The sequence below is a fragment of the Oryx dammah genome, unplaced genomic scaffold, assembly GCF_014754425.2.
Source record: "Oryx dammah isolate SB20612 unplaced genomic scaffold, SCBI_Odam_1.1 HiC_scaffold_28, whole genome shotgun sequence".
NCBI lineage: Eukaryota > Metazoa > Chordata > Mammalia > Artiodactyla > Bovidae > Oryx > Oryx dammah.
In genome coordinates this window covers 95,609,224-95,825,563 of record NW_024070212.1, presented here as the reverse complement: position 1 = coordinate 95,825,563, position 216,340 = coordinate 95,609,224, and the positions used below count along the sequence as shown (strand labels likewise).

The 216,340-nt window shown below is 39.9% G+C and overlaps 2 protein-coding genes and 1 long non-coding RNA gene across 6 annotated transcripts; 1 reads left to right on the top strand and 2 right to left on the bottom strand.

The window, feature by feature from the left end:
* The first annotated feature begins 1,099 nt into the window (after positions 1-1,099).
* On the top strand, positions 1,100-33,410 carry SLC5A9 (solute carrier family 5 member 9). 3 transcript variants are annotated; one of them, XM_040231219.1, is made up of 16 exons: positions 1,100-1,190; positions 4,643-4,861; positions 7,265-7,336; positions 10,068-10,172; positions 10,476-10,640; positions 11,805-11,910; positions 12,712-12,792; positions 13,090-13,295; positions 13,498-13,633; positions 14,105-14,212; positions 16,955-17,105; positions 18,645-18,813; positions 20,397-20,612; positions 23,801-23,954; positions 24,504-26,740; positions 33,137-33,410. In XM_040231219.1, exons 2-15 carry the CDS (start codon positions 4,700-4,702, stop codon positions 24,710-24,712), a joined length of 2,040 nt encoding a protein of 679 aa, XP_040087153.1. In that variant the 5' UTR covers positions 1,100-1,190; positions 4,643-4,699; the 3' UTR covers positions 24,713-26,740; positions 33,137-33,410. The 3 variants fall into 3 exon arrangements, with proteins under 3 accessions (XP_040087153.1, XP_040087154.1, XP_040087155.1); XM_040231220.1 differs by lacking the exon at positions 14,105-14,212; XM_040231221.1 differs by lacking the exon at positions 20,397-20,612.
* Positions 33,411-47,005: 13,595 nt separating this feature from the next.
* On the bottom strand, positions 47,006-212,810 carry SPATA6 (spermatogenesis associated 6). Of its 2 annotated transcripts, none has more exons than XM_040231217.1 (13): positions 212,530-212,810; positions 185,258-185,395; positions 183,303-183,351; positions 150,783-150,824; positions 149,639-149,763; positions 134,647-134,727; positions 127,796-128,089; positions 122,631-122,718; positions 113,810-113,850; positions 96,969-97,153; positions 92,613-92,712; positions 68,889-68,980; positions 47,006-54,131 (listed from the first exon to the last, which is right to left on the bottom strand). In XM_040231217.1, the coding sequence occupies exons 1-13, from the start codon at positions 212,578-212,580 to the stop codon at positions 53,951-53,953; spliced, it is 1,467 nt and encodes a 488-aa protein (XP_040087151.1). In that variant the 5' UTR covers positions 212,581-212,810; the 3' UTR covers positions 47,006-53,950. The 2 variants fall into 2 exon arrangements, with proteins under 2 accessions (XP_040087151.1, XP_040087152.1); XM_040231218.1 differs by having other exon boundaries at positions 92,661-92,712.
* LOC120856174 lies at positions 129,635-130,222 on the bottom strand. Its single transcript, XR_005719402.1, has 2 exons — positions 130,049-130,222; positions 129,635-129,979 (listed from the first exon to the last, which is right to left on the bottom strand). It is a non-coding gene; the product is annotated as an uncharacterized LOC120856174 (long non-coding RNA).
* Positions 212,811-216,340: the final 3,530 nt, after the last annotated feature.

The window sequence follows — 216,340 nt, the reverse complement described above, 5'->3', positions numbered from 1 at the left end:
GACCATCTTGGACACACATACAACTCTGCACAGACTCTCCGAAACTCTTCTCTTATTTTCACTAGATGGTAAAAGAGACCCCCTCCACCCCTTGCCAAAGGGGAAGCGAGAAGGGTCACCAGGTCACTCCAACAAGTTTTTGCAAAGCAATTGCCATGGGATTCTAGCTCAGTTTGAACAAAATTTCAGCTGGCCCATGGAGTGTCCTCCAGCCAAAAATGCCGTTACCTGAGCCACATCTCCTGCAGGAAAGGGCCAGTCATCTGGGCTCAGTCACGGGCCAAGAGCGCCAGGGCAAGTGAGACCTCAGGGTGAGTGTTAGTGCCAAGGGAGTGGCTGGAGCTGGGGCAGCGGGTGCCCTGAGCTTAGCTGTTACCATGGTCTCCATGGCATGACTCCCCGGGTGTCCTGACTCACTTTTAGAATTCCAGGGAGGATACTCGGCCCCTATTATATTGTCCTCATTCATTGGACCTCAGCCAAAACTGAGATAGAAACTATCCCATTTCAACATCTCATTGCACACACATTGTCTCATGTACTAATCCCAGCTCTTTAAGAGGTACATATTATTGCCTCACTTTGCAGATGCGAAATCTTGGCCTTGGTGGGTTAAATGATTCTCCCGTCACAGGTAAGCTAGTGAGCAGCAGACCCGGGACTCATACTCTGACTCCAAGTCTTGGCTCCACTACTTCAGGGATGCGGGACCCCCCCGGGGGCTCAGGGAGCAGCACAAGCATGTGCCGGTCACACCTGTGCATGGGCTGTGGCCCCACGCCAAGACCTTCTTCCACGCTCCAGACAAAGCCCCAGTTGCCAAGTGTCAGCCCCACCTCTCCTCTTAAGAAACCTGTTTACCAGGCATGTGGGGACAATGGCAGCCGCAGCAGCTAACTCTGAGCTGTAAGCTTCAAATCTGACCCTGGGGGCAGGGAGAGCCCCAAGTCCAGGACAAGATCTCTTTCTCAAGTTTAACATCAGGAAGTAAGGACAGGCACTGTCCCTCAGAACCCTGGGCCCAGTGGGCTGGAGTGAGATTTCATCACCACGGGGAGGAGCCAGGCTGGTCTACGTCCTGGACTTGAGTTGCCAGAAGCCAGGTCAGAGTCACATTAGGTTTTGGGAGCTTCTGCCCAGAGCCGAGGCCGAGACACTGAGCTCTGGAGGTTCCAGGTCGCACTGTGCAGGTAGGTGTCTGACGGGGATCATTTAGTGATGAGTGTTTTCACTTCCTTCTTTTACTTTCCTCTCCTTTCTCCATCCCTGGGTCTCTGTCATCATCTTTCTCAATCTCAACCCACTATATAGATCGCAATTCTTTCTTCTTGGAATTAAGTCTCCGGTCTGTCCACATGAGCCCCCATCCTACCTGGGACCTGGGAGCAGGTGTGATCTGGACCTGGGCGCAGTCCAAATGACTTGGCCTTTTGGTGGCTGGAGCGGGAGGTCCCGTGAAGAGGTTAGTGCCTCCACTGGCCTGCATAGATGGCGTAATTTTCTCCTCCATCACAGCCCCTCCTCCAGGATCAGGCCTGCTCTCCTTTCTCTGCCCAATGCAGAGCATGGCCACTGCCCCAGGTACCACTGACATTGCATTCTTGGGAATGGTGCCCCCTGGAGTTGTGTGATAGGACAGCCCTGACAGAGGGCCTGGCCCAGAGTGTGCTCAGTGAGTGACTGGGACCAGTTAAACGGAACTGCAATTGAATTTGAATTTAGAGGAGCATGTGAAAAAACAATAGCATCACCAGACCACGTGGGCTGAGGGCTAGGACACTGGTGGGAAGGGGGCAGAGGTGGCCAGGGAAAGAAGGGTGGCTGAGGGCTAGGGTGGCAGGAAGGGGGCTGACAGGTCTCTGGAATCAGTACCCAGACCCAGGGGGGGCTCCTGTCTCTTCTCAGAGCCCCTACAGGAAGGGAAACAATGAAGCAGTTTCCTACCCACCCTGAGAAGGGGTACACCTCCATCTCTCTCCCTGTAGATAAAGGGCCAGGACAAAAACGGTCGTGTGATGCAGCCCAGCTTTTGGAGTCAGTCAGGCCTGAATTCAGAATCCAAACAAGCCACAGTTATAGGACGTCACCAATGAACCTCAGCCTCTCACCTGTAAAACAGTGATGAGAAAACCAGCTCATTCAGTTAATACAAAATTGTGATTGTACTGGGGTTGTGAGCTACACAGATCTTCTGCCACGTGGTGGTAGATATTAGTCCTTATCTCCTGTTGTTCTGGAAGAGGAAGTTCTCAGCAGGAAGGTTGGCTGCTGAGAGTGGTTTTTCAGGAAGATCTTGCAAGCAGCCAGGGTGGTGCCAGCCAGAAGAATAACACCATGTGCCCTGGTTTCTTCCTGGGCCTGGGAGCACCCCAAGGAGATGGAATGTCCAGGCAGCAGCATGAAAGGGGGTTTCCTTCCACGTGGAAAACAGCTTCCACACTGTGGACTGGGCTCTGGGCTCTGAGAGCTCCCTTTGCATCAGCATTTCATTCTCAAGCTCAGGATCTCACCTTTAGAGCTTCACTCCCCCAGTCAAAGGTGTCATTGGTTAGTCAGTCCCTTTAGGATTTGAACAAACCCAGGGCTGCTTCTTACCCAGAGCTCCATTGCAGGGATAAGTATTTGCAGGTGCTGGGAGCTGAGTGGAACGTCTGCCAAGGGCTGGGGGCCCTGACATGGAGGATTCTGGACCTTGGCCTCACAGGTAGGGCAGGGACCTCAGGGGAGAGGAAGCCACAAAGGTCTGCATGCTTCTGGCTCAGTAAGAACAGCCCAAACCCTGTGCTCTCCATCCTTTCAACTAGGTGCCCTTCTCTGCCTGAACCTCTGTGCCAGCTTCCTCAGCCCCATTCACCCCCATGCTGGCCCCAGGGGGTTCTCTAAACTGCCAGTCTCAACACCACGTCTCCTCTGGCATCCCCCAGTCTCTTGCAGACACTGCGCCAGGCACACTGCAAGCCCTCCCCTGAAAGCATCACTGCTGTTCACTCCTTCCCCTGCCTCTGCCCCCGGCCCACCTCCTCGCCCCAACACCGCGTGTTAGACACAGTTTCCACTCTCAGTGCATTGATCCTGCCCATCACTGGGGACACAAATGTGAATGAGATACACAGGTTCCACATCTGAGAGAGACACGCTCTAAATTGACAAGTACCTTCAGGGAGATAAACAGGGCTGCAGGCTGGGACTGTGGACGTTTTCCAGACTGGGAGTCAGAGAGGACTTCCAAGAAACGGCGATGATGGAGGTCACAGAACAGACCGAGACCTGGTTGGCACAGCCCTGCTGGGAGTATGGCATGTGTGCAGTGCAGGAGTGAGGAAGCACACGCTGAGTTCTGACCCCAGCTCCAGGGGCTCGGGAGAAGGTAGAGCTTCCACATGAGCAGGTGACCAAGGATGAAGGTGCCGGGGCACAAACTGGTCACTGTGACAGAGGATGGCGGGTTAGCAGTGACGAGCTTGAGGATAGAAATGTGTTTGCTCACCATGGGCCCTGTGGACGCTGGAGGTGAGCAGAGGAGCAGAAGGTTGGGAAGGAGCCGGGCAAATCCAAGCACATGGGGACAGGGAGACAGGAGAGGTGAGCTGTCCCACTGGATTGAAATTTTGGGTAGTGACCTCAGAGAACAAGTTCATGAGGCTAGTAGGAATAGCTGGCCCAGAGTTCAAGCAGAACTTTGGGCTCCAGAATCTTCCATGGGGGCACATCCTGAAGGCTAAGGGAGACCCAGGCTGCAGGTGCCAGCAGTAAGGGGACTGATCTTCCATTTACTGTGAACTACGCATGGGGCTTCCCTGGTGACTCAGTCGTAAAGAATCCACCTGCCAGTGCAGGAGACGCAGGTTTGATCCCTGGGCCAGGAAGATCCCCTGGAGAAGGAACTGGCAGCCTGTTCCAGTATTCTTGCCTGGAAAATCCCACAGACAGTTAAGCCTAGTGGGCTACAGTTCACGGGGTTGCAGAAGAGTCGGACATGACTTAGAGACTAAACCACAACACATGGGAAAAACAGGATGCAGGGAGTGAGAATGGAAAAGCAACTGTCTCAAGCAGCTGATGTGAGCAGCCTGTGAACTGTAGCCTTGCTCTGTAGCTTGGAGGAAACCATGTCTCTGCCCAGGCCTGTTTCTTACATCCTGAAAAAGGGAAAACGACCCCTGGGTGTGCTGGAGGTAGGAGCACGTGACATGGTGCAAGGATCACAGCGGACCCCCCTTCTCCCTGTGCATCGATCTGACCATTAAGACACCTCAGCTCCAGGCCCAGCTTCACCTTTACTTCCAGGGTCCCTTTCCCTTCCTGGGCCTCTGTTCCCTCTCCACATAAGCATGACTTTGAGCATCTTAATTCTGAAGTCTCCCTTCCACCCCCTGCCCAGTCCAGGTCGCCAGGACCCTGCTCTTTTCTTCCTACCCCCACTCCTGCTCCTCTCAGGGGTGGGAGTGTGTGTGTGTGCGTGTGTGTGTGTGCGTGTGTGTGTGTGCGTGTGCGTGTGTGTGTGTGTGTGTTTGCAGGAAAAGGGAGAGGCTTGGGGCTGGCAGTTAGGGGAAAGGGGCGGGTGTATCAGGACTTTATGTGCCAGTGGGGTTCAGGGATGGCTCAGCGGCCAATGGTGCTCAGGCCTGTTTAATCATTACAGGAAAGGAATGAAGCCAGGAGCACCTCAAAGTCCAGTTTGGTTGTGACTGACTGGCAGATGAGCACGGAGCTGGCAGCAATGGGGCCTGGAGCTTCGGGAAATGGGGTCGGCACTACGACAGCTCCACGCTCAGCACCGGGGCCCGGAGTCAGCCTGCATGCCTACGACATCGCCGTCCTAGTTGTCTACTTTGTCTTCGTCATCGGAGTAGGCGTCTGGGTGAGTAGCCTGGAGGTTGGAGGTTGGCAGGGGAGGCAGAGACAGGCTCTCTTCTGTAGCCGATCGTAGAGCTGGGGGCAGGGTTGGGCAGAAGGCAAGTATGTCTGGGAAGCACAGGGACCACTGTATAAGGACTTAGGGGGGATCACCCTCTCAACCCCTCCATTTAGAGATGGGCAACTGAGGCCCAGAGAAGGCTGTGACTTGTCTGAGCTCACACAGTGAGCCCGAGGCAGGCCAGGCCTGAACCCCAGTCTCTGGACTCCCTGTCTCTGTGCATCTGATGCCTTTGACCCCATGCACCCTTGGCCCTCTGAGTCCCATTCCTGCCATCTTCTTCATGCCAGGATCCCCAACTCTGTGAGTGCTTGACTCCTGACCCTACCACACCCTCCAGTGGGCAGCATCTTGGCATGGAGCTGAGCTTTCTAAAAGAGCTGGGGCAAGTGTGCTCATGGGAAGAGAGCCGGGTGGCTCCCAATGGGTTCTGGTCTCCAGCGTTCACCGGAGCCTCGGTGCCATGTATGGGGGCCAGGCTTGGAGGCCATGGAGCCCTGAGTTCAGACGCCAAATCTATCAGTTAGGGCAGTGTGGTCCTGGGAATATACTACAGAGCCTTAGTTTTCTCACCCAATGAGAATAAAGAGGAATACTTGCTTTAGGGGCATGACACATGTAAGGATCTGGTACAGTGCCCAACACACAGCCTGCAGCAATAAATGACCCCTATTGTCTCCGCAGCAGTGGGTGGAAATGCCAGCACCTTTAGACTCCACTGTGAGGCAGAGAGGGATCTGAGTCCCAGCTGGTCACTTACAAGGCTGTGGCAAGGCCAAGAACCCTCTCGGCCTCAGTGTCCTCATCTGTAAAGCAGCCCCTGCTTCCCAAGGTGTGTGAGGAAGAAAACAGGCTCACTGGCTTCCAGGAGACTGTGGTTATGAGACGCACCAGCTTCTTTCCTTCATGACTTTGGACAAATTGCTTCCCATTTGGGGACCCCAGTTTCCTCATCTGTAATGTAAATTCTTCCTGTTCATCTATCCTTGCCGAGGACCAGGGCTGACACAGAAAGTCCAAGCAAAGGCTTGACAAGCCTCAGGCCCTGTACAGCAGTCCTGCCCTACTGAGTAATATATGCCTTTCTCTTAGGGGAAGAGATGCTTCTTTCAATTTCCCTTCTTTCTTCCAGTCCTTCAGGCATTTCTGATGTCTGTAGACCCAACCAGACAATTACTGTCTTCAGCATCTAAATTTGTTTAGTCACTAAGTCATGTCTGACTCTTTGTGACCCCATGGACTTCAGTATGCCAGGCTTCCCTGTCCTTAACTATCTCCCGGAATTTGCTTGAACTCATGTCCATTGAGTCAGTGATGCTATCTAATCATCTCATCCTCTGTCATCCCCTTCTCCTCCTGCCTTCAGTCCTCCCCAGCATCAGGGTCTTTTCTAATGAGTTGGCTCTTCCCATCAGGTGGCCAAAGTATTGGAGTTTCAGCATCAGTCCTTCCAATGAATATTCAGGGTTGATTTCCTTTAGGATTGACTGGTTTGATCTCCTTGTAATCCAGGGGACTCTCAAGAGTCTTCTCCAGCACCACAATTCAAAAGTATCAACTCTTTGGCACTTAGCCTTCTTTATAGTCCAACTCTCACATCTTAATAATGGCTTTAAATTTATCCCCCCTACCCTCTACCCTGTCTCACTTTCTGCATTCTGAGAGAAAGTTCTTTCATTCCTCACTCCCTTTCAGCCCTCAGAGTAATTCTTCAAAAAGGCAGCCACTGACCCCCTCCCGGTGCAGGACAGGGTTTGCTCCAGGGTCCTGGGTGGGCCTCAGTGATGTAATCTGACTTGAGGCAGGGCCAGAAGACCACCCCCCATTCCCACCCCTGGCAGAGCCCTGCCTCTGTCTGGGGACCAAGTGCTTTGTGTCCTCCCAGCCCCCAGGATGGGAGTCTGGCTGGGTGCAGGGAGCAGGGTGGTCTCCTCACCATGGTAGCCTGAGGATGAGATCCCAACTCACTTCCTGAAGGAATATTTGGATGGGGTGCAGGGCAGGATAGGGCACAAAAGGACATGCCAATAATCTAGGCACATACACAGTGCCATGAATTCAGTAGGGCATTTCACACACCCCACCCCACCTGCAACCCAGCACTGCCTCCCCCATTAGCTCCTTTGTTCTTTGCACCAGTCCTGGTGGGCGAGGTGATGAGCAGGGGGGCCCAGAGAGAGCAGCTGACCCCACCAAAGCCCCATAGCTTAAAGATGGTGAAACCTCCAGCCTCGGTTCCCACCCCATGTCCCCACAGTGCCAGCAACCAAAGGGCAGGGAATCTGGGGCCGAGGGCAGAGCCTGGGGAGACTCGGGACTTCCTAACTCTTGCCGTTTCCTTTCCAGTCATCCATTCGTGCGAGCCGAGGGACCATCGGCGGCTACTTCCTGGCGGGGAGGTCCATGAGCTGGTGGCCGGTGAGTTCACCTTCCTCCTTCTCCTTCCCCACCTCCCAGTCCCACCTCATCTTCTCCAATCTGGACCAAGGCTACAGCCTCCGAGGGGTTTCCTGGCTCTGGACTCCTTCCCTCAGGTCCAGAGACACCTGGCAACCTGAGAGATGTTGCAAACGCACAGGTGGGACCCGCATCCACTGGGCGCCTCCTACGTGTGGGTCCCAGGCAGGACGCTGGACCTACAGAGCCCACCCAGAGTGTTCCCATTCTAGAGGGGCTCAGAGCTGAACCTGGAAAACAGACTCGTAAAAAACTTGAGGAGAGCATGGGGTCTGTGAGAGCATGGAGGAGGCCTCTGTCCTCTGGACAGTGGAAGTGGGCTTAGGAAAGATTTTCTTGGGAAAGTGACACATAAATACTGCAGTTCAGGGAAGGAGATCCTAGGGGTAAAATTCCACCACCCTGAGGCCTTTGTGAAGCCCAGGCCCTCCCAGCAGGCCTCCCCACTTGCTCCTCTTGGTCATCCAGGCTAGCTTCCTCTTCCTGAAATAAGGAGGGAGGTGAGCCCTGCCTCAAAACTAACAGTGCAGAAGTCTGCCCCAGGGGCCACTGAGGCTGGGCACGTGCCCGGGCATGCCTGACGCATGGCACATGTGTGCATGGACACACACACACACACTCACACCCGTCTTGATTCTCACCAGGCTCCCCACCCAAAGAGCGGAGGAGCCCAGGAGGCCCACAGGGCTCTCTGGAAGGTTCGGTGTCTGAGACAAGGAGAGGTGCAGGCAGGAGCATGACAGGATCCCCAGGGATGTGGGGCTGTGGGCCTGGCAGCTCACAGGGACAGGGGCAGGGTCACTGGAGCTGCCAGCACCCCCTCAGCAGAATAATGAGAACCCCTCGGAGGCCGTTCTGCTCCGCTTGTGCCCCACCCCAGCCCTAAATTGCAGCCCTGGAAGTGAGTCTGTGAGAAGGACAGAAGAGGACCGGCACGGCTTCTCTGGTCCGTCCAGGAGGGCGAGCAGGGGCTGGCCTGGATGTTCAGTCCTGCAGGGGACAGAGGCAAGTCAGGGCTTTGGAGCAGGACGGGGTTCCCCAGAGATGGAGGTGGAGCCAGGCCTGGGAATGTGCACCCCGTGAGAAAGAGGATGTGGGGCGCCCTCCTTGGGGGACAGGGCTGGAGCTGAGCCACCTGCAGTGAGAGCAGCTTGTCTGAGCTGGGGCGGAACCAGCCACGGACGAGGACTCTCAGCCCCTCTGCCCCACTGGAATGTGTGTTTCTGGTGATGATTGTCCAACAGCTGCCTGCTTCCCTACTCAGCCAGTCCCGAGAAGTGCCTGGTTCCCCTCCCTGTGTCCTGAGAGCAGTGTGGCTGGGAGTCAAGAGCAGAGGGAGCAGCAGCATCCTTGTCTCAGAGGAGCCATGCGGGTCCCCTGATGACCTTGCGGGTGGCTCCTTGCGTGAGAGTTAGGAGCCCTGGGCAGGGTGGAGGTGAAGGGACCTCGCTGCCCCGAGAGTGGCCTGGGGAGCCTCTTCCTCCAAAGTGAAAGGCCAAGTGCTCTGTGCTCTGGCCAGGGGTCCAGCCCAGCCGCAGCATCCCAGGGCCACCAGACAGAGGAAGGGAAGATGCGCGGGCGGCAGGGTGGCTCAGAGTCCTCAGCTCGGTCAGACGGCTCATTATCTCTGTGCCTTTGCACGGCTGCCTCCTCTCCGAATGGCTCAGTATTTTCCCGTCTCACTTTCTACTGCCCAGCGCCACAATTTTATTAAGGTGACACAGGGTCCAAGACTGGCTTTTCCCCTCCAGCTCGCAGCCCCTCCTCTTACCAATAATGATCCTAATAATAAAAGATAACACTAACAGATGCTTACTAACTGCCTAGCACCTGTCAAGCAGTGGTTACTGGAGCAGATAGCCAGGGTTGAAATCCTCATTCTGTCACTGGTTAGTTCTGGAACTTGAGCAAGTTATTTGCCTGTGCCTCAGTCTCCCTGAGAACAATGGGGATGATAACAGAACCTTCCTCCTGGGGCTGTCCTGAGGGGTCAGTGAGTTGCTATATTTAGAATAGAACTTGGTACTCGACAATGCTGCTTGTGTACGGACCGCTGTGACCGTCATCATTATCTGTCTAACAGCATCGCCTCGAAGTAGTTGGCTGCCTCCAGGAGAAAAATTAACTCAGAGGCTGGCCCACTCTGTGCTTAGCCCCCGTGGCTCCTGCCCTGGAGTCTGCAGGAAAGGGGTGGCAGAAGGCCTCCCCCATCCTCTCAAGGGGGACTCCCCTTCTCCCTTTAGCCTTCTCTCCAGAGGCCCTTAGACCCATGGCCCCAGAGCAGAGCTTCATGCTCCTTAATGGATCTTGCTTCCCATGTCTTTTCTTCTTTCCCACTTTGCCTCTCAAATCCCTGGGTGTCCTGGAGGCAGTGACTTCATTTCTCCTAACATTAACTCCTTCCTCTGTAAAGTGGAAAGATTAGTATCCATCCCTCCAAATAATTTTGAAGATTAAGTGTATTAGTGCATATAAAATGCCCAGCACAGTGCCCAACAAACAGTAAGTGCCTAATGTGTCTGTTCTGTTCAGCCTCCTCATTGCTCCCCAATTTCCTCTCCTCCCTCTGATCTCACACTTATGAGTTCAGGTTCTGCTCTCTCTGCCTCCATCCCAGATCCTGAAGCTCATAATCCTGACTCCAAATTGATTCAGATGAAAACTGACCCTTGACCCCACTTGTGCTTTGCAGATCGGAGCATCTCTGATGTCCAGCAATGTGGGCAGCGGCTTGTTCATCGGCCTGGCTGGGACGGGGGCTGCTGGAGGTCTTGCTGTGGGTGGCTTTGAGTGGAATGTAAGGAAGCTGGCCTGGAAGATTCTCGGGGATAGAGGGGGTCTAAACCCACTCTACCCTACCTTGTCCCTGACCTTAGTGCTGAGAGAAACCTCAAAGGTGCTTGGGGAGGCTGCATGGTAAATGGAGAACCCATTACATAGATAAGGAAACCAAGTCCTGATGGACCTCATCAGAGGTCACACAGGACTGAAATCAGGCCTCCGGTCCCTTACTTCCCTGCCCAGGGCTCTTCTCTGCATGGACCACCCCTCCTCCATCTGCATTAAGAACATGGATCCCTTTTTCTCCCCATTCTCCCAGGCAACCTGGCTGCTTCTGGCCCTTGGCTGGATCTTTGTCCCTGTGTACATTGCAGCCGATGTGGTCACAATGCCGCAGTACCTCAAGAAGCGATTCGGGGGCCAGAGAATCCAGGTGTACATGTCTGTCCTTTCTCTCATCCTCTATATCTTCACCAAGATTTCAGTGAGTACCTGTCCCATGTGGCCATGTCATGTCGTTCTGAAAATGCTTAGTAGAGGGCACAGCATGTTGTTGCTATACGTATGTATGGATGGATAAAATTAATAGATGGATAGCTGGATGGATGGATGGATAAGTGAATAGATGGACGGATGGATGGCTAGATGGCTAGAGGAAGGACAATAGAAGTGGAGGATGAATTCACACCCCTTCATCACACGCTCCCCGCCCACCAACCCCAACAACAGGGTAATTAGAGATGGATGATAAATGTTTGTTGAGTGAATAACCATTCCTCTATCCAAAGAACTCACAATTTCAAGTTCATTCACCCATTTATCTTCCCATTAAATTAGTCTTCATTCAGCACTGAGAATGTTACCATTCAAAAGGACGTATTCCTCTACTGATGCAAACTCGGAAGACAAACTCAGGTCAAACGACTTGCAAAGGTCCACAAAGAGCACTAGCTCTGGGGCTGGAACTGATCTTTGGGCCCCGTGGCCCATTCCAGGCCTCCTGCGGCTCTGTCATGTTGTAGCCCCTGTCATGGACCACAAAACACTCAGGGAAAGGGACCAGCAAGCATGCCCTGAGTTCAGGGCTGGAGAAACTATAGCCTCTTTTCCACCAATGCTTGTAAGCAACCCTAAATCAGCTCAGGCCAAGGCTGTGACCCCCAGTCCTCCAATAAAGCCCAGCACGTGGGTATCCAGGATCTGCGTCACCTGCACTGGGGCTCCTGCTCTATCAGGGCACCTGGGGCCCCCATCAGGTCCGAGTGGGCTGGTGCTCTTTCAGGGAGCAGTTGGAGGCCCTCTGGGTTCCCACCGTCTCCCCCAGTGGCCTCTTCCTCCTGACCCCCCTCCTGCCTCATTTCCTCAGTGTGCTACTCTGTCCTCTCACCGCCAGCACACAGCCCTAGGAGCGCAGCTGGATCACAGGGCTCTCAGGCCCAGAACTGCGTGCTCCTCTGCACTGCAATCCCCACAGATCCTCAGTGTCCACAGGTCAAGCCCATCCTCCTGAGCACGTCACTTAAGGCTCACCCTCATTGTGCTCTGAGGGCTGGCAGCACCTGGCATCACTGAGCAGGAAGCAGACATTCCCCAGTGGCCACACCAAGGGCCTCGGGTGACCTGGACTCCTGGGTCCCTGTCCCTGCAGACTGACATCTTCTCTGGAGCCCTGTTCATCCAGATGGCCTTGGGCTGGAACCTTTACCTCTCCACGGTGACCCTGCTGGTGGTGACGGCCGTCTACACCATCACAGGTAGGGCCAAGGGGAGGTCACATCGGGTGCAGGGGCCGGGAACAGAGTCAGGGGGAGGTGGAATGGGAAGCTCCGGACAGCAGGGGCACAGAGGTCCAGGGAGGGACAGAGTGAAAACTGACTGGGAGAGTGAGAAAGAGAGGCAGAAGGGGGAAAGAGAGAGGCAGGCAAAGATGCAGAATCAGAGGAAAAGATGGAAAGTCACAGGAGCAAAGGGGAGGCAGAAAGGGAAGAAACAGGAGGGAGCAGAGCCGGCCTGAGAGAGCCAGGGAAGGACAGACACTGGGAGACACAGAGAAAGATGGACAGCAGGGACCTGGGTGATGAATGGGGGACGGTCACCCGGGCCAGAGTCTCCACAGGCTGCTCCAGACAACAGCCACAAGCCTGCCTTCTCCTGTCTCCTCCAGAGCCCCTCACGCAGGCCTGAATGCTCAAGACGTGGGCTCAGGCAGACTTCCTGCTGGCTAAGGTGTGGGGGAGTTTAAATGGGTGCTGGGGTGGGAAGGAAGGAGGGAGGCTTCCTGGAGGAGCTGAAAGCGCAGCCAAGGACGGGACTTGGTATATCACAAAAGCACAGCCAGAGGGCAGAAAGAGCAGGACCTGAGGGCCTGGGACCATGCCCAGCCTCACCTGCCGGGCAGACTGGAGGAACACGAGGGGCGGGGAAGGCAGAGGCCAGAGTCCACTGGCTGAGGGCTCCGCGCGTTCTCTGGTCTCCCCAGTGTGGCTGAGCACAGGGCGGGCGCCCCGAGAGGAAGGCCCTGCTGGTGCTGACGAGCCCTCTCCTTGGGTCCCCAGGGGGCCTCACGGCCGTGATCTACACAGACACTCTGCAGACCGTGATCATGGTTGGAGGAGCCCTGGTCCTCATGTTTCTGGGTAAGGAAGAGGCCCGAGTACATCCCTGCCCCCCTAAACTCCTCTCTGATCTGGCTCTGGATGTCACCTCCATGGTCTGCAGAGCACAGAGCCATTCCCACTCCAGGCAGGGCTCCCAAAGAACAGGATTCTCTCTACACCAAACCAGGGCTCTTGAGCCTGAGCCCCGCTTCCCTCTCTCATCCCCAAGTCCCATATGGGTTCCAAGCTCAGGGATCCCACACAGGACTGGGATTTGGGGGTGGGGGTAGGTGACCAGCCCAGGGCTGTTTCATTCATTGAGATCTCTCCCTGCAGGCTTTCAGGAGGTGGGCTGGTACCCAGGCCTGGAGGAGCGGTACAGCCAGGCCCTCCCTAACGTCACAGTCCCCAACACCAGCTGTCACCTCCCCCGGCCCGACGCCTTCCACATGCTCCGGGACCCTGTGCGCGGGGACCTGCCCTGGCCAGGCCTCATTTTCGGGCTCACGGTGCTGGCCACCTGGTGCTGGTGCACTGACCAGGTGACGCCCTTGCCAAGCTTGGCTGGCTCGCCACCAACTGGGAGGGCTCCTGTGGGCAGACCGCGTGCGCCGACGCACAGAGGGCTGGGACTGGCTCGGGGGGGTGGGTGTGGGGCGCAGTCAGCGGCCATGCCAGGGCTCACCAGGGCTGAGCGGAGCCCGAGCCAGCCCCGGCGGCACGCCTGCCCTGCCGCCTTTCCAGGTCATTGTGCAGAGGTCTCTCTCCGCCAAGAGTCTGTCCCATGCCAAGGGGGGCTCCGTGCTGGGGGGCTACCTGAAGATCCTGCCCATGTTCTTCATCGTCATGCCCGGCATGATCAGCCGGGCCCTGTACCCAGGTAAGAGCCAGTCTCCCTCCGGGCAATACTGGACCAGAGCAGGGACCACACACACTGTTTCTATTAAGAACACATAGTAAATATGTTAGGCTTTGTGGGTCTGACATACAGTATGTATTTCAGTAGAAGAAACTTGTATCTGAATGTCATTTTAAAGTCCAGCTTTCTCTTTATAAGGGAAAGACAAACTGAGGCTCTCATGGTGCCTTGTAATGATATTTACCATTTGTTAAAATAAAAGGCCTAAAATCTAAAGGAGTCTATCAGGCTTTGCAGGGTGGTATGTGGTTGAGAAATTTACAAGATACCAATAAACCATAAGACCCAATATCAGCCTGTTCTTGGACCTCTAGATGCTGGTCCCTGCCAGAGTCACCAGGGAACATTTTTTCTATAGGGTCAGAAAGCACATATTGAGGCAACCCGAGAAGGCATGGGATAATTTGGGTCTAACTACCATCACTTCTGCAGATGAGGTGGGCTGTGTGGACCCCGACGTCTGCCAAGCGATCTGCGGGGCCCGTGTGGGATGTTCTAACATTGCCTACCCCAAGCTGGTCATGGCTCTCATGCCCGTGGGTAAGTCCATCTCCCTCGCAGCATGCTTCACACCAGCTTTCCAGCAAAATCCAGAACCCACTATCCAGGATAGATTGATTGCATTAAGGATGCACATGGATGGGTAGAGAAAATGGGAACATCTACCTCTGCACTCCACTTCCTAACACACACACACACACACACACACGTTTTCACAGCATCTGTGAGGCGCTGCTCTGTGCCCTGGCTCTGAGAGGCAGGGATAAAAGGCAGGACTCTGTGCAGTCTCCAGGGTAGAGGCACAATGCAATGTGACCAGCATGACACAGTGGGGATGAGGGACCCATATGAAGGCACCTGACCCACTTTGGGGAATGTGAAGGAAGGTTTTCCAGAGGAGAGGAAATAGAGCTTAGTACCAGGGGACATCTTAGGCAAACAAAGTGGGAGGGGCGTGGGAAATGTCATTCTGGGGAGGAGGGCTGCCTGTGCAAAGGCCCAGGGTTGAGAGAGAGTGAAGTCTGAACAGATGCAGATGCAGCAGGAATGAGATGACCTTTGCGGGGAGGACATGGTGGCCATGCCCCACTGTGTGGCATGGCCTTAACTCTGGGGGCAGTGGAGGGTCACGGGGGTTTCAGGCCAGCATACATGATTAGGGGCTTCCCTACCTAGTAGCTCAGACAGTAAAGCGCCTGTCTACAATGCAGGAGACCCGGGTTCGATCCCTGGGTTGGGAAGATCCCCTGGAGAAGGAAATGGCAACCCACTCCAGTATTCTTGCCTGGAGAATCCCATGGACAGAGAAGCCTGGTGGGCTATAGTCCAGGGGGTCACAGAGAGTCAGACACGACTGAGTGACTAACACACACACGTATGATCAGATGTGTGTTTTAGAAGGATCACTCTACATGGAGGGTTCAGCTTAGGGGGACGCAGGGAGATGATTACTAAGGGATTTCCAGTGGTCCAGGTTGTGATGGTGACTTGGCTAGGGTCAGTGGCTTTAGGAATAGACAGAAAGGGTTTAGTTTATATTTGTGAGACAGAATTGGCAAGACTCGATGACTGATCGCATTTCACAGACAAGAAAGACAGAGAGATCCAAAGAGGGCTCACAGGTCTTGAGTATATGGTAATATTGAGACTGGAGACACAGAAAAAAAGGCAGGTTTATGGAGGAAAGTTGAGTTATTCCCTCCCTCCGGTAGAAATAGTGGAGGTGAAATGAAGCAAACAAATAGTGGAGGTGGGGTGGAGGCCCAGCTATGATGGAGCAGACGCAGAGGGACTGGATGAGAGAGGTGGGAAGAAGGTAGAGGAAGAGGTCTGGAATAACTTGGAGGTGTCTGGTTAGAGACCAGAATTTATCATTAACCAACAGAAGAAGCAGGGGCCCCAGAGGAGATGCTGTCCTAGATCCGGGCCACCTTGAGCCTTCTAGGGAGGCATGCAGGGGGTGGTTAGAGATTTGGACTGAGGGGAAGGAGGACTAAGGTGGATCTGGCCAGAGAGTCATGTTTCTAGATGCTCCCTCATCAGAATCATATAGACCAGATATCAGCAGGCCCTACCCTCCCTTGTTATAGGTGTAAAACAGGCCCAGAAAGGATCAGGGCTGGTCCAAAGATCACACAGCTAGTTACTTGCAAAATCAGGAAACAAACCCATGGCTTCTGACCGTGGCAAATAGTAAGGAGGTTTCTCAAAAAACTAAAAGTAGAACGACTGTAAGATCCCACAGTTCCACTCCTGGGTATATACGCCAAAAACCCCAAAATACTAATCCTTAAAGATCCAGGCACTCCGTTGTTCACAGTGGCACTAGTTATAATTGCCAGGATAAGGAAGTAAATTAAATGTCCATCAACAAATGAATGGATAAAGATAGTATGCACACACACAGACACACACAAATGGAATACTACTCAGCCATAAAAAGAACACAGTTTTGCTATTTATAGCACCATGGATGATCTCGGAGGGCATTATACTCAGTGAAATAAATCAGAGAGAGAAAGACAAATATGGCATATTATCACTTGTATATAGAATCTAAAAAACAAACTAGTGAATATAACAAAAAAGAAGCAGATTCATAGATACGGATAAGGAACTAGCGGTTCCTGAGAACGGGGGATCCTGGGGTGGGGAAGTGAAAGATGCAGATTACTGGGTACAAGATAGGCTCAAAGATGCAGTGTACAACACAGGGAATATGACCAATATTTTTTAGTAACTGTAAATGGGAACTAATCTTTAAAGTCTGCATTACAACTTAAAATAAATAAAATGAAAAATTAAAAAAGCTCTGAGCTTTCTGCTGCCCAGGCTGGGGCTTCAGTTTGGCACCATAGTGTCCATGATAAAGGTATAAAACACTGAAAAGAACTTGATAATTAATCATCACCCTTCTCCCAACCAGGGCCCACTAACCAAGTGTCTACAGGTTTAAAACCCAGATTGAGATGGCCAAGCTGAAGAGAACCTTAAAGGTCACCTGGTCCCACATCCTTTAATGTGCAGATGAGGAAACTGAGGCTCAGGGAGGGGAGATGACTTGGCCATGGCCATGGAGGAAGGCAGAGGCAGAGGGTGGCTGGGACCAGCCTCTAGTTCTATGAGTTTCCTGGGTTCCTGGATGGGCACCTCATTCAACACCTCTGCCATCCCTTCCCCTCCTCTGAGCTCCTGACCCTGCTGGACGCTGGTAGCCTTTGTGGCTCCCGGCAGATCAGCTTTCACGGGCCAGCGGTCCACAGTCACCTCGTCTCTCCCCAGGTCTGCGGGGCCTGATGATTGCGGTGATCATGGCCGCCCTCATGAGCTCACTCACCTCCATCTTCAACAGCAGCAGCACCCTGTTCGCCATTGACGTGTGGCAGCGCTTCCGCAGGAACGCAACAGAACAGGAGCTGATGGTGGTGGGCAGGTGCGCAGGCCCATCCTTCCTGGGTCCTTTTCCTGTAGGCAGACATCTTTCCCCCCTGCTCCCTGCCCTGGGTTACCCCGAGGAGGAGATGTGGCTGGGTCTAGATGCTGCCCGGCAGCCAGAGCACCTGGGTCCTAGTACCACCTTTCTCTCTGACATCAGGTAAGTTCTTCCCCAACTCCGGACCATTTACCTCCCTCCAGATAAGGAGAAAAAAAGTCTCTTCCCTGCCTGCCTGTTCAACTTAATCTTGGAACTGATCAAGAGGGTAAATGAGAGAAGCTGACAAAGCATTTAACCAATGAAAGATGAACTGTATTGATGGGAAGGAGTTAGCAAGCAGCTCATCCCCAGTGTCTTCCAGACCAGCTCTGGCTGTCACCCCAGGATACCAGAAAGACTACCCATTCACTCCATCAGACTCTTTCAGCAGGCGTCTTGCATCATACTTTTGTGCTGGGGACACAGGGGTGATTTATATGGTCCTGCCCCAAGGGTGCACACAGTTTAAGAGAAAGGCAGAAACACAGGTAATGCAGTGAGGGACGTGGGTGGATGGAGATGTTCATAGAAAGTTTGTCTCCAAAGGATGCAGAGCTTTAAACACTCAGCTGGAAATTTTGAACCTTATTTCATAGGTATTCATTTTATGCTTTTCAAGACATAACTTGGTGGCTATTTTTACTTTTTCTCCCTAGGTTGGGGATTTATAGCTTACATAAAGTTAAGAGGACCTTTCTGAAATCTTTGCTTCATAATTTAAGGTTCTATAACTCAAGTTTCTGAATGTTCATTCTCCCTTTTGGTAGATGGTACTTGAGTTTAGATAACTTACTCTTGTCCATCTCCTTACATTTGCCCTCACTCTTTCTTCCATCATGATGCCTTCTGCCCACGGCTGCCTAAGGGACCCCTAATGCCTGTTCATTTATGCCCCCCACCCCCCAGCTCTACGCCCAGGGACTGACCATTGAAGGATCTGAGTGCAGGACAGATTGTACAAATGGGTGGAGGATGAGAGGGGAGTGAATGGCAGGAAGGCCATTAGGTAGCTGCTGCTCTACTGCAGCCAGAAAGAGAGAGAATGGGAGGGAAAGGTGAGGAGAGGACAGAATCCTTTTATCTCTGCCCACCAGCCAAGTTTTACAGCAATCAGTGGGGATTGGGCGCCATCTCCTGGCAATATGCACTATTGCACCCAAAACACTCAGTTTTTCAACCAGAGGCTGTTTACTGAGGTGTATGGTAAAGGGGAAAGGTATGGATTTCTTCCTGAAAGCAGGTGGTCCACACATCCCCTTCAAGGGATCTAATTTTTAAATTCCAGAGTTTTATTTGGGTTCTATAATTCTATAATTTTAATGTTCTGGGATTTTACGAATAAAAATTTCTGTAATCTTTGCATCTGTGATCCTGGCCTTCTATCAGTCTCTGATTCAGCGACCACGCGTTCCTCTCCTTTCTCCCTTCCTGGTTCCCACCCACCCCCCTGCTGTGCTGCCCTGAGCGCTCCTCACAGCGCCCTGTGCTCTCCTGCAGAGTGTTTGTGGTGGTCCTGGTCGTCATCAGCATCCTCTGGATCCCCATCATCCAAAGCTCCAACAGCGGGCAACTCTTCGACTACATCCAGTCTGTCACCAGCTACCTGGCCCCGCCCATCACTGCCCTCTTCCTGCTGGCCATCTTCTGCAAGAGGGTCACAGAGCCTGTGAGTACAGAGCACACCTGTCCCTCCCAGAACGTCAGAGGGTCAGGAGAGCTGCTCGGTCCAGAACCTGACTGCCCTCTCCAGGCTTCCAGCTCCCCATCCACATCAATGGGTCAAGATTTATTCATTCCCTCAACAAACATCAATCCCGTTATGGAGGCTCTGGGGATGCAATGATTTACAGAGTCCACGTCTGCCACCACTGGGCCAGAGGGAGGAGAGATGATTCAACATGTGATAACAGCAAAGTAGGATAGCTTCCCAGGTGGTGCGAGCAGTAAGGAATCTGCCTGCCAATGCAGGAGATGAAAGACACGCAGATTCAGTCCCTGGGTCAGGAAGATTCTCTGAAGTAGGAAATGGCAACCTGCTCCAGTATTCTTGCCTGGACAATTCCATAAACAGAGGAGCCTGGCGGGCTACAGTCCATGGGGCCACAAAAAGTTGGACACAACTGAGCAATAAAAAAATATACACAAATAGGATGGCTCCTATGGGAGCAAAAAGCAGGAGCACCTGACCTATGGGATGCCTGGGAGGGGGTCACAAAGTGACATCTGAGAGCTGAAGGATTAATGGGAGAGGAAAGAGTGTTCTAGACAGAAGGGTCAGTGTGTGTAAAAGCCCATGGGGACAGGAAGATCTCCAACACTGTAAGGTTCTACATGTCAGCAGATTTACAGCAAAGAGGATGATGAAACAAAGTGTGAGCTTACAGGGGTGCACATGTACCATTCATGAAGCTGCATTGAAATCTGACAGATCCTGGGAGGCGCCAGGAGGGTAACCTTGGTCACTCCCTGGGATAGCCTGGAAAAGAGAGCCCCAAATCCACTGGCTGTACCTTGGGGGAGGTAAGAAACGTTGCCGACATGACTGCACAGGGACCATGTGAGAGCCCAGGGCCATCATGGAGGAGACCACGGAGCCCCCCGCCCCTGCCCCCTCAGTGGGGTTAGCTAAGCCAGGCCTCTGCTGGGTCTACTGTTTGCAGAGCTCAAGGCCCCCTGCTGATAACCAGAATGCACGCTGGGACTCTGTTGAGTTCTGGAGGTTTCTATTCATTCCAGAATTTTTGAAACTGGGCCAGCATCTCATATTTTGAAAATAAAAGCCTTCTAACCCTTATACCTGGGAAACAGGTGTAGGTTAGGGCCCAACAGTGCTACAGAGAAGATATGAAAATTGAGCTTTTCTTTAAAAAAGGAAGTGCTCTAATTCTGATTTATTATGACAGGAATTTGGCGAGGAAGATCCTGGTTTTCCCCACTGATTACAAAGATTCCATTCTAGTTGAACATTAAACATCTCTCCTTAGCACTTAGTAACCTGCTTATCGCTGCTCGTGAGTGAGGTTGAGTCACTGCTTCGGTCACTGTTCCTCCGTGGAGCCTGGTCTGTCTGGTTCTGGAGCCCATGTCCTTTCCAGTATATCACTCTGCCTGCTTTTAGGATAAGACAGCACCTCAGCATTCATGGGGAACTCACTCAGGCAGGCTTGCACACACTGTGACAACCTGTGGCTGTAGCTTCCAAGGATCTCCCACCTGGATCCCACCCCCTGGTGTGCCCTCTTTCCACAGGGAGCCTTCTGGGGCCTCCTGTTTGGCCTAGCAGTGGGGCTTCTACGCATGATCCTGGACTTCTGCTACCCAGCCCCAGCCTGTGGGGAGGAGGACCGCAGGCCGGCCGTGCTCAAGGACTTCCACTACCTCTACTTTGCACTCCTCCTCTGTGGGCTCACGGCCATCGTCATCGTCGCTGTCAGCCTCTGCACAGCTCCCATCCCTGAGGAAAAGGCAAGTGGAGTGCTTGGAGTGAGGCCCCCATGCTCCCCTTCCCCAATGCCTGGAATTCCACCACTGACCTTCACTCTACTGGGCTGTGGTCACAGATGTCTTAGGGATGGTGAGCTCCTTGTGCTGTCAATTCCCAAGTGAAAAGTGATTCATTCAATTGGAAAATTATTCAGTGGGCACCTACTCTGGGCCAGGCCCTGTCCTGGGCTTACAAAGATGGACAGTCCCTGCCAGCCACTGTCCATGGGAAGTGAGGGGCAGGGGGAGGAGGAAAGGAAGACCGCAACACCGCCAACAGTTACTCTACCAAGAGAAAGCACAGAAGGACCAGCTCAAAGGGAGCAGTCGAGACCAGGAGAGGCAGGCGCCCCTGGGGGAGGGGAAGGGTGGTCCGATAAGGCCACTTTGAGTTGGATCTTGACAAAAAGAGTCTATGAAAAAAGAAACAATCTAGCAGAGTAAGAGCTCAGCTTGAAACCCTCACAGCTCCCATGCTCATGGATTTACCAGTCCCTAGATGCAGAGAAGGCAATGGCACCCCACTCCAGTACTCTTGCCTGGAAAAATCCCATGGATGGAGGAGCCTGGTGGGCTGCAGTCCACGGGGTCGCTAAGAGTCGGACACGACTGAGCGACTTCACTTTCACTTTTCACTTTCATGCATTGGAGAAGGAAATGGCAACCCACTCCAGTGTTCTTGCCTGGAGAATCCCAGGCACAGGGGAGGGAGCCTGGTGGGCTGCCGTCCATGGGGTCGCACAGAGTCGGACACGACTGAAGCGACTTAGCAGCAGCAGCAGCAGATACGACAGGGAGGCCTGGTGTGCTGCGACTCATGGGCTCGCAAAGAGTCAGACACCACTGAGCCACTGAACTGAACTGAGACACAGGATGCTCTGTCTTTTGAAACTTTGTTTTCTTTAGAGCAAAAGGGCATTAGTTTGCTCAGGCTGCTCTAACAAAGTACAACATACAGAGTGGCTTCAACCATAGAAATTATTTTCGCGCAGGTCTGCAGGCCAGAAGTCAAGGTGTCAGCAGGCTTATTTCCTCCGAGGCCTCTCTCCTTGGCTCATGGATGGCCATCTTCCCTCTGTCTTCATGTGGGCCTTTTCCTATGTCTGCCTGTGCCCTAAGCTCCTTTCTAAGGACAACGGTCACATTGGATTGGAGTTCACTCATCAGACTTCATTTAACCTTAATCACTTCTTTAAAGAGGAGCTTCCCAGGTGGTGTTAGTGATAAAGAACCCACCTACCAGTGCAAGAGACCTAAGAGATGTGGGTTCAACCCCTGGGTCGGAAAACTCCCTGGAAGGAGGCCATGGCAACCCACTCCAGTATTCTTGCATGGAGAATCCCATGGACAGAGGAGCCTGGTGGACTACAGTCCATGGGGTCACAAAGAGTCAGACACAATTGAAAGGACTTGGCACACACCTCCTTAAAGAACCTCTCTCCAAATACAGTTACACTGTGAAGAAGGGGGTGATTAAGACTTTGGCATGTGAATTTTGCGGGAACAGTATTCTGCCCGTAACAGAGCCCATGCCAAAAGTTGGTCCCTGACACACTGGGTGGAAGTAACTAATAACACTCCTTACCTTTAGAGCTGACAAAACAATGTATACCTTTGGTGTAATGAAAGCCTACAAACAAGCAGCATCTTCACCGATGAGCCGAGAGGTTGACTTCCCCAGGGGACTCACTCCAGAAATGATCTCCGCCCATTCCTTGATCCTGTAGCTTCCCCACTGTCTGCTGTCTCATTCCGCACCAAAATCCTTCCCAGTGAAAAATCTCCTTCCTGGCTCCTGGTCTGCTCCAGATACAGTTGTCTCGCTCTCTGAGCCTCAGCAGCAAACTTTGTGAAGAATGGTCTCCATCCCCAGCCTCCGCTTTCCTCTCATCTACTTCCCATCCCGCTGCCATCTGGCTGGTGTCCAACTGCCCTCTGGCGTCGCTCATGCTAAGATGCCCAACAGCCTTGTAACTAAAAATCACTGGCCACTTCCCCATCCTCACCTTAAGTGGATTCTGAGGAGAACCAGATGTCACTGCCCACATGCTGCACCTCGGTGACCTCTTTTCTGCTCATTGTATTTTTTTTTCCTGCCAGCTGACTGCCCCTCTGCCTTGTCATGGGGTTTTCTTCCTGCTCCTTAAATATCGTTGTTCCTTGTGTGAGCTGTCATTTCCTCTCCCCGCCGCCTGCTTGTTCAGTTGTCATAGCCTGCAGAGCTCACTCCTTAACCTTGACACTGCCCCCTCCTGTGACCTCTGGCTGCTCCTTTTTTCTTGTTTCACTTGCACCGCCGGCTCTAGGCTGGATCCCATCAGTTCACTCCAGATCTTTCTAAAGCGTAGAGCTCAACCTCTTTCCTCTGCCTCTGTCTTCCATGACTCTCCACTGCCGGCCAGTTTCATTTAGGGTCAGGTCCTCCACCTGACCACAGAAGTTGCTATGTGGGGCATGAAGGAAAGTTACAAGGCTCAAAATAGCCTGGAGTTAAAACTTCCCTCAGGGTGCTCCCCACCATTCTATGCAAAGCAAAGCTCTCTCACCTGAAGGAAAAAAAAAAAAAAATGGACATTAAGGTTGATTACACCCAGCTCCCAGCTGGTCCAGCCTCTGGTGGATCTCCAGAATTCCTTGCCCCAGCCGTTTAAGAGATAACTACTCTGAACAGCCTTGGAGAAGAACAGGGCCCCTTAAGACAGTAGATTTCCAGATATATGCCTATATATACTTACTCTTTTCTTGGGTTAGTGCAGCAGCTCACTAATCTGACTGCTGCCCCTTCTCGCCTCATTAAAGGTTACCTGTTCCTGTAAAGTGCCTGTCTATTTCCGAACCTCGTCTTCTCTAACTCCCTTACCCTACAGGGCATATGTCTGCCTGGCCCCAGTCTTGCTTCTCCCTGTCTGTGAGCTCTGGGAGGTCAGGGGCCCAGCCTGATCTGCTGAGATTTTGGCCCCTGGCAGGAGGCTTGCGTAGAGCAGGTGCAAGGAGTTCAGGTTTTCAAAGCATGGGTGAGTTGGTGCTCAGAGCCCGGCCTCCTCCAGCCGCGAGCTCCTTCCTTGTTCTCCATGAGGCTCTCCTGGCCTCCCAGGAACAGGGTCCTCTCTTCTTACAGCCTGACTGCCCTCCAAAGGCACCTGAGCTGAGACTGTTTGCTTCCCCTCCAGCTGGCTCGCCTGACCTGGTGGACGCGGCACTGCCCCTGCTCTGAGCTGGAGAAGGAGCCCCCTGAGAGCACAGCAGGGACAGCGCAGATGGCCTCTGGGGAGGGCCCCACAGGGGCCGGAGGAGCAGAAGACCCCAGCCGGGAGCAGCCTGGAGGTAGGCTGAGGGCATACGGGGTGGAGGCGAGTGATAGAGACAGACACCCCGAAGACCCCATTTGGGAATTCACTGGGGACAGGGTCTCTAAGGGAATCCTCAAAATGTTACCCTTCCTCTTCCCAGATGACTACTGATATTAAACGAGGAAGGCAAATGGGAGCCAAAATATTGCCCTCATTACTGAAAAAGTGCAGGTGTAGGATTTGGTTTATACTGCAGGGCAGTGTGCTTCCTAATGCTGAGCCACTGGGTCCTCAGGCGCTCTGAACTGGGACGAGCTTCATTACCCTCACCCCTAACACCCCCGCCCCTGGAGATGAATCCGCTATACAAAAATTTGGGGATTCAGCGTGACGCCCTAGCTCAGCACCCGCCTGCGGCTTGCGCCAGGGCTAAGCTGACCTGCCTCTGCCCCTTCTGTGTGCCTAGCTCCTTTCCTGGGTTTCTCACCGTCTCTCTCCCGGCCCTGCTCTCTCATCATCCCCTTTCTCCCACCTGTGGTCTGCTGCTCCTCTGCCTCCCTCCCCTCTGACTTCTGTTCCTCAGCCCCACGCAGGTCCTGGGGACAGTGGCTCTGGCGCTGGCTCTGCGGGCTCTCAGGAGCCCCGGAGCAAGCGCTGAGCCCCGCCGAGAAGGCCGCCCTGGAGCAGAAACTGACCAGCATCGCGGAGGAGCCGCTCTGGAGGAGCGTCTGCAACATTAACGCTGTGCTGCTGCTGGCCGTCAATGTCTTCCTCTGGGGCTACTTCGCCTGACTCCGCAGGCCTGGCTTCAGCCCTGGCAGGTTCAGCACCACCAGGCCCGGCCGGCTGCAGACAGGCTTTCCTCCTGCCTCGCTGTCCACACGGAACCCTCAGAGGTTGAGACTGCAGGAGGCCCTGATGAGTACCCAGCCAGGCTGCACACTGAGGAGAGGAGCCAGGAGGCCCAGAGGGGGCGCTTGGTCTGCTCAGGACACACAGCAGGACTTCACTGGGTCTCGGGCTCCAGCTCTCTCCACTACAGAACCTTTCACTCCTACCTCAAAAACAGTTTTCCCTCCTCTGGTGAGTCTGTTCAGGAGCTTTTACTCTACATGTGTCATGAGGTCAAAAAAGTGGAAGAGAAAGAGAAAGAGTGGCAAGAAAGTTGCAAAAACCCTCGGTGTCTTTGCTCACCCTTATCCTTTCCTTGTCCACCGTCTCCCCACTTTACTCTCTGGCTCCCAATCCCTGCTCATCTATTTCCAGCCGGAACCTCCCCAGGAGGGCCTCATACTCTCATTGGCAGCTCTGCAGTGGTGGCTGTCAGACTGGAAGGAGTGAGGGACCAGGTGGAGGGTAAGCAAGGTGGCAGCTGGCATTGGGGCAGGGAGCTCTTAGTACACTCAGATCTCCTGGCTTCCTACTCTCACATCCAAACATGCACCGAGTCTCCAGCCCTTGAGGGACCTGGAGGCCAGCTGGAGAAACAGGGCTTGTTGGAGACAAGAGAGATGAAGACCGGCTGCTTGGTGCTATGAGTAAGCCTGGCGGAGGGGCAGCGAAGACCACCTAGGAGCCCCTGCAGCTGTGCCTCTGCCCTCTCCCTCTGCCTGCCAGGCATCCATCTAGCCTGGAAAACGCCGCGACCTTGCCTGGGTGTCCCTCCTCCAGGAAGCTCCCTGATGTCCACAGCTGGATCAAAGTCCCATTCCTGCTCCCACACGCTCTGGACCTGCTTCTGTGACAGTGCTGATCACAGTACTGTGAGATTTGCCTCCCAGAACAGACAGCACTCCAAGGGGCGGGGACCAAGTGACTTTGCACCCAGAAAGTAACAGGCGTTGCATTAGTAACAGTAAATGTTGGGTGGTAATTCTACAAAGTCCTGGCTGGGTGGGGAGCTGGGGAGCTGGGGGTGGGGAAGAATCTACTTCAGTTGGAGTTTACACTGAGTCTCAGATGTCTAGCATGAAACCACGGGCCTGTTCCATTGCCAGAGACACCCACGAGAATGTCCCTTCCTTCTTTTGTCTTCTGTCTAGGCTGTCCCTACTCTCATGGGATCCATTTTAATGCTGACTTTGATCATCACTTTATGTTAATCACTCATCATAGTTGAATACAAATAAAATTCTTGTTTTGAGGGCTTCAATACATCTGTGCATATGAATACCTCTTGTAGCGGCTGCCTCTACATTTCTGTGCCCATCAGCCTTTTCCCGCTCTGTGTCACCTCCCATGTCTTTGCTATCCTTACTGTTTATCAGGACCCTTTCTGGACACTCAGCTGTTTCCCCCAATTTCCCTCAAACCATCTACATAAGGCATTTATGTGCAACCGATTATACTGAAGGTTTGGGGAGGGGAAGAGCTGTAAGCTGCAGAAGCACAATTTAAAATTAAATATTGAACATCTCCATTTCTCAGAGCTCTTCAGCCTGCTCTGAGAACTTCCCATGGGTCTCACCAAGTGCAGCCTCCTGCTACTCGCTGTGGTCCCCGGCTCCCTCTCCCAGCAGCTTCTCTCACGCATCCCTCTCCTCTTTCTCTTTCGAGGACCTCTTCCACAGTTCACCCTGCCTTTGGTATACTGAGTCTCATCTGAACTTCAGATCTATGTGCTTTAACCCATAGATTCATGAGCACACCGTTAACCATGATCAGACAGCAGGAAGGGTGGTTCATTCTCCTTCTCTACCCTCTGTGCCTGGTTAATTCCTACTCATTGCTCACATCTCAACATGAAAGTCATGTCCCTCCAAAGGGAAGTTATGTCATCCCAGTCACCATCTCAACTTGGCCACCCGCATCCCGGAGCAGGTGAATCCCCAGTATCCAGCATATAGTCTCACGGTTCCAACTTTACCTTTAAAGAAAGTGTCAGAGTAACATATTTGCATAATTACTACATTTTCACTTATCTCGTCCCCTAGATTGTAAAGTCCCCATCACCTAGGAAGTTCCTTGGTCCATGTTGGGTGCTAAAAAAATCTAAGTAAAAGAATGAATGAGTGAGTGAAAGAGCATCCTTACCAGAGGAAATCAAATATTCAAAATAGAGGTGGGGAACATCATGACAGAATTAGGAAAGGGAAAGTAGTTTAAAATGTCTGGATTGGAGGGAAAACTGGGCAGGACCGCCGCTACTCCACATGGCTTCTCTGTGCTCAAGCAAGCAAAAGGCACCCTTCCTTCTTGTATCTGAGACTCCTCACCAGGGCTCACAGGTGTGGCCAGAGCCCAAGCTGCATCATCTCTGCCCCCACATGGCCCTTGGCCTGGTGCATTTGTGCAGGACCCCCACACATCTAGGAGTAGCAGCCCCACAATGTTGGGGAGTGGCTGGGGAGGTAATGGGGGTTAGTCCAGGGAGGAGGAGCCCTGCTGAACTTGGGACTTCATCATACCTGGATTATTGCACCAGTCAGAATGCTGTTATCTCTTCTCAGTCTCTCCTCCTCCGATTCACCCTGTGCATGATGGTGAGAGTGACCTTTGTAAAATGCAAATCTTGAGTCATTTACCTGCTTAAGATTCTTTGCAGACAGTGTTTCCTAGCCTGGCATGAGGCCTTACCAAAATTGCCAGAAATAGTCCCAGAGTTCAGTGCTTGGGCCCCTGTCTCTACCCCAGCCAAAGAGAGTAGGGACTTGGAAGCCTGACCTTCTGAACCAAATCCTAGCTATGCCACTTGCCAAAACTGTAAGATATCGGGATAGTCGCTAATCTCTGTCTTCATTTCCAGTCTACAAAATGCAGATGGTAATTGCAGCTACTTCATTGAGTTTTTGAAAGTTTTAAATGAGTTAATTCACATAAATTACTTAAAACAGGGCCTGGAGCAAAATTAGTCAATAAACAGTAGCTATTATTACTACCATTAGTAGCAAGTGCGACCAAGGCAGGACATGCTGTTAGAGCAAAGCAAGAGAGCAGTTAATTCTGCCTGAGGAATCAGCAAAGGACATAATAGACAGTTCTTATTGGAACTGGACTTTGTAGGATGAATAGGAGTTTTCTAGCAGTTCATACAAGATAGAGGGATAGTATGCGTAAAATTGGTAATGTGCAAAAGTGCATGGTGGGTTCTGTAAAATAAGGATAATGCTTATTCATTTGCACATACCAACCCTGTACAATTAATTTCCCCTTATAAGTCATGTTTTGTTTCAGCCTCTTACCTCTAAGGCAGTTAAAGTTTATTGGCCAGGGCAGGAGGGAATGAGCATTTGGCCGCTACAGCAGGGGATATCACTGCCCCACCCGTATCCCCTACGCATGACTGCTGGGTGACTCCCACTGAAAGACTAAAACTCTGCTGAGGACTTCCTCCAGCAGCAGAAAAATATTCGGCCCCTTCCATAGAACAGGCTGGAAGTGCTGGGGAGTTAACCACCCTTCAGCCAATGAGAAACAAGAGCTGGTGGGTCACTGTGGAACCATGGGTTCCTTGACTCCCTCCAGTGGGACAGCTCCGAGGCTTGTTCTAAACCATCTCCTGAGGCTCTCAGGGGGATTGAGCCCAGGTTGCCCACAGAGTTAAGGTGCTCATTACAGCATCCTGAAGAGCTGCCTTCCTTTCCCATCTTATTCCACCACGCCCTGCTCTGTTTCCCGGAATCACCTCCTAAATGAACTGCTTGCACTTGGCTTTGTTCTATCTCTGAGGAGGTCAAACTAAGAGAGTCTTAGGGACTTGAAGGTCCTCACATCCTGGCTTAATTTTGCTACTTGCTTTGGGATGCTCCATACCTCAGCTTTTCATCTTTAATAAGGGAGGTGCAAGGGTTGAATTCATTGAGATGAAATCTTGGGAGCCTTCTAATGCTGACACTGTATGCTTCTAATTTGACTTCACAGTGGTCTCCTCGGGGCGGGCAGGGCGGAGGGAGCGCAGGGGTGAGTGGTAGTGGAGAGAATCCTGAGAAAGCAAGTCACGTACCTTCACTTGAATAGAAACAGCACAAAGAGAACAACAGACAAATAGTTTTCGGAGAACTGAAATGTGATTGCCATGAGCAATAATAACATTAAGAAGCAGCTTTGGGTGGTGAAAGGAAGATGTTTAAAAACAAGTAGGTGTTCTAAAAAATACCATGAAGAAGCTATTCTTTGAGTGATTTGCAATATAGTTCAGATCCCAAAAGCACTCAATATGTGATACTCTTAACTATGTCCCTGGGTGGGAACTGCCAGAAGCCCAGGCAAAACAGTGTCAGTTTTCCATTAACCTAGAGCGAGCGTCTCTCTAGACTTCCAGCCCCTAAGTAAGATGATTGTAATTTCTCCTTTTCTCCAGGGTGATAAGTTGGGAGAACTTTAAAGTCTATCAGATAAATATAAATCCTAGAGGCTTAAACTTAGGTAATTACAGTTTACTTTCATATTTCAAGATCAGATCTCAGCTTTCACCAGGACTCACAAAGTAGAAATATCAGACTTTTTACTGTGATCTTATATAAATTTTACAACTTTCACTTAAAGAGGAAAGGAAAAGCACCATTATATCTTCCCCTGAATAGAATGCAAAAGCCTGGGTCCATCTCTCAATATAGTTCATACGTAAAGTTTAGAATAATATACGTCCAGAATGGGAAGGAACCTCAGGAGTCAGCTAGCTTAGCCCTCCCAGCCTCTTCAGTCAAGGTCAGTGTATCTCAGACAGCCTCCTTGACAGGCAAGTTTAGCCAGCATCTGGTTCATTCAGTCAGTTCAGCCGCTCAGTCGTGTCTGACTCTTTGCGACCCCATGGACTGCAGCACGCCAGGCTTTCCTGTCCAGCACCAACTCCCGGAGCTTGCTGAAACTCACGTCCATCGAGCTGGGGATGCCATTAGCATCTGCTTGCACACTCCCAATAGAGAGAAACTGACTACCCCACCCCCCCCACCCCCCCCACCCCGGAAACAGAGCGAGCATGGTCAGATGACACCGATGATAAGCCAGTGCTTTCTTTTGCTGCCTAAACTTTGCATCCCTGAATTTCCACCATTTCCATCATACATGTTACATAATTTGTGACAGCGTCACATAAATCATTTATGTTAAAGTTACCCCACCACCCCCACTATTTGTGATCTATTCTTAAAGAAATAATTCACAAAACGGGAAATATCCTGTAGAACTTCACATTTATCTGGGATGGGCAGTACAAAAGGACTAACACGCATGCTCAATTGCTTCAGTCGTCTCTCTTTGACCCCACAGACTGTAGGCCACCAGGCCTCTCTGTCCATGGGATTAATCCCAGCAAGAATACTGGAGTGGGTTAACATTTTCTCCTCCAGGGGATCTTCCCGACCCAGGGATCAAACCTGCATCTCCTGTATTGACAGGTAGATTCTTTACCATTTGAACCGCCTGGGAAGCCCCACATAGAGAGTAATAAAATAGGTCATTTTCCAGAAAAGAAAAAACCCTCACAACTATTGATATGAAAGTGCTTTTAGGCAAGAGCACTTTCATATCAATAGTCTCATTTGGTTCTCAATCCCACTCTGGGATGTTGAATTATTTACAGATGAAGAAGCACCTTCACAGTGATGTGGCTGAGGCCTGACACTCAGCAGCTGTGCTGGCCTTTGGACCCAGAATTCTGCCCCCCATCTGCAGGCCTCTCCCCCTTGCACTACTCAGGTATGCAGGAGTCTTTGGGAATGCGACTCTAGGTTCTGGGCATGTGGAATAAATGGGCAAAATATCTTCAGTCCCAACAGAGGTCAATCTATTCATAACAATAAGGCAGGCAAGTAAGTAAGTTACTGCAGTCCATTGCAATAGGACAGAGATTAGAGGTAGGAACAAAATACTTCAGGAAAACAGAGAAAAGAGTAACAAATTCTTGGTAGAGTGGGTAGGAAGGGATTTACAGACTTGGATTTTGAAGGGTGAACAGAAATTTCCATGTGGAAAATGGAATGAATCCTATTTCCAAGCAGAAGAAACAGCACAAAGCTAGAAAGTTATGCTTAGAGTAAACTGAGGTACTTAGTGAAGCATCCAGTGTGTAGGAGAATAAAGCAGATCAGCTAGGAGAAGTAGACAGATGTCATCCTAAGGACATGAATGTCACTATGAATAGGGTGCAATGATGTAGCCAAAAATGGACAGGGTCAGGGAGGGAGAGTGGGATTCCCAGGTGGCTTAGCAGTAAAGAATCCACCTGCTAATGTAGGAGGTGAAGGTTCGATCCTTGCGTTGGGAAGATTCCCTGGAGGAGGAAATGGCAATCCACTCCAGTATTTTTGCCTGGGAAAACCCCAAGGCCAGTGGCATCTAGCAGGCTACAGTCCATGGGGTCACAAAGAGTCAGACAAGACTGAGTGACTGAGCATGCATGCAGGGAGGGTGAATGAATAAAGGCAATAAACATATCCGAGGAGCATCTTTTGTTTTCAACAAAATCAACAACGATCAACAAGATCATTATCAACACAGAAAGAGAACACAGAAAGGGAATAAAGGATCAGAAGCTGTTGGGGGGGGGAAATTTATGAGGTGAGTGCAGTATCATTGAAAATAATAAGGATAAATGGACAAAAATAGTATGCTGTATACATACCCTGGAACACTAGTAAGCCATAAAAAGGTATGGAATTTTGATGTATGCTGTAATGTGGATGGACCTTGAAAACATTATGATTAGTGACATAAGACAGACACAGAAGGAAGACAAAGGTATGATTCTACTTATACCAACTACATAAAATAGGCAAATTCAGAGACACAGTGTAAAATACAGGCTACAGGGTTGGGGGAGAGGCAGGAATGGGGAGCAATTATTAATGGGTACAGAGTTTATGTTGGGGAAGATAAAAATGTCTGGGCATAGATAGTGCAATGGTTACACGGAATGTGAATGGATAGAATGCCACTGAATTGTATACTTACACATGGTTACACTTAGGTTAAAAATTTTACAATTACAAGCTTAAGGGTTGGTGGGTGTATAGAAATATCCTAAAGCAGATATAATGAAATGATGGGTTTAGATTTGAGCCCACTGATGCTGAGGTATCTGTGGGATGACCCACTAGGACTGCCAAAGAACTTTTTTGTATCTGTGGGTCTGGTGCTTGGTGGAGGGATCAGGGCTTAAAGCATCCTTCAAATTCTTGCCTGGGAAAAATGGAACCTGCCTCATAGAACTACTATTAGAACTGTGCTTCTGTGTTGGGGGTAGTGGTGCTGCCCAGTGGTGTAAAATAGTTGAGGACAGTGAGTTACCTGAGTCTTGTATTTTGCGGGAACAACGGAGAAAGGGAGTGGCTGAGGCCTCTCTCTGTCCACTCAGGCTTCTGGGAACGGGCTGGTTCACGTATGTATAACAGACCATGGAGGTGGAGGGGGAGAGGGAGACAGGACAGGGCTTATTGCCCAGCTGCTGGCGATCCTGGGGGCAGGTAGCCCCAACCAGCAGGGATGGCCTCTGCTACACAGCTACCCTGCCTGGGGTCCCACCCTTCTGAGGGCAACCTGTGAAAGTGAAAGTGAAGTTGCTCAGTCGTGTCCGACTCTTTGCGACCCCATGGACTGTAGCCTACCAGGCTCCTCTGTCCGTGGGATTTTCCAGGCAATAGTACTGGAGTGGATTGCCATTTCCTTCTCCAGGGGATCTTCCCGACCCAGGGACTGAACCCAGGTCTCCCGCATTGTAGACAGACTCTTTACCGTCTGAGCCACCGCTCTCCCAGTGACTAGTAAGTATAAAGTCCCAGACATTTCAGCCATGTCAGCCTAACATGAAATGACTGATGGGTCATTTTGTTCCAGAGCCCCCACCCAGTGGGGCTGGCCAAAGCTGCTATCACATCTACATCACAACTTAACCATCCCTCCCATCCACTGGAATGGTCCAGGGTGCTCCCTCACAAACATCCTGCATGCTAGCCTGCAGTCTCTGAGTCTGAACCTCACCTGTGACAGGGAACTAAGTAGCTACCAGCTTTTTTGACTTTACCTAGAGTAGTCATCCCAAACTGTGCTGACTGGATCACTTAAGGCAGTCCCAAACTCTGGATTCTCCATGTGGACTGGTGAGTAGCTAATGGCTATTTTCTGTTTTATGAGATAGAGTGTTAACAGGCTTCAATTAATCCACTTGGACAACTAACAAAAAGACTATGTGTTCAGCAAATAATTCCATCCTGGCTACCCCAAAGCCCTCCTATAACAAAAGTCATTAAACCTTAATGTGTTTTATTTTCTTTCTTGCAGCCCTGAAGTGTTTGCTGACATTTGAAGCCTGGTAATAATCATCATCCCCCAGCCATGTTTCTGAATCTTCAGGCAAATTCTTGGCTGTCCCATTTTCTGAGTCAGATGTTCTAATCAACTAATTCATTCTAGACAGCCTTGCTTCTGGATATAAAGAAGGAAGAAAAAATAAACCTCTTTAAACTTTAGGGTCACAAAACTGCACTAGAAAAAGTCCCCAGTGGAATCACTGGGTGGCTACAGATTACAGATTGATAAAAATCAATATAGTTGAGATGTTTGTGCATTTGGCATGAATCAAATGAACCAAGATTGAAGACAAAAAAAAAAAATTGCTCATTCAAAACCTCTTAGAGGGATTTGTTTTGGTTTTGCTTTGGTCTTCAGCTGCTTTTTCACAGTACATTTTAAAGCCCAGTAAACTAAGAAAAGCACATTTTGCACTGTATTTAAAGTAATCTCAGGAACATATAGATTGATTAACTAGGATATAAGGTATATAAACATTTATAAATAAGAGATTTCAAATGGACTCATTCTTTAAAATTGTATCTGCCTGATTAACAGTAGCAAACGTTTACTGAGCACTGATAATGTGCATATATACCTGTTATATATGTATTGTCTTGTTTAATCTTCCAACCCACCTCAGACAGGTAGCGCCTGTAGGCATAAGGTGAATGATACCACTTGCAGTTGTGCAACGTGGCAGCCTGAGGATAGGTTCATTTTCTCTTCTTCTAATGAGGTAGGGAGGTGTGGAGGCACACAATGATTCAGCACCTTGCCACCAACTCGCACAATTGATGCATGACACAGATAGGACTCCAACTAGGCTGATTTAACTAAACCAGGGCTGTTACATTACACTGTACCTTGCCCTCTGCTGCAAGATACAAGAGCTCACTGTGGCAAGGAACAGTGTCATCTCTGAGATAACTTCCTCTGTGTTCTAGCTGTCCCCTTTGGCTTCACTGTCCTTTTGCACTTCTCTTCCTCCCCAAATCCCATGCATCCATTAAGGTCCATGGAAAATGTCTATAAAAATCTCCCTGGACCCCTTCTTCCTGTAGTAGAATTAACCACATCCTCTCCTTGTCCCGAGTACACTCCGTACCTGAATATTTTCTAGTTTTCCAAGACAGAATAGTGACAGCATTCAAAAACATTTAATGAATGCACTTCTACTACTTATAGCAGTTGTCTTATTCCTTGAGACACAGAAGGAGCATTTTCTCTTGCCCTTCTGCCCACCCGCCATCCCTCATCTCTTATTTTTTTTTTTTTTTTTACTCTTCTTTTAGACTCTACAGTTCATATCCGGATTTACTATAGTATCTTCTGTAATGAAGGGTTACCACCTGTTTTTCCCTTTCCCCTTAGGACTCTAAATTTCTCAAGAGCAATGATGAAGTTTCATTCACTTCTGTATACTCTTTCCTTGGCACCTGACACTTTTCCCAACTGACTTCTCAACAAAATTCAAAGAAATCTCTCTCAGGCCAACTAAATTTGTCTACTGGATGTGGAATTCCATGTCTTAGTTCAAGGAGAGAAAAGCTCTTATCAACTGTATCAACCTATAGGATATAATTCAAAATGTATTTATTGAAATTAAGGTCAAATGTTATTGCAGGAATAAAACATTTATTAGCCCATTTCAAAATAGCTGCCCAGAATATACAAAGCCCTGCATTGTAGCGCTTTCATTTGTATTGGAATTGAAGAAAGGTTTCCATTTCAGAAAGAAAACACCGTGAGTGTAAATAAAATGTACCATCATGTCTGTATTGGGTTAATTATAATTCTTGCATCATAGGCTGTATAATATGATAGTTTAAAACATACATTAGAATCTGTCTAAGGGTGGAAGGTGTATGATATAGCAAATCATCATACAAAGGACCCTCAATGCAGCCTAAATGCACTTATGCTTCTCTCATATTAAAATTTATGTGAAAATTTATTAGAACATTAGGCCAAGGTAATTTTATCCTTAGATGTCCAACTGGATTTGGAGAGACTATTAACATTTACACTAACACCTATGCTACGGACACAGCAAGTTCATCCACTTAGATGGAGCAAGAAGAAAAAAGAACTCTTCATGATATCAACACTGATGACACAAGATCAGTACCTCAAAGCTCCCCAACAGGACATTTTCATTCTTGTTTTATACAATCATATCAAACTAGGAACCACATCCCCAAGCCCACTCTACATCATAAACATTAGAGGAGGAAAAGAAATTCTGCAATAATGAGATGAGTGGTGAGTGAGGGGAGGATTAACACCAAGGCAGCATAAATGCTAAAGACTAAACAAAGGTCATATTAGGGTGGAGGCAGTGCTTGCTGGCACAGGCTCTCCTCCACCTTCACAGCCCTGCATTTATGTTGGCCGATATAACTACTGATGTTCAGACTGGGAAGCCAAAATCATCATGAATGCATTGAAATATATCCAGGATCCTTTTTTTTTTCTTCCCCCTAAAAAAAAGGTTAGTAAATATGTGCAAAATTTATATGTTCCTGTCAATTAGAAGAAGATTATAAAGTATAATAGAATCACTTGAAAAATTCAGATATTCAGAACCCATTCATTAGGGTTCAAGGAATAGAGGTTTCCACTTCGAGGACTTAACAGAGTGGAGAATGTAAAGCCTGTCCTGACTAGTAGTTTTCTTTAAAGGCAAAGCAAACTTTTAAATACTATCAGGTCCAATCCCTTTCTCAGTTCAGACTCAACTTGATATGTCACTGCTTTTTAAATTAGTTCATCTCTGACTACACCTAACTTGAAGTGTAACACCAGTCATCTCAAAACCACCTATATGGTGTGGACAATCCTGCAAACAGACGTCTTTCAGATGGGTGCAGGGTGGTGTGTGGCTGAAAAGTAATCTGATTTTTATGCTTCCTTTCCCCTTCCTTCCCTCTTCACATTTAGTTTAAAAATCAATACTAAAGAACTGCAGTTTATATAACGTGTGCTATTGCCAAGTAGCACCAATAGTACCTTTTTTCTTTTTTTATTGGAGTATAATTGCTTCACAATGTTGTGTTAGTTTCTTCTGTACAACAAAGTGAATCGGTTATATGTATACCCATATACATGTATCTCCTCCCTCGTGGGCCTCCCTCCAAGCCCCACCCCCATCCTACACAGGGAGGTCATTATAGAGCACCGAGCTGAGCTCCCTGTGCGATACAGCAGCTTCTCACTGGCGATCTATTTTACACATGGCAGTGTATATACGGCAATCCTAATCTCCCAGTTTGTCCCGCTCCCCACTCCCCACATCCATATGCCCATTCTCTATGTCTGCATGTCTATTCCTGCCCTGCAAATAGGTTCACATATACCGTTTTTCTAGATTCCCCATACATACGTTAATTTACAATATTGATTTTTCCCTTTCTGACATTTCACTCTGTATGACAGACTCTAGGTCCATCTACATTTCTACAAATGACCTGCAGCAAACATAATTTTCAATGGCAAAAAGCACCAATAGTTTCTTAATTATAATTACTCACATCTGGCCAGACTTCAGATCTCACTGGACACATTTTCAATCTTGCAAACATTAGGAACTCAAGGCTATATCCTTTATCATCATGTATAACCTAACACCTCAAAGAATCATTCAGTGTTTCCAGTTTGCTAGTTTACCTTCTGACAAGTTTTCTGAGAGAGATGGGAATGAAATTAGCTTGCATTGCATGCAAGATGCTGCCCACACAAATGCCAGAAAGGGAAGCAAAATGAACAGCCAGACCATATGGCGTGAGCTGACAGCATAAAGAAACTAGTTCTGCATGAGCAACAAGGAACATCTTGAAATGTACAAGACATATGTGTTTTAGGAAGAAGGCTGAAGTGTTTCATAATAAAAACAGGACAAAGTGAACCACGAGTGCTGAAAAAAGTTTTAATTAAAAATGGGTTTTTAGCCTTCAATGTGAATATACAATATGCTTCACAGATGGATTTTTATATTTAAATCTTATCCAAACCAAAAAGTAAGTGAGAAAAATAAAGCTTCTGAAAATGACACAAGAGGCTAAAATGTATGTAAACAATAGAGGATTCTGGTACAAACAAACAAGAAAGGAAGAACAATCCTTCTGTCACCCATTTTCTGCTTGCACACAGCATAAGTAGATCATATAACCCACCTTTGGTGCAGACACGTTTCTCCTTCGTTTAAATACATAATAGAAACACAGATTTGGGAAATAACCTAAGTGTGCGGCCACAGAGCAATGACTAAATCAACTCAGAGTGTATCAGTGCATTATTAGATGGCCATTAAAACACATTTATGCACCACTTTAGAAAGATGAAGAAATGCGTACATGTTACTACCATTAAAACAGTAAGGTATAAAATTTGTTTGTAAAAACAAATGACTGTAGAAATGCATAGGCTATTGCCAGTAAAATGTACAAAATATTACAAGTTATCTCATTTTTACTTTCACATGAATACTTTGTAAGTCTTCCAATTTTTATGTATCTTTTCAAAATCAGAAAAAACATTTGAAAAATCCAATTAAAAATATTTCTAGAAATATTTTCCTAGAAAAACTGATGTAAAAACAATGACTCTAAGTTTATCAGAAAATGTTCTTATATTAATCTTTGATGTCTGACTTGTGGACCTTATCTATATGGTTCTGCTCTGGGTCCAAGACAGGAAGGAATTATCCCTAAGGTTCACTGGCTATGGGCAAACAATGAATGAAACACAGACATTTAGCAGATGAAGACATGACAATTATGCCTTCTGTGTACACACACAGGACCAATGGCTATACTTTTCTACCTTTTCCTTGGAAGAAAACTCTAAACCAAACAAAAAGCTATCTAAAGCTCTTCCCAATGCATTTAAACAGCTTGACTTTAAGCTAGAAAATCTCTGGCAATGATTTTAGTGTTTGAAAGTATCTTAACGCCAGGAATTACTCTTCTATACAAAATATTTATTTTTTAAAGTTCAGCTGGGGTTTGAGCTTTATGTGAGATCTTTAAGATGGATCAAAAGTAAATTCAGGAATAGCATTTCTTATGAGGTTCTCTGAAGGTTTCATTTCAAAGCCATATCTATTTATTGTCAATGCTCCTTCCCTATGTGAAACTCTAGCTCCAGGCAACCAATCAACTTGTGATCCAAGAACACACTTCGCAAACACTTACTTCCACACTTCTATGCATTGTTCAATTTTTTTCCACTCAACAGTACTTTTCTCTTTTCCAACCTATTCTAATCAACCCATGCTGCAGACTGGACTCATGTCCCTCCTCTGTATTCATACAGCCTTTTCAGTCAAGTGACTAGTTCTCTCCATGTTTTCAACCTTTACTACTCACTGACTCTTCAGCAATTATAGATTCTTATCTTACTAGACATTTAATACTTACTACAAGAATAAATTAAAAAGCAAAGATATCACTTTGCTGACAAAAGTCCATATAGTCAAAGCTATGGTTTTTCCAGTAGTCATATATGTATGTGAGAGTTGGACCATAAAGAAGGCTGAGCACTGAAGAACTAATGCCTTGGATTTATGGTGCTGGAGGAGACTCTTGAGAGTCCCCTGGACTGCAAGGAGATCAAACCAGTCAATTGTAAAGGAAATCAACCCTGAATATTCATTGGAAGAACTGATGCTGAAGCTGAAGTTCCAATCTTTTGGGCCACCTGATGTGAAGAGTCAACTCATTGGAGAAGACCCTGATGCTAGGAAAGACTGAAGGCAAAAGGAGAAGAGGGCGGAAGAGGATGAGATGGTTAGATAGCATCACCAACTCAATGGACATAAATCTGAGCAAACTTGGGAAGACAGTGAAGGACAGGGAAGCCTCATGTGCTTCAGTCCATGGGATCAGACATGACTTAGCAACCAAATGACAGCAAGAAGTATTTATGTCATCTGCTAAATTAGACTGAAAATTCAATGAGAATGTTTAAGACATATTCTTCATATTATCCAAAGTGTTTCAACATGCAAATGTTCAATAAATATGCAGAAGGATGAACAAATGGCTGGAGAAACAGACTACACAACTCTAGCCTTAGATCATAATATGACTTTGGGATGTCAAGTATAATCCGCAAATGATACTATGAGAATCAAATGGTATTACGTGAGTCCCTAAAACTTTCAGGGTCTGAGGACAGAATTCAAATTCTATAGTTAAGCATATGAAGAAGGACCTTGATATAATTTCAACATACTCCCATTTCACCATACACCCTGTACTCTAACCACACTGAACTCCTGCCTGCAGTTCCCTGAAGATGCTGTGCCTATTTCATGTCCACACAACCTCTGATGCCTAGCCTCTCCTCTTCTGAGAAAATCATCCACTAAGACCAATACGAAAGACTGATTCCTTTGTGATGTCTTCCTTTACTCATTAAGGAAGTGGTTGCTTCCTCTTCCATACACCGACCCAAATATCACTCGCATATGTTTACAACATTTTACAACTCACTGTATGTATGTTTGAGAGGTCAGGATTCAGTTCAGTTCAGTTCAGTTCAGTCACCCAGTCGTGTCTGACTCTTTGCAACCCCGTGGACTGCAGCACGCCAGGCCTCTCTGTCCATCACTAACTCACGGAGCTTACTCAAACTCATGTCCATTGAGTCGCTGAGGCCATCCAACCATCTCATCCTCTGTCGTCCCCTTCTCCTCCCACCTTCAATCTTTCCCAGCATCAGGGTTTTTTCAAATGAGTCAGTTCTTCCTATGAGGTGGCCAAAGTATTGGAGTTTCAGCTTCAGCATCAGTCCTTGCAATGAACATTCAAGACTGATTTCCTTTAGGATGGACTGGTTGGATCTCCTTGCCATCCAAGGGACTCTCAAGAGTCTTCTCCAACATCACAGTTCAAAAGCATCAATTCTTCGGTGCTCAGCTTTTTTTATAGTCCAACTCTCATATCCATAGATGACCACTGGAAAAACTATAGCCTTGGCTAGATGGACCTTTGTTGGCAAAGTAATGTCTCTGCTTTTCAATATGCTGTCTAGGTTGGTCATAACTTTCCTTTCAAAGAGTAAGCATCTTTTTATTTCATGGCTACAGTCACCATCTGCAGTGACTTTGGAGGCCCCCAAGATAAAGTCTGTTACTGTTTCCATTGTTTCCCCATCTATTTGCCATGAAGTGATGGGACCAGATGCCATGATCTTCATTTTCTGAATGTTGAGCTTTAAGCCAACACTTTTTCACTCTCCTCTTTCACTTCTATCAAGAGGCTCTTTAGTTCTTCACTGCCATAAGGGTGGTGTCATCTGCATATCTGAGCTTATTGATATTTCTCCCGGCAATCTTGATTACAGCTTGTGCTTCATCCAGCCCAGTGTTTCTCATGATGTACTCTGCATAGAAGTTAAATAAGCAGGGTGACAATATACAGCCTTGATGTACTCCTTTCCCAATTTGGAACCAGTCTGTTGTTCCACGTCCAGTTCTAATGGTTGCTTTCTGACCTGCATTCAGATTTCTCAAGAGGCAGGTCAGATGGTCTGGTATTCCCATCTCTTTCAGAATTTTCCACAGTTTGTTGTGATCCACACAGTCAAAGGCTTTGGCATAGTCAAGAAAGCAGAAATAGATATTTTTCTGGAACTCTCTTGCTTTTTGATGATTCAGCGGATGTTGGCAATTTGATCTCTGGTTCCTCTGCCTTTTCTAAAACCAGCTTGAACATCTGGAAGTTCACGATTCATGTATCACTGAAGCCTGGCTTGGAGAATTTTGAGCATTACTTTGCTAGCATGTGAGATGAGTGCAACTGTGTGGTAGTTTGAGCATTCTTTGGCATTGCCTTTCTTTGGGATTGGAATGAAAACTGACCTTTTCCAGTCCTGCGGCCACTGCTGAGTTTTCCAAATTTGTTGGTGTATATTTCACAGCATCATCTTTTAGGATTTGAAATAGCTCAACTGGAATTCCATCACTTCCACTAGCTTTGTCCATAGTGATGATTCCTAAGGCCCACTTGACTTCACATTCCCGGATGTCTGGCTCTAGGTGAGTGATCAGACCATTGTGATTATCTGGGTCGTGAAGATCTTTTTTGGAGTTCTTCTGTGTATTCTTGCCACCTCTTCTTAGTATCTTCTGCCTCTGTTAGGTCCATACCATTTCTGTCCTTTATTGTGCCCATCTTTGCATGAAATATTCCCTTGGTATCTCTAATTTTCTTGGCGAGATCTCTAGACTTTCCCATTCTATTGTTTTCCTCTATTTCTTTGCACTGATCGCTAAGGGAGGCTTTATCTCTCTTTGCTATTCTTTGAAACACTGCATTCAAATGGGTATATCTTTCCTTTTCTCCTTTGCTTCTCTTCTTTTCACAGGTATTTGTAAGGCCTCCTCAGACAGCCATTTTGCTTTTTTGCATTTCTTTTTCTTGGTGATGGTCTTGATCCCTGTCTCCTGTACAATGTCCCAAACCTCCGTCTATAGTTGTTCAGGAACTTTATCAGATTTAGTCCCTTAAATCTAACTTCCACTGTATAATTGTTAGGGATTTGATTTAGATCATACCTGAATGGTCTAGTGGTTTCCCTACTTTCTTCAATTTAAGTCTGAATTTGGCAATAAGGAGTTCATGATCTGAAACCCGTGACCTCACAGGAGACTTGCCTATGGGTGTCCGGGATTCTCCAGTGAAGGCATGCGTCAGTGGTGGCTTGCTGCATGGCTGGGGGCATGGACTGCAGCATACATGCCTGGGATCTTTTGAGGGAGGTCACCATTATCTTCATTACCTCCACCATAGTTTGGCCCCAGATAAGTAGCAGGGAGGGAACACAGCTCTACTCATCAAAAGAAAATTAGATTAAAGATTTACTGAGCATGGCCCTGCCCATAAGAACAAGACCCAGTAAACCCCTCAGTCAGTCTATCCCATCAGGAAGCTTTCATAAGACTCTGTGAAGGCTTATGAAGCAGGGCAAAGGCTAACAGAGTTCAGCCAAGAGAATGCACTGGTCATAGCAAACACCCTCTTCCAACAACACAAGAGAAGACTCTACACATGGACATCACCAGATGGTCAACACCGAAATCAGATTGATTATATTCTTTGCAGCCAAAGATGGAGAAGCTCTATACAGTCAGCAAAAACAAGACTGGGAGCTGACTGTCTCTCAGAGTCAGGATATATCTTCTGATTTATATTTGCCCAGTGCCACTCACAATATTTAGTCCATAATAGGTAGGGACTAAGCACCAACTAAACATCAAGTTTAGTTTGCTCACCTAAATGTCTGCGTGCATGCATGTGTGCTAAGTTGCTTCAGTTGTGCCTGACTCTTTGCGACCCCATAGACTATAGGCTCTTCTGTTCATGGGATTCTCCAGGCAAAGCTACTGGTTGTCATTTCCTCCTCCAAGAGATGTTCCCGAGCTAGGGTTTGAACCTGCATTTCTTATGTCTCCTGCGTTGGGAAGCGGATTCTTTACCATTAGTGCCACCTATGAAGCCCCAACTAAATGTTTGTTTGCTTAATGAATGCATAAATAAATGGATGAGCTTGCTAACTATTTAGATGATGGGAGAAAAAAACCCGATATTTAAAAGTTAGCCATGGAAAACCCCAAAGGTATATCATTCACATGGAAATCAAGAGCCAGCCATTATCCTTCTTGGAGCTCAAGGTATTTTGTGCCTACAATACAAAAACATTCAGATGATGAAGAGGTTAACAAAATGACACATTTTTTAAAAAGGAGAAATTTAAATCAACTGGAAAAAGGCCTTCATTCTTTTTAATAGAGAGGAATCCATGAAGAGGTGATAGCCTTATGGTTCAGCAACACCTAGGTAAATATCACAATCACCTAGAGAGACTCTTAAAATCTCTTTAATAAGTTAAATTTATTGCTGTTGTGCCCAGAGTCCGAGTCCCCAAAACTGAGAGAATAAGATGTCCACAGCAATGCAAAAGCATAAAGGGGTTTATTGCTAACTCGAGTTAGGGCCCAAGTCTCATCCAGCACAGTGGAATCCGACAAGAGCCCCGAGCTCTGAATCACAGCTGCTTATATACAGGTGGTCTTTTGTCTCAGCAATAGTGTAGTTGGCGTGTGGTGATTGACTCAACCCTGGGTCATCGTGGTGGTTGACTTAACCTTGGCATCATCGGGAGGGGGACCTTGGTATCATCGGGGACCTTGGTGGGGCTTCCCGGAATTATGACTCATGCTTACAAGAACCTGAGGCTTAGGCCTAGTGTGGCCTGTTGAGCATGTCATGGCTCAGGTCAGGTCCCAACAACTGTATCAGGATCTCCAGAGATTGAGAGGAGGAAACTTTCTAACTGCTTCCTGAGTGACTCTCATCAGTCAGGCTTTGGAAATACTGAACTGGAACAGAACCCAAAACTTTACCAGCTTTAGATCTGGATGCTACATAATCACACGTTCAACTAATGAGTGGAATGTTAGGTATGTCTCAGATACTCTTTGCATCCTATACAAGTTACTTTCAAATTATGACAATTTCTAATTATTTGGGGTAACTAGATCACTAAATTCTTTAAATGTTATGGAACTCTTTACTACTAACCCCTTCTAGTACAAGCTAGCTAGCTTAACTTCCATTGCCCTTCAGTGGACTGGTGGTGTGTTCATAAGTGGGAGACTTAGCCAACATGTAGGGCCTGGGTAGACAGAAGGAAAAACAAATGGCTGCACAATTGTAGATTGTCACAAACATATTGAAGAGTCTGAATGATGAAAACTAAGCCTTCTCCAAATATAGATGTGATCAATTAACGAGAACCAAGTATCACCTCTTAAAATCCAATATTAAAACCAATATTTAAGAGGAATATCAAGCAATAGCAGGAAAAGTTCAATAGGATATTTGTGAGAAAATACTAATATTTGGCTTTATTTAAGTCCTTACTGAACCACTTATACACCCACTTATATCCTCACTGTGTGACCTGCAAGAGACACCTAACCCAAATTTGAGTTTTCTCATTTGTAAAACTGTAGATTATAACCCTGTCCTACCTAATTTATGAACATGTTATGCACAAATACAACAAAGATAACTTATGTTAAAGTGCTTGAAAGTGGTAATAGGTATACAAAATATAAGTTATTATTTATCATAGAAGTCTAGTGGAAATAGTTTTTCTAAGGTTTTAAATGTTTGGTGGATTAAATTCACTGAAGTAAAATGTTCTTTTTCTTCCATTTTCCCCACATAAACACTTGGAAATACTTACTAACACAAAAGCTGGCATCTTCTCTCTCATTTGGAGAAAACAATTACCCCCCTGGGTTTCCAGTGGAACTGAAATTAGTTTGACTGTTTTAGTTTAAGATTATCAACAAAAATATCTCCAAATTATGCAGTTTCTATGCCAAAACACATTCTTTATTCCATATAGCTGTAGGAATGTATAATAAGTGAACAACTGCTGGGCCACAAAGGAGAGTCAGGATAATGCAAAACATTTTTAACTTATTCCTGTTGAGTGGTAGATTCAAGTATATTCTTTTATTTATCAACAGAATATTGCTATAAACAGGATAAATAGGGGGCTATACTAAACAGTTGTTTCAGAAAACACACGTTATAGGTAAGTCCAGTAGATAATCTGTCAGCTGCGTAACAATAACAACAACTGTAGTGATCATATATTTATGCAGTCCTTACCACGTGCAAGGCATTGCTTTAAGCACTTTCTATATGTTTGTTAACTCTTTAATATTGATAATGATCCCATGGGACTGGTAATAGTATCCTCATTATACGGATGAGAAAACTAGGCACAAAGAAATCAGATAACCTGTCAAAGCTCACATAGTTATTAAGTGGCTGAAGTGGAACTGGAATCTAGAAGAGTGACTCCAGAGACTGTGTATTATTTTTCTGAACAATGAATAATTCATATGCAGTAAGATGCAACAGCTAAAATATAATCATTTGTCAGCAATTTCCAAAAACAAACATATTTTAAAATTTATTTTATTTATATCTTAAGTTATAAAGGAATTTTTTGAAATGACTATTTTTAAAATTTAAGACTTCTGAAGAATTACACAGCAAACCTGAGATGGGTCTACAGCTTTATGTGCATGTGTGTATGTAAATAAGCACACATACACACATACACACACACCTCCGTGACTAGTGTCAAGCAGCACAGTCTTCTGGAAAAGGTGACTACCCAATCACATTCATAACAAATTCTTAAGACTTACAGGGATGTTCATCTGACTGAGATGATCCAGGGTTACTTCTGTTGAATTATGGAGATTTAACTCTAACTTCCAAATGGGGGTTTCCCTCATAGCTCAGCTGGTAAAGAATCTGGGTTCAATCCCTGGGTTGGGAAGATCCCCTGGAGAAGGAAATGGCAACCCACTCCAGTATTTGTGCCTGGTGAATCCCATGGGCAGAGGAGCCTGGCAGGCTACTGTCCACAGGGTCGCAAGGGTCAGACACGATAGCAACTAAACCACCACCACCAGATGGGTAGATAGGGTCACTGACTCAAAGGACATGAATTTGAGCAAACTTTGGGAGACAGTGGAGGACAGAGGAGCCTGAAATGCTGCAATCCATAGGGTCAGAGTCAGACATGACTTAGTGACTGAACAACAATTTTAACTTCTACCTCTAACATCCCCCAGATCAAAGGAATATGGTTAATTTGCAAAACATAACGGTGCTAAATCCAAAATAAACAGAGGATAAAATAAACTTCCTAGTATCAAAACTGGTTAATAGGACAGGCCCTCAAACAAGTGAGAGAAGCCACATATAAAGTTCAAGTGGACAATATTCTCAAGGACTAGTCATGTGTTTAGTTTCACTTGTAAAATCTACGTAAAACCTCTACCAAAGTGCACAACATATACAAGGTTAATAGGATTCCAAATAATAAAAATATATGATGCTAAGGTCTATGCCTGGGTGGATTTATATACAAAATAATGAAAGGGAAAGGGAAAGATGTCTACTTTAAGCATCTACTATTTTTTAGGTATAGTACTAATCACTTTGCAACATTTACCTAATATATTCTTCATAGTAACCATTTTAGGTAGGTATCATTCCCATTTTGTAAAAAATAAAATTAAGGTCTAATGTCTCCAGATGGCACCACAGAATAGAATACAAGGCTAAGAGAGGCTCTGTGGCTTAGCTGGTTAAAGAGCCTGTCTAGTAAATAGGAGATCTTGGGTTCAAACCCCAGTGGGGCCTGCCGGTGTTCTATTTAGGCTCTGGGAGTTGGTGAAGGACAGGGAAGACTGGCGTGCTGAGATCCATGGGGTCACAGAGTCGGACACAACTAAGTGAATGAACTGAACTGAGTATTGTACACAACCTACATAAACTAAATAACTAGCAAACTTAAGAGCCATACTGAAAGAAATCTGATTTGGTCTTGTGTCCTGAAATAATTTTGAAAATTTTTTACATTTATTCCACTTTCTGTCCAATCAGATCATCAAGATCTATCAGAATACTATCTCTATACTGACTTGGAAGTATAGCTACTATTGCTGCTGCTGCTGCTAAGTCACTTCAGTCGTGTCCGACTGTGCGACCCCATAGACAGCAGCCCACCAGGCTCCCCCATCCCTGGGATTCTCCAGGCAAGAACACTGGAGTGGGTTGCCATTTCCTTCTCCAATGCATGAAAGTGAAAAGTGAAAGTGAAGTCACAGTTACCCTTTATTGAGCACCATGCTTTGTATGAGCTGTTTCACATGCATTAACCAGTTAAATGAACTCTACGAAAACAGCTTCCACTTCACAAATGAGAAAATAAGTTCAGAAAAGTTAAGCAGCACAGAGGTTACAAGAAAACACAGAAAACAAAATCTGAAATTTATTCAACTCTGCAACCAACAGTATTGTTATTATGCCAGATGGATTATTTTTAAAATTGTGAATTTCTTTTCCCAGATCACTTCCAAAAAGTAATTAGGATAGTGCCTACCATGTGTCAAAGAATGTCCACATTATGCTCCTACTTAATCCTAATACTTTTATGAGGAATGGAGGGTAATGTTTATTAATATCTTATTTCACAGGCTAAAAAAAGAGGTTCAGAAAAGTTGTGAAGAAAGCACTTTTTCTATTATTCAGTGTTGTTGTCAATCTCCTAGAAATAGAAATGTATGTACATAAATCCTTCAACATTTTGTTTGTATACATCACTAATTTTACTGAAAAACATACACAATAAACTCCAATGAAGAATGTGTTTCACTGATGAAAATAAGTCTCTAAGAGGATACACCTATTCTCAAATCTATTATACGTGTTCAAAGGCATTAAAGGTTTCCTCTCATTTCTGAACTGTATCATAAACTCAAAAGATTAAACTTTTAAAAACTTAAACTGCAACAGAAATGTAGTGATGCTTGTGACAGACTTAAAGTCTATTTTTTTCCTGATAATACTATAGGCACCTATGCTCTCTTATTTAATATTTGCATGGAATACTATTTTTCCATTCCTCCACTTTTAGCCTATGTGTGCCCTTTAATATAAAGTGAGTCTCTTGTAGATAGCATATAGTTGGGTCTTGCTTTATTATCCATTCAGCCACACTATGTCTTTTGGAGAGTTTAATTCATTTACATTTAAGGCAATCATTGATAGGAAAGGATTTACTTTTGCCATTTTGCTGTTTTCTGTTTTATATTTGTCCCTCTATTCCTCTCTTGTGATCTTCCTTGGTGCGTTGTTGATTTTTTGTAGTAAGATTCTTTAATTCTTTTGTTTTTTAATTTTGTGTGTCTTCTTGACATGTTTGTGTGTGATTATCACGTGGCTGGTTAAAATGTCCACTACCCAAATGTCCACTACCAAAAGTGATATATACAGATTCCCTATTATGCCCTTAGGAAAAAAAATCATAAAATCGTATAGAATCACCAAAGACTCAGAATAAACAAAGTGATCTTAAAAAAGAGCAAAAAAGCTAGAGACATCATACTCCTGATTTCAAACTAAATTATAAACCCATGGCAATTAAAACAGTATGGTACTGGGATAAAGACAAGAAAAAGAGCAGTGGAACAGAATCGACAGCCCAGAAATAAAGTAACACACACAGAGTCAACTGATCTTTGAAAGGGAGTCAAGAACATACAAAGGGGAAAAACCAGTCTCTTCAACAAATGATTAGGAAAATTATATATCCACATGCAAAAAAACAAAAAAAGAAAGAAGAAATCAAACCCTTAACCTACATTATACATAAAAATCAAGTCAAAGTGGATTAAAGATTTAAACATAAGACCTGAAATTGTAAAACTCCTAATAGAAAATGTAGGGGGAAATCTTGACATTGGTCTTGGCAATGAGTTCTTAGATACGCCACCCAAAGCAAAAGCAATGAAAGTAAAAATAGACAAAGTGGAACCACTTCACATAAAACCACATAGAAAGGTTCTTCAGAGCAAAGGAAACAATCAACAACAAAAAGACAATCAATGGGATGAGAGAAAATACTTGCAAACCTTATCATCTATTATAGTACTTATTTCACTGTAATAAGTAAATGTCAGTTTTTTTCCCTATGAACTTGGGTCAGGAACTAGGTTTTTGTTTATCTCTGGATATTAGACCTTCAATAACATTTGTTAAATGGATGAATGCTTACAAGTTCTGGTTATCTAAGGATCTTCACATAATTAAACTCAAAGTATATCATTCAGAGATAAATAGTGGCTTCCCTGGTGGCTCAGACGGTAAAGCATGTGCCTGCAATGCGGCAGACCCGGGTTTGATTCCTGGGTTGGGAAGATCCCCTGGAGAAGGAAATGGCAATCCACTCCAGCACTCTTGCCTGGAAAGTCCCATGGACGGAGGAGCCTGATAGGCTACAGTCTATGGGGTCGCAAAGAGTCGGACATGACTGAGTGATTTCACTATCTTCACATAATTAAACTCAAATTATATCATTCAGAGATAATACCCTCATAACCCCAACAACAAAAAATTGAGTTTCTCTCCTACTTTTTCATTTTTGTAAATAGATTTCTAGCTAGTTAGATAATCTGGGATTGGGAGGACAATATCTTTCTTAATTTCTAAAAGGGTGTTTCTCAAACTAACTTTCTCCCACCAGGGCCTCAATAATAAGTAAAAAGCACAATTGCTGGGTCCAGTACTCTCAAGGTGCTTGTTATGGCCACATACAAATTAGGACAAAAGCAACATAAGCTTTTTGTTTATTTTTATCTGACTTCAAAAACCCATTTTCAATTCTTGAGCTCTCCCAAGTTTTATATCTTTAACTGATTTCTGGACGTTTTCCTCAATCCCGCTGCCACCCTCGTAAAAACTGATCAATATTGAGTATATCTCCCATCTTGGTTTTCTGTTCACAAAAGTCCTTCCCATCTTTCAGTGTCCAGCTAAAATGTTGCCTCATTTAATGCTGCTCCAAGCCTGTGGTTTTCTTTGTGGTCCATTTTAGCATTCATTATATCCAAGTTCTTGCAACTGTGTACACAATCTCTAGTTACAGCATTTGGAGTTTTCCGAACAATCATTTTCTTTCCCATTTTCATGCTTTTACAAGTTCTGTTGCATCAAGCTAGCATGCTCTATGCTCATTCTTGCATTATTTTATCATAGAAGTTACCAAACCACTATAAATGTTGAAATATATTGTTTTCTTGTCTCTCAATAGATTCTTTGTGCTTATGGGAAGATACATTTAAAAATTTTATATTCTATATCTAACACAGTGCTCAGTAAATATGTGATAAATGGGTGAATGAGTGGTTGAATGTGTAACTAGCCTAAGTTCCTAAGATAAGATAAAAATAAACATAGTTGGAAAATGGTTGAGTCACTTTGGAAAGCAATTCTTCAAAATGTTAAATAAAGAGTTTCCATATGACCCAGCAATTATACTCTTAGGTGTATATTCAAGGAAAATAAAAACATTATCCATCACAAACTTTACAAATGTTCATAGTACCAGCATTTTACATAATATCCCCAAAGTGAAAGCAATGAAAATGCCCACCAACTGAATGGATAAACAAAATATGATATATCCATACAACAGATTATTTTTTAGCAATAAAAAGAAATAAAGTACTGACACATGTTACAACAGGTATGAGTCCTGAAAACATTATGCTAGATGAAAGAAGCCAGACAAAAAATTCACATATTATATAATCTCATGTATATGAAATGTCTAAATGTCCAGAATAGGCATAGAAACAGAAAGCAGATTAGTAGTTGTGACAAAGGAAAAAAGGAATGAGGAGCAATTGCTAATGGATACAGGATTCTTTCTGGAGTGATGAAATATTTTATAATTAGCTAGGGGTTACAGTTGCACAACTCTGTGACAATGCTGAAAACCACTCAACTGTATACTTTTAAAGGGTGAATTTTATAGCATATGAACTATCTCAAAAAAGCCATTATTAGGAAATGAGCACAATAATGAGAATTCTCTCTTTTTGGTCCAGATTTTTAATCAAGGGCTTAATATTTGAAATCAGAACACAACTCTGTTGCCAAAAACTTCCTAATCTTTTACATTGATCAATTACACAATTATAAAAATGTTGGAACATTAAAAGATCATTCTAAATTAACCCCTTCCTCACCTTATAAGAAAGAAAACTGAGGTCTAAGAAGGATAGATGACTTAAAAAAGGTTATATAACTAGTAGTGAAACCAGGGAAGACACACTCTCAGTCCAACGATTCAACTTTTTTCTTAGCTGAATTAACATTTTCCTTCCTGAAATTCCTAGGATTTTTTTAATTTAAGAGAAAAATTACATTAAAAAGAAGGAGACAGACCTATTTATCTTTCATATTGTCTAATAATTATTACTAAATTGTAGGAAATATTAAAAAAGGGGTTAAGAAAATAAACTATGGCATCTTTCTGCTTCTTTCAATGAGAAAAGGCAACTACTAGTACTTAGAGGTTTTACTCTTGAAAGATAATACAACATAAGAATTCATCATAATAGTTAAGGAAAACAACAAAGACTACTCTTTCCTCTACAGAATGGAAATAGACACTTAGCAGAGATGTTAAGTATGTGGAAATTTATATCTGATCCTTCAGGGAGATGTCAAATTTAATTCAGAGGAAAATGTCTCTCAAGTATTTTCGAAAGTTCCCTTTTGAGGAAACTTTTTGGTGGCCTTTGTATGATAATGGCAAATATAGGTGCAAACTAATTTTTTTTTCCTTTGGTACTTACTCGGGAGATTTTCTATGATAGCAAATATTTTCTTTAAAGTTCATATTTGCTCTTTTTACCAAGAAGCCTAGGCTTCCCTTGTGGCTCAGCTGGTAAAGAATCTGCCCACAGTGTGGAAGACCTGGGTTCAATCCCTGGGTTGGGAAGATCCCCTGGAGAAGGGAAAGGCTACCCACACTCCAGTATTCTGGCCTGGAGAATTCCAGGGACTATTTTGTCCATGGGGTCACAAAGAGTCGGACATGACTGAGTGACTTTCACTTCACTTCACTGATCTTCCCAGGTGGTGCTAGTGGTAAAGAACCTGCCTGCCAATGCAGTCGACAGGAGACTCAGGTTCACTCCCTGGGTCAGGAAACTCCCCTGGAGGAGGGCATGGCAACCCACTCCAGTATTCTTGCCTGGAGAATCCTATAGACAGAGAAGCCTGGTGGGCTGTAGTCCACAGGGTCTCAAGGAGTCAGACATGACTGAAGCTATGAAGCACACCAAGAAGCAACTTTTAAATGGGGGAATTTTTCATTTGTTTCCATCAAGGAGGAAAAGATATATCATTGATATATGATTTTTAGAAAAACCATCATTCAATGCTGACCTTCAAAAGCTTATACAAAAAATCATCAGACAACTTACAACCAGAGGGTAGCTCAGTGATTGTGGAGTCCAGTATTTTCCTGACTGTCCACATGTGTCTGCAGACGGCATTTCAGAGGAAGTATCGGGAGTTGGGGGAGAGGAATGGGAAGGGAAAGATAACCATAAGAACAAACACTGTTACAAGCTCAATTTAGTTTAGGAAAGTCTGGGTTAATCAATAAATATTTAATGAGCACCAAGTACGTATCAGACTTTCTACTAGATGCTAGAGCGAAGCATGTTTATGCCAGGATTTCTTAGAGCCTCAAACATGCTAATGTTTTTACTAAGATGACTATATGTAGTTTGCCTGGACAATTTACCACTGTTTTTCCAGCATCACTAGCACCTCTTTTTCATTCCTGTAATCTTACCCATGACTCTCTAAGTTTGAGTGGTACACAGATTTTTCCTAAACTTACATGACCAATGAAATACTTGTATCTACATTCCTAAAGCCATCTCTTAGAACAGCAGTCTACAAACATGCTTCAGGAAATGCTGACCTACTCCGTTCTCTCCATTGATAACTGAGGAAACTAGGACCAGAGATCTGAAGCCTAGGATACCTGGCTCCTATCTCTGATGTGCTTTCCAATACATGGCAGATTGCCACAGATAAAACAATCAACATGAAGCTGAAAAGTCTTATTATTAGATAACAGGTATTATGTACTTTCTCCAATTAAAAACAAATCTCCCAATTTACATACCAATTCCAACTTAAATAGAGTTCAACTCAAGTATTTTCTTTTAAGATCATAACTATAAAATTAACCAAAAATGGAATCAATAAGAAAACATTATCTTATAGTCAACTCTTAAAGTTTATAAGTCAAGTTTATCATTTCCTATTCTCTGTATTTCTTCTACTCTAATAAATATAAGGTAACTGATTTCTTTGTATCTTCAAAGCCCAATTGTCCTCAGATGTGTTTGGAGCCAGAGTAGGGGGGAGAGGGGGAAGAAGCAAATTTTATCAACCAACAACTTTTGAGTACAAAGAGTTATGCTCTAATATTTCCTCCCCTTTATGGTTCCCAGTTTTTCTTTTTTTTTTTTTTTTAAAGTAAGGTTGCTACTTTCATGGGCTATTTGATACCTATGACTACTCTAAAGAGATTAAATTACAACATAAATCCCTTATTCTTTCTGAGTTTCTACAAGCTTTTTAACAAAGGCTATTTTCTGATTCTGGTTCCACCAAAAGTTTTGACTCTAGAAAAAAACAATGCAAAAAAAAAATCTATCTTTAAAAATCAGTTATTCACATCTGGGGTCACATTTGGCCATTCCTATTTCTCGCTAACTGTTAGGCATTTTCGGTAACTTAGCTAGCTCTTTTAGAGAAGAGGGAGTAAAGGATTATAGAAACTTTAAAAAGAAAGCTATATCTTAGGAGCTAAGACATATTAATAGCCTTTTCTTAGGGAGCAAACAGTAGAAAATACTAGTTAAAACAGAGTTTAAACTTCTGGGAAATTCATCTCTGTATTTTTTTTGCCCATGACCAAGAAACGAGAGTTAATAATAAAAATAATCTTAGACAAGATAACCAGTCAAGCAAATGGAAAGAAAATTACAAGGTGATGAAGGCAGAAGAGCATTTTTAGAGAGAATATGTTCTTGGATTTGTAGCTGGTGACATGAGAGAGATGTGACAGGACAGCCTTCTCATAATCAGAATGGAGGTTTTGACTGTGTTGCAGAACTGTGAGAATACACTCTCTACTGTGATTGGAAAAAGAAGGCTTGCCCATGATACTTTATCATTTGAAATAAACTTATTCAAGTCTAACTACTGTGCTCAATTAGAACCACCTGATTAAAAAAAATAAAAGAATACAGGTATTGATCACATCAAACGTTTTCATTGAGAAGTTGACAAGGACACTCATACAGTTTTATCGCGGCTGATCTCAGAAGCTTTCCTGTGTATGAGAAACAGAACTACAGGCCTTTTTGTATAAGTTCCTGTATATCTTGTCCATGCTGTTCTCAAAGATGGGTCGGTGGGATTTTCCTTTATAAGAGGCTGCCCTGTTGGACCAGTATTCACTATCATCCAAATGGAGAGTGCCACGTGGCCGTTGAAATGAGCTATAGAAAAGGATATAAAAGATTAAAGCAATAATGAAGCAAAATGAGACATGGGATATATAAATTAAATATTTACTAAGTACTTTATAGGCTTGATAACACTTTTTTATTTGTTAGAAATGAAATACTGACTTTTTAAAAGGCTACGTTTATTTTTTAAACAAATAATGAACCCACTTCAATAAACCAAGTACTTATTATAGATAAGACCTCTCAGGCATGTTAGATGTGCCATGTAAAACTCTATGTCCTTGCTATTAAATGTTACAAACATTTAATTCATCTATTTGGAATCTCAATCCACAGAAAACAATTTCTTCCCTGACTTATCAGTCTCATGATTTTATAGTACTTGTGAATTGTGAAACAGGAGCTCTTGAAGCTGGATATCTGTGAAAAGAATTTGCTGTTTCACCTGGAGTCAATCTGCCACACGAACACAGTAAAAGTGCTCATGAAAAAAGGCACAAAGTGGCTGTGTTATCATCCTTAGAGCCTGACACAGTGTCGATGAGGATGTAAGATAATGAGAACACTTATACACTTTGCAAAACCATTTGGCATGATTCAGTAAGGTTACATACACAACTCTAGCCAACCCCTTGCCTCCTAAGGATCCCGGAAAAATGTCTGCATGTGTGTACCAGAAGATATGTGCCAACATGTTCATAATCACACACTTCATAACAGAACTAAGAACAGCAAGCAATCTAAATATCCATTTATGTTAGAACAAAAAATTGAGCTGTGGTGAGTGCAAACAGTGGTATAATATACAGCAGGGAAAATTAAAGATCTATGGCTACATGCATCAACATAGATGAAACTGAAAAATCAATTCAGTGGAAAAAAGAAAACTTCAAACAATAAACAGTTAAAATTACATTGATGTAGAATAGTTTAAAACAAGGGAAATTAAATAATTCATTGCTTAAGGGTAGATACATGTGTGGTGTAACTATAAAGAAAAAAGAGAAGGGTTATTAGAAAAATCACAGTAGCAGTTATTTCTATGGAAAGAGGTGCAACTTGTTAGGGGCATAAGGTTATGTTCTATTTCTTAAGTTGGATGATAAATAAATGGGCACTCCTTTTATTGCTGTTGCTATTTAGGACACACAAGTGTCCTAAAGAAGTATATACTTAAAGAGTATATACTTCTGTTACAGTTGACATATTTTATAATAGCGTTAAAAAAATTCACATCTGTAAATCGTGTTAAGAGGTCTCTATCTCCTGATGGCTTTGCTAAAATGGGATTCAACCTCATATATTCCAGCAATCTTACTAGATTCTATCAAACTTTCTTTACACCTGGTACCACCTCTTTCACACTGGAAAATTTTGAAAATGATAACATGATTAATCTTACTTTTACTTTGTCCATTCAGTTTCAGAGAGGTAATTAATACAATTTCTAATAATGTTAGTATAATCTTTAAAATATTTCAAAAGGCCTAAGCCAAGTCTCAAATGCTATTGCTTTTATATAGTTTCCACCTTTCTTTCATTAGCTTTGCTTCAGAAATAGTCTAACCAAATGAATACAAGTTCTTTCATACAGTTTCTCACAATCCAAACTTCTGCCTAAAAACAGTCACTCAAAACAGTTTTTTGGACATTTTGAGTCAAATGATAAAGAAATCACATACATAAACACATTAATAGAACATTTCTGCATATACTCTGTACCTCTGCAAATATTCTACAAGTCTAAGCCCCCACATTTGCCTCTGTTCCCTCATAACACTTTCAGTTCAGTTCAGTTGCTCAGTTGTGTATGACTCTTTACAACCCCATGGACTGCAGCATGCCAGGCTTCCCTGTCCATCACCAACTCCTGGAGCTTGCTCAAATTCATGTCCATCAAGTTGGTGATGCCATCTAACCATCTCATCCTCTGTCGGTCCCTTCTCCTCCTGCCTTCAATCTTTCCCAGCACAGGGTCTTTTCCAAGGATTCAGTTCTTAGCATCAGGGGCCCAAGTATTGGTTTCAGCTTCAGCATCTGTCCTTCCAATGAATATTCAGGACAGATTTCTTTTAGGATTGACTGGTTTGATCTTCTTGCAGTCCAAGGGACTCTCAAGACTCTTTTTCAAAACCACAGTTCAAAAGCATCAATTCTTCAGCACTCAGCCTTCTTAATGGTCCAACTCTCACATCCTTACATGACTACTGGAACAACCACAGCTTTGACTAGATGGACCTTTGTTGGCAAAGTAATGTGTCTGCTTTTCAATATGTTGTCTAGGTTGGTCATAGCTTTTCTTCCAAGGAGCAAGCATTTTTAATTTCATGGCAGTGATCACCATCTGCAGTGATTTTGGAGTCCAAGAAAATAAAGTCTCTTACTGTTTCCATTGTTTCCCCATCTATTTGCTGTGAAGTGATGGGACCAGATGTCATGATCTTAGTTTTCTTAATATTGAGTTTTCAGCTAGCTTTTTCGCTCTCCTCTTTCACTTTCATCAGGAGGCTCTTTAGTTCCTGTTTGCTTTCTGCCATAAGGGTGGTGTCATCTACATATGTGAGGTTATAGATATTTCTCCAGGCAATCTAGATTCCAGCTTGTGCTTCATCCAGCCTGGCATTTCACATGATGTACTCCACATAGAAGTTAAACAAGCAGAGTAACACTATACAGCCTTGACGTACTCTTCCTAATTTGGAACCACTGTTCCTTGTCTAGTTCTAAATGCTGCTTTTCTTGACCTGCATACAGATTTCTCAGGAGGCAGGGAAGGTGGTCTGGTGAAAGCCCTCATAATACTTTAGGAGTCCCCACATGTTGTCTTTTGTTCATTTGATTGTATTTGCTTTATTTGTTGCTGTGTTTTGTTTTATATCAAGTCATGCACTAATTAATATTCACAAAGCACAGATCTGTACTTTATCTCCTTGTTGTCCATAGTCACTAACTTTACTACATAATAATGTCCTTTTCTGAACTCTATATTTTGCCAGGATAGTTCTACCACAATTCAGTTCAGTTCAGTTCAGTCGCTCAGTCGTGTCTGACTCTTTGCGACCCCATGAATTGCAGCACGCCAGGCCTCCCTGTCCATCACCAACTCCCGGAGTTCACTCAGACTCACGTCCATCGAGTCCGTGATGCCATCCAGCCATCTCATCCTCGGTCATCCCCTTCTCCTCCTGCCCCCAATCCCTCCCAGCATCAGAGTCTTTTCCAATGAGTCAACTCTTCGCATGAGGTGGCCAAAGTACTGGAGTTTCAGCTTCAGCATCATTCCTTCCAAAGAAATCTTAGGGTTGATCTCCTTCAGAATGGACTGGTTGGATCTCCTTGCAGTCCAAGGGACTCTCAAGAGTCTTCTCCAACACCACAGTTCAAAAGCATCAATTCTTCAGCGCTCAGCCTTCTTCCCAGTCCAACTCTCACATCCATACATGACCACAGGAAAAACCATAGCCTTGACTAGACGGACCTTAGTCAGCAAAGTAATGTCTCTGCTTTGAATCTACCACAATAAACCTACTCAACACAAATCTGAATTTCTATTAAGCTACTACTCAAATCTGAGAAAAGCAAGCAATAGTAGGGACGTTAACTTTGAAAATCATTGTGTAGGTTTTTCTGATATTGTAAATCAAATTCCTAATCTCTATCATAAATTATTATATTTAATGCCATCAGGCATAGATTTGCTACTGCTTTGGTATTATTAGACAATACTCTTTTTTTCATATCACAAAAGGGGAAAGGGAATTCGCTCAGTCGTGTCCGACTCTTAGTGACCCCGTGGATGAGATAGCCCATCAGGCTCCTCCATCCATGGGAGTTTCCAGGCAAGAGTACTGGAGTGGGGTGCCATTGCCTTCTCCATCATATCACAAAGATGCTTTAAAATATCAATGCCATCTCAATGGCTTGCAATGAATAAATAAAGTCCAGTAACCTTTTTAGAAGCAACTGTGAACCTGGCAAGTTTCTGTAAAAAAAGAGCTGAAGTGGTCAAAATAGACATCCTAACACTTTAAAAATCTTGCAGGTTTGATGCATGATACTGGATGCTTGGGGCTGGTGAACTGAGATGACCCAGAGGGATGGTACGGGGAGGGAGGAGGGAGGGGGGTTCAGGATGGGGAACACGTGTATACCTGTGGCGGATTCATGTTGATGTATGGCAAAACCAATATAATATTGTAAAGTAATTAAGCTCCAATTAAAATAAGTAAATTTATATTTAAAAAAAAGAAAAGAAAAATAAAAAAAAAAATCTTGCAGATTTTGACAGGGAGATATTTCTTTTTAAAATTGTAAAACTCTCACTTTAGTAGACAGTCTTGTGGTTCTCTGGGAAGAATTGGGAATTGCCTCATCCTGTAAGTCTGAATTGCAAAATAGAGATGTTTGCAAAACAGGTCCTAATATAGGCCATGGATAGGTGCAAACAAAGAACAGCAGACTCTTAAAAGCAACATTTACTTCTAGACGTAGAAGCACTGACTATCTAACTAATCGATTGTGAACATATTGAGTCAATTCTAATTTTCCATTACTGAGAACATTAATAAGCTTAAAATGGGTAAGCAACACTAAAACATCTTCTTATAGTAATAGGCTTTTAAAGACCATACTTCTGTATTTTACCTAGAGTATCTCCAGCATTCATTCATTCAAAGCACTCAAAGTTCCTACTCTACAAAACATGGCATCAGTGCTATGTAACATAAAATGGTTATCTTCAAAGCAGGATAAAATTGTTATTTTATTATATGCAGCATAGATATATATTTTTTTTAGCAATTTTCTCTTGCTACTTCAATAGAGAGCTTTCTATTTAATTATGACAAAGCTATAAAGAAAAACACACACACAAAAAAGAACAGACTAGGATAATATCTGCGAACTAAGCACTTTCAAAATTTAAATGTTAAGATATAAATTATAAATTTTTAAAGCCTTGCATATATTTAGAGAAGAGAAAGGTCTTAGGCAGCTTAACATGTACTAGGATACAAAGGGCATGACTAGGTTTTATACTCAGAAAAGGAGGAACTTACTTGAAACCCTGATAGTGTTTTCTGTATCAGTATGAAACGAAGACCAAGTACATACTACTTTACACACAGTATTCAGATAACATATCTATAAAGTGATATACATGAAAAAAAGGTCAGAGGGTAAGATATATGGCACACAAATGATATATATTAAGAAGAGGTGGCAAGAATACACAAAAGAACTATAAAAAAAGATCTTCGTGACCCAGACAATCACTATGGTATGATCACTCACCTAGAGCCAGACATCCTGGAATACTAAGTCAAGTGGGCCTTAGGAAGCATCACTATGAACAAAGCTCATGGAGGTGATGAAAATCCAGTTGAACTATTTCAAAATGCTGTTAAAGTGTTGCACTCAACAGGTCAGCAATTTTGGAAAACTCAGCAGTGGCCACAGGACTGGAAAAGGTAGGTTCTCATTCCAATCCCAAAGAAAGGCAATGCCAAAGAATGTTCCAGCTATGGCACAACTGCACTCATCTCACACGCTAGCAAAATAATGCTCAAAATTCTCCAAGCCAGGCTTCAGCAGTATGTGAATCAAGAACTTCCAGATGTTCAAGCTAGATTTAGGAAAGGCAGAGGAACCAGAGATCAAATTGCTAATATCCATTGGGTCATCGAAAAAGCAAGAGAGTTCAGAAAAACATCTACTTCTGCTTTATTGAGTAAGCTAAAGCCTTTGACTGTGTGGATCACAACAAACTGTGGAAAATTCTGAAAGAGATGGGAATACCAGACCATCTTACCTGCCTCCTGAGAAATCTGTATGCCGGTTAAGAAGCAACAGTTAGAACTGGACATGGAACAGCAGACTGGTTACAAATTGGGAAAGGAGTACGTCAAGGCTGTATATTGCCACCCTGCTTATTTAACTTATATGCAGAGTACATCATGTACTGGGCTGGATGAAGCACAAGCTGGAATCAAGATTGCCTGGAGAAATATCTATAACCTCAGATATGCAGATGACACCACCCTTATGGCAGAAAGCAAACAGAAACTAAAGAGCCATTTGATGAAAGTGAAAGAGGAGAGTGAAAACCTGGCTGAAAACTCAATATTCAGAAAACTAAGATCATGACATCCAATCCCATTACTTCATGACAAATAGATGGGGAAATGATGTAAATAGTGAGAGACTTTATTTTCTTAGACTCCAAAGTCACTGCAGATGGTGACTGCTGCCATGAAATTAAAAGATGCTTGCTCCTTGGAAAAAAAGCTATAACCAACCTAAACAGCATATTAAAAAGCTGAGACATCACTTTACTGACAAAGATCCATGTAGTCAAAGTTATGGTTTTTCCAATAGTCATGTATGGAGGTGAGAGTTGGACCATAAAGAAAGCTGAGAGCCAAAGTTTTGGTGCTTTTAAACTGTGGTGTTGGAGAAGACTCTTGAGAGTCCTTGGACTGCAAGGAGATCAAACCAGTCCATCCTAAAGGAGATCTGTCCTGAATATTCATTGGAAGGACTGATGTTGAAGCTGAAACCTGTTGTGAAGAACAGACTCATTGGAAAAAAACCTGATGCTGGGCAAGGCTGAAGACAGGAGAAGGGGCTGGCAGAGGATGAGAAGATGGTTGGATGGCATCACTGACTCAATGGACATGAGTTTGAGCAAGCTCCAGGAATTGGTGATGGACAGGGAAGCCTGGCATGCTGCAGTCCAGGGGGTCACAAAGAGTCAGACACAAATGAGCAACTGAAGTAAATATACTGGATGGATGTATGGATAGATGTAAGTAAGGAATGTAGGAAGGAAAGATTCAAAATCCTGGAGATTAGGATAGATGATAGGAAGAGGCTTTAATATGAGGTAGTAAAATCGTGAAAGCATTTTGCATCTTTAAAGATACAACAGAAAATAAAACGTCATAAAATATCATTAAAGCCATCAAGAGACTTCTGGTTCAAGATGCCGGAATAGCAAGACATGTGCTCATCTCCTCCTGCAAGAGCACCAAAATCACAACTATAGTGAACAACCATCCACAGGAGGACCCTGGAACCTACCAAAACAGATACCCCATGTCCAAAGGCAAAGAAGAAGCTGCACTGAGATGGAGAGGCACAATCACAATAAAATCAAGTTCCATACCCACTGGGTGGGGGACTCACAAACCGGAGACCAACAGTACCAAGGAAGTTCTCCCACTGTTGTGAATGTTTGGAATCCCACATCAGGCTTCCCAGTCTGGGCACTTGACAAAGGGACTGGGAATCCCCAGAGAATCTGACCTTGAAGGCCAGAGGGATCTGATTATAAGACTTCCACAGGGCTGGGGGAAACAGAGACTCCAGTCTTGGAGGGCACAAACAAAATCTTGTGTGCACCAAGACTCAGAGGAAAGGAGCAGTGATGCTGCAGAAAACTGAACCAAAACTACCTGCAAGTGTTGGAGGGTCTCCTGTGGGGGTATCGGTCAGCAGGGGCCCACCACAGGGATGGGGGGACTGGTAGCAGCTGTCTGGGAAAGCCCCATTTTGGAAGTCACCCTTAACTCCCGGGGATGGGTCACCTCAGGCCAAAAAGCTGCCAGGGAGGGAGCAAACCCATCAGCAGATAATCAGATCAAAGATTTACTGAGCAAGGCCCTGCCCACCAGAGCAAGACCCAGTTTTTCCCACCACAGTCCCTCTCATCAAGAAGCTTACACAAACTCTTAGCCTCTGCCATCAGAGAGCAGACAGAAGAAGCAAGAACCACAATCCCACAGGGAGTAAAACAAAACCATGTTACAGAAAGTTAATTAGTATGAAAAAGCAGAAAGTTATATACCAGATGAAGCGACAAGATAAAATCCCAGAAAAATAAATGAAGTGGAGATAGGCAACCTTCCAGATAAAGAATTCAGAATAATGACAGTGAATATGATTCAGGGTCTTGGAAAAAGAAGGGAGGTAAAGATTGAGATGATGCAAGAAATGTCTACCACAGACCTACAAGAACTAAAGAGCAAATAAACCAGAGATGAATAGTACACTAGAAGGAATCCATAGCAGAATAACTGAAGCATGGATAAGTGACCTGACAGACAGAATGGTGGAAACCACTGCCACGAACAGAATATAGAAAAAAGGATGAAAATAAAAGAAGACAGCCTAAAAGACCTCTAGAACAACATTATCACATGAACATTCACATTATAGGGATCCCAGGAGGACAACAGAGAGAAAGGACCTGAGAAAATATTTGAAGACATAATAGCTGAAAACTTCCCTAACATGGAAAAGGAAATAATCAACCAAGTCTTGGAAGCACACAGAGTTCCAGGCAGGATAAACCCAAGGAGGAATACACGGAGACATGTAACAATCAAAATGACAAAAATTAAAGACAGAGATAAAATATTAAAGCAACAGGGGAAAAACAACAAAAAAAAAAACATACAAGGGAACTCCGATCAGGCTGATTTCTCAACAGAAACTTTACAAGACAGAAGGGAACAGCATGACATATTTAAAGTGATGAAAGGGAAGAATGTACAACCAAGAATACTCTACTCAGCAAGACTCTCCTTCAGATTTGATGGAGAAATCAAAAGTTTTACAGACAAGCAAAAGTTAAGAGAATTGCACCACCAAACCAGCTTTACAACAAATGCTAAAGGAAATCTCAGCAGAAAACAAGAGAAGGAAAAGCCCTACCTAAAGAAAATAAGCCCCAAACAATTAAGAAAATGGTAATAGGATTACCATAAGGTAAGATGTAATTACCTTAAATGCAAATGGATTAAATGCACCTAAAAGACACAGATTGGCTGAGCAGATGAAAACACGTGCATGTATGCACTTCCACTTACATTGCTCTACTTGACCCCCCAAATTGTATGCAGTTATTTTATATTGTTAGGTTAATCATGTTCCCATTATGACTTGCAATTGTAAGTATCTTTTATTTTGTGTCTGGCTATTGATTGTGAAAGTTGATAAACATCTTTTACTATTGTGATTATTAACTATTACTCACTTAATACTACTGTATCATGATTGGTCAACAGAAAAATTATAGAATTCTATATCACCAAAACTACCATTTAATAGAAAAACATGCAATCACTTTTTAAAATCCATATACATATCAGAATTGCCTTGGAATTTTTTGGAAAAAAAAAAGACATCAAGATTTCTTGATAAATTATAGCAGTAGTTCTCAAACTTTAACACACATCAGAGTCATCTGAAGGGCTTATTACAATTCAGATTATTGAGCTTCACACCCAGAATAACTAACTGAGTATATCTGAGGTGGGGTCCAAGAATTTGGATTTCTAACAATTTATGATTGTTAGATCATAAATTGGGTATTTATGATACTACTCATCTAGGAACTACAGTAAATTATTGGCTTTTCTATAGAAATGTGAAACTTTAGGGAAAAAATTGGATGTTGTTTAACTTCTTTTACTATTCACATAAACTATATAGTAAAGATTAATAGAAGTTTATTCAAATGAATTTACTCAAGACTGGTTACTTACAGGTCACTTACTTCCCTTTCTTGGATGTGTAGAAATGAGCCACTGACAAGAAATAAGATCTGATAGCTTTCATCATCATTAATTCCACTGTTGATTCCTTATCTAGAGACATTATTAAATATCACAACCATAAAATGTGTTTTCTTAAGTAATGCCTTAAAGCTTCAACAAATGCAATTGATCATTATTAATAAAGGGCTTAATTTTAATATCTGAACTTAAAAAAACTGAGCTCCTAGTACACATCAGAGACCTTGATACACAGACAAAAACAAAGGTAGGCAAAACACCGGTGCCTTATGCTTAACACGAGGAGGCAAGACAGACAGAGAACAAAACAATCATGAGATAAATACTGCCAATTGAAAATATATATGTGAGAGGAAATGGCAGGATAAAGGAAAAAACAACAGTCTAAGGAGATCCAACCAGTCCATCCTAAAGGAACTCAGTCCTGGGTGTTCACTGGAAGGACTGATGTTTTGAAGCTGAAACTCCAATACTTTGGCCACCTGATGCGAAGAGCTGACTCATTTGAAAAGACCCTGATGTTGGGAAAGATTGAAGGCAGGAGGAGAAGGGGATGACAGAGGATGAGATGGTTAGATGGCATCACCGACTCAATGGATATGGGTTTGGGTAAACTCCGGGAGTTGGTGATGGACAGGGAGGCCATGCTGTGGTTCATGGAGTCACAAAGAGTCGGACACGACTGAGCAACTGAACTGAACTGAACTGCTGAGGTCATAAAAGGTATCTCAGAAGATGGAATAACTTGAGCTTAGTCTTAAAGAATGGATAGACATTCACTAGATAAACAAGATGGCATTGGTTATTCTCTATATCATAGTATAACAGAACCAAGGCACAAATTATCGGAAACATCATAATATACCAGGTCACACAAAATCCAAAGAATTCAAATCAGAATTTAGCAACATTTTTCTCACTTAAAACGGAAAGTTTATTCTTGTTCAAGGGACTTTAAGTCTATATATTATTTCGATTATTTTCCCATTTACTAGACCAAAGACAGCTTTTTGGCTATGTGTTACACCTTGGTAAATTCATCAAGTTAACTGGATAGTGAGCAATGGTAGGAGATTAAAACTACAGTCAATCTGTGTTATTCAAAAACATATAGTCAAAGTTTAAACTAGTCACTTTGAGATTATGTTATAAACAATTTCATAATTATAACATTTATGTTGAGCATATTCCTACTGTTAGTAACCTGAGAAATATGCACAAGTAAATAGAAAACAGTTTATATAAATAGCCAGTTCCATAAAAGGACAACATAGCTAAAAATTCAGGGCAATAGCTATAAATGGCCATCTCATGTTCTAAACATGCAATTAAAATTATTTTTATACTCCTCTATTTCTGCAGCCAACTCCCATCATAAAGTATCACCCTTGCCTGATCTTTAGTTAGGACTAATTCTCAAACTGGAGAGTGATGCTAGAATTATACAACAATGTAGAGAATTTTCAACATCCTGAAAACTGAAGAAATTTGAAATATATACAGAAGGTATTAAAAAGAGAAAGAGCATCTCAGGACCCTGGTAACTGGTAACGGTACAATAGCAAATGTCTAAAATTTCCTGAAAGACAGGCAGCACGAAAGTTGAGAAGGACTATCTTCATGGTAGTAAATTCTTTCCCCAGTCCAGCTCTCAAATCCCAAATTATTAGAAGTAAAAGGTTGCTTAATAATTTCTTAGTAAGAGATTTCTTTCAAGTGAATTTCATATTCAAAGGTGATAGAAGAGACAGGACAGTGAGCATGGGAAATGTAATCACAAATACTCTGATAACCACAATGGATATCTAGATCATAAGATAAAGGACTGAGTCCTGGGCATAGATTTTTCTGGAAAAAAAATATGAAAGAAAATAATTTCTCATTATGAATATTCTTTATTTGATTGTCATTATATTTCCCTTTAGTTCTTTAAACATAGCTGCTACATCCTCGGGGCCAGCTCAAGCTGTTTCTAATAATTCATTTTCCATGTGTATGGGTCACACTTTACTGTTTCTTTGCATAGCCCATAATCTTTTGTCAAAAACAACAATTTAGATAAAAATTGCAGCAACTCTGGATTCTGTCTCCTTACCTAGAGTTGTTGTTATTTGTTTAGTGACTTGTCTATACCTATGCGATGGAGCCTGTTTCCCTTGCACGCTGTAGTTGCTGGTGTCTCTTGTTCTTTCCTTTTTTTTTTTAAATTATTGTTTCCATTTTTAAGCCTGGCCTTCTAGAGGTTGCCCCAGGTAAGCATAGCTTCAGTTCAGTTCAGTTGCTCAGTCGTGTCCGACTCTTTGCGACCCCATGAATTGCAGCATGCCAGGCCTCCCTGTCCATCACCAACTCCTGGAGTTCACTCAGACTCACGTCCATCGAGCCAGTGATGCCATCCAGCCATCTCATCCTCTGTCGTGCCCTTCTCCTCCTGCCCCCAATCCCTCCCAGCATCAGAATCTTTTCCAATGAGTCAACTCTTTGCATGAGGTGGCCAAAGTACTGGAGTTTCAGCTTCAGCATCATTCCTTCCAAAGAAATTCCAGGGCTGATCTCCTTCAGAATGGACTGGTTGGATCTCCTTGCAGTCCAAGGGACTCTCAAGAGTCTTCTCCAACACCACAGTTCAAAAGCATCAATTCTTTGGCGCTCAGCCTTCTTCACAGTCCAACTCTCACATCCATACATGACCACAGGAAAAACCATAGCCTTGACTAGACGGACCTTAGTCGGCAAAGCTTAGTGACCAGCAAATGATTGATCAGAGTCAATAACCCTATAATGTTTCCATTTTTTACCAGTATATCTATGTGTGGCTTAGGGAATATAGTTAACGTTTATCTGGTTGACAAAACTGCCCTGGAGTTTGCTTTCTGCCTTCACAAGGCCTGACATTCATCCATGGACTAGTGGCTCCCTAATACACTCTCTAGTCTCTCCTGAACGTATTTACAGACTATGCATACACATAATATTCTAGACGACCAGGGATAGATAGAACTTTATCAAGGAAAACTGTGGCTATCTTGTCCCTGGAATTTTATTGTCTGTCCATTAAGCAGTAAGTAAGATCTCAAGTACTCCCTTACTGTGTACCAGTAGGATCATTATCGTTTCTATTAATCCCTCTACACATGTCATTTCCTATACTACGCCGTCTGGAAGAGGAATTGCCTGTCTTTTGGCATAACTGCCCCAGAACTTTTGTGCCAAGGATCTGGAGGTCCAAGTGGGCCTTGGAGCTCCAAGGAAAATGGCATAGACTCTTAACGCTCTTATAGAACTTCAGTAGATTTTCTTGATAAATGCTTCTCAATTTGTTAGTTGTTAGTCAATTTCTAGAGTCCTTAAGTCTTTTTTTTTTTTTTTTTGATAATTCCATTAAGTTTTGTTGCTTTTGGAGGAGAGGATTTGCTGCGATCCTCACTCAGCCATTCCAGAGGTCCATGTGGACTTCCCTTTGACCCCGGTGTCAGAGGATGTCTGCAGAGGGGTAATTTTGGCCAAGATCTCAAGCTCCCTTTTGACTTCTGCTGAGAGAAGCCTTAAGGCAAGCAAGTGGGTAATTACTTTGAGTGTGATTCCCTCATCTTTGAGATGGAAAGTAGAATGGGAGTGACTTCTTGGCCTATTTATATAACTTGAGGATAAAACAAATAATATCATGATCAGTTCAGTACCTCTGGAGCTAATAACAAAGGTACTCTTATAAAATGTCTTGAAGCATTAACCACTCTGTCCTATTGTTCCAATTATGTCCTAAGGGTCCAAGAGAAGAGGCAAGGAGTATAATGTAATCTTAAAAATGTGTCAGCAGAACTTTCCTGATGCTCTGCTTAACTTTCTCACTGGAGAGGTGCTAAAACAGTCTCAGGTGACCTAAAGCTTAGCCATTAACATTGCCTGTGAACTGGATAAAGAACCAATACTAAGGTTTATGGCAAGCTTTAAATAGAAACAAGTGCTTTTCCAAATATGGTCCTTATATTACTTGCATTAGAATCAAGTACAATATTTTTAAAAATGCTAATTTCTAGGTCTCACTCCTATATATAAGGAACCAGAATCTACGGAAGTAGAAAGCAGAAATCTATATTTTTAGAAGCAATATCATGTATATAAAATTTTGAAAATCAGACCCTTTATCAAACCTTTATCAACCCTACTCACTTCTTACCCAAATTAGAATTATTTGGATATAGAACACAAAATTGGAATGCTAATCCATATGACAATAATTTAGGGAACAGAAGTCTAAGTAACAATAATAAATGGTAAAAATTCTTCCCAAAGTATGTACTTTCTTGAACCTTCCTTTTCCTGTTTGGATTGGTTCTTCTTCAAACTCACTTAAAAGACAAGGAAGTAGAGTATTCCTCTAAGATTGGGAAGCAGTAACTTTGGACGGGAGTTTACATTTATACTCTGTGTAATGAAGACAAGGAAAAGTCCTCACATGTTCATGAAATGCTTACATGAGCCTACCATGGTAAAGAGCAGAGATTTCAGTACACATCCCTGGTTAGCAATAAAACATATTCCATTATCTGGAACTTTTTTCCTTATACTTGTTCAGAAAACTCAGGAAGGTGGAAGACATAGTAATCAGTGGTATAGCATCAATCAGTCATATAGACTCAGAGAAATTTTAGTTACATAAACTCAAAATTTACACATTCAGTTTTTAACACCACACTTAATGGCAATTAACACAGAGTTTTCAAAAGTCTTCACGAGATTTGTTAGTATAATTTTGCAAAAGTTTTATTATTACTACAACATTTCTGAAATTTTAGGCTAGAAGAGCTGAATTTCTTCTATACTATTGAAAAATAATTTTTAAATTATAATAAATTAAAATAATTTAGCTTACTTATGGACAAAAATTATGAAACATGTTGTTTGGATGAGAGTTAATACATCCTGAAATAAATTAGGACTATGTGGATTTGCAAGGCAGCCAAATACACTGTAAATCTTAAGTAGAAAGAAAGGCAACACCATTAACTGACCATATCTGTTTTCATAGAAAATTTTCAGTAATGCAAACATTAAAATATTTTACTAGGATTTTATATAGCTAAAATAAAATCTAAATAAGTAAAAAATAAATATAAAAATTTGCCACAAATTCTGCAGATTAAAAACAAGGTTATTTTGATACTAACTATGAGAAGATCTCTGTACACTGCATTAGTCAAGCTCATACCTATACTCTGGGTCACTGTCATAGGCAGAGTCTCTATATAAAAGACCTCTTTTCAGTTCCAGTTCATCTTCTTTCTCTGGATCTCGCTCATCCTGAAAAATTTAAAGATTTCCATTAATTTATTTTATAATTAAAATGACACCCATATTTCTTCAGTAATTGTGATCCCCTTCCCCCAATGCAAGAGATTGAATTAAATGCTGAATTTCTTAGGGAAAGAAACAAAAAGGTAAATGAGAATTTATTATTCTGTTAAATAAAACTAAATAGCTTTTTTCTGTTATAGTATCACTTACACTGCTTATCAAAGACTAGCACACAGAGGTTTCTTGCATCAGTGAATGATTAGGAATGGATACTGTGTCAAGATACATAATAAAATGTGCAGCAAGTGATAGTTCACATATTTTTATGTGGACTCCAAAAAGATTCTACCTACACTCTGAAAAATAAGTATTTGGGAAAACTATGCAGATGTAAGCATTTAGACATACCTATGATCCCCCAAAGAAGTGACTTAGCTTTATTAGTCATATGCCAAAATGAGTAACAAGCCATGAGAAGCGAAAACAAAAGCAAAGTAGTTGCAATCAAAACAAATGGCTCCTCCCTCTCCGGGCAGCCTCTTCTTTACTCCTGACAGACCCACTCAAAGGCAGAAGAGAAAGAATTCTAAAGAGATAGCTTTTTTGGTAAACTATGTCATTCACAGTAGTGATGCTCTTACATATATTAATTTTATATAATTCAGTATCAAATATCTTTTTAAACTATTGAATAATACCCTTATTCTGTAGTCAAATGGTAAAGGAACTAGTAAGCACAAATAGACTGTTATAAGGATTACTATTAATATGGTATTCATTCATTTTATGTAAGAAATTTGTTGAATAAAGATTATGAAGAAAAATGATTTTAAAAATTTGGTGATGGCATGAAATTAATTGGGAAGAGACCATTCAGTTAAAAAAAAGTAGGGACTTCACTGATGGTCCAGTGATTAAGAATTCACTTTGCAGTGCAGGGGATGCAGGTTTGATCCCTGGTCAGGCAACTAAGATCCCACATGCTATGGAGCAACTAAGCCCACGTGCCACAGCTGCTGAAGCAGAGTGCTCCAGAGCTCATGCCCCACAACTTGAGAGTCCGCTTTCTGCAGCAACTGAGCCCACGTGCTCTGGAGCCTGCGTGTCACAACTACTGAAGCCCTGGGCACTCTGGAGTCCACCCATCACAACCAGAGAGTCTGTGGGAGGCAAGATCCAGCATGATGCAACAAAGACTTTGTGTGCCGCAACTAAGACCCAATACAGCCAGATGAGTAAGCAACTAATGTAAGCAATAAGTACTAAAACAAGTTTGAAAATCACAGAAAGTGTGAACCTATATTTAGGATTATTATTACTTCCAGGTGAATTGAGCACTTTACCATCAGGAATTAACTCCATTTATTTCTATTAATGCTTTTTCCCCTGACATTTTTTGGTTTACTTTTAATATAGCTATAATAGCTAGTGTTTCGATGATACGTATTTGTACTTTTATCTTCAACTTTTCCTTGTTATCATATATATCTATCTTTTTCTTAAATACTATATAGATGGATGTTGCTTACTTTTGTCCAGTCTGATAAATCAATGAAGAAGAGTATATACTATATTAATATCACAGAAAATGTTATTGCCAGTAAAGTGAGTACAAAAAACACTACAAGAGAAAGTGCAAGAAATAAAAGAAAAAATGTTTACTCATTTCTAGATTATATAATAAATAATACCAGAAATAAACATAAATCAATATTCCTTAATTTTGTCAATACAGTTGAAAAACATTTTTGACCAGAAGTAATAAAAATGTAGACTGAATTTTAAAAGTTTTTGTATGAAGAAATACAGAACTGTCTTCAAGATCTGAATCTCAAATATTCATTATATAATACCCCTGTTTTGAGGAGACACGGGTTCAGTCTCAGGGTCAGGAAGATCCCGTGGAGAGGGGAATGGCAACCCACTCCAGTATTCTTGCCTGGAGAATCCCATGGACAGAAGAGCCTGGTGGGCTACAGTCTACGGGGGTCTCAAAGAGTTGGATATGACTGAGAGTGACTAAGCATACACAGCACACTTACTATCCTAGACTGAGGACAGAAAGATGATTAAGACGTGATTCCTGCATATACATGAAATAAGATTAGTTTATTCTGTGAATACATATGAGTAGAATGGATTGACAGGTAGAATAATTATGAGATACAATAAAGGACAAAATGAAGAAGACCTTTCTAATAAATAGAACGTTCTAAAGCCAGAACGGTGTCTTAAGAGGGAGTTGATCACAGTCACTAAAGCTATTTCTATAGAGCACTGATATCTATCTAGAACCAAGGAGTACAGGGAGGGAAATTCTGCCCCAAGAAACAAAAACTATATAGCCTTCATGGCTATTCTTTTCAAATTTTAAGACTGTATTTTGGGACATTTATTATACATATTCAAACAAATACGTATCTCTTACAAGCATCCTTATAGGCATTTTTTTTTAAAGATTAAATTGTGAAAAAGCAAAGAGGCAACAAACAACACGCTTTATCCAAAGCTATTAACTATGAGAAAAGCAAGTATTTGAAGAGATATATCAGTCTCATTAATGCCAGAAAAATTCAGTTCTGGGGCATGGAGGAGGGATTCCCTTCTTATTCCTCATCAACATTCCCATTTGCCCACATGTAAACACAGATAAATGACACCAATATTTGCTGAGTTTCTTCAAGTTATCTAGGACTGAATTAGGTACTTCTCATACGAATATCTTGTAAGCCTTCAATAACCTTATAAAAAATGCACTGAAACTTGGAAAAATTAATAACTTACCCAAAGATTCAAGTTATTAAGTGGCAGAGCTGGAATTTAAACCCAGATAATTTACATTATCTTGTCTGCTACAATGCAAATAAGTTGGGCTACAAAATTAAAATCTCCATTCTAAGCCATTAGATTATTCCCCTATATTAAAATTAAGTTTGAAGTCTTTCAGCTAATATCTATTCAGTTAGTTTTTTAAGAGGGTATTCTGTAATAATTTAACCCAGAAGAAACTTTTTCAGGAATTCCATGAAGAAAAATTTTTCTTTCAGCAAAAGTCATTAATAAAATGACACTTTATTAAAAGAAGCTGTGGGCTCTCCTTCCCTGAAACTGGCAGTAAGTTAAAGATTCTCTTAAGGTTCCCATCATTGATGATCACTATCTTACACATGCAACTGACATCATACTTAGAACAACCCTGGAACAAAGAAATAAAAGGTATCTACTCATGCTTGCAAACTGAAAAACTAAGGACAAAAGAAGTTCAACACTTTAAGATAAAGCCACAACTAAAAAGGTAGTTATCTCACTCATTAAATAGTATTTAATAAAATATACACCATCATTCTCAAATGAAATTCTCACATATAGTTAAAATACCTACAAGATATTTTATTGCTATCAAATTTAAAACATTATTTATAATGAATTGTGTACAAGGACAAGAATTCAAATAGAATTTAACTATTAGTTCTAATTTGCTTTATCACCCTGGACAATTAATGGAGTTAAATTTCTAAATCATAATATAGAGAAAATTTAGTTAGAGTTGTTCAAAGTCACAAGGATAAGAAGTTGCAGAGCTGGCCTTGAACCAGGTTTTTCTAATTCTATAAACTGCTTTATATTGTAAGTATAATAGAGCATAACAAATTCTAAAGGAAAGACCACTTAAAAGAACACTTAAATGCTAACTTTGACATATTTCTGGAGGCAGCATGTGGAAAAACATGGGTAACGGTTAATTTTATGTCAAACTGGATCAGCCATGGTGCCCAGATATTTGGTTAAACATTATTATTGATATATCTGTGGGCCTTTTATGGCTGAGATTAACATTTATTTTTTTCTTTAATATATAATTTTATTTCTGGTTATAGAAACAAATGCTAAGAGGAGAAACAAAATATCCCAGTCCACATACAACAATAGATAAAAGAACAGTTAAAATAATGAAACACAAAAAGGTAGTAATTTTAAACAGTTATAGCTTTAAAACATTAACATCTGGTACAATTAGAAATCATATTCAGATCTCAAACTTTTTTTTAAAAAAAGTATGACTCCCTATTAGAAACAAACAAACCTGTATCCCATTTGAAATGAAAACACAGGCTGGCCCAGCTGCAGTGGGTTTCCCCCTGCCCAGTGCCGGGGTGTGTGAATCCCTCCTGGGTGCCCCAGAGGCCAGAGCCCACGTGCAAATGGTGAAACACTCCCACGCAATGTGCCAGGGAACCTAATTCCCAGGATTCTACAGGACTCTGCTTTTTAAAGCACTGATGATTAAACATAATGTGAAAAATAGTCACCATAAAAAAAAAACAAAAAACAAAAAAAGAACCTCAGCCCCCTATTAACATCCCTCCCCCACAAATGATCTTTACAGGAAAATTCTCAGTCAGATAAGAAAACAATTCCTGCTGGGTTTATCCCTCGCCCATGTGCGCCCAGCTGCCTGGGGTCAGAGTCAGACTGCAAGCAATAATCAGGGATGCATTTTCCTCTCTCTTCCCCATCCCTGTCCTGAAGCAGAAATCAAAGTGGGTCAGTAGCCCTTGACTAGGTACCCAGAAAGCCCATCTTGGAAGGAAGTTGGAAAAGGAGGAGAGGGCCAGACTTCAAAGTGTTTAATTTTTAAATCCTATTTTTACTTATAAAAAATTTTTTTTGGACAAGTTAACCCAGAAATTTAGAAGCTGTGGATATCCTTTAGGCCAGTTAACTTCATACACAAAAATTCCCTTTTGGAGTCACAGGCCTTGTTGACATTAACACACACACACACACACACCCCCCACACACACACCCCTCCTGTTTCTTCTGTTTCTCTGGAGAATCGTAATACAAATGAGAATGAGAACCTCCTGATGCATATTACTTGGAGCCTTTAGCACCTCATTTTCAACAATGGACAGTACAATCAGACAGAAGATTAACAAGTAAACAGAAGAGCTGAGCAACACTATAAACCAGCCAGACCTAACAGACACTGAACACTCTATCAGACAACAGAAGAATATACATTCTTCTCAAACACAGGAAATTCTCCAGAAGAGACCGTATTATGTTAGACCCTAAAGTGAGGCTCAAAAAATTTAAAAGGACAAAAATCATACAAAGGTTTTTCTGGCCATAATAATTAGCTAATTAAATCCATTATTAAGAACTGTCAAAGATGGGCTTATTTAAAACAAGAAATAAATAATCTTACAAAGACTCTTTCAGAGAATGGTTGGTAACATTTTTCAACTCATTTTTATGAGGCAAGTGAAACCCTGAGGAGGACATCCCAAGATAGGAAACTTACATACCCAGCACTATCATTAATTCAGATGCAAAAATCCTAGGAAAAATATCAGCAAATTGAAACTCGTGATATGTTTTCTAAAAATTATGACAAGAATTCGGTTCCAAGTATCCAAGTATGGTTTAACATCTGAAAATCAAGTAATTTACCACATTAAAGTAAGGGAAAAAGCATATAATCACCTCAATAGATACAACGTAGTAAAATTCATACATTTATAATTCAAATCTCTTAGAAGGTAAGGAATATAAGAAACTTCCGTAACCTGACAGAGCACGCTCACAGAAAGTCTACAGGAGTCATCACGCTCAGTGTTCAATAGTGGCAGAAAGCTTTCTTTGGATGGCAAATAGGCCAAGATTATTGGCAAATAAGCCAAGCCTTTTCTATCACCACTTCTATTGGATACTGGAAACCCTAGAAGTGTAATAAGGCAAAGATAAATAAATAAAAGAAATAAAGATTAAAGAGGAAGAAATACAATGTCATTATTTTCAGATTACATATAAAAATATCCAAAATCTACTATCTATTAACATTAATATGTGAATGTAAGGTCATCACTGGATACAAGATAACTATACAAAAATCTATTCTAAGAAATCATCATACCAAGAATTAATAGACAATAGAATTTTAAAAGATACAATTTATAATAACATAAATATCAGACATCCAGGAATAAATGTATTGAAATACATGCAAGTCCTCTAAAATAAAAACTATGACAAAACTGGAAGAAATTAAAGATCTGAATTTATTTTTAAAGTCACTATTTTTATGAATTAGAAGATTTGATACTGGTAAGATATCAGTTCTCCTCTAATCAAAGCACAGATTTAATGTAATCCCAATCAAAATCCTAGCAAGATTTTTAAAACTGACAAGTTGACACTGGAATGCAGATATCTAAGGCAGATATCCAAATAAAAATACAAAGAACCAAGAATAATCATAGCAATCTGCAAGAAAGAATAAAGTTAACAGACTTATGCCATAGGATATCAAGTTATTATAAACTTATAGAAACTGAGAAAGTATGGTATTAATACAAAATTAGACAATTAAATCAATTAAATAGAAGAAAATTCGGAAACAGAATTATGTACCTAAACTCCCATTGGAACAAAGAGAATCCAGGACTATCTCCAAGAACTTACAGTGAGGAAAAGAAAGGCTGTTTAGAGAAAGATGCTGGATCATAATCATATGAGGATAAAATGAATCTTGATCCAAATCTCACATTATATATACAAATCAAATCCACATGCATTGTTGATCTAACGTGAAAGGCAACATGATTAAAGATTTTATAAATAGGAGAATATTTTTAGAACCATGGTTAGCCAAAGTTTTCTTACATGGGGTAAAACAAGTGCTAACCAAAGCATTAACCAATGTACCAATGCAACTGAGCTACATTAAATTAAGAACTTGTATTCCCAAAAGGACTCTCATTAAGAAAACAAATATGCAAGTTACAGATTGAAATATATTCATAATATAAAACATGCCCATCAGAAAATGTCCAGGAATGAAAATAAAAGACCTTAAGAGACACATGGCAAACAGAGAACAAGTCTAATGTGTCTAACGTGTGCTCTTTGAGAAGCTCTATAAATGTCAAACAGTAAATATAAAGAAAACCACACACAAGTGTATAATATTTAACTACTAAAAATAAATTACAAAGAAAAAATATTTTAAGAATTGCCAGAGAAGGGAATTCCAGGAAGATGTTACTGGCACTGTGGTGGGTAGAATAATAGTTCCCAGTGATATCCAAGCCTTAATTCCCAGAACCAGGGATTATGTTACTGCAGATTGTACAGATTTGATTAAGGTTAAGGATCTTGATAAGAGGAGATTCAGTTCAGTTCAGTCGCTCAGTCGTGTCCAACTCTTTGCATTATTTGGGTGGGCCCAATTTGGAAGGAATGATGCTAAAGCTGAAACTCCAGTGTTTTGGCCACCTCATGCGAAGAGTTGACTCATTGGAAAAGACTCTGATGCTGGGAGGGATTGGGGACAGAAGAAGAAGGGGACGACAGAGGATGAGATGGCTGGATGGCATCATGGACTCGATGGACGTGAATCTGAGTGAACTCCGGGAGTTGGTGATGGACAGGGAGGCCTGGCGTGCTGCGATTCATGGGGTCGCAAAGAGTCGGACACTGAGCGACTGAACTGAACTGAATCTAATCAATCATATGTGAGAGTTGGACCCTATAGAAGGCTGAGAGTCCCTTGGACTGCAAGGAGATCAAACCAGTCAATCCAAAAGGAAATCAACTCTGAATATTCACTGGAAGGAGTGATGCCGAAGCTGAAGCTCCAATATTTTGGCCACCTGAGGCGAGGAGCTGAGTCTTTTCTCAATTGGAAGAGACTCTGGTACTGAGAAAGATTAAGGGCAGGAGAAGAAGAGGACGACAGAAGATGAGATGGTTGGATGGCATCGCTGACTCAGTGGATATGAGTTTGAGCAAACTCTGGGAGATAGTGAAGGACAGGGAAAGCCTGGTGTGCTGCAGTCTGTGGGGGTCACAAAGAGTCGGACACGACTTAGCAACTGAACATCAACAATGTAATCAAGTGATTTGTTAAAAGCAGAGAAACCTTTTGTGGCTATGGTTAGACAGAGGGAAATGTGACTAAGAATAAGGGTCAGGGAGATGGAATTGTTGAAGGCTTTGCAAATGGAGGAAAAGTGGCCACAAGCCAAGAAATGTGGGTGGTTGCCAGAAGCTGGAAATAGTAAGGAAATGGGTCCTCCCTGGAAACTCTAGAAAGAAAACAGATACCTTGATTTTGGCCCCAGAAGACCGTTTTAAAACTCAGGTCTACAGAAATGTAAGATAACTAATTTCAGTCTCAAAATTTATTATGGCAGCAAGAAAAAACAAATACACAGAGGTATAAATCACTTCATAAGAACATATAGAAGTTGTTTTGAGGTTAGATGGAATAATTCATGGCAGACCAATGCTATTGCTAAAAACTAGAAAAGCCAGAAAAAAAATAAAAATTTACATTTTTTAACCTTAGAAAGGCACAGAAACAATGAAGACTAGAAATAACTAAAATTTCAGAGGAGAGAATCTTTCAAAAGTGGACTAATGATCTATACCTCTATTTTTCCTCAAAGCATTTATACATTCTGAGCATGGACAAGAGGTGAAGAATCAGGGCTTATATTATGACAAGGGTCATTGCTGTGACACAGAGAAACTAACAAAGCTTTTGATGGCTATAGGGAAATGGAGTGATGAAACTAGTGATGAAACTGACATACAGCCAGTTTCTCAATCATGACATCTATTGATTTATAAAGCTGTACGGGACTGCTAGGTAGATAACTCAAAAGTATCTGAAAAGTACAGCAGATATTAGTGCAGTCTTATGGTGCTTAAGAAATAAAGATATACCAGGGCAAGAAGCCTTGAAAATACAAGAAGCAAAATCCACAGAAGTAATACTGACACTTGAGTAACTGTATTCTTAACCTAAAGACTCAACAATCTGGACTAGTGAGGGTGAAAAAGCTTGGTTCTGGCTCAAGCAAAGGTTATTTCTGGGGGACAGAGCACCCAGCATAATTGTTTCCTGAAACACTAGGCTAGAGAGGTAGAACTGAAGACTCAAAGAGCCTCAAACACAGAAGAGGGCCTTATCAAGGTATTTACTAAATTTTGAAGGTGTGCTAGGTATAGATCAGGTAACTTCAAAATAACAAAAAGTTTCACTCAAAAGCTCAGTTGGGGGAAAGAAAAACCACAGTGGGCCAATTTGAGAACAGGAACTGAAACTGGAAAAAGTTTTCCTACTTCCATAGTGATGAGTACAAATGGTTTACAGTAAATTCTGAAGGGGCTGGAGCAGGCTGGGATCCATTAACTCTCAAAACTAACATCCCAAAGTCACCTGTCAAGATAAAACTTTACACTGAATAAAAACATCTGGGGAAAGAATCTAAATTGATCAGGGAAATAAAATTAAAATAAGAAAAATTCTATATAAAAGTTGGAAAGAGAAAGTTAGGAAATCTAAATTGCCATATTTTCAAACAAATGACCAAAACAGAAAATGAAGAGCGCTCAAGCTACAAAGTTAGAAAAGTAAACCTAAATCATATGCCCTTTCTAAAATTTAAGGAAAAAATAAGTTTGTACACACATATCATCGTAAGTGGGTTAAGCTTCACAAAAAGTTTTTTAAGAGGAGGAAGAAAGACCAAATAAGGGCCCTCGACAAAAGCATGCCAGGGAAGATATGTTCGCAAAACAGATAAAAAATGTATTAAATTACCTATGCCCTCATGACAGACAGTTGACTTACCAAGAGTAAGTGGTCTCACAGGAGAACAACACAGAAACTTCTACATCTTTTATGATCTAGCCTTGGAAGTCATACATTATAATTTCTGAAACAGCCTGTTGTTTACACAGATCAGCCCTATTCATGCACAGTGGGAGGAAATTACACATTAATCACTTATACACAGAACTAACACTAACTGAAGGATAGAAGGGACAGAGTATAGTATATAATATGTTCTATGAAAAGGTAGGTAAGTACAATTGTTAAAAAGTAGATAAGATAAAAATGTGGAGGTATATGTTTTACAAAAAATTAACTGTTTTGGGGTCATCTTTGGTGGTAGTTTGTTATTTTTGTCCTGAGAATATTTTGCTGACAAAGCAAACGAGGACTTGGGTTATATTCTTTTTATATTGTATATTTTATCTTATATATATGTATATTCTTATATTCTCTGGTATCTTTAAGGAATGAGACTTGATGTGGGAAAAAAGGAGACACATATAAGGTATATTACATTGGGCATAATGCTTTACTGGCCAACCCAATAAGTTAAGGGGAGGAATCTGTGATCCTAATTTAGAATCTGAATATATGAGGTATCATTTATTTAAAAATATGTCTTTCCTAGTTCTGCCCATTGAAAAGATCTAAAAAACAATGACCAATTCTGTAGCATGAACACCATTGGTACACAAGTTTTGTTCTGAAATATAACTGCCCATCAAAACAAACCAGAATTTCTTAGAGAAATGGATGGCTGCCATCAGATCTAGGTGAGGAAATGTGCAAGACGAGCCTGGAACTGTTACAGCCTACCAAGGTCACATCCAAAAGACTTTGGAGCCAACATGAAGAGCTTCCCATTGCTCAAAGTTATACTCATTAAATAAATACTGTAATTCCATTTATATGCATTAATCACATACAATGTATATACATATATATATGTATCTATGTATGTATGTATGTATAATCCAAAATACACAAAGCTCAAATTGTTAGAACAGGGAAATTAAAATAGGCAAATTACAATGGGAGATTTTTGAAAACTGTTCTCTCAGTAGCTGATAGAATTAACAGGCAAGAAAAAAATCAGTGAGGATAAAGAAAAACTGAACCATATTAACAAACCTGACCTAGTTGTCAAGCACACTAAGCTCAATAAAAACAGATATTATGTGTTTTTTTCTAAAATGCATAAATTGAGCATAAAGGAGATCTCAAAAGCTTCAGAAGACTGAAAACTCATGTGTACTCAAGCTACAGTAGAATGAAGCAAAAATTTTTTAAAAAAGAAAAAATAGACTCCTCCCACACCAAATATGTCTGAGAATCTAGCCAATATACTTCTAAATATCTCAAAGATAAAAGAAAAACTATGATGGAAATGGTAGCAAAAATATGACATTGATTAGATGGGTATGAAATCCTATAGTTTTAATTAAATACATGTATACAATAGGAAAAAGACTAAATTTCATGATGTGAATAGTCACTGAAAGTTTCTAAGAGAAAGAACAGCAAATTAACTCCAAAGAAAGAAGAAGGAAGTGATATAGACCAAAAATTAATAATGTAGGAAAAATATATACAACAGAGCCAATAAAACCAAAAGTGGATTTTTCAGGGGAAAAAAGATACAAATCTCATTATTCCTTTGTGAGACTGACTTCTCAGTTGCTTATAATAATCTCCAATTTATTATCATCATAGAAAAGTGATTTTTGAAAAAGCATAGCAAACATTATTACATACTTTCTATATGGCTGTGCCATTCTAAATATGTTATATATACCAATTCTACTAATATAAGAAACCTATCAGGAAACTGGAATAGAACAGTACTTGCTGAACAGACTGGTTCTAGACACAGCCTCCATAAAACAGCACACAGTCCTAGCTGCAGGCATACAGTAGCAATTTATTTATTAAATTTGTTAAACTTACTAATCAACTTCAAAATTTTAATATTTAAACCATACTTTTCCCTGGCAAATCATACACCCTTCTTGATTTATTCTTTCATTATATTATTTTCACAAATCTCACACTAAATTGTCATTCTTTCCACAAGCCAATTGACTACTTAATGCTGTCAAATTCATTTCCTAAGAGAAACACTGATTATACACTGATCGCACAAGAGGTTGCCAGATAGCAGTGGGTATATGTGCTTTGTTTGGACCACAAAATGTTTTGTTTTAATGTGAATTAAAGACAACAAATTTATATTAAAATGAATACTTTAAAAAAATAATTGGAATATCTGGCAACATTGTGCCTGAATTCCCATACGGCAACACTTTTATCTAGAGCTGAGTAGTGGTTTGTTTTCTCATCCACAGAGGTTACAGACTGTCTCTACTGGTCACAGTATTCAACACCTACCCTAACTCCTGAATGCATCTGACTTCATGACTCCTGGATTTCAAGATAAAGTCTATGCTTCCTATTTGGTTTTCCCCACAATTTGGCCCAACAAGAACCTTCTAGTTTAACTGGATTATACCTCACAATTTCCAGAATGAGTTTTATGTAAAAACATGAATTTCTAGACAATATAGGCTGATGGGATTACATCACACTCTCTTATTTGTGCCAAAAGGCACTGGAAACTGGGGTCTCAGATGCTATAACAGAAGGTCTGGGGCTTTGTTGAAATGATTTTAAATTTTCTTGAAAAAATGTTTAAGTCAAAATGTCGAGAGTCTTCTCCTTACTCAACTGGGATTTATTTCCAATGGGATCTTTCATGATCACTAACTTCCATTAGCTTGTTTGAGATGGGTTCTCTTCATTTATAAATGATTGTCAAATTTCTGATACAATATGTTTTACTCTCCTCTGTACTAATAAAACATTTAAGGATTTATGAAGGACCTTTTCACTGCCCCAGAAGAGGTTGATATTTAAATTCTTTGTGAAATAAAAACTTTTTTTTACTTTTAAAAATTCTTTGTGATGTAATTCTTCAAAAACCCAAAAAACCTAATGTTTGTATTCAAGATTGTATAGCTTTGTCTGTGAGTATCTTTCAGACAGGACCAACATGGACTTTGGCCTGATCTGTACTTAGGGAGTGTGTTTTGGTGTACAGTTTGCAATGTGTGTCTCTGGTATGTAGCTGCTTGTTTCTGAACATGGATCTTGTGTTTGCATATTTTCACATGTTTATGCTCAGGCATATTGTTAGATATATGTATAAGACTGTATATATTCTTAGAGCTTAGTGTTCAAGATCAAAGAGTATTAATATAAATTTAAATCTTGGCTCCAACCATCCTAAGTAGCTATGTGACCTTATATAGAAGTCATAATTTTTCTGAGGCTCAGTTTCTTATCTATGAAATAGTACTTCTTAATAGTACTCACTTTGTAAAATTATTATGAGAATAAAATGGAATAATAAATACATGCATGGTGCCTGGCCTATAGTAAATGTTTAATAAAGTTATTATTTCCATGTAACCAATTTCAGTTTTTCTCTGGAAAAACAATAACATTTCCTTCTTATGCTTTTTATTCTTATCCTTCATCATATACTGTGCCACACTACTTTTTAAATCTTTCATATTTCTTTTCTGGTTTAAAAATAATAACTGACTTACATAAGCTCCTTATGGAAAATATGATTTCACAAGAATATCCCCAGTGCTTTGCATAGTCCAAGCAACAGAGGATGCAGATACTTGATGAAAATGTTCAATATATACTGCAAGAAAGAACTGAGGCAAAAAAAAAAAAAGAATAATTTGAAGAGCTTGTGTTCAGATTGCTCTTAATGTAAAACAATTTAAGATACTGAGATTTAGTATACCATGTAAGTCAACGTGAGCAACCTTACTGCCTTCCACTCAAGAAAGGCAGGTCAGGGACCAAATTAAAGTAATTAAAAGAAGTGATGCTAAGGTCTTTTACTTTCGAGTAGGAGGGGGTTGTTTGTGTGTATATGTGTGTATATGTATATTTATATTGCTTTTGTTTCAAGGCATTAGAAAGCTGCTTAAACAACACTGTGAGTAGTGCCAAGATTCCTGAGGGGAGGAGTGAGTTAACAGCCTACAGCTGTTATTTTCCTAGGGGCATTTGTGAATTCTGAGAACAGAACAAAAAGCTGAGAAAAGTATGCTTTGTGACAGGTCCACTGTTGGAGGACAAACAAACCAGCAGTGTTTTGGCACTCTTACTATGTTAGATGGACAAAATTGAAAATCTGAGAGGCCAAAACTCAATGAGACTCACTGGGTGCAAAACTGAGTTGACTGTTCCTCAATACATTTGCAGAATATCTGAAACTATACAGGGTGAAGGGACAAAAAGCTCAGCAGAAAGTCTCTGAAAAGCAGAAAGAATTTTCTATCTTGCCTGAGAAGATGAGTACCTATGAGAATGAAGGGACTTCTCAGGTAGTGCAGTGGTAAAGAATCTGCCCACCAATGCAGGAGACACAAGAGATGTGAGTTTGAGCCTGAGTCAGGAAGATTCCTTGAGTAGGAAATGGCAACCCACTCCACTATTCTTGCCTGGAATATTTTATGAGGAGCCTGGTGGGCTACAGTCCATGGGGTGGCAAAGAGTTGAACATGATTGGGTGGCTGGCTGCGCATATATTCACATGAGCAGGAAGGGCTCTGTAATCACACCAACTCTCAGGTAAAAGTCAAAAGGACTGAAAATGAAGAACTCAATAGGTTTATAAAAAATATTTAGAGAAAAATTACAAAGATGAAGAGTTCTTGTACACAGGAATGTCACCCTTCATCCAAGTTCTCTTAATGTTAACATCTCATACAAGCAGAGTAAATTTTGCAAAACTAAGAAATTAACATTGTATACTATTCTCTAAACTACAGACTTTATTTGGATTTCACCAATTTTTTCAATAATGTACTATTTCTGTTCCCGGATCCAAAATAGGATGCTGTGCTGCATTTAGTTATCGTTTCTCCTTTGTTTCCTCCAATCTGTGATAAGTCTCTGTGCTGCTCTCTCTCTCTCTCCTGATTTTGACATACCAGTCAGCTATTTTGTACAAAGTATCTCCATTTGGTTTTGTTGTCTGATGTATTCTCACATTTAGGCCAAGGTTATGGGTTTGGCGGAACAATATGACACAGACATGTCCTTCACATCCCCTGATATAAAGGGATGCATGCTATTAACATCGGTTATCACTAGTGATGTTAATTTTGATCACAATGATAATAAGGTGGTGCCATCTGCCAGATTTCTTCACCAAAATTGTGTGCACTCAGTCAGTCACTTGTGTCCAACTTTTTGTGACCCCATGGACTGTAATCTGTCAGGCTCCTCTTTCCATGGGATTTTTCTTGGCAAAGATACTGGAGTGGGTTGTCATTTCCTCTTCCAACCCAGGGATCAAATCTCTGTCTCCCGCATTGGCAGGTGATTCTTTACCACTGTGCCACCTAAATTATTATTTCGTTTTTTCCATGTTCTATTCTTAGACGTAAATCAAGCCCAGCCCAAGAGCAAGAGAAGAATTAAGCTCTATTCTTGGAGTGGGCAATATCAACAACTATTATTTAGGATTCTTCTGTAAGGAAGATTGGTCCATTCTCACCATTATTTATTCATTGTTTCACTTACATCAGTGTGGATTCATGGATATTTATTTCATTGTCTCGATTATAATTCAGTACTAATGCTATTTATTTTGTTGCTCAAATTATTCAAGAAATGGCCAGTTGGGGGGCTCATTCAGGTTGCTCCTGTGTCCTTTAGATAGATATACCCCTATTCCTCTTACATTTTGAACAATTCATCACTTTCCATAATATAAGATGTTCCAGGCTCTACCCTGAGAATTAACTATTGCTCCAAGAAAAAAGGCCTGTTGATTTTCATAGAAAATAAATATTCAGAAATAATAGGTGTTAGATCTGGGAGCTGGGTATGCTTATTGTTATTGGGTTGTCACTCCCTCTAGGCCCTTTCAAAGGGTAAAGACAGGAAAATACGTGAGTGTACTAACCCATGGATACTCATATCTATAACTCTGAATTAATTTATTTGTATATATTAAAAAAACATGAATTAAAATGGTCATCTCAGACTCTAATCCAGCTTCACAGAGTTCATTCTAGCTTTATCCATCTTGTTTCTTTGTAACTTCTTTTTCTGACAGTGAGAAACCTGGTTATTTTATCCACAATTTATTTACTTATTTGTCCAACTCTCATATAAATGTAAAGCATTTTCAGAATTGTTAATCCATATCACTGTGTAAAGCACATTTATCTACTGGAGCAAGGGTTGGCAAACAGCTCCCAGGGCAATTCTGGCCCTTTGCCTGTTTTGGTATGACTGATAGCTGAGAGTAATTTTTATACTCTTAAATGACTAGGTGGGGAAAGACAGAGCATTTCATGAAAATTTCATGGAATTCACATTTTAGTGCACATGGATAACGTTTTACTGGAACACAGTCATGATCATTTGTTTATGTGTTGTCTATGACTGCTTTTGTGCTCTATTAGTAGAGCTGAGTAGTTATAACAGAGATCCCACAGCATACACACAGAAAATAATTACTATCTGGCTTTTCCAGAAAAAGTTTGGTAATTTCCAAATAAGAATATAGAGATCATGTAGTTCTTCTTGGCTTTAGCTTTACAATATCCAGCCAAAACACCATATTCCAAAGTTATTTAGATAAGCTAAAGACAAGTGTTGTAATTTTAATACTGCTAGTTCATTATAATCTACATTAAATCTTCAAAAGAGTCAACATGACACTTTAAATTTTTATATAATAAATTTAACTCTTTCTAATGTATATTAGAAGAGTAAAATATTGTCTCCCCCCACCAAGTCATTTAAAAATATAAAAACTAGTCTCAGCTATCAGCCATTTTCCTAGGAGTTTTGACAAATATATTAAGTCATATATCAGTCATACCAGTATATTAATCAGTGCTTGTACCCTAAAAATTCCCATGAGGTGAGTTTCTTTGCAGTTAACAGCTTCTGTGTCTCCTAACCTTTACTATTTTAACAATGTCATATAAATAAAATCATGCAATGTATAGCTTTGGGGTTCTGGCTTTTTTCATTTAGCAAACTAAATTTAAGATTCATCATGTAACATTCATTAATAGCTTACTCTTTTTTGTTGCTGAATTATATTCCATTGAATGGCTATACCATGGTTTGTTCACCGTTCATAATTAAAGAACATGTTGTTTTTGGAAATGATGAATAAAGTTTCTATAAACATTCACGTACAGGTTTCTGTGTGAAAATATGCTTTCAGTTCACTTGGGTAAATAGCTAAGAGAAGGACTTCTGGGTCACATGGCAAGTGTATGTTTAAACTTACACAAAACTACCTTCAAACTGTCCTCAAGAGTGGCTGTAAATTTGAGCATTCCCACCAGGATTAAATGATAATTTCTGTTGTTCCATATCCTTGACAGTATTTTGGGGGTTTCTTTTTAGGGAGGCATTGGGGGGTAGTTTAGTTCAACAAATTCTAATAGGTGTGTAATAGTATCTCAGGTTGTGTTAATTTGCATTTCTATAATGACTACGGAGCATCTTTTCATATGCTAACTGGATAAAATGTCTGTTCAGACCATATGCCCAGTTTTAATTTTATTTATTTATTTATCGTTGAGCCTGAAGAGTTGTTTTATATATTTCAGTTTTAGATGTAAGTCCTTAATTATATATGTGATTTACAAATATTTTTATTTAGACAAGGGTTAATCTTTCTATTCTCTTAACAGTGTCTTCATAGAGCAAAAAAATTTAATTTTAATAACATTTACCAATAACTTGCCTTTTCCTTTATAGGGCTTCTCTGGTGGCTCATATGGCAAAGAATATGCCTGTAATGCTGGAGACCCAGATTTGATCCCTGGATCAGGAAGACTGTCTGCAGAAGGAACTGGCAAGCCACTCTAATATAGTTGCCTGGAGAATCCCAAGGGCAGAGAAGCCGGGCAGGCTACAGTCTACAGGGTCACAAAGAGTCAGATATGACTGAGTGACTAACACTTTCACTTTCCTTTTCCTTTACAGATCATGTGTTTGATGTCATATCTAAAGTCATTTTAAAATGTAAATTAAATGGATTTTCTACTATGTTTTGGGCTGGGCTTAGTTGCTGAGTCATGTCCAGCTCTTTTGTAACCCTATGGACTGTAGCCTGCCAGGCTCCTCTTCCATGGGGATTCTCCAGGCAAGAATACTAGAGTGGGTTGTCATGGCCTCTTCTAGGGGATCTTCCCAACCCAGAGATTGAACCCAGGTCTCCTGCATTGCATGCAGATTCCTTACTGTCTGAGGCACCAGAGAAGTCCCAATATACTGGAGTGGGTAGCCAATCCCGTCTCCAGGGGATCTTCCTGACCCAGGAATCAAACCTGGGCCTCCTGCAATGCAGGCGTATTCTTTACCAGCTAAGCTTGTTTTAGGTCTATGATATATTTTTGATATATTTTTAATTATGTGTCAGCAGTTTGTTTTTGGTTGTCCACAACCATGTGTTAAAAAGAGAATAAATGCAAAGACTCCATTTAATTGGGTTTATACTTTTGTTAAAAATCAGTACTTCTGTGGGTCTATTTCCAGAGGATTTCTTCTATTCCTTGATATCTGTGTCTATAAGTTAATCAATACCACAGTCTTCATTGGTGGCACAGTGATAAAGAATCCATTTGCCAATGCAGGAGCCACAAAAGACTCGGGTTCAATCCTTGGGTTGGGAAGATCTCCTGGAGTAGGAAATGGCAACCGGCTCTAGGATTCTTGCCTGGAAAATTCCAGGGACAGAAGAGCCTTGCAGGCTACAGTTCATGGGGTCACAAAGAGTTGGACACAACTAAGTGCCTGAGCGTGCACGCGTGCACGCGTGCGCATACACACACACACACACACACACACACACACACACACAGTCTTCATTGCTATGCAGTTAGATCTTAAAATTAGGTGGTGGATCCTCCAATTTTGTTCTTTCAGAACTTCTTTGGCATCTCAAGTACTCTTCCATTCACATTTTAGAATCAGCTTATCAATATCCATTTGAAAGCTTGATGGGGTTTTATGATTTCATTGAATCTAGAGTTCAAACTGGGAAAAACTGACATCTTAACATTAAGTCTTCCAACCAATGAATATGGTGTAACTCTGTTTTAGTTCTCTCTTCTTTGATTTTTTTCAACAGTGTTTTGTAGTTCTCAGAATGCAGATCCTGCATTCTGTATAATCCTGTTAGAATTATATGTAAGCATTTCAGTTTCCAGTGCTATTGTAAACAAATGGATTTTCTTTTTTTAAATTCCAATTGTTCATGGCTAGTATATAGGAAAAAATTACTTTCTTTTTATCCTGTGACATTGATAAACTTACTTATTAGGAGTTTTTCTGTAGATCATTTGGGATTTTCTACAAAAATAACCATATCCTTTGCAAACAGTTTTGTTTCTTCCCTTCTAACCTTTATGCCTTTTATCTATGTTCTTATCTATCTATATAATCTAAGACTACCAGTATGATGTTAAAGAAATGGTGAGAGAGGGCTTGCTTGCCTTGCTTCTGAGCTTAGGGGGAAAAAGCATTTAGTATTTCACCATTAAGCATAACATCAGCAGTACGTTTTAAATAAATTTATATTTAAAAAAAGATGCTTCTTAGTTAGGTTAAGGAATGCTTCTACCTCAACTTTACCAAGAGTGTTTAACATGAATAGAGTTAAACTTTGCTGTATACTTTTTCTGTCTATTGAAATGACACAGAACAAAATGTATTTAATCTGTTAATAGGATGCATTTACACTGTGTTTCTGGAATAAGTCTACTTGATTACATTTTCCTTTTTATATATTGCTGATTCTAATTTGCTAACATGTTGTTAAGGATTTTTATGTATATATTATATGGGATTTTGGTCTATTTTTCTTTTCTTGTAACATCATTATCTATTTGACATTAGAAGAAATGTTGATATCATGAGATGACCCAGGATGCATTTTTTCTTCTATTTTCAGGAACGTGTAAAACTAACATTATGTTTTCCTTAAAGGTTTGGTTGAATTCACTAGAGAAAGCCTCTGGGCTTAGGGTTTTCTTATATGGGAGATTCCTAACTTTAAATTAAATTTCTTTAATGAGATAAAAAAATTAAAAACATCAAAACAAGCATAAGATACATATGATATACAGTCTAAAGACCCTATAGAAGTGTAATTTGAAATTCCAGAGGGACAGTATTGAAACAGAAGCAATGTTTAAAGAAAGAATGAATGGGTTTTCCAAAACTGATGAAAGATATCAACTTAAAAATTTAAGAAGCTCTGTAAATAATGTAGAATTAATCCAAGAAAACTACATTTAGGCATATTATAGTAAGATTACTAAACACAAAGTTGAAGAGCAAATATTAAATGCAACAGCGTGGGGAAACCCTACAGTATTTCAAAGGAATGACAGGTGACATTCAAGTGACACAAAAGAAGCCAGAAGACAGTGAATGGCTTCCTTAAAGTGTCACAGGAGGAAACGCCCTAGTGGTCCAGTGGTTAGGACTCCATGCCTTCACTGCTGAGAGCAGAGGTTCAATCCCTGATTGGGGAACTAAGATCCCTGTGGTATGGCCAAGAATTAGAAAGATAAAGTGCCAAAAGGAAACAGCCACCAATCTGGATATAATACAGAATTTTATATCCAGTAAAACCATTCTACATAAAAGTAGAACCATGATGTTTTTAAACAAACAAAACTGGAATTCAAAGCCAGGATAGTAACATTAAAGAAAGTACTACAGGGAGGAGGAAAATGACTCAAAAACTGAAATTGGAACATGGAACCTCAGGAAAGGATGAAGAATAACAGAAAAGGTAAATATGTGATTAAAATGAATAAACATTACTACACAAGCAAAATGAATTTGTTGTATGTTTTATATATGTAGAATCAAAATGTAAGATACTGGATATCCAAAAAATGAGGCAGGTTAAAAAACAGTTAAATGTTTTTAGGTCCCAACATTATTGGCGAGGTCAACAAAGAAATAATTTGTTATGTATGCAAGTTGTAATCTCTAGGGCAACCAATAACATAGTTTAAAAAAGTGAATAACAAGTTAATAAAAAGGAAAAGGATTATAAAAAATTATTAATTCAAATGAAAGCTGCATCGGTCACATAAGAATTCTAGATTTTCAATCTGAAAAAAATCTCCTGTGCTATTCACAAGATATACACTTTAAATATAATGATTAAAAAAAGGATGGAAAATATACACCATGTATATATGGCCAAAATAAAGTTGCTATAACTATATGCCTAGCAGCGTAGGTGTTGCTACATAGTACTATGAAACAAGATATAATACTAGAAATAAAAAAGGACACTTTACAATAAAAGGTTTGTATCATAGTCTGAAATCTGTATCCAACCAACATGGCTTCAAAATATATAAAACAAAGTTAATAGAACTAGAAAGAAAAAGAGACATCCGTAGTCATAGAACTCGAAACTTTCTTGAAATCTGTCACCTTCCTACCACTATGCAGAAAAAAGAATTCCAACTAGATCATATGCTTAAATGTGAAAGAAAACAAAAAGTCTTTAGAAGAAAACATAGGATGGAGTCTTGAAGTAAACTAAGAGAAGAAATTTTCACATACTGAGGGATGGAGACGTCATTCTGGCCTGTCCATCATGTGGCTTGAACTTTACGCTAATTACAGCCAGCAGTTCTTATGGCCAGCAGCTTTTCTGAACTTTATCGAACTGCAGGATACTAGCAGTTCTCAAGGCAACATCTGCAGCAGCAGTCAGCGGCAGTCTTAAGGTCACAAGGTCTCCTCTTGTGACTACACAGCCGTTTAGGACCCTAACCAGTCTTTACTTAACTCATCCATCTATAACTCCGTGGGTCTTGCTGATATAAGCCTCCTCCATTTTGCAGTCTGGAGGAACACAATTCAAGTGCTGCTGCTGCTGCTGCTGCTGCTGCTGCTGCTGCTGCTGCTGCGTCGCTTCAGTCGTGTCTGACTCTGTGCAACCCCAGAGACGGTAGCCCACCAGGCTTCCCCATCCCTGGGATTCTCCAGGCAAGAATACTGGAGTGGGTTGCCATTTCCTTCTCCAATGCATGAAAGTGAAAAGTGAAAGTGAAGTCGCTCAGTCATGCCCAACTCTAGTGACCCCATGGACTGCAGCCTACCAGGCTCCTCTGTCCATGGGATTTTCTAAGCAAGAGTACTGGAGTCGGGTGCCATTGCCTTCTCCCAGTTCAAGTGCTACTCCTTCACAATTCAAATTTCTTGGGCTATAGTTCTCAGTCTGGCTCTAATAAAATCTTTCTATTCTTATTTTAGATTGTTTATTATTTCCATGGATAAGACAAACATTCTAAAAATGCTAATAAAAAAGGTAAATTGGATTCACTGGACTTAAGAACTTCTTTTCATCAAAAGATATTAAAAGAAAGAAAAGGCAATGTACAGAGTGGGAAAAGAAAATTATAAAACATATATCTGACATATCAAGAATCTATATGGAAATCTTAACAAATTAAAAGAGACAATGCAGTATAAAAATGGGCAAGTAACTTGAACAAATACTCACAAAAGAGAATACCCAAATAGCCAATAAACTAGTCACCAAGAAACAGCAAATTGAAACCATTATGTGATAAAACTACTCACAATCGAAATGTCAAAATTAAAATGCATGTATGCACACACACATATACATGCACACAACCTATCAAGTAGAAGTGAGCAATGAAACAAACTGAACTCACTCACACTGGTAGTGGGAGTGTAAATTGTTAAAATCACTTGGAAAAGCTTAATGTTTATACAGTTCATGACTAAGCAATACAGTGGTGGCAACATACCCAAAGAAAATGTATACAATGTTATCTGAGGATACATACTGTTCATAACATTTCTAAAATAGCTCAAACCAGAAACAACCCAAAGGTCCATCAATAGATGAATGCATTAACCAATGGTAGTATTTTCACACAATGAAATACCATGCAGCAGCACGAGTGAAGAACTAGGTAACAAGATGTCTGCATTGCAAAAATATCCGAACTAGAAAAACAAAATGAAATAAGAAAGAAAGAAAAGGGAGAAGACATGGTAGGATGTCACTGCTATGAACATAAAAATATGTAATACTTTTACTTCTAATCTTCTAACACTTCTAATCTTGTTATTAGAAGTGAGGATAATGTTAACCTTGGGAGAGGCAGTCACTGGGACTACCTGTAATTATATTATACTTTGAAAACAAGTTTAACATCAGTATGCATAATAGAAGCTTTCAACTATATAAAATGATGCCAATGTCACATAATCCAGTTATATTCCCAGGACCAAGCTTGGTGTCCAACATGACTCCTGATAAACAATTGTTTTTAAATAAATGACTGAAGCAAGATACCAAACATAAAAAGAATAATATACTGTAATTATTTCCCACCTGTCACTTATTTATATGTTCATTTGCCTTATGTCAGATTCTCATCCTGATGTTATTTAGAACTAAACTGATAAACCTGACTTCTTCTTTTCCTCTTTTAAGTATTTAATTAGCATAAAACTCAGCTGGGAAACTTCTCCAAAACACATGTCTCATCCCTTCTCTCATTCTACCATTCAATCAAATCTATTTGCAGGAAATGGAATTTATTCTGGGTCATAAAACAAGAGTTCCCATATTTTGAAGGCTGTGAAAAATTATCATGAAGTCACTACTTACTGACTCTTTATGAGATAGGTATCACTAATATTTTTTTATAGTTAACATGATCTGTGTCAAACATTTTGCATAATGACTCAGGTCAGGCAGGAAGTTAGATATGTTCCCTTTAGCTAAACCACTGACTTCCATTAAATGGAGGTTATATCTTTTCTTTTCCTTCCCAGGGATTAAATATCGTGAGCGTTAAACATCTTGGGTGGTTTTCATGCCTAATTGAAAAAAAAAAAAGCCTTCAAGAGAAAAATTTAGAAACTAACATATAAATGTCTTTGATGAGCCTGATGTGATTTCAAGACATTCTTTACCCGGTCATGGATCTCATCACAGTTGGAAGGTGAACACCAATCAGAATGGAACCTGTAGACATAAAAAACAAAGATGACTTGCAGCCATAGGGAGAGAAAAATAAATCACCAAATGCCAGACACATAGTTATTTTTTTTATCCCTTTGTGATAACATGTAAGGATTAGAATAACATATTTTCTTTCTTTGACTGAGGATGAGAGACAGATATAAAATCAAATAGTCAACCTCAATTGTAGTATTAGGTCCTCACAATATGTTCAATTAATAGTCGAACAAAGTTGGACATGCTTTGGGGACAGCAAATCTATATACCTAACCATTTTAACAATGTCCGTATATAATTCTTTAGAGCTTTATCTCTAAATAAAGATACAAATTTTTACATTAGAGTAATAATTCCACATATAGTACCTTTAAAATTATTTTCCATTCTTGGAATTAAACATGCCAAAGAAGAAGTAAAGCAGCCCATCATTTCTCTTTCTCATGCATTTCCCAAACTCAAAACTGGCACTAGTATAATTAAGATATCTTGCTTTATATACGGAGAAGGCAATGGCACCCCACTCCAGTACTCTTGCCTGGAAAATCCCATGGACGGAGAAGCCTGGAAGGCTACAGTCCATGGGGTCGCTGAGGGTCAGACACGACTGAGCGACTTCACTTTCACTTTTCACCTTCATGCATTGGAGAAGGACATGGCAACCCACTCCAGTGTTCTTGCCTGGAGAATCCCAGGGATGGCGGAGCCTGGTGGGCTGCCATCTATGGGGTCGCACAGAGTCGGACACGACTGAAGTGACTTAGCAGTAGCAGCTTTATATAAGTGATAATGAAAATTTCTACATCCATCTGATTATAAGGTATCTACATGACATATTCTTGATAATTCCTTTATAAAGGAAGTGAGTGAAAGTCATTCAGTCGGGTCCGACTCTTTGCGACACCATGGACTATACAGACCATGGAATTCTCCAGGCCAGAATACTGGAGTGGGTAGCTGTTCCCTTCTCCGGGGATCTTCCCAACCCAGGGATCGAACCCAGGTCTCCCACATTGCAGGCAGATTCTTTACCAGCTGAACCACAGGGGAAGCCCAAGAATACTGGAGTGGGTAGCCTATCCCTTCTCCAGCAGATCTTCCTGACCCAAGAATCTAACCGGGATCTCCTGCATTGCAGATGGATTCATTATAAAGGAATGAGTTACTAAAATGCTAGTAGTTTGCTTAAAACCTTCTAGCTTCTAGTTTGTCCTTACAAAGTTATAATTTTATGTGTTTACACAAAGTATAAACTAATAAGCAGGATAAATGATTTACATAATCTGTTTTAAAGAATGCAATCAATAATGGATGATCCAACTATATCTAAATCTTAATCTCCTGCATTTGTAATAGGAAGTGTTGCCTGCACTTATGGAAATATATTGGCAGGCCTTATTATTGGCTATGTATGTAACACATCTTGAAAATCAGAGACTCAAATGTGCAGCTCCAGGAGGATCTCTTTGATGATACTGTGAGAGGATCCACTAGTCTGTGCTGTGGTATAAGGAATGACTGCCTAACAGTCTTACTCCATTTAGAAAGCAAAACCTTTAGCATGAGACTATCAGCTCCTATTAAATTAGATTCGCTATTATTTCTTAGTCTGATTTTATTAATAACTCTATAAGCTAATATAATAATTATGCTATAATATTAATATTTATACTTTGAAGAGAAAACTGGTTTTGAAACATAACACTTATAATCAAAAGTGAAACCCATTTATGGTGTACTAACTCTACTGAAGTTATTCTTTTAAAAGGCTTAAAGCAAAAAGGACCTTCATGATAAATAAAGTCATTTGCTTAGAGTCGCTGATAAAGCTTTCAAAAGTGTGTTTATTCCTATACATGATAAAGAGTCAGCATTTTATAGCAATCTCAGAGGAAAACTTATTTAAGTTTAATGAATATGTACCCAGAAAAACAGAGCTGTATGTTCTGTCATACTCCCAGTTTCGTCGAGGACATACAATCTACGTTTACATCAGTTTAAACTGTTTATTGATTCCAATGGATTGTATAAACACTCTAGTATATTTCTCAGTCACCTAAAAGCCAGATCATAGGAAGTCTTATATTTAAACATGTGGTACTAAGCATGCTAAAAAGAACAAAATGTTTTTTCTCTTGGTAATATGTCTTAAAGACATATTATCTGATATATTTTACTTTCCTTTACAGACTAGATCTAGATTTTTTTAGAAAATACACTCAAAGTAGAAGTGTTCTGTCTTCAGTTCAGTTCAGTTCAGTCACTCAGTCATGTCCGACCCCATGAATCGCAGCACGCCAGGCCTCCCTGTCCATCACCAACTCCCGGAGTTAGTTCACTGAGACTCACGTCCATCGAGTCAGTGATGCCCTCCAGCCATCTCATCCTCTGTCATCCCCTTCTCCTCCTGCCCCCAATCCCTAAAAAAGTTTATTTATACTAGAAAGTACCCAAATAAAATTTTATCAACTTATTTAGATGTGTTCAAACTAAATAACAATTATATTCTTTAATTTTAAAAGGACCTCAAATTTCTTCCAGTCATAGGTAAAATATGTAATGTTTAATATTTGAATCACTGGTATCCTTCTAGCAAAGAACTTATTTATCTATATTTACTATCCAACGTCAAAATAAATGCTGTCACCTACTCTAAACCATCCCCTGCACTGAAATATGAAAAAGGGACAGCTGACATTAGCTAGCCTCAATAAAGAATTTTTGAAAACAGCCTCAATGAAGAATTTATCAACCTGACTTCAAAATACTGAGACAAAATTATATACAAGGAAAAAAACAACACAAGATTCAATTTGATATTTTACTATAGCAGTAGACAATTGGAGACTTCTTCAAAATATGCAAAAAAAAAAGAAAAATAAATCAGTGTTTATAGTAAGATATCCAAGGAGTTATAGGTTTAAAAAATGCTTGAAAACCTACAAATATAGCAAAGACCCTAATCAAGAAAACCACAAGTGCTTAACTCTAAAAGTAGGGAAAAGTAGAGTAGCACCAACTGAATGTTTGAACATCTGAGCAGTCGTGGAATGCAAAGAAAATCCCCTGATAACAGAGACACAAATTATCAGACTTCAGTAGAAAAACCCCTCTTTGAGAGCTTCTCTTGAACTTTTAAAACCTACCGATACACAGACATATCTCCCTATATAGATGTATGTGGGTATATATGTATCTACCTACCTACCTATCTGAACTTGATTTCCAGAGGCATGATTGACTTGAAGTAACGTTAGCCAAAATTCCCTAATTTAGGATGAGCGTCCCTAGCATTCCTTCATATACCTATTACAAATGGTTACAGGACTAACGATGAAACAAATTTATGTGTTCATAACAGGGGTGCTTTAAGTACAGTTCCCAAACTGGCACACACTTGTCTGAATCATTGGCTTTGAGATAAACTTTTGATAGATTCTCTACAGCTACTTTAAACTTTCTTATTTATGCCTGATGACCCTAGCATGCTGTAGAGATTTAGTGTGCCTTTTTAGCTTTTTGATACCATGTATGATAATAGATTATATTTCTATGTGTTGACGGTATATCGCTTAGGTTTTCAAATTTCTACAAAATTTCTTAAATACCGAGGGTTGGGTTTGCTTGCCTTTTTTTTTTTTTTTAAATTTATGACAATTCTTGTTTTCTATGTTACTAACTGTGAGGGAGGCAAGGAATTTTCAATTTGGATTCAACAACAACAAAAACAGATGAAGAGGAATTATTTCTTTCACATTCAAATTAAAACAAGTGTCTTAACTTTGTTTGCCAAAACATTTTTAGAGGGAGAACTAGATCATTAACACTAAGATTCTCTTGGCAGTTGGGGATAGGTGATTTGATGAAAGCAGGTGATAATAAGTATCATTATTATCAGTAAAAGAAAAAATATAACCTATGCTATTTTCATACATAAATGACTATAATGTTAAATTCCTATGAATCTCTTAAAAACAATTATCGTATACACTATTTTTCACTTTGGGAACTACAATATTTAATTAGGGTTAAAGTGACTCTAATTAATAAACTCACTATAGTTAATAAACTCACTTTGAGAGATCTGGGCTGGGGAGGAGTATCTGACACTGTGCAATATGTTCTAAGCAAAAAAAATTTACGGTAACTCTCTTAAAATCAAATTACCCTTTTACAAATAATCACGTGACATACATAATTACTGCTTGCTCTTTTCTAATGATTATTCAAAAATTAATACAGAAATAGAAACTAAGCATTACCTTTCCCTGAGAGAAGCTCGATTTAACACAGGGCTTGGAGAATGCTTCGGCATGGTAGAGGGTGCTGAATGAACAAGTAAGGTCCTGGCTGAATGCTGGGGCTTGCTGCATGACCTTGAACTCAGATAGTCTTCACACCTTTCCAAAGAGTCATCGAAGTCTCTCCCATGAGGTGTTCTGATGACCTGTTTAAAAATTACATACATATACAAAGGAGATATATATATATACATACATAGTGACATATATATACGTATATATAGTGATATTACACACATACACACAACATTTGTAAAAGTAAAAAAAAAAAATCAAATATAATGTCACAGCTATATTTGAAGGTAAATTTCATTAGGGGGTTCCTGGTGATCTAATGGTTAGGATTCCATGCTTTTACTACCATGGCCTGGGTTCATTCCCTAGTTGGGGAACTGAGATCCCACAAACTGCGTGGCAAAATAGATTAAAAAAAAAAAAAGATAATGTATGTAAAACACATGAAAATTCTCGACATAGAACAAGTCCTCTGTAAGTGGATTCAAACGTTAAAAGCTATTTTGGGCTTCCCTGGTGGCTCAGCAATAAACAATCAGCCTGCTAATGCAGGAGACATGGGTTCAATCCTTACGTTGGGAAGTTCCCCTGGAGAAGGAAATGGCAACCCACTCCAGTATTCTTGCCTGGAAAATCCCCTGGATAGAGGAGCCTGGCAGGCTACAGTCCACAGGGTTGCAGAGTCAGATGAAACTGAGTTACTAAGCATAGCAATCGTTACTACCACTGTATGACTAAACATTGAATAATCTGATTATTAAATCCACATGTCCAAAATCACTGCAGATGGTGACTGCAGCCATGAAATTAAGACATTTGTTCCTTGGAAGAAAAGCTATGATCAACCAGAGAGCATATTAAAAAGCAGAGACATTATTTGCCAACAAAGGCCCATCTAGTCAAAGTTATGGTTTTTCTAGTAGTCATGTGGGGATGAGAGTTGGACTATAAAGCAAGCTGAGCTCCAAAGAATTGATGCTTTTGAACTGTGTTGTTGGAGAAGACTCTCAAGAGTCCCTTGGATTGCAAGGAGATCAAACCAGTCAGTCAATCCTAAAGGAAATCAGTCTTGAATATTCATTGGAAGGACTGATGGTGAAGCTAAAACTCCAACACTTTAGCCACCTGATGCTGAGAAAGACTGAAGGCAGGAGGAGAAGGGGACGACAAAGGATGAGATGGTTGGATGGCATCACTGACTCAATGGACATGAATTTGAGCAAGCTCCAGGAGTGTGTGATGGACAGGGAAGTCTGGCATGCTGCAGTCCATGCAGTCACAAAGAGTCAGATACAATGAGTGACTGAACTGAAAATCTATAGAACTTTATCAATTCCAAGGCCTTTTGAGTAGGAATGGGGTAAAAGTAGGGATGGATATATAGAGCAAATGGCAAATACACATGAACTAATGATAGTCTAGCTATGAGGCCAAACAGAACAGAATGCTAGTGCTCATTCTCATCCATTAAAGCAAAGTTGCTTAGTCGTGTCCGACTCTTTGCGACCCCATGGACTGTAGCCTACCAGGCTCCTCCGTCCATGGGATTTTCCAGGCAAGAATACTGGAGTGGGTTGCCATTTCCCTCTCCAGGGGATCTTTCCGACTTCAGGGATCAAACCCGGGTATCCCACATTGTAGGCAGACGCTTTACAGTCTGAGCCACCAGGGAAGTCCATACTCATCCATTGCTTCATAATAAATCAAGATAGATAAATGAATAAATTCCTACCCTTGGAGAACTTACATTCTAGTAAAATTTACATTCTAGTAAGGAGAAACAGATTTAAAAACACACAACCCCCTCTAAAATAAATAGGTAAAACATACAGTATATTGAAGGATGGTAAATACCACGGGAGGAAAATAAAGGAAATAAGAAGTGCTGCTCGGTGGGGTGGGAGGGATATGTAGGGAAGCAGCTGTAATTTTACATAGGGTGGTCAATGGGGACCTCACAGAGAGAACTACCCTAGCAAAATTCTATGGAGTATAGGCCTGAAAGTGAAGGTGAAGTTGCTTAGTCGTGTCTGACTCTTTGCGACCCTGTGGACTGTAGCCTACCAGGCTTCTCCGTCCATGGGATTCTCCAGGCAAGAATACTGGAGTGGGTTGCCATTTCCTTCTCCAGGGGATCTTCCTGACCCAGGGATTGAACCCGGGTCTCCCGCATTGCAGGCAGACGCTTTACCCTCTGAGCTACCAGGGAAGCCCTGGTGACTCCATTAAATATCACAAGACCTAAAACATGGGGACATTCCAGAAAGACAGAAACAAATAAACGAAACACACACACACAAAGATCCTGTGGGTGGGGTGGGGTGCATGCCTGATAATTAGAAATACCAAGAAAGCCAATAGGGCTAGACTGAACAGTAGGAAATAAAGTAAGAAAGGCACATTTTAAGGATTTAGACTTCTATTTTGAATAGACAAGCTCCTTAATTTTTTTCGGAAAGTAATATCTTCTTGGCTACTGTGTCAAGAACAGTCTATACTGTGTTCATGGGCAGAGTCAAGGAAATCAATTAAGAAATTATTAACAACAAAGCATGGGAAAGAATGCTGGCTTGCCTCTGAGTGATAGCAGTGGAGGCAAAAAGTGATCAGATTCAGAAGCCATCTGGAAGATACAGTCCACAGGAACTGCTGGTAGACTGTCAACGATAACATCAAAGTTTTTTGGTGAAATCACTGGAAGAATTGCATTTGTATAAGTTAGTTATACCCTTCCAATGGGACAGATGGAAGAATAAGATATTAGGAATCTGGTTTTTGATATGTTGAACTTCACATATCTATCATCCAAACTATCAGAGTAGAGGTGCAGGGGAAGACTCAAGGTTAAACATATAAACTGGTAATATTTAGAGTCTAAATGGTATTTAAAAATATGGCACTAAGTGATGTAACCAAGGAAGTGAGCATACATAGGAAACCTCTGAAAACTGAGCCCTGGGAATACTCCACTGTTTAGAATCTGGGAGGATGAGGAGCACACTGAGAAATGGCCAGGAAATAAGGGGAAGAAAATGGAGACTGTATTATTCTGGGAGTCAGTTACATAATGCATTTCAAGGAAGGGGAGTAACTAGTGCAGGCAAATGTTGCTGATAAGACAAGGTAGAAAAGACTTGGAATAGTATCAATAATTTTAATAAGGGTAGCTTTGATGGAGTGATGGGAGTGTTAATCAGGAGTTAAATAAACTCAATTCCTCTTTCTTGTTCCTTAACACATATTTAACTTCCCATCACCATATTACCGGAGAAGGCAATGGCTACACACTCCAGTATTCTTGCCTGGAGAATTCCTTGGACAGAGGAGCCTGGCGGGCTACAGTCCATGGGGTCGCAAAGAGTCAGACATGACTGAAGCAACTTGGCATGCAAGCACCATGTTAAGTGCTGAGACTACAATAGTGAACACAACAAAGTCCCTGCCTTTATGAAATTTTGCCCTAGTCGTTATTATCAACTAAATATTTGACCTTTAAGAAGGTCACTATGACTTTTAATCTTTCTCAGACTCATTTCCCCAGGGTTAATAATGGCTACCCTATATCTAAAAATCTTCCATAATTTAAGTTTCCTGCAAAATATCTAGATGTGTGAATTAGTTATAAAACAAATGTAAGCAGTTTATTATTAAAACACCACTCCTCCTTCAATACTATCACGATTTTCACTGCTTTCTAGAATTACAGCAACATATGGTGAGCCAGCAGTCAACAGAGAGAATCAAACTTTCATTCCAGAACCAAATAGCATGTAATTCAAATGACTCAGTTACAGTCCCAAATAACTGACCAAGAATATGTGATCCAGACTGAATGAGAGAAAAAAACTGAAAAATGCTCTAAAGACTGATAGGAAAGGGGGAAAAAAGTGCTATAATGCTGTTTCTCGAATTATATCCAAATCTGAGCCACTTGGCTTATAGAGATTATTTCTCTTCATTAATTTCAATGCCAGTTGAGTCATGTTGGCTGCAGACCATTTCACTTTTTGTTTACTAAAATTTCTCCACAAACTAGTCAGCAACGCTCTACATAAAGCCTCTTCTAGGTGACTACATCTGTTTCTCTCTTTATCAGACTAGGGATCTAAGAATCTCTTGGACAACACATTAGCTAACACAGAGATCTAGAGAGGTACAGGGATTTGAACTCACAAACCAGACGAGAGAGGGTATTAACACAAAGAAAACTGACAGATTTGCTGGGGGCAAATCTATCCTAATGGCAATACCTGCAGAAGGACATTTATCAACTTCTAATGGTGGAGGTCTCATGGAGGAGGTAGGTTGGAATCAAGGCGCTAAGCAGAGAAAAGGGGGAGATAGGGCATTCCAAGTGGAAAAAAAGGCACAAGGAATAAACAATGAAGAAACAATCACATGGCCAGTTGTGTAGGAAAATAATTGGAGAGAATATAACAGAGGTGGAGAGGGGCACACTGTAGAGAACCTTGAATACTGTATGTAACTCAATACTATCCAATATTTATTAAGCATCTTCTATGTATCATGTACTGAACAAGATAGGAGACAGTTGCTGCTGCTAAGTCACTTCAGTTGTGTCTGACTCTGTGCGATCCCATAGACAGCAGCCCACCAGGCTCCCCCGTCCCTGGGATTCTCCAGGCAAGAACACTGGAGTGGGTTGCCATTTCCTTCTCCCATGCATGAAAGTGAAAAGTGAAAGTGAAGTCGCTCAGTCGTGTCCGACTCTTAGCGACCCCATGGACTGCAGCCCATTAGGCTCCTCCGTCCATGGGATTTTCCAGGCAAGAGTACTGGAGTGGGGTGCCATTGCCTTCTCCGAGGAGACAGTAATCACAGATAAATATAATAGGAGGCTTCAAAGATATTACCATCCAGAGTGAGAGACATGAAAAAACAAATAATGATAAAACAATGAAGAAGGAGATTAGAACTAAATAGATATACAATGAGTAACTGTGCAGTGGGGATACAGCTGGGATATATTCCTTCCATGGAATTAGAATGAATATTTTAGAAAATTATATTTCGAAATGAGGGAGTGGAAGGTATAATAAGGGGATGAGATAAGAATCCACTTCAAACTTTCAACCTAGACTTAGCTTAAGAAGCATTTTCATAGCTCTTGTGAGTTTTCCATAGGCTGCTCATTCACCTCCAGAAATCAAATGGGACGTCCTTACTTTGGCTCACAGTGGAAGAGTCATATTTCTGGGATGATTCCTCAAGAACCCTAGCTTAGAGTGTTCAAAGAATTGGGCTCAAATCCCTGCTACTTCCCTGGTGGCTCAGACGGAAAGCGTCTGTCTACACTGTGGGAGACCTGGGTTAGATCCCTGGGTCGGGAAGTTCCCTGGAGAAAGAAATGGCAACCCATTCCAGTACTCTTGCTTGGAAAATCCCATGGACGGAGGAGCCTGGTGTCCATAGGGTCGCAAAGAGTTGGACACGACTGAGTGACTTCACTTTATGTGACCCTGAGCAAGTCATTTACTCTAAGTTTTCATTTCCTTATCTATAAACTGGGGAAATAATCTTACGGGTTTGCTACAGAAAATAAATACGACAAAATTAGTACAAACACAAAGCAGAGAACTTGATTCATGAAAGACAACAGTATTGATTTCCTCTGTTTACATAAACCTTCATATTTCAGCATAAAGAGTTTTTTTCTTTTTACATTTATGGAAATAGTTCTTTAAATCCTTTCTATAAGATCTAGAAATGTAACAATTCCAATATTGCAGATGTTGAAATGCATCAAAATAAAATCTAATAGTTTTAAACCAATCTGAAATTGTTACAGGTTCAAAAAGAAAATTTCATTTCACCAAGTTCATTGTAACTACATAAATGCAATTATGTAGATAACATACGTTTCAAATATGTGATATATAATGGTTGAGTTATGCCATACTGCAGAAATGAGGTTCCTGAAAAGCTGCTTATACAATAAGTTAAATCATATTTATGCCCATAAAATTTATAATTTATAGGAACTTCAAAGTTAAATTAATGGAAGAAAGAACCACTAAGTATAAATAGGAACCAGGAAACTGACTTATCCAAAAAATATTTGTTGAAGACTGGTACTACACACCATACTTGACAATTTCTCTTTCATCATGGGAAATAAAAAAAATTAAAACAAATAATTCTAATGGTATTTGCTGGGAAGTAGTTGAGGAGGATGATGATAGGAAAGAAGTATAGTGGAAGCACTACTTTCAGGATAGTGAGGATAAAGCAGGTGGGTGCTGCAGGTGCCAAGTTGCTTCAGTTGGGTTTGACTCTTTGCAACCCTATGGACCATAACCCGCCAGGCTCCTCTGTCCATGAGATTCTCCAGGCAAGAATACTGGAGTGCGCCGCCGTGCAGTCCTCCAGGGGAACTTTCCAACCCAGGGACTGAACACATGTTTCTTACACGTCTCCTGTACTGGCAGGCAGGTTCTTTACCACTAGTGCCATAGTTCTGAGTAAACAGGAAGAGAAGCAGATATTGGCAACTGAGATGAGTTTCTCAATTTTGCTGAAAACATTCCTTTTGAATCCTACTCAAGTAAATGATCAATTCCTATCTCACCCAATTTAAAAATCCATATGCTCAACTATCTGGTTTAGTTTAAGGAAAATGTACTTTCTTTATATTAGAGAAAAATTTAGAAGAAATTCCAAAATAATGCAATGAAAATGATATATAATTCTTAGGTTTGCCAATCTTTAGGGGGTAGGGAGAAATTCCTTCCTTCTTAGATCACTCTTCTATGCACTTACATAAATAATTTGTTTAATCCTCACAACAACCTTTGTGGTATTTTTACGGTCTTCACTTTATAAAAGAGGAAACTGAAGGAAAGTCAAATAGCTATTGTTTGGTGGTAGTAGTCCCAGGTCAGTGAACTATGAGAGATCCATGGCAGAGAAAAAAAAACAACAACAGAAAACTCCTACAGCCCAAGCCTCAAAGGATGCCTATGAAGAAAGTTCCACAGAAGATGCACTAACAGCCGGATTTACTAACAGCCCAATAAAGAGTCAAGGGACAAACTGGCAAACTGCTTCCAAGAAAGAAAATATCCCCCAATTAATTTTATGATGTGATCATAACACTGCTACCAAACTACTGAAGAAAAGTAGGGAGAAATCTAATTGTAGATAACTCTTACTAGTGACCATGGGCTTCCCAGGTGGCACTAGTGGTAAATAACCTGCCTGCTAATGCAGGAGACAGAACAGATGAGGGTTTGATTCCTCAGTAGGGAGTATCCCCTGCAGAAGGGCATGGCAGGCTACAGTCAACAGGGTCGCAAAGAGCAGGACACGACTGAAGTGACTTAGCACACAGGCATGCACACATGCATGACAGTATGTGGGAAATTATCTTAAATAAAATATTAACAAATTAAATTTAGTGATGATCAAAAAAGAATACAACATGATTATGCTGGGTACTTTCAAAGAATACAAGAATGGGCTATCAATAGAAAATCTATTAATTCACCATAGGAAAAACATTATCAACTCAATACATGCTGAAAAAAGTATTCAGTAACATCCAACATCCACTCATAATTCAAAAACGTAAATTCTCTGAAAACAAAGAATTTCAAAGGGAACTTCCTTAACTTGCTAAAGGATAGCCAACAAAAATCTACTGCAAACAACATTCACAGGCGTGAAACCTTCGATATGATCCTATCTAAGACACGATCGAGACAAGAAGGCACATAGTATTAGTTTTGTGCTGCAACCTATCAGGTTGCACTGCAAGAGCAAATTAAGTCTGAAAATTAGTGGCTTAACATAATGAAGGTTTATTTTTCCCTGTACTTTATGGTAATACAGGTTAGCAAGAGAATCACACTTCACAAAATTGCCCAAGGACCTGTGCTGATGAGACAAGCTGAACAACTTGCAGCTGTACCATCTAGAACAGGCGACCTCACTGTCACTATAACAACAGAGAGTTCTTATCAATTCTTCTATGCTGCACCCTGGAAGGGATCCACATAATTTCCATTTATAGTCTACTGGCTGGAACTACGCCCTATACACTTGCAAGAGGGCTTGAAAATATAGCAGAGGAAATGAATTGCCAGTAGGCAATAAATATCTCTGCCACATGCCCAATCACCACTTTTATTTCAGTACATTGAAAATTCTAGTAAGTCAAGACAAGCTAATCTGTAAGGCAGAATTAAAATTCATTGTTTGTAGATGATATGGTTTCCTCTACTAAAAAATTCAACAATATCTAAGATAAGAATGTTACACAAAAATCTACTTCAAAACCAGATTAGCAAAACACATACAAATGTAGTTTTACATAAAAAACTGTTTGCAATGGGGACCAAAACTATAAGGTTTCTGAGACTAAATCTAACAATGTGTAACACATTAATGGAAAAGTGTATATAACTTTAGTAAGACATGTGAGAACTGAGACGACCTGCATTCACAAGGCTTGGCTAACAGAACTAAAGTCTGAGGCTCACCTACCTCACTATGACTTTACCATGAATTTTAATGCTATAAACCAGTAAATAGCTTCATTATTTGCTTTAGGACCTTCCCATAAAACATTTGCCTGAACAACAGTCTACTCAATTATCATTCAGCTCCCTTCTCAAAATGATAGATTCTTAGTTTGAGCAAACAGTTCTCTTCTCAGCCCAAGAGATAAGTCAGGAAGACAAATTTCTTCCCTACTAAATACCTGCTTACTTATCAAGACCTGCTTTAAGACTCTAATCTTCATGTCCAACATTGTTGTTTAGTCACTAAGTTGCATCTAACTCTTTGCAACCCCATGAACTCTTCTGTTCATGGGATTTCCCAGGCAAGAATATTGGAGTGACTTGCCATTTCCTTCTGCACGGGATCTTCTTGAAACAGAGCTCGAACCTACATCTCCTGTTTGGCAGGTGGATTCGTTACCACTGCATCACCAGGGGACCTCTAATCTTTTATATGACAAACACTGCCAATGAGATTCCCTCCTTTAAAGTTCAGTTCAGTTCAGTTGCTCAGTCATGTCCGACTCTTTATACCCCATGGACTGCAGCACGCCAGGCCTCCCTGTCCATCACCAACTCCCAGAGTTTACTCAAACTCATGTCCATTGAATCGTTGATTCCATCCAACCATCTCATCCTCTGTCATCCCCTTATCCTCCTGCCCTCAACCTTTCCCAGCATCAGGGGCTCTTCAAATGAGTCAGCTCTTCGCATCAGGTGGCCAAAGCATTGGAGTTTCAGCTTAAACATAAGTCCTACCAATGAATATTCAGGACTGATCTCCTTTAGGATGGACTGGTTGGATCTCCTTGCAGTCCATGGGACTCTCAAGAGTCTTCTCCAACACCACAGTTCAAAAGCATCAATTCTTTGGCACTCAGCTTTCTTCACAGTCCAACTCTCACATCCATACATGACTACCTGAAAATTCCAAGGAGTAAACTTCTTTTTATTTCATGGCTGCAGTCACCATCTGCAGTGACTTTGGAGCCACTCAAAAAATAGTCAGCCACTGTTTCCACTGTTTCCCCATCTATTTCCCATGAAGTGATGGGACTGGATGCCATGATCTTAGTTTTCTGAATGTTGAGCTTTAAGCCAACTTTTTCACTCTCCTCTTTCACACTCATTAAGAGGCTCTTTAGTTCTTTACTTTCTGCCATAAGGGTGGTATCATCTGCATACCTGAGGTTATTGATATTTCTCCCAGCAATCTTGATTCCAGCTTGTGCTTCCTCCAGCCCAGCACTGCTCATGATGTACTCTGCATATAAGTTAAATAAGCAGGGTGACAATACACAGCCTTGATGTACTCCTTTCCCAACCTGGAACCAGTCTGTTATTCCATGTCCAGTTCCAACTGTTGCTTCCTGACCTGCATACAGATTTCTCAAGAGGCAGGTCAGGTGGTCTGGGATTCCCATCTCTTTCAGAATTTTCCACAGTTTATTGTGGTCCACACAGTCAAAGGCTTTGGCATAGTCAATAAAGCAGAAATAGATGTGTTTCTGGAACTCTCTTGCTTTTTCAATGATCCAGCAGATGTTTGCAATTTGATTTCTGGTTCCTCTGCCTTTTCTAAAACCAGCTTGAACATCTGGAAGTTCATGGTTCACGTATTGCTGAAGCTTGGCTTGGAGAATTTTGAGCATTACTTTACTAGCGTGTGAGATGAGTGCAATTGTGCAGTAGTTTGAGCATTCTTTGGCATTGCCTTTCTTTGGAATTGGAATGAACACTGACCTTTTCCAGTCCTGTGGCCACTGCTGAGTTTTCCAAATTTGCTGGCATATTGAGTGTAGCACTTTCACAGCATCATCTTTTAGGATTTGAAACAGCTCAACTGGAATCCCCTCACCTCCACTAGCTTTGTTTGTAGTGATGCTTCCTAAGCTCACTTGACTTCACATTCAGGATGTCTGGCTCTAGATGAGTGATCACACCATCGTGATCATCTGGGTCATGAAGATCTTTTTTGAACAGTTCTTCTGTGTATTTTTGCCACCTCTTCTTAATATCTTCTGCTTCTGTTAGGTCCATACCATTTCTGTCCTTTATTGAGCCCATCTTTGCATGAAATGTTCCCTTGGTATCTCTAATTTTCTTGAAGAGATCTCTAGTCTTTCCCTTTCTACTATTTTCCTCTATTTCTTTGCACTGATCACTGAGGAAGGCTTTCTTATCTCTCCTTGCCATTCTTTGGAACTCTGCATTCAAATGGATATACATTTCCTTTTCTCCTTTGCTTTTTGCTTCTCTTCTTTTCACAGCTATTTGTAAGGCCTCCTCAGACAGTCATTTTGCTTTTTTGCATTTCTTTTTCTTGGGGATGGTCTTGATCCCTGTCTCCTGCACAATGTTATGAACCTCTGTGCTAAGTTCATCAGGCACTCTATCAGATCTAGTCCTTTAAATCTATTTCTCACTTCCACTGTATAGTCATAAGGGATTTGATTTAGGTCATACCTGAATGGTCTAGTGGTTTTCCCCACTTTCTTCAATTTAAGTGTGAATCTGGCAATAAGGAGAGTTCATGATCTGAGCCACAATCAGCTAAAGCCTTAAAGCCCTTCCTTAAAACTCTGGAGCCAAGACTCCCAAACACTTAACCTTTAAATATTTACCTATAAACATCCACCCTTAACTTTTCAGAGATATTACTCTTAACCTTTCAGAGATACTACTAAGTCTGCAAAGGTGATGCTCTCCCTTACTGCATAATCAAAGCTGTGCTTTGCTTGATATCAACAGATTCTTCAGTTATTGTGGTGATCTTTTGGTGAGCTGGCAGTTGACAACCCTGAAATCCAACAAGATCCAAAGAGACCCTCCTAGTTGCCAAATCTAAGACATTCAACTCAGAAATAGTTTTTTCCTCTGGGACTCTTGGGCCTCCTTCCTTTGGCGGGGGGTCTCTCTAACTATCAATACAATGGTGTGTCAACTGAATCTTCTTGTTAGGTCTGGAGTCTGCTCTCCTTTTGTTAAAGCTCCCAAATACTGAGTTACTTTGTCTTGTAAGAATGGAGAACCTTTGTCATTATCTGTTCAAATCTGAAAACTTGTATCCTAGGTGGAAACCTGTCTTATTACATATGTTACTAATATGTCTCTCTGTCACTTTTTGCTCTGAGTCTGTAAGAGGAAGTCCAGAGCAAAATGACCAGGCATGAACTACTAAAGCTATCCTGTAGCCAAATCTAAGAACTGACAGGTTCAGATGTCCTCGTTCTACCAGAATCCTTAGTAAAAACTTTGCCCTGGGCCACCTGTCAGAATATCATGACAATTTTCCTCAGTTTCTTCTTTTTATTTTCCTCCATGGGAGAAAATGCTTCTGGAAGAAACCACTACCAGACCTTCCATCTTCTTAGAAGTACAGATTTGCCAGGTCTCCAATTTAAGATACCAACCACTAGGCTGGTGGCCAAGACATATGCTGTATTAGCAACATAATGACCAACACTATCAGATTCTTATGCCTGTGTTTCAGTTTAGGCTAATGCCCCTTCCAAGTCAGATTCAATCTTTTGATCATCTTATGTATATTTATACCATGATTTTAAATTGCACACTTACTGTTCCAAATAGCATAATTTCACTAAGTATATTTTAGAATTACAGTGGCTACCTTGGAGGGTGTTTTATATGAACATAACTGTTCATGTAAAAGATGCCTTAGAATGAAAAAGAACAAAATCCTACATATCCAATAGTCTGCACTTCTCAACTGGCCCAATAAAAATTCAAAAAAAAATTTCAGAGTCTACAAATTGCTTCCTTAAAAGATGTGTTGGTCAAGGCCAATTTTTAAGAATGTGAAAATGTAAAATTATGTCTTGTTAGGATACCCTCACATCCCACTGAAAGAAATGGCCTTTACCCCCCCTATTTCTTATCTCCTGTCCTATCCTTTTCCATTACCTGAGAACCCTATCCTTCTTTGGTGTGCTTTCATTCCCATCCGAAGCACCAGAAAGAAAAGCTCAATGACTTCTTAAAATTAAATCCCCTTCAGAATACATCACGTGCCATATGGTTTATTTTTAAGCTCTGATCTTTTTCTGAGCTGAATAGTCAAGACATTCTCCAAAGTCTAATAAACAAGATAAACAAGAAACTGCAGCAGAATTTAGAATTCTGTATACTTTAATTTGACTTTTCCACATTCCTATCTCAATAAAAGGTATTAAGAAAACACTGAGTTGTAAAAATCAGAAATACAAGTCATTCATAATACTGCACGGCTAAGACCCTTTCAATACTCTCTGATTTCAGACTTTTCTTGACTATTTTTGCTTAGTTCCTAGAATTTAAAAAAGGGGGGGGTGCTAGAGATATTTCCATTGAGATTTTGTTAATTTTTGAATTACCCTACATAGAAGTACATCTTTATGACACTACGTTTTCTCTAGGAAAACATAGTGCATCTTTTCCATTTGTCAAGTCTGCTTTTCTGTCAACATTAGCCCTAAATATCTGTCTAATATCTCCACTGCAATTGACCTCCATTACTATCATCTTAATCCAAGCCATCACTTCTCACATTGACTATTCAATAATCTACTAACTTGTCTACTGTCTCCATTCTTTTCCCAGTCCACACTACTATCAAGAGTAATATTTTCAAAGTACAAAGCCAACTGTATCATCTTATTGTTTAAAATAACTTCATTTGCTTCCCATTGTACCTAGGATAATAATCAAAGTTCTTAACATGGCAAAAAAGATTTGATCCCTATCTACTACTCCAGCCTAAGCTTATACCGTGTTCTTACTCATGTCTGTCACTCCTAGCAACACTAGTCTTTTAGTTGCCTACCCACTGAACCTTTATAAATGCTACTTCCCCCTTTTCCCTTGGACATGTGCTTCCCTCCTTTTTACACAGTAAATTTCTCTCCACCCTCAGAGCTCCAGAGCAGTCACCAATCCTCAAAATCCTTTTTCCATTCTCCTTCACCAGATCAAATCCTCCTAATATATAACTAGTCGAAGTCAGCATGCATATCCCTCATGATATTTGTCACAGTTCCAATATATATTGATTTTTGTGATTTTATTATCTCTTTCTTTATCATAATATATCCATGAAGGCAGAGACAGTTACTAGTTTTGCTAATTTTTTTGCTAATTTCTATTAATAACATAATAGCGTTTTAGTCATATCATCTTTCTTAATAGTATGAGAGAAGCTGGGAGCAGAGAGAAACAAGGCATTCTAGATGTGACAGAACAAAGGAGTAGCTTTCCATCACAATTCATCTTTCCTTCCTTCAGAGCAGAATTACTGCCTAGAAGCAATCCCTGCATGTAGGTGTGGCCATCTGGTTAGTTCTTGGCAAACAGAGTGTAGGTAAAAATGTCATGTGTCAATTCAAGGCCAAGGCTTTTAAGAAACCGACATGCCTCTTCAGGTTCTCCTTCATTTTCCACTATGTGAAGAGGACAGCAATGCTCTAGAATAAGGTGAAGACACAAAATGGGGTCACTTCATGGACCTCTCTTCTCTTGCCTCTGCAGAATATATTTCTCAACAGAGCTTAGGCAAAGTCTTACTTTTCTAAAAATTTCTTGCAAGCACTCATAGTTTCATAACTCTTTTCCTTATAGATACCGTACAGTGTTCCACCAGCTATTATATGCCTATACGAAAACAATCCTTTATTTTTCCATAGAAAAAACAGCCCTGTTCAATGCTGAATATGTATTTCTATGGAAATCTACCTTTTCAATACAAAAAATAATCCTGTAAGCTGACTTACTACCCACAGCCTTACAAGGGTGGTATGAATGATTAACTTCTACTCTAACTCTGAAAGTGAAGAATATAGAGTTGAGGGTGGGCAGATTGTTAAGGGATAGAAGTGAAGGTCTTTAAAATAATTCATTATAAGAGGGGATTCTGAAGATATACACCTACCTTTAAATAGACCAGTCAATACAGAACTGGATTATAGTTACCTTAGGATAAAGATTAGTGTCTGATAAACTTTCCCACCTTTCTATACTTTTATATATTTGGTTTACTTGTTTTCTCTTTATAGTCCACTCACACAACACACATATTTTAGGAATCCACACTAGGTATCAGACAATATGCTTAAGTACTAGTGATTATCAATAAGTAAGACCAATAAGATCCTTGCCATTTTGGAACTGACAGATTAGTTTTATTTTATTTTACTTTACAGTACTGTATTGCTTTTGCCATACATCAAATGAATCTGCCACGGGTGTACAAGGGTGCCCACTTTCACCACTACTATTCAACATGTTCTGGAAGTTTTGGCCACAGCAATCAGAGCAGAAAAAGAAATAAAAGGAATACAAATTGGAAAAGAAGAAGTAAAACTCTCACTGTTTGCAGATGACATGATCCTCTATATAGAAAACCCTAAAGACTCCACCAGAAAATTACTAGAGCTAATCAATGAATATAGTAAAGTTGCAGGATATAAAATCAACACATAGAAATCCCTTGCGTTCCTATACACTAATAAGGAGAAAGTAGAAATAGTTTTTTTTTTTTAAGGCAGACTAAACAAAGATGCAAATAAAGAAGAAAATAAATACATAAAAATTGTGAAACATGACTTGAAGAAAATGTACAAAGACAGGCTTATCCCTTGGTGTTACAAATAAGGTGGCTTCCCCAGGTCCCATGCAAGACAAAGAACATTATGCTTTTTGATGTATGTGTGTGTACACATGTGTGTGTGTTTACAGGCACGCTCACAAGCACATATATTACACAGATAGGTATACATGCATGTGTTTGAGTATATTCCACATAATAGAGTGGGTCTGCACCAGGTGAATTATGCCAGGCCCACACTCCTCTCGGGACAGCCTTAAAAAGGGCACAGCCCTATACAAACACTATATGAGGAATGGTTCCATTTAAGTGCTATGTTCATGTCTATACTCATAGATCTCAAATGCCAATGCTTGCATAGACAGCAAAAGAATGCATAAGAATCACCTGAAAACTTGTAATAAAAATTTCCGGTCTCCATTCTCAGCAATTTTCATTTAGTAGGCCTGGAATGGATTTTCATATAGTTCCACCTATATGATTCTGACACTCTGGTAGATTTGGACCCTTAGTCACAACTCTGCCTTGGCTCTTCCGTATTTCTTTCATCACAATCAAAGCATGGCAAAGAACTATGCTATTCAGTGCCATAAAGCACAGAATAAATCGTCTTCAAGTAAACAAACAAAGGTATTATAAAGAAAGGTGTGATTTTTGTTTTGTTTTCCTAAATATAATACTTCCTCTTATTAAGAAGTTTTCACTTAGAGGCAGAAAAGATAAATCCTGGGGAAATACTTCTCAAAATGCAGAACATGAACTACTAGTGATATAGCAGGTTTTTAATATGCTGTCCAAAATAAATTTAGATAATACACAAGATTATTTTACATGGTACATGGACATACACTAAAAGACAGTGAATCACAAAGAAAAAAATGTACTTTCTATTCAATTCTCTTTCAATCAGAAATCTTCAGTTAACTATTGGTAATGTCTGCTACACCTGTATGTCATTGCTTATCCCATTTTAAGAAATAGAGAACATGTCTCAGAGTCTCGTTATCTACCTAGAATTTAGTACCATTGTTTTGTTTTCACTGTATTTTTAAGGCTATCATCCATTTAAAGCATATGATACCGATTTGCAACTATTTTAATTTTCATTTATACTTATAAATGAAAAGATGAACTTTCAGTTTTTGAATTTTTAAAATTAATTTCTATTGAAGTACATTTACAATATTGTGTTAGTTTCTGCTGTACAACAAAATGAATCAGTTATTATATATATGCACTTCTTTTTAGATTCTGTGGATTTTTTAAAGATAGCATAAATTACATGCAGATATTGCAAAAATTATGAGCATGCTGCTGTATGAATGAATGAATAAATGAAATTTAGAATTACTACTGTGAGGTATCACTAAAAGTAACAGCCAATTTTTCTGTCTCTAACTCTCTCTCTCTCTCTCTTACACACACACACACACAAAGACAAATAACTAATCCAAAAGAACAATCAAAAGTCACAAAATAGTTATAGGAAGACACTCAATGAAAAGTCTATTCCAGACAAAATAATGACATTCCATAATATGACAATTATTGTTTGTAGATTTCTTGACTAAATGAATATGATAATATCTGACCATACATATCAGAAATTTATGTATGCTCTAACCAGAAAGCCAGGATAACTATCATATGTAGTTTTTATTACATACCTTATAATCCTTGGGTCGACAGCAGCCAAGATGAGAATGATCTAAAAAAGGACGTATAAAAGAAACTAAATATTTCCACCAAAAATAAATTTGGTTTAATCTTTGCTTTTTTCTACAATCACTGTTTCTATAATTCACACAGCAGTTTTCAGAAATACCTTCAAAATCCTTCAACAATGTTACAAAGATAAGTTCAAATCTATAAGTTCTTTAGCAAATAAATGATTCACAAATATTATTTTCATTACAGTAGGAGATATTTGATATAGACCATGTTAATTTTTATTTGATAAGCCAATCTGTGTGCATGAAAAGGACACTTTTTAGTTGACAAACCAGTTTATGATGATACGTATTTTGAACATGTAGACTTGATAGATATTGCCAAACTACAAGTGTTCCTAATCTTGGAGTCCACGCTTGAACCAAGTGAGCATAGTGGAAACAGGACCAGCTTTAGCAAGTGGGAGCTACTGTCCTGTAGTGTGTAGATCTTGCTGACAAATAGATGTGCATTACATGTAGGCACCAACACTTCTAATGTGGCGATGGGCATATTCTCTGACTTTTCCAAGTCTCAGATCCTTCAACTGTCCTGTGTACCTCTTTCATAATATTGTTTTAAAGATTACATTATATATTACATGTAAGGCAGTAAAATAAATGCTAACTATTATTACTAACAGCTTTCCTGGTGGCTCAGACAGTAAAGCATCTGCCTGCAATGCAGGAGACCTAGGTTCCATCCCTGGGTCGGGAAGATCCCCTGGAGAAGGAAATGGCAACCCACTCCAGTACTCTTGCCTGGAAAACCTCATGGATGGAGGAAGCTGGTAGGCTACAGTCCATGGGGTCACAAAGAGTTGGACATGACTGAGCAACTTCACTTTCTTTCTATTATTACTAACACAACATCAACATCATTACTATTGAATTCTAACTCAAACAAGGCCAGGTTCAATTTACCATAGGTACTAATTTGGTCAAGTTACACAATTAATTTCATGCCTCATTTTAAAAGTATAAAGACAATGCTTAACTCAAAAGAGAGTTATAGTTATGTTAAATTATACAATTCATAAAAGTACCTATTCTCAGTATTTACAACAGTGGATTATAAAATTATTTCAAATCTCTCTCTAAAACAAAGCACTACATTATAAATGTACATTTGGTGTTCTATTTATTACTTAAAGAAGTCAACTTTTTAGAATTACAATCTCTATTATATTGATAGATGACAAAATCAGAACCATACTTTGAAACTCTACTTCTTTGCTAATACATTTCAATAAAAAAACACTCTTAACAGTCGATATTTTACCTTCCGTAACCACTCTGTACAGAAAAACAGGCTATACAGATACAGACCCAGGATAATCTGTGCCATGCTGTGCTTAGTTGCTCAGTTCTGTCTGACACTTTGTGACCCCATGGACTGTAGCCCACCAGGTTCATCTGTCCATGGAATTCTCCAGGCAAAAACCATTTATAAAGTTACCCTAATTCAGACAAACTTCTACAATTTTCTTTCATTTTTATAAATTAAGCTAATACTTTGACCTGAGGTTTCCTAACATTCATATTTAATCACCCTTACTAACAATTAGGCACTAACTATATCCTAAATGTAGGAGATAAAGGAGATAAAAATCATGGCCCATGGTTGTACAGTGCTTATAATTTACTTAAGTTTTTACCAAGTCAAATAACAGCAGCATAAAAGGACAAGCTACATCAGAATGGTACTGGCAATTAATGCTATCAAAAAGTCATATTAGAGCCCAGTCTCTCAAAATTGAAGACAAAATTGAAGGCAAAACTTCCTATAGGAGGAAAATGTCGAGCTGGGCCTTAATGAATGGGTCACACTAAAGAAAAGTATAAAGAAAACAAAAGAGCTAATTTAGATTGTGTGTGTGTATATGTGTGATCTTGAACAACTTACATTTCCTTAAATCTCAGATTTCTTCATCTGTAAAGTGAGGATAACTAATAGTACCTAAAATTTTTGAGGTTACTGTGAGTAATGAATCAATGCAATATAAGTACTTAGAATAGTGGCTAGCAGAAAACACAATAAATATTAGCTATTATTTGATTCTCATATAATCTCATGAAATCAGTGTTACAAACCAAATATTTGTGTCCTCCCAAAATGTGTATGTTGAAGCCCTACTCCTCAAAGTGATGGCATTTGGAAATGAGAGGTATTTGCTAAATTCCAAGCAAATTAAAAAAGGACAACTTTAAAATGCTCAAATGACCAGATGAACTTCCAAATATTCTTAAGGTACAAGAGATACTAAGTTTCTTCAAAAGGACTGCATAGATTAGAATTATATTTCATGGAAATTCCAGCCAGAGAAAACGTGGGAATTTTACCTAAAAAAAAAATACATCTAGTCCTCAGAGGGGCAGACTCGGTTGGGCCTGTATTTTGTGCCCTTCCCAGGTCCGAGGAGCTCAGGTGATAAGGTGTTTGGCACGAGCGGTCGCTGCGACTTATCACCTCCCCCGTCCCCGCCGCTCAGTTTTCTGGGGATACAACAGGTGCACCTTCTCAGGCAGATGTTGACTGTCCAGAACCACAAGAACTCTTAGTTAGTAAAGAAGCCTGCTTGCAGTTTGGTAGATAATGTCTCTTGAAGGAGGCTGCGATTGCCCCCTTCCAGCTCTGGCTGCCTGTCACTGGAGGGGGATGGTCTTCAGCCGACTAGCTCTGTACAGTCCTTTGTTGTGAGCGGGCCTGATGGTGTCTTAGGTTAGGGCTTTTCGCGTGGCAGCTCTCCCACAGTCTGGTTTGCTAGCCCAAGTTAGTTCCCTCAGGTTGCCCTCAGGCCCAGTCTTTACTCTCAGCAATGCAGCTCGTGCCTCCCTGCCCAGCACCCGCTTGCTAGCGGCGGGTGCAGGCGTCTGTGCTACTTCTCCTCTGGGGGAGTTACCATTGGGCACGTAAACTGTGGGTTTTAATTATTTATTTATTTTTCCTCCCAGTTATGTTGCCCTCTGTGGTTCCAAGGCTCGCCACAGACTCGGCAGTGACAGTGTTTCCTGGTATTTGGAAACTTCTCTCTTTTAAGACTCCCTTCCCGGGATGGAGCTCCCTTCCTACCTCTTTTGTCTCTTTTTTTGTCTTTTATATTTTTTCCTACCTTCTTTCCAAGACAATGGGCTGCTTTTCTGGGTGCCTGATGTCCTCTGCTGGCATTCAGAAGTCTTTTTGTGGAATTTACTCAGCATTTAAATGTTCTTTTGATGAATTTGTAGGGGAGAAAGTGGTCTCCCTGTCCTATTCCTCCACCATCTTAGGACCCTCCATACCTACACTGAAACCAAGCACCACCCAAGGGCCAACAAGTTCCAGAGCAAGACATAACATGCAAATTCTCCAGCAACACAGGAACACAGCCCTGAGCTTCAATATACAGGCTGCCCAAAATTACTCCAAACCTACTGACATCTCTTAACTTATTCCTGGACACTTCACTGCACTCCAGAGAGAAGAAATTCAGCTCCACCCACCAGAACACCGACACAAGCTTCCCTAATCAGGACACCTTGAAGAGCCACCCGTACAACCCCACCCACAGTGAGGGAACTCCATAATAAAGAGAATTCCACAAACTGCCAGAAAACAGAAAGGCCACCCCAAACTCAGCAATATAAACAAGATGAAGAGACAGAGGAATACCCAGCAGGTAAAGGAACAGGATAAATGTCCACCAAACCAAACAAAAGAGGAAGAGATAGGGAATCTACCTGAGAAAGAATTCCAAATAATGATAGTGAAAATAAAAAAGAGTCAACATATAATGAATAAGGCAATAAATGAGATCAAAAACACTCTGGAGGCAACAAATAGTAGAATAATGGAGGCAGAAGATAGGATTAGTGAAGTAGAAGATAGAATGGTAGAAATAAATGAAGCAGAGAAGAAAAAAGAAAAACGAATTAAAAGAAATGAAGACAATCTCAGAGACCTCCAGGACAACATGAAATGCTCCAACATTCGAATTATAGGAGTCCCAGAAGAAGACAAAGAGAAAGACCATGAGAAAATACTTGAGGAGATCATAGTTGAAAACTTCCCTAAAATGGAGAAGGAAATAATCACCCAAGTCCAAGAAACCCAGAGAGTCCCAAACAGGATAAACCCAAGGCGAAACACCCCAAGACACATATTAATCAAATTAACAAAGATCAAACACAAAGAACAAATATTAAAAGCACCGAGGGAAAAACAACAAATAACACACAAGGGGATTCCCCTAAGGATAACAGCTGATCTTTCAATAGAAACTCTTCAGGCCAGGAGGGAATGGCAAGACATACTTAAAGTGATGAAAGAAAATAACCTACAGCCCAGATTACTGTACCCAGCAAGGATCTCATTCAAATATGAAGGAGAAATCAAAAGCTTTAAAGACAAGCAAAAGCTGAGAGAATTCAGCACCACCAAACCAGCTCTCCAACAAATGCTAAAGGATATTCTCTAGACAGGAAACACAAAAAGGGTGTATAAACCTGAACCCAAAACAATAAAGTAAATGGCAACGAGATCATACTTATCAATAATTTCCTTAAACGTAAATGGGTTGAAAACCCTAACCAAAAGACAAAGATTGGCTGGATGGATACAAAAACAAGACCCCTACATATGTTGTCTACAAGAGACTCACCTCAAAACAGAGGACACATACAGACTGAAAGTGAAGGGCTGGAAAAAGATATTCCATGCAAATAGAGACCAAAAGAAAGCAGGAGTAGCAATACTCATCTCTGATAAAATAGACTTTAAAACAAAGGCTGTGAAAAGAGACAAAGAAGGACACCACATAATGATCAAAGGATCTCTCCAAGAGGAAGATATAACAATCATAAATATATATGCACCCAACATAGGAGCACTGCAATATTTAAGACAAATGCTAACGAGTATGAAAGGGGAAATTAACAACAACACAATAATAGTGGGAGACTTTAATACACCACTCACACCTATGGACAGATCAACTAAACAGAAAATTAACAAAGAAACACAAACTTTAAACAATACAATAGAGCAGTTAGACCTAACTGATATCTATAGGACATTTCACCCCAAAACAATGAATTTCATCTTTTTCTCAAGCGCACACGGAATCTTCTCCAGGATAGATCACATCCTGGGCCATAAATCTAGCCTCGGTAAATTCAAAAAAATTGAAATCATTCCAAGTATCTTTTCTGACCACAATGCAGTAAGATTAGATATCAATTACAGGAGAAAAACTATTAAAAATTCCAACATATGGAGGCTGAACAACACGCTGCTGAATAACCAACAAATCACAGAAAAAAATAAAAAAAGAAATCAAAATATGCATAGAAACGAATGAAAATGAAAACACAACAACCCCAAACCTGTGGGACACTGTAAAAGCAGTGCTAAGGGGAAAGTTCATAGCAATACAGGCATACCTCAAGAAACAAGAAAAAAGTCAAATAAATAACCTAACTCTACACCTAAAACAAGTAAAAAACGAAGAAATGAAGAACCCCAGGGTTAATAGAAGGAAAGAAATCTTAAAAATTAGGGCAGAAATAAATGCAAAAGAAACAAAAGAGACTATAGCAAAAATCAACAAAGCCAAAAGCTGGTTCTTTGAAAGGATAAATAAAATTGACAAACTATTAGCCAGACTCAGCAAGAAACAAAGGGAGAAAAATCAAATCAATAAAATTAGAAATGAAAAGGGAGAGATCACAACAGACAACACAGAAATACCAAAGATCATAAGAGACTACTATCAGCAATTATATGCCAATAAAATGGACAACTTGGAAGAAATGGACAAATTCTTAGAAAAGTACAACTTTCTAAAACTGAATCGGAAGAAATAGAAAATCTTAACAGACCCATCACCAGCACGGAAATTGAAACTGCAATCAGAAATCTTCAGCAAACAAAAACCCAAGTCCAGACGGCTTCACAGATGAATTCTACCAAAAATTTAGAGAAGAGCTAACACCTATCCTAAACTTCCAAACTCATTCTATGAGGCCACCATTACCCTAATACCAAAACCTGACAAAGATGCCACAAGAAAAGAAAACTACAGGCCAGTATCACTGATGAACATAGATGCAAAAATCTTTAACAAAATTCTAGCAATCAGAATCCAGCAACACATTAAAAAGATCATACACCATGACCAAGTGGGCTTTATCCCACGGATGCAAGGATTCTTCAATATCTGCAAATCAATCAATGTAATACACATTAACAAACTGAAAAATAAAAACCATATGATTATCTCAATAGATGCAGGGAAAGCCTTTGACAAAATTCAACATCCATTTATGATAAAAACTCTCCAGAAAGCAGGAATAGAAGGAACATACCTCAATATAATAAAAGCTATATATGACAAACCCACAGCAAACATTATCCTCAATGGTGAAAAATTGAAAGCATTTCCCCTAAAGTCAGGAACAAGACAAGGGTGCCCACTTTCACCACTACTATTCAACATAGTTTTGGAAGTTTTGGCCACAGCAATCAGAGCAGAAAAAGAAATAAAAGGAATCCAAATTGGAAAAGAAGAAGTAAAACTCACTGTTTGCAGATGACATGATCCTCTACATAGAAAACCCCAAAGACTCCACCAGAAAATTACTAGAGCTTATTATATTGTTAGTTCCTTGTTTTGATAATTACATCACCGTAAGAGAAAAACTGTTAGTTTTCTCGGGCTGTCTTCTATCATAGACTAGGTGAATTAAACAATAAACATTTATTTCTCATACTTCTAGAAGCTGGAAGTCTGAGATGTGGGTGCCAACACAGACAGGTTTCGGTGAAAGCTCTCATTCTGGCTTGAGGATGGCTGCCTTTTGGTTGTGTCCTTACATGACAGAGAGAAAGGAACATCACTGATATGGGATCTCTGACATTAATCCTATCATGAAAACCCTACCCCATAAACTCATCTAAACCTAATTACCTCCCAAAGGTAACGACCCATCTCCAAATACCACCACTGGGGGTTAGAACTTCAACATATGAATTTTGAGGGACACAATTCAGTCCATAGCAAGGGTGGGAAAAATTTATATGCAGACACACATACACAGATGGAGGCAAGGAGGAGAAAGAAAGAGAAAGATGAAGGGAGAAGGAAAAGCAAATATTAATATTTGTAGATTCTGAGTAAAAGGCATAGGGGAATTCTTTGTACTATTTCAACTTTCTGTAAGTCTAAAATTATATCAAAATAAAAAGTTAAAAGAAAAAAGCACCTCATTATTGACCTCTCTAACTATACCTCTATATAGGCAGCTGATGAAGTTACTAGAAACTATAACAGTTCTGCTGGGAAATATATAATAATTGTTAGGGGAAATCAGATATTTAAGTGCATTCCAAAAACATCTTCCCAAGAAAAGTCTATATTGAAGTCATTTTCAATTTTTCTGGTCCTTAAAGCATATTTACTCAATGTCTATAAATTTAGTCCAAGAGGGGAAACAGTATAACATCTCTACCTAATTTCACATAATCTATTATTCAGAGTACAAAAGGCTTATCGATTACCCTATTTATCTCCCAATTAATGCTAAAAAAGGAAAATAGGTGAGCACAAACTCTTCATGTTCTTAGATAAGAATGTTTCATATCCTAATTTTAAAAAAGAGATTATATACTAGAGTTTAGAATCAGAAAGAGACAAAGCTCACAATGTGTTGATTAGATATTTTTACTCTCACTTTTCTATGCCTTTTTCTTAGTGTGCAATAAGTTAACTTAAATGCTTCTGGTGAATTGACTAGCCAGCGTCTACAGATATTAACACTTAGATGTCCCTAACTGGGCTTCCCAGGTAGCTCAGAGGTAAAGAATCCTTCTGCCAACGCAGAAGACATGGAGATGCTGGTTCAATCCCTGGGTCAGGAAGACCCCTTGGGGAAGGAAATGACAACCCACTCCATTTTTGTGACTGCCTGAAGAATCTCATGGACAGTGTAGCCTGGTGAGTTAGTCTGTAAGGTCACAGAATCAGATACAACTGAGAGTGTGCGCGCACACACACACACACACTTCCCCAACTATTTAATCTTCTTTATTAAAATCATCTTCATATTGAACTTAGAAATAACCTATCTAGCTATTAGGATCAGGCCTAAAAATGAAAAAAAATTATTATACACTAAATCTAAAGAATGTTGTCTTTCCTGAAATATAAATATTATTGTGACAGCTGATATTAAGTGTCCTGTGTGCTAGGGCATCTTGCATAGTAATATTTATCATGTTATCTTCATTCTTCAATAAACTGATAATCAGAGTAGTTAAGATAATTTGTTCAAGAATGCTCCATTTATAAATAAGTGGCTGAGCAAGCATTCAAATATATGTGTAAATGTATGTCCAAAAGTATCAGCTTGAACTCTTTTTACAACTGTATTTCCCAAAGCCTGTTCCACAAACAGTAATGCTTGTTAAAGTAGGAAAAAGGTTTCATGGCCAAATAAATTTAAAAATTGTTGAGCAAAACAAAATCAAAGTTTTTTGTTGTTGTTTTGTTTTACTAAAAGGTATCACAGTCTTTAATATGCTAATATGTGTTTTGAATCACAAAGATGATGATTTATAGCAGCACTTAAATTTTATAATTTTTAGAGAGTATCTACCTGGGTGTCCCATAGGTTTTAAAAAGTGTCATTGTAACATATTTTCTAGTATAGCCAAGATTCTTTTTTTTTTTTAATTGATGCCAAGATAAACACTTGAAAGTAGGAAAGGTAACTAAAACAATAGATATAACTTGTATATTACCATTGTGCAGCCTGGACCATCCATCTCTTTCACAGTCTCTGCCAGGAGATCCAAATAAAGCATCGGCCCTGGGACTTGGGGGATCGACCTAGAAAAAGGAAAATTTCAATGTAACAAAAAGCTTAATTTTTTTTCAGTGCTAATGGTACCAGAAAATCAAGTAAGGTACATAGATCACATATCATCAGGTTAACATTATACTGCCTACACAGTTCAGGCACGTTCCAAAATCAGAGCTTAGCCAAGTATTTTGCTGTTTGTTTTTAAGTAAAATTTAAATCCCAGAAATTTTAAATTATATCTTGAATCCACTGTAAAATCAACAGATTTACAGTTGAAATGTCCATTATTCTATTGCCTACTTTGCTTTCCACTACAAAGTTAAAAAGAGAAATCTTACTTTGCTACATTTCAAAAACAAGTTTAGCCATTTATTACTTATCTCCTTAGCATACAGATTTTGAATTTAGTGTCTTTACCTGGCTGCGTTTAGGAGCCAGCATTCTGAGTATAGGAATAACATATTAACAGTCATCCATGTTTTCTAACAAAAAGAGTCAGACTGATTTAAATCTGAGCAAAAAAGACAGCTTCATCTACCAAAATTAAAAGCTTTTTACAAAAAAGGGCAATATCAAGAAAGTGAAAAGGTAACCCATGTAGTAGGGCAAAATATTTGCAAATTATTATTTGAAAAGGCATTAATATCCAGAATATATAAACAAACTTCAAAAACTCAATAAAAAAAATTGAGCAAAGGACTTCAAAAAGACACTTCTCCAAAAAAAATATACATAAGCACATGAAAAACCATTCAGCATCACTAATCATTAGTAAAATGCACATCAAAAGTCTATTTTACCCCCATCATGAGATACCACTCTACACCCTTAGGATAGCTACAATAAAAATAAAACAGAAAATAACAGACATTAGTGAGAATGTGGATAAATTGGAAACATCACACATTGCTGGTGAAAACACAACAGAGCAAACTCTGGAAAACAGTTTGGCAATTCTTCAACAAGTTAAACACAGAATTACCATGTGGCAACCCACTCCAGTATTCTTGCCTAGAGAATCCCAGGGATGGGGCAGCCTGGTGGGCTGCCATCTATGGGGTTGCACAGAGTCAGACACGACTGAAGTGACCTAGTAGCAGCAGCAGTCACTCAGTTCTGTCTGACTCTTTGTGAAACCAGGTACTGTAGCCCACCAGGCTCCTCTGTCCATGGGATTTCCCAGGCAAGAATACTGGAGTGGGCTGCCATTCCCTTCTCCAAGAGATCTTCCTGACCCAGGGATTGAACTCAGGTCTCCTGCATTGCTGGCAGATTCTTTACTGTCTGAGCCACCAGGGAAGCCCATTCAGTTCAGTTCAGTTCAGTTCAGTCACTCAGTTGTGTCCGACTCTTTGCAACCCCATGAATCGCAGTACGCCAGGCCTCCCTGTCCATCACCAACTCCCGGAGTTCACTCAGACTCATGTCCATTGAGTCTGTGATGCCATCCAGCCATCTCATCCTCTGTCGTCCCCTTCTCCTGCTGCGCCCAATCCCTCCCAGCATCAGAGTCTTTTCCAATGAGTCAACTCTTCGCATGAGGTGGCCAAAGTACTGGAGTTTCAGCTTCAGCATCATTCCTTCCAAAGAAATTCCAGGGCTGATCTCCTTCAGAATGGACTGGTTGGATCTCCTGGCAGTCCAAGGGACTCTCAAGAGTCTTCTCCAACACCACAGTTCAAAAGCATCAATTCATTGGCGCTCAGCCTTCTTCACAGTCCAACTCTCACATCCATATGTGACCACAGGAAAAACCATAGCCTTGACTAGACGGACCTTAGTTGGCAAAGTAATATCTCTGCTTTTGAATATGCTTTCTAGGTTGGTCATAACTTTTCTCCCAAGGAGTAAGTGTCTTTTAATTTCATGGCTGCAGTCACCATCTGCAGTGATTTTGGAGCCCAAAAAAAATAAAGTCTGACACTGTTTCTACTGTTTCCCCATCTATTTCCCATGAAGTGATGGGACCAGAGGCCATGATCTTCGTTTTCTGAATGTTGAGCTTTAAGCCAACTTTTTCACTCTCCTCTTTCACTTTTATCAAGAGGCTTTTTAGTTCCTCTTCACTTTCTGCCATAAGGGTGGTGTCATCTGCATATCTGAGGTTATTGATATTTCTCCCAGCAATCTTGATTTCAGCTTGTTTTTCTTCCAGTCCAGTGTTTCTCATGATGTACTCTGCATAGAAGTTAAACAAGCAGGGTGACAATATACAGCCTTGATGCACTCCTTTTCCTCTTTGGAACCAGTCTGTTGTTCCATGTCCAGTTCTAACTGCTGCTTTCTGACCTGCATATAGATTTCTCAAGAGGCAGGTTAGGGAAGTCCATATGGCCCCACAATCCCACTCCTAGGTATTAAAGCAGTTGAGAATTAAAACAGATATTCAAACTAAACTTGTACATGCATGTTCACAGAAGTACTATTCACATAACTAAAAGGTGAAAACTCAAATGTCCATCAGCAGATTAATGGATACACAAAATGTACACTGAATTATTCAGTCATAAAAAGAATCAAGTACTGATACATGCTACAACACAAATGAAACTTGAAAGCACTGTATAAATGTACTAAATGAAAAAAGACAAAAAGGCAAACAGTGTATGTTTCTATTTATATGAAATGGCAGAATAAAAATATTTATTATGTATATTTTATCATAATAGAAAAAATACTAACTTCTACATAAATGAAAAAAAAGCAAAGAATGTAGCTTAACTCTTATAGAATGGTTGTGCTAGTTTGTTTGGGAGCATACTAGTTTCTGGAAACTTCTTCATTCTTTAAGATTACTTTTTATACAGTACCTATAGAACTAGAATGTCTAAGAGTATTACATTTTGTATACTCATATATCAAATTAAAATTTTGCTTGGTTACCAATTTTGTTAAGTGCTTTGAAAATCTTGAATGGACTCTTGCCTTGAAAATCTTGAATGGACTCTTGCCTTGAAAATCTTGAATGGACTCTTGCCTGGAAAATCCCATGGATGGAAGAGCCTGGTAGGCTGTAGTCCACAGGGTCACTAAGAGTCAGACACGACTGAGCGACTTCAATTTCACTTCTCACTTTCATGCAGTGGAGAAGGAAATGGTAACCCACTCCAGTGTTCTTGCCTGGAGAATCCCAGGGACGGGGGAGCCTGATGGGCTACCGTCTATGGGGTCGCACAGAGTCAGACATGACTGAAGCGACTTAGCAGCAGCAGCATGGAGGTGGGAGGCATATGTTTATAAACACAGTTGGAAAAATCTAGTCCTTTACAGTCACTGTAAGTAATTTTGTAGCTATAATCTTAGAAGCATATATTTCTTCCCGTTCATTGGAAAGTTGAAAGGGAAATTATTTAAATAAAAATGTCAAAATTTATCCCAAGAATTAATAAAATTATTCTAAGTAGTGACATGAAAATAATACTGAACATTTTAAGAGCAGTTATTTCCCTAAGCAATTTTTATGTGGCTAATGCTCAAAATATTCCTAGTTGTCTTTGTACATAGGTATTTTAATTAAAGTGCTAATACTCCTTCAGGTTAGAATTTAGCATGTCCTTTCTTTTCAATTTAATTTGCAATTGTGGGCAAACAAAATTAAAGGCATTCTGAAACTGCCATCAAACAAGCAAGTAAACATATCTGGATATTGTTCAAACAATAAAAAACAGTGACCAGAACCTATAAACAAGTGCTATAAATAACACAAGTGCAATTACAATGATCTCAATAAAATGTAACCATTTAAAAGTTACCATAACTATTAAAAATTTTCTTTTTTACAATAAAAATCTATTACTTTAGGCTAAAATAATAAAAGATTCATAGTCAAAATAAGAAAATGGAATGAAATACTGATTAAAGTACATCTAAATTTTTTTTAAATGGTATTACCAATGTTAAAAAAGCTATTAGACCATCAAAGGAACATGTTTACTTGTTTGCATTTACATTCACATTTTAAAATTTGGGAAAATGCACTGGAAACATTAAAGTCAGAAAGTATTTTAGAGATACCTCAAAAAGTTGTTTTGCTTCTACAGGCACTTAAATCTTCAAGTTTATTATTACATAAAGCAATTTTTTGTTACTGAAATGCCTTTAAGGTAAAATATTTTTATAAAAATTAAAGAAATTATGAAGATTCTGAGGAAGATTTCTATTAAGTATTATTTAGTTCAGTTCAATTGCTCAGTCGTGTCCGACTCTTTGAGACCCCATGAATCGCAGCACGCCAGGACTCCCTGTCCATCACCAACTCCTGGAGTTCACCCAAACTCATGTGCATGAGTCAGTGATGCCATCCAGCCATCTCATCCTCTGTCGTCCCCTTCTCCTCCTGCCCCAATTCCTCCCAGCAACAAGGTCTTTTCCAATGAGTCAACTCTTCGCATGAGGTGGCCAAAGTATTGGAATTTCATCCTCAGCATCAGTCCTTCCAATGAACACCCAGGACTGGTCTCCTTTAGGATGGACTATAGACCCTTAAAAATTAGCCAAAATCTTTTTGACTATCATATGGATACAAGCTTTAAACACAAAACACATCAAAACAGGCTTCTATACAGAAAGATTATAAACTCTATTACCCTTGAAGTTAAGTCTTCTCTTTCAAAGGCCTTTCCATTACTATCAAATGATGATTTGCTTCAAAGTCCATTATGTAAGGTTTACCCAAGGGACATAATTACAAGGGAAACTTTTCCATTACAATTTTTTAAAGGGCTGGGGGTGGGTGTCCTCCTTTTCAAAAAGAAAACTAGTTCCTTTTTAAAAATCTTACTCTGCCATTTTAGTACTAATGTCAATTATATATCAGTTCAATTTGTAAAGTTATTACACTGTCCACTTATAAGAGGAAAGGAAATGGCTACTTAGAGGACTTATGGGATTCATAATGGAGCTTGATCTCTGTCAGGTTTAAAGGCTACAAAAGAATGTTCTTTTATTAAGTTAATTTTCCATTTTAGATTGCTAGGCTAACATACAGTTCAGGAAGAAAAATTATTCATATAAGCTAGAAGTTGAAAGAAGTTTGAGAGTAATATTTTAGTGGAATTACAGATTAGATCAGTTTCAAATGGAAATGTTTCAAAGAGCACATACATGTCTAATCACAAATGGAGGTTTATCTGTTTCTTTTTTGAATTCATAAGGGCCGAGATTTAAATGGGCCAGCCGCCGCCTGGTGTCTTCCGATAGCTCACACATGCGTCTTTTTGTGTAAGGAGATGGAGAGTGTGATTTTGAAGAAATTGTAGGCTGTTCGTAGTTTTTTGCATTTATGCAATACTTATTTCTCTCAGGTGACTTGGATTTTTTCTTTTGTGACCTCGATGTTTTGTTTTGCAGTCTGCCGTGTGGTTTTTCAACTGGAGCCGTATGGTAAGCAAATTTATCCTAAAGATAAAAAATAAAAATTAGTTTGGCCAGGAGAATATACTTAATACATATTATGACCCCTGGGTAAACCATATATATATATAACCACAGGTAGAAAAAACTTTAAAAAGTAATTTAAGGTACATATAATCTATCAAAACCAACTAGATCAGTCTCTCTTATTTGTGCAGATGTTGGGGGAAGTCAAATCCACATCCTGCCAAATAACTCTGTCTAGTAATAAGTAAAATACACTATACCACACTTCTTCTTAAGTATAATAAGTACTTTACAAAAGTTAAAGCCCAATATTTAATCATTTGAAAAATATAAGAAAAAATTAAAAAGTTATTTTTCAATATACTAAAGATTAATGTAAATGTTGGTTTATCATTTGTAACTATGTATTCAAATTATTGGCTATATAATTTAAGAGGGTAAGTTTAATAATCTTACAAATACACATCTAATTAGTTGATTATAAAATCTTAATGGAGAAAACTATATATGTTTCATTCATACTATTATAATTACATACACTTGTACAATATGAAAATCTGAAGTAAAGCTTTTACATATTTTCATTGAACATATTTGAATTACACAAAGTGATTAGAATTTTAATATCTCTTCCAAACTTTAAAATTCAATGGCAGATAACTATAACATCTTAATTCTGAACTTTCATAAAAGTAAAAGTGTCCAAAAGACATATTACAAATTTTAATAACTAGTACTCTATCTTCTAATAATATTGGCTAATAGTGTAAAATTTTAAAAACAAACATGATATTTCTAAAATTTTTGAGTTATTAGGATATTTTATTCAAATAAAAATTATTCTGCCTTACAAAAGCTGGATCACAAATAAACAATGTTAAGACCATTGCAAGCATTATCTAGATTTATAAGCTTTCCAATAATAGAGAAAACAGACGGTTAAGAATCCGTGAATGTCCTCCTAACTTTATAACTTTAAAAAACCACCTAATCTACCTCTCCCCTTTTCTACCTTCTCAGTCTCCCTCCCTACCTGCTAAGGGTATCTATTTCAGAGTAAATAAAATACAAACATAAAATAGAAGTCATGCATTTTTTAAAGCAGATAAACAGAAAATAGGAAAACAAGAAAACATTTCCTGATTAGGAAAAAAGTTAAGTCCACAAGTTTCATACAGACCAGCAGCATCAGATTATTTCATCATCTTTCTTTCTTCTCTAGCTCTTGTTAATGCTCCTGGACGTTCTCCCACCTTGTTCAATGACTTCAACAAGTCATTCAGAATTTTCATCCCAATTCATGCATCTTTATGACATCACACTGACTCAAAGCAGCAGCAATGTTAGCATATGAACCTTTGAGGTTTAATAACATGTTCAAGCAATGAATCTTTCCAAGACCTTGGACTTAGACTTTCTACTGCTGAGCTTTAACTATTTCATTCTACTTCATCTTAGATTTCATCATTATTCAGATCCACTGCACCCTAAACTCTGAAAGTCTCTTGTTGACCAAACCTCCTTTTCCTCAACCTACTCCTTTTATTTTCACTGAATCTGTTACTTGCCCTCCTCTCCTCCTCGGCCCCTAGATCTCTTTCCCTTAGATCCTCATACATTTTTAGTATCTCTTACTTTCAGATCCAGATGAATCCATCATTACCTATTTCAGCAATGCTGTAAAGTTCCTTCTTACCCACTTCTGTTTATACCAAACCGAAACTAACTAGAACTTTCTTCTTCATTACACTTTTTGAATGCTGAATATCATACAGAAAGTGAGGTATATCTGTGCTGTATCTACCACAGAATTCATGCTTTCTAACCTAATCAATCCTTAATGTATCCTATTAATGTCCAACAAAACTTAAAATAGTGGCTGTTTTTATACTGTTTTATACAAAATGGCTCCCTCCATCAGCCACCAGGCAACAGCAATTGTAACAAAAGACTTGAAGAGTGCTTGTCTTCTTTTACTCCAGAAAAACTTTCCTGCCACATGTGAAGGAGCTGAAATTTGCCTGCTACATGGGGACAGTCTATGGCCATCACCCCAGCTGACATAAAGCCAAATACCAGGAATGTAAAGTCCCTCTCAGACCAAGACGTCATCCAGGTGCCAAACATTTAGGTGAAGCCATCCTAGGCCACTCAGCCCAAGCCTAGCCAGCCCAAACCAAAAGAACTGCACAGCCGAGCCACACAACAGTGAGGAACATCTTATTTTAAGTTATTAACTTAGTTACACAGGAAACCTGATACAGATTATCAGACATACTAATAAAGTTACTTTATTAACATGTAATATTTACTTACTACTAATGATAAATTCTAATCTGTGGTAAGTAGAAAATGATTTATTCCAGAAAATCCCAATAATATACCTTATTATTATCAGTGCATTCAATTGGTGACATCAAATGTGATTTATGAAACTTGAAAAAAAAAAATGTTCCCAAAGGAATAAAGATCATTATAAATATTTATAAACCTAAATTATCATATGAAGTTTATTTTACTCACTCTTAAAAATTAAAATGGTTTGTCTTATTTTAAACTGTATTTAAAGCTGAAAATGCTGTTTTATAGCCATTAAAAATTTAATTGTAACTAATACTTACTTGGGAAAAAAGTGGATTTAGCATGTTCTCAAACAATATCACATAAAATTAAAATTCTGCCTGTTACCATCCACAATTTTAATGTAAAAATGTACACTCTTTTGTACCTGTTAGACAATATATTCTAATATCTCATCTATGTCTTCTTCATCTCAATTAAAACCATAACCTCAGCAACAGTCACAAAATTTATTAATTATATGTTACATGCCAGGCACATATATTCTCAAATCTTTAAATCAGTCTTATGAGGAACTTGAAACCAAATCTGTATGATTTTCAAGAATATTTTCTTAAACACTAACATCAACAACCAGTTTCTCACATTTCTGTTCCACAAAGAACAAATGACAAACACTGAAACAGCAAGTGAGCCAAAAGCTTACAGAGGAAAATGCTAGTCCAGTGAAACTACTAGTGGGATGACAGTTCTGCATTTAGTAAGGAGTCTTCCACCAAGCTGTGCATTTGGAATGTACACACTCTTCTGTGTGTATGCTACACTCCTGACCAAAAAAGAGAACTTTCTACCCATCCAGCAGAAGCAAATACCCCAGCATGGAAAGGAAACTTGTTATGATCAGGGACAGAACTTATGACAATTTATAAATGGGCACAAAGCATATCACCAAACAAGTCAGTAAGCCAGCTCTACATTTGGCAAGCAAGTCATCAGACCTCTAACAGCAGTATTTCATCTTGCATTTAAAAGACAAATAATTAGGCTAAACTCCGAGACAGTAAATGTCTTGCTAAACAAAGTAAAAAAGATCCCCTTGATAATCTTATAACTATATTTTACCTTTCTTAGCTTGTTGTCACCCTGAGAAAATTTACTCTTAAACTGTTAATGTAGGAAATTAACATTCTACTTATTCCACCATAGGTCCAGTCCTGCCCTGTTTGGGCCCAGTAGGCTTTATATAGTCCTGGCTCATCGTCACAGGCTGCCCATTGTTACCTGGTCATAAGGCAGCCACATATGGATGGGTAATGCCTGGACATTGTTAGATCATCTGCAGACAGGGTAGCAAGATGAGCCTGGTGACTCAGCAGAAAGTTGGACCAAAATGGAGTATTAGATCCAGATATCTGAGTTTGCTGAAGACAGTTTTTACAAACATAGAAGGTACTTAAACTGAAATAGCCAAGCTTCTTTTGATTTGATAGCATTAGAACAGCCACCAAACTAGAGCAACAGTCCCTTAAGGAATCAGAAACACTCAAGAAGCTATACCTACTAAATACCTATAACCCAGTCTGAGTACCTTGGTCCCATTTGTTAAAAAGGGAACTTTTTAGCAAATCCTTTGAACTTTAAGGACTTCCCTGGTGGCTCAGATGGCAAATTGTCTGTCTACAATGCGAGAGACCTGGGTTCGATCCCTGGGTTGGGAAGATTCCCTGAAGAAGGAAATGGCAACCCATTCCAGTACTCTTCCCTTGAAAATCCCATGGACGGAGGAGCTTGGTGCAGGCTACTGTCCATGGGGTCGCAAAGAGTCGGGCACGACTGAGCGACTTCACTTTCACTTTCTTTGAACTTTAAGTTCTTTAAGATTTATAGAGGCCTCCAAACTGGTTCTCTGTGGGACTTCTTGATCCCAACATATTTCTGGCAGTTTAATTTCTTTCCATTAAAAAAAAAAAAAAACACCATGAAGTAAGTAAATGTACCATCTACCAACTGTAACAAGCTTTTCACATTCACACTTATTAACATGTAACCAACATGCTAAATACCTATGATAACTGCCTTAAAGATCCAAATATAATCCCTTACGATTATACAGTGGAAGTGAGAAAAAGATTTGTAAGGGACTAGATCTGCTAGACAGAGTGCCTGATGAACTATGGATGGAGGTTCACGACATTGTACAGGAGACAGGGATCAAGACCATCCCCAAGAAAAAGAAATGCAAAAAAGCAAAAGCAAAATGGCTGTCTGAGGAGGCCTTACACATAGCTGTGAAAAGAAGAGAAGCGAAAAGCCAAGGAGAAAAGGAAAGATATACCCATTTGAATGCAGAGTTTCAAAGAATAGCAAGGAGAGATAAGAAAGCCTTCCTCAGTGATCAATGCAAAGAAACAGAGGAAAACAACAGAATGGGAAAGACTAGAGATCTCTTCAAGAAACTTAGAGATACCAGAGAACATTTCATGCAAAGATGGGCTCAATAAAGGACAGAAATGGTATGGACCTAACAGAAGCAGAAGATATTAAGAAGAGGTGGCAAGAATACACAGAAGAACTATACAAAAAAGATCTTCAAGAGCCAGATACACGATGGTGTGATCACTCACCTAGAGCAAGACATCCTGAATGTGAAGTCAAGAGGGCCTTAGGAAGCATCACTATGAACAAAGCTAGTAAAGGTGATGGAATTCCAGTTGAGCTATTTCAAATCCTAAAAGATGATGCTATAAAAGTGCTGCACTCAATGTCAGCAAATTTGGAAAACTCAGCAGTGGCCACGGGACTGGAAAAGGTCAGTTTTCATGCCAATCCCAAAGAAAGGCAATGCCAAAGAATGGCAATGCCAAAGAATGCTCAAACTACTGCACAATTGCACTCATCTCACACACTAGCAAAGTAATGCTCAAAATTCTCCAAGCCAGGCTTCAGCAGTATGTGAACCATAAACTTCCAGATGTTCAAGCTGGTTTTAGAAAAGGCAGAGAAACCAGAGTTCAAATTGCCAACATCCACTGGATCATTGAAAAAGTAAGAGAGTTCCATAAAAACATCTATTGACTATGCCAAAGACTTTGACTGTGTGGATCATAATACACTGTGGAAAATTCTGAAAGAGATGGGGATACCAGACCACCTGACCTGCCTCTTGAGAAATCTGAATGCAGGACAAAAAGCAACAGTTAGAACTGAACATGGAACAGACTGGTTCCAAATAGGAAAAGGAGTATGTCAAGGCTGTATATTGTCACCATGCTTATTTAGCTTATATGCAGAGTACATCATGAGAAATGCTGGGCTGGATGAAGCACAAGCTGGAATCAAGATTGCCGGGAGAAACAGCAATAACCTCAGTTATGCAGATGACATCATTCTTACGGCAAAAAGCGAAGAACTAAAGAGCCTCTTGACGAATGAGAAAAAGGAGAGTGAAAAAGTTGGCTTAAAGCTCATAATTCAGAAAACTAAGATCATGGCATCTGGTCCCATCACTTCACGCCAAATAGATGGGGAAACAGTGGAAACAGTGACTGACTTCATTTTGAGGGGCTCCAAAGTCACTGCAGATGGTGATTGCAGCTATGAAATTCAAAGATGCTTACTCCTTGGAAAGAAAGTTATGACCAACCTAGATAGCATATTAAAAAGCAGAGATACTACCTTAGCAACATAGGTCTGTCTCGCCAAGGCTATGGTTTTTCCAGTAGTCATGTATGGATGTGAGAGCTGGACTGTAAAGAAAGCTGAACACTGAAAAATTGATGCTTTTGAACTGAGGTGTTGGAGAAGATTCTTGAGAGTCCCTTCAACTGCAAGGAGATCCAACCAATCCATCCTAAAGGAAATCAGTCCTGAATATTCATTGGAAGGACTGATGTTGAAGCTGAAACTCCAATACTTTGGCCACCTGAGATGAAGAGCTGACTCATTTGAAAAGACCCTGATGCTGGGGAAGAGTGAAGGCAGAAGAAGGGGTCGACAGAGGATGAGATGGTTGGATGGCCTCACCGACACAAAGGAGATGAGTTTGAGTAGACTCCGGGAGCTGGTGATGGACAGGGAGGCCTGGCGTGCTGTGGTCCATGGGTTCACGAAGAGTCGGACACGACTGAGTTACTGAACTGAACTAACTGAACTGAAAGATCCAAAAAATGTGGAATCAACTGCAGCCAAAATAAAAAAAATAGCACTTGCCACATGCCCAATAAATATGAACTAATACATTAAATCATTAAATACTTTAATTAAATTATTTTAACCTGAGTGCGGCACTTCCTTGAACTTATCAGACATTCAGTAATCACTGAGGTTGTAGAAAATTCCAGCTTTGGAGCAATTCCCTGAAGAGGAAAGACAGGGTATTATTAGACATTTTAACTTTTAAAAAGATAATTATTACTGATGAAAATACAACCTACAGTAACAAACATTTATCAAGGTTCAGCTGCTTTATTTGTTAGTTTGGACTTCTTATTAAGGATAAAGATAACAAACTAATGTTAAATGTTATCAAGAAACAGTTTCACTGCTGATGATTCACTTACAAGTGATTATATTGCTTTTATGGAGAAATTAAGAAATTTTTCATTTTCAAGTTATTTCCCTATAAAAAATTTTAAAGATTGTTAATAATAATATTAAAGTTCTAAATATGTGAAAATACTTAATGGATTCCAACTCTTTTTACTCTTACAAATTGAGACATACATAACTACACAATCAAGAAATACTTTCATACTCTCTAGACGTTAAAAAATATTCATAGCTCCTGGGTATATAGTTCTTGAATATAGAAGACAGATAAGTCTCTTCCAATTCTTCCAACAGTTTTTCCCATAATGAAGCTTAAATCCAGATTTATGAATGAAATGAATCTGGTTTGTATTTCTTGCAACATTTCAATCATCAGCTTAAACACTGTTTTGAGATATGTAGAGAAAAATGGTAAAATTCAAAGCAACAGTCACAAAGTACCTGAGAAAATGTCTGGAAGCAGACAAATGACAGGCACACAAATTACAGTTCATCAAAACACCAAAGATACAGTGTTGTCTGTGCCCAGGGCTGCTTAAAGTCAAACATTTTACCCTGTCTTTGACTTACTAATTTTAAAGTTTCAAACACTATACACTAGAAAAAAAGTTAAATATGAGCTACCTATGAATTAAGTGGATGACTTTTTCAGCAAACATACTTTTATTGATGATATGTACTATGCTTATTTATTAGTTATCTATTGTTGCAAAGCATGTAACTTAGCAGTTTAAAACATCATTACACATTTATTGTCTCACATAGTTTCTAAGGGTCAGGAATCTGGAAAAGGCTGAACTAGGTGATTCTGGCTTGAAATCTCTCCTGAGACTTCAGTCAAGATGTTGTTTGGGCTGTAGTTATCTGAAGGCTTCTCTGAGGATTTGCTCCCTAAGATTCACACAGCTGCTGACTGGAGGACTTACTTCTTTTCCATCTTTTAAAAAAGAGGACGCGGCTCCTTATCATACAAACCTCTCCACAGGACTTCTTGAATGTCCTCATGATTTGGAAACTAGTTCTCCCAAAGAAAAGCAAGGAAGAAGACACAATTCTTTTTATGGTTTAGTCTTATAAGTCTAACACTGTCACTTCTGTCACTTTCTATTCATTAGAGCTCCTAAGTACAATCCACATTCTAGAACAAAAGAAACAGACTACATTTCTAACAGAAGGGCATCAAAAAGTGGGGGGGCATGTTTTTAGACAATCACAATTCACTCTTTGATCATAAATTACTTAGATTTCTCTCATGTGCAAAATAAATGCATGCCCTACTGAAGGAAATAGAAAGAAAGGGTAAGGAAAAAGTTTCATCCTTTAAAACACCAGCTTGAAATCCAGGATGTTGACATCTAAATCAAACCATTATTTAGCTGTCTCTGGTATGGTTCTTTAAGTACAGTTCCAAGAATATAGTTCCTCACAGTTAGAATATGTATGAACTAATAAAGAAACAAGTTATGTGCCCCACATATAATCAAGGTACGTATGTAGCCGACAGAGGATAATCACTATAGAATACAAGAGGCAAACAGGAATCACTTTGTTATTATTCTTGTTCAGTGGCTAAGACATGTCTGACTCCTTACGACCCCATGGACTGCAGCACACCAGGCTTCCCTGTCCTTTACCATCTCCCGGAGTTTGCTCAAACTCATGTCCATTGAGTGAGTGATGTCATCCAACCATCTCATCCTCTGTCACCCCCTTCTCCTACTTCCTTCAATTCTTCCCAGCATCAGGGTCTTTTCCAATGAGTAGGCTCTTTGCATTAGGTGGCCAAATGATTGGAGCTTCAGCTTCAGCATCGGTCCTTCCAAAGAATATTCAGGGTTATTTTCCTTTAGGATTGACTGGTTTGATCTCCTTGCAGTCCAAGGGACTCTCAAGAAGTCTTCTTCAGCACCACAGTTCTAAAGCATTAATTCTTTGACACTCAGTCTTCTTTATGGTCCAACTCTCACATCCATACATGACTACTGGAAAAACCATACCTTTGACTATACAGACCTATATGCAAAGTAATGTCTCTGCTTTTTAATATGCTGTCTAGGTTTGTCATAGCTTTCTTTCCAAGGAGCAAGTGGTTTTTAATTTCGTGGATACAGTTACCAACCCAGTGATTTTGGAGCCCAATAAAAGAAAATCTGTTACTGTTTCCACTTTTTCCCCTTCAATTTGCCATGAAGTGACTGGTCCAGATGCCATGATCTTTGTTTTTTGAATGCTGAATTTCAAGGCAGCTTTTTCACTCTCCTCTTTCACCCTCATCAAGTGGTTCTTTAGTTCCTCCTCACTTTCTGCCAGTTGAGTGGTATCATCTGCATATCTGAAAGTGCTGATATTTCTCCTGACAATCTTGATTCCAGTTTGCGATTCATCCAAACTGGCATTTCACATGATGTACTCTGTATATAAGTTAAATAAGGAGAGTGACAATACACTGCCTTATCATACTCCTTTCCCAATTTTGAACCAGTCCATTGTTTCATGTCTGATTCTAACTGTTGCTTCTTGACTCACGTACAGGTTTCTCAGGAGATAGGTAAGGTAGTCTGGTACTCACATCTCTTGAAGAATTTTCCAGTTTGTTATGATCCACATAGGTAAAGGCTTTAGTGTAGTCAAGGAAGCAGAAGTAGTTGTTTTTATGGAACTCCCTTGCTTTTTCCATGATCCAACAAGTGTTGTCAATTTGGTCTCTGGTTCCTCTGCCTCTTCCAAAACCAACTTGTACATCTGGAAGTTCTCAATTATTGTACTGCTGAAGCCTAGCTTGAAGGATTTTGAGCATAACCTTGTTAGCAAGTGAAGTGAGCCCAACTGTATAGTAGTTTGAACGTTCTTTGGCATTTCCCTTCTTTGGGATTGAAACGAAAATTGACCTTTTCTAGTCCTGTGGCCATTGCTGAAGTGGCCATATTGAGCGTAGCTGACATACTGAGTGCTGACATATTGTGTTCAGCACTTTAACAGCATCACATTGTCTTTTAGGATTTGAGATAGCTCAGCTGGAATTCCATCACCTCTAATAGCTCTGTTTATAATAATTCTTCCTAAGGCCCACTTGACCTCGCACTTTATGACATCTGGCTCTAGGTGAGTGATCACAACATCATGGTTTTCTCGGTCATTAAGATTTTTGTGTGTAGTTCTTCTGTGTATTCTTGCTACTTCTTTTGATCTCTTCTGCTTCTGATAGACTGTTATCATTTGTGTCCTTTATCATGCCCATTCTTGCATGGAATTTTCCCTTGGTATCTCCAGTTTTCTTGAAGAGACCTTTAGTCTTTCCCATTCTATTGTTTCCCTCTATTTCTTTGCTTTGTTCATTTAAGAAGGCATTCTCATCTCTTCCTGCTAGTCTCGGACTTTGCATTCAGTTGAGAATACCTTTCCCTTTGTTTGCTTCTCTTCTTTCCTCAATTATTTATAAAGCCTCCTCAGACAACCACTTTGCCTTCTTGCACTCCTTTTTCTTTGGGATGGTTTTGGTCACTGCCTCCTGTACAATGTTACAAACCTCTGTCCATAGTTCTTCAGACACTCTGTCTATCAGATCTAGTCCCTTGAATCTATTCATCACCTCACTGTATAATCATAAACTATTTGACTTAGGTCCTACCTTAATGGCCTAGTGGTTTCCCCTACTTTCTTCATGTTACCAGTAGGGAGAAGGAAGGGGGAATATAGAGACAGGGGACAGAGAAGTAAAACTACTAGGCATAAGCCAGCTTCAAGTATGTATTGCACAACACAGGGAAAATACCCAATATTTTACAATAACTGTAAGTGGAAAGCAACCTTTAAAAATGTGATAAAATTCAACATCCTTTTATAATATATACACTCTAGAAAGTGGGCACAGAGGAAACATACTTCAACATAATAAAGGCCATATATGAGAAAGCCACAGCTAACACCATTTAATGGTGAAAAGATGAAAGGCAATGAGGACACCCACTCTCACCACTTTTCTTCAATGTAGTTTTGGAAGTGCTAGCCACAGCTATCAAGAGAAGAAAAACAAATAAAATGAATCCATGTTGCAAAGAAGAAGTAAAACTAACTATTTGCATATAACACGATATTATACATAGAAAATCCTAAAGACACCACCAGAAAACTACTACTGCTCATCAATGAATTCAGTAAAGTTGCAAGATACTAAATTAACATATAAAAATCAGTTGCATTTCTATACACTAACAATGAGCTATTAGAAAGAGAAATTAAGGGACCAATCTCATTTATCATGACATCAAAATGAATAAAACACTTAGGAATAAAACCTACCTAAGGTGGCAAAAGATCTGTACTCCAAAAATTATAAGACACAAATTGGAGACAACACAAACAAATGAAAATGCGTGCCATGTTCTTGGATTGGAAGAATCAATATTGTTAAAATGACCATACTACCAAGGCAATCTACAGATTCAATGCAATCCCTATCAAATCACCAATAGCATTTTTCACAGAACTAGAACGAATAATTTTAAAATTTGTATTTAAACACAAAAGACCCCAAATAGCAAAAACAATATTGATAAAGAAGAATGAAGTTGGAGGAATCATGATCTCTAACTTGAGACTATACTACAAAGCTATAGTCATCAATATAGTATGAAACTGGTATAAAAACAGACACACAGATCAAGGGAACAGGTTGGAAAGCCCAGAAATAAACCCAGACACTCAAGGTCAATTAATCTACAACAAAGGAGGCAAGGATATATAGTGGGGAAAAGATAGTCTCTTTAATAAGTGGTGCTGGGAAAACTGGATGGCTACATGTAAAGGAATGTAATCAGAACACTCTAACACCATATACAAGAATAAACTCAAAATGTATTAAAAACCTAAATATAAGACCAAATACCATAAAACTCCTAGAAGAAAACATAGGCAGAACACTCTGACATAAATTGCAGCAATACTTTTTTTGGAATCAATCTTCTCTAATAATGGAAATAAAGGCAAAAATAAACAAATGGGACCCAATTAAACTCAAAAGCTTTTGCATAGCAACAGAAATCGTAAACAAAATGAAAAAACAATGTACAGAAGGGGAGAAAGTATTTGTAACGGGATCAACAAGGGCTCATACAATTCAACACACACACATAAAACAAATAGCAGAAGACCTAGAAAGACCTTAGTGGCCATCTGTATGTTCATTTTTAGATTTATTTACAACAAGCTCATGAAAAGATGCTCAACATCACTAATTATTAGAGAAATACAAATCAAAACTACAGTGAGGCAATACTTCACACCAGTCAGAATGGCCATTATCAAAAATTCTACAAATAATAAATGCTGGAGAGGGTGTGGAGAAAAAATAATCTTCCTACACTGTTGGTGGCAATATAAATTGCAACCACTCTGGAGAATAGTATAGAGGTTTCTTAAAAACCAAAATTGGAGTTACCATATGATCCAGCATTCCTACTCTTGGGCACGTATCTGGAAAAGATGAAATTTCTAATTCAAAAAGACACATGCACACCAATGTTCATGGCAGCAGTATTTACAACAGAAAAAACATGGAAGCAACCTAAATGTCCATCGACAGATTAATCAATAAAGAAGATGCGGCATATATACAATGGAATACTACTCAGCCACTAAAAAGAATGAGATAATAGCCATCTGCAGCAAAATGGATGGGCCTAGAGATTTTCATACTAAGTGACATAAGTCAGAGAAAGACAAGCATTATAGATTACATATATGTAGAATCTAATAAATGATGCAAGTGAACTTGTTTAAAAAACAGAAATAGACTCAGAGATACAGAGAACAAACATGGTCACAAAGTGGAAATGGGGAGACTAAAAAATCAGGAGTGTGGGATTAATTATATGGTGGCTTCCCTGGTGGCTCAGAGGTTAAAGCGTCTGCCTGCAATGCGGGAGACCACATATTACTATGTATGTAATTAACAACAAGGGAACTATATTCAATATCTAGTAATAACCTATAATGGCAAAGAATTTGAAACGTGTGTGTGTGTGTGTATACACACACACACACACATACATGGGCTCTCCAGGTGGTTCAGTGGTACAGAATCTGCCTGTAATACAAAGACTGGAGTTACATCCTTAGGTTGGGAAGATCCTCTGGAGCAGGGCATAGCAACCCATTCCAGTATTTTTGGCTGGAAAATCCCATGGACGGCGGAGCCTGGCAAGATATAGTTCATAGGTTTGCAAAGAGTCAGACACTACTGAAGCAACTTAGCATGCATGCACGCACATAGACACATATATACATATACAGAGAAATAGATAACTAAATCACTTTGCTGTATACCTGAAACTAACAGAACACTGCAAATCATCTTTACTTCAATTTTTTAATTATATAAAAATTTTAATTAAAAAATTTAAAAATAAAATACAAAAAATAAAGTAGAATAAAACCTGCTTCATTAACTTATTTTCTGAGGCAACAGCTTGGATATTTGGAGATTTTAATAAAGGATTTTATAGTTATAACCTTGGTTTTACCATCAGACCATAATTTCCTGAAAGTGCCCTAGAATGATTTTGGCTTATAAGTCATTCCTTAATTTCAGCATTACTTGCCATGGGGGAAGGCTGAGAACCCTTAAAAACAGTAAGTTCTACCTCCTTTTTATATTATTAACAGCATTTCCTTTTGCTTTTCTCTCTCCTCTCACATTTTCTATAAGCAGCAGTAAGAAAACAGACAGCCTCTCTAAACCCTGTCAGAAAGTCTCCTTAAAAAGACCACCCGTTTCATCAGTTATTTTTAATATCCTACATGGTTGCTAAACTTTACACCATTATACAACAAGGGTTCCTTCTTCCACTAATTTCCAATAACATTTACCTCATTTTCCTGCAAACATTCATTTGATAGTTTCTTCAAGGCTCTTCAAGCTCTCATCTACACTCTAAGAAAGCTGTTCCAGCTTCTGCTCTCTTCAGAGAGGTGCCTGAATGTCCTCAAACATGGCAACTGGCTTCCCCAGGAGTGAGTAATATAAGAGTAAGAGCAAAGAGGAAGCCACAGAGCATTTAATGACCTGGTCTCAAAAGTCTAACACTGTCACTTCACCGCATTGTATCTGTTAGAATCACTAAGCAGAGTCCATACTTAAGAGCAGCAGAGTTGGCTCTGCGTTTGGAAGAGAGGACTGTCAAACCATTTGAGCACATATTTTACAACTACCACAGCCTGGACTGTTACTTATCACTTTACCCCTCCCCATATCACTGGTCATACAGTAAATACTTGGTGTTTTAGCCATTAATTAGATCTTTCAAGACCCATATGTATCAGTTCAGATTTTAGGGAAACAAAATTACTAGGATATACACAGAGATGGTGGAGAAGGCAATGGCATCCCACTCCAGTACTCTTGCCTGGAAAATCCCATGAACAGGGAAGCCTGGTAGGCTGCAGTCCATGGGGTCGCGAAGAGTCGGACACGACTGAGCGACTTCCCTTTCACTTTTCACTTTCATGCATTGGAGAAGGAAATGGCAACCCACTCCCGTGTTCTAGCCTGGAGAATCCCAGGGACGGGGGAGCCTGGAGGGCTGCCGTCTATGGGGTCGCACGGAGTTGGACACGACTGAAGTGACTTAGCAGCACACAGAGATGGATATTTATTTTAAGGAACTGGTACATGCAATTGTGAGAATGACAAGTCCAAAATCCATAGGGAAAGCTAGCAGCCTGGAAACTCAGGCAAAGTTGATACTGTAGTCTTGAGTGTGAAATCTCTAAGCAAACCAGAAGGCTGGAAACTCAGGATTTCTATATTACAGTCTTGAGGCAGAATTTCTTACTCTTTGGGAAACTTCAGTCTTTCCTCTTTAGGTCTTCAGTTAATTGGATGAGGTCTACCTACATTATCAAGGGTAATCTCCTATACTTAAAAGTCAAGTGACTATAAATATTAGTCACATCTACAAAATACCTTTACAGTAACATCGAGACTGGTGTTTGACTAAACAATTGGGCACTACAACCTAACCAAAATAAATATAATCATCACACATCTGAAATGTCAGTTTCCTCTATGAAGTCTACAGTTAAGATGTAATTCATTTATTCAATTCAATCAAGAGGCATATAAGTACTTTATGCAAAGAACAGTGCTAAGAGTTAAGATCAAAGACAAAGTCACAGATTCTGTTTTTATGGGGTTCACAGTGTAGAAAAGATATTAACATCACCACCACCATCCATAACAAATAGCACCTTGCTATGATCTTCTGAGCCATTACCATATCACTAATATTTATTGATCATTCTCTATGTGCCACGTTACTATAGTAACCATTTACAAGCATTCATTAATCCACCAAAAAGCATGCTATCTCCAAGGCATAGTAGTCTCAAGTTTACTCAGGCAGTCTGTAATAGTGCCAAGATTTAAGCCCAAATGTGACTTGAATTCTTGCTATAGTGACGGGTTCAGAAAGATGCCCTAAAACCCAGATAGTTTTCTATGCTAAGAATTCTGAGGAGGAGTGCATTGTATCCTGCCAGGACAACAAACTATTGATTAGAGTGTGCTGTTCACTCACATTTAAATACAATAACTGATGTGACTGAATTTATATCTGCTATTCTGCTGTTCCGTTTATAAAGGTGCCATATCTTTTTATTCTATTCTTTCTAGTGGTCTCATCAGAGTATGCATGACATAGTGGTTATCCAACAAACCTGTAAGGGTTCTACTCTACTGATTATCTGTGTGTGGGCTGGGGAAAGGCACTCAAAGATACAGCAGGTCTCTGGTTCCCTCAGCTTTCCCTGCTTGTTGGACTCCCACTGTCTCCCCCAAGCATACACAGTTTCAGTCAGCAAGGAATGAGTGGAAAGCTCGCTTCTGCCTTTTGATTGCACTCTCATTTCCAGGGCATCTCGGTCAACTTTCTGGCAGATGTGCAGCTCGCTGATTGGAACTGCAATCAGCCTAGCAAAGCTGTAGGTTTCCTCATGTGCTTCCAACTGAACAGTCCGCATTAACTGGTAAAGCCACGCTATGTGCCCCTATGATTGTGACACCAATTCCAATGTGTGGGTTTTCTAACACTGTCAAGATGTCACTGTCACAAGTCTCTGTGACACCATTTGGGGGTCCTGCAATTTAACCCAGTTCTGACTATCTGGAGACGGCATCAGATCCCATTGGTTAAGGGCTCAGTCCCACAAGACTGCTCCCATCTGACTTCGGTTGCTAATCACAAGTCTTAGGTTGCCACCCACAGGCTACAAGTAACAGGCTTCCACAACCCCTTCCACGGGTTCCATCGATTTGCTACAGCAGCTCATAGAACTCAAGAAATATTTTACTTCCTGTTTCCCAGTTTATATAAAAGGATATAATGACATGCAGATGGAAGAGATGTTTAGAGCAAAATACACAGAAGTCTCTGTGTCCTCACCCTCTGCGCCACTTTCCCAGTACCTCCAAGTGTTCACAATGTGGAAGCTCTCCAAACCCCATCATTTTGGGTATTACAATTACTTCATTACACAGGCATAGTTGATAAAATCACTGGCCGTTGGTGACTGAACTCAATCTCTAGCCCCTCTCTTCTTCAGGGATGTGGCTGAAAGTTCCAATGGGGTTGGTTTCCTTGGCATCTAGTTCCCAACCTTAGGTTCCCAACGAGCTCTCCAAAAGTCTCCCCATCAACCTAACTCTTAAACACAGGAAATTCCAAGGGTTTTATGAGTTCTGTGCTAGGAATGGGGTAAGAAGACCAAATACATGTTTCTTACTACAAATTACAATATCACTGCCCCAAAGTCATTCTGACCTCTCTGCTTGCAAAGCTGCTGACTTTTGCGCCCTGCCACGTGTTTGGTGAAGCTACAATTCCCACTGGCCATGCAAGGTATGAGAGCACCCTACGCAAGATGACCACATACTTATGCCATTTTTACCAAAACTCTACTTAGTAGAGTTATTCAAGCAAAGATACTTTTTAATTTGTCCTAATTGCTGATCACATTCCAGTGCCCTGAAACTGTTGTTTGCAACAATTTTGTCCAGTTTTATACTTGTGTGGTGAGAGTAACTGATAAACTCTTTGCACCACCATCACCAGAAGTCCAGTTTTTATACTGTTAAAAACAAGACAAGAGGCCCCAAATGGACTGGCTTACACTAAGCCCCATGTCATCAAATAGATTAAAATTAATTACAGAAATAGAATTTTAAAGCAATTCATCAGGAATAGCCTGATTAGCTAAAGGAAACAAATCTTATAACAACCAACACACTTTTTAGCCTAGTATAATTTCCTTGTTCCTATACCCTTCTGAATATAAAAGTATTTCATTTTGTGTAGCTCCTTGGAGGTTTTATCTGCTAGATTAGATGCTGCCTAAATCAAATCAATTTTTGCTAAAATAAACTAAAAATTTTTAATATGCTCCAATTTATCTTTCAATAATACATATAGATTTTTTTGCCTTAGTAATCAAACCTTTTCTGATATATGAAAAGCTAACTCAAATTCAATAAAGTAAATACCTGTTAATGGTCCATATTATGTTTATGTTGTCAAATTTAGTATAAAACAGCATTTTAAATTACTTTAAAAAAAGCTAATTTTAAAATTGGATTTTTTTTTTCCTTGCAAGTTTCTAGAAAGATCCTGCAACATTCTTTGAAGTATTTTTTGGCTAAAGGACACTGAAAATGTCTCAAAGGAGGTATATTTTAATAAATTTGCTAGTGAACTGTTAAAATTTCAACAAGCTGAAATATGCTATTTTCTAGGATAGAGTATCGGAGAAGGCAATGGCACCCCACTCCAGTACTCTTGCCTGGAAAATCCCATGGATGGAGGAGCCTGGTGGGCTGCTGTCTATGGATCAAAATCAGATGACAGAAGTGACTTAGCAGCAGCAGCAGCAGCAGAATAGAATATATCAAAACCTAGACCTAAAGGAAAAATTACTTAATTTGCCTTATTGACTCATCAGTCAGTTCAGTTCAGTTGCTCAGTTGTGTCCGACTCTTTGCGACCCCATGAATCGCAGCATGCCAGGCCTCCCTGTCCATCACCAACTCCCAGAGTTCACTCAGACTCACGTCCATCAAGTCGGTGATGCCATCCAGCCATCTCATCTTCTGTCGTGCCCTTCTCCTCCTGCCCCCAATCCCTCCCAGCATCAGAGTCTTTTCCAATGAGTCAACTCTTTGCATGAGGTGGCCAAAGTGCTGGAGTTTCAGGTTTAGCATCATTCCTTCCAAAGAAATCCCAGGGCTGATCTCCTTCAGAAGGGACTGGCTGGATCTCCTTGCAGTCCAAGGGACTCTCAAGAGTCTTCTCCAACACCACAGTTCAAAAGCATCAATTCTTTGACGCTCAGCCTTCTTCACAGTCCAACTCTCACATCCATACATGACCACAGGAAAAACCATAGCCTTGACTAGACAGACCTTAGTCGGCAAAATAATGTCTCTGCTTTTCAATATACTATCTAGGTTGATCATAACTTTTCTTCCAAGGAGTAAGTGTCTTTTAATTTCATGGCTGCAGTCACCATCTGCAGTGATTTTGAGCCCCAAAAAATAAAGTCTGACACTGTTTCCACTGTTTCCCCATCTATTTCCCATGAAGTGATGGGACCGGATGCCATGATCTTCGTTTTCTGAATGTTGAGCTTTAGGCCAATGTTTTCACTCTCCTCTTTCACTTTCATCAAGAGGCTTCTTAGTTCCTCTTCACTTTCTGCCATAAGGGTGGTGTCATCTGCATATCCGAGGTTATTGATATTTCTCCTGGCAATCTTGATACCAGCTTGTGTTTCTTCCAGTCCAGCGTTTCTCATGATGTACTCTGCATAGAAGTTAAATAAGCAGGGTGACAATATACAGCCTTGATGTACTCCTTTTCCTATTTGGAACCAGTCTGTTGTTCCATGTCCAGTTCTAACTGCTGCTTCCTGACCTGCATACAGATTTCTCAAGAGGCAGGTCAGGTGGTCTGGGATTCCCATCTCTTTCAGAAATTTCCACAGTTTATTGTGATCCACACAGTCAAAGGCTTTGGCATAGTCAAGAAAGCAGAAATAGATGTTTTTCTGGAACTCTCTTGCTTTTTCCATGATCCAGCGGATGTTGGCAATTTGATCTCTGGTTCCTCTGCCTTTTCTAAAACCAGCTTGAACATCAGGAAGTTCATGGTTCACGTATTGCTGAAGCCTGGCTTGGAGAATTTTGAGCACTACTTTACTAGCATGTGAGGTGAGTGCAATTGTGCAGTAGTTTGAGCATTCTTTTGCCTTGCCTTTCTTTGGGATTGGAATGAACACTGATCTTTTCCAGTCCTGTGGCCATTGCTGAGTTTTCCAAATTTGCTGGCATATTGAGTGCAGCACTTCCACAGCATCATCTTTCAGGATTTGAAACAGCTCAACTGGAATTCCATCCCCTCCACTAGCTTTGTTTGTAGTGATGCTTTCCAAGGCCCACTTGACTTCACATTCCAGGATGTCTGGCTCTAGATGAGTGATCACACCATCATGATTATCTGGGTCATGAAGATCTTTTTTTAAAGTTCTTCTGTGTATTCTTGCCACCTCTTCTTAATATCTTCTGCTTCTGTTAGGTCCATACCATTTCTGTCCTTTATTGTGCCCATCTTTGCATGAAATGTTCCCTTGGTATCTCTAATTTTCTTGAAGAGATCCCTAGTCTTTCCCATTCTGTTCTTTTCCTCTATTTCTTTGCATTGATCGCTGAAGAAAGCTTTCTTATCTCTTCTTGCTATTCTCTGGAACTCTGCATTCAGATGCTTATATCTTTTCTTTTCTCCTTTGCTTTTCACCTCTCTTCTTTTCACAGCTATTTGTAAGGCCTCCCCAGACAGCCATTTTGCTTTTTTGCATTTCTTTTCCATGGGGATGGTTTTAATCCCTGTCTCCTGTACAATGTCACGAACCTCATTCCATAGTTCATCAGGCACTCTATCTATCAGATCTAGGCCTTTAAATCTATTTGTCACTTCCACTGTATAATCATAAGGGATTTGATTTAGGTCATACCTGAATGGTCTAGTGGTTTTCCCTACTTTCTTCAATTTGAGTCTGAATTTGGTAATAAGGAGTTCATGATCTGAGCCACAGTCAGCTCCTGGTCTTGTTTTTGTTGACTGTATAGAGCTTCTCCATCTTTGGCTGCAAATAATATAATCAATCTGATTTCGATCTTGACCATCTGGTGATGTCCATGTATAGAGTCTTTTGTTGTGTTGTTGGAAGAGGGTGTTTGCTATGAACAGTGCATTTTCTTGGCAAAATTCTATTAGTCTTTGCCCTGTTTCATTCCGCATTCCAAGGCCAAATTTGCCTGTTACTCCAGGTGTTTCTTGACTTCCTACTTTTGCATTCCATATATCATGCTAATTTCCTTACTTTTATAAAGTTAGCAAAAAAAATTATTGAAAAACTTCACTTAGACAACTTTTACTTTTTTTTTCTTTGAAACAGCAGGGGCTTCACTCAGTCTCTCTTAACAGAAAGTATCTTCAGGAATAAAAATATGATTAAATCATCCAGTGAATATTGAAAAGGCTGTTAGGAAAAGATGAGAGTCGGCTATCACCTAATGCAGTTTCACTTTTAGGTGTATGGATACATATTTCCATTACATGAACATATAATAATTATTCTATCTAAACTCCTCCAACTCAACAGACATGAATTTGAACAAACTCTGGGAGTTGGTGAAAGACAGGGAAGCCTGGTCCGTGGGGTCTCAAACAGGTGGACACGGCTGAGCGACTGAACAACAAAGAACTCCTACTAATGGACATTTAAATTATTTCCATTTTCCATTATCATGAATAATGCTACATATGAACATTCCTAAGAAGGTTCTTTTAGTATGTCAGACAGAATATATCTTAAAGACATATACCTAGAAGATCAGTGCTATGAGAATCTTTGCTTTTACTAGATAATCCTGAATTACGGTTGTTCCACTTTACATGGCATACAAACATATACATTTCCACTTTTCCACACTTTTGGTATTTTTCAGATTTATTAAATTTTACCAGTCTTATAGCTAAAATGAAAATATAAAAATGAAATCATCTGTTTAAATTTGAACTTTCCTAAATGCTAATGGGATTATGTACCTTTTCAAATGTTTATTGGTCATTTTTTTTGAGAGAAAAATAAAGAGAAGAGAGACAAGGAGACAGGCCCGTGGGGAGGGGAGATGAGAGGAGAGACATCTGAAGAATATAAGGTAAAATAATACTTGTTAATTTTGGAAAGTAGATGCATGCAGCCTGGTAAATTATTTTCATTTAGGTTTCAATATGTTTACAATAACATCATAAATTCACAGGGCTCCCCCAGTGGCTCAGAGGGAGAGAATCTGTCTACAATGCAGGAATCTCAGGAGAAGCTGGTTCAATCCCTGGGACGGGAGGATCCCCTGGAGCGCATGGCAGCCCACTCTGCCGGTCTTGTCTGAAGAATCCCATGGACAGAGGAGCCTGGTAGGCTATAGTTTATAGCATCACAGAGTCGGACATGACTGAAGTGACTTAGCATAACTTCATAACACAATTATGTTTTAAACAGAATTACACTTTGAATTAGTTCTTCACATTTCAGGTACTAAGGGCTATGTGGTAGTTTTTGGCAATGATTCTGCATCACAATTTGATTCAGAAAATAGTAAGCACTTACTCGAAGGCCAGAAATCCTCCTCATGGTAACCTGGCGGTTTGAATCATGGTGTCCAGAAATTTGATTTGGACCCGGGAACATGAAATCTCGTGTATTCTCATCATATGTAGACAATGTTTCACCCACTACAAGAAAGATATCCTATGATTCAAATTATAACAAAATATGCTATTTAGAAACAATATCATCAAGTACAAATATATAATGCCTGATGCCTTAATGAAATACCTGCTTCAGGGTCATGCTTTAAAATAAAGTTATGTTAAATGAATTAACACATTTCCTTATATGAAATGTCATACATACTACTGATTCTCTCTCCTCTTTTGTAGAAAGGGGATATTCATGTAAATTTTTTATGTACCTATGAATTCCTAGGGAAAAAAAAATACCACTTTAAACATATAAAACTGGCATAATATTTACACATCTAAAACTTAATTACCTTCTCCATAATTTAATTTTATATCTTCCAATCTTTTCTACCTGCCATTATAAGACATTAGATTGCACATTGAAAAAAATATAGACATTTTTTAGAATTTGCAGTTACCAGAATTAGGTATATATGTGACACTCAAAAATTTTAGATTACTAGCTTTCAACAAAATATAGCCTCCTGTGACTCACATAAAATAAAGACTTAAGATAGATTCTTCTATGATCATAGAAATCAATAATATAAATATAACTATCCTTCAGGTTTTAACTGTACCTACCACAGGGATCTATACTGCTTAGGTACAGTTTTAATTCCCCTACATTTCTAATAACAGCCAATACACAAAACAAAGATAATGAACTACTTTATCAGTAAAAGCATACTGTTTTAGAAAAATCACAAGAACTTTTAAGATGTTAATTTTTATGAATGTCACAAAATATGCTAGGATGATACCAGGTTATTTTTCACTTTCGATTATGATTATTTATTCAATTTTACAACAACCTGTTCACTATAATTTATGTCAATCTTTCTGTATATATTATTTTGGCCTACTGACATTTTACACATAGTGGACCAATGCTAGAAACTCAACATTGCTCTTAACGTGGCAAGAAGTGGAAAAGATAACATTTTTGAAAAGTATTTCATTAAAATGGGTTCACATGTCAATTACCTTATCAAAATACAATACAGTACCTGGTGGAACTAGCTGAATCAACTCAAACAATGCTGTATCATCTGAAAGAGTAAAGAAAAATTTCCTTAAATAAATTTATAATAAATAATAACTACCTTACCACAGAAGTACATAAAAGCCAAAGTAAATGTTCAGTAGACTACATATATGTTTATACTTTAGTATACTGTGTGTATTTTTGGTTGCTCTTTATCATATAGATTTATTAATCTGTAGTAGAAATTGATCTTTTCTAGGCTTTTTCCTGATTTTAAGGCCTTAATTTTTTAGAGTACTTTTATTTAGGTTTACAACAAAATTGAGAGAGAGGGACACGGATTGCCTCTATATATCCCCTGCCCCTAAGCATGCATAGCCTCCCCGTCTATCATTCACAGGAATGGCACATTTTTTAAAACAAGCATGAACCTACACCGATACTTCATGATCGCCCAAAGGCTGTAGTTTATCTTAGGGTTCACTCTTAGTAATGTACACTCTGTGGGTTTAGACAAATGTTTGATGCTTTCGAACTGTGGTGTTGGAGAAGACTCTTGAGAGTCCCTTGGACTGCAAGGAGATCCAACCAGTCCATTCTGAAGGAGATCAGCCCTGGGATTTCTTTGGAAGGAATGATGCTGAAGCTGAAGCTCCAGTACTTTGGCCACCTCATGCGAAGAGTTGACTCATTGGAAAAGACTCTGATGCTGGGAGGGATTGGGGTCAGCAGGAAAAGGGGACGACCAAGGATGAGATGGCTGGATGGCATCACGGACTCGATGGACATGAGTCTGAGTGAACTCCGGGAGTTGGTGATGGACAGGGAGGCCTGGCGTGCTGCGATTCACGGGGTCGCAAAGAGTCGGACACGACTGAGCGACTGAACAACTGAACTGAATAATGACATTGTGTGTTAGCTGTTCAGTCGTGTCCGACTCTTTGCGACCCCATGGACTGTAGTCTACCAGGCTTCTCTGTCTACGGAATTCTCCAGGCAAGAATACTGGAGTGGAATGCCATTCCTTTTTCCAGAGGAACTTCCCAACCCAGTGATCAAACCCTAGTCTCCTGCAGTGCAGGCAGGATTCTTTACAATTTGAGCTACAGGGAAGTCCTAGATGACATTATCCATCATTACAATACCATACAGAGTATTTTTCACTGCCCTGTCCCTCTGTTCTCTGGTTATTTACCTCTCTTCTCCCACAATCCACCACCATCACAATCACTGATCTTTTCGTTGCCTCTACAAAATTTGCCTTTTCCAGGATGTCATGTACTTGAAATCACACAGTATGTAGCCTTTCAGATTGGCTTCTTTTACTTAGTAATATGCCTTTAAGGTTCCGCTGTGTGTTTTTATGGCTTGATAGCTCATTTCTTTTTATTGCTGAGTAATATCCCATTGTCTGGATATTCCACAGTTTACTCCTTCACCTACAGAAAGACATCAACTGCTTTCAAGTTTTGGCAATTATGAATAGAGCTGCTATAAATATCCATATGCAGAATTTTGTGTAGACATAAATTTCCAATTCTTTGCATAAAAACCAAGGAGCAGTATTGTCTCATCATATGGAAAGGATGTGCTAGCTTTTGGAAAAAACCCACCCCCAAACTGTCTTCCAAAGTGTCTGCACCATTCTGCATTCTCACCAGCAATAAGTAAGAGTTCCTGTTGCTCTGTATCCTCACTAGCATTTCATGTTGTCACTGTTCCAGATTTTGGCAATTCTAAGGAATGTACAGCAATCTCGTTTTAATTTTCATTTCTCTAGTGATATACAATGTGAAGTATCTTTTCACGTGCTTATTTGCCACCTGTATATCTTTGGTGAAGTGTCTATTAAGGCTTTTGACCCATTTTTTAACTAGGTTGTTTGTTTTCTTATCATTGAATTTTAAGCATTATTGGCATACTTTAGATAATAGTCCTTTATCAGGTGTGTCTTTTGCAAATATCTTCATCCAGTCTGTGGCTGGTCTTCTAATTCTCTGATTTTTCCTTTCACAGAGCAGAAGTTTTTAACCTATCAGTTTCAGCTTATCAATTATTTCTTCCATAGTTTCTTTCAAAAACAACTATGGTGTCTTTCTTGTCTCTAAAAACATATCACCATGCCCAAGATCATCTAGATTTTTCTCCTGTGCTAACGTCTAGGAGTTTTAGTTTTGCATTTTCCAGTTATGTCTATGATCCATCGGTGGTGGTGGTTTACTTGCTAAATTGTGTCTGACTCTTGTGACCCTATGGACTGTACCCCACCAGGTTCCTCTATCCATGGAATTTTCCAGGCAAGAACACTGGAGTGGGTTCCCATTTCATCCTCCAAGGGATCTTCCCAACCCAAGGATCAAACCTGTATCTACTATATTGCAGGCAGTCTCCTGCATTGCAAATGGATTCTTAACCAATTGAGTCATGAGGGAAGCTGACAGAATATACATTTAAGAGTATATATTTCCCTCTGAGTACTACTACAGCTGCATCCCACAACTTTTGTTCTATAATATTTTTATAATTCAATACAAAACATTTTCTAGTTTCTGATATGCTTTCCTCTTTACCCAGGTGTTCCTGAGAAATAAATTTAATTTCCAAACACAAGGCAATATTCTAGTTGTCTTTCTGTTACCGCTTTCTAGCTAAAATTTAACTGTACAGTGATCAGAAAACATAATGATTATGGTTCAATGCTTTGAAATTTGGGACTGAATTTGTGGCTTAAAATATGATCAAATGAAATAATTTTGTAGTTGGAAGGTGTTGATTAAGCATTTTATATATGTCCATGTAAAAACGTGGTAATCCTTTTGTCCTAATCTTCTATATCCTTATTGATTTTATGGTTGTTCTATAACTACTGAGAAAGGGGTGTTAAATCTCCCACTGCAGTTGGTTACAGTTGGTCTTTATAGCTCATTTACTTTGAGGCTACACTATTAGATCTGTTCAAACTGGAAACTCGGAGAAGGCAGTGGCACCCCACTCCAGTACTCTTGCCTGGAAAATCCTATGGATGGAGGAGCCTGGTAGGCTGCAGTCCATGGGGTCGCTAAGAGTCAGATAAGACTGAGCAACTTCACTTTTACTTTTCACTTTCATGCATTGGAGAAGGAAATGGCAACCCACTCCAGTGTTCTTGCCTGGAGAGTCCCAGGGATTGGGGAGCCTGGTGGGCTGCCGTCTATGGGGTCACACAGAGTCAGACATGACTGAAGTGACTTAGCAGCAAACTGGAAACTATTGTCTTACTAGTTAAGTTTTATCAATATGACATGAGCATTTTGTCATGTCATGACATGAGCATGATATGAACATTTTTTTCCCAACACTTATATCTAAGTCTTAAAAACTACTTGATTATGTTTTATAAATCCAGTCTGACAATGTTTATCTTTTAGCTGGAAGTTAATCCACTTATATTTAATGAGAATTACTTCTGAATCTACATCTACCTCTATCTACTTTGTCCTGCTTTGAATTTATTAAAAAGAATTATTCCAAATGTTTTCCCTGTACTGGTTTGGAGTTTTTATGCTCAAATTGTGTTTCTTTTTTAGCAATTACCCTTGAAAATATTACACGTATCCTTTTAACTTATCAAAGTTTAATGTTAACACCTTATAAAAATACCTTTTTCATTACTCCTGATATGTTGCTGTTATTTTAACTCTGTATTTTTTAACTTTCATAATTACCTTTTTAAGCAATCAATACTCATTTATATTTATTCATACAAAATGACTTTCATTTTTCTACTATCATTTGTGCATCTATGATCTTCATTTTCCTTCTGCCTGAAATATATTCTTTAGAATTTCCTTTGGTAAGCTGACTGGTGGCACACACTTTCAACTGTGTGTTTAAAGGCCTATTGTACAATCATTCTTACAAAATATTTTTTGCTTAGTGTAGAATTTGTCGTCAGTAGTTGTTTTCTTTCAGGCTATTACAGATATCCCACTATCATTTAGCTTCCACTATTGCTGCTGAAAAGTCATCTATCAAACTAACTAACATGACTTTGAGGGACTTCTGAGATGTTTCATATTTGGTTTTCTGTAGTCACCATAACTTTCTACATGTGTATTTCTTTTAATATAGACATCAAATCATAGGATAAGTAAGTCTAACACATTCCAAAAGAATATATGTTCCATTAGGAGTTTTAATTTTTGTGAAAAGTATATGGTCTGTATCTAGATTCATTCTTTTTTGAATGTGTATGTCCAGTTGCTCTAGTACCATTTACTGAAGAATCTATAATATCTTTGTTCTACAGTATTGTCTTTGCTCCTTTGTTAAAGATCAGCTGACTATATTTACAAAGGCATATTTCTGTTCTTCTCATATATTTTTATAAATATAAATTAAGTTTACTTCTTAAACAGAGTGATGGGCACAGCTGGGTATAATATACAACTCCTTAGACTTTTTAATATATCTGAAATACTTTATAATAAATTTATAAAAATAAGAATAAAATATAAATTACATCCTTTCTCCCTTCTAAGAACCCATGAATGAGACAAATCTTTTTCTTCCTTTAAATTCTGTTACTTTCAACCAAGGGAAATCTCAGTCATTTAACTCAATAACTATATGCCCAATTTATGAAGAAATAGTAAATATTCCTTGTGACTCATAAATTGGAGCTGTAATAAGGAAAAAAATAACTGATACAGCAATTTTCCTCAATGATCTGACATTGTGTTGAAAAGATAAACATTAAATAAAATAAAGAAACAAACATTTACAAACTACAACTACAACAGAGGCATTCAGGTAGTACTGTAAGAGTATTATAACAAGATAATCCAGTCAGGGAGTCAGCAAAGTCTGAAGAAGAGAAGATCTCTTTAGGACTTAACCCATAGCATGAATAACTATAAACCAGGAGTTAGGAAAGAGAAAGAAAAGAAAGAAGTTGCTCAGTCATGTCTGACTCTTTTGAGACCCCATGGACTGCAGCCTACCAGGCTCCTCTGTCCATGGAATTTTGCAGGCAAGAGTACTGGAGTGGGTTGCCATTTCCTTCTCCAGGGGATCTTCCCAACCCAGGGATCGAACCTGGATCTCCTGCACTGCACACAGATGCTTTACTGTCTGAACCACCAGGGAAGCCCATGAGAGTCAGGGGGAGTGAGAAACTAGAGATTTAAGCAGGACAAACAGGAGGTACAAAGGCTCTTAACAGAACATAGCAGGGTAATATGAGAAATTAATGGTTCAAAAGCAAACTTCTTATTCAAATCAACTTGAAAAGGTAGACACCTAAAAAATCTGCTTGAGGCAGTAGAGACCTAAGAAGATAGTATATAAATTACAAATCCGAAACTCAGTATAAGAAATAAATACAGAGAAGTAAGCCTGGTATCTGAGGCTCCTTTTCTTTTTAGGTATCTGACAGTTCTGACAGAGGTAGCTAAGAGGGTAAGAAGCAGAGTATAACTTTTTATAAGCTCATGAAGTAAAGTTACAAAAATTGGAGTATCATGACCTTGGGAAGAGATGAGAAGGGAGGTCTGCAGGTAAGAGACAATGGCCTGTAAAGTAGCTAGGCCTTCGGACTGAATCTTGAAAGGATAAACCATAAGAGTAAACTAAAAATAGATAACCCATGCTATATACTGAATGTCTGCATCCCCTCAAAATGCATAAGTTGAAATTCTACCCCACCCAAGTGTGATATTTAGAGTTAGGGCCTTTATGAGGTTATTAGGGCTAAGGCTTCATTAATGGGATTAGTGCCTATTAGTGCCACTGGTGACCAAAAGACCCCAGAGAATGTCTTTACCCTTTCTGCCACATGGGGAAACAGAGAAGATGGTCATCTATGAACAGAAAGGGGACCCTCATCAAATCTGCTGACTCCTTGATCTGGGATTTTCCAGCTTCCAGAACTATGAAAAATTAACTTCTATTATTTATAAGCCACCCAGTCTAGGGTATTTTGCTGTACCAGCCCAAAAGGACTAAGACAGTCAACAAAGAATTTAGGCTTAAATCTGAATCATCCCAAATCTTGTCTGAAATAAGTTGGTCTAGAATTCCAAGTGCCCTTCAGAAATCTTCTAAAACAATCATAAACCTTGTCTGAAGGAAAATATCTTCATAAAAGGTTTTTAATCATTTCTAAAATTTTTATATATAAAATCTGACATTTAATGAAAATCAACCAGGGATATAGGGAAAAAAAATCACTGGGATCAAAACACAAGAGAAATAACAGGAAATAAAAACAAATCAACAGGAAATCCAGAAAAAAATAGTTATCAGGCTGCAACTTAAAATATGCTTACTATGCTAAAGAAAATAAATATAAGATTGAAAATGTCAGCAGACAACTAGAAAGCATTACAAGAACCAAGTGGAAAATATTTAACTAAAAAATAAAATAACCAAAAATTAACCATAACCAAGTATCTACTAACAGATTATAAATTATTCCAGAGAGAATTATGGAATTGGAAGACAAAAGCATCTTGAGAGAAGCACAGAAAACCAAAAAGATGGAGTAACAACAAAAAGAAAAAAAAAAAAAAGAACAGAGTAAGAACAATGTGTAACTGGATCTGTAAAAAGAGAGAAGAAAAAAGGAGAAAAATATTTGAAAAGCTAATATCTGAGAATTTATCTTAAGAAAGACATCAAGATACAAATCCCAAGAGAACAAATTTTAACACACACACACACACACAAAGCTGAGTACACTGAAGTAAAGCTACAGGAAAACAGATGTAAGAGAATACATTAAAAGAAGCCAGCAGAAAAAGTAAAAAATACCTTCAAAGAAGTAACAATAAAATTAACAGATGATTTCTCATCAGAAATTAAGGGAGCAAAAAGATAATGGAATAGTGTTAATATTTTCTAAGTGCTGGATGACACTAATACCAACATTCAGTACATGTGTAACTGAATCACTTTGCTGTACACCTGAAACTAATACAACAGTGTTAATCAACTATACTCCAATATAGAATTTAAAAAAATATCCTTCAGAAAAGGTGAAATAAAGACATTTTCAGAGAAATAAAAATCAAGATAATCTATCAACAAAAGACTATAAGAAAGGAATCGTGAAAAGATATTCCTTAGAAAGAAGAATAAATCTAGAAGATTTTCAAAAAATGAAAGGAAATAAAGAACAACCAAAAAGACAAAATATAAAGTGAACTAAATGATGCCTATATAATCACAGCAATACTATTTTGTGTGGTTTAATTGCACACTAAATTAAAATGCATAACTAAAAATAATATATTATCTAGAAGGGTTACAAATAAAGTGAACCATGAACTTCCAGATGTTCAAGCTGGATTTCAAAAAGGCAGAGGAACCAGAGATCAAATTGCCAATATCTGTTGGATCACAGAAAAAGCAAGTGAATTCCAGAAAAACATCTACTTCTGCTTCATTGTCTACACCAAAACCTTGGACTGTGTGGATCACAACAAACTGGAAAATTCTTCAAGAGATGGGAATACCAGACCACCTTCCCTGCCTCCTGAGAAATCTATATGCAGGTCAAGAAGCAACAGTTTGAACTGGACATGGAACAACAGACTGGTTCCAATTTGAGAAAGGAATACATCAAGGCTGTATATTGTCACCTTGCTTATTTAACTTACATGCAGAATACATCATGCAAAATGCTAGACTAGATGAAGCACAAGGTGGGATCAAGATTGCAGGGAGCCATCTGTAGTCTTTGGAGAACTGTCTGTTTAGGTCTTTTTCCTACTTTTTGATTGGGTTGTTTGATTTTCTGGTATTGAGTTGTATGAGATGCTTGTATATTTTGGAAATTAATCCTTTGTCAGTTCTTGTAAAGATCCTCATTATTAGAGAAATGCAAATTAAAATTACAATGAGATATCACCTCACACTGGTTAGAATGGCCAGCATCAAAAAGTCTACAAACAATAAATGCTGGAGAGGGAATGGAGAAAAGGGAACACTCTTGCACTGTTGGTGGGAATGTAAATTGATACGGCCACTACGGAAGACACTATGGACATTCCTAAAACTCTAGGAAAAACCCACCATGTGATCCAGCAATCCCACTCCTAGGCATATACCCTGAGGAAACCAAAATTGAAAAATATACATGTACTCCAATGTTCATTGCAGCACTATTTACAATAGAACATATTTACAATATGTTTACAATAGAATATATTTACAATAGCTAGTAAGCAACTTAGGTGTCCACCAAAAGATGAATGGATAAAGAAGTTGTGGTATATATACACAATGGAATATTACTTAGCCATAAAAAGGAATGCATCTGAGTCAGTTCTAGTGAGGTGGATGGACCTAGAGCTTATTATACAGAGTGAAGTGAGTCAGAAAGACAAAGATAAACATTGTATACCAACACACATATATGGAATCTAGAAAGATGGTACTGATGAACTTGTTTGCAAGGCAGCAATGGAGAAACAGATACAGAGAACAGACTTATGGACACAGGGAGAGGGGAACAGAAGCTGAGATGCATGGAGAGAGCAACATGGAAACTTACATTATCATATGTGAAATAGATAGCCAATGGGAATTTGCTGTATGTCTCAGGGAATTCAAATGGGGCTTTTATCAACCTAGCGGGATGGGATTGGGGGAGAGGTGCAAGGAAGGTTCAAGAGAGGGGACATATGTACGCCGATGGCTGATTCATGCTGATGTTTCACAGAAAACAACGAAATTCTGTAAGGCAATGATCCTTCAATTAAAAAATTAAATTAAATAATTATTTTAAAATGTGCAAAAAAAAGTTTGCAGAGAAAAATATCAATAACTTCATATATGCAGATGACACCACCCTTATGGCAGAACACGAAGAGAAACTAAAGAGCCTCTTGATGAAAGTGATAGAGACTGAAAAAGCTGGCTTAAAATTCAACATTCAAAAAATCAAGATCATGGCATCCTGTCCCATCACTTCATGGCAAATAAATGGGGTAACAATGGAAACAGTGACAGACTTTATTTTCTATGGGCTCCAAAATCTCTGCTAATGATGACTGCAGCCAGAAATTAAAAGACACTTGCTCCTTGGAAGAAAAGCTATGACCAACCTAGACAGCATATTCAAAAGCAGAGATATTACTTTACCAACAAAGGTCCGTCTAGTTAAAGCTATGGTTTTTCCAGTAGTCATGAATGGATGTGAGAGTTGAACCATAAAGAAAGTTGAGCACAGAAGAACTGATGCTTTTGAACCATGGTGTTGGAGAAGACTCTCGAGAGTCCCTTGGACTGCAAGGAGATCAAACCAGTCCATCCTAAATGAAATAAGTCCTGAATATTCATTGGATGGACTGATGCTGAAGCTGAAGCTCCAATACTTTGATCGACTGATATGCTCTGACTTATTGGAAAAGACCCTGATGCTGGGAAAGGTTGAAGACAGGAGGAGAAGGGGATGACAGAGGATGAGATCATTGGGTGGCATCACTGACTTGATGGACATGAGTTTGAAAACCTCTGGGAGTTGGTGATGGACAGGGAAGTCTGGCGTACTGAAGTCCATGGGGTCACAGAGAGTTGGACATGACTGAGCGACTGAACAACAACAATCTTATCGTATATACTTAGTAATTTTATCTCCTCTTTTTCAGTTTTTATGCTTCTAATTTCTTCTTTTGTCTAACTGCATTGGCTAGTACCTCCACAACAATTTTAAAGGATCATCTATTTTCTCTAATTTTTTTAGCCATGCTGCATGGCTTGTAGGATCTTAGTTCCCTGACTAAGATTGACCTCAGGCCACCACAATGAACACACTAAGTCCTTACAACTGGAGCATCAGGGAATACTCAGAGATTATTTAGTTTCTAAGATCTCTTCCCACTCTGAGAGTCTAGATTTTACCTGAAGTAGAAAAGGGTCTAGGAAATTCACCTGCATGGGGTCTGAGCTTGAAGTTCTAGTTCTCTTTCTTCTTCATTGCACATATTCAGCACTTTTCTGGCAATACCAAAGACCACAGATACTAATTTCATCACCATCCTACTATGTTTTGTGCCTAAACTGGCCTTATTGGCTCATGTTGGTCCATAAGAACAGAGGAAGGAAGGCAAGCAGAGTTCCTAACTCTGGTTCTAATGTTCACATAATCTATAACCATGAACACTAGCAGCTGTTCACTGTACCTCAATTTCTGCATCTTTAAAAGTGGCTGTTGGATGAGAGAAAACAGACATAGCTTTAAGTTTTCCATGATTTTGTCTCATATTCTGTTAAAATAAATCCCTTCATCTTCTGCAAACAGCTTCTTGCTTGGGCCTTGATGTCAGTACTTGTTATTGTATAGATATCCTTGTGTACTGTATAGATATACTTGTTACTGTATAGGTATACTTGTTACTATAATCTGGCTAGAAAGTATGTCTGTCTGCCTATGACCACATTGAGGACATGGACCGAGTCTGACTCCATTCCATCATCTCTTTCTTGTTTTACTACAATAGCTTCTGACCTGGTTTCCTTTCTGCTTCAGAGCAATCTTTTAAAATGTAAACAAATAATGGCGCTTCTTTAACTGAAACTGCTCTATCCTTCCCTATCACTCACAGGACAGACTCCAAACCCCTTCATATATTATAAAAGGCTCTGTATGATCTGGCCTTTGCTCAGTCCCTGCCTACTCTCAGCTCTCACAACTTCTGGTCTGATACTCTATACTTCAGTCCATGGAGCTGCCTGGAGTACTTCAAACCTCTAGGCTTGTGACTTTCATCTCCATATTTACATATAATGAATATCTCCTCTGCCTGAAATACAAGTTCTCTTTATCTGAGTAACCCTGAGACAACCTTAAGACTAAAGGCAAACTAAGGAGATGCTCACTAGTTCCATATCCTTTTCCTGGACCCTGGACAACATCTCTCAGTTTCCCTTGGTATTTGGTTGGGATCAAAAGGGATGTGGGCAGTGGTAATAAGTGCCACTTCCAGGCCTGGTTATCAAACACATACACAATTGCCCACATTCTTGCTCTTGGGCATGGAAGCTACATATAAAATCAATGGTATTTTAATAAGGAAAAAGGCTAGTTCACCAGGTCAACACTGGGAGGAAAACTGCCAGACAAGTCACTTGACCTGCATCAGACTGTAATGAACCTTTACTGTATTAAGCCATTGAGATTTGGGGACTGTTTATTATAGCATCTAAAATTGTTCACCTGACTCGTACAAAAATATTAATTCAAATAGCCATTTTTATCCCTCAGGGATGAGTGAACAGCCTCCTGTGTGCTCTCACAATTCTCTCTCCTGGCACTGACCACATGGTATAATCAGGCTTTGCTTATTTTCATCTCCCATTAAAATGTGAACTCTTTCAGGGAAGGAACCATACATTCTTGGTTTTCTAAATTCACAGGACCAGAGCAAGCCCTGGTACATAGTAGGTTATCACTGGAAGTTTAGTGGGAGAATGAATAGATAATGAGTCAATTAACTGATGGAAGACTGAGTAAAATAAATGAACGAACAGCTGCATCTGAACTTTTTCACAGCAGTTAAATGACGTACTTTTTTTGTGGCTATGTTAGATCAGAGGGAGTGCTGCTAATGCAGGGACCTTAATCATGTGACGATGTGAGAGTTGGACTATAAAGAAAGCTGAGCACCGAAGAACTGATCCTTTTGAACTGTGGCACTGGAGAAGACTCTTGCAAGTCCCTTGGACTGCAAATGACCGAAACAGTCAATCCTAGAGGAAATCAGTCCTCAATGTTCATTGGAGGGACTAATGCTAAAGCTGAAGCTCCAATACCTTAGCCACTTGATGCAAAGAACTGACTCATTGGAAAAGACCCCAATGCTGAGAAAGATTGAAAACAGGAGGAGAAGGGGACAACAGAGGATGAGATGGTTGGATGGCATCACCAATTTGGTGGACATGAGTTCGAGCAAACTCCAGGAGTTGGGGATGGACAGGGAAGCCTGGCATACTATGGTCCATGGGGTCACAAAGAATTGGACAGGATTGAGCGACTGACCTGAACTGAAAAAGTCAAGAAGGCAAGTTGTAGCAATGACTCACGAATGGACATTAATAAGGGTCTCCTATATGTTAGCTTTGATGTAATATCTGACATAATGCCATCAGTAAGCTAAAGTAAGATATAGAAAGAATGCTTTGATGTTGTTATCAACACAAAGGGAACACATCTTTTTAAGCAAACAAGTCATGTTTATCTTTGATTCCTAGCCCAGATGCTCAGGGAAATCACCATTAAATTTCAAGAAGTAGTACTATTATAGGCCACATGCTCTGACTGAAATGCAAACTAACAAATTTTTAATACTTAGACTAATCATGAATAAATATCTGAAACAGACTGAAAAAAACAACAGCACCAATATGAAGGTTCAGTGAAATGACTGGATACCCAACAAATATTTTTTCACTTTCTTGCATATTAACTACAAAAAAAGAGAAGAAAGGAAAATTATGCAAAGAATCTTATTCTCACAAGTCACAAAATATGCAACAGTTAGAAATAAATATGAAAATAAACATGAAATACATGGCAACTATACACACAAACACACATTCACACACATACCCCAAAACCTTGGTAACAGGGTGAAAGAAAACATAAGTTTAATAAATCAATATATATCACTTATCTACATGGGAAGAATGAATAATACAAAAATGCTAATTCTTTCAAAATAATTAAAATTCAAACAGGTTTATCTTAGACCTTAAAAATGAGTTTAAGTTCATCTAGAAAAATAAACAAGTAGGAATATAAATGTGTGCTTTTTAAATGAAAGACCATGGATTATAGAAAGATGTAATAATTAACTATGCAATATTAGCCCACATATAGATACTTAGAATAAGTAAAAAGATATAATCAGGTGGGGACAAATGGGAGAGTACACAGAGACACAGGATGAGGGTAGAAAGGATATTAATGAGGAACAGATTTCTGCTTCAGATAATGGCAATTTACATAAAGCAGACCAATCATCTTACTAAGAAGACTAAGAAAATCTGGTCAAGTTATTTTTTAAAATCTGCTTGAAGGAACAGAGAAGCTAATAAGGCAGTGAAGAATTACAGGGCCAAGTTCTGGGAAAACAAAGAAGAGTCAGGGAGATGAGCCAAACATTGGAACTGCTTTCTCCCCAAGGGCATCTGCTAATTCCAGAAATGACAAACTAAAGATTAATAAACTTAGCTGAGATTTTGATGGTCTCATAGACCTAGAAGAAAAATATCACTACAGGAGACCTTCCCGGTGGTCCAGTGGTTAAGAATTTGCCAGCCAAAGTAGGGGACACAGTTTTGATCCTTCATCTGGGAAGATTCTACACTCTGCAGGGCAACTTAGCTCACATGCCACAGAGCATGTGCTCTAGAGCCCGTGAGTCACAACTACAGAGCCCAAATGCCACAACTACTGGTCTGTGTACCTAGAACCTGTGCTCTGCAACAAGAGAAGCCATCACAATGAGAAGCACACACACCGCAACTAGAGAGTAGCCCCACTTGCAACAATTAGAGAAAGTTCACTCTCAGCAACAAAGGCCCAGGGCAGCCAAAAATTAATTAATTAAGAAAAATCACTATAGGGCCTACACCAAGAAGGAGAGGTCTTCATAAATTCTCCACAGTTTAGATAAGAGTGTCTAAAAGACAACACCACAGGAGTAAGGATAAACTGGAAATACCCTCCCCTGGTCCTTTTACTCAGAAAGAAACCCAGCCTCCAATCACCTTAATCTCTGACATCAGACTGACATGATAGAGGTTTGCTGGTACCACTGATACCCTACAGAAGGGAAATAAAAGGCAAACATGAAGCCTATTTGGAGAACAATAGTATGATGTTATGTCCCCAATTATTTCTATAATTTTTCACATACAAAGTTCAATACTCAAAAGGAACCGTACAATTATTTTTAGGAAAGTGTTCAGCAGTATCAAATAAAGCTAAATATACATCTATTCTATGACACAGAAATTCCACTCCAAGAGAACTGAGTGTAAATGTTTACCAAAAGATATTAGTAAGAATATTCATAATAAGCCTAAAAACAATCCTCATTTATAAGAAAAGAATAAATTACTTTCATATAATGGAATAATAAAAAGCAATAAAAAAAGAATGGACTAATGAAATACAACATCATAGGTGATTCACAGACATTAGGCTGAATGAAAAAACTCATTCAAACAAATACATATTTATGATTTAATTTATATTAAGTCCACAAATGGACAAAAGTAATCAATACTGAACAAAAGTTACACAACAGTGATTATCCTGAGGCGGGTACTGACTGGCAGAGGTACAAAACCTTTTCAGATGTTGGAAATATTCTCTGTCTTGATGAATGGTGGTTATGGAGTAATCAAATGTGAATAATCATTCAAGGGTACATTTAGGGCTAAAATTAGCATCCTTTAGACACTAAAAATACCTAAGACAGTCTTCATAAAGGATAAACCTGGAGGGCTTAAACTACCAGATATCAAAACTGAACTTCTAGTAATTAAGAAAGCATAAGGTTTATGAAAGGACTCATGAAACAAAACAGAAAATATATAAATAAAAAAAAATCCACAAGTAGGCAGGCATTTAGCTTGTGATAAACATTAAGAGCAAGGGGAATAAAAGTCTCTTCACCAAATGGTATTGCCCAATTAGATATACATAAAATAAAAATATTATCCTCACTTCAACCATATATAGAAATAAAATCAAAGGAAGACTACAGATCTGAATGCATATGGTAGAAATAAGTCTTCTAGAAAATTATATAGAGTATCTTCATAACCTGAGTGTGGGAAAATTAACAAGATGGCTGTAGTCTCGCACTGTCAACCCATGCTCTCATGCTCATTCACTCCATGTTCTGAAAACATGACTTTGCACAATTGTGTGATGGCTGAGATCACTTATAGCACTGTGTATGAGTGTCACGAGTTACTCACTTGGTCATGGGCTACTTTGTGCAGTATGCCTGTATGAGCTTCACCATGAAAGCCCTGGCTGCAGCTGCACTGGGGCTACACTGGAGTGACATCATGGTTACGTTACATGAAGTTATGTTATGGCAATCTTATGGTTACATTATGGTTATGTTATGGCTTCAGCTTCAGCTGCCACGTCAGCCAGGAGAGAGACTGAATTGTGGCTGCTGTGCCAGCCAGAAAAGAATAACCATGTCTGCAGTTTCCATGGTTCCTAGAGTCTTCTTCCAGCCTCTCAGCTTGTGCTTTGCCTACCCTAGGTGCAGTGAACAGGGGGAACAGCAAGACAACTGGCATCACAAACAGAAACAGCGACATACTGGGATAGGGAAAAACACAATCCCAAAAAGCACTAAACATAAGGGGCTTCCCTGGTGGCTGAGATGGTAAAGAATCTGCCTGCAATGAGGATGACAAGAATCATTAACGGATTGAAAATGCAAGCCACAGAGTCAGAAATTATTGTACTCACAACACACATAACTGACATAAATCTTGTTAACTAGAAAATATTGAGAAGCCCTACAAATTAGTAAGAAAGTAATAAACAGCCCAAAAAGAGAAATGAGCAAAAGCATTTCACACACACACAAAGATGCCCAGAAAACATGATGTCATTTATCTTCACAGAAATGCAAAATGAAACCACTGTCCACAAACCATAATGACTAAGATGAAAAAGTCTGGCAATTCTAGGAGTTGGCAAGGATGTGGCGAACAGAACTTTCACCAATGGCAGAGTGTATATCGACAGAACAACATTGGAAAACTGCTTGGCACTGTCTACTCATATTCACCTTCAGTCAGTTCAGTTCAGTCGTTCAGTCGTGTCCAACTCTTTGCGATCCCATGAATTGCAGCATGCCAGGCATCCCTGTCCATCACCAACTCCATCAGACTCACATCCATCGAGTCAGTGATACCATCCAGCCATCTCATCCTCTGTCATCCCCTTCTCCTCATGCCCCCAATCCCTCCCAGCATCAGAGTCTTTTCCAATGAGTCAACTCTTCGCATGAGGTGGCCAAAGTACTGGAGTTTCAGCTTTAGCATCATTCCTTCCAAAGAAATCCCAGGGCTGATCTCCTTCAGAATGGACTGGTTGGTTCTCCTTGCAGTCCAAGGGACTCTCAAGAGTCTTCTCCAACACCACAGTTCAAAAACATCAATTCTTCGGCACTCAGCTTTCTTCACAGTCCAACTCTCACATCCATACATGACCACAGGGAAAACCATAGCCTTGACTAGACGGATCTTAGTCGGCAAAGTAACGTCTCTGCTTTTGAATATGCTATCTAGGTTGGTCATAACTTTTCTTCCAAGGAGTAAGTGTTTTTTAGTGTCATGGCTGCAATCACCATCTGCAGTGATTCTGGAGGCCAAAAAAATAAAGTCTGACACTGTTTCCACTGTTTCCTCATCTATTTCCCATGAAGTGATGGGACCGGATGCCATGATCTTCATTTTCTGAATGTTGAGCTTTAAGCTAACTTTTTCACTCTCCACTTTCATTTTCATTAAGAGGCTTTTTAGTTGCTCTTCACTTTCTGCCATAAGGGTGGTGTCATCTGCATATCTGAGGTTATTGATATTACTCCCGGCAATCTTGATTCCAGCTTGTGCTTCTTCAAGCCCAGCGTTTCTCATGATGTACTCTGCATAGAAGTTAAATAAGCAGGGTGACAATATACAGCCTTGACGTATTCCTATGTTCACCTTAAGACTCAGCAATTACACACACACACACACACACACACATATATTTTATATATATATATATATATGGGTTTCCCAGGTGGCACTAGTGGTAAAGAACCCACCCGCCAATCCAGGAGTGGTAAAAGACACGGGATCAATCCCTGGGTTGGTGAGATCCCCTAGAGAAGGTCACGTCAACACACTAACACATGCCAAATAGATGTGCATGCTCATGAACATCAAGGCATGTAATCAAGAATGTTCATAGTAACTTCATTCATAACAGCAAAAATGGAAATAAGCAAAATGCCCATTAATAACAGAATAAACAACTTGGAGTATAGTCACATAAGGAGATACTACATAGCAACAAAGACAAATGAACTAGTTATCAAAACAAAAATCAATTTCTCAGCAAAAATGCTAAGCAAAACAGGGCTGGAACAAAAGAAGTTGCAAACAATGATTCCACTTATTTAATTTTCAAAAATAGGTAAAACTAAACTATAATATCAGACTTTAAAATGGAAATTTCTTTGTGGAGCATAGAGGAAATAGAGATTGAACACAAAAGTAAAAGTGTTACTGGCTCAGCTGTGTCTGACTCTTTACAGCTCCATGGACTATAGGCCGAAAGGCTACCCTGTCCATGGAATTCTCCAAGCAAAAACACTGGCGTGGGTAGCCATTCTTTTCTCCTAGGGATCTTTCCAACTCAGGGATTGAACCCAGGTCTCCTGCAATTCAGGCAGATTTTTTACCATCTGAGCCACCAGGGAAGCCTTTAGGTCAATAAATAGACAGCCAAATTTCAGAAATTTCAGATGTTCAAGCTTCATTTTAAAAAGACAGAGAACCAAAGACCAAATTGCCAGCATGCTGGATCATTGAAAAAGCAAGAGAGTTCCAGAAATATACTACATCTGCTGTACTGACTATGCCAAAGCATTGACAGAATGGACCACAACAAACTGTGGAAAATGCTGAAAGAGATGGGAAGACCAGACCACCTTACCTGCCTCCTGAGAAATCTGTATGCAGGTCAAGAAGCAACAGATAGAACTGGACATGGAACAACAGACTGGTTCCAAACTGGGAAAGGAGCATGCCAAGCTGTATATTGTCACCCTCCTTTTTAATTTCTACACAGAGTATTTCATGCGAAATGCTGGGCTGGATAAAGTACAACCTGGAATCAAGATTGCCGGGAGAATATCAATAACGAGATATGTAGATGACACCACCTTTATGGCAGAAAGCAAAGAAGAACTAAAGGGCCTCTTAATGAAAGTGAAAGAGGACAGTGAAAAAGTCGGCTTAAAATTCAACGTTCATTAAACTAAAATCATGGCATCTGGTCCCATCATTTCATGGCATATAGATGGGAAAACAATGGAAATAGTGACAAATTTTATTTTGGGGGGGGCTCCAAAATCACTGCAGATGGTGACTGCAGCCATGAAATAAAAGACACTTGCTCCATGGAAAAAAGTTATGACCAACCTAGACAGCATGTTAAAAAGCAGAGACATTAATTTGCCAACAAAGGTCCATCTAGTCAAAGCTATGGTTTTTCCAATAGTCATGGATGAATGTGAGAGTTGGACTGTAAAGAAAGCAGAGTGCCAAAGAATCGATGCTTTTGAACTGCGGTGTTAGAAAAGATTCTTGAGAGTCCCTGGGACAGCAGGAGATCAAACTAGTCAATCCTAAAGTAAATCAACTCTGAAGATTCATTGACTGATGCTGAAGCTGAACTCTAATATTTGGCCACCTGATGCGAAGAACTGACTCATTTGAAAAGACCTTGATGCTGGGAAAGATTGAAGGCGGGAGGAGAAGGGGATGACAGAGGATGAGATGGTTGGATGGCATCACCATCAACAGACCTGAATTTGAGTAAACTCCAAGAGTTGGTGATAGACAGGGATGCCTGGTGTGCTGCAGTCTAAGGGACCACAAACAGTCGGACACGACTAAAGACTGAACTGAACTGAAATTTCAGAAAGCTTTCTTTATCAGTTCAGTCAGTGACTCGTGTCCAATTCATTGCAACCCATGGACTGCAGCATGTCAGGCCTCCCTGTCCATTACCAACTCCTGGAGTTTACTCAGTCTCATGACCATTGAGTTGGTGACACCATCCAACCATCTCATCCTCTGTCATCCTCTTTTCCACTTGCCTTCAATCTTTCCCAGCATCAGGGTCTTTTCCAATGAGTCAGTTCTTCACATCAGGTGCCCAAAGTACTGGAGTTTCAGCTTCAGCATCAGTCCTTCCAGTGAATATTCAGGACTAATCTCCTTTAGGATGGACTGGTTGGATGTCCTTGCAGTTCAAGGGACTCTTAAGACTCTTCTCCAACGTCTCAGTTCAAAAGCATCAATTCTTCGCTGCTCAGCTTTCTATATAGTCCAAATCTCACATCCATACATGACTACTGGAAAAAACCATAGCCTTGACTAGATGGATCTTTTTTGACAAAACAATGTCTCTGCTTTTTAATAAGCTGTCTAAGTTGGTCATAACTTTTCTTCTAAGGAGAAAGTGTCTTTTTCTTTCATGGCTGCAGTCACCATTTGCAGTGATTTTGGAGCCCAAGAAATTAAATTCTGTCACTGTTTCCACTGTTTCCCCATCTATTTGCCATGAAGTGATGGAACTGGATGCCATGATTTTTTCTGAATGTTGACCTTTAAGCCAACTTTTCACTCTCCTCTTGCACTTTCATCAAGAGGCCCTTTGGTTCTTCTTCACTTCCTGCCATGAGGGTGGTGCCATCTGCATATCTGAGGTTATTGACATTTCTTCCAGTAACCTTGATTCCAGCTTGTGCTTCATCCATCCTGGCATTTCTCAAGATGTAGTCTGCATATAAGTTAAATAAGCAGGGTGACAATATACACCTTATAACCCAGCAATCCCACTCCTAGGCATATACCCTGAGGAAAGCAAAATTTAAAAAGACACATGTATTCCATTATTCATTGCAGCACCATTTACAATAGCTAGAGCATGGAAGCAGCCTAGATGTCCATCGACAGATGAATGGATAAAGAACTTGTGGTACAAATACACAATGGAATATTACTCAGCCAAAAAAGGAACGAATGTGAGTCAGTTCTGATGAGGTGGATGAACCTAAAACCTATTATACAGAGTGAAATGAGTCATAAAGATAAATAATGTATTCTAACACATATATATGGAATCCAGAAAAATGGCACTGAAGAATTTATTTACAGGGCAGCAGTGGAGAAACAGACATAGAAAATAGACTTGTGGACATGAGGAGAGGGGTAGGGAGGGTGAGATGTATGGAAAAAGTAACATGGAAACTTCCATTCAGTTCAGTTCAGTTCAGTCGCTCACTCGTGTCCATCTCTTTGCAACCCCATGAACTGCAGCACGCCAGGCCTCCCTGTCCATCACCAACTCCCAGAGTTCACTCAGACTCACATCCATCTAGTCGGTGATGCCTTTCAGCCATCTCATCCTCTGTCGTCCCCTTCCCCTCCTGCTCCCAATACCTCCAGCATCAAAGTCTTTTCCAATGAGTCAACTCTTTGCATGAGGTGGCCAAAGTACTGGAGTTTCAGCTTTAGCATCATTCCTTTCAATGAACACCCAGGACTGATCTCCTTTAGAATGGACTGGTTGGATCTCCTTGCAGTCCAAGGGACTTTCAAGAGTCTTCTCCAGCACCACAGTTCAAAAGCATCAATTCTTTGATGCTCAGCTTTCTTCACAGTCCAACTCTCACATCCATACATGACTACTGGAAAAACCATAGCCTTGACTAGATGGATCTTTGTTGGCGAAGTAATGTCTTTGCTTTTGAATATGCTATCTAGGTTGGTCATAACTTTCCTTCCAAGGAGTAAACATCTTTTAATTTCATGGCTGCAGTCACTATCTGCAGTGATTTTGGAGGCCAAAAAATAAAGTCTGACACTGTTTCCCCATCTATTTCCCATGAAGTGATGGGACCGGAGGCGATGATCTTTGTTTTCTGAATGTAGAGCTTTAAGCCAACTTTTTCACTCTCCTCTTTCACTTTCATCAAGAGGCTCTTTAGTTCCTCTTCACTTTCTGCCATAAGGGTGGTGTCATCTGCATATAAGTTAAATAAGCAAGTTGACTGCACAATTGCACTCATCTCACACGCTAGTCAAGTAATGCTCAAAATTCTCCAAGCCAGGCTTCACCAATACGTGAACCGTGAACTTCCAGATGTTCAAGCTGGTTTTAGAAAAGGCAGAGGAACCAGAGATCAAATTGCCAACATCCGCTGGATCATCAATAAAGCAAGAGAGTTCCAGAAAAGCATCTATTTCTGCTTTATTGACTATGCCAAAGCCTTTGACTGTGTGGATCACAATCAACTGTGGAAAATTCTGAAAGAGATGGGAATACCAGACCACCTGACCTGCCTCCTAAGAAATCTGTATGCAGGTCAGGAAGCAACAGGACATGGAAAAACAGACTGGTTCCAAATAGGAAAAGGAGTATGTCAAGGCTGTATATTGTCACTCTGCTTATTTAACTTCCATTACCATACATAAAATAGATAGCCAATGGGAATTTGTTGTATGGCTCAGAAAACACAAACCATGGCTGTGCATCAATCTAGAGGGATGGGATGAGATGGGAGATGGGAGGGAGGTTCAAAAGGGAGAGGATATATGTATACCTATAGATGAAAGTGAAAGAGGAGAGTGAAAAAGTTGGCTTAAAGCTCAACATTCAGAAAAATTAGATCATGGCATCTGGTCCCATCACTTCATGGGAAATAGATGGGAAAACAGTGGAAACTGTCAGACTTTATTTTGTGGGGCTCCAAAATCACTGCAGATGGTGATTGCAGCCATGAAATTAAAAGACGCTTACTCCTTGGAAGAAAAGTTATGACCAACCTAGATAGCATATTAAAAAGCAGAGATATTACTTTGCCAACAAAGGTCCATCTAGTCAAGGCTATGGTTTTTCCAGTGGTCATGTATGGATGTGAGAGTTGGACTTGAAGAAGGCTGAGCGCCGAAGAATTGATGCTTTTGAACTGTGGTGTTGGAGAAGATTCTTGAAAGTCCCTTGGACTTCAAGTAGGTCCAACCAGTGCATCCTAAAGGAGACCAGTCCTGGGTGTTCATTGGAGGGACTGATGTTGAGGCTGAAACGCCAATACTTTGGCCACCTCATGTGAAGAGTTGACTTACTGGAAAAGACCCTGATGCTGGCAAGGACTGGAGGAAGGAGGAGAAGGGGACGACAGAGGATGAGATGGCTGGATGGCATCACCGACTCGATGGACGTGAGTTTTAGTGAACCTCAGGTGTTGGTGATGGACAGGGAGGCCTGGCATGCTGCGATTCATTGGGTTGCAAAAAGTTGGACATGACTGAGCGACTGAACTGAAGGGAACCGATGGCTGATTCATGTTGAGGTTTGCAGAAAACAACAAAATTGTATAAAGAAATCATCGTTCAATAAACAACTTTTTAAAAAGAAAGACTTTAAATTACTAAAGAAAAAGCTTTTACAGAACTAATGTTCCTGGAAACCAAATAGTAAGTTCCATTTATTGGAACATATAATTAATCCCATTTTACTGTTGTTTTTTATAACTAAGTAATGACAATTTCCCTTCTTTCTCTGTAAAAATTCAAATTTTTACATGTACTTTCAATGTGATTTACAAAGTAAATATACTACAGTATTCCAGAAATCTTAGTCATGTGCTGCAAGTCAAAAGCTATAGTAAACTTCTTAAGAGAGAGTGCCAGAATACCATTAATCCTTTGTACCAACAAGAGTAATCACTATAACAATTTCCAACAAATGCCTATTCGTCTGCTTTAACTACAAGGGGAATTGGTGGGAATGAATTTGCCATCATGGATTTAAAATATGAATCCCGGGTCCTACAAGCTCTCCTGATGACTGAGGCAGGGAGTCTCTCACTCGTAGACACTGAAGGATTTATTCTCAGCCTTCAAATCTTCACGTGAAAGCATTTTAAATACTGCAGACCCCAAAGAAACAGCAATTCTCAGAAGCAGTAAAGCAGGGGCTATAATGAAACTCCTATTTTTCCCTATAGGCAAGAGAAAACAATAGGGACAGCTAGTAATCTACTGCAATAAAAGTAAAGATCTCTTTATCCAAACATTGAAGGGTAAGAAACCAAGGTAGTTATTAATATAATACAAATTTTCAAATACAAAATATATTTCCTAATCAAAGGATTATAGTACAAACAGGTATCTTTCAATTGGACAGTTCCAGCACTCATGAAAACAGTAATGAGAGGCAGTTATATGATACATTTACAGTATTTTATTTAACTCCTTTGAACATTAAACACCTAGTATGTATCAGGTATTGTCATGCACACAACAGCCACAAAAAAGGAAAAGTCAATGCTCTTATGAAAGTATCATTCTGCTGAGAGAAAATCTAAAAAAATAATGTATCAGTGCTAGGAAGAAAAACTGTCTCCAAACCTATTTGCCCTGAGCAGTACCCTTTTCACAGCTGTTGTCTTAGTGGAAATACTAAAAACACTCTCTTATGCTCAAAGTATCCTGGTAGAAGACAGGATAACCTTAAAGACAATGGGATAGAGGTGGAGGTATTGACCGAAAGGGGATGCCATTATTAAATACTTGGATGAGAAAAGATCTCTCATTATGATGATAAATTTGAGGAGAGACTGGAGAGAAGAGAGGGAGCAAGCAATACCCACATCTGCAGTAAAAGCTTTGAAGGCAGTATATTTGTGGCAGTATGTAGCTCACCCTTGAACAATGTGAGGGCCAGGGGTTCCCATCCTCTTTGCAGTTGAAAATCCACATAGAGCTTATAGTCAGCCCTCCATATTGGTTTCTCCGTGTAAGTGGTTACTCCGTACCTGTTCAGTACAGTTCAGTTCAGTCGCTCAGTCATGTCCGACTCTTTGTGACCCCATGAATCGCAGCACACCAGGCATCCCTGTCCATCACCAACTCCCGGAGTTTACTCAAACTCATGTCCATTGAGTCGGTGATGCCATTCAGCCATCTCATCCTCTGTAGTCCCCTTCTCCTCCTGCCCCCAATCCCTGCCAGCATCAGGGTCTTTCCAAAGAATCATCTCTTTCATTGAGGTGGCCAAAGTATTGGAGTTTCAGCTTTAGCATCAGTCCTTCCAATGAACACCCAGGACTGATCTCCTTTAGAATGGACTGGTTGGATCTCCTTGCAGTCCAAGAGACTCTCAAGAGTCTTCTCCAACACCACAGTTCAAAAGCAACAATTCTTCGGTGCTCAGCTTTCTTCACAATCCAACTCTCACATCCATACATGACCACTGGAAAAACCATAGCCTTGACTAGATGGACGTTTGCTGGCAAAGTAATGTCTTTGCTTTTCAATATGCTATCTAGGTTGGTCATAACTTTTCCTCCAAGGAGTAAGCATCTTTTAATTCCACAGCTGCAATCACCATCTGCAGTGATTTTGGAGCCCAGAAAAAAAAAAAAAAAACCTCTGACACTGTTTCCATTCTTTCCCCATCTATTTCCCATGAAGTGGTGGGACCAGAGGCCATGATCTTAGTTTTCTGAGTGCTGAGCTTTAAGCCAACTTTTTCACTCTCCTCTTTCACTTACATCAAGAGGCTCTTTAGTTCCTCTTCACTTTCCGCCATAAGGGTGGTGTCATCTGCATATCTGAGGTTATTGATATTACTCCCGGCAATCTTGATTCCAGCTTGTGCTTCATCCAGCCCAGCATTTCTCATGATGTACTCTGCATAGAAGTTAAATAAACCGGGTGACAATATACAGCCTTGAAGTACTCCTTTTCCTATTTGGAACCAGTCTGTTGTTCCATGTCCAGTTCTAACTGTTGCTTCCTGACCTGCATATAGATTTCTCAAGAGGCAGGTCAGGTGGTCTGGTATTCTCATCTCTTTCAGAATTTTCCACAGTTGATTGTGATCCACATAGTCAAAGGCTTTGGCATAGTCAATAAAGCAGAAATAGATGTGTTTCTGGAACTCTCTTGCTTTTTCCATGATCCAGCGGATGTTGGCAATTTGATCTCTGGTTCCTCTGCCTTTTCTAAAACCAGCTTGAACATCTGGAAGTTCACAGTTCACGTATTGGTGAAGCCTGGCTTGGAGAATTTTGAGCATTACTTTACTAGCATGCGAGATGAGTGCAATTGTGCAGTAGTTTGAGCATTCTTGGGTATTGCCTTTCTTTGGGATTGGAATGAACACTGACCTTTTCCAGTCCTGTGGCCACTGCTGAGTTTTCCAAATTTGCTGGCATATTGAGTGCAGCACTTCCACAGCATCATCTTTCAGGATTTGAAATAACTCAACTGGAATTCCATCACCTCCACTAGCTTTGTTTGTAGTGATGCTTTCTAAGGCCCACTTGACTTCACATTCCAGGATGTCTGGCTTTAGGTGAATGATCACACCATCATGATTATCTGGGTTGTGAAGATCTTTTTTGTACAGTTCTTCTGTGTATTCTTGCCACCTCTTCTTAATATCTTCTGCTTCTGTTAGGTCCATATCATTTCTGTCCTGCCTTGGTATCTCTAATTTTCTTGACGAGATCTCTAGTCCTTCCCATTGTGTTGTTTTCCTCTATTTCTTTGCACTGATCACTGAGGAAGGCTTTCTCATCTCTCCTTGCTATTTTTTGGAACTCTGTATTCAGATGGGAATATCTTTCCTTTTCTCCTTTGTTTTTCACTTCTCTTCTTTTCACAGCTATTTGTAAGGCCTCCTCAGACAGCCATTTTGCTTTTTTGCATTTCTTTTTCTTGGGGATGGTCTTGATCCCTGTCTCCTGTACAATATCACAAACCTCCGTCCATAGTTCATCAGGCACTCTGTCTATCAGACTAGTCCCTTAAATCTATTTCTCACTTCCACTGCATAATCATAATGGATTTGATTTAGGTCATACCTGAATGGCCTGGTGGTTTTCCCTACTTTCTTCAATTTAAGTCTGAATTTGGCAATAAAGAGTTCATGATCTGAGCCACAGTCCGTATCTATAGTTCCTCCTAGTTTGTGGTTTAGCATTCACGGAGTCAATCAACCAAAGACCATGCATTGTAGTATTTACTATTGAAAAAAATCTGTGTATAAGTGGACCTGTGCACTCAAATCTGTGTTGTCCAAGGTTCAAGTGTATTGTGTGTGTGTGAGATATAATGTGTGTCTATGTAAGAGAGAGAGTATGTGTGTGTGTCTGCAGAAGAGAATCTACAAACCTCCCATGAGAAAGGATGAAAATTCAGTTTCAATAGAGAAGTCTACATGGTAGCAAACTTTTCATTCTCTTTCTTACCTAAAAATGGCTCCCAGCAAATAGCTTTCATTATAACTATAATTTTATTCTGGTAGATTCCAGAATTAAAACCATTTCCCTAAAAAGAATGCCTTCTCTATGAATGCAAAATTGCCGTATATGGCCTTTAATGTCACTGGCCCTCATATATCACTTTGTATTTATGTATTATAAATATATATTTCACCAGAGGCTTAATGTGGTTCTGGGCCTCTGGAGGCTCCTTACAGGTTCAGATATGGTATGAATAGAACGTGGCAGTTCCCAAATAATAAAGAGTAATAACTCCATCTAGTCAAGGCTATGATTTTTCCCGTGGTCATGTATGGAGAGTTGGACTGTGAAGAAGGCTGAGCACCGAAGAACTGATGCTTTTGAACTGTGGTGTTGGAGAAGACTCTTGAGAGTCCCTTGGACTGCAAGGAGATCCAACCAGTCCATTCTGAAGGAGATCAGCCCTGGGATTTCTTTGGAAGAAATGATGCTAAAGCTGAAAGTCCAGTACTTTGGCCACCTCATGTGAAGAGTTGACTCACTGGAAAGACTCTGATGCTGCGAGGGATTGGGGGCAGGAGGAGAGGGGGACGATAGAAGATGAGATGGCTGGATGGCATCACTGACTCAATGGACATGAGTCTGAGTGAACTCCGGGAGTTGGTGATGGACAGGGAGGCCTGGCGTGCTGTGATTCATGGGGTCGCAAAGATTTGGACACGACTGAGCGACTGAGCTTAACTGAATAACACGCTACCAATACAAATAAGCAAGGATATTTTAAGTGTTTCCTGTGTGCCAAGGACTTTTCTAAGCACTCTGAGGTTACTCAAGCATCTAACCATTTATCAGATTGCCCAATTTAAGAGGGTCCTTGGATATCCTTGAGCATTTGCACAATTTACCAAAACAAAAAACAAAAACAGATCCTTACCTCTCACCATACACACAAAAATTAACTCATAATGTACAATAGGCATATATGTAAAGAAAAAAATTATAAAATTTGTAGAAGAAATTGGAAAAGTTTTGTGACCTTGGTAAAGCAAACATTTCACCAAAAATATGATCCCATAAAAGCAAAAAAAAAAAAAAATCGTTAATGTGGACTTCCTTTGTTCTTCAGAAAGTGAAAAGTGTTAGTTGCTCAGTCGTGTTCAACTCTTTGCAAACCCATGGACTGCAGCCCGCCAGGCTCCTCTGTCCATGGGATTTTCCAGGCAGGAATACTGGAGTGAGTTGCCATTCTCTTCTCCAGGGGATATTTCCAACCCAGGGATCAAACCCAGGTCTCCTGCAGTTCAGGCATATTCTTTACCCTGAGCCATTAGAAGACACCATTAAAAGAATGAAAAAATTAAAATAGGATAAAGTATTTACCAATCTTATATCTGAAAAAGGACTTATATTTAGAATATGTTTAAAAAGAAAAAAAAAACTTGATAAGAAGACAAACTACCCAGTTCAAAATGGATAAAATATTTGAATAAGCATTTTACAAGAAAAGGTATATGAATAGCTAATCTGCACATGGAAGGATGCTCAAGAGTATTAAAATGCAAATTAAAAATAAGAGAAATCACTACAAATCCATCAGAATAACTATATTCCAAAAAGAGTGACATTATCAAATCTTGGGGATGATATAGAACATCTTCATACTTTGCTGGTGGGAATGTAAAATGGTACAGTAACTTTAGAAAGGGCTTCTCAGGTGGGGCTAGTGGTAAAGAACACATTGGCCAATGCGGGAGACACAAGAGGCGCAGGCTTGATCCATGGGTTGGGAAGATCTTCTGGAGGAGGGCATGGCAACCCACTCCAGTATTCTTTCCTGGAGAACCCCATGAACAGAGGAGCCTGGCGGGCTATAGTCCATATGGTTGCAAAGAGTCAGACATGACTAAAGAGACTTGGCATGCACACACTCAACTTTAGAATACAGGCTGAAAGTTTAAGTTAAACATATACTTAGCATACAACCCAGCAGGCATCCATATACTCATAGCAAATGCTCATAATAGTCAAAAATGGAAAGAATCCAAACGTCCGTCAAATAGTGAACAGAAAGGGAAAAAAAGTTCTATGAATAGAGTATCATTCATCAACAAAAAGGAATGAACTACTGATATATAGAACAACACGGATAAACCTCAAAAACATTATTCCAAGTAAAAGAAGTCAGACACAAAAGACAACATATTATATAAATCCATTTACATAAAATTTCTAGCAAAGAAAAACATACAAAGATAGAAAATAGATCAGTGTTGTTGGGACTGAAGTACACATAGAAATTGGGTACAAATACCCATTAGGAAATATGAGGTCATAGAAATATTCTAAACTGGATTGTGATGATGGCTCACAACTATATACATTTTCTAGAAATCACTTAACTACAGTTACAATGGGTAAAGTTTGTGATATGTAAGTTATACCTCACTAAAGCTATTAAATAAGGAAGGAAAAGAGAAATGACCCCACTTTTCGTATAAGAACAGTATTTCAATCTCACTGCCTTGTTGATATGGAGAAGGAAATGGCAACCCACTCCAATATTCTTGCCAGGAATCCCATGGACAGAAGAGCCTGGCAGGCTACAGCCAGTTAGGTCGAAGAGTCGGACACAACTTAGGAACTAAATCACCAACCACACTGCTGATGAGGGAAATATCTTTAATAGAAGAATTCCAGCTAACAAATACAGAAAAATGACAATATTAGAAAAACCACATTTGGTAACTTCTAATGAAAACATGGGTCTCAAGGAATACTAAAGCTATTAGATGAAAGACTGTAGAGGAAATTTATTATGGAATAACATCAGGCTGATACTGCCTGAAGCAAAAAAGATCAATCTTAATATCACTAAACTTAAGACAATCAGATATTATATGCCACCTGATATGATGTACAATAAGTACAGAACACCAATTATGAAGGATTCTTGTAGGGGGAAAAAAAAGAAGCCTGAACTGAACCAAACCTTTAGGTCTAATTATCAGTTTACATAACACTATTGCCAAAAAGAAAATAAAATAAGCATGGATCAAACCAAACCTTTAGCTCTAACTATCCATTTACATAATACAAGTGATGAATAAGCTAAACAACACTTTAAGGAAGCAATCAACCAAATCCAAACTATAGGATATGCTAAAGAACTTGATTTTTCTAAAAAACTCACAGCATTAGGGGGAAAAAAGTAAGAGACACTATTACAGAAAAAATAAACCTAAGAGCTAAACAGCCATAAACAAAATATGAACATATCTTCATGGGATCCTGATTTTAACAAACCAACTGTATAAAGACATTTTGATGACAACTGGAGAAATTTGCACAATGACTAAATATTTGATGTTAACATGGAACTATTACTAATTTTGTTAGGTATGATACCAGTAGAGAGGTTTTATTTTCTTAAAAAAAAAAAAACTATCAATTAGAGGTCATGCCAGAATATTTGCAATGAAGTAATGTATGTAGAGACTTTTCTTTTAAATATTCCAACTTTTCTTGAAGTGTCAAGGTGAGAGAGTCAATTCCTAGGCAGATTGATAAGAAGTTCAGGGTCCCCAAGGAGGAGAAAGGGGTCTGGGGCTCTCAAAGTGGAAATGGATCTGGAATTCTCAAGGAGGAGGAAAGGACAAACTTTTTTTGTTTACATTCCTTGCTGCTGCTGCTGCTAAGTCACTTCAGTCATGTCTGACTCTGTGTGACCCCATAGACAGCAGCCCACCAGGCTCCACTGTCCCTGGGATTCTCCAGGCAAGAACACTGGAGTGGGTTGCCATTTCCTTCTTCAATGCATGAAAATGAAAAGTGAAAGTGAGGTCGCTTAGTCGTGTCTGACTCCTAGCGACCCCATGGACTGCAGCCTACCAGGCTCCTCCGTCCGTGGGATTTTCCAGGCAAGAGTACTGGAGTGGGTTGCCATCGCCTTCTTAGTCTTAGTTAATTACACAACTCAGTTTAAACTCTGTACTAGGGATTATACAACAATGTATCCTGCTTGAGGACAGTTTCTCCTTCCTGAAAACCTTCTGACTAATCCTGATAGTTTAGAATGTATATTATGGGAGAAGGTCTGGTAGGATCTTTCTATTATTAAATTCTAATCTTATTATCCTAAAATGTAAATTGTGGGAGTGGGTCTGGTAAAATTTTCACAAACTCCAAACATTCTTTTGATTCACTGTAATAACTAATTAAAAGGTATATAATTCCATTGCTAACACTAGCAAAGGGGGGCACTCTCTATCCCCCTTCTGATGTCTGTGTCAGAAGCGTTCTCTTTTATAGTTTAATAAAACTTTATTACACAAAAGCTCTGAGTGATCAAGTCTCGTCTCTGGCCCCGGATTGAATTCTTCTCCTCCGAAAGCCAAGACTCCCAGCCTCTTTCATGGTTCAGCAACAACCTTTCAAGGGTTAACATACAGTACAATAGGCAAATGTCAAAAACTATTAAAGCTAATAGGTATTATGGGATTTCATCATTCCAACCCTTCTACTTTTAGTATAGTTTTAATTTTCATATCAGTAAGGTTAGGACACAACAAAATGTTGCAAAACTGAGAAGAAAATAAAAGAAAAAGGAGCCCAAAACTCACCAGAGAGGTCAGGGATAAAGACTCTTGTGAAGTCATCAGAAGACAGGTTTAAAAAAAAAGACAGGTAGAACATGAAGCCAAGTGCTTGGAGAATATCATATAAGAAGAGAGTAGAAACTAAGTAAAAAGAAACCATAGAGTTGAAGCCAGAAGAATGCCAATATTTAAAGACAGGACAGACAAACACGAATTTGAGAATGGCTCAGATGGTAAAGCGTCTGTCTACAGTGTGGGAGACCTGGGTTTGATCCCTGGGTCGGGAAGTTCCCTGGAGAAGGAAAAGGCAACCCACTCTAGTACTCTTGCCTAGAAAATCCCATGGACGGAGGAGCCTGGTGTCCATGGGGTCGCAAAGAGTCGGACATGACTGAGCGACTTCACTCACTCACTACAAAAAGTAGAATATCACTGACAAGAGAAGAGACTTAACAGAAAAATTGAATCAGGGAAATCAAGGCAAGAAAGATTCCAGATAATAATAATCATCAAGTACCCTTCTTAGAGTTCCTAAATTTCAAATCAAAGAGAAAAATAATTATGTTTAACAAAATTTCAGAATGATGACAGAAATAATTCTCTTCATATTTTCTAAGATCTTCACTTTACCAGATACTGAACACGATGTTCAGAAGAATTAGGAGCCATTCACCCACTAGCACCAGGTGGCTCAAATGGTAAAGAATCTGCCTGCAATGCAGGGGACCTGGGTTTGATCCCTGCGTAGGGAAGATCCCCTGGAGAAGGATTTCCAAGGGTAGAAATGAACCAGCCCTATTTCTATCTCTATGTCCAGATTCTAGTGTGGTGCCAAGTTCCATGTTTCTATATTGCCAGACTCCCAACGGGGTGCAAACCCCATGGAAGGGAAATGGAAGGGACAGCTGACACTGATGAGGCTCAATATCGCTGGCATTTTGAGCCACAGTTATACATTAGACCAATCTGGTAATTCCTAATCTCTTTCTGATTACAAAGATAAGTAACAGAGCTTTTCACTTCATATTCAGAACTCGAATAACTTCTCCCCAATATACTTTGCATTGATATTCTCACAAATAACTGGATCTTTTTAAAGTTGATTCCTAGCACTTTGAGGAATTTACTGCTAACCACAACCTTGAAAATGTCACTTTCAAATAATTGATTTACATACTATGTACAATAAAAACACAAAAGCAAATATATATTTTAAGCTACTATTACTTCAATCTTCTATTATTTACTCTCTTGACTTGATGTTGAAGCTGAAACTCCAATACCTGATGCGAAGAGCTGACTCATTTGAAAAGACCCTGATGCTGGGAAAGACTAAGGGCAGGAGGAGAATAGGATGACAGAGGATGAGATAGGTGGATGGCATCACCGACTCAATGGACATGGCTTTGTGTGAACTCTGAGAGTTTGTGATGGACAGGGAGGCCTGGCGTGCTGCGGTTCATGGGGTCGCAAAGAGTCGGACATGACTGAGCGACTGAACTGAACTGAACTGACTTGCAACACAATGAGGTTAAAGACAGATTTTTGTTTGCAGGGCAGAATCCCACTTAACACGAATCATAATCCTTACATCATTAACAACCCATAACATCTTAGTCAATAAAAAGTTCAAATAACTCTTTTTGTTATTTACAGATCAAACCCAGAAAAAGGAAAAATTCCCCATCTCTGCAGCACATGTATTTTTTTTTTTATTGCTTCCAGGTATATTCCGAAATTCTAAAAAAAGTAGGGGGAAAAAAAAAAAGGCCTCACCTTGAGATTTGTCAAGTTCTTATAGACCCTCTTTGACTTTTATCTAACTCAGGATTAAACAGCATAATTCTAAAATCTCTCAGAATCAGGAATTAAAAGTTAAAAACTTACATTCAAGCTGTGCAACCACATCTCCAGGATCCACTGCTTCAGGGAACACCTATGGTGAGAGAAGGCAGAGAGAAGCAGGATGGAGAAAAGAAAGTAAAAGGAAGACATATATGAGACAGTCTTTGTGCTCTCCTTCTCTTTGCCAGAATACTCCTTTCCCAACCAAAGAAACTTTTGACATTATTGAGAATTGTCACCTCTCTGTTTCCCATGATCACCATGCAGGATTTTACCAACAAAAAAAATTACAGCTGGTTCTGCTTCCCTTTCCAATGTCATCTGCTAGCAGTCCTCTCTTTGTTACCATGGTCATATTTGCCTTCTTGCTCCTCCTCCTGCTCAGTAAGCTTATTCCCAAGAAGACACCTTTATATTTGCTGTTCCTCTGCTTAGAATGCTTTTACCCTAGACATTTAAATACTATCTCATAATTCAGACTCAATTTCAATGTTACTGCCTTCTCAGACCACCACCTTCAAAACAGACAATCCTCTTAATCCCTCTATTCCCTTCAGTTCAGTTCAGTCACTCAGTCATGTCCGACTCTTTGCCACCCCATGAATCGCAGCACTCCAGGCCTCCCTGTTCATCACCATCTCCCGGAGTTCACTCAGACTCATGTCCATCGAGTCCGTGATGCCATCCAGCCATCACATCCTCGGTCATCCCTTTCTCCTCCTGCCCCCAACCCCTCCCAGCATCAGAGTGTTTTCCAATGAGTCAACTCTTCTCATGAGGTGGTCAAAATACTGGAGTTTCAGCTTTAGCATCATTCCTTCCAAAGAAATCCCAGGGTTGATCTCCTTCAGAATGGACTGGTTGGATCTCCTTGCAGTCCAAGGGACTCTCAAGAGTCTTCTCCAACACCACAGTTCAAAAGTATCAATTCTTCGGCGCTCAGCCTTCTATTCCCTTACCTTCCCTTTATTCTCTTCATGACAGCTCAGTTCAGTTTAGTTGCTCAGTCGTGTTCAACTCTTTGCAACCCCATGGACTGCAGCATGCCAAGCCTCCCTGTCCATCACCAACTCCCAGAGTTTACTCAAACTCATGTCCATTGAGTCAGGGATGCCATTCGAACATCTCATCCTCTATCATCCCCTTCTCCTCCCGCCTTCAATCTTTCCCAGCATCAGGATCTTTCCAAATGAGTCAGTTCTTCACATCAGGTGGCCAAGGTATTGGAGTTTCAGCTTCAACATCAATCCTTCCAATGAATATTCAGGACTTATTTCCTTTAGGATGGACAGGTTGGATCTCGCAGTCCAAGGGACTCTCAAGAGTCTTCTTCGACACCACAGTTCACGACACTTACCATCTAAAAGTGTATTACTCATGCATTTACTTGATTACTGTTCATTTTTCCTATTATAATGAAAGCTCCAAGAGGGGAAAATGTTTGTCTTATTTACTCAGTGCCTAGAATAGTGCATAGAACAGAGCTGGTACTCAGTATTTATTCCTGGAGAAGAGAAAGGAAAATAAGGAAGGAAGTAAGGAGGAAGGGAAGAAAGGGAAGGAAGGAAGGAGGGTACTAGGAAAGGAAAGAAAGGTGAGGAATACAATTGGTAATAATTAATCAAAAGCATCAGATTCAAGGGAGAAAAAGAAAAGAGATCTATAGAAAGAAGCACCACAAGACAGCCATAAGTAAAATATGACCTATTCTTACCTATTAAAATCTCCCCTTTCTCTCTAAGAAGATGAGTATTTATAATTCAAGGTGCTATTTTTTACATAAAGATCACTAAGACAATTTTAGAAGTAAACTGATACATCAAGAAAAAGAGGTAACTGATTCAGTGTATAATATAAGGAATATTTATTTTCAAGCTTCCAGATTTAAATTATAAATCTTTTCAATTAAAGTGCATATTCAAATTTTGTGCTATTCATATTTTGGAACCACTTCAATTTTTTTATTTGTTAACCTTTCATAGAATATTTGAACTCACCTTTTCAAACACCATTCTGGCATTGAAGACCAATGGAAAATTGGCTGGGACACATTGTGTCTTTTTGTATTGGCCAAACACACAGATGCTAAGATAGATGTCCTCCTTGTCTTTCAGCACCACTCCTGGGCAAGTTACCTGAAAGAAATCAGAGAGATGAATGTGACTGCTTCATGAATTCCCTAAACTATCATATTAAAATAACTTACCAAACATTACATAAAAACACCAGTCTGCTAAGCTAATAAAAATATGCACAGGTTAAAAAAAGAGATTCTAGTGTTTACAAAGTTAAATGAAATGCCTTATAACTTCCATCCCTCTGAGAAATCTATGATTTTCCACTTGGTTACTTGTGCGACATTTGAAGCTCTATGTACTGGCTCTTGGGACAGACACTAATAGTTTTAAACAGTTAGCCTTAGGCTCCCACTTTATGTAGAATGCTGACATAAACTTATTCAGCATCATTTAATCACAAAGGAAGATTCAGCAGAAATAAAGCACTATACTAGAGAATAAGAAAATACGAAAACAAAGCACAAATCTGACCTGTAGTACCCTAAGTCACAGCCCATATACACCCTCATCAAAAGAAATATGACAAACTTCCAAAGCAAGTGAACTGTAAAGTTTCCAGCCCATGAAACATTTTTTAAATATAAAACTGTACTTAACTATTCTCAGGATTGACACAACGATGTAGGGTTTCTAAAACATACACAGCAAGGTCTTTCCAGTTTCTGCCATATTTCATTGCCAGTGATCAATTATCCTTAGTAGAATATAGAAGACTATCTAAGATTTGAATCCAATTTATCACGTAACTATATTACTCAATATCTCCAAAAACTACAAAGTATATGTGTTATTGTTTCCTGAACACACACATGGATTTCTTGCCACACATTCTTTCATTATCTGGATTACTACTTCATTCCATATCCTCCTCACCTACTTCTATCTCCCAAGGCTTTCCATTAACTGCCATCTCAATACACAAAACTTCTCTTGATTTTCCAATTATCTCTATTGAATTCACTCTAATTCAAACACTTGTTGTGAATTTATTATATTCAAGTAAATAAGTTGTAGCTTCTCATAGCATTTTACAGTTCTTTTAAGGCCCTAATTATTGTATCCCTGCACATCAATCAAATAGGTACACCTCACCTCTTTAATTGGAGAAGGCAATGGTGACCCACTCCAGTGCTCTTGCCTGGAAAATCCCATGGACGGAGGAGCCTGGTGGGCTGCAGTCCACAGGGTCGCTAAGACTCAGACACAACTGAGCGACTTCACTTTCACTTTTCACTTTCATGGATTGGAGAAGGAAATGGCGACCCACTCCAGTGTTCTTGCCTGGAAAATCCCAGGGCCGGGGGAGTCTGGTGGGCTGCTATCTACGGGGTCACACAGCGTCATATGCGACTGAAGCGACTTAGCAGCAGCAGTACCTCTTTAACTTGACTATAAACTCCTGAGAACAGAAATTCTAATTTCCTCATCAATGTATCCAAATACTCAGACTCTCAGTATTAAAAAGCAGCTTAGAAATAATCTAGTAAAGCTTCAAATTTTTTATGTAGGAAAACAACAGACCCCCCCCTCAATAAAGACAAGGTAATTTACTACTTAAAGTCACACAATAAGTGAGTCACTTCATGTCCCTTTGTATATAGCAGCTAAAATTATTTTCTATGCCAGTTACTTTGAGTCTATCTACCTCTTATTCTATTTTCTACTTTTGTCCTAATAATTCACTACTGATTATTAAAATCAATCAAGGTCCTCAGAAATTTCACTCTGTCTGAAAGCTTCATTTTCTACTGCCTCATTTAAACCAAACCTGTTAGAGTCCTACATATCTGTTATGCTTACAGATGTGACTGCTCCAAATTGAGATGGATTGTTAGTATAAAACACAAGATTTTGAAGATTTTTGAAGACTTGTTCTAAAGTATTTTAAGGAATTATTACAAAAAAAAGTGTAAAATATCTTATTAACAACTTTTATATTAACTACATGTTGAAGGGATAATACTTTGATATACTGAATTAAATAAAATTATTATAAAGTTAATTTATCACTTATAATTTATCACTAGTGATAATTTATCACTTTATAATTTATTACTTACTTAGTGCAACTAGTTTATACTGTGCAGTACAGCTCTAATTGTCCTCACTGGAAACTGCTGAGTGTTTTCCCAATTTGTTGTACATGTAAGAAGACATGATATTTTTCCTTATCTACAATTCTACAAATTCTGCCATTCTTTAAAGGAATACCATGGAACATTCCAAAAAGAAGGCATTAAGAGAAGGTTTAAAGACAATCCTACGGAACAAATAGAAAATAAGTAGCAAACTTGCTTTTGTTTTTGTTGTTGTTCAGTTCCTAAGTCATGTCCACTTCTTTGCAACATCATGGACTGTAGCATACCAGGCTTCTCTGTCCTCCACTATCTCCTGGAATTTGCTCAAATTCATGTCTGTTGAGTTGATGATACTATCTAACCATCTCATCTTCTGCTGATCCCATCTCCTCCTGCCCTCAATCTTTCCCAGCATCAGAGTCTTTTCCAATGAGTCAGCTCCTTGCATCAGGTGGCCAAAGGACTGGAGCTTCAGCTTCACCATAAGTCTTTCCAAAGGATAGTCAGGGTTGATTTCATTTAGGATTGACTGGTTTGACCTCCTTGTAGTTCAAGGGACTCTCAAGACTCTTCTCCAGCATCACAACTCAAAAGCATCAAGTCTTTGGTGCCCAGCCTTCTTTATGGTCCAATTCCACATCTGTACATGACAACTGGGAAAACCATAGCTTTGACTATACTGACCTTTGTCAGCAAAGCAATGTCTGTGCTTTTTAATATGCTGTCTAGGTTTGTCATAGCTTTTCTCCCAAGGAGCAAGCATATTTTAGTTTCATGGCTACAGATGCCATCCACAGTGATTTTGGAGCCCAAGAAAACAAAATGTGTCACTGCTTTTACTTTTTTCCCTTCTATTTGCCATAAAGTGATGGGACTGGATGGTCTGATCTTAGTTTTTTGAATGTTGAGTTTCAGGCTAGCTTTTTTACTCTCCCGTTTCACTCAAGAAATGTTTTAGTTTGTCATCACTTTCTGCCATTAGAGTGGTGTATCTGAGGTTGCTGATATTTCTCCCAACAATCTTGATTCCAGTTTGTGATTCATCCAGTCCAGAATTCCACATGATAAACTCTGTATAGAATTTAAATTAACAGAGTGATAATATACAGCCTTGCCATACTCCTTTCCCAATTTTGAACCAGTCAACCGTTCCATGTCTGGTTCTAACTGTTGCTCTTTGACCCACATAGACGTTTCTCAGGAGACATCTCTTAAAGAACTTTCCAGTTTGTTGTGATCCACACAGTCAAAGGCTTTAGCTTAATCAATGAAGCAGATGTTTTTCTGGAACTCCCTTGCTTTCTCCATGATCCAATAAATGTTGGCAAATTATAATTTATATAGGACAACAAGTTTGTCCTTGTTCTTAGGGGATTTACACTGAAATATTTAGTGGTAAAGTGTCTGAATATAAGCAACTTCCTTTCAAATATCTCATCACTATATTTATATTTCTATATCTCTACTTATATCATAGAGAGAGATAAATAAATCAGATGTGAAACAATCAGACACTCTGTAAAAGCAGTGAGAATGTCAACAAAAACTGTCAAAATCAACTCTTTAGAGGTCTGGAAATTAACCAGAGGTTTCTAACAATCTAAGGAGCATTTATTCAAGAAAAACAGTTGACATACTTTATTCCCAATGTCCTCCACTCAGGTCTACTATACCCTTGAAAACGAAAATTCTTATGAAAACTAGCAGCCCCACTGTCATTGTAGGAAAGCAGATTTAAAGCTACCCCAAAGGCCCATGCCTAAAAAATTGTCATTATTTGACCTGTCGGACAGTATTCTGGAAACCTCCATTCACAGGGCTTCTCTTTATTTAATCTGAATCAGAATTTGGTTACAACAAACATCCTTTACCTGCAAGGCATCTGTCAAGAACAATAAACAGCTATTATTAAACATCATGGATGCTTGAAATTGGAGCAAAAAAATAAGTGATCAAAACATTTAAAAGGCAAAGCTGGATAACTGTGTGTTGTGTGTGTGTGTGTGTCTTGTCTGTGTGTCTGTGTGTCTCTGTGTGTGTATGTGCTAGGCAGGGTGTCTTTGACAAGCTATGATATTCTTGGCAATTGAGAAGATCACACACGTGTGTGGGGATGTGTATGCATCTGGAAATTACCTAAGGAAACCCTAATCTCTCACCTCTGACTGATTTGAGGCTTTGAAATGTTGAAAGTGAAGACTAAGAAAGAACTGAAAACCGCATGCAGGGCACAGAAAGCATGTCCCAACATGCAACAGAGATACCGAGCAAAGGCTGGGGGACTTACTGGTTCAAGGCATTTAAGGAAGTATAAATCCTGTTATTAAAGGGCCATAAAGCTAACTAAGCAGAGACTTCAATGACAACACTCAACAAAGAACACAGATTTTACAGAATACAGACTTTAGCTCAGGAAAGTAACTAAACAAACAAAAAGCAACAACAATGGCAAAAATAAATAAACTCTGAGAAATAGAGGGAGTCTTATTAACACAGTTCCACATTATATTATTTAAAATGTCTAGTTTTCAACAAAATTTATGACATGTAAAGAAACAAGAGAATGACCTATACATGAAGGCAGTCAACAGAAAGTGTCCTTGAGGAAGCCCAGAAATTTGGCTTACTAAACAAAAGCTTTAAATCATCTGTTATAAATATGCACAAAGGACTAATGAAAACCTTACCTCAAGATCTAAAGAGAAGTATGGCAGTGTGGCAATGATGTCTCATCAAATAAGGAATATCAATAGATAGCTAGAAATTACTTTAAAAAATAGAAATTTTAGAGTTTAAAAATATATAATAAATGAAAAATTCACTAGAGAATGTCAAGAGCAGATATAGGCTGGCAGAAGAAAGAATAAATGAACCTGAAAAGTAGTCAATTGAGATTATCCAGCCTGACGTACAGAAAAAGAAAAGAAAAATGAATAGTCTCTGAGACCTGTGGGAAACCATAAAGCACAGCAACATAGATATAGTGGGACCCCTAAAATAGAGGACAAATAGCCAGAAAGAACAGCTGCTGAAATAATGGGTGGAAACTTCTGAAATTTAAAGAAAAACAATCTATTTATTCAATCCACCAAACTCCAATCACTCCAATCACACACACCATAATCACACTTTTCAAAGGCAAAGATGAAGAATCTTGGAAGAAGCAAAGGGAAAGTGTTTCAGTAGGTACTAGAAAACCTCAGTAGTAATAACAGCTGGTTTCCCATGAGAAGCATGAAGCAGAAGAAGGTGGAATATGCATGCAAAGTACTAAAAGAAGGTATTCGACAGTTCCATATCCAGGATATTCTCCTTCACAAAAGATGGGAAATTAAGCAAAAAGATAATTTATCATGAGAACTTCCCTACAAGAACTACTAAAGAAAATCCTTCAAATTAAAATGAAACGACAGCAGCTGAAACGTACAGGAAAAACTAAACACCAGGAAGGGAACTACACAGGTAAACCTAGGACAATATAATTGTATTTTTCTCTCATTTATCCATTCTTATTTAAAATAAAATTGAATAAAGCAACAATTACTAAATTATGTTGAAGAGTGTATATGTATAAAGATGTTATCTGCATGATAATGAAATTATAAAGAAGAGGAGAGGGAACAAACTAAATAAAAGCAAAGGTTTTATGCATTATTCAAATTAAATTGGCATTAATCCATACTATATTGTTAAAAATTAAAAAAATTAACTGTGAACCCCAGAACAACCACCAAGAAAATAACTCAAAAAGTACAGTAATAGAAACAAGGGAATTAAAATGGCACATTAGATAATAGTTAACACAGAAGACGTCCCTAATGTAGAAAGAGAGAAACAAAAAAGGCATGAATACAGAAAAGACAGAAAACAAACAGCAAAATGACAAAGGTAAAGCCTACCTTATCTTACATTAAAGGTAAACTGACTAAACACTCTAGTCAAAAGGTAGAGTTTAGCAAAATGGACTAAAAACTATAATCCAGGTTTCCCTGGTGGCTCAGTGGTAAAGAACCCACCTGCCAAAGCAGGAGACATGGGTTTGACCCCTGGTCTGAGAAGATCCCACATGCCATGGAACAACTAAGTCCATGCACCACAAGTACTGAGCCTGTGCGCTAGAGCCCGGGAGCCACAACCACTGTGCCCACATGCTGCAACTACTGACGTCTACACACGCTGGAGCCCATGCTCTGCAATAAGGGAAGCCACTGCAGTGAAATGCCATGTACCACAACTAGAGAGACGCTCCTGCTTGCCACAGCTAGAGAAAAGCTATACAGCAGTGAAGACCTAGCACAGCCAAAAAATAAATTAAAGTTTTACAAAATACGTTAAAAGAAATTATAATACAACCATGTGTTGAAAGCAAGAGACTCACTTTAAATTCAAAGACACAAATGGGTTGATAAGTAAAAGAGTGGAAAAAATAACCTATGCATTATAAATGACATAACAATTAAAAACACAGGCAATAATTAAACTTTAAGAAGACACAACAACATAAAGATATATGTACTTAGCAACCCCAAAATACATGATGGAAAAACTAACAGGCATCTCTCTAAAGAAGATTAACAAATGGCCAAAAAGCACATGAAAACATGTTCAACATCATTAGTCACTAAGGAAATATAAATCAAAATCACAATGCAATTTCTCTTCATACTCACTAGGATGGCTATAAATAAAAAGATGCACAAAACAAGTGTCAGGGAGGGTGTCAAAAAATTGGAACCCTTATACTGTGCTGATGGAAAAGTAAAATGGTGTAGTTACTATGGTAAAATTTTTGTAGTTCCTCAAGAAAAGAAAACAGTCACCACAAGAACCAGCAACTTGCTAGGTATACACCCAGGAGTAATGAAAACATACATCCACACAATAATATGTATAAGAGTATAACAGCATTATTCGTAATAGCCAAAACGTGGATACAACCCAAATGTCAACCAACTGATGGATAAGCTAACTGTGGTATATCCATACAACAGAATATGTTTTGGTCATAAAAAGGAATAAAGCACTTATAAGATACTGATATATACTATGACATGGATGAATCTTAAAAACATTATGCTAAGTGAAAGAAGTCAGACACAGAAGTCCACATATTATATAATTCCACTTATAAAAATGTTCATTATAGGCAAATCCATAGATCTAGAAATTAGCTTAGTGGTAGCCAGGGGTTGGGGGAGAGGGAGATGAAATTATGAAATTTCTTTATGAGGTAATGAAAATGTTCTGGAACTAGTAGTGATCATTGCACAACTTCATGAATATATGAAAATTTACTGAACTGTATACTTTAAAATTGTGGATTTTATGATATGTGAATTATTTCTCAAATTTTTAAAAGATTCAGGATTAAACTAAAATTATAGAAAAAGATATACCATACATTCACTAATCATAAGAAAGCTAGGGTAGCCATTTTAATATGATATAAAGTAGACTTCAGAGAAAGATTACCAAGGTTAAAGTGAAACACTTCATATAAATTTAAAATTTGATTTATGAAAAGATATAGAAAATTAAATTGTATGTACATGGCATCTGGTCCCATCACTTCATGGGAAATAGATGGGGAAACAGTGGAAACAGTGTCAGACTTTATTTTGGGGGGCTCCAAAATCACTGCAGATGGTGATTGCAGCCATGAAATTAAAAGACGCTTACTCCTTGGAAGAAAAGTTATGACCAACCTAGATAGCACATTCAAAAGCAGAGACATTACTTTGCCGACTAAGGTCCGTCTAGTCAAGGCTATGGTTTTCCAGTGGTCATGTATGGATGTGAGAGTTGGACTGTGAAGAAGGCTGAGCGCCAAAGAATTGATGCTTTTGAACTGTGGTGTTGGAGAAGACTCTTGAGAGTCCCTTGGACTGCAAGGAGATCCAACCAGTCCATTCTGAAGGAGATCAACCCTGGGTGTTCTTTGGAAGGAATGATGCTAAAGCTGAAACTCCAGTACTTTGGCCACCTCATGCGAAGTGTTGACTCATTGGAAAAGACTTTGATGCTGGGAGGGATTGGGGGCAGGAGGAGAAGGGGACGACAGAGGATGAGATGGCTGGATGGCATCACGGACTCGATGGACGTGAGTCTGAGTGAACTCCGGGAGTTGGTGATGGACAGGGAGGCCTGGCGTGCTGTGATTCATGGGACAGTCGGACACGACTGAGCGACTGAACTGAACTGAAATAATATAATGTCAAAGTAATGAAGAAAAAAATTATAAAGCTGAATTTTGACACTTCCCAGTAACCAATATAATAATAAGAAAAAAATCATAAAGGGTATAGAAGATGTAGACAACAGCATTCAAGAAATTTGACCTAACTGACATTTACATAATACTCTATACAACAGAAGGATATACAGTTTTTTACAAGTACACATGAAAGCATGCAATAAGACAGATGATATGAGCCATAAAACAAGTCTCAATAACCATAAAAGGATATAAGTTCAATATGCAAAAAATCAATTTTATTTCTATATATTAGAAACAACGTTTTAGAAAATTTAACACCATTTATAATATCATTAAAATCTAAGACATGTACTACTTAGGTACAAATTTAACAAAACATGTGTAAGACACATATTCTGAAAACTACAAACATTACAGAAAGAATATGAAAGAAAATTAAAGAAATTTACACAACCTGAAAATAATGTTAAGTATTTAGAATCTTTCATCTAATAAGGGGAGAAAATTCCATAAAAAACAAAAATTATGAAATCAAAATTGGTAAAAATGTAATTATTTGGCATATGTTTAAAAAGAGACACTAAATGAAAAATCCTAGAATATGTAGTCAATGAAGTTAAAAATCTTAATAGAGAAGATTTAAAATTTTAAGTTAATAAGAAAATAATACTACAGAATTATCTTAAAACAAGAAGATATAAAAATAAATATTATACCAAAAAGTACTTAAGAAAATATAGAAGTTCCAATATATGTCTAATTGTACTGTCAGCAGAAAAGAGAGAACAGCATAGAAACAATATTGATAGATATAAAAGCTAAGAATTTCCCAGAACAGCAGAAACCTATAAATTTTCAGATCAAAGTACAAACCCAGTGCAAAACAGAATAGAAATGAATATATAATTCTAAACATCATAGTGTACTAGAATGCATCAAGGATAAAGTAAAAATACATTATCATAGTGAAGAGTTTAATATCAAGACTGAAGATTTTATTACCTCCATTACAGTCTGGTACTGGTTATATGCAGACAAAAAAATTAATATAGACTTAAAGATATTTCAGAGAAAATAAATGATCTGATAATGGCAGATAGAACCCTATATCCAGGAAATAAATTAATATATCATTTCAAGTAAATATGGAACATTTGCAATAATTGGATTATTTATAAATATACACATAATTGGAAAACAATACATTGGAAATTACAACAAAAACAATCAAATTTCATTCAATACTCACAATGCAATTAAATTAAAACATATTAGGACTTTGCTGTTGGTCCAGTGGTTAAGAATCTGCCTCCCAAGGCAGGGGACACAGGTTCAATTCCTGGTCTGGGAAGATTCCCACATGGTGCAGGGCAACTAAACCCATGAGCCACAACTACTGAGCCAGTGCTCTAGAGCCCGTATGCAGCAACTACTGAAGTCTCTGCAACAAGAGAAGCCACCAAAATGAGAAGCCTGTGCACCACAACTGGAGAGTAGCTCCCACTCATCACTAGAGATAAGCCTGTGCACAACAGTGAAGACCAGCAGAGCCAGAAACAATTAAATAAATGAACGACTTAAAAAAAATACCACAATAAAAGACAATGTATGTATATGTGTGTGTGCATACATGGAGGGGGGAAGAGAGGGAAAGGAAGGAAGAAAAAGACACATATAAATCCTATATATCTTGAAATTTAAACAAACTCTTAAGATAGCTCATAAGCCAAAGTAAATAGCATAAAATAAATTTTATAAAAATTATAAAATATTCAATATTTTCCTGGAGGAGGAAATGGCAAACAATTCCAGTACTTTTGCCATTAAAAAAAAAAAATCCCATGGACAGAGGAGCTTGGTGGGCTACAATCCATGGGGTGTCAAAGAGTTGGACACAACTGAGCAACTGAACAACACAACATTAGACTCAGGGAAAACTATTCAGTATAATGCAAGCTCAGAATATTTTTTAAATTATGGGGAATTCCGTGGTAGTCCAGTGATTAGGACTCTACACTCTCACTTCTAAGGTCCCTGGCTCAATCCCTCCTAGGGACCTAAGATTCCATATCACATAACCCAAACAGTGTGGAAAAAAAAATTAGGAATAGAAGGGAACTTTCTTAACTTAATAAAATCCTACATCTAATATTATATTAGGTTGAAATATATGAAATTGTCATTGCTTTTTAAAGTCAAAAACTGGTCCACTGACAGCATTTTTGTAAGATTCAATCTAATATTGGTGACTTCAGCATAACTTAAATAAAATGACAAGTATATGTACTGTTATTCCCACCACTAAACACTGTACTAGTCAAGACATAAGTAAGAAAAAGAAAAAAGATTGTACAGAAGTCAAAACTGACTTTATCTGTAAATATGATTTTCCACATAGAAAATCCAAATAACTTATATAAGATTTCAGCAATGTTGCTGAATTCAAAATATGCAGGGACATGTACAGAAATGTTCATAGGAGCCCAATTCCTAATATTACAAAATTGTAAAAAAATGAAAATGTCATCAACAATAGAAATGACATAGAGAAAAGGAATAGTTTTCCAAGTTCAGTTCAGTAACTCAGTCGCAGTCGTGTCCAACTCTTTGCGATCCAATGGACTGCAGCACACCAGGCTTCCCTGACTATCATCAACTGGAGCTTGTTCAAACTCATGTCCATCAAATCAGTGATGCCATCCAACATTCTCATCCTCTGTTGTCCCCTTCCCCTCCCACCTTCAATCTTTCCCACCATCAGGGTCTTTTCCAATGAGTCAGTTCTTCGCATCAGGTGGCCAAAGTATTGGAGCTTCAGCTTCAGCTTCAGCATCAGTCCTTCCAATGAATATCCACGACTGATTTCCTTCAGAATGGACTGGTTTGATCTCCTTGCAATCCAAGACTCTTGCAAGAGTCTTCTCCAACACCAAGTTCAATCAATTCTTAGGCACTCAGCTTTCTTTACAGTCCAACTCTCACACCTATACATAACTACTGAAAAGAACATAGCTTTGACTAGATGGAACTTTGTCGCCAAAGTAATGTTTCTGCTTTTTAATATGCTGTCTAGGTTGGTCATAGCTTTTCTACAAAGGAGCAAGCATCCTTTAATTTCATGACGTAGTTACCATCTGCAATGATTTTGGAGCCCAAGAAAATAAAGTCTGTCACTGTTTCCATTGTTTCCCCATCTATTTGCCATGAAGTGATGGGAGAGGATGTCATGATCTTAGTTTTCTGAATGTTGAGTTTTAAGCCAACTTTTTCACTCTCCTCTTTCATTTTCATCAAGAAGCTCTTTAGTTCTTATTTGCTTTCTGCCATGAGGGTGGTGTCATCAGCATATCTGAAGTTACAGATATTTCTCCCTGTAATCTTGATTCCAGCTTCTACTTCAATCAGCCTGGCATTTTGCAAGATGTACTCTGCTTATAAGTTTAAAAAGCAGGGTGACAATATACAGCCTTGATGTACTCCTCTTCCTATTTGGAACCAGTCCATTACTCTACGTCCAGTTTCAACTGTTACTTCTTGACCTGCATACAAATTTCCCAGGAGGCAGGTAAAGTGATCTGGTATTCCCCTCTCTTGAAGAATTTTCCAGTTTGTTGTGACTTGCACAAAGGCTTTGGTGTAGTCAACAATGAAGAAGCGGATGTCTTATCTGGAACTCTCTTGCTTTTTGTATGATGCAATGGATGTTGGCAATTTGTTCCCTTGTCTTTTCTGAATCCAGCTTCATAGTTCATGTATTATTGAAGCCTCTTTGGAGAATTTTGAGCATTACTTTGCTATTGTGTGAGATGAGTTCAGCTGTGCTGTAGTCTGAGCATCAGGAACTCTCTTGCTTTTTCTATGATGCAATAGATATTGGCAATTTGATCTCTGGTTCCCTTGTCTTTCCTAAATCCAGCTTCACAATTCATGTACTATTGAAGCCTTGCTTGGAGAATTGTGAGCATTACTTTGCTATTGTGTGAGATGAGTGCAGTTGTACAATAGCTTGAGTATTCTTGGGCATTGACCTTCTTTGGGATGGGAATGAAAATGGACTTTTTCCAGTCCTGTGGCCACTGCTGAGTTTTCCAAATTTGCTGGCATACTGAGTGCAGCACTTTCACAGCATCATTTTTTAGGATTTGAAATAACTCAACTGGAATTCCCCTCACCTCCACTAGTTTTGCTGGTAGTGAGGGTTCCTAAGGTCCACTTGACTTCACATTGCAGGATGTCTGGCTCTAGGTGAGTGATCACACCACTGTGGTTATTTGGGTCATTAAGACCTTTTTTGTATAGCTCTTCGGTGTATTCTTGGACCTCTTCTTAACATCTTCTGCTTCTGATAGGTCTGTACCAATTCTGTCCTATACTGTGTCCATCTTTGCATGAAATATTCCCTTGGTATCTCTTAATTTTTTTTGAGGAGATCTCTAGTCTTTCCCATTCTATTGTTTTTCTCTATTTATTTGCACTGATCATTGAGGAAGGCTTTCTTATATCTTCTTACTACTCTTTGGAACACTGCATTCAGACGAGTATATCTTTCCTTTTCTCCTTTGCCTTTAGCTTCTCATCTTTTCTAAGCTATTTGTAAGGCCTCCCTAAACAACTATTTTGCCTTTCTGCATTTCTTTTTCTTGGGAATAGTCTTGATCACTGTCTCCTGTACAATGTCATGAACCTCTGTCCATATTTCGTCAGGTACTCTATCAGATCTAATCCTGTGAATTTATTTGTCACTTCCACTGTATAATCATTGAGTTAGACAAGGCTGCTGGTCCATGTGATCTGATTGGTTAGTTTTCTGTAATTGTAGTTTTCATTCTGCCTGCCCTCTGATGGAGACGGATAAGAGGCTTATAGAAGCTTCTTGAAAGGAGAGACTGACTGAGGGGGAAACTGAGTCCTGTTCTGATGGGCACAGCCATGCTCAGTACAGTTCAGTCGCTCAGTCATGTCCGACTCTTTGCGACCCCGTGAATTGCAGCACGGCAAGCCTCCCTGTCCATCATCAACTCCCAGAGTTCACTCAAACTCATGACCATTGGGTCAGTGATGCCATCCAGCCATCTCACCCTCTATCCTCGCCTTCTCCTCCTGCCCCCAATCCCTCCCAGCATCAGAGTCTTTTCCAATGAGTCAACTCTTCGCATGAGGTGGCCAAAGTTTTGGAGTTTCAGCTTCAGCATCAGTCCTTCCAAAGAACACCCAGGACTGATCCCCTTTAGAATGGACTGGTTGGATCCGCTGCAGTCCAAGGGACTCTCAAGAGTCCTCTCCAACACCACAGTTCAAAAGCATCAATTCTTCAGTGCTCAGCTTTCTTCACAGTCCAACTCTCACATCCATACATGACCACTGGAAAAACCATAGCCTTGACCAGACGGACCTTTGTTGGCAAGTAATGTCTCTGCTTTTTAATATGCTATCTAGGTTGGTCATAACTTTCCTTCCAAGGAGTAAGCATCTTTTAATTTCATGGCTGTAATCACCATCTGCAGTGATTTTGGAGCCCCAAAAAATAAAGTCTGACACTGTTTCCACTGTTTCCTCATCTATTTCCCATGAAGTGATGGGACCAGATGCCATGATCTTAGTGTTCTGAATGTTGAGCTTTAAGCCACCTTTTTCACTCTCCTCTTTCACTTTCATCAAGAGGCTTTTTAGTTCCTCTTCACTTTCTGCCATAAGGGTGGTGTCATCTGCATATCTGAGATTATTGACATTTCTCCTGGCAATCTTGATTCCAGCTTGTGCTTCTTCCAGTCCAGCGTTTCTCATGATGTACTCTGCATAGAAGTTAAATAAGCAGGGTGACAATATACAGCCTTGACATACTCCTTTTCCTATTTGGAACCAGTCTGTTGTTCCATGTCCCGTTCTAACTGTTGCTTCCTGACCTGCATATAGGTTTCTCAAGAGGTAGGTCAGGTGGTCTGGTATTCCCATCTCTGTAAATCATTAATCCAGTTTTCTGTTGATGGGCAGGGCTGTGTTCCCTCCCTATTGTTTCACCTGAGGCCAAACTATGGTGGAGGTAATGAAGATAATGGCAACCTCCTTCAAAAGGTTCCATGTACACACTGCTGCATGCCCTCAACCCAGCAGCAAGCTACCACCAACCCATGCCTCAGCTGGAGTCTCCTGAACACTCATGGGCAAGTCTGGGTGAGTCTCTTGTGGGGTCACTGCTCCTTTCTCCTGGGTCCTGGTGGGCACAAGGTTTTGTTTGTGCCTTCCAAAAGTCTATTTCCCCAGTCCTGTCTAAGTTCTGGTGGCTTCATGGTGGGGTTAATGGTGACCTCCTCCAAGAGGGCTTATACCATACCCAGGTCTACTGCACCCAGAGCCCCTGCTGACCCATACCTTTCCGGGAGACACTCAAACACAGTTCTGGCTCAGTCTCTGTGGGGTCTCTGGGTGCTGGTGTGCACAAGATTTGTCTGAACCCTCCGGCCATCTCTGGCGGGCATGGGGTTTGATTCTAAACATGATTTCCTGCTGGATGGTTCTCCTTTGCCCTTGGACGTGCGTTAACTTTTTTTAGTGGGATCCAACTTTTCTTGGTTGGATCCAACATTCTCCTGTCAATGGATGTTCAGCAGTGAGTTGTAATTTTGGAGTTCTCACAGGAGAAGATGACCGCACGTCTTTCTACTCTGACATCTTGAGAACTATGAGCCATGCCATGTAGGACCACCCAAGATGGACGGTTCATAGTGAAGAGTTCTGACAAAATGTGCTCCACTGGAGAAGGGAATGGCAAACCTCTTTAGTATTCTTGCCTTGAGAACCCCATGAACAGTATGAAAAGACAAAACAACAGGACACTGAAAGACGAACTCCCCAGGTCAGTAGGTGCCCAATCTGCTATTGGAGATCAGTGGAGAAATAACTCCAGAAACAATGAAGAGACAGAGACAGAGACAGAGTAAAAACAACAACCAGCTGTGGATATGACTGGTGATAGAAGTAAAGTTCGATGCCAAAAAGAGCAATATTTCATACCAACCTCGAATGTTAGGTCCATGAATCAAGGGAAATTGGAAATGGTCAAACAGAAGATGGCAAGAGTGAACATCGACATTTTAGGAATCAGTGAACTAAAATGGACTAGAATGGGTGAATTTAACTCAGATGACCATTATATCTACTACTGTGGCAAAGAATCCCTTAGAAGAAATGGAGTAGCCATCATAGTCAACAAAAGAGTATGAAATGGAGTTCAGTTCAGTTCAGTCGCTCAGTCCTGTCTGACTCTTTGCGACCCCATGAATCGCAGCACACCCGGCCTCCCTGTCCATCACCAACTCCCGGAGTTCACTCAGACTCACGTCCATCAAGTCAGTGATGCCATCCAGCCATCTCATCATCTGTCGTCCCCTTCTCCTCCTGCCCCCAATCCCTCGCAGCATCAGAGTCTTTTCCAATGAGTCAACTCTTCGCATGAGATGGCCGAAGTACTGGAGTTTCAGCTTTAGTATCATTCCTTCCAAAGAAATCCCAGGGCTGATCTCCTTCAGAATGGACTGGTTGGTTCTCCTTGCAGTCCAAGGGACTCTCAAGAGTCTTCTCCAACACCACAGTTCAAAAGCATCAATTCTTTAGCGCTCAGCCTTCTTCACAGTCCAACTCTCACATCCATACATGACTACTGGAAAAACCATAGCCTTGACTAGATGGACCTTAGTCGGCAAAGTAATGTCTCTGCTTTTGAATATACTATCTAGGTTGGTCATAACTGTTCTTCCAAGGAGTAAGCGTCTTTTAATTTCATGGCTGCAATCACCATCTGCAGTGATTTTGGAGCCAAAAAAAATAAAGTCTGACACTGTTTCCACTGTTTCCCCATCTATTTCCCATGAAGTGATGGGACTGGATGCCATGATCTTCGTTTTCTGAATGTTGAGCTTTAAGCCAACTTTTTCACTCTCCTCTTCGCAGCCAAAGGTGGAGAAGCTCTATACAGTCAGCATAAACAAGACTGAGAGGTGACTGTGACTCAGATCATGAACTCCTTATAGCTAAATTCAGACTTAATTGAAGAAAGTAGGGGAAACCACTAGACCATTCAGGTATGACCTAAATCAAATCCCTTATGATTATACAATGGAAGTGACAAAGAGTTTCAAGAGATTTAGATCTGACAGAGTGCCTGAAGAACTATGGACAAAGGTTTGTTACTTTATACAGGAGGCAGTGATCAAGACCATCCCCAAGAAAAAGAAATGCAAAAAGGCAAAATGGCTGTCTGAGGAGGCCTTATAAATAGCTATAAAAAGAAGAGAAATGAAAGGCAAAGGAGAAAATGAAAGATACACCCATTTGAATGCAGAGTTACAAAGAATAGCAAGGAGAGATAAAAAAGGCTTCTTCCGTGATTACTGCAAACAAATAGAGGAAAACAATAGAATGGGAAGACTAGAGACCTCTTCAAGAAAATTAGAGACGAGGGAACATTTCATGCAAAGATGGGCTCGATAAAGGACAGAAGTGGTATGGATCTAACAGAAACATAAGATATTAAGAAGAGGTGGCAAGAATACACAGAAGAACTATACAAAAAAGATCTTCATGACCCAGATAACCATAATGGTGTGATCACTTACCTAGAGCCAGACATCCTGGAATGTTAAGTGAAGTGGGCTTTAGGAAGCATCACTGCCAATAAAGCCAGTGGCAGTGATGGAATTCCAGTTGAGCTATTTCAAATCCTGAAGGATGATGCTGTGAAAGTGCTGCACTCACTATGCCAGCAAATTTGGAAAACTCAGCAGTGGCCAGGAAAAGGGCAGTTTTCATTCCAATCCCAAAGAAGGGCAATGTCAAAAAATTCTCAAACTACTGCACAACTGCAATCATCTCACACACTAGCAAAGAAATGCTCAAAATCCTCCAAGCCAGGCTTCAACAGTAGGTGAACCAAGAACTTCCAGATGTTCAAGCTGGATTAGGAAAGGCAGAGGAACCAGAGATCAAATTGCCAACATCTGTTGGATCTTCAGAAAAGCAACAGAGTTCCAGAAAAACACCTACTTCTGCTTTATTGACTACGCCAAAGCCTTTGACTGTGTGGTTCACAACAAACTGTGGAAAATTCTTCAGGAGAGGGGAATACCAGACCACCTGACCTGCCTCCTAAGAAATCTGTATGCAGGTCAAGAAGCAACAGTTAGAACTGGACATGGAACAACAGACTGGTTCCAAATTGAGAAAGGAGTACATCAAGGATATATATTGTTACTCTGCTTCTTTAACTTCTATGAGGAGTACATCATGGGAAATGTTGGGCTAGAAGAAACACAAGCTGGAATCAAGACTGCCAGGAGAAATATCAATAACCTCAGACATGCAGATGACACCACCCTTATGGAAGAAAGTGAAGAAGAATTAAAGAGCCTCTTGATGAAAGTGAAAGAGGAGAGTGAAAAATGTGGCTTAAAGCTCAACATTCAGAGAACTAAGATCATGGCATCTGGTCCCATCACTTCATGGCAAATAGATGGGGAAACAATGGAAACAGTGACAGACTTTATTTTCTTGTGCTCCAAAATCACTGCAGATGGCAACTGCAGCCATGAATTTAAAAGATGCTTCCTCCTTGGAAGAAAAGCTATGATCAACCTAGACAGCATATCAAAAAACAGAGACATCACTTTGGCAACAAAGGTCCATTTAGTCAAAGGTATGGTTTTTCCGGTAGTCATGCATGGATGAGAGCCGGACTATAGAGAAAACTGAGCACCTAAGAATTGATGCTTTTGAACTGTGGTTTTGGAGAAGACTCTTGAGAGTCCCTTGCACTGCAAGGAGATCCAACCAGTCCATCCTAAAGGAAATCAGTCCTGAATATTCATTGGAAGGACGGATGCTATAGTTGAAACTCCAATATTTTGACCACCTGATGTGAAGAACTGACTCTTTGAAAAAGACCTTGATGCTGGGAAAGATTGAAGGTGGGAAGAGAAGGAGACTACAGAGGATGAGATGATTGGATGGGATCACTGATTCGATGGACTTGAGTTTGAATAAAATCCAGCAGTTGGTGATAAACAGGGAAGCTTGGCGTGCAGCAGTCCATTGGGTCACAAAGAGTCGGAAATGACTCAGTGACTGAACTGACTGTATAATCATAATGGATTAAACAGCCAACAGGTACATGAAAAGACGTTCAACATCGCAAATCATCAGGGAAATGCAAATCAAAGCTACAATTAGATATCACTTCACACATGTCAGAAGAACTATCATGAAGACATGCTATAACAAGTGTTGGTGAGGCTCTAAAGAAAAGGGAATCGTAAAGACACGGCTTGTGGGAATGCAAATTGCACATAGCCACTACGGAAAACAGTATGGAGGTTCCTCAAATAACCCAAAATAGAATGACTATATAGGATCCAACAATCCTAATTTTGGATGTATACCCAAAGGAACTGAAGTCAAGACCTCATATCTGCACTCTCATGTGCACAACAGCGTTACTCACAACACCCAAGATAAGAAGGCAACCTAAGTGTCTGTCAATGGATAACTGGATGAATGGACAGAGAACACGGGGTATACATGTAGCAACACCATTCAGCCAACAGAAAAAACGAAATCCTGTCACTTGTGACAAACTGGATGGACCTTGAAGGTGTTATGCTAAATGAGACAAAAAACAAACACTGTAAGATATCACTTATATGTAAAACCCAAAAAGATCAACTCAGAGAAACAGAGAGTGGAGTGGTGTTTACCAAGGGTTAAAGAGGTGGGGGAAATGGGGAGATAGTGGTCAAAGGGTGTAAACTTCTAGTTATAAGATTAACAAGTAGCTAATGTAAATACCATGGTCACTATAATTAATAATACTGTACTGTATACTTGAATGTTGCTAAGAAAGTAAATCTTAACTATTCTCAACTCAAAAAAGAATGTCAACTATGTGACAGGATGGAGATAGTACCTAATATTTTTTAGCAATCATTTTGTAATTTATAAACATAAATCAACATACTGTACACTTTAAACACATATAATGCTATGTGTCAATTATATATCAATAAAGTTGGGGAAGAGACTTTAGAAAGATAGGATAGAAAGGATAAATAATTATTGCTTCACATGACAACATGGATGAATTCTCACAAAGAAGTCACAGAAAAAAGTGGAAGGAGACAGGGAGTGAAAGGAGGGAGAGAGACAGACAGAGAAATTGACATTACAAGTTCAAAATACATTGAGATAGAAGTTAAGATAGTGGTTACCTCTGGAAAGAGAAGAGGGGAGGCGGAGTAGCTGGAAGGAATGGAGCATAAGGAAGAAACCTGGAGTGTTAATAATATTCTAACTATACATCTGGGTGGTAATTATACACTTTGTATACGTACACTATCTCAATATATGCTGCTGCTGCTGCTGCTAAGTCGCTTCAGTCGTGTCCAACTCTGTGCGACCCCATAGACAGCAGCCCACCAGGCTCCCCTGTGCCTAGGATTGTCCAGGCAAGAACACTGGAGTGGGTTGCCATTTCCTTCTCCAATGCATGAAAGAGAAAAATGAAAGTGAAGTCGCTCAGTCGTGTCCCACTCTTCGCGACCCCATGGGCTGCAGCCCACCAGGCTCCTCCATCCATGGGATTTTCTAGGCAAGAGTACTGGAGCGGGGTGCCATCGCCTTCTCCGAAACATATGCTATAGTTCCATAAAAAGGACTCAGTGGCATTCTTTATCAGCAACAACAAAAAGAACAAAGAAAATGAAAACAAACAGCATTATTAAAAGAGCAAAAACAAAGTGAAAAAATTAGTTTCAACTGGAAGATCTCTGAAATTTACATTACATATAACCAATAAGGTGATTTGTCATAGAAGCCCTACGAAACTAACACAATTCTCTAAGATTCAATAGTTTCATATCTAAGTCTATACCCTAGAGCACTGGGTGTCTCTAAGATTCAAAATCCTGCTTTTACAACTAACATTTTGCAGTTTACCTACACCTGTAACTGAAAAAATAAACCAATGTCAAAACTGAAAAAAATACAGAAATACTTTATAATTACATATTTCTATGTGTAAATGCTGAGACAGGACTAGGCTTGAAGATACACTCTTTGCACCTATTCACAGAATCAACATCAACTGGTCAGTTTCAAACGCTGAATGGTAGGTGTCAGTTCAGTTCAGTTCTTCAGTTGTGTCCGACTCTTTGCGAACCCATGAACCACAGCATGCCAGGCCTCCCTGTCCATCACCAACTCCTGGAGTCCACCCAAACCCATGTCCATCAAGTCGGTGATGCCATCCAACCATCTCATCCTCTGTCATCCCCATCTCCTCCTGCCCTCAATCTTTCCCAGCATCAGGGTCTTTTCAAATGAGTCAGCTCTTCCCATCAGGTGGCCAAAATACTGGAATTTCAGCTTCAACATCAGTCTTTCCAATGAACACCCAGGACTGATCTCCTTCAGAATGGACTGGTTGGATCTCCTTGCAGTCCAAGGGACTCTCAAGAGTCTTCTCCAACACCACAGTTCAAAAGCATCAATCCTTTGGTGCTCAGCTTTCTTTATAGTCCAACTCTCACATCCATACATGATCACTGGAAAAACCATAGCCTTGACTAGACAGACCTTTGTTGGCAAAGTAATGTCTCTGCTTTTTAACATGCTATCTAGTTTGGTCATAACTTTCCTTCCAAGGAGTAACCGTCTTTTAATTTCATGGCTGCAATCACCATCTGCAGTGATTTTGGAGCCCCCCAAAATAAAGTCAGCCACTGTTTCCACTGTTTCCCCATCTATTTCCCATGAAGTGATGGGACCAGATGCCGTGATCTTAGTTTTCTGAATGTTGAGCTTTAAGCCACCTTTTTCACTCTCCTCTTTCACTTTCATCAAGAGGCTCTTTAGTTCTTCTTCACTTTCTGCCATAAGAGTGGAGTCATCTGCATATCTGAGGTTATTGATATTTCTCCCACCAATCTTGATTCCAGCTTGTGCTTCCTCCAGCCCAGAGTTTCTCATGATGTACTCTGCATATAAGTTAAATAAGCAGGGTGACAATATACAGCCTTGACATACTCCTTTTCTTATTTGGAACCAGTCTGTTGTTCCATGTCAATTCAGTTTAAGCAGTGCTGCCAGTGATGCTATGATTTTCTGAAAAAGTAAACTCTTAACAGAGTTCCAAACAAAACAAAGTACACTCTTTCCTCACTTTACATGGTAATTGCATCACTGGAAAAGTCACTGTACTTAAAACTTTTCCACACACACACACACAAAAGGTCTGTCTTTATACATAAAACAGAGTTAGATTCTTAATCTCTAATCATAAACAGGCTTTCATATATATGTATAGATATATATTCAAGGCAATATTCAAGTCATGCAGAATACCAGACAATTTACACCAATAAACACCCCCTCCACATACACACACACACTGTAACCACTTTGACAAACAAAGGTAGCCTAACAAATTTCTTAGAATGATCCCTAGGGCACAGTACCAGCCCTTGAGAACAACAGATTCATGGACACCAAGATATGTACGAATATTCTCACTGCAATGCTATTTGTAATATTCAAAAAGAGGAACACCGGTAGTTAAAAGTCCATCAATAGGGGAATAAGAATTAAATCTCTCATGCAAACATACAGCATTATGCAACAATCAGGGCTTCCTAGGTAGTTCAGTGGTAAAGAATCTGCCTGCCAATGCAGGAGATGCCAGTTCTCTCCCTGGGTTGGGAAGATCCCCTGGAGAAGGAAATGGCAATCCATTCTAGTATTCTTGCCTGGGAAATCCCATGGAGAGAGGAGCCTAGTGGGCTATAGTCCATGGAATCACAGAAATGTCAGGTGTGACTTAGCAACTAAACAACAAGAACAAAATGTAACAATCAAGGAAATGAACTAGATTTGCAAAAACCAACACTTGGCGACAAATTTTAGAAACAGTAAAGTGGGAAAACAGGTTTGCAGAAGGACACCTACAGTATTTCCTGCAGTCTGTGGGATCGCAAAGAGTCAGACACGACTTGGCGACTGAACAACAACCTACAGTATTATACCATTTGTGTAAGATTTTAAAACAGAGCAATAGGATACAGATTATGTAGGCGTACACAAATATGTAGCAACTGTAAAAAACCTGAATGGAAAGAATACAGTCCAACTTCCGGATATTGATTACATTACTTTTAGGAAGGGAGGGAGGAAAACTGGACTCAGAAAGAGGTGCAAAGGGGCCTTAAACTAGATCTGTAACATTTTCTTAAAAACAAAAATCTTCAGGAAATGTAAAATGAGCATTTATTAAATCAGAGTGGGGAAAGATTACAGTATTTAGATTTTCTTTTTCTGTAAGTCTGAAGTACTTTATAGGCAAAGTTTTAAAAAGTCTGTATTCCAGGGAAATACCAACTGCAGCATAACTGAGTAAGGAAACCAGATCAGATGAATAGCGACAGAAAAGGACCTAGATCTCTTTGCTTCAATGCTATCAATAATTTGAGTGAGGTAACAAGGTGAGGTAATATAGAGAAGAAAAAATGGGAGTTATATAATATTGACTAACCCCAAACTGACACTATTCGAGTAAAGCAAATTGGCTGGTTTTACTGCCCAGGCATTGGGCCTTACTCTTATACCTCCAATTTCTTCTGTCTATATTCCTAAAAAAAAAAATTCTCATGGAAACTGCACTACTGAATAAGAAGGTAGAGATAAGCAGCAGTAAATATACTTTTTTATATCACATTTGTTTCAAATATCAAAAGTGTAAGTGATAGGAAATATAATTTTTGGCTGCTCTTTAAAACTGAGTTACTTGGCATATTATATCATTCTCCCAAGATTCCTTGAGAAAAGTCACACTTTCTTTCCCAGCAATATATTTTCTCTCAAATCTTGGTTCTGTTGAGCAACTCAAAATACTGTGTTATACACCAAAACCTTTCCTGTTTACTCATTTTTGCTCTCATGTGATCATAGTATCAAAGATGAGATTGCCACAAATGCAAGACTGCAACAAAACATAAACATGGAAAGGGGAGGGAAAATGAAGTGCCGCATTTTCTATGAGCAAGTAGAAATTAAACACCTAATTTCCAGTTTAGAAGAGCAAATTAAATGTCACCAGAATGGGAAAAAAAATCAGACAATAACATGGGATATTCTGTATCCGAGTCTGTTCTCCTTAACGTAATGTGCATAAAAAGACTTTTTCAGGAAAGTCTAGTAGCTCTACTAGTGCCTAGTAGCTTTATCCAAGACAGTCACAACCTGGTAACAACCCAAATAATCAACAATAAAGAGAAGGCATAAACATGCTATGGTGTGCAACAAAATCTGGTATGAACCATATGATAGAAATCTGGTATGAACCATATATATATATGATATATATATAACCATATAAATGGTTATACCATATATAACCATATAACCACATGATAGCTACTACACAGTATAAAGGAATAACTACTGATAAGCACAGCAACATGGATGAGTCTCAAAAATATAATGAGCAAGAGAAGCCCACAGAAAATATTATACATATTTAAAATATGTATACATATTTAAAACATGTATACATATTTAAAATATATAGCTCATTTTATATGAAGCTCAAGTACTGGCAAGCTAATCTGTAGTGAGTGACAGAAATCAGAGTAAGTGGTTCCTTTGTACAGGGCTTAAAAGGAAGAACAAGGGAATTTTCTGGGGTGCTACAAGAGTTCTAAACCCTGATTTGAATAAGGGTTATACAAAAGTGTATGAATTTATCTAAATCCACAAAAGAAAAGACATTGTGGAAATGAAAAAGTAGAACTGCTTTATATTAAAATGAACTAAAATGATCTAACAACCACATGCAACATGTAAACTTTGATTGGATCCTGGTTTGGAAAAGCAAACTAAACAAATCATTTCTGTGACAATGAGGAAAACCTGAAAATGGACTAGATACTATCACATCATAGGTGTGATAACAGTATTGAGGTTATGTAGAACCATGTCCTTATTTTTAGAACACATATACTAAAGTATTTAGGAGTCTCATAGCAACAATTCTGTCATATTTTAGCAAAAAAAATTTATTATACATATACAAATGTACAGATATATCAAACTAATGAACACAGGTCATGGGATGTAGTTATTCATTGTACTATTCTCTCAACAACTCTGTATGTTTGAAAAATGTCAATAAAAAATTGAGGGGGAAAGGAAGATGTCAACTTTTTTAGATCTTGAGTGATCTTCAGGATACATCATAGAAAGTATAAAAGCAAAGTGCAGAGTAGCTTATGTAGGAAGTAGCATATGAAGGAAAGGAAGGAAAGTAAAAATATATATAGGGGAAGGGGCAGTGTACTGTGTGTGTGTGTATCTACTGAGATTATATTACAAAAGGAAATACTAGAAGAATCAATAAAAATGGTTTCTTATAGCAGATGAAAATAGATGGGAGGATATGTTTGAATAGGGCTGGAAGTGAGACTTCTCGGAATGTATCATTTTATACAGTTTTGACTTTTAACCTATAAAGGTAAAGAACTGAATTGAAAAAAAAATGAAATTGAAAAGAGGTTAAAAATATCTTTGCTCATATAATTCCTCTATTCAATCAAAGCCGAATCAAGCTTGTTTAACCTATATGATTATTAACAGTTTTTATTTGTATTTATTTATTTTTTTGCTCCTTCTGAGCATCAGAGTAATTTAATGGGGCTTTTGCTGGTCAGAAATCTTAGCCTGTTGCTGCAGATCTGCCCCTAAAAATAGTCATGCTATTTTCTCATCTGTTAAAAAAATAATAATAATAATCCAATGAAAGTTAAGATTTCTTAGAACTGTAAAATTCTTGATTCAAATGTTTGTTGAAAAAAATCAGGAGTGTTGCCACATGCATAATTTCTTAGGCCATGATGAACAACAAAGTTCCACTGTGTAGTCATTCACTTTCCCTCTGATAATACCATACAGAAAGGCTAGTGAAATAACTTTTCTCTCTCCAACCCCTTCAGGCAGTAGTCAGTTACCACAAAGCACTGCTACTTCCTCTAAGCAAGACTGGATTAGCCAAGGAAGGGATGCAACAGCTAGCCCATCAGGCAGCTGCTCTGGGCAAGCTGCTAAACTCCATTGGTCAGCAGAGGAGGAAGCAGCCAGTAACAAAGTCTAGAGAGGCTGAACTCCAGGGTTTTACTAACTGCCAAGCGGTTCAGAAAGCTTAGTGTATTCTTTTACGAAATGAATCCTCCTTTACAAAAAGGCTGCCAAACTCTGGCAGCTGTGGGATTAAAAAAGCATCTGGAACCAAAACTACAGAGTTTCTGACATTGCAAGGAATAAAATCTCTGTAGCGTTAAACATAAAACAAGGGAACCAGAAACTTTTTCTTCACCCCTGCCTCACACTCAGCCCTACCCAGCCTTCCTTTCTTTAGGACCCAAAAACAGCCTTGTGATTTCCCTGGAGGTTTCAGAGGCTGTGCCTCACTGGCCTCACTGTAATGTGAGGAAGGACAGACACCAAAGCAGGGATGCTTTCCGAGAGGTTGGGGGGCGGGGAGCCTTGACTGTAGCGTGTGCAGGAAGGAAGTCGGGAGGGCTGCTTGGTGCAGCACCCAGGGGAGTTACCGGCTATGTAAAGTATTAAAACACACCACACACCCATACACCCAGCCACCCACACACACACACAGTTTTGCTGGGAGATGAAAGAGCTGAGAAGTAAAAGGACTTAAAGAAGTAGAAAAAGAAAAAAGAAAAAAAAAAAGGACTGAATCAGGAAGAGGAATTGTGTTTCCAAACTGCTTACAGGTCTAAACCAGAGGTATGGAAAGACTTTTGGGTGGATTTCCTCTAGAAGAAAGAAGCTGGGACTTTCGTCTTAAGAGGAGAACGGAGGGTTCTGTAAAGAATGAGGAGGAAGGAGATCAAAACCCCTTGGAAGGTCCTATGAGATTGTTCAGAGGGGATGGTGTTTGCTCAGAGCTTGGAGAGGTCCAGGGCCCTTCTCTTGAGGAAGGACACGGCAGTTCCCTGCCTTAGCTGGATTTCCACAGCAAGGTCGGGGACAGGACCCTATTTGGCATCTCTTCCGTAGGGTTGAGGGTCGTTTGCAGCAAGTTGAGAGAATGAGTAGTTTCCTCTTAACGTTGGTGCCTTTCTTGGAGTGAAGGGAAGGATCGGGGATCCCTCTCAACATTGAGAGAGTCTGGGGACTGCAGGAACCAGAAATGGTTTCTGAGGGGTCGCCCTGGGGTGGCGGGGCTGGGGGCGGGGGGAGATGGCAAGCTGCTGCGCGCAGTGATGACACACTTCGGTTGTGGAGTGCGGGGATTCTACTTTGGAGATTTGAGAAGAAAGGCCCCTTCACTAATTAGAAGCTTGCTAAACAGTCCGAAGGAATCCACCAGCACTGATTTGAGAAGAAAGCCATCCCCCAGTCCCCGCCCCTAAGACTGGGGAGAACTCAGGTCAGTAATAATCTCTCACGAAAAGAACAGGAGCAGAGAAGAGGAATTTTACAAAGAAACCCCTACCCCTACCCCAATCCATTGGAAAGTTAAGCACGAGGAGAGCAGGACTTTCAAAAGTGGTTTAGAAAGAGTTTGAAGAAACTCGAACTGGAAGCTGACAGGAGGTTAGGGGAGCTGAGGAGTGGGGACCAGACCTCTGTGTGCCTGGAGTGGGAGGGCATTCATGATACTGGAGGCTGAGGAAGACCCAAGTGACACGGGCTCAGGGCTCCACAGGGATGACTAGGAGGGCGGAGGAAGTTTCTAGGTGAACCGGGGTTCTCGGAAGTGAACGGAGGCGGCGTCCAAGTAAATTCCCGAGGCTCACGACACCCGGGCGGCGGCGGTGCGGGGCGCGACCAGTACTCACAGAGCGGATCTCCAGCGCCAGGGCGCATTGCAGCGCCTTCACCTTCGGCATCCGGGCGGGGTTGGGGCGGCGGGGACAGACCCCGGCCGCGGACCCGAGGGAGGCGAGGAGACGCAGGGCGGGGCGGGGACGGGGAGGAGACGAGGTGGCGGCGGCGGTGACGGCTGTGGCCCCCAGGCCGGGGCCCGCGGTCCAGCCTGGGTCCCGCCCGAGCAGCAGCGGTGCGCGGGGCGCGGACTCGTTGTCATAGCAGCCGGGAGGGGCGGGGCCGGAAGAGAAGCCCGGCGGGAACGCGCCGAAGCCGCCTCTCGAGTACGAGCGCCTGGGGGAGGGGCTTGGCGAACGCCGGGAGAGGAGGGGCCGCACGAGGAGGCGGGGCCGCCGAAGAGGCAGGGTGGGCGGGGCACTTCGTCTGTGACGTCAAACTGTGAGCCCAAATCCAGAGGAGGAAGAGAATAGCTGTATTAATAGGACAGTGTGCAGGGCAGGGAGGTGCACTCAAGAGCCTTGAGTTCCAGCGTGGCAGTGGCAACTTGTGCTAGTGGCGTCTCCAACTATAAAGAATAATAATGGTTTTTCGTTTTCTTATTTGAATTTCACAATATAGTTTTCAAAGCCAGCATGAGAAAACAGGGTTGGAGAAGATCCTTGTTCAATTCGAAGTTATAACCAAGACTGGACCTCAAGAGCTGTCCTGTAAAACTCTGGTTCCTCCCTGAGAAGAGGGCTGTCAGTCAAATCACCTATCTGTTCCTAATCTCCTATTCTGTGACTTTTTTGTAACTGCATCCACCTTCCCTTCAGGATTCGTGTCTAATAACTGTGTATGCATCCCAGAGTATATTGTTTTAAATTGTTTAAAATTGAACTGTCAATGAAGTGCCAACAGTGTTTATTGTTTTAAATTGAACTGTCAGTGTAGTGTCTATAAATCTAGTTGTGAAGTACCTGAGCCAAAGACTGTCAAAGATTAAACAAATCTAAAATTTTGCTCAAATCAATAATTTTAAAACCATGTTTAGGGTGAAATTTAATCTCTGGTTCCTCTCTTTTCTAAGACCAGCTTGAACAACTGGAAGTTCATGGTTCACATACTGTTGAAAGAATTGGAGAATTTTGAGAATTACTTCATTAGGATGTGAGATGAGTGCAATTGTGCAGTAGTATGACCATTCTTTGGCATTGCCTTTTTTGGGGATTGAAATGAAAACTGACCTTTTCCAGTCCTGTGGCCACTGCTGAGTTTTCCAGATTTGCTGGCATATTGAATGCAGCACTTTCATAGCATCATCTTTTAGGGTTTGAAATAGCTCAATGGGATTCCATCACCTTCACTAGCTTTGTTTGAAATGATGATTCCTAAGGCCCACTTGACTTCACATTCCAGGATGTCTGGCCCTAGGTGAGTGATTACTCATCATGCTTATCTGGGTCATGAAGATCTTTTTTGTATAGTTCTTCTGTGTATTCTTGCCACCTCTTCTTATCTTCTGCTTCTGTTAGGTCCAGACCATTTCTGGCCTTTATTGTGCTCATCTTTGCATGAAATGGTCTCTTGGTATTTCTAATTTTCTTGAAGAGATCTCTGGCATCTAGCAGATGCCAACATCCACTGGATCATTGAAAAAGCAAGAGAGTTCCAGAAAAACATCTACTTTTGCTTTATTGACTACACCAAAGCCTTTGACTGTGTGGATCACAACAAACTGGAAAATTCTGAAAGAGATGGGTATACCAGACTACATTCCCTGCCTCCTGAGAAATCTATATGCAGGTCAAGAAGCAACAGTTAGAACTGAACATGGAACAACAGACTGCTTCCAAATTCAGAAAGGAGTACAACAAGGCTGTATATTGTCACCCTGCTTATTTAACTTTTATGCAGAGTACATCCTGCGAAATGCCAGGCTGGATGAAGCACAAGCTGGAATCAAGACTGCCAGGAGAAGTATCAATAACCTCAGATATGAGGATGACACCACTCTTATGGCAGAAAGTGAAGAAGAACTAAAAAGCCTCTTGATGAAAGAGGAGAGTAAAAATGTTGGCTTGAAGCTCAACATTCAGAAAACTAAGATCATGGCATCTGGGCCCAACACTTCATGGCAAATAGATGGGAAAACAGTGTAAACAGTGACAGACTTTATTTTGGGGAGCTCCAAAATCACTGCAGATGGTGACTGCAGCCATGAAATTAAAAGACGCTTGCTCCTTGGAAGAAAAGCTATGACAAATCTAGACAGCATATTAAAAAGCAGAAACATTACTTTACCAACAAAGGTACATCTAATCAAGCCTATGGTTTTTCCAGTAGTCATGTATGGGTGTGAGAGTTGGATTATAAAGAAAGCTGAGCGCTGAAGAATTGATTCTTTTGAACTGTGGTGTTGGAGAAGACTCTTGAGAATCCTTTGGACTGCAAAGAGATCCAACCAGTCCATCTTAAAGGAAATCAGCCCTGAATATTCATTGGAAGGACTGATGCTGAAGCTGAAACTTCAATACTTTGGCCACCTGACATGAAGAACTGACTCATTTGAAAAGATCCTGATGCTGGGAAAGACTGAAGGCAGGAGGAGAAGGGGACGACAGAGGATGAGATGGTTGGATGGCATCACCAACTCGATGGACAAGAGTTTGAGTAAGCTCCGGGAGTTGGTGATGGACAGGGAAGCCTGGTGTGCTGCAGTCCGTGGGGTTGCAAAGAATTGGACACGACTGAGTGACTGAACTGAATTGAACTTAGTGTGAAATACATTATACATACAGAAGTATATAAACCAATTTCATCTTAAATAATAATAACAATAAAGCAATACCTGTGCAACTAACATCCAGCTTAATAGAACATTACCAGCATCTTAGACATGTCCCAAACATTTCATTGCCTTCCTTGCCCTAAAAGTAACCACTACCCTGACTTTGTCACAATAATTGCCTTGCTTTTCTAAATACTTTCAAGTTCATGATTGTATTTCTAATCAAGAAATTATTTAACTTTTTCCTGTTATTGATATGATATAGACATAATTAATACTATATGTATTCACTAACTTGCTTCTATCACTCTTACGCTGTAGGATTCTCACAGTGTTGATGCTGTGTAACAGGAAGCTTTTTCCATTATTGGACAGTGAAATATGTCCAACATAACACAAGAATATACATTGATTTAGTTATACTTAAAGAGCCCCTTGATGAAGGTGAAAGAGGAGAGTGAAAAAGCTGACTTAAAATTCAACATTCAGAAAACTAAGATCATGGTATCCAGTCTCATCACTTCATGATAAATGGATGGGGGAAAAGAGGAAACAGTGACAGATTTTATTTTCTTGAACTCCAAAATCACTGTGGATGGTGACTGCAGCCATGAAATTAAAAGACACTTGTTCCTTAGAGGAAAAGCTATGACAAACCTAGACAGTATGTTACAAAGCAGGGACATCACTTTGCTGACAAAGGTCATACAGTCAAAGCTCTGTTTTTTCCTGTAGTCATGTATGGATGTGAGAGTTGGACCATAAAGAAGGCTGAGCACCAAAGAACTGATGCTTTCAAAATGTGGTGCTGGAGAAGACTCTTGAGAGTCCCCTTGGAAGGCAGAGAGATCAAGCCTAAAGGAAATCAACACTGAATATTCATTGGACGGACTGATGATGAAGCTGAAACTCCAATACTTTGGCCACCTGATGTGAAGAGCTGACTCATTAGAAAAGACCCTGATGCTGGGAAAGATTGAGGGCAGGAGGATAAGGGGATGACAGAGGATGAGGTGATTGGATGGCATCATCGACTCAATGAACGTGAGTTT

What these genes read in the sequence shown, in the direction of transcription:
- SPATA6 (XM_040231217.1), bottom strand. Translation starts at nt 212,580, where the DNA reads ATGCCGAAGGTGAAGGCGCTGCAATGCGCCCTGGCGCTGGAGATCCGC. An exon ending in TGTGGTTGCACAGCTTGAAT is followed by an intron (nt 150,825 to 183,302) that starts GTAAGTTTTTAA and finishes TTACTCTTTCAG; the next exon opens with ATGATACAGCATTGTTTGAG. An exon ending in GACAGTGACCCAGAGTATAG is followed by an intron (nt 54,132 to 68,888) that starts GTATGAGCTTGA and finishes CCTTTTCTATAG; the next exon opens with CTCATTTCAACGGCCACGTG.
- SLC5A9 (XM_040231219.1), top strand. Translation starts at nt 4,700, where the DNA reads ATGAGCACGGAGCTGGCAGCAATGGGGCCTGGAGCTTCGGGAAATGGG. An exon ending in ATATCTTCACCAAGATTTCA is followed by an intron (nt 10,641 to 11,804) that starts GTGAGTACCTGT and finishes CTGTCCCTGCAG; the next exon opens with ACTGACATCTTCTCTGGAGC. An exon ending in GGCCGTCTACACCATCACAG is followed by an intron (nt 11,911 to 12,711) that starts GTAGGGCCAAGG and finishes TTGGGTCCCCAG; the next exon opens with GGGGCCTCACGGCCGTGATC.